The 288,358-nt window shown below is 47.7% G+C and overlaps 1 protein-coding gene across 1 annotated transcript; it reads left to right on the top strand.

Moving 5' to 3' along the window:
- The first annotated feature begins 78,816 nt into the window (after positions 1-78,816).
- Positions 78,817-204,652, top strand: LOC134948543 (protein Wnt-7a-like). The gene is made up of 4 exons (XM_063936587.1): positions 78,817-79,058; positions 139,639-139,865; positions 201,321-201,592; positions 203,017-204,652. The coding sequence occupies exons 1-4, from the start codon at positions 78,985-78,987 to the stop codon at positions 203,494-203,496; spliced, it is 1,053 nt and encodes a 350-aa protein (XP_063792657.1). The 5' UTR covers positions 78,817-78,984; the 3' UTR covers positions 203,497-204,652.
- The last annotated feature ends 83,706 nt before the right edge of the window (positions 204,653-288,358 follow it).

Genomic DNA, 288,358 nt, shown 5'->3' with positions numbered 1-288,358 from the left:
AAGTAAATGGGGCTACACTACATACTGTATGTCCTGGGACACACGCCTATTCAGAAGAGCAGAGTAGGGTTTCAGGATACTGTACCGATGCCCCCAGGGACACCCACACCTCGGGCCTCATAGCTCTGCACCAGCTAGCTACTAAGGTGGCAGCTGTTCCGAATACATGGGGAGATGTATCAAGGCTTGGAGAGTGATAATGTGGAGTACTTGTCCAAAGCAACAATCAGCATCTGCCATTTCAAAGACTGTGCTAGATAAATGACAGAAGCTGCATGGTTGCTTTGGGAAATTTATCCACTTTACCACTCTACAAAGTTTGATACATCTCCTCCAGAGTGTATATCTTTAACATAGATTTATATTGAGCAGTAATGTTGGGTGACCGGGGTGATTTTTTAGCACACCCAGAATACAAATACACATGATATGACACTTTAGTGACAAGGGGCGGGATGTATTAACATACATCGCCGCACCTCGCCGGTTACCACAGTGATGTTGATCGCGTATGTACTAACATATGCGATCAACATCGCGATGCGGTGACGGAGGCCCCCCGCGATACCTGTTAGGTGGTCTGCGGGGGGTCTCCGTCACCTCCATGGGGTCCCCACACAGGCTAGATGCCGGGAAGCAGCAGCAGGCTGTCCCCGGCGCCTCCTCCTCCCCCCTGCAGCCGGAAGGACGTCCGGCTGCGTTGCTAGGGGGAGGAGGAGATTACCTTCCGGGTCCGGGGCATCATGGAGGAAGGTAAGCTGGGGGGGAGGGGGGGGAGGCGTCTGCGGCGGTGTCGACGGTGTCGGCGGGTTGCGGCGGTCGGCGAAAAGAAGCCCATAGGCTTCTATAGGGTATCGCCATCCAGAGATGGCGATACCCTGGACGCCGAAAACGCGGCGGTAGGGTGTTAGTAAATATGAAAATGCGGTAAAACCCCCGTTTTCGAGGGTTTTACCGCATTTTTGCTTTAGTACATCCCGCCCAAGGTGTGGCGTGTCTAATGTGCCTTAAATTAAATTCATAAGCTTTTTACATTATTTTACTTTAAAAAAATAAATAAATACACCAATCAGCCATTTGACACGTTTTAAAAGGTACATTACTTTCCATTTGCCCACTAACATTTTACTAACAAAGTTGTCACTTTTTGGGGGTCTAGGAAATTCTCTCCATTTTTTCATATATTTTCCCAGTTCACTTTTTGGACAAAATTCGCCAGAGTACTGAGAATTGTCATTTGTAATTGAATTGTGCAAATCTCAGGTGTGCAGATGAAGGCGAAGACTGGGAATTTATAGGCCAAGTGAGCAAGTTCAACGCCTTTTGAAAACTCATACCTAATTGAATACCTCCCTAAGGGGTCTGTGTACTAAGTCTTGGAGGGAGATAATATGGACGAAGATATAGTACCAACCAATCAGCTCCTAACGGTCATGTTACTGGCTGTGTTTGAAAAATTACAGGAGCTAGTTGGTCTCTCCACTTTTTCTCTCTGCAAGGCTAAGGGCAGACTAGATGGGCCAAGTGGTTCTCATCAGTGCTGTAACTAGACATTTTAGTGCTGTGTGCATGAAACAGCATCGCCGCCGCCCCCCCCCCCCCCCCCAAATATAAAACCGGGCCAATGCGCACCAAAAATATAGCGGAATGGCTTCATGGGGAAGGGGCATGGCCACATAGCTCCCTTTTACACAGTACAACAGGCAGAGTTTACACTGTAGAGCAGGTAGAGTCCCCGTTTGCACATTAGGCAGGTAGAGTCCCCCTTTTACACAGTACGGTAGGCAGAGTCCCCCTTTTACACAGTACGGCACGTAGAGTTCCCCTTTTATACAGTACGGTAGGTAGAGTCCCCCTTTTACACAGTACAGCAGGTAGAGTCCCCTTTTACACACTAGGCAGGTAGAGTGCCCTTTTACACACTAGGCAGGTAGGTCCCCTTTTACACATTACGGCAACAGAGTCCCCCTTTTAACACATAAGGCAGGCAGAGTCACCCTTTTTTTTACACATTAGGCAGCAGAGTCACCCCCTTTTTACATATAACAACAGAGCCTCCTTTTTCTACACATTAGGCAGGGAGAGTGTTTGTGTGCATCTCTCAGGCAGGGAGAGAGAGAGAGAGAGTGAGTGTATGTGTGTCTCTCAGACAGGGAGAGAGAGAAAGTGTGTGTGTCTCATGTCACGTGTGTGTGTGTGCCTCTCATGTCACGTGTGTGTCTCATGTCATGTTTGTGTGTGTGTTGCATGTCACGTGTGTGTGTGTGTCTCATGTCATGCCTGTGTCTGTGTCAGTGTCACTTGTGGGGGCGATCCGGCATCCAGGCCTGCCAGGCGCCGACACTCATATACAGGCGCTCCCAGCCCCTCTTCATTGCTGAGGCAGACGCGGGTCTCACAGGTGGTATGGGCAGAGGCAGTGGCGGCTCATATACGGGAGCTGGCAGCTGCAGGAGCACTCCCACTCCCTCTCCATTGCAGAGGCAGCAGACGGTGGGTCTCACAAGCGGAATTACCGCACGGGGGACTGTGTAACAGCAAATGCCGTCTGCGGCACCGCTCCCAGTCCCTTACAGAGGCGACGGCGGGAGACAGGCACCGGCGGACAGCGGAACTTTCACTACTCCCTCACTGAATAAAACGGCCGTACGTGGGGGTGTGCTGCCAGATGGTGCACCTTCAGTGCAGTTGCGCTGTGGGCAAGGCACCATCAGCACACACCTAGTTACGGCCCTGGTTCTTATCTGGCGTCACAGTCTGTTTCTATGTAAGGCTTAGTACATAGACATGTGCGATATGGATTATGAAATGGGTCCTCTGGATGCATTATTAAGGGTGTCCAGGCTCTAGGTTGACCATATAAAGGTTGACAGTCATTAGGTCGACCATTAATGGTCTACATGCAGTAGGTCGGTATGGCCAGAAGGTAGACATGGACAATAGGTCGACATGTAAAATGTTGTCAGTGCTTATGGTCGACAAGTACAAATGGCCGACACGTATATGGTCGACAACTCTTTTTCAAAGCATTTTAATCAACTTTACCATTCACATGGGCTACAACTGGGAATAGTAGCCTCTGCCGAGTACAGTGGTAGCGGAGCGAGGCACCTTGCCCAAAGCGTGCAAGCCATGGTGGTGCACTAATTGGGGTCCCACGTGTTTTGACGATGAAAATGACACCAAAAAAAGGTAAAATGTTGTGTCAACCTTTTTTTTGTGACCTTTTTTCATGTCAACCTTTTCGTGTGTCGACATGTTGATAATGTCGAACTTTCCTACTGTCTAAATTTTGTCATGTCGAACTTTTCATTTGTCGATCTTTTGTACCTGTCGACCTAATGCATGTCGACCAATAGTGATCGACCTAATGACTGTAGACCTTTGTAATGTAGATCTGATGATACATACCCTTTATTAAGTTTCTGGATAAAATTCTGAACTGATGATTATCTGCATTAATGCTTGGGGCCTGTGCATATGGAGTAATAAAATACACTGCATCCGGAAAGTATCCACAGAGCTTCAGTTTTTCCACATTTTGTTATGTTACAGCCTTATTCCAAAATGGAATAAATTCATTTTTTTCCCTCCAAATTCTACACACAATACCCCATAATGACAACGTGAAAAAAGGGTGTTTTTTTGAGATTTTTGCAAATTTATATCTTATATAATTGTCCAGATCTGTCACTCTGTGACTGTGTGAGTGTGTGTATAATGCTGGGAGTGGCTAGGAGCTCTCATTGGGTTAGCAGCAGGTCTATCACACCCAGTCCACAGCTGATTGGGCGAGAAATGCACTCCCAAATAGGTTACATCCAATGGGAGGCTCTGCCCTTTGGCTGCTGTGTGTTCCCAGAGCAGGATTAACAATGGGGCTGATGGAGCTGCAGCTCCAGCTCCAGCTCCACACCCCAATATAGGCCCACTGCATCTGCAGCAACATACCCTCCAACAATTTACACATAAAAATCGGGACAAATTCGAAAGGGGGCGTGGCCACGGGTACAGTGGAGTGGCCATGCCCCTTTTCCCATACTTTTAATGGAAGTTTGGAGAGCCAAAATTCGGTACAGACCATAAAAAAAAGGTACTGTACCTGCCAAAAAGGTACACTTGGAGGGTATGCCACTGAATCTGCAACAAGTCTCTGTGCTGTAGATAGTGAACAAAATATATGTTATGGTAAGAACTTACCGTTGATAACGGTATTTCTCCTATGTCCACAGGTTTCCACAGGATAACATTGGGATATGCTGGAGCGTCAGCGGATTGGCATCAAATCGATCACGAGCTCTGTGGCCTCCCAGGATGCACTGGGCTAGACCATATAATCCCGCCCACCGACTCAGTCAAATCAGTTGTTTCCAAAGCATTTAGGCAGGAGCATTATGTAGAACCCTATTCAGGCGAGAAGAACACACATGCACACCCTTCCACGCCAGAGGGAAGAGGTTAGTGAGTGTAAAGATTCTCAAATCATGTGCGTCAGGGTGGGATCCCAGTGGAAACCTGTGGACATAGGAGAAATCCCGTTATCAATGGTTTAGTAGCAGGCCATCCCCTCTTATGAAATCCGTAGAGAATGAAGAGAGAATCTGTCTTTCTGATGGCACTGGTACGATCTATGTAGATTTTTAGTGCCCAGACCACGTCCAGCGATGCTTCTCCCGCAGACAGTCCCGATACCTAAAAAACCGGGACTACAATTTCTTCATTAAGGTGAAACTTCGATACCACCTTTGGATGATAACCAGACATAGGCCCTCATTCCGAGTTATTCGCTCGCTAGCTACTTTTAGCAGAAATGCAAACACAAAGCCGCCGCCCTCTGGGAGTGTATCTTAGCATAGCAGAATTGCTAACGAAAGATTAGCAATTGCTAATGAAAGATTAGCAATTCTGCTAATATTAGCATTATTGCTAACGAAAGCAATTTCCTTGCAGTTTGAGTAGCTCCAGACCTACTCCTAGATTGCGATCACCTCAGTCCGTTTAGTTCCTGGTTTGACGTCACAAACACGCCCAGCGTCCGACCAGCCACTCCTCCGTTTCTCCAGCCACTCCTGCGTTTTTACCTGGCACGCCTGCGTTTTTTTAGCACACTCCCTGAAAACGGCCATTTTCCGCCCAGAAACACCCACTTCCTGTCAATCAGCAGAGCGATTGAAAAGCTTTGTTCGCTTGTGAGTAAAATAGCATAGTTTTGTGTAAATTTGCTTAGCGCGTGCGCCCTGCTGTGCATACGCATGCGCAGAAATGCCGGATTTTAGCCTATTAGCAATTCTGCTAAAATTAGCAGCGAGCGAACAACTCGGTATGAGGGCCATAGTTCTGAGAACTGCTTTATCAGGATAAAAACTCAGAAAAGGAGACTTACACGATAGTGCTCCTAAATCTGATACTCTTCTAGCTGATGCCATAGTCAGTAGGAAGAGTACTTTACCTGTTAACCATTTAAGATCCACTTTTTTAAGTGGTTCAAACAGAGACCCTTGAAGGGCTTTGAGAACCAGACTTAAATCCCACGGCACTGCAGGAGGAACAAAAGGTGGTTGAATGCGCAGCATTCCCTGGAAAAAAGTACGCACATCCTGTAAAGTAGCAATTTTCTTTTGAAACCATACAGTCAATGCCGAAACTTGAACTCTCAAGGAAGCCACCTTCAAACCCTTATCCATTCCTGCCTGAAGGAAATCTAATATTCTGGATACTCTGAAAGATTTTGGATCCATATTTCTTTCACTGCACCAATGAATATAGGTTCGCCATATTCGGTGATAAACACGAGCAGAGGAGGGTTTCCTTGCTCTAAGCATTGTTTGAATTACCTGTTGTGAAAAACCTCTTGATTTTAGGATAGAGGTTTCAACAGCCACGCCGTCAAAGACAGGCGATCCAGATGCCTGTGACAACAGGGACCCTGCATTAGTAGATCTGGACGTTGAGGAAGCAGAACTTGCGCATCCAACGACATCCTCTGCAGATCTGTGTACCAATGCCTTCTGGGCCATACCGGAGCTATTAGAATCATGGCACCCCTTGCTTGCTTTATTTTCCTCACCACCCTGGGTAGCAGGGACATTGGAGGAAACAGATAAGCCAGATGAAAGTCCCCTTTCACTGTCAGTGCGTCCACCAGGATCGCTCCGGGGTATTTTGTTCTTGACCCGTATGCAGGAACTTTGTGGTTCAGACGGGACGCCATGAGGTCTATCTCTGGCAACCCCCACTTGTCTACTAGCGTCTGAAATACTTCCGGGTGTAGAGCCCATTCGGTTTCTTGAATGGTGTGCAGACTGAGAAAGTCTGCTTCCCAGTTTAGGACTCCTGGAACGAACATCGCGGACAATGCTGGAAGATGGAGTTCTGCCCATTTTAGTTTGTGACTTACCTCCTTCATTGCTCTTTGGCTGCGAGTTCCTTCCTGATGATTGAGGTACGCTACTGCCGTTGCATTGTACGAGCGGATCTGGACTGGTTTTCCTTGCAGAATGTCCTTTGCCTGAATCAGTGCCATGTAAATGGCTCGTAGTTCCAACAAATTTATTGGCAGGCAACTTTCCTCTTTGGTCCATTGTCCCTGGAACCATGATTTCCCGGACACTGCTCCCCATCTCTGAAGACTGTCATCCGTTGTCAGTATCTCCCAATCTGATATCCAAAAGGGTCTCCCCTTGTCTAGATGGGATGTCTGTAGCCACCAGGCTAATGACCTTTTTACCTTTACTGGAAGTACCATCATTTGTTTTTTTATCGTCTGATGTACTCCATTCCATCTGGTTAAAATCAGATGTTGCAAGTGTCTTGAGTGGAATTGTGCATATTCCACCATGTTGAATGTTGACACCATCAATCCCATCACTCGCATTGCCGTGTGAACTGATATTGTCTGACTGTGCAACAATTCCTGAGTCATTAACTGCACCTTGGATATTTTTTCCACAGGTAAAATTATTTTCTGCAGACCTGAATCCCATACAGCTCCTAAGTGAATAATCCGTTGTGACGGAAATCAGAGACGACTTTGCCCAATTTATGAGCCATCCATGCTTCTGTAGACAAGTTATTGTCTGTTGGAGATGGCTCAAGAGCAATTCCTGGGATTGTGCCAGGATTAAAAGATTGTCGAGCTATGGAAAAATCCTTATCCCCTGTTTGCGGAGATAAGCTGCCCTAACCACCATGATCTTGGTAAATACTCTGGAGGCTCTGGCCAACTCAAAGGGTAAGGCCTGGAACTGAAAATGTTGCTGGAGGATAGCGAACCTGAGGTAACCCTGATGAGACAAGGCTATCGGCACATGCAGGTAAGCATCCTGTATATCCAGAGATACCATGTAATCCCCTGGTTCCATGGCCAAAATTATGGAACGTAATGTTTCCATATGGAACCTTGGTACCCAATTGTATTTGTTTAACATTTTGAGATTGAAGATGGGTCGAAACGACCCATTTGGGTTCTGGTCCAAAATAGGTTGGAGTAAAATCCCTTCCCCCGTTGTTTCGGAGGTACTGGGACAATTACTCATGACTGCAGCAATTTGTGAACTGCTTCTTGCAGTGCCCTGGTCTTCGTCTCTATGCGAGACGGGCTGGTACGAAAAAAAACCTTTGAGGAGGCTGCTTTTTGAATGGGAAAACATAACTCTGAGATACCACTTCTTGCACCCAAGCATCTGTTGTTGACCGCTGCCATATGTGTGCAAACTGAAGAAGACGGCCCCCTTATCTTGGAGTCCCCCAAGTGGAGGCCCGCACCCTCAGGCTGATGGTTTCTGTTCTGGTTTGGAAGTTGGCCCTCTAGTTGCCCTTTGCTTCCTTGTTTTACCAGACTTTTTGTGCTGGGTTTGCTTAAACTCATTTTTACCTTTTGTTTTACCTTGCCACCAAAATGGCCTAAATCCTGAACCCTTAGGCTTAGGAGTATAACTGGCAGGAAATTTAACCTTCTTGGATTCAGCTTCTGACTCTAGAATCTAATTCCTTACCTAAAAGAATGTTCCCAACAAAAGGCAAAGCTTCCAGAACCTTTTTGGATTCTGAATCAGCTTTCCATGTGCGTAGCCAATTTGTTCTGCGAGCAGTTACCATTAAGGCTGATGCTTTGGAAGCAATTGTACCCATATCCATTGCTGCTTCTTCTAGAAATAGCGCAGCCTCTTTCATATGAGTTATATGGGACTCCTGCTCCCTAGTAGGTGCTAAAAGCCCATTCTCTAATTCTTCAGCCCATTTAACTACCGCTTTTGCCATCCAGGCTGAGGCCATAGCAGGCCTTATGACTGCCCCTGACAGAGAAAATATGTTTTTCAAAAAACCATCCACTCTTCTGTCTGTGACATCATTTAATGATGTTGATGGCAAGGGTAAAATAGATTTTTGCACAAGTCGAATGACGTGGGTATCTACTTTAGGAGGCACATCTCTTTTTAAACAGTCCCCAGTTGGAAAAGGGTAGTACGAGTCCCATTTTCTTGGGATTCTATATTTCTTATTGGGCGTAGCCCAAGGTTCCTCCATAATTTCTGTCAGTTCTTCTGACCCTGGAAACTCAACCCTCACTGTTTTGGGACGTTTAAACACAGGTGCTTTAGTTTTAACTACTGGCTCAACTGAATCTTCTAGAGACAGAATAGCCTTCATTGCTCCAATTAACTCAGCTATATCTTCTGAGCTGAAACTCTCTATTTGCTCTTCATAAGGAGAAGTAGAGTATATGGAGTCATCATCTGTTGTATCATCTTGTGTAGCCTGTGCATTAGATGATATATTTACCCTTGGTTTATCAGCTTGATGACTTGTAGAAGCTGTAGGGACTATACCATAAGATGGGAGCGGCATGTATGGGTTAATCGTGTACCCTATTCCTGCGGTTGGAGCTGCCGGGGCCAACCTTTCAGCTATACTGGATAGAGTCTGTGAAAATATGGCCCAAGGTGGATCTATTTGTTGTTGAACAGGGATCTGCCTTGCAGTCTGCTGAAAAGAAAAACAATTTGCACACAACCCATTATTTCCCAAAGATTGAGTTATTAACCCCACCTTGCAGGATAAACATGTTTTGAGTGTTGGTGTTACTGTTGTAACCTCGTCACCTTTGCCGCTCTTAGACATGATAAATAATCAACTCTTCCACAGTATACTACACAATCTGTGACTGAAAACACTTTATATTGCATAAAAAGTGATATCAATCTGACCCCAACCCAAGCACCAGCATTGAGGTTTAGAAAAAACACTGACAAACATATATAAAGTCAGCAATCACACTAGCAGTCAGCCACATGATATTATTAGTCATATGAGCATATTATCAACTACAAACATATTTCAAGTATGTAGGCGTACATTTACTGTTTTCTGTACTATACAGTTATTTTAATGTATTCAGACGCAATTGCGGAGAAAAAACACAGTATTGTACAAAACTCATATGCAATAGGCACTAAACTTAACTATTCATACTAACACAGTAGATAGAAATTTAGTGCTGTATAACCCTTACTCTGTAGAGTGGGATACAGGGAGACCCCCTCGCTTCCAGGATCGATCAATACGTTAGCAAACCGCTGAGTGGATCCAGACGCTACTAGTGTACACTGCCGCTCCGGTATTTTTAATGGACACAGACGCTCAGTGAACGTTTGGTGCATTGCAGACGCTCATGTCTGCGACCCAGTCTCTTAGCGGTAAACCTTAGTGTATACAGACGCAGCGGCCTATGCTGCGACCGAGTCCCCTCGTGGTATCATCTGAGACGGAAGTGAGGCAATCAGTTCATGGCGGGAGACGCACGGTAACTGGTCATGAACTGGGGGGAGGGGCGACCAGGAGAGCGTCTGACTCCCCACTGCTGACATCAACCCTAGGAATCGCGGCCTCAAACTAATCCTGGCGCCTTATGATCCCTAAAGCCTAGCGCTAGAGCACCCGTGGTGATGGCGCGCCAGCTGCTGTTTGGTAGTCTCCTCCCAAACAGTGCGGCTGTGCCCGTATTCCCCCTCTAAGCGGAACCAATGCCTTACCTTCTCCCCGTGCTCTGGCCACAGCCGGGTAACGTCTGCTGGACCTGCTAGTAACATCCGACACAGACGCCCGTCGAGACAGCACTTGTACCGTGGGTAAGTGTTCTTGCGACCCGGCGGAGAGTTGTTGGAGCGACTCTTTCCAATATGCGTGTAAGACGCTATTAGGAAAGATCACTCAAAAAATGGTAAGACTATAAAAATAAATCAAAATTAAAGCTTAGGGCTGCCAAACACAGCAGCCCTGTGACCATGGTCCGACTCCTGCCGCACCAAACAAAAAACTGATTTGACTGAGTCGGTGGGCGGGATTATATGGACTAGCCCGGTGCATCCTGGGAGGCCACAAAGCTCATGATCGATTTGATGCCAATCCGCTGACGCTCCAGCATATCCCAATGTTATCCTGTGGATAACCTGTGGACCCAGCCTGAGAAAAACCCTTTTTATTGCAGCGTCATATGGGGGTCATTCTGACCTGATCGCTCACTGCAGTTTATCGCAGCGCAGCGATCAGGTCAGAACTGCGCATGCCCCGGCACCGCAGTGCGCTGGCGCATGGCTGACGGCCGTCGTTGCCTAGCGATCACCTCTGCCTCAGGCAGAGGCGTTCGCTGGGCGGGAGGGGGCGGCACGGCGGCGTTTGGCCGCCGTTTTGTGGGCACGCTCCGGCCAATGCAGGCATGGCCGGACTGTGAAGAGGCGGCCCGCAGTGGCTGCGTGATGTCACACGCAGCCGATACGACCAGGGCAGCGACGAGTAACTCCCAGCCAGCCGCAGGAGCTGTGCTGGCTGAGATTTACTCTTCAAGTACAAAAGCATCGCCGCTGTGCGATGCTTTTGTACGGGTGCACGGGAAGGGGGGGGGCTGCCTGACATGCGGGACGGACTAGCCCTGTGCTGGGCATCCCCCCGCATGTCAGTGTAAGTGATCGTAGCTGAGCTAAATTTAGCACAGCTACGATCTGGTCAAAATGACCCCCTATGTCCTGCTGCCAGTCCACCTGCCCCCTCCGGCATCAACAATCCCCACTCCCTAGCTGCAGCACAGGTGGAACAAAAACTGCTGCGGCCACCGGCATAGATGTGTATGAAAGCGGTGCAGCGGAAGGCTTTCATAGCCCTCCCTGTGCCACATACTCTCTGAGCCCTGGAGCCTCCTCTGCACGTGATGTCACAGAAGTGCATCCCAGCCACAGCCGCGCCCAGATCCCCAGAGGCCCTGACTCCGCAACACGGCACTTGGGCTGCCGGCCTGGAAGCACCGAGATGGCTAATGTAATGGATAGAGTGGGTGATATCGCAGAGGGTAATGTCTGGACGCTGAATCATTGTAAAAGGTGACAGTGCTGTGCAGAGCAGTGGGTGGGCAGTGTCACTGACACTGCACAGCACTCTCACCTTTTACATTAATTCAGCGAGTCAGTCAGTTCTGCCAGCCAATCACTATTGTTAGCGCCGGTGTCCCAACACGCCGCATTACAGGGAAGTAGACGCACTAAATAAACTACAACTCCCAGCAGGCCTTAGCGCAGAAGCATTCCGGCGCTAAGGGCTGCTGGGACCTGTCGTTTATTCATTGCATCTTCTTCCCTGTAATGCGGCATGTTGGGACACCAGCCCTAACAATGGTGATTGGCTGCTGTGCGAGTCTCCGGGAGAGCCACTGCCAAAGGGAGGACAGCAGCCCAGCTGCTTCCAGGAGAAGAAGCAGGAGAAGCATTACCCGCCCCTCCCCCACTTGCAGTACCTCCGCAGCACCCGCACCCCCCCACCCCCCCTCCGCCTCTCATGGTGGCTCCGGAACCCTCCCCCACCCGCAGCACCCCCGCACCCGCCCCTCCCCCACCCACCGCACCTGCACATCCCCCACCTGCGGTGGATCCGGACCCCCACCCGCGGCACCCGCCCCTACCCTACCACCACACCAGCCCCTCCCCCACCCTAGCTCCCACCACTCACTCAATCACAGCACATACTAGGTGATTCATCAGGCCCTGCGTGCGCTGTTCACGCAGTTGCAAGGGGCTACATCCCCTTAACCATCGCACGCCCTTTATCCGTGCAATATTTATCCACTCACACAATTATGATTGCAGGTAATACTCCATATAATACAAATATTGCACACCACAAGGGTATGCAAGGGTTAAGGGGGCATAGCCCCTTACGACGGTGTGAAGAGCGCCCGTAGGGCACGATGAATCACCTAGTTAAAAATCAAAAATAAGAAATCACATGTACATAAGTATGCACAACCTTTGCCATGAAGCTCAAAATTGAGCTCAGGTGCATCCTGTTTCCACTGATCATCCTTGAGATGTTCCTACAGCTTAATTGGAGTCCACCTGTGGTAAATTCAGTTGATTGATCATGATTTGGAAAGACACACACCTGTCTATATAAGGTCCCACGCTTGACAGTGCATGTCTGAGCACAAATCAAGCATGAAGTCAAAGGAATTGTCTGTAGTCCACCGAGACAGGAATATCTAGAGTTACAAATCTGGGGAAGGGTACAGAAAAATATCTGTTGCTTTGAAGGCCCCAATGAGCACAGTGGCCTCCATCATCCATAGATGGAAGAAGTTCGGAACCACCAGGACTCTTCCTAGAGCTGGCCAGCCTTCTAAACTGAGTGATTTGGGGAGAAGGGCTCTAGTCATGGAGGTGACCAAAAACCCGATGGTCACTCTATCAGAGCTACAGCATTCCTCTGTGAAGAGAAGAGAACCTTCCAGAAGGACAACCATCTCTGCAGCAATCCACCAATCAGGCCTGTATGGTAAAGTGGCCAGACGGAAGCCACTCCTTAGTAATAAGCACATGGCAGCCCGCCTGGAGTTTGCCAAAATGCACCGGAAGGACTCTCGGACCATGAGAAACAAAATTCTCTGGTCTGATGAGACAAAGATTGTACTCTTTGGCGTGAATGCCAGGCGTCATGTTTGGAGGAAACCAGGCACCGCTCATCACCAGGCCAATATCATCCCTACAGTGAAGCATGGTCGTGGCAGCATCATGCTGTGGGGATGTTTTTCAGCGACAGGAACTGGGAGACTAGTCAGGATAGAGGGAAAGATGAATGCAGCAATGTACAGAAATATTCTGTCTGAAAATCTGCTCCAGAGCGCTCTTGACCTCAGACTGGGGCGACGGTTCATCTTTCAGCAGGACAACAACCCTAAGCACACAGCCAAGATATCAAAGGAGTGGATTCAGGACCACTCTGTGAATGTCCTTGAGTGGCCCAGCCAGAACCCAGACTTGAATCCGATTGAACATCTCTGGAGAGATCTGAAAATGGCTGTGCACCGAAGTTTCTCATCCAACCTGATGGAGCTTGAGAGGTGTTGTAAAGAGGAATGGGCGAAACTGCCCAAAGATAGGTGTGCCAAGCTTGTGGCATCATATTCAAAAAGACTTGAGGCTGTAATTGCTGCCAAAGGTGCATCAACAAAGTATTGAGCAAAGGCTTTGAATACTTATGTACATGTGATTTCTTAGGTTTTTATTTTTAATAAATTTCCAAAAATCTCCCCAAATTTTTTTTTCACGTTGTCATTATGGGGTATTGTGTGTAGAATTTTGAGGGAAAAAAATTTAATTTATTCCAGATTGGAATAAGGCCGTAACATAAAAAAATGTGGAAAAAGTGAAGCGCTGTGAATACTTTCCGGATGCACTGTATATACATGTTTTACCTAGGGTCTCTTTTGTGGACTGAGCAAGAATTACCCAAAAAACATGTAAAAGAAATAATGACCCCCATACCAGGTACAGTAATAGCTGAACATTTGTTACACCTTGAATTGGAGCGGTTCACACATGCACCTCCGGCTTCAAGTAGCAGTATCGGCAAACAACAACACGGTATGGAATAGTTCTCACTGTAACAACTTGTCCAATACCTGGAAAATGACAATTTCGGAGAACATACAGCTCATTACTTGGGAAGCAGAAGGATTTACTACTGCTTTATGCATGGAATATTGCCATTATTTTCAATGTCAACACAGTGCATGGTGTTTTTGGGTGAGAAGTGTGTTAGGTAACAAGGTGATTTTACATAGTGTTGCTGCAACTTGTTTTCAGTATGAACCATACTTTGTAATGACACCTGGTACCTAAAATTGCTGTATGGTTACAATTATCAGCTGCTCCTATATGAACCCAACATTAAATCATTAAAGGTCCCCTTAATAAATTCCAGGCCCTGGTAAGCTTAAAGAGAAGTGGCTAATCTGTACCCGAGTCATCTGGATGGGCTCATGCATACTTGCCTACCTGACCCTCTCCATGAGGGAGAAAATGCTCTGTTCCTGGACTTTCCTGGTAATGTAAGATTGCCATCACCTGTGGTGAGCTAGTTAATTGATAAGAAAGGTGTTTCACCACAGGTGATGGCAATCATACATTACCAGGAAAGTCCAGGAACAGAGCATTTTCTCCCTCATGGAGAGGGTCAGGTAGGCAAGTATGGCTCATGTCAGGGTAATTTGTATTTGCACCAGGGTCGGACTGGCCCACAGGGGAACACGGGAAACCACCGGTGGGCCCCACTGCCTGTGGGCCCTCCTCCTCCTCTAGGGATCAGGTTCCAGACTCTATCCTAGTGCACTTGAATTATGCATTATACATATGTTACAGACCCTCCAACATGACCCGCCCCACTAGGTACAAAATGCTCTGTTTCTGGACTTCCCTCTTAATTTATGATTTCCCTCACCTGTGTTGAACTAGTTAAATGATAAGAAAGCTGTTTCTTCACAGGTGATGGCAATAATAAATTAAGAGGGAAGTCCAGAAACAGAGCATTTTGTACCTAGTGGGGCGGGTCATGTTGGAGGGTATGATGTTACATTATACTTCACAATAATATGGTTTATTATATATTTACCAAGGGGAACAGAACTCTGTAACGGTTAGCCAAACCTCTGCGGTGGCTGGCCACACCCCAGTGGAGCCTGGCCACGCCTGTAAGCATGGGCCCCTACAACAGCATTCCCCGGTGGGCCCTTTATGCCCCAGTCCGACACTGATTTGCATAGCTCCCAACGTGACCCTCTCCAGGAGGGACACAATGCTCTGCTTCTGGACTTCTCTCTTAATTTATGATTGCCCTCACCTGTGTTGAACAGGTTAATGGATTAAAAGGTGTTTCAGCACAGGTGATGGCAATCATAGATTAAGAGGGAAGTCCAGGAGCAGAGCATTCTGTCCCTCCTGGAGAGGGTCATGTTGGGAGGTATGGATTTGCACTCCCCTTCCTTCTCAGTGCCCCTGCATGTAGCTTATATAATCATGCTGAAATGTGCCTGGCCCACCTCTGTACATAGGTGTACACTCAATTGTAGGACATTGCCCCAGGGAGACGCTCTGCAGGACCATTTGCCAGACTTGGTACTAGATAGGGATGCACATGGTGGAAATAGTGTAATAGTCATTGCATAGTCCTGGCTACCGCCATTTTTGGACCACCTCTTATACCTCTAATTTACATTCAACTTGTACATGTTTCTCATACTTGCCTACCTGACCCTCTCCATGAGGGAGAAAATGCTCTGTTCCTGGACTTTCCTGGTAATGTATGATTGCCATCACCTGTGATGAGCTAGTTAATTGATAAGAAAGGTGTTTCACCACAGGTGATGGCAATCATACATTACCAGGAAAGTCCAGGAACAGAGCATTTTCTCCCTCATGGAGAGGGTCAGGTAGGCAATTATGATGTTTCTCCTAAACTACTGCCTAGAGGATCCTCGTTTACATCACAAGTAATTGCTGGAGAGAGGAGACATATGGATTGTCGTTATTACATGTGTCACTATCAGCCAATGGGATGTGTTTGGAAAATTTTTATTTTTACATGAATAAATGCATTTTCCTGTAAGCAGTGCTTCAGGTTGGTGCAGAAGACATCCCTTGGAAGGTAATCTCTACCACCTTTGAAAATATCAGGTCATTTGTGACAGTACTAAAGAGGCTCTGCAGACACCTGCTTACCTGGGAATGCCCCCAACATGGATAATCAACACCCTTTAAATTAATGATAATTTAACATTTTTGCCCCACAATAGGAAGTCTCATATTTTGCATGTGAAAGCAGAGGTAGATTGCAGGGCCGTAACTAGGTGTCTGCAGGGCAGGGGTTGGCTGGCAACAATTAGCCTGAGGGGCAAGTCCAGAGCACTGACCCATAAGTAATGGCACCATCTTAAACAGAGATTTTTTTGTTTAAAAAATATTTATTAATAAAAAAAAATTAGGCCTGGTGTAAATTATCCCAAAGATAATTTATTATAAATCTGTCAGTGCGGCCGTGGCTTCAGCAGAGCGGTGTAGTGTAGGGGTGGCCAACCAGTCAGTGGCAAAGAGCCAGAAAAGACCTGTAGTCAAGGGTAAGAGCCATATCATGTGCGTGCCGAAGTCATGTGCGCAAAAATGGGGGCGTGGCATAGTTGTCACAAAGCCACACCCCATTTTTATGCGCACACCTTTCGGTTTGACGTTTGTAGGAGTGTGACCTTGTGTCATAACCCCATTTTTAGTCATGTTGTACAGTGCCACATACATATAAAAACACCAAAAAAATGGGTGCCTCCACAGTGCCAAATACATATATGCCCCCACAGTGCCAGATACATATATGTCCCCACAGTGCCAGATACATATATTTCTCCACAGTGCCAGATACATATATTCCTCCACAGTGCCAGATACATATATGTCCCCACAGTGCCAGATACATATATTTCTCCACAGTGCCAAATACATATATGCCCCCACAGTGCCAGATACATGTGTCCCCACAGTGCCAGATACAGATATGTCCCCACAGTGCCAGATACATATATTTCTCCACAGTGCCAAATACATATATGCTCCCACAGTGCCAAATACATATGTGTCCCCACAGTGCCAGATACATATATGTTCCCACAGTGCCAGATACATATATTTCTCCACAGTGCCAAATACATATATGCCCCCACAGTGCCAGATACATATGTGTCCCCACAGTGCCAGATACAGATATGTCCCCACAGTGCCAGATACATATATTTCTCCACAGTGCCAGATACATATATTCCGCCACAGTGCCAGATACATATATGTCCCCACAGTGCCAGATACATATATTCCGCCACAGTGCCAGATACATATATGCTCCCACAGCGCCAGATACATATATGCCCCCACAGTGCCAGATACATATATGTCCCCATAGTGCCTGATATGCCCCCACGGCCAGATACACATCTCCCCAGTGCCAGATATGCCCCTAGAGCCAGATATGCCCCCAGTGCCAGATATGCCCCCAGTGCCAGATACACGTCCCCCCAGTGCCAGATATGCCCACAGTGCCAGATATGCCCACAGTGCCAGATACACGTCCCCCCAGTGCCAGATATGCCCCCAGTGCCAGATACACATGTCCCCCCAGTGCCAGATATGCCTTCTGTGCCAAATATGCCCCCAGTGCCAGATATGCCCCCACTGCTAGCTACACATCTCCCCAGTGCCAGAAATGCCCCTAGTGCCAGATACATGTCACCCCAGTGCCAGATATGCCCCCAGTGCCAAATATGCCCCCACTTCTAGCTACACGTCTCCCCAGTGCCAGATACACGTCCCCCCCAGTACCAGATATGCCCCCAGTGCCAGATACACGTCCCCCCAGTGCCAGATATGCCCCCAGTATAAGATACCCATGTCCCCACACTGCGCCCCCCAAGTGCTGCTCACCGCCGCGCTGCTGCTCTGCTCAGTCTGCTGCTTGTGAGGGGAGGAGAGCGCAGCGTGCGCCTCTCCTGCCTCTCAGTCTCCACTCTCCGGTGGCATTGATTCTCTCTAATTAGGCGCCGGTCCGTGAGCCAATCAGAGTAGACCGGCAGCTAAGACTCCTGATTGGCTGCCGGTCCGCGAGCTCTGATTGGCTCACGGGCCGGCGCTGGGCACTGCAGACTAGGGCAGCGGGAGGCGCCGTAGAGCTCACGAGCCGCATGCAGAGATAGAAAGACCCGCATGCAGCTCGAGAGCCGTGGGTTGGCCACAGCTGGTGTAGTGGAAGGTGGCGGCCAGCTCGTGACCCTTGGCAGTAGCGTGGGTGGGGAACACATGGCACCCCGCCCCCCCGGGCCAGCCCGTCTCTGCTGCAAGGGAAGGAAGAGGGGGGGGGGGCACCACACAAAGCGCTGCAGGGTAGGGGGTGCTGTTGGTGGCACTTGTCAATTATCTGTTTTAATTACTTTCACTTGCAGCTTCCCCCCTTTTTGAAGCCCAGCATCCCCTGACCACCCCTGTCTCCTACCCTATTTCTTCAGTACTGTCGAGTGGGGGCAGAGCTACGATGACGCTTTCTCAAGGCCACTCCCCCGGAATGCCCACCGTCCAGCCGATCACACCCCTGGCAAGCCCAGCACCCACCGGCCACGCCCCTTATGCACCGACCAGACTGCCCCCTTCTGGAAAAGGGGGCAGCCAGGTCGGCAAGTATGTACTAAATATATTTGGTTACAACCTGAAAACATGTGTTTGTGGAGAATAAGCTGCAAATATTTAAAAATAAATGTGTATTTGGAAGGAGGTTCTGCTCTCTGGTCTCCCCAGGTGGTGGTGAAAACCGGGGGGCAGCACCAGGCAGATATCTCTTCAGGATCTAAAGGGTCAAACGTTGCAGATAGTTAGGTGTGTGGGATATGCGTAGGGGTAGAGGGTCCCTCCTGGATTGGCACCTAACAGCTGGCAGACAGGCTGCGCCATTGGATTTCAAATTTGGCGCTGACTGTGAGCCAGTTGGAACTCATAAACTGGCAGCTAAACAGGAGTTGCTGAAGATCAGTGCCCTCAGATCAAACAGAGCCACAGCTGGACCCCTTGGTCAGGCTTACCTGACCTGTTTTGCCACAGAGACTGTCCAGTCCAGCACTCTGTTCAGCACCAGTCCAGTTCAGGTACAGCACTCCTTTGCCTCTGATCCTCTGCAGCAGCCTAACTTCTACCCTCACTGAGTCAGTGTCTGTGCGACTGTGTCTCTCCTCATCAGCTGATACTGCTCCGGGTGCAATGTCGCAAATCACCACGACGCTCATACCTGAATGAAGAGACAGATAGTCTGTCACAAACTGAATAGACTTTCAGAGATATAACACATTCGGAAATGACAAGCCTCTGGACTCTGGACAGATCTTGTGATTCCCGAACTGTCCAGAGGATTCCTGGACAGGTGGTACCCGTAGCACTCATTCCTGGCCACAGAGTTAGCATCACAAGATCTCATCCAATTGTGTGGGAGCCTCTCTGGCCACAGCTAATAGAACCATGAATGCATTAAGAATGGTGCAAGTGAGAGAAAAATGGGTGAAAAATTGAGGGTTATATTTAATCCATTTTTGAGAATTTAGAACCACATTCAAACCCTAATTCAAGTATAAATACAGTATATGTAGGCCCGGGAACCAAGTATTGTCTATATATTGAAGCATACAAGCCTGTGTGGCAGTTGTTACATCCAACAACAGGGTGTGGGAGATCTAAACTCCTTACTTCTGAAAAGTTTCACCAGTCCCAGGATCTGCTAAGTGGCTGTTTCCGATCTGGGAAGTAAGTAACTGCATTTTGAGGAAACCTAACAACCCTGTTTACTGCTCCTATACTCAGGGTCGTCTTAACAGCATTGTGGGCCCTGGGCAAAGCAATGCACTGGGGCCCCAACACACCCATTCACGGGACCCAATTAGAAAAAAATCATAACATTTCCCTCCAACAGGATTCCATACAGTGAATGGTTGTCAGCACTCTGATTGGTGGATAGCTCCAACCATCCAACAGTCAGCATGCTGGTAGCCATTCACTGTCGGGCTGTATGCTGGGAGGCAAGTAGAGAGTGCCGCCTGCATGCTCTGATTGTGTGACCACCACCCGCCCCCGCTCAGAGGGCCCAAGAATTGTGGGTCCCTGGGCAGCTGCCCAGTGTGCCTATATGATAAGAGGCCCTGACTATATTGGCACGCCATGCATCTGATTTTCTTCTAAATTCTTGTGCCCTGTTTCTTTCCATCTCCCTACTTCTGCTGCCAAATACCACAAATTGCATTATGGGAGCAGTCTGCACTAGGCCTGTCACTGCACTGCAGCAAGGCTTAAAGACTCCATGTTGCACGGTTGGAATGCTTCACTTGTAAAGCAATGCTGGCACAATAGTTGCTTTTCCTGATGGCTTCTTTCTTCTACTGCCTGGTACTGTACATGTTTTAATTCAGCAGTCGTTGTTGTTGGTTTTTTTTTTTACAGAATTATGGATTTACAGCCTAATCACGTTTGCATGGTTACTAGGGCTTGGTGAGTAAAAAGGAGATTTATGGTAGACTTACCATGGTTAAATCTCTTTCTGCGAGGTACACTTGGTTCCACAGGGAAAACATTGGGGGTCTAGAGATGGATCTTGAGCCAGAGGCACCAACAGACTAAAGCTTTAGACTGTCCCAGGATGCATTACGGGGCCTCCTCAATATAACCCCGCCTCCAGGCACTGTGAGCTTAGTTTTAGTTAACCAGTTCAATGCAGAAGCAGGAAAAAGAGAAGGCAGATGTTAGTCACATAGAACCACATTCTCACAACAGGAGAAGGGACTAGCGGCTAATGCCATGCAAACCCAAAGAAGCTAAGTGCGTCAGGGTGGGTGCTCTGTGGAACCCAGCGTACCTCGCAGAAAGAAATTTAACAATGTTTAGTCTACCATAAATCTCCTTTTCTGCAGCGGGGTACACTGTGTTGCACAGGGAAAACATCAGGGATGTCCTAAAGCAGATCCTCAAGGGAGGGGACGCACCTTAGGCGGTATGAGAACCCGCAATAAAAAGGAAGCATCCTGGGAGGCGGAAGTATCAAAGGCATAGAACCTAATGACTGTGTTCACTGATGACCACGTAGCCGCCTTGCACAATTATTCTGCAGACGCGCCACAGCGGGCCACCCAAGAAGGTCCAACAGACAGAGTAAAATGGGCTTTAATAGCAGCAGGAGCTGGGAGTCCATCCTGCGCATAAGCTTGTGCAATCACCATTCTAATCCATCTGGCCAAGGTTTGCTTATTCGCAGGCCAGCCACGTTTGTGGAAACCAAACAGTACAAAGAGGATATCTGACAACCTGATAGAGGCAGTCCTCTCCACATATATACGGAAAGCCCGTACCACATCCAAAGACCTTTCTTTGGAGGACAATTCAGAAGAGATGAAGGCTGGAACCACAATCTCTTGATTAAGGTGAAAAGATGACACCACTTTAGGCAAATAACCAGGGCAAGTTCTAATAACTGCTCGGTCACAATGAAAAATCAAAAAGGGTGGACAACAGGACAAAGCGCCTAAGTCTGACGCCTGTCTAGAAAAGGCAATAGCCAGCAGAAACAGGACCTTGGCTGTGAGCCATTTAAAGTCCACAGATTCAAGAGGATCAAATGGAGACTCTAGCAGGGCATTCAGGACAACTGACAAATCCTATGGAGCCACAGGAGGAACATAAGGAGGCTGAATCCGCAGGACGCCCTGAGTGAATGTATGAACATCATAAATAGACGCAATTTTTCTCTGAAACCACACCGACAAGGCAGATATGTGAACCTTGATGGAGGCCAGACGAAGTCCTAAATCCAGGCCTTGTTGCAGAAAAGCCAGAAGTCTGGAAGTACTAAACTTGTAAGCATTGTAATTCTTAGCAGCACACCAGGTGAAGTAAGAATTCCAGATCCTATAATAAATCTGTGCAGAAGCCAGTTTGCGGGCCTTCAGCATAGTTTAGATAACTGCCTCGGAGAAACCTTTGACCTTCAGGAGTGAAGCTTCAAGAGCCACGCCATCAAAACCAGTCTGGCCAGGTCCGGGTAGACACAAGGGCCCTGAACGAGGAGGTCTGGGCGTTAGGGAAGTAGAAGAGGACGCTCTATCAATAGACCTTGCAGGTCTGAGAACCAATGCCGTCTCATGCGACTAGAAGTAGTATTCCTCCTTCTTGCTTGAACTTCCGTAGTACCCTGGGCAGGAGTGACACTGGAGGGAACACGTAGGGCAGCCAAAAGTTCCATGGAATTGTCAGTGCGTCCACGAACGCTGCTTGAGGATCCCTTGTTCTCAATCTGAAGACCGGAACTTTGTGATTGTGTCGAGACGCCATCAGGTCTACACCTGGTAGACTCCACTTGTCCACTATGAGATGAAGACTCTACTCTCCGGCGTGCACGTCCTGATGACTGAGGAAATCCACTTCTCAGTTGAGGATCCCCGGAATAAACACTGCCGATATTGCTGGCAGATGGCGTTCCACCCAACAGAGGATTTTTGACACTTCCATCATTGCCATGCGGCTTCGAGTGCCGCCTTTATGATTTATGTAAGCCACTGTGTTGGCGTTGTCTGATTGTACTTGAATAGGCCTGTTCTGTATCAGAGGCAGGGCAATAGTCAAAGCATTGATCACTGCCCGCAATTCCAGAATGTTTATCAGAAGGAGAGATTCCTCACTGGTCCACCGACCCGGGAGAGAGTGTTGCTACAGCACCGCGCCCCAACCCCTTAGACTGGTGTCTGTAGTCAGGAGGACCCAGTTGGGAATCCAGAAGGAACGTCCTCTGCTCAACTGCTGGTCCTGTAGCCACCAGCTCAGTGACAGACGAACCTCCGGAGTCAAGGAGATCATTTGAGACCTGATCCGATGAGGCAGGCCATCCCACTTGGAAAGGATTAACCTCTGTAGAGGACGAGAATGAAATTGAGCGTACTCTACCATGTCGAACGCTGACACCATGAGGCCTAGTACTTGCATCACCAAGTGTATCGACACTCTTGGGCGAGAGAGGAAGCATCTTATCCTGTCCTGAAGTTTCAGGACTTTCTCTGGAGACAGAAACAGTCTTTGACTGTGTGTGTCCAGCAGTGCTCCCAGGTGCACCATGCTCCGAGCAGGGACCAGCGAGGACTTTTTCCAGTTGATGAGCCACCCGTGGGCTTGTGGGAAGTTTACCGTCAGTTGTAGATGACTGAGGAGGACATCTTGGGAATTCGCCAGGATCAGCAAGTCATCCAGATACGGCAGGATCCTGATTCTCAGCCGACGCAGATGAGCCGTCATCACGGCCATAACCTTGGTGGAGATCTAAGGGGCAGAGCCTGGGACTGATAATGAAGGTTGCCAATAGCAAACCGCAGATATTGCTGATGCGATATGGCAATAGGTATATGCATATAGGCATCTTTTCTATCCAGGGATACCATATAATCTCCGGATTCCATGGCCAGTACAGTCGAATGCAGCATTTCCATGCGAAACTTGGACACGCTAACAAATTTGTACAGTGATTTGAGGTTGAGTATAGGCCAGAAAGACCCATTGGGTTTCGGGACAAGAAACAGGGTCAAGTAGTATCATTCGCCTCTCTGGGACAGCGGTACTGGCACTACCACTCCTGTATTCAGGAGGGAAGGCACAACCAGGTGTAGAGCTTGCTCCTTCAACGGGTCCGAAGGGATAACCGTCATTTGGAACTGGCGAGGAGGAAGTCTCTTGAAAGAGACTGCATACCGGTGAGAGATGACTTCCCGCACCCATGCGTCTGAAGTGGTCTTTAACCAGACCTGGGTGAATTGCAGAAGTCAGCCTCCCACCCTGGGATCCTCCAGGGGGAGGCCCGTCCCGTCATGCAGCAGGCTTGTCTTGTTTGGAAGCAGGCTGACGGGCAGCCCAGGATTGTTTTGCTTTGGGCTTAGTGGTTTTGAGAGCACGAGTTTGTCTCGGGTGTGCCTGACCTTTTGCTTTCCCTTGAGGTCGAAAGGAACGAAAAGTGGTACTCTTTGCCTTCTATGCAGAAGGATTATTATTTGGGAGAAACGCAGTCTTCACAGCCGCTAAGTCAGTTACAATCTTATTCAGATCTTCCCCAACCAGGATGTCTCCCTTAAAAGGGAGTACCTCCAAGGTCTTTTTGGAGTCCAGGTCCACCTTCCATGACTTCAACCACAGAATTTGGCGAGCCAGGATGGACATAGTCGACGCCTTGGCCGCCATTACACCTGCCTCAGAGGACGCCTCCTGAATGTAGTGGGAGGCGGTAGCAATATGAGACAGATATTGTCTGGCAGTGTCAGATATATCCTGAGGCATCTCTTCCTCTATTGCTTGAACCCATGCTTCAATTCCTTTTGCGACCCGGGAGGCTGCTATAGTGGGTCTATGTACAGTACCTGTAAAGGAGTAAATAGACTTCAGGCATCCTTTGACACGCTTATCTGTCAGTTCCTACAGTGAGGTGACAGTGGTAACAGGGAGAGTAGATGACACCACAAGACGGGTGACACGGGAATCCACCGGCGGTGGATTTTCCCACTTGTTACACAACTCAGCAGAGAGAGGATAACGATCTAGCATCTTTTTAGACAGGGAGAATTTCTTTCCTGGAGAAGACCAGGGTTCCTGACGTTTAAATTTATCAGGTTTCTTAGACGCAGTAGTGGGATCTACATTATCATCGATTTGTAGAATCAGCTTAATAGCCTCCACTAGGTCAGGGACATCAACTTGAGTTGTAGTTTCCTCGTCAGAAGCGACTGTATCAGTGTCTGACGGGTCAGCATATTCCCCATCCTCATCAGAAGCATCATCTGAGATATTAGTGGATTGTGAGGAGGAGGCGGCCCACTAAGATGACCCCTTGACCGCATAGGGACGTGAGGTAGGTTTTTGTCTAACCAAAGATTGTTTCAAATGTTGTATCTGGGTAGACAAATTATCTGCCCAGGGTGGATTAACCATAGGGACAATATGTGGCTGCAATGGCACAGGAGGTCCCATAGGGGGTGTAAGGCGTGTCACAAGCGTATTAATCATATTTGAGAACGCCGCCCAAGGTGGCTCCTGATTGGCTACAGGAGCTGTATGGCCTATATTACACAGACCATCATTCAAAGCTTCCCCCTCAGGCAAATCCCTGGCGCATGCGCTGCATGATACAGGAACGCCTGCAGATTTCCAGCCCTTTGTGTTAGACATATCAGTGAATGTAACTGCAGAACATATGAGTATGATACAGCTAGACAGAGTACAATATACCTGTGAATAAATCCTCTAGTATGTGACAGCGCACACAGTACATAACACCAGCAGCTAAATCCAGTACTATGTGACTGCGTACACAGTACACAACTCCAGTAGAATACATTTAACGTAAATACTCTGCAGCACTATATATGAGACCCTGTTGCACCTAGTCCTAGGCTACAGAATACAGTGATAGATACAGCTGGGATACACTGAAAGGGAAATCCACACGGCAGATACAGGCACACACAGCTACAGTGACAATGCAGATAATTATTTTAATAAGACAATAAAACTGAACTGGACTATATATATACATATATACAGTATATATAAATATATATATATATATATATATATATATATATATAAAACAATGCACTGTCCGAGACCGGATGTATATATCAGAACACTCGTACAATATATTCTGGTAGAGGTACACTTGTTCTTAACTAACTCTGTCTTAAAATTACATGAGGAATACTTAAATGTCTGTAGATAAATCAGGCGGATTTACAGAGGAGACCTTGCCCTGCAGTGCCGGAGACCAGTACAGCTACTGTGAGAAGATGGCGCCAAACGTCTCAGTCAGGGAGTGAGGAAAAGTGTGAGGCAGCTCAAGGGCGGGAACACTAGCTGTAGATGGCGCTCGGAGCTTGGGGAGGGGCTATAGGTCAAGTGCCTTATCCCCTATGCTGGTCCTCACCACCTGGTACTATGGAGCCTTATTAAACATGGATAATGTATTATCCGACCTGTGCTGCCCTGCCCTGGTGGATAGTGGGGTCCCTGTATGGCCTGTCGAAGTCAGAAAAATGTCTCAATGCACACTGCCATATTTGCACCGCACACTGGTCCGTGCTGCGCATGCGTACGCTCTCCCGTGGAAGCGCATACCCGCAATAGCGTGCACTCGCACGCGCAGTATGCGCATTTACGGTAGAGTTTATGTGATCGTAGCGTGCGACTCATTCGTTACAAAAGTTCACAATTAATGTCGTTTATAGATCATGTTCCCCTCAATAGTTTCTGGAAGTTTGGTTTAGATAGAATGTCCCTGAGCGGAGGAATCCCTCTTTGTATTGTACGAAGGGTCTAACAGGAGTCATACAGTAGTATTTGGTACCCATCGGAAGAGTATTTAATTAGCAATATTCCGGTGTTGGTTTGGAGCGTATTAATCGCTCGTGCGAATAGTTATGAACATAAGAAGTTTATGTCCATTTCTATTATTTACCCATACTCAGGTATGCGGCGGGAAACCCAGTTTCCCACCCACCTGAGCCGTTTAAACTCAGCACAGCCCACCTGTATGAATCAACCTATGACCTTTGGTTACAGTACAGGGCCGAATTCCTGTGTCCAATAAACTGAAGGATTGTAGGACCAGGAGATTGCATTGTGTGTGGGGCATAAATAGGCAGCCCGACCACATCCAGCTCTCACTCTCTCATCAACGGTTATCTGCTGATAATCGGGAGCTGGATATCGAGGCGCAGGCGATCATACCCTTTGTGCGTAAGTTCTCTCCGTAATCATTGTCTTTCTGTGAGCCAATTCCTCTCTCTCTCCCTCTGTGTCTATTTCTCTCTCTCTATTTTCTCTTTTCTCTCGTAACCCCTAGACTATACTTTATAGTATTGTATTGTATTGTGTTAGGCCAGGATAGTATTGTAGTTTATCCCTTAGTTAGGTGTTTGGTTAGGAAGGCTTTGTTATATTGTAGTGTATCATTTGTACTGTGTTACTCTTTTACAAGTATACTAGATATAATACAGATAATAGGCTTTGGAACCCTAAAACAGTATCTGTGTATTTACTATAGTGTTAAGTGTTCACTTGAGCGTCGGTGACGCTCAAACAGCTTTGTAGGTAGTCAGGCTACACAAAGTTGCATTTACACCCTGTATTCACATTAAGGTATATAGCGCATTACATTGTTAAAAGGTTTAAATATAAAGGTATTGTGCTGTGAGCGTCTGCATCGCTGGTGACCTCCTCGTGGTCTCGAGTGTATGCTACGCCATAGCGAATCTTTCCCCTAGACATAACCAATAACGTGTCCTGTGATCGCTGGGCCGTGAGCGAATGTGACGCTTGAGCGTCTCGCCTACGGCTGAGCGATCGTTACGCAAATAGCGTACCATTACGGTATTTCTTAAGTAAACAGCGTACAGTGTTCTTAGCTTCGTAAGGGTTGATTATACGACAAAGGAATTTAGCATTGTCAATTGCGGGCTCGCCCGGTCCTTTTCACATCTGCACTAGGTAGATCAGCAGACTTTATCCCCCAGCAAAAGGGTGGGAGGTTGTCTCACAGTTGCTGACGGGATAAGCGTCTGCTTCGCTTAGGTAAAGAGTGCTGAAGGAACCCGGTAACCGGAAGTAAGAACAAAACGCTTGTGTCTTTTAAAACTGTTTATTTTTCTTTTGTCTTGCGTACGCACGCATATACCTGCATTTCTTTCCACTTGTATATTTCATTTTTCGTATATCACTATTCCTGTTTGCCAATTTTTATAGTTGATAGAAAGTGCAAAAAGAGATTTGCTGTTATTTAATAGTAAAAGTAATAATTAAAGTATAGAACACGGTTTTGTCTTAGAGACGAGGCAGCCAGTGTGCAGTGTGGATTGCGGTGGATGATCAGGGATCATCTACATTGATAAATATTGTGTTACGGTGGATCCTCTGCATTGCGTACACGTGTCGCTAACAAAGACTAGCGTACGCAATCCGAAAGGCAGACGCACGCAGCGTACATTACGCAACGTAGCGTCTGGTTACGTCCACGTAGCTCAAGTTGTGATAAAGTGGATTTTAGCGCAAAGCGATAATTAGCGCAAAGGCGATAAGTAACGCACAGCGGTAGATAACGTGACGCGGTAAATAACGCAAATCAATTTTTGGAAAACCCGAAATTTAGTTTAACAGATCCTGCTCCTAATTAGTAACACACTTGGGCTGAAGACAAATTTCTGCGCAGAAATAGAGGTAGAAACAAAAGTGTACATGTGTTGAGTGAGTGTGTTTATACAATTTTAAAGGGGGAACCAAAAGGAAAGCCGAGTACTCGTCAAGGAACATACGTGTAAGTGACATATACGGTGGCTAGGGAGGCATCTCTGGTTAAATAAATATTTGAGCATTAGAGTATAGCGGACCATAAGGTGTAACAAGACCAGGAGGTCATAGTGTAACAAGACCAGGAGGTCATAAGGTAACAAGACCAGGAGGTCATAAGGTAAAAAGGTCCGCTATAAAAGTCCAGTGGCACAACGCCTGGGGTGTTGGTGCAGAACCCATATAGGCCATTAAGCTCTGGCTGAAGGAATTCGCAGCCGAAATTTTCGATTCCACTGGTCGCTCCGCACATAAGATTAGTTGCTTATGTGCTGAACGATTGTACCGCACGTAATTGTGTGCATTAGTAAACCTGACCGGTACTATTTGTGTACGAAGGTCATAAACGCTATTTGTACATTCTGACGTGATTTGTGTAATTTTTTATTTTTGGAAGGGAAGTTCGCTGGTCACTCAGGAACTATCCAACAACCTAAACTTTACTGGAAAGAGTAAGTGTCCTGCGGGTATCCCTCATATGTTCCAGTAAACTGAAGGTTCCATAGGGGCCCTGTATCGAGTACGCCAGCACCATATCGGTGTGATCAGGTCGTATTGGTCGAGGTGGGCGAGTGAGTGGGGTACTCGGTAAACCGCCACCGCCGGCCTACTGTGGAGTAATTTGGTTGTCTGTAAAGGCTTGCTGAAAACCTTGATACAGAAAATCCAAGGAGGACTAAGCAACACCTACAGACGATGGGGGCCAGTTGCTCAGGTAGGGGGCGATCAACCCAGGTTCAGGTTGATTCGGAGAACCGACCAGTTGGGTCGGCAAGATACATTATGTGTGAAAAATACGGTAGTCACACAGAGGTTTTATGTGATGAATGGGAACGAATGACTGTACAAGACAGGGACAAATTCCCAAGAATAGGTAGTTTCAGCCCGGAAGTGTTACAAAATTTAAGGAGGAGGATATGTCTCGTAAAACCAACAAAGAGACGAATTCAGCATTATGATTATTTACAGTTGTGGCACCAGGAAGGTGAGATACAGAGAGGTTTGGCTCTGGCGGCAGGATCTGGGGCAGTAAGGAAACTGATAGCCACAGCTCCTCCTCCACCATATATATCAGGAGAGAAGTTGATTACGGAGAAAGACGCACTGGGTTGTAAAACTAAAACTCTTAGTAACCATGTTAATGTTAATGATGTTAACCAAATAACCCATGCAAGTATTAACCCGTGCAAGTTGTACCCTGTTTTGAACCTTCCCCAGGAGTGTGATCAAGAAGACGATCCATCAACAATTTCAGCTCTCTCTCTTGCAGCCACCATTTCAGAGACTACAGTAGGCACATCAACAGCCACGAGATTAGTGAAGGCCCCTAGCGGAGGGATAGGTGAGGTCGTGTCATCAGGTAAGTACGGCACCATGCATTACACTGAAACACTTACACCCCAAGCTGTAGAATCTACACAGAGTGAAGTTATAAGAGTTAATCCAGTTAAGGTGATAGTAGTTCCCAATGGGAAAACAGATGCATCAGGAGTCACACCCATCAGGAACATCGCCATGTATTGCCCGTTCACTAGAATGGAATTAAGGACCATAGTGTCTGAATTCCCAGACCCCAGAAAGGATTTAGTGGCAAGCCAAAAATATATCAGGGATCTAGGAAACACTTTAGAGCCCAATAATAAGGATTGGCAGGTAGTGCTAAGAGCTTGCTTACCCCCCAGTGTCGACCCAGTTAAATTCTTGGCTGATTGTGGACTAGACAAAGAGGTACCACTTACAGATGTGTACGACCAGGATAATGTAAAAAGGATAAATTTGCAGCTAAAAGAATATTTCCCAGCCGTTGCTAAATGGAATAAACTATTTTCCATCAAACAAAAAGAGTCTGAAACGGCAGCAGAATATTTCCACCGGGCATTATCAGAAATGGCAAAATACACTGGTATAGAAGACATAAAGACCAACCCAAACCATCGAGAAGTAGCAGTATCTGTACTGATGGATGGTTTGAAAGAAACATTAAAGGCTAGGGTACAGACCACACAACCATGCTGGCGAGGTCTGTCAGTGTCCACTTTGAGAGAGGCTGCTGTTGATCACGACAAAAACATCACTAGGCACAGGGAGTCGCAAAGTGATAAGTTGATGTCCGTAAGTATACAGGCGCTGACCACAAGGCAGCCTGCGTATGTACCACCGAATCCTGTGGGTAAGGCAAGTGGAATAACATGTTTTTCTTGTAACAGACCAGGACATTTTGCACGAGAATGTAGATCAAAGAATGTACAAAGATCTTTTCAACCCCCCAGACAACAACACCACACACGACATTGGGAGCAGGGTCCACAGAGGCGGAGTTTTGAGCCACATACAGGGGAAACAAAAAGATACCCCCCGAACAGAGATTGGCACGCCTCTGGTAGTTCCCAGCTAACTCCCCCACAAGTAGTTGCTGCCACTGGGATTCAGGGAGGTCACCATACCCAATAGGGGTGTGGCCATACCTGTAATCTGCAGCCAGTTAAGTTGATTGCTAGTCTTGGAAGTGAACCAGAGATTGCAATCAATGTAGCTGGTAAAACTTTAAATTTTCTTGTAGACACAGGGGCGGCCAAGTCAGTGATAAATTCGACAGTGGGCATGAGAACCACTGGTAGGACAGTTCCAGCCATGGGAGTAACAGGAGTAGTCCAGCATTACCCTGTTAGCAAACCAGCAGAGATTACAATAGGACCTTTGCATACCAAGCATTCCTTTTTGCTGGCTGCATCGGCACCTACCAATCTCCTGGGAAGAGACTTACTATGCAAAATGGGTTGCGTCATCTATTGTACTCCTGAAGGTGTATTCTTGGACATACCTGAGAATCACGCTCAGGAAGTACGAGACATGTTAGACTCCCCATCAAAATTAATGTCACATTCCATTATGACAAATAGGAATCCATCCCAGGTAGAAGAGATGACATCTCAGATACCAGATTCACTTTGGACAAAAGATGGACAGGACACTGGATTAATGGCAAACGTAGCTCCAGTAGTAGTGCAAGTAAAAGATGGTAGGATAGCTCCAAAAATCCCACAGTATCCTCTGAAGCCAGAGGTGGAGTTAGGAGTTTTTCCCGTAATAGAGCGCTTGCTACAACAGGGCATTCTAGTAAGAACGTCCAGCACAGCAAATAGTCCCATCTTCCCTGTTAAAAAGAGTGGGGGGAGGGGTTACAGGCTAGTGCAGGATCTAAGGGGGATTAACAAAATAGTTGAGAGTCAATTCCCTGTAGTGCCTAATCCAGCTGTCATCCTAATGCAAATTCCTCCCACTGCCAAATTTTTCACTGTCATTGACCTCTGCTCCGCTTTCTTTTCGGTACCTCTGCACCCTGACAGCCAATATTTGTTTGCATTTACATACAGAGGAGTCCAATACACGTGGACTCGATTACCCCAAGGTTTCATAGATAGTCCAAGTATATTTTCTCAGGCTTTGCATGATTGTTTACAGTCTTTTCAACCAGAAAGTGGATCAGTATTGATACAGTATGTGGACGATTTACTACTGTGTTCAGATTCACTGGAAGCCTCTCTGAAAGATACGAAACAACTCCTGTTTCACCTTTCAGACACAGGTCACAAGGTTTCCAAAGACAAGTTACAATTATGCCAGACTAAGGTAAAATATTTGGGACACTGTCTAACACAAGGACTGAGACACCTGACCACTGATAGAATCCAAGCCATTAGAGACATGACACTACCACAAACCCAGCAACAGATCAGAACGTTTTTAGGGATGTGTGGGTATTGCCGTAATTGGATCCCAGGGTTTTCCATATTGGCACTACCTCTGCAGGAAATGGTCTCCTCAAACAAACCTGATCGGATTTCGCATACAGACGAATCTGAAACGGCATTTGAGAGACTCAAACAGTGTCTAACGCAGGCACCTGCACTAGGTATGCCAGACTATGGGAAACCCTTTGAACTATACGGAACAGAAAGTGCTGGGTGCGCAGCAGGTGTACTAACACAAAAACACGGTGACGCCAGCAGGCCAGTTGCATACTACAGCGCTCAGCTAGATACGGTAGCGCGGTCCCTCCCCACATGCTTGCGTAGCGTTGCGGCGATAGCATTGCTAGTGACGAAAAGCGAAGATGTCGTGCTAGGCCACAACCTCACAATCCATACACCACATGCAGTATCTGCCTTATTAAATTCTGCCCAAACCAGACATGTCTCATCAGCAAGGTTTACGAGATGGGAATTGGCATTAATGGCCCCAGTAAACATCACCATAAGGAGATGCAGCGCATTAAACCCTGCAACATTTCTCCCAGGTGTGCCTGGACAGGCACAAAGGGTGGGAGGTGAGAGTGATGGGGAAGGAGGATTTTATACAAAGGAGGATGCACATGATTGTATGGAATATTTGACCCAAAATTTTACCGCAAGGCCTGACATCAGTGACAATCCACTAGAAGATGCAGAACTCACGTTCTACACGGACGGTAGTTGTCACAGACAGTCAGACTCGGGAGACTTGTGTACTGGATACGCAGTCGTAGATGACCAAGACACCATAGAAGCGGAACCGCTAGGCCCACCTCACTCAGCCCAGGTTGCTGAACTGGTCGCCCTAACCAGAGCATGTGAATTGGCTAAGGGTAAGTCTGCCAATATCTACACCGATTCTAGATACGCGTTCGGGGTAGTCCATGATTTCGGAGCCCTATGGCGGCTCAGAAATTTCATGACGGCAGCTGGCACACCGATAGCGCATGCAGCGTATATAAAAAGGCTTCTAACAGCGATACAGGAACCCGACAGAGTGGCTGTTATCAAATGTAAAGCACATACGTATAGCCAAGACCCAGTATCCCTTGGTAACAGCCGAGCAGACGAAGCTGCAAAGCTTGCAGCTGCTACCCCCATACGGACAGACACCACACAGTTGATGGTATTTAATACCATCAACACACAGAAGTTGTGTGAGATGCAGAATTTGTGTTCCACTCAAGAGAGAGCAGTCTGGAAGGCAAAGGGATATGGCCAGGAGCCCTCAGGGCTCTGGACGGATGGACATGGTAAACCAGTGGCCCCCAGGGCATACCTTCCATGTCTGGCTGAAGCAGCTCACGGGCTGACTCATCTAGGCAAGGAGGGGATGTGCAAATTGGTAAGAGCATACTGGTGCGCCCCAGGATTCTCCTCTCATGCTGGTAAAAGAGCAATGTCATGCCTTACCTGTCTGAGAAAGAATATTGGAAAGGCAATACCTACAGAACCCTCCCATATCCCACCTGCCGGCGGCCCTTTCCAAGTAATACAAATTGACTTCATCCAATTGCCCCCATGTAGAAACTTAAAGTATGTACTTGTCTGTATAGATGTTTTCTCGAATTGGGTCGAAGCTTTTCCAGCAGCTACAAACACTGCTATGTTTACAGCTAAGAAAATCGTGCAGGAATTTGTATGTAGATATGGTATCCCTAGAATCATTGAAAGTGATAGGGGTACCCATTTTACAGGTGATGTCTTTCAAGGAATGTGTAAGTTGATGGGAATTGATAGCAAGCTGCACACTCCGTACCGTCCACAGGCGAGTGCGAAGGTCGAAAGAGTGAACAGCACTATTAAAAATAAATTGAGTAAAGTAATGACAGAGACAGGATTGACGTGGCCAGAAGCTTTACCCATTGTCTTGTATAGTATCAGAACCACTCCCAGGTCCCCTCTTAATCTGTCTCCTTTTGAAATTCTGTTTGGTCGACAACCGCATGTCATGATTAACCCTCAGGATGATTTGAAATGTAACAATGAAGTAACTGTAAAGTACTTGATTAACATGAGTAAGCAGTTGAGGAGTCAAAATGATAATCTGAAGTTGGTGATTCCTGATTTACCAGATAGTAATTGTCATGACATTGAACCTGGGGATTATGTAATGATACGAAATTTTCTACGCTCAGGTTGTCTTATTGATAGATGGGAAGGACCATACCAGGTCTTATTGACTAGCACCACAGCATTGAAGGTTGCTGAGAGAGAGACTTGGGTCCATTCATCCCACTGCAAGAAGGTTGCTGACCCAGAGAAGTCCCGTGATAAGGAACAGACGGTAGAGGTTGTATCACTGGAGTGTCTGTTCCAGGAGGACTGAGGCGGCACCTGAGCCTTGAAGATCGAAAGCAGTTGTCGACTCCCTTCTCCCTTTTATTGTTTTTCTCCACTTCCCATCCCTTCTCCCTTGATATTTCTTTTTCCCCTTTCTCATTCTTCTCCATTTCCTCCTCAAAGATGGACTTGCCCAAAGAGACTGTGATCCGGATTTTGATGTTAACCATGATGTTGACCAGAGCAGTCTGTTCCGGCGAGAGTACCATAGAGGTCGAGAGAGGTTCTGGAATGGGTTCCGATTATGGTGATGGAGGCGTAGTTTTCCAAGATCAACCAATCCAACAAGCAAAGGCGAGTATCAGAAAACGATCCGATAGAAGAAATTGTGATGGATTGTTAGCTGAGGAAAATTGTATCTGTAGGCTCTGTGGTAATCTGGTTGAAGATGGATGCATAAAGCAATGCCAATCTAGTTTTAATATCCATATGGACCGGCATCCATTGAGTGACTATCACTCTCTAGTGGGTAACGTGTTGAACCAAACAGATTGTTGGGTATGCTCTCAAGTACCTCAGGGTCACAGCAAATCAGGGCTAGTACCATTTCCTTTAACGTTAGGGGAAGTACTTGAGCTAAGTGGTGGGAGACCGGTGGACCGGAGGTTTAACATCTCCAGCCCTCCTAGTTTGAAGCTCCACCAATACCATGTGGATAGGTCCCTCTTATGTTTTAACATCTCCAATCCTAGAAAACCGGGAAATTGGGAAGTGTCATGGAGCAACCTTTCCATGACCTTTTCACACAGAGCAGATAGAATGCCTACAGATACAGAGCTCGTACGCCACATAGCCAGTAGAGGAAAATCTTTTCGGTATCGATATACCTTAGGAAATAGGATTACTAGAGTTGGAGAGGTATCACCAGGATACTGTGCACATATCGTACAGACCGATACGTGCATTAGGCAGATGGAAGAATTAGGGTCAGGAGATTTCACCTGGAAGGTTTGTAACATGGTCATGTCCTTCTCCGTCCCTTATGTTCTCCCCGATGATGCATATTTCATATGCGGGAGAAAGGCGTACAAGTGGCTTGCCCCAAACTCTGAAGGATTGTGTTATATTGGAAAAGTATTGCCTGAAGTGATGACTGTAACACATGACAAAATGAAGGACATACACCGTGGTGCCCAAGCTCCTTATACTCACACTCACTACGAACACCGAGTTAAAAGACAACTGTCAGAAAGGTTAGAGCATCCGGCCTCTGATCTTATCCATGAATCCACCGGGATTCAGGTTCTGGTAGCGTTAGATTTCACTCGTACCGCTCGAGGAGTGATGAATTATAAATACATTTCCGCACTCGCCAATTTGTTAGATAATATCACTGAAATGTATGATGACACGTTTAGATACACTGGAAGAGAACTTCAAGCTTACAAAACAGAACTAGTTCAGCATAGGATGGTTCTTAATTACCTTACAGCAGTAACAGGCGGATATTGTGTTACATTGGCAACACAGTACGGCATAAAGTGTTGCACGTACATCACAAATAGTACCGAGGATCCGGTAGAGGTCATAGACCAAAAGATGGATGATATTCTGCAATTAAAGTGGGAATTTCGTCGGAAACACAATCTCACCCTTGCTGCTGTAGGTAATGAGCTGACTGGTTGGGTGTCATGGTTGAACCCGCGAAATTGGTTCTCCGGTTTGGGAGAATGGGCTCAAGGAATCATAATGGATGTTGGAAAGTTTCTCCTGTGTATCTTAGGTGTCGTTATATCTATTGGATTGATATTTAGATGCGGGCAGGCTTTGATGAGGTGTAAACAAAGTACGAAAGTGATGAGCTTGAGGAGTGAGGAAACTGTAATTAACCTGGATTTGATTTATGACCCAATGCTAGAAACCATGACGTAATGATGTAATGAGTATACGGTCCGTCTTTCACCCATTTCTATGTTTTCCTCCGAGGTACAAAGACCCACGTAGACGAAGGACCTGATGAGCCAAGGGGCCGACAACGGAAAGATGGAAAGAAGAAGAGCAGACGACCTGATATACAAGATTTTATGGACAATGCCATGGGTACCCCAGTTTCCCTAGGAACTTTAAAATCACGCTAGCCCAACATTTTTTTGTAAATCCATGGACGTTGTTTGCTTTACTCACGATTTATGAGCAAAAGCACAAAGAAGAAGACTGCAATCAAACGACACCAATCAAGACCTCAATCGACGAACGTACATTAACCTGACATAGAATATCATTGCATTTTTCGTAAGTGTTCTTTATCTTCATCTCTGCAACCCTCAGGTAATAACACACATAGTCGATAGGGAATACAGGCACAGATAGCAGCAACCACATACCCCCCCAATTCATGTATCATCAACTAAAATGTGCATCCCCATTGTGTTACAACCACAGCCGAAATGAGCTCGGTAGAGTTTGACAGCCCATCCACAGACCTGTACCACAGGATAAGAAGGAATTCAAATGTATACTTCGCAATACCTCGAAGCTTGATTTACCACACGTACGGCACGATGATACATGACCCCCCCAAACATGGACTCATACACACATGCTCCTGCTTTCTCACTAGGTCATACACTCTTCACACCTACTCCATTCTTCCTCCTTTCCCCACCATGGAAATCAATTAACCCCTGACTTACATTTTTCTCCTTAAATATTTTGTGGCAGTTATTATTGACTGCCAAAGGGTGGACTGTCGAAGTCAGAAAAATGTCTCAATGCACACTGCCATATTTGCACCGCACACTGGTCCGTGCTGCGCATGCGTACGCTCTCCCGTGGAAGCGCATACCCGCAATAGCGTGCACTCGCACGCGCAGTATGCGCATTTACGGTAGAGTTTATGTGATCGTAGCGTGCGACTCATTCGTTACAAAAGTTCACAATTAATGTCGTTTATAGATCATGTTCCCCTCAATAGTTTCTGGAAGTTTGGTTTAGATAGAATGTCCCTGAGCGGAGGAATCCCTCTTTGTATTGTACGAAGGGTCTAACAGGAGTCATACAGTAGTATTTGGTACCCATCGGAAGAGTATTTAATTAGCAATATTCCGGTGTTGGTTTGGAGCGTATTAATCGCTCGTGCGAATAGTTATGAACATAAGAAGTTTATGTCCATTTCTATTATTTACCCATACTCAGGTATGCGGCGGGAAACCCAGTTTCCCACCCACCTGAGCCGTTTAAACTCAGCACAGCCCACCTGTATGAATCAACCTATGACCTTTGGTTACAGTACAGGGCCGAATTCCTGTGTCCAATAAACTGAAGGATTGTAGGACCAGGAGATTGCATTGTGTGTGGGGCATAAATAGGCAGCCCGACCACATCCAGCTCTCACTCTCTCATCAACGGTTATCTGCTGATAATCGGGAGCTGGATATCGAGGCGCAGGCGATCATACCCTTTGTGCGTAAGTTCTCTCCGTAATCATTGTCTTTCTGTGAGCCAATTCCTCTCTCTCTCCCTCTGTGTCTATTTCTCTCTCTCTATTTTCTCTTTTCTCTCGTAACCCCTAGACTATACTTTATAGTATTGTATTGTATTGTGTTAGGCCAGGATAGTATTGTAGTTTATCCCTTAGTTAGGTGTTTGGTTAGGAAGGCTTTGTTATATTGTAGTGTATCATTTGTACTGTGTTACTCTTTTACAAGTATACTAGATATAATACAGATAATAGGCTTTGGAACCCTAAAACAGTATCTGTGTATTTACTATAGTGTTAAGTGTTCACTTGAGCGTCGGTGACGCTCAAACAGCTTTGTAGGTAGTCAGGCTACACAAAGTTGCATTTACACCCTGTATTCACATTAAGGTATATAGCGCATTACATTGTTAAAAGGTTTAAATATAAAGGTATTGTGCTGTGAGCGTCTGCATCGCTGGTGACCTCCTCGTGGTCTCGAGTGTATGCTACGCCATAGCGAATCTTTCCCCTAGACATAACCAATAACGTGTCCTGTGATCGCTGGGCCGTGAGCGAATGTGACGCTTGAGCGTCTCGCCTACGGCTGAGCGATCGTTACGCAAATAGCGTACCATTACGGTATTTCTTAAGTAAACAGCGTACAGTGTTCTTAGCTTCGTAAGGGTTGATTATACGACAAAGGAATTTAGCATTGTCAGGCCACAGTGTCCACACCAGCGTCACAGTCTGTCTCCGGAGACTGCGTCCGGAACGCGATTTCATGGCGGGTCCCGCCTGGGGGACCTTCTTACCTCCTCCCTTAGTAGCAGCCACGCAATTCAGGAGAGCGTCTGCGGTGGTGTGCCTAGGAACCGGAGCGTCTCCACCGCAAGTACCCGGGAACAGAGCCAGAGGCAGTATGCGACGCCACTGGGGAGGTGATGGAGCCTCAGCACAGTATGTCACACTGACATATGAAGTGCTGCAGCCCTTGAAGTCTTCTAAATAGCTTTTCCAGACCTACTTATCCGGCACCAACTCTAAAACTGTGCTCACAGTGCCTGGAGGCGGGGTTATATAGAGGAGGCCCCGCAATGTATTCTGGGACAGTCTAAAGCTTTAGCCTGTTGGTGCTTCTGGATCAAGATCCATCTCTAGACCCCCAATGTTTTCCCTTGTGGAACACAGTGTACCCCGATGCAGAAACAAGTCCTACTTTATGGGAAAGTCCACTTTTGGCTTTGAGTAGATACTGTCTCCCACTACTAAAAACCTTTGGTGCAAGTTGAGCCCATTTTCCCTTAAGATCTCCACAATGAGGTGGAATCAGAGTAGGTAGTAGCTACTGCCACCACTGAAGGACTCATCCCTATAGCTAGTTGAATAGGAGGTATGCTTTTCAATCTCCGTTCACATGCCGTTTGCCTAGACTCACAAACTCTGGGGCAGATATATTGAGCATGGAGAATAGATAAAGAAGTGATGAAGCAGCGATAAGTGGAAGGCATTGGCAAACCACCCTTGGGTTTCCGGTTGCCTGGAAACCCCCTCCTCATGGCCAGCGACTCAGATTATGACAACAATAGCAACAGAATATTATACAATTACCAGAGCTGCTGTCACAACATGCAGTTTAAGGAACTGACAGGACTTCTGAACATGCCCAGTAGTAGAAGCTTCTTCTACCAAGTTTGCTGTGAATGTGAATCTGAGCCCTCAATCAGTGTACTGGGCCAGAGAACAGCTGCCAGGAAGAAGAGATCGAAGCCTTACCATGAGGTGGGAGAATGTGTGCTTGGAAAGTTCAATTCTGTCTCCTATTGGTTCTCTGATGTTTGTGTATTTATTCATTATGGGATATTTAACCTTTTCCAGACCACTTATTTTATTTATAAATAAAAAATAAATATGTTTGATACAGCCTATACAATAGACCATCTATAGTGTTAAATATTAATACTGCATTCAATACAGTATCCAGTGTATAAAAAACACCAATGTGTACATTAATGTCCAGGTTAGACATTAGGTTCTTCTACCACTTCCAATGTCCCGCTGAGCGGGAGTTTGTGGATTGCATTTGGAAACTCCCCTCTAGAAATCCTGCATTTGCCACTGAAAGGTGATAACGCACCAGCCAGTCAGCTCCTGTCAGTTTTCAAATGGTGCGTTATCACATTGCACTTATCACTGGTTTATCACTTCTTTATCCATTCTCCATGCTTAATACATCTGCCCCAATGTTTGGATGGCCTCTGTGTCAGTCTTCAACACACATCTCCATGCTGAGTGGCATGAACCTTGTAAATACCAAATTGTTTCCTTACAAATATTTATAATGCCTCCTCTAATATATATTGTAAACTCCTGCACCACTTATTACCATGTGCCATGAATGTGCGCTATACATAGCAAAACACTGCATCCCATAAGAAAAAACAATACATCCACACATTGGGGGAAATTTACTAAGCTCCCGATTTTGACCGAGATGCCGTTTTTTCATCAAAGTGTCATCTCGGTAATTTACTAAACACTAATCACGGCAGAGATGAGGGCATTCGTAATTTTTTGCAAGTCCAAGTAAAAAATTACGAATGAATACACCATCGGTCAAAACGCGGCTGTTTAAGTATGAATCTCGGTCATTTACTAAGAAGTGCAAAGCAAAAAACAAACAAACACTGCCGTAAAAAATTACAACTCGTAAAAAAGTGCTAAAAAAAAACAGACCTTTTTTTTTTATTCGTGATTGGATAGGCATGCACGGATCCATGAGATCCGTGCATGTATATCAGTGGGAAGGGGTGGGAAAGTGCTTATTTTTTCCAAAAAAATTGCGTGGGGTCCCCCCTCCTAAGCATAACCAGCCTCGGGCTCTTTGAGCCGATCCTGGTTGCAGAAATATGGGGAAAAAAATGACAGGGGTTCCCCCATATTTAAGCAACCAGCATCGGGCTCTGCGCCTGGTCCTGGTCCCAAAAATACGGGGGACAAAAAGAGTAGGGGTCCCCCGTATTTTTAAAACCAGCACCGGGCTCCACTAGCTGGACAGATAATGCCACAGCCGGGGGTCACTTTTATATAGTGCCCTGCGGCCGTGGCATCAAAAATCCAACTAGTCACTCCTGGCCGGGGTACCCTGGGGGAGTGGGGACCCCTTCAATCAAGGGGTCCCCCCCCCCAGCCACCCAAGGGCCAGGGGTGAAGCCCGAGGCTGTCCCCCCCATCCAATGGGCTGCGGATGGGGAGGCTGATAGCCTTTGTTGTAAAAGAAAAGATATTGTTTTTAGTAGCAGTACTACAAGGCCCAGCAAGCCTCCCCCGCATGCTGGTACTTGGAGAACCACAAGTACCAGCATGCGACGGAAAAACGGGCCCGCTGGTACCTGTAGTACTACTACTAAAAAAATACCCAAAAAAAGACAAGACACACACACCGTGAAAGTATAATTTTATTACATACATACACACATACATACATACTTACCTTAAGTTCCCACGCAGGTCGGTCCTCTTCTCCAGTAGAATCCAAGGGGTACCTGTTGAAGAAATTATACTCACGAGATCCAGGGGTCCAGGCTCCTCGGGAAATCCAGGGGTAATCCACGTACTTGAAAAAAATAACAAAACGGTGTCCCGACCACGAACTGAAAGGGGACCCATGTTTGCACATGGGTCACCTTTCCACGAATGCCAGAAACCCACTTTGACTTCTGTCTAAGTGGGTTTCTTCAGCCAATCAGGGAGCGCCACGTTGTAGCACTCTCCTGATCAGCTGTGTGCTCCTGTCCTCACTGACAGGCAGCACACGGCAGTGTTACAATGTAGCGCCTATGCGCTACATTGTAACCAATGATGGGAACTTTCTGCCCTGCGGTTGACCTAAAGTGACGTCACCGCTGAGCAAGAAAGTTCCCAGCATTGGTTACAATGGAGCGCATAGGCGCTACATTGTAACACTGCCGTGTGCTGCCTGTCAGTTAGGACAGGAGCACACTGTTAGGGTCTCCTGCCCTGTGCTGCCACGTCGTCATGGCAACCGGGAGACAAGTGCTAGCGGAGTAACCTGAGCGCAGCTGATACTCCGGTTCGGGTCTTTTGCTGTGCAGTGGTTATAGGCTCTGTGCATGGCAGGGGATCCGGTGCTGGTTTTTGTGCTCACAGTCTGTGAGGTCTGAGTGGGGCGTGGACAGCACCTGCTTTATAAGGCCTCTTTTCAGGGTAAGCAGATGCTGCTGAATCTTTGTTGGTTAGTCAGTTTCTGAAAGTTAGCCAGTACTGTGCAGCTTTGTATTTGTTTGTTGCTTACTGCAAATAGGCCTGGGGATTTGGTATTACACTCTGCCAATCCAGACCTAGCAGTAAGACTGGAGTCAGTCGTTTAGCTTGCTGGGGTTCTGTTACTACTCTGTGAACTTAGCAAGTTTGCGGCTGTATTCTAAGACTTGCCTGTCTAATCCTGTCTCACTGTGCTAGGTGTCAGGGGTCAGTTTAGTGGCAGTAAACCGAACCTGTGCACTGCAAGTGAGAATTAGGATTGTGGAGAATCTCCTTGTGTCTGTCATTCCATCTCTGACCAAGGAGTTTACTGCCACACCCGTTGGTAACCCTTTAGGGTTTTGCTGTTGCCCTTAGCAACAGCATTTCGGGTTTTCTATGTATTAAAACACAACATCTTGCTTTTCACATCTGAGCAGTTCTAATACAAGGGAGATACCCAGTTCCTTAGCCTCTGGGCTTCTCTGTTCACGTTGTGTGTATTTTGTTACCCTACCACCTTCTGTGTACGTTATGTCATATTCCCTAGTCTGTCTGTGAGTCCATTTGTTTTGCATAACAGTTCAAACACCAGTACATTCCTGCAGGCACTGGAGTGCATAACAGTCCTGACACCAGTACTTTCCTGCAGGCACTGGTGTGCATAACATATTCAGCAGCCCAATACTCCTGTTGAAATTTTGTGGGAATATGGAGCATACCCCTCAAAATACGTTGCAACAGGTGGTTGATCAGGTGCAGGTCCTGACTCAAAAATGTAATGATTTGTCCATTAAAATGCACACCTCCCAGGCTGCTGGCGGAGCTCCCGCAGCAGCAGCACCTGCAGGGGTTAAGGAGCCGAAAGTAAATCTCCCGGATCGTTTTTCTGGAGATCGCTCGCAGTTCTTTTGTTTCAAGGAGAGCTGCAAGCTATACTTCCGGCTTAGGCCTCAGTCTTCTGGGTCGGAGATTCAGCGGGTGGGCATAGTGATTTCCTTGCTACAAGGAGACCCACAGGTCTGGGCATATGGGTTGCAGCCTGACTGTCCGTCGCTTAAAAGTGTTGATGCTTTTTTTACGGCACTGGGCATGTTGTATGATGACCCTGACAAGACGGCCTCAGCCGAGGCTCAGATTTTGATCCTTAAGCAAGGGCGAAGGCCAGTTGAGGTTTACTGTACGGAGTTTCGGAGGTTGGCCCATGATACCCAGTGGAATGACCCAGCCCTGAGACACCAGTACCGAAGAGGTCTTTCTAACCAGATAAAGGACCAACTGGTACAACATCCCTTGCCTGATAGCTTGGATCAGCTCATGCAGTTATCCATCCGGGTGGATAGACGGCTGAGAGAGCGTAGGCTTGAAAGGGAGACTGAGATTTCCTTCCTTCCCAAGGGAACCTCAGACTCTGAGGAATTTTCCGAGGAGCCTATGCAGATTGGGGCTACCCGCCTCTCCTCGCGTGAGAATATGCGGAGGAGACAGCAGGGGTTGTGTTTGTACTGTGGGAATAAAGGTCATGTGGTAGTATCATGCCCAGAAAAGCCGGAAAACTTCAGGGCCTGAGGGTGATGGGAAATATCCTGTCAGGCCAGAAGTCAGAATTTCCCAAGAAGACTTTTATCATTCCGGTGACCTTGAAGATCCTCGGTCAAACTGTCAAGACTGAGGCCTTTGTGGACAGTGGGGCCGACTGGGTTTTTATGGACCGCCAATTCGCCCTGAAACACTCTGTTCCCTTAGTACCCTTGGCATCGGAAATTGAGATTTGTGGGTTAAACGGGGAACCATTATCCCAAGGTAAAATTACCTCTTGCACTAGCCAGATTTCTTTGTTTATTGGAGCCACACACTCTGAAAAATTGTCCTTTTATGTGACTGTCTGTACTTTTGCCCCATTGGTGTTGGGGTTACCCTGGTTAAGGGCCCACAATCCTCAATTTGACTGGGTCTCTGGGGAGATTCTTAGTTGGAGTACTGAATGTTTCAGGAGTTGCTTGAGCCTTCCAGTCAGGTTCTCGCAGCTAAGTTTGCCAGGATTGCCAGGGTGTTATGCAGATTTTGCGGACGTGTTCTCCAAAAAAGTTGCAGAGGTACTACCTCCCCATCGCTCCTATGACTGTGCCATTGATTTGTTGCCAAATGCTAAGCTTCCCAAGAGCAGGTTGTACTCCCTGTCACGTCCTGAGACTCAGGCTATGGCAGAGTACATTCAGGAGAACTTGGCTAAGGGATTTATCAGACCTTCACAGTCTCCAGTTGGGTCGGGGTTCTTCTTCGTGGGTAAAAAGGACGGTTCGTTGCGACCCTGCATCGACTTCAGGGAATTGAACCGTATCACGATTAAAAACTCATACCCACTGCCTCTCATTTCGGTCTTGTTTGACCAGCTTCGTACTGCCACCATTTTTTCTAAGATTGACCTACGCGGTGCGTACAATCTAATCCGAATAAGAGAGGGGGATGAATGGAAGACTGCCTTTAATACCCACTCGGGGCATTATGAATATTTGGTGATGCCTTTTGGGCTCTGTAATGCCCCGGCAGTCTTCCAGGATTTCATGAATGATGTGCTCAGGGAATATTTGGATAGATTCTTAGTTGTATACTTAGATGACATCCTAATCTTCTCCCATTCCCTGGAGGAACATCGGAAGCATGTACGCTTAGTCCTCCAGAAACTCAGAGACCACTGGCTTGGGGCGAAGCTGGAGAAGTGCGAATTTGAAGTTCAGCAAATCGCATTTCTAGGATATATTATCTCCCCAGAAGGTTTCCAAATGGAGGGTTCCAAGGTACAGGCAGTCCTGGATTGGGTGCAGCCCACTAGTTTGAAGGCGCTTCAGCGTTTCCTGGGCTTTGCGAATTTTTATAGACGATTTATCGCTGGATTTTCGTCTATAGTGGCGCCCTTGGTGGCACTCACTAAGAAAGGGGCGGATGTTGCTCACTGGTCTTGTGAGGCTAAAGCGGCTTTTGCCCGTCTCAAAAGGGCATTTGTTTCGGCCAAGGTGCTGCGACACCCAGATCCAGAGCGTCCTTTTGTGGTGGAGGTGGATGCCTCTGAGATGGGTATTGGGGCAGTGCTTTCTCAGATGGGAGTGTCAGATAATCGCCTTCATCCCTGTGCTTACTTTTCCCGTAAATTTTCGCCTGCCGAGATGAATTATGACGTGGGTAACCGGGAATAGTTGGCTATTAAGGATGCACTCGAGGAGTGGAGACACTGGCTTGAGGGGGCTAAGTTTGTGGTCTCAATTCTCACTGACCATAAGAATCTGGCATATTTAGAGTCAGCGAAGCGTCTCAATGCCAGGCAGGCACGATGGGCTTTGTTTTTTGCTCGCTTTAATTTTTTGATAACATATCGCCCTGGGTCAAAAAACATCAAGGCTGATGCGCTCTCGCGGAGTTTTGCTCCAATCCAGGAGACCACCGAGGAGCCGTTGCCCATTGTTTCCCCATCATGTATTAAAGTGGGCATTACCCAGGACCTCTTATCATTAGTCCTTAGAGCACAGGAGCAGGCTCCTCCAGACCTTCCGGTAGGTCTTTTGTTTGTGCCTCCTAGGTTAAGACAGCGAGTGTTCCTGGAATTCCATGCCAAGAAGTCTGCAGGTCACCCGGGTATTGCCAGAACTCGGGAGTTGCTATCTAGGGCGGTGTGGTGGCCCTCGGTGGCTAAGGATGTGGATCAGTGGGTTCGGGCATGTGACATCTGTGCCCGAAATAAGACTCCTAGAGGGGTTCCTGTTGGCCCACTACATCCACTCTCTATCCCATCTAAGCCATGGACCCACATTTCAATGGATTTTGTGGTGGACTTGCCCAAATCCTCGGGGATGACAGCCATCTGGGTTGTCGTTGACAGGTTTTCGAAGATGGCGCACTTCGTTCCACTGGTTGGGCTGCCATCGGCCAGACGCCTGTCTGAATTATTTATGCTGCATGTTGTGCGTCTCCACGGGTTGCCACTTGATGTGGTCTCTGACCGCGGATCCCAGTTTGTGGCCAAATTCTGGAGGGCATTTTGTTCCGATCTCCAGATTTCTGTCAGCTTGTCGTCGGGCTACCATCCGCAGTCTAATGGGCAGACTGAAAGGGTGAACCAGTCCTTGGAGCAGTTCCTCAGGTGTTATGTCTCCAAGTGTCAGACTGACTGGGTTGCTCATCTGTCCATGGCGGAGTTTGCCTATAACAACGCGGCTCACTCTGCTACAGGGATCTCTCCCTTCCTTTGTGTGTATGGGCATCATCCTAAGGCCAATTCTTTTGACCCCCTGGACTCCACGCCTGGTGGTTCCTCTGTGGTTTCGGTCCTTAGAGGTATTTGGCGGAAAGTGAAGAAAGCCCTTGTGTCTGTGTCATTAGTGACCAAAAGGGTTTTTGATAAGCGGAAAAGACCCTGCAGCTTCAAATTAGGAGACTTCGTCTGATTGTCTACCAAGAATTTGAAGTTGAGACAGCCATCTCATAAGTTAGGCCCCCGGTTCATCGGCCCTTATAAGATCACCAGGGTTATCAATCCGGTGGCATTTCAGTTAGATCTGCCCCGTTCTTTGGGTATCAATAAAACATTTCATTGTTCCCTTTTAAAACGGGCGATTAGTAATCCTTCTTCCAGTGGAAGACCTTCCCCTCTTCTGATACGTGGCCAGAGGGAGTTTGTTGTTGAAAGGATTCTTGACTCCAAGGTGGTTCGGGGTCGGCTGTCATTTTTGGTGCACTGGAAGGGGTATGGCCCGGAGGAGCGGTCGTGGGTGCGCAGTTGTGATCTTCATGCCCCCAGACTGATACGCTCTTTCTTCTCGCAGTTCCCCGATAAACCCGGTGGTAGGGGTTCTTTGACCCCTCGTCAGAGGGGGGGTACTGTTAGGGTCTCCTGCCCTGTGCTGCCACGTCGTCATGGCAACCGGGAGACAAGTGCTAGCGGAGTAACCTGAGCGCAGCTGATACTCCGGTTCGGGTCTTTTGCTGTGCAGTGGTTATAGGCTCTGTGCATGGCAGGGGATCCGGTGCTGGTTTTTGTGCTCACAGTCTGTGAGGTCTGAGTGGGGCGTGGACAGCACCTGCTTTATAAGGCCTCTTTTCAGGGTAAGCAGATGCTGCTGAATCTTTGTTGGTTAGTCAGTTTCTGAAAGTTAGCCAGTACTGTGTAGCTTTGTATTTGTTTGTTGCTTACTGCAAATAGGCCTGGGGATTTGGTATTACACTCTGCCAATCCAGACCTAGCAGTAAGACTGGAGTCAGTCGTTTAGCTTGCTGGGGTTCTGTTACTACTCTGTGAACTTAGCAAGTTTGCGGCTGTATTCTAAGACTTGCCTGTCTAATCCTGTTTCACTGTGCTAGGTGTCAGGGGTCAGTTTAGTGGCAGTAAACCGAACCTGTGCACTGCAAGTGAGAATTAGGATTGTGGAGAATCTCCTTGTGTCTGTCATTCCATCTCTGACCAAGGAGTTTACTGCCACACCCGTTGGTAACCCTTTAGGGTTTTGCTGTTGCCCTTAGCAACAGCATTTCGGGTTTTCTATGTATTAAAACACAACATCTTGCTTTTCACATCTGAGCAGTTCTAATACAAGGGAGATACCCAGTTCCTTAGCCTCTGGGCTTCTCTGTTCACGTTGTGTGTATTTTGTTACCCTACCACCTTCTGTGTACGTTATGTCATATTCCCTAGTCTGTCTGTGAGTCCATTTGTTTTGCATAACAGTTCAAACACCAGTACATTCCTGCAGGCACTGGAGTGCATAACAGTCCTGACACCAGTACTTTCCTGCAGGCACTGGTGTGCATAACACACACAGCCGATCAGGAGAGTGCTACAACGTGGCACTCCCTGATTGGCTGAAGAAACCCACTTAGACATCAGTCAGAGTGGGTTTCTGGCAGTCGGGAAAAGGGGATCCATGTGCAAACATGGGTCCCCTTTTAGTGCGCGGCTCGAGTGTCCGTTTTGTTATTTTTTTCAAGTACGTGGATTACACCTGGATTCCCCGAGGACCCTGGACCCCTGGATCTCGTGAGTATAATTTCTTCAACAGGTACCCCTTGGATTCTACTGGAGAAGAGGACCGACCTGCGTGGGAACATAAGGTAAGTATGTATGTATGTGTGTATGTATGTAATAAAATTATACTTTCACGGTGTGTGTGTCTTGTGTTTTTTTGGGTATTTTTTTAGTAGTAGTACTACAGGTACCAGCGGGCCCGTTTTTCTGCCGCATGCTGGTACTTGTGGTTCTCCAAGTACCAGCATGCGGGGGAGGCTTGCTGGGACTTGTAGTACTGCTACTAAAAACAATATCTTTTCTTTTACAACAAAGGCTATCAGCCCCCCCATCCGCAGCCCATTGGATGGGGGGGGACAGCCTCGGGCTTCACCCCTGGCCCTTGGGTGGCTGGGGGGGGGACCCCTTGATTGAAGGGGTCCCCACTCCCCCAGGGTACCCCGGCCAGGGGTGACTAGTTGGATTTTTGATGCCACGGTCGCAGGGCACTATATAAAAGTGACCCCCGGCTGTGGCATTATCTGTCCAGCTAGTGGAGCCCGGTGCTGGTTTTAAAAATACGGGGGACCCCTACTCTTTTTGTCCCCCGTATTTTTGGAACCAGGACCAGGCGCAGAGCCCGATGCTGGTTGCTTAAATATGGGGGAACCCCTGTCAATTTTTTTCCCATATTTCGGCAACCAGGATCGGCTCAAAGAGCCCGAGGCTGGTTATGCTTAGGAGGGGGGACCCCACGCAATTTTTTTTTAGATTTTACAGTGTTTAATTAAAAAAAAAAAAAAAAATAGAACCCCAGCACGGATCACACAGATCCGGCCGAGATTAATTGTAAAAAAGTCGGCAGTGTTTTGCTAATCACTGCCGTAAAAAACACAAAAAAAACACGAATGACATCGACATCGGAAGAAAAGAAAAACCCGAATACGACAGCTTAGTAAATCCATCGTAACAAATTCAAAAAGTTGCAGTTTTACACTTTCGATGTCATTCGTGATTGAACTTTGACCTGAAACGGGAAAATACGAATCTTAGTAAATTTACCCCAATATCTGAGTTCCAAAGCTCATTGCTGTATATATTTGTTATTAAAAGGATATGGATTCAATATATTACAATGTACAGTATACCTATAGTTACATGGTTACAACTCATACAGTAAGCAGTTAATACATACATTTACATACAGTTACAGGCCAGCATACCATACCATTCCCTCAATGCATCTTATATCTCTCTCTCTCAGCAAATAAATACAGGAACTGGTCTAGAAGCAACTCCATCATCGTTTGGTACAAATTAGCAACTGAGAACTGTGTGTCTATGCAATGTGTTATCTATTTTTGGGGGAGGGAACTTTCTCATTCATGATGAGTCACTAGTCTATTTGTATATGCTAAACAGGTTCAGCTTTGAAGACATCAAAAGGGGCTGGCCTGAGCTTCCTGTCCACCATCCTAATAAGAGTGATTTTAGCTTTCATACATTTAATCATAACTCCTTGTTGCAATGTCCTACAACTTAATAACAAGTATCAAATGAACCTACACATTAATCTGGTTGCTTTAATAGTAAATATGACAGGTGTATCTTGCTTTGTTCAAATAATACACATACATGACATTACTTCATTATATATCATTTTAAATCATCATGATGTCTGGAGCTTGATATTATTATAATTATGTACTGTATGAAATAGGTGTCGAATCCATCTCTGTGGCATGTCCGTGTAAATGCGTGTGTTACCATATATTGCTGTGCTCGCTGCACGTATTTGCAAGTATAGCGTTTTATAATGTGTGTAGTTTGTATGTTCTTTTTATGCAATATTTTTGACTTTGACAGTCCACCTTTTGGCAGTAAACAATAACTGCCATAAATTATTAACATAAGAAAAAAAATATTTCATACAATAATCGGTGACCTAGACACAAGTATGTATTCATTTCGCAAATCAGACACTTGACTGTATTTGGGGAAGACAGGGAGGAGGACGAGACATCCTCTATATGCACTCGGCGGTCACGGAACCACTGGTTGGGTGTGGGACAACATTCAACCTATAGAGCAGGGATGGGGAACCTTCGGCCCTCCAGCTGTTGTTGAACTACACGTCCCAGCATGCCCTGCAACAGTTTTAGTATGGCCAAATAGCAAAACTGTAGCAAGGCATGCTGGTATGTGTAGTTCAGCAACAGCTGGAGGGCTGAAGGTTCCCCATCCCTGCTATAGAGTATGCTGGGACAGTGCTTTGGCCTATAATGTCTGATTTGCGATGAACATTTCACACATACATGTACCCACGTCCTTGTACACCGATGCCTGGATTCGACAGAGGCTCCGCTGGGTAGATGAAGAAGACACAAACAAATCGTGAAAGTGACACACAAAACTCCCATGATCTACATATTCCTATCATTTTCTGAACATTGTTTCAACTTCTGGAACGTATGCTATGTCTGTTTAATAATTGAACAAGGGTTATAAGTAGTGTCCTTCCTAAGTAACATAAACCTTTGGAGTTCGGGGAGAGCCACTCATAAACTTTTCTTCCACATATATTAATGAGCTCTTTATCTGCAATGTGTGAATAGCCATTGTCTGATTGTTCCTGATTACCTCCGAACTCCATAACTACTAGACCTTTGATTTTTCTCTGGCTTTAACAAACTGATCGGCTAATCCTGGGATCCTATAAGGAAATCACTCCTTCCTCCAGAACCAGTTCCAGTCCCACACTCGACTCCTCATAAAAAAAATACCTCGCAAAAATAGAATATCCTGAAAAAAAATGTTTGTCAGCGGGAAAGATAGAAAAGAGAAATAGAACAAAACAACTCTTGTTCATAACAAATCAATTACAATAACTGGTCTTTCTGCAATCCTTTAGTACGCTCAGGTAGTGTTCAACAGTGCCGCCTCTCAGTCTTCACGGAACAGAGTCTCTGGTGATACTTTTGCGATCTCACTCCATTTACGAGTTCCTTCCGGACTACCGATTTTCCTGCAATGGGAATCGTGGACCCAAGTCTCTCTCTCGGCTACTTTCACTGGGATAGTGCTGTCAACAAAACTTGGTATGGTCCTTCCCACCTGTCTATTAGGTAACCTGAGCGTAAGAACAATCACACAGTCTCTTGGTTCACAATCAAGACAGTTAGTATTTGGCATACCAGCAATCAACAGTTTCAAGTTCTTTTGTCAAGTTCTCAATATTATACTGTACTGTCACCTCATTGGTGTATTTCTGATCATTGTGCGGATCAATCATGACATGAGGTTGTCTTCCAAAAACAACCCAAAAAGACACAAATACCAAAACAAAAACAAATTTCGAAGAGGGTAATTCGTCAAGTGAAGATCTGGGAGTGGTTTTGATGCTACATAATACTAGTGGCAGTAGCTATGATCACAATGGTACAATTTCAAGCTTTGATCCTACTTCAGGGGTTCCATTATCTACACACAAATTTCTGCACAATTTTTCTTTTCTGTAAACACAGCAGCATCCGTAGCGGCAGGAAATGCCTCTACCGAGTTTGAGAAAACATCAGTGCTCACCAATACATAACAATAATTCCTAAAGGGTGTTAACTGTACGAAGTCGATTTGTATTTCCTGAAAAGATCCATCTGCAGGAGGGATATGGGATGGCTCTGTTGGTATTGCCTTACCAATATTCTTCCTCAAGCAAGTAAGACAGGTCATTGCTCTCTTACCTGCATGAGAATAGAATCCTGGCGCACACCAGTAGGCTCTCATCAGCCTGCACATACCCTCTTTGCCTAGATGAGTCAGACCGTGTGCCACCTCAGCTGGACTTGGAAGGTATGCTCTGGTGGCTACTGGCTTACCGTGTCCACCTGTCCACAGTCCTGAGGACTCCTGGCCATACCCCTTTGTCCTCCAGACTGCCTTTTCCTGTAGGGAACACAAATTTTTCTTTTTTAATTTTCTATCGTGTGTTTGCAATCTAGAAAATCATGAGCATAACTCAAAAAAAAAAAAAAAAAAAAATATCTCTAGAGGAGAGAAAGAAGGAGCAGTGCCAGATTAAGGTCCACATGGGCCTGGAGCTGAAATTTATGAAGGGCCTATTGTGTGCCTCGCCAGGAGGTGTGACAAGCGCTGCGGCGGTGTGACCAGTGTGGTGTGGTTTACAAAGTGGGTGTGGCCTGTGCTGTGTGCGTCGCTATCCCCGTGGAGGTCATAGTTAGTGCCTACCTTCAACTACTTAAGTGAAGATATAACAACAAAAAGTTTGTGACCATATATACAGATCCATCAGTGACCGCCATATGATACAGACAGCATCACAGTGACCACCATATAATACAGAGACCATTGCAGTGACCGCCATATGACACAGAAAGCTTTACAGTCGCCATATGATACAGAGAGTATTGCAGTGAACATCATATAATACCAAGAGAATCGCAATGACTGCCACATAAAAAAGATAGAGTAACAGTGTCCACATTAGAGAGCATCCCAGTGACTAACATGTAATACACAAAGCATTCAAATGACCTCCACACACTAAAGAACATTACAATAAATGCCATATTATATAGAGAGCGCCAACCACCACCATAAAATACAAAGGACACCACTCCCATGGGGTAAAACTGAGAGGAGATGACTTTGAGGAGACGAGTGTGAGGATAGGAACAGAGATCTGAGGCATAGGTAGTCTAGGAGATTGCTAGACTGGGTGTTGCTATAGATGTGAGCAGGTCTCTGGATGAAATGACACTGTGTAGAGGTGAGGGTCTCTGGATGAAAGGATAGAGTGTAGGGATGATGGTACCTGGATGTATGGACAGGGTGAGAGTACCTGGGTGTAGGAACAGGGTGTGGGTACTGGGATGCAGGGACATGGTGTAGGGGTGAGGGTACCTGGATGTAGGAACAGGGTGTGGGTACTGGGATGCAGGGACAGGGTGTAGGGGTGAGGGTACCTGGATGTAGGAACAAGGTGTGGGAACCTGGATGTAGGAACAGGGTGTGGGTACTGGGATGCAGGGTCAGGGTGTAGGGGTGAGGGTACCTGGATGCAGGAACAGGGAGTGAGTACTGGGATGCAGGGACAGGGTGTAGGGGTGAGGTTATTGGGATGCAGGGAGAGGATGTAAGGGTGAGGGTATCAGGATAAAGCGACAGATTGCAGGGGTAATGGTACCTGGATGGAGGGACAAGGTGTAGGAGTTATGGTATCTGGATGCAGGAACAGGGTGTAGGGATGACTGTATTTAGATGCAGGGACAGGGTGTAGGGGTGACGGTACCTGGATGCAGGTACAGGGAGTAGAGGTGAGTCTATCAGGACGTAGGGACAGGGTGCAGGGGTGATGGTACCGGGATGCAGGGACATGATCTAGGGGTGACGGTAGCTGGAAGCAGGGACAAGGTATAGGGGTGAAATAAATGGAGGGACAATACAAAGCTCCTATAGATCACCCTGATAAGTGCCATAGGCTGCCTGTGCACAGCTGCGTGTAGTGGTTTAACTCAGACCATCATGTTAGAGGGTCCCCGGACAAATGACTAGGGAAACTGAAGCACCTCTGATAATTGGGCTCTTACCCACTCTGCCAGCAGCAGGTGGTCTTTGCAAGAGCTCAGGAATTCCTTTCCTGGGAAGATATCTAAATTCTCAGATGGCAGATTGGGTTGCCCAGGGCTGCTCCAGGGTCGTCCACTGAGGTCAGTGTCAGACTGGGGCATCAAGGGCCCACAGAGGAATGCAATGGCAGGGGCCCACTGAAGGGACATAACCAGACTTAGGTAAGTGTGGCCATCAATAGGAGGGGTGTGGTCAACCCACATTATAATATAAATAATCTGTGCCCCTTTTATTAGATTAACATTAATCCATGCCCCTTTTACTAAAATATCATTAATCTGTTCCCCCTTAAAAAAAAATAAGAATTTACTTACCGATAATTCTATTTCTCATAGTCCGTAGTGGATGCTGGGGACTCCGAAAGGACCATGGGGAATAGCGGCTCTGCAGGAGACTGGGCACAAAAGTAAAAGCTTTAGGACTACCTGGTGTGCACTGGCTCCTCCCCCTATGACCCTCCTCCAAGCCTCAGTTAGGATACTGTGCCCGGACGAGCGTACACAATAAGGAAGGATTTTGAATCCCGGGTAAGACTCATACCAGCCACACCAATCACACCGTACAACTTGTGATTTGAACCCAGTTAACAGCATGATAACAGAGGAGCCTCTGAAAAGATGGCTCACAACAATAATAACCCGATTTTTGTAACAATAACTATGTACAAGTATTGCAGACAATCCGCACTTGGGATGGGCGCCCAGCATCCACTACGGACTATGAGAAATAGAATTATCGGTAAGTAAATTCTTATTTTCTCTAACGTCCTAGTGTTAGGGTCTCCTGCCCTGTGCTGCCACGTCATCATGGCAACCGGGAGACAAGTGCTAGTGGAGTAACCTGAGCGCAGCTGATACTCCGGTTCGGGTCTTTTGCTGTGCAGTGGTTATAGGCTCTGTGCACGGCAGGGGATCCGGTGCTGGTTTTTGTGCTCACAGTCTGTGAGGTCTGAGTGGGGCGTGGACAGCACCTGCTTTATAAGGCCTCTTTTCAGGGTAAGCAGATGCTGCTGAATCTTTGTTGGTTAGTCAGTTCATGAAAGTTAGCCAGTGCTGTGTGGCTTTGTATTTGTTTGTTGCTTGCTGCAAATAGGCCTGGGGATTTGGTATTACACTCTGCCAGTCCAGACCTAGCAGTAAGACTGGAGTCAGTCGTTTAGCTTGCTGGGGTTCTGTTGCTACTCTGTGAACTTAGCAAGTTTGCGGCTGTATTCTAAGACTTGCCTGTCTAATCCTGTCTCACTGTGCTAGGTGTCAGGGGTCAGTTTAGTGGCAGTAAGCTAAAACCTGTGCACTGCAAGTGAGAAATAGGATTGTGGAGACTCTCCTTGTGTCTATCATTCCATCTCTGACCAAGGAGTTTACTGCCACACCCGTTGGTAACCCTTTAGGGTTTTGCTGTTGCCCTTAGCAACAGCATTTCGGGTTCTCTACGTATTAAAACACAACATCTTGCTTTTTACATCTGAGCAGTTCTAATACAAGGGAGATACCCAGTTCCTTAGCCTCTGGGCTTCTCTGTTCACTTTGTGTGTATTTTGTTACCCTATCACCTTCTGTGTACGTTATGTCATATTCCCCAGTTTTTCTGTGAGTCCATTTGTTTTGCATAACAGTTCAAACACCAGTACATTCCTGCAGACACTGGAGTGCATAACAGTTCTGACACCAGTACTTTCCTGCAGGCACTGGTGTGCATAACATATTCAGCAGCCCAATACTCCTGTTGAAATTTTGTGGGAATATGGAGCATACCCCTCAAAATACGTTGCAACAGGTGGTCGATCAGGTGCAGGTCCTGACTCGACAATTTAATGATTTCTCCATTAAAATGCACACCTCCCAGGCTGCTGGCGGAGCTCCCGCAGCAGCAGCACCTGCAGGGGTTAAGGAGCCGAAAGTAAATCTCCCGGATCGTTTTTCTGGAGATCGCTCGCAGTTCTTTTGTTTCAAGGAGAGCTGCAAGCTATACTTCCGGCTTAGGCCTCAGTCTTCTGGGTCGGAGATTCAGCGGGTGGGCATAGTGATTTCCTTGCTACAAGGAGACCCACAGGTCTGGGCATATGGGTTGCAGCCTGACTGTCCGTCGCTTAAAAGTGTTGATGCTTTTTTTACGGCACTGGGCATGTTGTATGATGACCCTGACGAGACGGCCTCAGCCGAGGCTCAGATTTCGATCCTTAAGCAAGGGCAAAGGCCAGTTGAGGTTTACTGTACGGAGTTTCGGAGGTTGGCCCATGATACCCAGTGGAATGACCCAGCCCTGAGACACCAGTACCGAAGAGGTCTTTCAAACCAGATAAAGGACCAACTGGTACAATATCCCTTGCCTGATAGCTTGGATCAGCTCATGCAGTTATCCATCCGGGTGGATAGACGGCTGAGAGAGCGTAGGCTTGAAAGGGAGACTGAGATTTCCTTCCTTCCCAAGGGAACCTCAGACTCTGAGGAATTTTCTGAGGAGCCTATGCAGATTGGGGCTACCCGCCTCTCCTCGCGTGAGAAGACGCGGAGGAGACAGCAGGGGTTGTGTTTGTACTGTGGGAATAAAGGTCATGTGGTAGTATCATGCCCAGAAAAGCCGGAAAACTTCAGGGCCTGAGGGTGATGGGAAATATCCTGTCAGGCCAGAAGTCAGAATTTCCCAAGAAGTCTTTTATCATTCCGGTGACCTTGAAGATCCTCGGTCAAACTGTCAAGACTGAGGCCTTTGTGGACAGTGGGGCCGACGGGGTTTTTATGGACCGCCAATTCGCCCTGAAACACTCTGTTCCCTTAGTACCCTTGGCATCGGAAATTGAGATTTGTGGGTTAAACGGGGAACCATTATCCCAAGGTAAAATTACCTCTTGCACTAGCCAGATTTCTTTGTTTATTGGAGCCACACACTCTGAAAAATTGTCCTTTTATGTGACTGTCTGTACTTTTGCCCCATTGGTGTTGGGGTTACCCTGGTTAAGGGCCCACAATCCTCAATTTGACTGGGTCTCTGGGGAGATTCTTAGTTGGGGTACTGATTGTTTCAGGAGTTGCTTGAGCCTTCCAGCCAGGCTCTCGCAGCTAAGTTTGCCAGGATTGCCAGGGTGTTATGCAGATTTTGCGGACGTGTTCTCCAAAAAAGTTGCAGAGGTACTACCTCCCCATCGCCCCTATGACTGTGCAATTGATTTGTTGCCAAATGCTAAGCTTCCCAAGAGCAGGTTGTACTCCCTGTCACGTCCTGAGACTCAGGCTATGGCAGAGTACATTCAGGAGAACTTGGCTAAGGGATTTATCAGACCTTCACAGTCTCCAGTTGGGTCGGGGTTCTTCTTCGTGGGTAAAAAGGACGGTTCGTTGCGACCCTGCATCGACTTCAGGGAATTGAACCGTATCACGATTAAAAACTCATACCCACTGCCTCTCATTTCGGTCTTGTTTGACCAGCTTCGTACTGCCACCATTTTTTCTAAGATTGACCTACGCGGTGCGTACAATCTAATCCGAATAAGAGAGGGGGATGAATGGAAGACTGCCTTTAATACCCACTCAGGGCATTATGAATATTTGGTGATGCCTTTTGGGCTCTGTAATGCCCCGGCAGTCTTTCAGGATTTCATGAATGATGTGCTCAGGGAATATTTGGATAGATTCTTAGTTGTATACTTAGATGACATCCTAATCTTCTCCCATTCCCTGGAGGAACATCGGAAGCATGTACGCTTAGTCCTCCAGAAACTCAGAGACCACCGGCTTGGGGCGAAGCTGGAGAAGTGCGAATTTGAAGTTCAGCAAATCGCATTTCTAGGATATATTATCTCCCCAGAAGGTTTCCAAATGGAGGGTTCCAAGGTACAGGCAGTCCTGGATTGGGTGCAGCCCACTAGTTTGAAGGCGCTTCAGCGTTTCCTGGGCTTTGCGAATTTTTATAGACGATTTATCGCTGGATTTTCGTCTATAGTGGCGCCCTTGGTGGCACTCACTAAGAAAGGGGCGGATGTTGCTCACTGGTCTTGTGAGGCTAAAGCGGCTTTTGCCCGTCTCAAAAGGGCATTTGTTTCGGCCAAGGTGCTGCGACACCCAGATCCAGAGCGTCCTTTTGTGGTGGAGGTGGATGCCTCTGAGATGGGTATTGGGGCAGTGCTTTCTCAGATAGGAGTGTCTGATAATCACCTTCATCCCTGTGCTTACTTTTCCCGTAAATTTTCGCCTGCCGAGATGAATTATGACGTGGGTAACCGGGAATTGTTGGCTATTAAGGATGCACTGGAGGAGTGGAGACACTGGCTTGAGGGGGCTAAGTTTGTGGTCTCAATTCTCACTGACCATAAGAATCTGGCATATTTAGAGTCAGCGAAGCGTCTCAATGCCAGGCAGGCACGATGGGCTTTGTTTTTTGCTCGCTTTAATTTTTTGATAACATATCGCCCAGGGTCAAAAAACATCAAGGCTGATGCGCTCTCGCAGAGTTTTGCTCCAATCCAGGAGACCACCGAGGAGCCGTTGCCCATTGTTTCCCCATCATGTATTAAAGTGGGCATTACCCAGGACCTCTTATCATTAGTCCTTAGAGCACAGGAGCAGGCTCCTCCAGACCTTCCGGTAGGTCTTTTGTTTGTGCCTCCTAGGTTTAGACAGCGAGTGTTCCTGGAATTCCATGCCAAGAAGTCGGCAGGTCACCCGGGTATTGCCAGAACTCGGGAGTTGCTATCTAGGGCGGTGTGGTGGCCCTCGGTGGCTAAGGATGTGGATCAGTGGGTTCGGGCATGTGACATCTGTGCCCGAAATAAGACTCCTAGAGGGGTTCCTGTTGGCCCATTACATCCACTCTCTATCCCATCTAAGCCATGGACCCACATTTCAATGGATTTTGTGGTGGACTTGCCCAAATCCTCGGGGATGACAGCCATCTGGGTTGTCGTTGACAGGTTTTCGAAGATGGCGCACTTCGTTCCACTGGTTGGGCTGCCATCAGCCAGACGCCTGTCTGAATTATTTATGCTGCATGTTGTGCGTCTCCACGGGTTGCCACTTGATGTGGTCTCTGACCGCGGATCCCAGTTTGTGGCCAAATTCTGGAGGGCATTTTGTTCCGATCTCCAGATTTCTGTCAGCTTGTCGTCAGGCTACCATCCGCAGTCTAATGGGCAGACTGAAAGGGTGAACCAGTCCTTGGAGCAGTTCCTCAGGTGTTATGTCTCCAAGTGTCAGACTGACTGGGTTGCTCATCTGTCCATGGCGGAGTTTGCCTATAACAACGCGGCTCACTCTGCTACAGGGATCTCTCCCTTCCTTTGTGTGTATGGGCATCATCCTAAGGCCAATTCTTTTGACCCCCTGGACTCCACGCCTGGTGGTTCCTCTGTGGTTTCGGTCCTTAGAGGTATTTGGCGGAAAGTGAAGAAAGCCCTTGTGTCTGTGTCATTAGTGACCAAAAGGGTTTTTGATAAGCGGAAAAGACCCTGCAGCTTCAAATTAGGAGACTTTGTCTGGTTGTCTACCAAGAATTTGAAGTTGAGACAGCCATCTCATAAGTTAGGGCCCCGGTTCATCGGCCCTTATAAGATCACCAGGGTTATCAATCCGGTGGCATTTCAGTTAGATCTGCCCCGTTCTTTGGGTATCAATAAAACATTTCATTGTTCCCTTTTAAAACGGGCGATTAGTAATCCTTCTTCCAGTGGAAGACCTTCCCCTCTTCTGATACGTGGCCAGAGGGAGTTTGTTGTTGAAAGGATTCTTGACTCCAAGGTGGTTCGGGGTCGGCTGTCATTTTTGGTGCACTGGAAGGGGTATGGCCCGGAGGAGCGGTCGTGGGTGCGCAGTTGTGATCTTCATGCCCCCAGACTGATACGCTCTTTCTTCTCGCAGTTCCCCGATAAACCCGGTGGTAGGGGTTCTTTGACCCCTCGTCAGAGGGGGGGTACTGTTAGGGTCTCCTGCCCTGTGCTGCCACGTCATCGTGGCAACCGGGAGACAAGTGCTAGTGGAGTAACCTGAGCGCAGCTGATACTCCGGTTCGGGTCTTTTGCTGTGCAGTGGTTATAGGCTCTGTGCACGGCAGGGGATCCGGTGCTGGTTTTTGTGCTCACAGTCTGTGAGGTCTGAGTGGGGCGTGGACAGCACCTGCTTTATAAGGCCTCTTTTCAGGGTAAGCAGATGCTGCTGAATCTTTGTTGGTTAGTCAGTTCATGAAAGTTAGCCAGTGCTGTGTGGCTTTGTATTTGTTTGTTGCTTGCTGCAAATAGGCCTGGGGATTTGGTATTACACTCTGCCAGTCCAGACCTAGCAGTAAGACTGGAGTCAGTCGTTTAGCTTGCTGGGGTTCTGTTGCTACTCTGTGAACTTAGCAAGTTTGCGGCTGTATTCTAAGACTTGCCTGTCTAATCCTGTCTCACTGTGCTAGGTGTCAGGGGTCAGTTTAGTGGCAGTAAGCTAAAACCTGTGCACTGCAAGTGAGAAATAGGATTGTGGAGACTCTCCTTGTGTCTATCATTCCATCTCTGACCAAGGAGTTTACTGCCACACCCGTTGGTAACCCTTTAGGGTTTTGCTGTTGCCCTTAGCAACAGCATTTCGGGTTCTCTACGTATTAAAACACAACATCTTGCTTTTTACATCTGAGCAGTTCTAATACAAGGGAGATACCCAGTTCCTTAGCCTCTGGGCTTCTCTGTTCACTTTGTGTGTATTTTGTTACCATATCACCTTCTGTGTACGTTATGTCATATTCCCCAGTTTTTCTGTGAGTCCATTTGTTTTGCATAACAGTTCAAACACCAGTACATTCCTGCAGACACTGGAGTGCATAACAGTTCTGACACCAGTACTTTCCTGCAGGCACTGGTGTGCATAACACTAGTGGATGCTGGGGACTCCGAAAGGACCATGGGGATTATACCAAAGCTCCCAAACGGGCGGGAGAGTGCGGATGACTCTGCAGCACCGAATGAGAGAACTCCAGGTCCTCCTCAGCCAGGGTATCAAATTTGTAGAATTTTGCAAACGTATTTGCCCCTGACCAAGTAGCTGCTCGGCAAAGTTGTAAAGCCGAGACCCCTCGGGCAGCCGCCCAAGATGAGCCCACTTTCCGTGTGGAATGGGCTTTTACAGATTTTGGCTGTGGCAGGCCTGCCACAGAATGTGCAAGCTGAATTGTACTACAAATCCAACGAGCAATCGTCTGCTTAGAAGCAGGGGCACCCAGCTTGTTGGGTGCATACAGGATAAACAGCGAGTCAGATTTTCTGACTCCAGCCGTCCTGGAAACATATATTTTCAGGGCCCTGACTACGTCCAGCAACTTGGAATCCTCCAAGTCCCTAGTAGCCGCAGGCACCACAATAGGCTAGTTTAAGTGAAATGCTGAAACCACCTTAGGGAGAAATTGAGGACGAGTCCTCAATTCTGCCCTGTCCGTATGAAAAATTAGGTAAGGGCTTTTATAGGATAAAGCCGCCAATTCTGATACACGCCTGGCTGAAGCCAGGGCTAACAGCATTACCACTTTCCATGTGAGATATTTTAAATCCACAGTGGTGAGTGGTTCAAACCAATGTGATTTTAGGAATCCCAAAACTACATTGAGATCCCAAGGTGCCACTGGAGGCACAAAAGGAGGCTGTATATGCAGTACCCCCTTGACAAACGTCTGAACTTCAGGAACTGAAGCTTGTTCTTTTTGGAAGAATATCGACAGGGCCGAAATTTGAACCTTAATGGACCCTAATTTGAAGCCCATAGACAGTCCTGTTTGCAGGAAATGCAGGAATCGACCCAGTTGAAATTCCTCTGTAGGGGCCTTCCTGGCCTCACACCACGCAACATATTTACGCCAAATACGGTGATAATGTTGCACAGTTACATCCTTCCTGGCTTTGATCAGGGTAGGGATAACTTCATCCGGAATGCCTTTTTCCTTCAGGATCCGGCGTTCAACCGCCATGCCGTCAAACGCAGCCGCGGTAAGTCTTGGAACAGACATGGTCCCTGCTGGAGCAGGTCCTTTCTTAGAGGTAGAGGCCACGGGTCTTCCGTGAGCATCTCTTGTTTACACCTCTCCTTCTTATGATTCTCAGTACCTTGGGTATGAGAGGCAGAGGAGGGAACACATATACTGACTGGTACACCCACGGTGTTACGAGAGCGTCCACAGCTATTGCCTGAGGGTCCCTTGACCTGGCGCAATATCTGTCCAGTTTTTTGTTGAGGCGGGACGCCATCATGTCCACCTTTGGTTTTTCCCAACGGTTCACAATCATGTGGAAGACTTCTGGGTGAAGTCCCCACTCCCCCGGGTGAAGATCGTGTCTGCTGAGGAAGTCTGTTTTCCCAGTTGTCCACTCCCGGAATGAACACTGCTGACAGTGCTATCACATGATTTTCCGCCCAGCGAAGAATCCTTGCAACTTCCGTCATTGCCCTCCTGCTTCTTGTGCCGCCCTGTCTGTTTACGTGGGCGACTGCCGTGATGTTGTCCGACTGGATCAACACCGGCTGACCCTGAAGCAGAGGCCTTGCCTGACTTAGGGCATTGTAAATGGCCCTTAGTTCCAGGATATTTATGTGAAGTGACGTTTCCATGCTTGACCACAAGCCCTGGAAATTTTTTCCCTGTGTGACTGCTCCCCAGCCTCTCAGGCTGGCATCCGTGGTCACCAGGACCCAATCCTGAATGCCGAATCTGCGGCCCTCTAGGAGATGAGCACTCTGTAACCACCACATGAGAGACACCCTTGTCCTTGGAGACAGGGTTATCCGCTGATGCATTTGAAGATGCGATCCGGACCATTTGTCCAGCAGATCCCACTGAAAAGTTCTTGCGTGGAATCTGCCGAATGGAATCGCTTCGTAAGAAGCCACCATCTTTCCCAGGACCCTTGTGCATTGATGCACTGACACTTGGCCTGGTCTTAGGAGGTTCCTGACTAGGTCGGATAACTCCCTGGCTTTCTCCTCCGGGAGAAACACCTTTTTCTGTACTGTGTCCAGAATCATCCCTAGGAACAGCAGACGTGTCGTCGGAATCAGCTGCGATTTTGGAATATTTAGAATCCATCCGTGCTGTCGTAGTACTACTTGAGATAGTGCTACTCCGACCTCTAACTGTTCTCTGGAATTGCCCTTATCAGGAGATCGTCCAAGTAAGGGATAATTAAGACGCCTTTTCTTCGAAGAAGAATCATCATTTCGGCCATTACCTTGGTAAAGACCCGGGGTGCCGTGGACAATCCAAACGGCAGCGTCTGAAACTGATAGTGACAGTTCTGTACCACAAACCTGAGGTACCCTTGGTGAGAAGGGCAAATTGGGACATGGAGGTAAGCATCCTTGATGTCCAGAGACACCATATAGTCCCCTTCTTCCAGGTTCGCTATCACTGCTCTGAGTGACTCCATCTTGAACTTGAACCTTTTTATGTAAGTGTTCAAGGATTTCAGATTTAAAATGGGTCTCACCGAGCCGTCCGGCTTCGGTACCACAAACAGCGTGGAATAATACCCCTTTCCCTGTTGTAGGAGGGGTACCTTGATTATCACCTGCTGGGAATACAGCTTGTGAATGGCTTCCAATACCGCCTCCCTGTCGGGGGGAGACGTTGGTAAAGCAGACTTCAGGAACCGGCGAGGGGGAGACGTCTCGAATTCCAATTTGTACCCCTGAGATACTACCTGCAGGATCCAGGGGTCCACTTGCGAGTGAGCCCACTGCGCGCTGATATTCTTGAGACGGGCCCCCACCGTGCCTGAGTCCGCTTGTAAGGCCCCAGCGTCATGCTGAGGACTTGGCAGAAGCGGGGGAGGGCTTCTGTTCGTGGGAAGAGGCTGTCTGCTGCAGTCTTTTTCCCCTTCCTCTGCCCCGGGGCAGATATGAGTGGCCTTTTGCCCGCTTGCCCTTATGGGGACGAAAGGACGGAGCCTGAAAAGACGGTATCTTTTTCTGCTGAGAGGTGACCTGGGGTAAAAAGGTGGATTTCCCAGCCGTTGCCGTGGCCACCAGGTCCGATAGACCGACCCCAAATAACTCCTCCCCTTTATACGGCAATACTTCCATATGCCGTTTGGAATCCGCATCACCTGACCACTGTCGCGTCCATAACCCTCTTCTGGCAGAAATGGACATCGCACTTACTCTTGATGCCAGAGTGCAAATATCCCTCTGTGCATCTACCATATATAGAAATGCATCCTTTAAATGCTCTATAGTCAATAATATATTGTCCCTGTCCAGGGTATCAATATTTTCAGTCAGGGAATCCGACCAAGCCACCCCAGCACTGCACATCCAGGCTGAGGCGATTGCTGGTCGCAGTATAATACCAGTATGTGTGTATATACTTTTTAGGATATTTTCCAGCTTCCTATCAGCTGGTTCCTTGAGGGCGGCCGTATCAGGAGACGGTAACGCCACTTGTTTTGATAAGCGTGTGAGCACCTTATCTACCCTAGGGGGTGTTTCCCAACGTGCCCTAACCTCTGGCGGGAAAGGGTATAATGCCAATAATTTTTTAGAAATTAGCAGTTTTTTATCGGGGGAAACCCACGCTTCATCACACACCTCATTTAATTCATCTGATTCAGGAAAAACTACGGGTAGTTTTTTCACACCCCACATAATACCCTTTTTTGTGGTACTTGTAGTATCAGAAATGTTCAAAACCTCCTTCATTGCCGTGATCATGTAACGTGTGGCCCTACTGGAAAATACGTTTGTTTCCTCACCGTCTACACTGGAGTCAGTGTCCGTGTCAGTGTCTGTATCGACCTGAGGTAACGGGCGTTTAGAGCCCCTGACGGTGTTTGAGACGCCTGTACAGGTATTAACTGATTTGCCGGCTGTCTCATGTCGTCAACAGTCTTTTGTAAAGTGCTGACACTATCACGTAATTCTTTCCATAAGACCATCCAGTCAGGTGTCGACTCCCTAGGGGGTGACATCACTAACACAGGCAATTGCTCCGCCTCCACACCATTTTCCTCCTCATACATGTCGACACAACGTACCGACACACAGCACACACACAGGGAATGCTCTGACAGAGGACAGGACCCCACTAGCCCTTTGGGGAGACAGAGGGAGAGTTTGCCAGCACACACCAGAGCGCTATATATATATAGGGATAACCTTATATAAGTGTTTTTCCCTGATATAGCTGCAATATATATTTATCTGCCAAATTAGTGCCCCCCCTCTCTTGTTTTACCCTGTTTCTGTAGTTCAGGATTGCAGGGGAGAGTCAGGGAGCCTTCCTCCAACGGAGCTGTGAGGAAAAAATGGCGCCAGTGTGCTGAGGAGATAGGCTCCGCCCCCTTTTTGGCGGCCTTTCTCCCGCTTTTTTATGGAAAAATTGGCAGGGGTTAAATGCATCCATATAGCCCAGGAGCTATATGTGATGTATTTTTTGCCAAAAAAGGTGTTTTTATTGCGTCTCAGGGCGCCCCCCCCCAGCGCCCTGCACCCTCAGGGACCGGAGTGTGAAGTGTGCTGAGAGCAATGGCGCACAGCTGCGGTGCTGTGCGCTACCTTATTGAAGACAGGACGTCTTCTGCCGCCGATTTTCCGGAACTCTTCAGTCTTCTGGCTCTGTAAGGGGGACGGCGGCGCGGCTCTGGGACCCATCCATGGCTGGGCCTGTGATCGTCCCTCTGGAGCTAATGTCCAGTAGCCTAAGAAGCCCAATCCACTCTGCACGCAGGTGAGTTCGCTTCTTCTCCCCTTAGTCCCTCGGTGCAGTGAGCCTGTTGCCAGCAGGTCTCACTGAAAATAAAAAACCTAAAACTAAACTTTTTTCTAAGCAGCTCAGGAGAGCCACCTAGACTGCACCCTTCTCGTTCGGGCACAAAAATCTAACTGAGGCTTGGAGGAGGGTCATAGGGGGAGGAGCCAGTGCACACCAGGTAGTCCTAAAGCTTTTACTTTTGTGCCCAGTCTCCTGCGGAGCCGCTATTCCCCATGGTCCTTTTGGAGTCCCCAGCATCCACTAGGACGTTAGAGAAATATCAATAATCGGTGCCCCTTTTAATAGATTAGCAATAATACACGAGGCAGTATGTAATGCTGTCCGAGTTTGCCGGACGTGCAGGTTGCCGGCCGAACTCGGACGTTTTTCTGAAGGGGCAATCACTAAGGCATGGTTTTGCCTTGTAAATGAATGCCCCTTTAAAAATAACATTCAACTTTGGCCGGCAACCTGCACATCCGGCAAACTCGGACGACCTTACATCCCTCCCATAGTTTACACATAATGGGAAGAATACAATTGCAAGTGATATTCTCATTCCCGCAAATTAGTACTTTATGCCTTCTGCGATTTGTACAATTTTGTAAGCAGCTTTTTGGGTCTGCGTGCAAAATTGTTAAAATTCAGGATGGGAGTGTGCCATGAATGGTGCAAGATGCAGTGCCATTACTGCCGTCTCCACACCACTACAACAGGCAACTTGCACCGTTAGCCCGCAGTAGGACTGACCCCTAAGCTAGAGATAGTGTACATACATAGTATACGTATACATGGTGTACATAAACATAGTTAACATACCTAGATTAAGGGGGGAATTCAATTGTTGCTCCATTTGGGCACGCTGAGCCGTGGGAAGATACATTTCAGCTCGTAGCCGGCAGTGTGGCAAGCTGAAGTGTGTGAAAAGTGACCCGTTTCAGCGTGCAAACAGCACCTTTCACGTCACGCCTAGCATTTTGGGTGGGTTTAGCAAGTTTATGTGGCTAAACCTGGCCTGTCTGGGCGAGATTAGTGAATTAAAAATAAAACTATTGAATTGCGCCCCGCGATCTCCCATCATTTTAGACGGGAGAATGGGTGTGCAAAACAATTTGAATCTCCTCCACAGTGTACATATACAGTATCCATATGTATAGTATATGTGCATATAAATGGTATGGGATGCAGTCACTGGGATCCCGGCAGCCGGTCACGCAGCCACAACCCCACAGTATACATGTACAGTGTATATACAGCAGGGATTGGCAATGACCAGCACTCCAGATGCTGTGGAATTAAATATCTCAGCATGTCCTTTAACAGTTATAGTTTGCCCTAACAGCAAATCTGTGGCAATGCATGCTGGGATGTATAGTTAAACTGTAGCTGGAGTGCTGAACATTGCCTACCCGATATACAGTGTACATATATATATATATATATATATATATATATATATACCTATATATTATGCATATGTATACATGGGATCAGTACGAGATCCCGGCATTTGGTATTCCGGCGGTCAGAAGACCGACGCTGGGAGCCCAACAGCCGGGATCCCGACGGCGAGTGCAGTGTGTCCGCTCGCCACGCTTCGGGCCCGGTGGCGACCTCTGGTCGCCACAGGGTTCTGCTCCCCTCCGGGTGGTAGCGTGGACCACCACCCAAGAGGGTAACCAGCCGGCTGTCGGGAATCCTACCGACGGTATTTCAGCTGGTGTCGGGATTCCAGCGTCGGTACCTTGACCGCCGGGATCCAGACAGACCTCCGGTATACATAGTAGTATATGGGGATACGTTCAGCATGCCGGTGGTCAGGATGCCGTCACTCCAAATCCTGGTGCCAGAATCCCGACATGCGGCCGGAACTCCATCATGACTTGAAATGCTGACGCCGGAATCAAGATCGTAAGTATGCTGGGGACTCTTAGGGTTAGGTCATGGAGGGAGGGGCTAGGTATAGGAGCCACCGGGGGAGGGGCTAGGCTGCAGGGGGGCTGTGAGAAGGGGAGGTTAGGTTTACGCACCACTGGGGAGGGTTAGGGTTAGGCTGCGGGGAGGGAGGGTTAGGGGGGTTGGTGGGGAAGGCAATTATAGTTACCAAACCCCTGTCGACATCTTCTCCATCGGGATGTCGCTGTCAGTTTTATGACTGCCGGCATCCCAAACGCTGGTAAAATGTATCACACCCAGCATATGTTTGCAGTGTACATAAACATTATCTACAGTATACATAGAATGCATGTTTACATTTACATAGCATAAATACCAATACAAAATACATATACATAGTACAGTATGCATACACACATATAGTATACATACCTATAAATAGACTATATATAGTGTACATAGTCAGTGGCGGATCTAGACTTAACTTTTAGGGGGGGCGTTTTAAGAATGATGACTCCTCCCCCTAATAATAGCCCCTCCCACTTAGTAATGCCCTTCCCGTTTGCTTCTAAAATTTCCTATTGTTGCCATTACTAATAAAATGTTGCCAGTTAGTGGAGAGAACCCTGCGCACTGGTGATACAGACTGGCGAATCGCCATTCTTTCCATCAGGGGTGGTAGAGGATAAGACAGTAGGGCAATTTAAACATGCATGGGATAGACATAAGGATATTCTTACAAAGAAATAAGGATCAGATAAGGTTAGAGATAAAAATAATGTAAAAAAAAAAAAAAGGGGCAGACTAGATGGGCCAAGTGGTTCTTATCTGCCGACAAATTCTGTTTCTACAGAACACAGAATGAGCCGAAATTCACATTATAGCACACTGAATGAGCCGAAATTCACATTGTAGCACACTGTATGAGCCGAAATTCACATTATAGCACATAGAATGAGCTAAAATTCACATTATAGCACACAGTATGATCCGAAATTCACATTATAGCACACTGAATGAGCCGAAATTCACATCATAGCACCAGGGCCGGTCCAAGGGCGCTCTGCGCCCCGGGCAGGAAATGGGGCGTGGCCTAATACAGGGGGCGTGGTCAATTACGCCCCCTGTACATTAAAAGCGCCGCTTGAATGCTGAGCGGTGCGCGATGACGTCATTGCGCACCGCACAGCAAAAGGTCCTCTCCACGAAGGGAAACGACGCTATGAGTCTAGTTCCCTTCGTAGAGAGGACCTTTGCTGTGCGGTGCGCGATGACGTCATCGCGCACCGCTCAGCAAAGTTACTCTCCAGGAAGGGAAACTAGATGCATAGCGTCTAGTTCCCTTCAGGAGGGGGACGGGGATGGGGACGGGGACGGCAGCGGAGGCGGACAGGGACACAGCGGGCAGCAGTGGCGGATCTTGCCACGGTGCGGCGCCCTCCGGATGGCGCCAGCGCCCTCCGGAAGGCGGCGCCCCGGGCAAAAGTCCTGCTTGCCTGTGGCAAGATCCGCCACTGCATAGCACACTGAATGAGCCGAAATTCACATCATAGTACACTGAATGAGCCGAAATTTACATTGTAGCACACTGAATGAGCCGAAATTCACATTGTAGCACACTGAATGAGCCGAAATTCACATTATAGCACACTGAATGAGCCGAAACTCACATTGTAGCACACTGAATGAGCCGAAATTCACATTGTAGCACACTGAATGAGCCGAAATTCACATGATAGCACGCAGAATGAGGGAAAAATCACATTATAGCACACTGTATGAGGCAAAAATGACGTTATAGCACGCAGAATGAGCCGAAATTGACATTATAGCACGCAGAATGAGGCAAAATTCACATGATAGCACGCAGAATGAGCCGAAATTGACATTATAGCACGCAGAATGAGGCAAAATTCACATGATAGCACGCAGAATGAGGGAAAAATCACATTATAGCACACTGTATGAGGCAAAAATGACATGATAGCACGCAGAATGAGGCAAAATATACATGATAGCATGCAGAATGAGGGAAAAATCACATTATAGCACACTGAATGAGCCGAAATTCACATTGTAGCACACTGAATGAGCCGAAACTCACATTGTAGCACACTGAATGAGCCGAAATTCACATGATAGCACGCAGAATGAGGGAAAAATCACATTATAGCACACTGTATGAGGCAAAAATGACGTTATAGCACGCAGAATGAGATGAAATTGACATTATAGCACGCAGAATGAGGCAAAATTCACATGATAGCACGCAGAATGAGGGAAAAATCACATTATAGCACACTGTATGAGGCAAAAATGACATGATAGCACGCAGAGTGAGGCAAAATTCACATGATAGCACGCAGAATGAGGGAAAAATCACATTATAGCACACTGTATGAGAGAGCGTCCTGAAGCGCGTACAGGAAGGAGGGGGCGTGGTCAGAACAGAGGTCGCTGTACGCGCATTAGGACGCTCCTCTCTCTCCTCGTCCCCCGCCGCGCTGCACCTCTCTCCACTCCGTTCCCAATAGCGCGCAGGGACTCGGCCTCCATCCCGGTGCCGGTATATGTAGGGGGGGCGTTCGCCCTAATCGTCCCCCGCTAAATCCGCCACTGTACATAGTGTGCCTGCAGATACAGTGTACATAGGGTGTAGTATGGTATGCCAGCAGCCAGGCTCCCGGCGGCCAGCATACCGGCACCGGGATCCTGACCGCCGGCATACTGACAGCTGGGCGAGCGCAAATGAGCACCTTGCGGGCTCGCTGCGCTCGCTACGCGCGTCACGCTATTTATTCTCCCTCCAGGGGGGTCGTGAATCCACAAGAGGGAGAAAAGTTGTCGGTATGCCGGGTGTCGGGATTCCGGCGCCGGTATACTGTGCGCCAAGATCCCAACAGCCGGAAAACTGAAGATCACCCTGTACATATATAGAGTATGTGTATATATATCTGCATGCACATGGAGCTGCTCTCATCTAGTGCAGCTCTATCATATAGGTGCACTCCCGGCAGGACTAGGCGATCCGGCCGCCTAGCCCCGCCGGGAGTGAACAGAGACGCTCCCATTCTTGTGAACGGGGTGCGTGCGCATCACGGACGCGCCTGGGCGCAGACGGAGCCACGATTAGCGTGGCTCCATCTGTATGTTAAATATACTGTAGTTAAGCATGAAAGTGTGTCGGCACTCAATTCCACAGCTCTCCAATATTGCCTGGGTGCCCTCCCACGTGTTGCTCAATGAATAAAAACATATAAACAGGCTGATTTGTTTATATATATATATATATATATATATATTACACATATAGCACACAAACACATGGTATACACGTACATAGAATATACACCATACCTCCCAACATTGATAACGGTGGAGGAGGAACAGTAACGCACGCCAGAGGTCGCTTTTTAGGGGGCGTGGTCTATCGAAAGGGGGCGTGACCTCGCGGCAAGTGCCGCAATCGCCAGCCACGCCCCGTTTTCGCCATTATGGGGGCATGAACAGCGCTGTGAGAGCTGCTGGCCATGCCCCCTGTCCCTCTCTGCCAGGAATAGACGCTGTGCGCATGCGCACAGCATCTATTCACCGCTGCTCTCCTCAGAGCAGCGAGTGACAGGGGGGATCTCCCAACTCCCCCCCCACCCGCGGGACACTGCGACCCGCGGGTGGGACAGCGGGACAGACCGTGAAAAACGGGACTGTCCCGCCAAAATCGGGACAGTTGGGAGGTATGTATACACACAGTATATACATATTATATATAGCTATACATATTGTAGAAAAGGCAGCCGGGAGGGATGGGGTTACATAAGGGGGCTGCTACATCCAGGGGATAAGGCTATAAGGAACATGTAGGCTCTGGGGAGAAGAGGGGGAGGGGCCTCGCTTATTACAGTGATTACTCTGTACAGTGCTATACACATACAGTACATAGTATGTGACACACTGACACTACACTTACCATTTGTGCCGTGTTAGTGTTGAGCTTCAGCCCTCAATTTCTTGCAGTCAGACTAGCCTCCTGTCTGGGAAGAGTGTGGGGTTGTCTGTGCTCCGATTGGCTGAGTGACTGAGTGATGTGTCACTCTGCCAATCGGAGCACAGCAGACACTGCTGGGGAGTTCCTGCACCGAGCAGGAATCTCCTCAGCGTTACATTAGCAGGCCAGTCCACTGTACACAGCACAGCAGCAGCTGCTGAAGTAGTGACTGCTGTATACAGCTTCACCCTGACAGTCATCAGCCGACCCTGCCTTGGCCACGCCCCCCGATGATAGTGGGCGGGGTTACAGAGCAGGGAACTGGGAGCTCACTGGTGATTTATCCAACTGTGCGCAGTCCGAGTCTGAGGTTAGCAGACGATCGTGGGGGCGGGGATTCGGACGGGGTGGGAGGGGGTCAGGATAATGTCAGGTGTATTCGGGGGAGAAACGGCAGTTACAGATAGGCCTTTGGGTTGGGGTCGTGTGGGCCTATTTACAATGGGGGGCCTGGAGCTGCAGCTCCATCCGCCCCATTGTTAATCCGGCCCTGAGAAGGAGAAAGTGAAAAAGAAAAATGTCAGGTTTGCCATTCACCATTTTGTCTATACAAAATTTCCCTTCACCAGTATTCCCATTCTCCACCCTTTGTGCATGACAAGGCACACTGCAGTAATACAAGTGTCATCGTGCTGTTGAGATATACTGGGTTTGAGCAGAACTCTGAAGGACCTAGGCATGTGGAGTTTGAACTGTACTTGGGTCCATGTATTGTACCACCCTGTGTGAACGCAAAAGATGAAGAGGAAACTCTAGAGAAACAGAATAGAGGTTGGTGACAGATGAGTTTGTAGAGGTGGAGAAGATTTTATACAAATTTTGACAACTGGATTGGGCACTACGGGGAAGTGATTCTCTACTTGGTCTACTCCCCTTAAAAAAAATGTCTGTGTTTATCGTATCGCTATTGGGACTATCCCAGCCACCAATCCAGTGTCCTGTCCATCCTAAGTTCCTAGGGAACCCGGTATCTGTGAGATAATTTCCTCTACCTGTGATGGACATGCATCTAGAACAGTAGAATGCGACATTAACCTTTGAGGGGTGTCTAGTATATCTTGTACTTCTTGAGCATGGTTCTCAGGTATATCTAAGAAGACACCCTCAGGAGTACAATATATGACACACCGTATTTACACAATAAGTCTCTGCCGAGTAGATTAGTCGGAGCCAATGCAGCCAGCAGAAAAGAATGTTTGGTTTGCAAGGGTCCTATCGTAATCTCTGCAGGTCTACTCAAAGGGTATTGTTGCACCATTCCTGTTACTCCCATTGCCCGAATCTGTGTTTTCTATATGGCTCGTGATTCCTTACTATATGTCCCTTGGTCTATGTGTTTAATAATGTGGCTTATGTTTTCTGTCTAGGGGGTCTATATTGACTATGTGTCCTACTACTCCTACTATCTCTGGCAAAATGCCCTTCCTTCCTACAAGTGTAACATATTATTGACCATTAGGGATCTGGGGTTTGGACTGATGGGTTTTTCCTGTATGTGCTAGTATACTTACCGTCCTCAACCTCTCCACCTGTTGTTCTCTGCGCCTAGCACTATTCTTGTGATGTTCAATAGCACACTATCTAAGATTAGCTACTGTGACCCCTTTCCAATTTTGCAAAGAAGTCTGCACCCTGAACCTCAATGCCTTATTGAGCCCGTCCATTTGCACAGAGACAGCCACCTCCGATTTGACGAATTAGTGTTTACCAGTGATCTTATCCAGATGGAGAGTTTTCTATTACTGCAAAAGACAAAAAAAAAAAAAGTTTAACAAGCTTCTAGGTCATGCGAAGTATTCATTCAATCCTTCTCATCCCATATTAAGGGTCTGTACATGGTCCAACAAACATTTCCGAGCTCATCTTGACTAGGGGCATTACTAGGAATGAATACTTCTTATATGGTAACTGAAAGAAATACCCGGGGGTTACCTTGTCTCCGTCCGCTTTCCTACTGGCAAATAGTAATGTGCGGATAGATTTTTATCCATTTCTGACGTTACTTTCTTGATTTTTTTGTTTTATTTTTGGTTTTTACTATATATGTACACGAATGATACCATACTAACCTGTTCCACTGGTCTCAGCCACTTCCCCCACAGGCTACTGCTCTTCTTTTACCGGTTGGATACTCCTCTGGGTACATGAGAAATGGCTGAAAACAATCAGGTCACCTTCTCCTCCTAAATAAAACTTCAACATTCATTAGTACATATATAGGTTACAGTCATATTTTTCATATTTTTATTATTTTCTATAGTTTGTATGCTGGCCATAACTGTTTCCACATCTACATATGGCGGTGTACTTGCATTCTCTTTTTTTCTTCCTACTTGTTTATTGTTGCTACAAATTCAAACAGTTATTATATTTCCATTCTTGTCTTATATGACTTTGGTTAGACATACCACCTGCAATACCTTAGGATCAAACTCACCAACCCCTCTTGCTGCCACAGGTTTAAACAATTTGTATGTCTGACCCTTTGTTTTCTGGATTTTATCGGACATATCCTTATCCTTAAGTTCTGCAGTACCTCTGGTTCAAAGCTGCCCACCTTAGGGAATGGTACCCTATCTCTGTCAGTCATACGTACCCACTCATTGCATAAAACTTACGTTTGTGAACCATATTTTTCACACATGATAAACCTTGCTGACCCTTTCGGCCGCAATTCTTCTGCCTTCTGCCTACCATATGTCCCTTAGTTGAGCAACTGGCTCCCATAATTTGTGGGTCTTGCCTTCTCGGCTATTCCCACAAATACCAAAATACTCAATATAAGGCGACGGTGAAAGTTCTCTGAGCGCTTCCACCCACTCTCGCCTACGTTGGCCGGTACTACCATACACTGTCGATAGCGAAGGCGATGTACCCAATTTAGGGCTCCTATCAGACCTTACAGCACCGTAATTTCTTTCGGTGGAAGTTCTGTTGGAATATTTTCCTGAGAGAGGTAGCGAAAAAATTCCTTTTCAGTATCTTTCAACTGGAATTGTTTGTAGGGTGAAAAACAGAGAAATTAGATAATTATCCTTCACCATTTCCAGTGAAGCCCACCAGGGAGATTTCCCGACGTTATCAAAGAAAAACCCCTTTGTCTATACAATCATGTCTGCGTATGCTTTTCCACAGCGCATATGACACAATGGTATCACGTTGTGCTGTGTAAAACACACGGACATGCGATGCAATAACACAGCCTAAAGATACTAGTTATCTATATGCCCTACGATTGCTGTAGACCACTTAGCCTAGACCACTCCAGACCACTTAGTTGTATGGGATCACTAAGACCACTAAGACCACTTAGTTCTATTCACACAAGGTAGCAAACCCTATGCCACCGGGCCTCTACTAACCCAGTGTTACCACTCCAGCCACTTAGACCACTTAGTTCCTGGGTTCAGCTCCACTCACTCCGCTTTCACTCACTCAAATATGCTTTGTTTTTCTGTACAGAAAATTTTCACTTGTTCTGATTGGAAGCTTTACCCCCAGAGGCAATACAGTTTAAACAAAAGTTTTATACTAATCTGCTTTAGAAACCGGGTAGTTTTGTGCTATTGTAGCATGGCTACTATCCCACTTTAATTGAACAAATATCGTGTGGTTTTATTATGCGCACACAACCCTACACAAGCTTGCGTAATCACGCAACCGTGCGTACCCCTATGCCACATGTGCGGCCTTGCGCCACGTGCACATTTTTTATGCTGTCCTCATGTTCCGTACCACGTGTACCAATGTGCGTACGCAATTCAACAAACCACACAGTCTCTATAAATGTGAGCAATACTAACAATAATCGCTCACTTAACACAACACCCAGTTTTTTCTTAACAACCATGCCAGAACTGCGTTTGTGTGTATAATTACTCCCTTAAATACTGTTATTTCAAATTTACCTATATAGCAACAAATGTATCCGATTTCACACAGATCTATAATGACTGCAATAATCTATAATTTAAATGATATGATTCAGATTGGATAGCTATCTTGCAGAACATACACTGATATAAATATACACATAATTATAATAATATTATATATATGTACCATTCACTGGTCTTCTATGAGACACCTTACCTCTTATTTGCATATCAAAGCTATTTGCTTTTCACTGCTAAAAAAAAGCAGTTACACAGGTTAATTTGCATTTCAATGGCTATCCTCCCTAGTAAGCAGATTCTACAAGTCTTGGAAGGGAAAAAAAACAAAAAACAAAACCCTTTCTTTCCTTTTTCTATCTGTGTGCAACCCCCCACTTGATGTAAAGTAATTATGCACAGACACGAAGGAAAGAAAAAAAAACTTATCTCACCATTTACTCTCACTAGGCCCAACTGAAACTATTTGTAATTGACTATGGCATGGGTTAAATAAATGCATTGGTAACTCATAAATGGTGCTTGATGTTACAAAGGAAACTGATTGTTCTGAGCAGACTGAAAATCAGCTATTTAGAAAGGGACCTTCCTAAAATGGCCACTGCTCCTCCCCCTTCCACATCCATGAGGTTTACACAAGATGGTGGACAGGCCATGTGGTTAGTCCAAAATGGAGGACAGACCATGCGGCTTCCTTTGTCACAAAGAAATCACACATTATACAAGCACCAGAAGTTATTTTAGGCCTGAGTTTAAAAAAAAAAACGATATCAAAGCTATGCAGCAACTTTTAAATGTACTTTTAAATCTACTTAACAGATAAACAATCCAATCTGAATCAAACACAATATGACTTATTTGAACTTTGTTTTGCAACAATAAAAATACATTTTAGCATCTTAAATATTATGAGAAACACATTGTCCTTTGAATTTTCATATCATTGGCTTACCGATAACACAACAGAACACACGGATTTGATTTTCTCAGCTTCACGATGCGTCCACCACAAGCTGATCGACCACAGCGTCGCGTTTATAATGTACAGTGCATCATTAAGACCATGATATCCCATAAGAGCCCTCATCTGTAACTACCAAATTGTTTCCTTACAAATATTTAAAATGCGCGCTCTAATATATGTTGTAAACGCCTGCACCTCTTATTACCATGTGCCATGAATGTGCGCTATACATAGCAAAACACTGCATCCCATAAGAGAAAACAATACACCCACACATTATCTGAGTTCCAAAGCTCATTGATGTATATATTTGTTATTAAAAGGATATGGATTCAATATATTACAATGTACAGTATACCTATAGTTACATGGTTACAACTCATACAGGAAGCAGTTAATACATACAGTTACATACAGTTACAGGCCAGCATACCATACCATTCCCTCTTATATCGCTCTCTCTCAGCAAATAAATACAGGAACTGGTCTAGAAGCAACTCCATCATCGTCTGGTACAAAACAGCAACTGAGAACTGTGTGTCTCTGCAATGTGTTATCTAGTTTTGGAGGAGGGAACTTTCTCATTCATGATGAGTCACTAGTCTATTTGTATATGCTAAACAGGTTCAGCTTTGAAGACATCAAAAGGGGCTGGCCTGAGCTTCCTGTCCACCATCCTAATAAGAGTGATTTTAGCTTTCATACATTTAATCATAACTCCTTGTTGCAATGTCCTACAACTTAATAACAAGTATCAAATTAATCTACACATTAATCTGGTTGCTTTAATTGTAAATATGACAGGTGTATCTTACTTCGTTCAAATAATACACATACATGACATTACTTCATTATATATAATTTTAAATCATCATGATGTCTGGCGCTTGATATTATTATAATTATGTACTGTATGAAATAGGTGTCGAATCCATCTCTGTGGAATGTCCGTGTAAATGTGTGTGTTACCATATATTGCTGTGCTCGCTGCGCGTATTTGCAAGTATAGCGACTTATAATATGTGTAGTTTGTATGTTCTTTTTATGTAATATTTTTGACTTCGACAACCTCCATTGTCTTCAGCGGTTGGGACCCCAGTTACATGCCGGACAGAGAATAGATCAATACTTTTCAAAAGTAAGTATCAACTTAATCCATAACCTCCTGAAATATACATACAGACAGGCGCTCAGAGCTGTGTTTAACATTTAGGTCTCACGAGGGATATGCCTAGAGCTGTAGAAATGTCTTTATGTAGTTTTTTTTACAATTTTGTTCCACTTAGTTTTGATAGTTGACTATTAGCGCAGGGTGGTGTTTCATGTGCATATTTATTAGTGCAGGGTGGTGTTTGATGTTCATATTTATTAGCGCAGGGTGGTGTTTCATGTGCATATTTATTAGTGCAGGGTGGTGTTTGATGTTCATATTTATTAGCGCAGGGTGGTGTTTCATGTGCATATTTATTAGTGCAGGGTGGTGTTTCATGTGCATATTTATTAGTCCAGGATGGTGTTTCATGTGCATATTTATTAGTGCAGGGTGGTGTTTCATGTGCATATTTATTAGTGCAGGGTGGTGTTTCATGTGCATATTTATTAGTGCAGGGTGGTGTTTCATGTGCATATTTATTAGTCCAGGATGGTGTTTCATGTGCATATTTATTAGTGCAGGGTGGTGTTTCATGTGCATATTTATTAGTGCAGGGTGGTGTTTCATGTGCATATATATGCTCAGTGACCTGAGGCAGGTGCTTAGCACTGTGATTGGCTGGACAGAACATACCCCAACGTACATACTGTACATACACTGCTTGCTTCCACATAATCACTGCATGGACACAGAAATATGACTGTAATATGTGCTGGGGATGTCAGCAAGATTTGTGATAACACTCTCCATGCTCACTCCCTATCTGCTGTCAACCCCGCAGGCTGTGTTGCTATTCATCTTTTTGTGACTTTTTTTTACCGGATTTTGTGCTGTCGGGGGCTTGGTCTGCAGAGAAACTCCCTGTTAGCACAATATTTGTAACTACTATCATTCCTTGCTTCTTTGACAGCTTGTCCCACCCAGTGAGCTATCCCCCCCATCCCTAGGTTCTGATCCCCCCCCCTCCCTCTCTGGGAGGTGTGTGTGGGGGGGATATAATGGTGGAGGAATGAATAGAGAATATTATTTTGGCAGCAGTAGGTGGATTGTTATTTAACACACCTTCTCTGTCTCTTTCACACACACCCCCACCCCATATCTATCACACCCCTCCAAACATTTAAGGTAACATTTATACAGAGCCCACACTTCAGCAGGGTTCTACGCATCTGCGAGGTATGAAGGCAGGACCTACCTGTGCCCAGGTAACCTGGAGTTCCATCTTTCTCCAGTCAGTCACTGGCACTAAAGAACAGATTTATGTCTCCTGAGCAGAAGACAAGGTACCAACAAATTTTGTGCTGCCGCAGCCTACCTTCTGCAGTGATAATCGGCTTCGCCAGTGACAGACAGGTGGCATAATTACACGATAGGGCTGGCAGAGGAGCTCTTTACAGAGTTTGAAGGCGCTAAATAAAGGAGGCATCAGGGGAGGGAATCTTATATCATACACCAGCTGCATTGTCTGGTGCTGGAAGACACAGCAGCAGCTCTGTGTCCATGCCTCCGTGTGTTCATCCCTATCTCCCCTCTGTTCCTACCTGGCACATGCAATTTGCTTTTTTTTTTTCCTGCAGGTAGAATGATTTCAACGACCGATGCTGCAGGAAAGTCTCACACAGGCTGACAAGCGGGGAAAAGCCTGGCTGATAACAGCATGAGACTGAAGCTGAGCTGGCTGGACCTGTGTCACACTGTGCTTTGCATTGGGTTGATGCTTTGCGGAGAAGGGTAAGCAAATATCATTGAAAAAGCAGCTGTCTAATATGGGGAGGGGGTTACCTCAGGCGAGATTGAAAAGTTAGACATTAGGAAGCATGGAGGAAGGCGAAAGGAATTCAGGAAGAGATTGTTATCAATAAAATGAAGATAATTTATATCTGAGTTCATTTCCACCACAGAGGGTAAGAACTGTGCATTTAATGCTTGGCACCTGCATCAAACGACTGTGCATTACAATAAATCCTTAATGATGAGCGACTATACTGTAGATACAAGTGAGGGAACCACACTGCAAAGTGTTAACCGTCTAATAAGCTGGTTCATGTGGGTACTCGGAAAATCATTATTTGGTTGCAAAACTTTTTTTTTTTTAAATGTACGAAATACCCAGAATTTTTAGGGCATTTGTCAGACAGTGAGTATATTGTCAGATTGAGCTGGCACCGATACAGTATACAGTATGCATCTAGCAGCCTGTGGTGTTTATACCTCTAGCAGACACTGTCAGGGTGTGTCAGTATCTGTGCTTGCCCACAATGAGGGGTGTTTTTGTGACAAAATACCACCTGACACATCCCCCGGTGAGCAGCCAAACAAACACACCTGTTCCTACAGCAACGGCGAAAAAACGATTTTCCTGCCAGAAACCTGCACACTTGTATTTTTCATTCCTCCTGGCTTTGTATGTGTGTGTGTGTGTGTGTGTGTGTGACTGTGTGTGTGTGTACACGAGTGTGTGGTACAGAGCAGATTGTTCTCAAAGAATGCACTAGTCTGGCAGCTGTAGTCCTCTCCTCCTGGCACAACTGGTGCCCCCCCCCCCACCCTCCCCTGTCCATCACTCCCCTCCTCTGCAGGTTCTGTATTCTGCTGGGTGGAAGTGTCTACAGGGTGCCCCAGGGTGATCTCCCTGAACCATGGATGTACAAATGTAATCTCAGTGATGTGTCACAGAACCTGCGTCTTCCAGCAGTGTGCGGCGATGTACATTGTGTTACATTGACAAGGGGGAGAAGCTGGATGTTAAAACAAAAACAACAAAAAAGCAGAAGATAAAAGAAAAATCTTCATTTAATTAATTGAAAGAACTTTCAGCAGATTTTTTGCCTGTTCCTGGCAGTTTATTCTTCCCAATAAGTGTTAAGGAGTCGTAACAGTAATAGTAATGTATTTAAAGCAGAATGTGCACTTGATTTAAGTCTGAGTAAATAAATGATAGAATATTGACCTGACAAAGCTACGTAAAACCATAGTATTAGTTGTAAACTATCCAGAGCTGCATTAAGAGCAACATGCAGGGGCGTAACCAGAACTTTGGGGGCCCATAGCAACATATTGAAGGGGCCCTTGTCCAATGCTTCTAGAGAGACACCTCTCTGCATTAGTTATCAATTTTTATGCACCAAAATAGTGCCCTGGTTCATTTTCTTAACCATAATAGTGCCCTAGTTAATATTATGCCCCATGGTGGTGCCCTAGTTTACATAATGTCAGACTCTGCGGCTACCCCCAATTCACATTATGACATACAGTGTCCCCAGTTCATATTATGCCACATTAAAGTGCCTCCTGATCATACTTTGCCACATTAGAGTGCCCACCAGTTCAAATAATGCCACGACAGTGCCCCAGTTTATATTATGCCACACTATAGTGTCTCCATTTCATATTGTGCTACTTTAGAGTGCCCCAGTTCTTATTATGTAACATTATAGTGCTCTGCACATTACAATGAGCAAATCAGATTATGACACATTACAGTGCCCCCAGTTCATATTGTGCCACATTACAGTTGCCTCCAGTACAAATGATGCCACATTATAATGCCCCCTTATCATTAATGGTATCCCTTGCATCCACTATATAGTTACGCCCATGGCCACATGGACCTGTTGCTGAAAATGTTCAAGGGCCTATACTGATAAGGGGAGGAGATGTGAACAGTGCAGTGTGGGTGTGGCCAGGGCTATATGTCCCAATGTGTCTCCCTCTCTCTCTCTGGGCATATTCATCATGAAAAAAATTTGCAATCAGAATATTTTGGTTTTCAATTCTCATTGTATACTCTCACAATTTTTTCATGATTGATCATGCCCCCATGAGAAAATGATCACGTCCGAAAAGCGTTTTGAGAAGTCAGTTTTTCGTAAAGTGATAACTTTTCCCCTCTGAAGCCGCAGTATGAAACTACCCCTTCCCCCCTTTGTTGTATGTGTTCAGCTGCATCACCACCACCATCACCACCACCACCTTTTTCCAACTGTCCAGCATGCCCCCTCCCTGCCGGCACCTGTGTCTCCTGGCTACGACCATATCCCCCCTTATTTGCGGCTTCCTGCTGCGGCTGCCGCAGCAGCAGCAGTCTTTATAACAGAGTAAATTTGAGGTGCTTAGCATAATTTGGGGCAAAAATTTGGACCCACCAACCGTGACCAGATGACCTCATCTCGTGGGTAATAAGGAGCAACAGCTATGTGTTGAGAGTGTTACATAGGTGAGAGGTAATAATTAGCATGTTAAAAAGTATTAGATTGGTAAAAATAAATAAATAAAAGAACTATGTGCTAAAAAAGAGCTACATTAAATGTTACAATATGATGCCCAAAATAACTCATCAGTAAAACTGACAAATTGTATAAATTTGAAGAGAGAAAAAAGACCTGCACCAGATTATTATTTATAAGCAATAATCTTACACAAAAAAAAATATTTCTTGATTTGCCACTGCTAAATTACTTTTTTTTTTTTCCTCTGAGTAAGTTGTGTAAATGTATTCAGGACTTACCATTCATAGTGCCTGTTTCCAATATTCAGTCTGTAAATGCCAGCGATCCCTGCTAATTAAAAACACCCTTGGGCAGCAGGGAGGGGTGCCAATCCAAGCCGAAGGAGTCTCTGTTTTCAAGTGTACACATGTACACAATATAGAATATGTGGATAGGGGAGCTTGGACTGCAACCTGATTATAAATTTAATGAGAGGTAATACCATGCTGATACTTGTAGTTCCACACAGAAAAAAATAAAATGCAGGTGCACACTAAATACTAAGCACTGCTAGTCACAATACATATAATAAACTGTGCAATATAGCATAGTAACACAGAGTAAATATAAGGTGCTTAGCATAATTTTGGTCAAATATATGGGCCCACCAACTGTGAACGGGTGACCTCATCTGGTAGGTCCCTAGAACTAAGGTACAAGTCCAGGGCATGGGAACCCACAGGCCAGCACAAGCCACACTAGTGAGAGGCTTAAGTGTTAAAAAGTGTTACATTAGTAAGGGTGTGTACACACGGTGAGATCCTTGCTATGCTAGATTTTCACTTGCGATTTCCCTTGAACTCCCTGGAGCCCAGATAGCACAGATTTTGACTAACTTTTCTTGAGATATGGACTATGTGTGCTTACGATTTTGGCTTATGTGAGATGTCATCATGGGCAGATTGGGAACAAAAAGCGACCCTGGAAAAATTTGTACTAGTGGCCCCACATAGGCAGCACCAGAGGTGTAAGGTCTAGACATGGGCCATGGCAGCAGCACCCTCCCCCCAAGACTTTCCAGATAGTGGGCATGTCCAGCATCAAGGGGGAAGTTAAAAAGAAAATTAAATATTATGAGCACATTATATGATACACCTTCAGAATTTAGGAAACTATATCATTCTTTAGAAAGATATTTTCTTGCTTATTACACCAACCGTATCCCAATCACTATTCACTCAATCAGGGCCGTAACTAGGTGTGTGCAGATGGTGCCTTGCCCACAGCGCAACTGCACTGAAGGCGCACCATCGGCAGCATCCCCGCACGTACGGCCGTTGTATGTAATGCTGTCCACTGGCGCCTGTGTTCAGCCGCCGCCTCTACAAGGGACTGGAGCGGTGGCGCAGGCGCCAAGTGTTACATGCCGCCGGGTGGTAATTCCGCCTGTCAGCCCCGCCGCCATCTCTGACAAGGAGAGGGAGCGGGAGCGCTGGGTCAGGCGCCTGCTGCCGCATATGAACCGCTGCGAGGGAGACTCGGCACCTCAGCGCTGTAGGAGGCTCATGAGCGCCTGGACTTTGTGTGAGTGCCTGCTGCTGCTCCTCGATGCCGCATAACAGTAACAGGTGGACGGGGAACAGACACACTCACACATGCACACCACACACCACAAACACACACACCTCTCTCTGCTGCCTCATGTGTTAAAAGGGTTTTATATATATATATATATATATATATAGATAGATATATAGATATGTGTGTATATATATATATATATATATATGTATATGTATATGTATAGATAGATATATACACTGCTCAAAAAAATAAAGGGAACACTAAAATAACACATCATAGATCTGAATGAATTAAATATTCTTAATAAATACTTTGTTCTTTACATAGTTGAATGTGCTGACAACAAAATCACACAAAAATTATCAATGGAAATTAAATTTATTAACCCATGGAGGTCTGGATTTGGAGTCACCCTCAAAATTAAAGTGGAAAAACACACTACAGGCTGATCCAACATTGATGTAATGTCCTTAAAACAAGTCAAAATGAGGCTCAGTAGTGTCTGTGGCCTCCTCATGCCTGTATAACCTCCCTACAATGCCTGGGCATGCTTCTGATGAGGTGGCGGATGGTCTCTTGAGGGATCTCCTCCCAGACCTGGACTAAAGCATCCGCTAACTCCTGGACAGTCTGTGGTGCAACGTGGCATTGGTGGATGGAGCGAGACATGATGTCCCAGATGTGCTCAATTGGATTCAGGTCTGGGGAACGGGCGGGCCAGTCCATAGCATCAATGCCTTCGTCTTGCAGGAACTGCTGACACACTCCAGCCACATGAGATCTAGCATTGTCTTGCATTAGGAGGAACCCAGGGCCAACCGCACCAGCATATGGTCTCACAAGGGGTCTGAGGATCTCATCTCGGTACCTAATGGCAGTCAGGCTACCTCTAGCGAGCACATGGAGGGCTGTGCGGCCCCCCAAAGAAATGTCACCCCACACCATTACTGACCCACTGCCAAACCGGTCATGCTGGAGGATGTTGCAGGCAGCAGAACGTTCTCCTTGGCATCTCCAGACTCTGTCACGTCTGTCACATGTGCTCAGTGAGAACCTGCTTTCATTTGTGAACAGCACAGGGCGCCAGTGGCGAATTTGCCAATCTTGGTGTTCTCTGGAAAATGCCAAACGTCCTGCACGGTGTTGGGCTGTAAGCACAACCCCCACCTGTGGGCGTCGGACCCTCATACCACCCTCATGGAGTCTGTTTCTGATTGTTTGAGAATACACATGCACATTTGTGGATTGCTGGAGCTCATTTTGCAGGGCTCTGGCAGTGCTCCTCCTGTTCCTCCTTGCACAAAGGCGGAGGTAGCGGTCCTGCTGCTGGGTTGTTGCCCTCCTACGGCCTCCTCCACGTCTCCTGATGTACTGGCCTGTCTCCTGGTAGCGCCTCCATGCTCTGGACACTACGCTGACAGACACAGCAAACCTTCTTGCCACAGCTCGCATTGATGTGCCATCCTGGATGAGCTGCACTACCTGAGCCACTTGTGTGGGTTGTAGGGAGGTCATACAGGCACGTGGAGGCCACACACACTACTGAGCCTCATTTTGACTTGTTTTAATGACATTACATCAAAGTTGGATCAGCCTGTAGTGTGTCTTTCCACTTTAATTTTGAGGGTGACTCCAAATCCAGACCTCCATGGGTTAATACATTTGATTTCCATTGATAATTTTTGTGTGATTTTGTTGTCAGCACATTCAACTATGTAAAGAACAAAGTATTTAATAAGAATATTTCATTCATTCAGATCTAGGATGTGTTATTTTAGTGTTCCCTTTATTTTTTTGAGCAGTGTACATGTGTATAGATAGATAGATATTTATATATATATATATATATATATATAGATAGATAGATAGATAGATAGATAGATAGATAGATAGATAGATAGATAGATAGATAGATAGATAGATAGATTAGATAGATAGATAGATAGATAGATAGATAGATAGATAGATTGATTGATTGATTGATATATAGATAGATATATGTATAGACAGATAGATAGATAGATAGATAGATAGATAGATAGACAGACAGACAGACAGACAGACAGACAGACAGACAGACAGATAGATAGATAGATAGATAGACGTATAGACAAATAGATAGATATATGTATAGACAGATAGATATATGTATAGATAGATATATGTATAGATAGATAGATATATGTATAGATAGATATATGTATAGATAGATAGATATATGTATAGATAGATAGATATATGTATAGACAGATAGATATATGTATAGATAGATATATGTATAGATAGATAGATATATGTATAGATAGATATATGTATATATATATATATATATATATATATATCTATCGTAATGTGTAAAAAGGGGGACTGTCTGCCGTAATGTGTAAAAAGGGGGACTGGCTGCCGTAATGTGTAAAAAGGGGACGCTGTCTGCTGTAATGTGTAAAAAGGGGGGCGCTGTCTGCCGTAATGTGTAAAAAGGGGGACGCTGTCTGCCGTAATGTGTAAAAAGGGGGACGCTGTCTGCCGTAATGTGTAAAAAGGGGGACGCTGTCTGCCCTAAATGTGTAAAAAGGGGACTCTGTCTGCTGTAAATGTGTTAAAAGGGGGACGCTGTCTGCCGTAATGTGTAAAAAGGGGACGCTGGCTGGCGTAATGTGTAAAAAGGGGGACTCTGTCTGCCGTAATGTGTAAAAGGGGCACTACTTGGTGTAGTGGCGCTACTGTGCAGCGTAATTTAAATAATGGAGACTACTGTGCACCGAAATATGAATTGGTATTATTTTGTGGCTACGCCTCTTCCCCATGAAGCCACGCCCATGGCACGCACTGCCCCTATCTTACATAGGGTGGGTGGGGGGCGCCAATGCCGTTTCTTGCACACAGCGCTAAAATGCCTAGTTACGGAACTGCACTCAATCTTATATGTCAGCCAAGCAGGCAGACAGAGCATACACTAGATCATCTGCAATCACAGGCTAAGTGGCAATGTAATTTTCATATATGCAAATTATTGAGCATCTTATTCATTATGTCTATAAAAAGGACCACATGTCCTCAAACAAAACAGGCCCCACGGGTGCGCCGGCCCACCGGGAATCTTCCCTGTAAACCCTATGGCCAATCCGCCCCTGGATTTCATTGACATGTGAGATGAACTAAATAGTACACCGATCTAGCAAGGATTGACTTGCCTGCACAGTCTATCTTTTCTTGCGATGCCGACCTTGCAGGACCGCGCATCGGGATTGAATCGGGATCGCAAGGTGACTTTCACCTTGCGATCTGCACTAACTTGTCTTGTGATTTTGACTATATAGTCAAAATCGAAAGAAAATATCTCACCGTGTGTACACACCCTAAGAAGTTTCATCCACCCCATTTTTATTCTGACCTTGAAAACATCAAATAGCAATATCTTTTGTTGACTGTTGTTATAACAAAAATAAATTTGTCTCATTTGTTTTTGCTTCTTTTACTCAAGGTACATTTGTCTTTACAAACAGCTAGAATTCATCTAAGTGTGCCTCCTCCCTCTATAATGCATACAATATCACTGAAAGGAGGGAGGGTCTTGCAGCAATGCTGAGATGAGAATAACATAATAAAAGGGCTAATAACTTTAACCTGAAACATTTCTGAAATAAAATGGGAATTACCTTAAAGGCTGCTATCATTTAGGGTTGATGGACTTATCACGTGCCCAGTTCCTGTATTTTTGTACACCCATTCATACCTCCCAACTATCCCGATTTTCGCAGGACAGTCCCGGATTTTTGGAACTGTCCCACCCACGGGCCGCAGTGTCCCGCGGTGGTGGTGTGGTGGGGGGCAGTTGGGAGTTATTTGCTGCTCTGCGGTGAATAGATGCTGTGCGCATGGAGATGGAGGCACAGGGGGCATGCCAGTAGCTCACAGAGCGCTGGTCATGCCTTCAGTAACGACAAATGGGGGCATGACTCGCGATCGCGGCCGCGATGCCACGCCCCCTTTTCAGACGCTTCAGAATATTAGAATTTTGTTTATTTTTTTATTCCTAAACATAATAGCTTGGCAGGTCTGTTTAAGGTTATCCTGTAGTCTCCCTGTTTTGTAAATGTCTTCCCTCCATTATTTTCCGGCGGTACCCTGTTCTAAAATGCACCCATCGCCTTCACAGTGGTGGCAGACATTTTGTAGACAAAAACCAAAATGCCTGAGAATGCTATTAGTCATTACACTAGGAGCCAATGACATCCTTGATGCACAGTGATGTCATCGGTGACATCACTAGTTTCTAATTAATGAATAGGCTGCATTCTTATGAATGTTGGTTCGGCTCCCAGAAAGGCTCCATTTGGTGTATTCAGGTGACATGCAGCACCCAGACTTGATGCCATATTATAGGTGGCAGTTGGGAATTCCAACAATGTAAATAGTTCTAGAGTGGCAAAATGACTGGAATGAAAAAGCACACATTAAATTGAATAGTGAGAATTAATACTTGTGTTTTGACAGGATGATACAAAATAACTGCTCCTTAGGCACACACCTTGGCTCAGGTGCCCCACATAGACATGACTGTTATACCACGGCATGTCCCAGACACGTTCTACCAGACAGAAAGGCAAATCAATCTTAATTAAACAAGTAAATGCATGGTAGATGGGTGAGGCTAGTCAGTCTCATTGCGGCACAAATACGTGATAAATGTGGTGACCTGTAAACGCTGCTCTTTATACAGTAGGTGTGAGATTCTTATAGGTGTGAGGTTCTTATACGTGTGAGGTTCTTATAGGTGAGGTTGGCCACAAAAGCTTATTGTCATCAACTCACTCAGATGACAAGAGACAATTGAAAGTTCAGAAAATGTATCCCTTCAAACTGTCGTCTATATGATCTTGAATTTTAATACGCTCAGCAAGTGTTCACATTCTGTATGTTGTGTAAGTTACATCTACTAAATATGATGATGTAAAGTGCAATAAGAATATATTATAATAGATGCAGTATCTGTACAGCATGTAATAGACTTATATTATGGTCATGTTCTGTGGTCAAGTCATATTGGGGGTGTAGTGTTCCATGTCTGTGTAGAGTGTAATAGAATTATATTTATTTATTTATTATTTATTAGCAGTTTCTTATATAGCGCAGCATATTCCGTTGCGCTTTACAATTAGAACAATAGTAATAGAACAAAACTGGGTAAAAACAGACAGACATAGAGGTAGGAAGGCCATGCGTGCAAGCTTACAATCTATAGAATTGTATTACGATCATGTCCAGTCAGTGGCCAGGTCATGTTGGGGGTGTAGCGTCCTATGTATGTATAGAGTGTAATAGAATTGTATTATGGTCATGGCCAGTGGTCAGGTCATGTTGGGGGTGTAGCGTCCTATGTCTGTATAGGGTGTAATAGAATTGTATTATAGTCCTGTCCAGTGATCAGGTCATGTTGGGGGTGTAGTGTCCTATGTCTGTATAGTGTTTAATAGAATTGCAGTATGGTCATGTCCAGTGGTCAGGTCATGTTGGGGGTATAGAGTCCTATGTCTGTATAGTGTGTAATAGAATTGTAGTATGGTCCTGTCCAGTGGTCAGGTCATGTTGGGGGTGTAGTGTCCTATGTCTGTATAGTGTGTAATAGAATTGTAGTATGGTCCTGTCCAGTGGTCAGGTCATGTTGGGGGTGTAGTGTCCTATGTCTGTATAGCGTGTAATAGAATTGTATTGTCTGTATAGTGTGTAATAGAATTGTAGTATGGTCCTGTCCAGTGGTCAGGTCATGTTGGGGGTGTAGTGTCCTATGTCTGTATAGGGTGTAATAGAATTGTATTATGGTCCTGTCCAGTGATCAGGTCATGTTGGGGGTGTAGTGTCCTATGTCTGTATAGGGTGTAATAGAAATGTATTATGGTCATGTCCAGTGGTCAGGTCATGTTGGGGGTGTAGAGTCCTATGTCTGTATAGTGTGTAATAGAATTGTAGTATGGTCATGTCCAGTGGTCAGGTCATGTTGGGGGTGTGGTGTCCTATGTCTGTAAAGGGTGTAATAGAAATGTATTATGGTCATGTCCAGTGGTCAGGTCATGTTGGGGGTGTAGTGTCCTATGTCTGTATAGCGTGTAATAGAATTGTATTGTCTGTATAGTGTGTAATAGAATTGTAGTATGGTCCTGTCCAGTGGTCAGGTCATGTTGGGGGTGTAGTGTCCTATGTCTGTATAGTGTGTAATAGAATTGTAGTATGGTACTGTCCAGTGGTCAGGTCATGTTGGGGGTGTAGTGTCCTATGTCTGTAAAGGGTGTAATAGAAATGTATTATGGTCATGTCCAGTGGTCAGGTCATGTTGGGGGTGTAGTGTCCTATGTCTGTATAGCGTGTAATAGAATTGTATTGTCTGTATAGTGTGTAATAGAATTGTAGTATGGTCCTGTCCAGTGGTCAGGTCATGCTGGGGGTGTAGTGTCCTATGTCTGTATAGTGTGTAATAGAATTGTATTATGGTCATGTGCAGTGATCAGGTCATGTTGGGGGTGTAGTGTCCTATGTCTGTATAGTGTGTAATAGAATTGCATTATGGTCCTGTCCAGTGATCAGGTAATGTTGGGGGTGTAGTGTCCTATGTGTGTATAGGGTGTAATAGAATTGTATTATGGTCCTGTCCAGTGATCAGGTCATGTTGGGGGTATAGTGCCCTATGTCTGTATAGTGTGTAATAGCATTGTAGTATGGTCCTGTCCAGTGGTCAGGTCATGTTGGGGGTATAGTGTCCTATGTGTGTATAGGGTGTCATAGAATTGTATTATGGTCATGTCCACTGCTCAGGTCATGTTGGGGGTGTAGTATCCTATGTCTGTATAGTGTGTAATAGAGTTGTAGTATGGTCCTGTCCAGTGGTCAGGTCATGTTGGGGGTGTAGTGTCCTATGTCTGTATAGGGTGTAATAGAATTGTATTGTCTGTATAGCGTGTAATAGAATTGTATTGTCTGTATAGCGTGTAATAGAATTGTATTGTCTGTATAGTGTGTAATAGAAATGTATTATGGTCCTGTCCAGTGGTCAGGTCATGTTGGGGGTGTAATGTCCTATGTCTGTATAGGGTGTAATAGAATTGTATCATGGTCCTGTCCAATGATCAGGTCATGTTGGCGGTGTAGAGTCCTATGTCTGTATAGGGTGTAATAGAATTGTATTATGGTCCTGTCCAATGATCAGGTCATGTTGGCGGTGTAGAGTCCTATGTCTGTATAGGGTGTAATAGAAATGTATTATGGTCCTGTCCAATGATCAGGTCATGTTGGCGGTGTAGAGTCCTATGTCTGTATAGGGTGTAATAGAATTGTATTATGGTCCTGTCCAGTGGTCAGGTCATGTTGGCGGTGTAGAGTCCTATGTCTGTATAGGGTGTAATAGAATTGTATTATGGTCCTGTCCAGTGGTCAGGTCATGTTGGGGGTGTAGTATCCTATGTCTGTATAGGGTGTAATAGATGTATTATGTTCATGTCCAGTGATCAGGTCATGTTGGGGGTGTAGTGTCCTATGTCTGTATAGAGTGTAACAGAAATGTATTATGGTCCTGTCCAGTGATCAGGTCATGTTGGGGGTATAGTGCCCTATGTGTGTATAGGGTGTAATAGAATTGTATTATGGTCATGTCCAAAGGTCAGGACATGGCGGGTGGTGTAGTGTCCCATGTCTGTATAAGGTGTAATAGAATTGTATTATGGTCATGTCCAATGGTTAGGACACAGTGGGTAGCAGTTGTATCATATTTCTGTACAGCAGGGGTGGGGAACCTTTTTTCTACCGAGGGCCATGTGGATATTTATAAAATCCTTCGGGGGCCATACAAAAATTCTCAACTTAAAAAATTACCCTGCCCCCCAGTAGGTCTGCCCCTTATAGGCACTGTGTGTGCGCGCCGGAGGCGCGCACCCAAAAAATGGGTGTGGCCAGTTAAAATGGGACGTGATACACATATGCCCCCAATAGTGCAGTGCCAGATCCACAATTGCCCCCACAGTGCCAGGTATACAAATGCCCCCACAGTGCCAGGTATACAAATGCCCCTCACAGTGCCAGGTATACAAATGCCCCTCACAGTGCCAGGTATACAGATGCCCCCACAGTGCCAGGTATACAAATGCCCCCACAGTGCCAGGTATACAAATGCCCCTCACAGTGCCAGGTATACAGATGCCCCCACAGTGCCAGGTATACAGATGCCCCCACAGTGCCAGGTATACAAATGCCCCCCACAGTGCCAGGTATACAAATGCCCCTCACAGTGCCAGGTATACAAATGTCCCCACAGTGCCAGGTATACAGATTGCCCCACAGTGCCAGGTATACAGATGCCCCCGCAGTGCCAGGTATACAGATTGCCCCTCACAGTGCCAGGTATACAGATGCCCCCACAGTGCCAGGTATACAGATGCCCCCCACAGTGCCAGGTATACAGATGCCCCCCACAGTGCCAGGTATACAGATGTCCCCACAGTGCCAGGTATACAGATGCCCCCCACAGTGCCAGGTATACAATAGCCCCTCACAGTGCCAGGTATACAGATGTCCCCACAGTGCCAGGTATACAGATGCCCCCGCAGTGCCAGGTATACAGATGCCCCCCACAGTGGCAGGTATACAAAAGCCCCTCACAGTGCCAGGTATACAGATGTCCCCACAGTGCCAGGTATAGAGATGCCCCCCTCGTGCCCTCCGTGCTGCTTACCGCTGCTTCTTTCGGCTAGACACGGAGGAGAGCGCGGCTATGTTGGGCGGCGGCGTGCAGGACTTGAAACCAGCCGCCGGTTCGAGAGCCAATCAGAGCTCGCGGACCGGCAGCCGCGGCTCCTGTTTGGCTGCCGGTCCGCGAGCTCTGATTGGCTCACGAACCGGCTGCTGGTTTCAAGTTCTACACGCCGCCGCTCCCACTTGACAGCTGCGCTCTCCTCCTGAGTCCCTGTCCAGACAGCTGAGACACGCTGCCGCCGGACTCAGCGGCGGCGTGTCTCACAGAGAAGCGGGTGGGCCGGAGCAAACGGCTTCGCGTGCCTTATACGGCCCGCGGGCCGGAGGTTCCCCACCCCTGCTGTACAGAGTGTAATATAATTGTATTAGGATAAGGTACAGTGGTCAGGTCATGTTGATTAGATATAATGGGGGCAGATGTATTAACCTGGAGAAGGCATAAGGAAGTGATAAACCAGTGATAAGTGCAAGGTGATAAATGCAGCAGCCAATCAGCCCCTAACTGTTAATTTACATATTGGAGCTGATTGGCTGATTATCACTTCCTTATGCCTTCTCCAGGTTAATACATCTGCCCCGATATGCTATGTCTATATAGTATATAACAATGATACCATGTGATGTGGTCATGTCACTTTTGGATAGGTGCAGAAATCTATGTATATACAGATTATAACAGAATTGCATTATATTAGGGCCAGTGGTCAGATCATGTTGCGTATGTGTAGTGTTCAATGTAGGACACTACATCTACGTGATTCAGCGGTTGTTCGCTAGCTGTTTTCGGTCGCTGTGCAGCGATCAGGCAAAAAAAGTCACTTCTGCGCATGCGTATGCGGCGCAATGCGCACGCGCGACGTACTTTCACAACAGCCGAAGTAGTTTCACACAAGGTCTAGCGACGCTTTTCAGTCACACTGCTCGCCACAGAGTGATTGACATGAAGTGGGCGTTTCCGGGAGGTAACTGACCGTTTTCTGGGAGTGTGTGGAAAAACACAGGCGTGTCCGATACAAACGCAGGCGTGATGGGGGAAACACAGGCGTGGCTGGCCGAACGCAGGGCGTGTTCATGACGTCAAAACAGGAACTAAACAGTCTGAAGTGATCGTAAGCTAGGAGTAGGTCTGGAGCTGCTCAGAAACGGCACAATCTTTTTTTTGTAGCCGCGCTGCGATCCTTTCAGTCGCACTTCTGCTAAGCTAAGATACACTCCCAGAGGGCGGCGGCCTAGCATTTGCACTGCTGCTAAAAGCAGCTAGCGAGCGATCAACTCAGAATGAGGGCCCTAGTGCATATGTTTGAGCAGCTGAGTGTTTTTTTTTTGTACTCGAATAAGACACAGCTGCGATTAATTAGCATTGGTGGACACAGTGAGGATTGATTAGCAATGTGAGTGACAGGCAGTGAGCGTTTGTGGGAGGATTCGGAGTTTAGCTAGAAAAACTCAGACGTGTTCCGACCACGTTGGGGGCATATATGAGCCTGTGACTACATCTTCCTATGCAGTTGTAAAGGCTCCGGGGGCTTACTTGTGACCAGAGCCGGATTAAGGGGGGTCCCGGGGATACGTACCACGGGCCCCCCTTTCTAAAAGGGGCCCCCTTCCACAGAACGGATCGCTTTTACCGATCCGCTCTGTGGTGCTGCTGCGCTCCCGGCTCCCCGCAGCGGCGCTGCATAGCAGAGAGTAGAGGACAGCTGAGCGACGGCTCAGCTGTCCAATAGCGGTTTAACCAGCAGCCTGCGGCTCAGTCATTGGCTGGGCGCGCAGGCTGCAGAGGGGAGGAAGGAAGAAGAACCCGAACCCTGGCAACATGTGGAGCCAGTCCAGCACAGGAAGCCTGGAGCCCTTAATGGAGACTAGAGGCAGAGAGGATCGAGCTCTCGAACTCCTCTGTCTCAGCAGACACTGACAGCAGCCTGAGCAAGTAAGGCTGACTATCTTTCATTGTTTTTTCCCTGCTGCTGAAAATGAAAAAAATGTAGGCTCTGGGTTATATATATATATATATATATATATATATATATATATATAGATAGATATATATATGTGTGTATGAATAGATAGATAGATAGATGATAGATAGATAGATAGATAGATAGAGATATATATATATCTATATATATATATTTAATCTACTTCCTCTTTAGTAAGGGCCCCCCATAGCTTTAATCCGGCTCTGCTTGTGACTGACATATTTTTACAGACCCGCTGCATCCAAATACGCAGTTACGAATGCCCCGTTGAATCAGATCCTAAATTATATAATGACTGTTTCCACTGGTCAGACAATTTATGGTAAGGATAGTATGAATGTCTGTATAGAGTGTGACAGAATTGCGATTTAGTTGCCATTTTCAGTGGTCAGATCATGTCTACGCTGTACAGAATAGAGTGTAATGTATTAAAATCACATAGTTTATATATAGTTTATATATCCAGTGATCAGACCATGTTGGATATTTTAGCGCTGCATGTCTGTATACAGTGTAGTAGAATTGTATTATCATTGGACGCAGTAATTATGTTATATTTGTATAGGTATAGTGTGATATGTCTGTATACAGTTGGACAAGTATAGTGCTCTATCTCTGTAATAGAGGACTGTTGGACTGTTGTCTTTGTTTAATCTTATTGGCTTGAATCAAGATAGTCTTGCAAAACAACTGGTCACATTGTGGTTTATTAATTTGTAGATATTTAAAATTAGTAGACACTATATTATTTGCATTCATGGAAACATAACAAGGGACAGCTGGGATGTATGGGTTAAATTAAAATAAACTAAATCCAGTGTATTCATCATGTTTTTTAAGTATAAGATGTTTTATAAAACATAATCTATTTAGGAGTAGTTGAAGATGATCTGTACAGGAACTAGTCAACCAGTAATCTGCTAATTATTAACAGAAAGAGTAATAGGTTTGATTTTCAAAAGTAGAACTATACGATTCTGGATGATAAAAGTTATAGTTTCATATGCATTCCATCCTGTCTGGCATAGACTCCAGGAGAAAATTACTTCTGTCTTATTGTTGCATTATATCACCTATGTCATGTGGCATGATACTGGAATGGCTACATAATAACATCTCTCGAACGCTGAACAAAGGGGCTCCTTTAGGAGCATATTTATTAAACTTATATTGTGGGAAATCTCCCGGAAACAGCATAATCAAAGTAGAGATGAGCGGGTTCGGTTTCTCTGAATCCGAACCCGCACGAACTTCATGTTTTTTTCACGGGTCCGAGCAGACTCGGATCCTCCCGCCTTGCTCGGTTAACCCGAGCGCGCCCGAACGTCATCATGACGCTGTCGGATTCTCGCGAGACTCGGATTCTATATAAGGAGCCGCGCGTCGCCGCCATTTTCACACGTGCATTGAGATTGATAGGGAGAGGACGTGGCTGGCGTCCTCTCCATTTAGATTAGGGTTGAGAGAGAGAGAGAGAGATTGACCTGAGGCTGTGATACTGTAGAAGAGAGTGCAGAGTTTAGTGACTGACGACCACAGTGACCACCAGACAGTGCAGTTGTTTGTATATATCCGTTCTCTGCCTGAAAAAAACGATACACACAGTGACTCAGTCACATACCATATCTGTGTGCACTGCTCAGCCCAGTGTGCTGCATCAATGTATATATATATCTGACTGTGCTCAGCTCACACAGCTTATAATTGTGGGGGAGACTGGGGAGCACTGCAGTGCCAGTTATAGGTTATAGCAGGAGCCAGGAGTACATAATATTATATTAAAATTAAACAGTGCACACTTTTGCTGCAGGAGTGCCACTGCCAGTGTGACTAGTGACCAGTGACCTGACCACCAGTATATATAATATTAGTAGTATACTATCTCTTTATCAACCAGTCTATATTAGCAGCAGACACAGTACAGTGCGGTAGTTCACGGCTGTGGCTACCTCTGTGTCGGCACTCGGCAGCCCGTCCATAATTGTATATACCACCTAACCGTGGTTTTTTTTTCTTTCTTTATAGTCATACTAGTTACGAGTATACTATCTCTTTATCAACCAGTCTATATTAGCAGCAGACACAGTACAGTGCGGTAGTTCACGGCTGTGGCTACCTCTGTGTCGGCACTCGGCAGCCCGTCCATAATTGTATATACCACCTAACCGTGGTTTTTCTTTCTTTCTTTATACATACATACTAGTTACGAGTATACTATCTCTTTATCAACCAGTCTATATTAGCAGCAGACACAGTACAGTGCGGTAGTTCACGGCTGTGGCTACCTCTGTGTCGGCACTCGGCAGCCCGTCCATAATTGTATATACCACCTAACCGTGGTTTTTTTTTCTTTCTTTATACATACATACTAGTTACGAGTATACTATCTCTTTATCAACCAGTCTATATTAGCAGCAGACACAGTACAGTGCGGTAGTTCACGGCTGTGGCTACCTCTGTGTCGGCACTCGGCAGCCCGTCCATAATTGTATATACCACCTAACCGTGGTTTTTCTTTCTTTCTTTATACATACATACTAGTTACGAGTATACTATCTCTTTATCAACCAGTCTATATATTAGCAGCAGACACAGTACAGTGCGGTAGTTCACGGCTGTGGCTACCTCTGTGTCGGCACTCGGCAGCCCGTCCATAATTGTATATACCACCTAACCGTGTTTTTTTTTTCTTTCTTTATACATACATACTAGTTACGAGTATACTATCTCTTTATCAACCAGTCTATATATTAGCAGCAGACACAGTACAGTGCGGTAGTTCACGGCTGTGGCTACCTCTGTGTCGGCACTCGGCAGCCCGTCCATAATTGTATATACCACCTAACCGTGGTTTTTTTTTCTTTCTTTATACATACATACTAGTTACGAGTATACTATCTCTTTATCAACCAGTCTATATTAGCAGCAGACACAGTACAGTGCGGTAGTTCACGGCTGTGGCTACCTCTGTGTCGGCACTCGGCAGCCCGTCCATAATTGTATATACCACCTAACCGTGGTTTTTTTTTCTTTCTTTATACATACATACTAGTTACGAGTATACTATCTCTTTATCAACCAGTCTATATATTAGCAGCAGACACAGTACAGTGCGGTAGTTCACGGCTGTGGCTACCTCTGTGTCGGCACTCGGCAGCCCGTCCATAATTGTATATACCACCTAACCGTGGTTTTTTTTTCTTTCTTTATACATACATACTAGTTACGAGTATACTATCTCTTTATCAACCAGTCTATATTAGCAGCAGACACAGTACAGTGCGGTAGTTCACGGCTGTGGCTACCTCTGTGTCGGCACTCGGCAGCCCGTCCATAATTGTATATACCACCTAACCGTGGTTTTTTTTTCTTTCTTTATACATACATACTAGTTACGAGTATACTATCTCTTTATCAACCAGTCTATATATTAGCAGCAGACACAGTACAGTGCGGTAGTTCACGGCTGTGGCTACCTCTGTGTCGGCACTCGGCAGCCCGTCCATAATTGTATATACCACCTAACCGTGGTTTTTTTTTCTTTCTTTATACATACATACTAGTTACGAGTATACTATCTCTTTATCAACCAGTCTATATTAGCAGCAGACACAGTACAGTACGGTAGTTCACGGCTGTGGCTACCTCTGTGTCTGCACTCGGCAGGCAGTCCATAATTGTATACTAGTATCCATCTCCATTGTTTACCTGAGGTGCCTTTTAGTTGTGCCTATTAAAATATGGAGAACAAAAATGTTGAGGTTCCAAAATTAGGGAAAGATCAAGATCCACTTCCACCTCGTGCTGAAGCTGCTGCCACTAGTCATGGCCGAGACGATGAAATGCCAGCAACGTCGTCTGCCAAGGCCGATGCCCAATGTCATAGTACAGAGCATGTCAAATCCAAAACACCAAATATCAGAAAAAAAAGGACTCCAAAACCTAAAATAAAATTGTCGGAGGAGAAGCGTAAACTTGCCAATATGCCATTTACGACACGGAGTGGCAAGGAACGGCTGAGGCCCTAACCTATGTTCATGGCTAGTGGTTCAGCTTCACATGAGGATGGAAGCACTCAGCCTCTCGCTAGAAAAATGAAAAGACTCAAGCTGGCAAAAGCAGCACAGCAAAGAACTGTGCATTCTTCGAAATCCCAAATCCACAAGGAGAGTCCAATTGTGTCGGTTGCGATGCCTGACCTTCCCAACACTGGACGTGAAGAGCATGCGCCTTCCACCATTTGCACGCCCCCTGCAAGTGCTGGAAGGAGCACCCGCAGTCCAGTTCCTGATAGATTGAAGATGTCAGTGTTGAAGTACACCAGGATGAGGAGGATATGGGTGTTGCTGGCGCTGGGGAGGAAATTGACCAGGAGGATTCTGATGGTGAGGTGGTTTGTTTAAGTCAGGCACCCGGGGAGACACCTGTTGTCCGTGGGAGGAATATGGCCGTTGACATGCCAGGTGAAAATACCAAAAAAATCAGCTCTTCGGTGTGGAGGTATTTCACCAGAAATGCGGACAACAGGTGTCAAGCCGTGTGTTCCCTTTGTCAAGCTGTAATAAGTAGGGGTAAGGACGTTAACCACCTCGGAACATCCTCCCTTATACGTCACCTGCAGCGCATTCATAATAAGTCAGTGACAAGTTCAAAAACTTTGGGTGACAGCGGAAGCAGTCCACTGACCAGTAAATCCCTTCCTCTTGTAACCAAGCTCACGCAAACCACCCCACCAACTCCCTCAGTGTCAATTTCCTCCTTCCCCAGGAATGCCAATAGTCCTGCAGGCCATGTCACTGGCAATTCTGACGATTCCTCTCCTGCCTGGGATTCCTCCGATGCATCCTTGCGTGTAACGCCTACTGCTGCTGGCGCTGCTGTTGTTGCTGCTGGGAGTCGATGGTCATCCCAGAGGGGAAGTCGTAAGCCCACTTGTACTACTTCCAGTAAGCAATTGACTGTTCAACAGTCCTTTGCGAGGAAGATGAAATATCACAGCAGTCATCCTGCTGCAAAGCGGATAACTGAGGCCTTGACAACTATGTTGGTGTTAGACGTGCGTCCGGTATCCGCCGTTAGTTCACAGGGAACTAGACAATTTATTGAGGCAGTGTGCCCCCGTTACCAAATACCATCTAGGTTCCACTTCTCTAGGCAGGCGATACCGAGAATGTACACGGACGTCAGAAAAAGACTCACCAGTGTCCTAAAAAATGCAGTTGTACCCAATGTCCACTTAACCACGGACATGTGGACAAGTGGAGCAGGGCAGGGTCAGGACTATATGACTGTGACAGCCCACTGGGTAGATGTATGGACTCCCGCCGCAAGAACAGCAGCGGCGGCACCAGTAGCAGCATCTCGCAAACGCCAACTCTTTCCTAGGCAGGCTACGCTTTGTATCACCGCTTTCCAGAATACGCACACAGCTGAAAACCTCTTACGGCAACTGAGGAAGATCATCGCGGAATGGCTTACCCCAATTGGACTCTCCTGTGGATTTGTGGCATCGGACAACGCCAGCAATATTGTGTGTGCATTAAATATGGGCAAATTCCAGCACGTCCCATGTTTTGCACATACCTTGAATTTGGTGGTGCAGAATTTTTTTAAAAACGACAGGGGCGTGCAAGAGATGCTGTCGGTGGCCAGAAGAATTGCGGGACACTTTCGGCGTACAGGCACCACGTACAGAAGACTGGAGCACCACCAAAAACTACTGAACCTGCCCTGCCATCATCTGAAGCAAGAAGTGGTAACGAGGTGGAATTCAACCCTCTATATGCTTCAGAGGTTGGAGGAGCAGCAAAAGGCCATTCAAGCCTATACAATTGAGCACGATATAGGAGGTGGAATGCACCTGTCTCAAGTGCAGTGGAGAATGATTTCAACGTTGTGCAAGGTTCTGATGCCCTTTGAACTTGCCACACGTGAAGTCAGTTCAGACACTGCCAGCCTGAGTCAGGTCATTCCCCTCATCAGGCTTTTGCAGAAGAAGCTGGAGGCATTGAAGAAGGAGCTAAAAGGGAGCGATTCCGCTAGGCATGTGGGACTTGTGGATGCAGCCCTTAATTCGCTTAACAAGGATTCACGGGTGGTCAATCTGTTGAAATCAGAGCACTACATTTTGGCCACCGTGCTCGATCCTAGATTTAAAGCCTACCTTGGATCTCTCTTTCCGGCAGACACAAGTCTGCTGGGGTTGAAAGACCTGCTGGTGACAAAATTGTCAAGTCAAGCGGAACGCGACCTGTCAACATCTCCTCCTTCACATTCTCCCGCAACTGGGGGTGCGAGGAAAAGGCTCAGAATTCCGAGCCCACCCGCTGGCGGTGATGCAGGGCAGTCTGGAGCGACTGCTGATGCTGACATCTGGTCCGGACTGAAGGACCTGACAACGATTACGGACATGTCGTCTACTGTCACTGCATATGATTCTCTCAACATTGATAGAATGGTGGAGGATTATATGAGTGACCGCATCCAAGTAGGCACGTCACACAGTCCGTACTTATACTGGCAGGAAAAAGAGGCAATTTGGAGGCCCTTGCACAAACTGGCTTTATTCTACCTAAGTTGCCCTCCCACAAGTGTGTACTCCGAAAGAGTGTTTAGTGCCGCCGCTCACCTTGTCAGCAATCGGCGTACGAGGTTACATCCAGAAAATGTGGAGAAGATGATGTTCATTAAAATGAATTATAATCAATTCCTCCGCGGAGACATTGACCAGCAGCAATTGCCTCCACAAAGTACACAGGGAGCTGAGATGGTGGATTCCAGTGGGGACGAATTGATAATCTGTGAGGAGGGGGATGTACACGGTGATATATCGGAGGGTGAAGATGAGGTGGACATCTTGCCTCTGTAGAGCCAGTTTGTACAAGGAGAGATTAATTGCTTCTTTTTTGGGGGGGGTCCAAACCAACCCGTCATATCAGTCACAGTCGTGTGGCAGACCCTGTCACTGAAATGATGGGTTGGTTAAAGTGTGCATGTCCTGTTTTGTTTATACAACATAAGGGTGGGTGGGAGGGCCCAAGGACAATTCCATCTTGCACCTCTTTTTTCTTTTCTTTTTCTTTGCATCATGTGCTGATTGGGGAGGGTTTTTTGGAAGGGACATCCTGCGTGACACTGCAGTGCCACTCCTAAATGGGCCCGGTGTTTGTGTCGGCCACTAGGGTCGCTAATCTTACTCACACAGTCAGCTACCTCATTGCGCCTCTTTTTTTCTTTGCGTCATGTGCTGTTTGGGGAGGGTTTTTTGGAAGGGACATCCTGCGTGACACTGCAGTGCCACTCCTAGATGGGCCCGGTGTTTGTGTCGGCCACTAGGGTCGCTAATCTTACTCACACAGCTACCTCATTGCGCCTCTTTTTTTCTTTGCGTCATGTGCTGTTTGGGGAGGGTTTTTTGGAAGGGACATCCTGCGTGACACTGCAGTGCCACTCCTAGATGGGCCCGGTGTTTGTGTCGGCCACTAGGGTCGCTAATCTTAGTCACACAGCTACCTCATTGCGCCTCTTTTTTTCTTTGCGTCATGTGCTGTTTGGGGAGGGTTTTTTGGAAGGGACATCCTGCGTGACACTGCAGTGCCACTCCTAGATGGGCCCGGTGTTTGTGTCGGCCACTAGGGTCGCTTATCTTACTCACACAGCGACCTCGGTGCAAATTTTAGGACTAAAAATAATATTGTGAGGTGTGAGGTATTCAGAATAGACTGAAAATGAGTGTAAATTATGGTTTTTGAGGTTAATAATACTTTGGGATCAAAATGACCCCCAAATTCTATGATTTAAGCTGTTTTTTAGTGTTTTTTGAAAAAAACACCCGAATCCAAAACACACCCGAATCCGACAAAAAAAATTTGGTGAGGTTTTGCCAAAACGCGTTCGAACCCAAAACACGGCCGCGGAACCGAACCCAAAACCAAAACACAAAACCCGAAAAATTTCAGGCGCTCATCTATCAAAGCACCCCTACGCTGTAACAAGGAGGGACCAAAATCTTCAGTGGTCCCTCCATTTTCGACCTCAAAAGTAGCCCCCCTGACGAGGGTGGTTTAAGAGAGGAGAGGGCCCGTGTACAGGATCCATCGGGCCCCCTCCTTTCTGGCAGCACAGGAGCCAGAGTCTACTGTGTATAATAAGCAGGTCTCCGGGAATATGGCATCCGGGCCTTGTTCCTAGGGACATCTCTACTGTGAATGTGGAAATTACAGTGAAAATTATTGCCACACCATTTTCCCGGTGATTTCTGTCTGTAGAGCTGGATGCCGCAGCCCGCGGGACTCGGAGGGATAAGTATATTTATATGGTTGCAGAGTGTGCGGTGTGGGCCCCCATGGGCTCTAAAGCTTGTGTGCACCGCAAACCTTGCACCGATAATAGATATATTAATGCCCCCTTAGTTTGTTTTTAAAGAGGCTGCTAAACAGACGGCTTTACCAAGCTGTGGAATGCGAAGCAGCTAATACCCCACTCTGACGCAAAGGATTTTTGAGAGGGCACAAGTGCTGGGTCTCAACGCGGAAACAAAGTGATGGTAGCAGTGATCACTTTGCTTCTAGTTGTCCGCTAATATAGGGCTTTTTTCCGTGCCCTAACTGCCTAAGTGCAAGCTGTCATTTTCATGGATACACTGCGAGTTGGGGAGTAATTATTTCATCCCAAATACATGGTTGGTGATAAATATGCTCCTTAGAGTTAGATGTGCGGCAATTTTAATGCATGATACGCATTTCTGTGCTGCATATTATATGAACATGTCCAGGGGTGTATCTAGCTATTGGCCAGGATGGCACTCGCCAGGAGCGCCGGACAAGGGGGGGGGGGGGGGGGGGGCAGGGACGGATTAATGCTCAGCACTGTCTGTTCACCATCCGCCACCCGCATTGTCCGCCTATGTATGCGTCATCGCAGCATTGCCCACTGTAAGGTATAAAAGCAACACTGTGCCTGGCTCCTTCTCTGCCAGACACACTTCTACTAATATATTTTGATTACAATGGGCAGCTTTGCAGCTGTCACTCCTCCATATGCTCCGCCCCCTCCCCATCTCCTGTCGTGTCTTCAGGGACTTCCGCCATGTGCAGGGGGGACTACCCATAGGAGCACAGGGGCCGTTTGCAGCTAGGATCAGAGTCTCCATTTTGATATGGAGGCACGGGGAATGTGAGCTGGGTCCTCTCTCTCTCTCTCTGGGGGCTGCAGACTGCAGTCCGAACCAGTTTTACTTTCTACTCTTTCTCCCTGTCACCCTCCTGCTCTCTTCCTTGTTCTTCCAACGGCCATATAATTTAGAAAGTAAGAGGCAATAAAAAGTTCCCCATTTGTGCCACTTTCTCTCTCCACATCTGTGCCTCTTCTGCACACTATTATCTGTTCTCTTGCCCCCTTCCATTATCAGTGCATCTTCCCCTATTCCTTTATCAGTGACTCTTCCACCTCCACCCCTCCATTATCTATACTTGTACCCCCGTCCATTTATATGTGCATCTGCCACCCCTCCATTATATGTGACTCTGTCCCTTCTACATTTATCTGTGCCTATGTCTCCTCAGTTACTGTATCTAGTGCAGTGCCACTGAAAAGGTTTGGTCCCTCTGAGTGCAATGCCACTATATATAATATACACACTAGTATAATGGCTAGACCTATTCATGTCTCTGCCCCCTTCATCACAAATCTCTAATACTTACCTCATTCCCGGCATTTCAGACGTGATTAAGGGGACTACTGTGTCGTGTAATGTGAGTAAGGGGCCCTTCAATGCTGTGTAATGTAAGGGGCCCTTCAATTCTGTGTAATGTGAATAGCAGGGACTACTGTGTGGAATAACGCAGAATAGCGGACAGTACTTTGTGGTGTATTATGAATAAGGTTGCACTACTGTGTTGCGTAATTTGAATTGGTACTAAATAATGTGTGGACACGCCCTATCCCCATGAGGCCACACTACTTTATTTTTGGCGCTGCATCATACTTATTTAGAATATAGGCGGAGGGGGGTGCCAGTCCCTTACTTTGCCAGGGGCGCTCAGACCCCTAGATACACCCCTGCATATGTCCATATGTAGAATTTTGCATATTTATTTCAAACTTAGGCTGAGCATAGTAAGGACATAGGCCCTCATTCCGAGTTGATCACTAGCTGCCGTTGTTCGCTGCGTAGCAATCATTTAAAAATACGGCAAAACTACGCATGCATATGGGCCATTGCGCGGCGTACGGGTACAAAGAGCAACTTTGTTTTGCACTGTTTCTAGCAACGATTCCATTCGCACAGCCGATCGCAAGGAGATTGACAGGAAGTGGGAGTTTATGGGTGTCAACTGACCGTTTTCTGGGAGTGTTTGGAAAAACGCAGGCATGTCCAGGCGTTTGCAGGGCGGGTATCTGACGTCAATTCTGGGACTATTGTCGCAGCAATCATCGCACAGAATAAGTAACTACAGGGCTGGTCTTGTTTTGCACAAAATGATTTTGTACCGCTCAGCTGCACAGGCGTTCGCACCCTTGCAAAGCGAAAATACACTCCCCCGTGGGCGGTGACTATGCGTTTGCATGGCTGCTAAAAGTAGCTAGCGAGCGATCAACTCGGAATGAGGGCCATACTGTCAGTGGCACTGTGGCATCCTGACAGTCAGAATCCTGCCGTAGTACTGAGGTTAGGATTAGGCACTAGGGGGAGAGTTAGGGATAGGCTGTGGGGGTGGGGGAGGTTAGGGTTAGGCTGCTAGGGAAGGGGGGTTAGCTGCCGTGGCGGAGGGGTGGTTTAAGGAGCTAGGGTTATCTGCGGGAGGGGATGGTTAGGGATAGGCTGCAGGAGGGGTGATTTATTAGGGTTAGGGATAAGGTTAAAATACCAGAATTCATGAAGATTTTTACCGTCGGGATGCCGCTTTCGGCATCTTGATCATGGGGATTGTGGCTGCTGGGATTGCATACATAACCCCATCTGATAGCACTTATACCATTAGCTTTGCGGCTATATTACATTAGTCGGTAGCTGCCTATTCCCATTACTTAATTAACATTTCCATTTAAACTAGGGCATGAAAAAAGATTCCCCCATGTGACTTCAATGGAGTAAACAACGGATGCGGGGGAGTTTCTTCTTAAGTACATTTTATATGGAAATGCGACTCACATTTGCACTAAGGGGCATGGGGGTAATTCTGACCTGGGGGGTAATTCAGACCTGATCGTAGCAGCAAATTTGTGAGCAGTTGGTCAAAACCATGGGGGTAACCGTAATTCCAAGTTGATCGCAGCAGGAATTTTTTTAGCAGTTGGGCAAAACCATGTGCACTGCAGGGGAGGCAGATTTAACATGTACAGAGAGAGTTAGATTTGGGTGTGGTGTGTTCAATCTGCAATCTAATTTGCAGTGTAAAAATAAAGCAGCCAGTATTTACCCTGCACAGAAATAAAATAACCCACCCAAATCTAACTCTCTCTGCACATATTATATCTGCCTCCCCTGCAGTGCACATGGTTTTGCCCAACTGCTAAAAACATTCCTGCTGCAATCAACTTGGAATTACCCCCCATGTGCACTGCAGGTGTGGCAGATATAACATGTGCAGAGAGAGTTAGATTTGGGTGGGTTATATTGTTTCTGTGCAGGGTATATGCTGGCTGCTTTATTTTTACACTGCAAATTAGATTTCAGTTTGTACACACCCCACCCAAATCTAACTCTCTCTGCACATGTTATATCTGTCCCCCCTGCAGTGCACATGGTTTTGCCCAACTGCTAACAAATTTGCTGCTACGATTGGGTCTGAATTACCCCTATAATTATTGCATTTTGCACTAAAGCTATAAAAACTAGCATTGCTTATCTCCACATATGGCAGCAATTTGGAATTACTTTTCAGGTATATGTATCCAGGGTTGGACTGGCCCACAGAGGGTCAGGTAGGCAAGTATGGCCCACAGGGGTACAGGGGAAACCACAGGTGGGCCCCACTGTCTGGGGATGTGGATGAACACGCGCAGCCATCGTGCCCAGGGCCACTGCGACAAACTATGAGCGCGGGAGAGATAGGGGAACTCAGACAAATTGTGAGAGGTGGATAGAATAATAAGTAAAAATGCTGCGTGCTGCCGTAAAGGGGACGTTAGTCCTCTATCACAGCTTGTTGGGCCTCTGCTGGTCCCATCAATAAATGGTATACCCAGAAAATGAGTACCCACCCCGCTACCCAGATCGTCCCATGCATGTGCGGGAAGTATTTCTATGCTACAATGCACCAACCCCATCTAAAGATGGTATTAGCCAACTGGGCCAAGCTCCAAAAAAGCCTGGTAAATGGAGCATTTTATCTATCCCCAATAGACTACAATACCCCCTTATTAATTGACCCGATGTTCAAAAATGTTGCAATCCTCTTGAAAACAGCCATTTTTGTAGAAATAACCACCGTTTGATATTAACAATCAGGCCCCTAAGTTTCAAGATGTAATTATACACATACTGTAAGTATACTTCTTTATTTTTGCTGTGGTTCCCCCCTTTCCCCCCCCAGTATACTTTCAGAGCCTGATTCAGATTTGGACGCAGCAATATGCAGGATTCATGGCTGCACTAATATGCAAATGCTACTTTCAGCCTATCCCATATGAAATTTGGGTCATCAGGGGTAAAGGGTTTCCAGGTACTCAAACCCCCCGCGTGCCCCACTGTCTGTGGCTGCGTCACAGCATCTGAGATTGAAGCCACTTGCATTGACTCTCCTATAACAGGCACGAGACAGCTTTTTTATGTGCTCACTTCAGGCCACCTCCCAGTGGCCAACCAGGAATGTCCATTATAGAGATGTGCGGGGGGCACTTTTCATGTTTTGTGTTTTGGTTTTGGATCTGGATACTCGCTCGTGCTTTGGATCTGGATGATTTTGGGAAAAAAACACAAATACAGCTAAAATCACAGAATTTAGGGGTAATTTTGATCCTACGGTATTATTAACCTCAATAACATTAATTTCCACTCAATCCAGTCTATTCTGAACACCTCACACCTCGCTATATTGTTTTTAGGCCAAAAGGTTGCACCGAGGTCGCTGGATGACTTTGCTATGCGACACAAGTGTGCGGCACAAACACCTGGCCCATCTAGGAGTGGCACTGCAGTGTCAGACAGGATGGCAGTTTTAAAAACTTGGCCCCAAACAGCACATCATGCAAAGAAGAAATAGAGGTGCAATGAGGTAGCTGGGTGACTAAGCTAAGCGACACAACTGTCCGGCACAAACACCTGGCCCATCTAGGAGTGGCACTGTAGTATCAGACAGGATGGCACTTTTAAAAACCAGGCCCCAAACAGCTCATCATGCAATGAAGAAAAAGAGGTGCAATGAGGTAGCTGGATGACTTTACTAAGCGACACAAGTGTGCGGCACAAACACCTGGCCCATCTAAGAGTCGCACACAGTGGCTGAATGTCGAAAGTGGCCCGCAATTTTTTCGGGTCACCGACAGCATCTCCTGCATGCCTCTGTAAATGAAAAAAAAAATTCTGCACCACCAAATTAATTGTATGTGCAAAACATGGGACATGCTGGAATTTTCCCAGATGTAATGCACGCACAATATTGGTGGACTTATATGGCAGTAACCCTGGACTTATACGGCAGTAGCCCATGACTTATACGTCAGTAGCCCATGACTTATACAACAGTACCACTGGACTTATACGGCAGTACCCCTGGACTTATACGGCAGTACCACTGGATTTATACAGCAATACCACTGGACTTATTCGGCTGCACCACTGGACTTGACTTATACGGCAGAACCACTGGACTTATACGGCAGTACCACTGGACTTATATGGCTGCACCACTGGACTGGACTTATATGGCAGTACCACAGGACTTATACGGCAGTACCCCTGAACTCATGCAGCAGTACCCCTGTACTTATATGACAGTACCCCTGGACTTATACAGCTGCACCACTGGACTGGACTTATATGGCAGTACCCCTGGACTTATACAGCAGTACCCCTCGACTTATACAGCTGCACCACTGAACTGGACTTATATGGCAGTACCCCTGGACTTATACGGCAGTACCCCTGGACTTATACGGCAGTACCCCTGGACTTATATGACAGTACCACTGGACTTATACTGCAGTTCCATTGGACTTATACGGCAGTAACCCTGGACTTATATGGCTGCACCACTGGACTGGACTTATATGGCAGTACCCCTGGACTTATACGGCAGTACTCCTGAACTTATATGGCAGTACCCCTGCACTTATATGGCTGCACCCCTGGACTGGACTTATACAGCAGTACCCCATGACTTATACGGCAGTACCCCTGGACTTATATGACAGTTCCACTGGACTTATACTGCAGTTCCACTGGACTTATACGGCAGTACTCCTGGACTTATATGGCTGCACCACTGGACTGGACTTATACGCCAGTACCACTGGATTTATACGGCAGTACCCCTGGACTTATATGGATCACCACTGGACTGGACTTATACGGTAGTACCCCTGAACTTATACGGCAGTACCCCTGGACTTATATGGATCACCACTGGACTGGACTTATACGGCAGTACCCCTGAACTTATACAGCAGTATCCCTGGACTTATATGGCTGCACCACTGGACTGGACTTATACGGCAGTACCCCTGGACTTATACGGCCGTATCCCTGGACTTACACGGCAGTACCCCTGGACTTATACGGCAGTACTCCTGAACTTATATGGCAGTACCCCTGAACTTATATGGCTGCACCACTGGACTGGACTTATACGGCAGTACCCCTGGACTTATACGGCTGCACCCCTGGACTGGACTTATACGGCAGTACCCCTGGACTTATACAGCAGTACCACTGGACTTATACAGCAGTACCACTGGACAGGAGTTCCACTGTATTTATACGGCAGTTCCACTGGACTTATACGGCAGTACCACTGGACTTATATGGCGGTACTACTGGACTAATATGGCAGTACCACTGGACTTATACGGCAGTGCCCCTGGACCTATACCGCAGTACCACTGGACTTATGCAGCAGTACCCCTGGACTTTTATGACTGCACCACTGAAATGGACTTATACGGCAGTACCACTGGACTTAAACGGCAGTACCCCTGGACTTACATGGCAGTACCCCTGGACTTATACGGCTGCACCACTGGACTGGACTTATACGGAAGTACCCCTGGATTTACACAGCAGTACCCTTGGACTTATACGGCTGCACCACTGGACTGGACTTATACTGCAGTACCCCTAGACTAATATGGCAGTACCCCTGGACATATACGGCAGTACCCCTGAACTTATACGGCAGTACCCCTGGACTTATATGGATCACAACTGGACTGGACTTATAAGGCAGTACCCCTGGACTTATACGGCAGTACCCCTGGACTTATATGGATCACCACTGGACTGGACTTATACGGCAGTACCTCTGGACTTATATGGCTGCACCACTGGACTGGACTTATACGGCAGTACCCCTGGACTTATACGGCAGTACCTCTGGACTTATACGGCAGCACCACTGGACTTATGGCAGCACAGGACACCACCACTGTACTTATGGCAGCACAGGACATCACCACTTGACTGATGCAGCACAACACAGCACCACTGCACTGGACTTATGGCAGCACAGGACACCACCACTGGACTTATGGCAGCACAACACAGCACCACTGCACTGTACTTATACAGCAGCAGCACTGGACTTATGGCAGTACAGGACACCACCAATGGACTTATGGCAGCACAGTACACCACCACTGGAATGATGCAGCACAACACAGCACCACTGCAGTGGACTGGACTTATACAGCAGCAGCACTGGACTTATGGCAGCACAGGACACCACCACTGGGCTTATGGCAGCACAACACAGCACCACTGCCCTGGACTTATACAGCAGCAGCACTGGACTTATGGCAGCACAGGACACTACCACTGGACTGATGCAGCACAAGACACCACCACTGGGCTGATGCAGCACAAGACAGCACTGGAATGACACGTAAGAGCAGGATGCCACCCAACGCGCCACACCACTTTCCTGCACAGACACTGAGGAGACACGTCCTCTCGAAACACTCTCCAGGACTGGAGTGATAATGGCAGCGATTCGAGGCTCCATATATGGAATCCAAAACCCGCGAGAATCCGACAGCGGGATGATGACGTTTTGCCTTGTTCTGGTTTCCGAGTCTGGCGGGAAAACCCGAGCCGGACTCGGATCCGGGCTGGGGACGTGATGTTCGGTAGGGTTCGGTTCTCAGGGAACTGAACCCGCTCATCCTTAGTCCATTATCCATGGTTTTGTCCATGCTTTTGCCTCACTGTTCCTAATGACAGTGATCCCATATGCAACAGCATACACCCAGGGTAAAGCATGCGCTATAGGGGTCCTCAGGATTTTCCGCACACGAACATCGTCACTGTGCCCACTTCTGAAACAGACCCTCAGTGCCCAAATGCTTTCTGTGCATGAGCCCCGTAGTGAGAAATCAGTAGGCGCAGGAGCTGACTCATTCTTTCTATCGGTTTCTAGCTCACATGAGCCCCTTTGAGCATCATTTATTCCATAATAAATAAATAAAAATGTGACTTTAGTGTTAAGTGACAAAACGCTTGATCTGACAGTGGAACACACAGGCGTTTTGTTCTGGAGAGCTGGCAGAGAAAGGGCCCTTGTGCTGTTTGGGGCAGCTCAGTTACAGGCTGAGGATAGATCGATAGAGGATTTCATGACCTGTTATCTGCCACCACTCCACCCCCAGTTTTGCCCAGTTTGGCACAGGACATTACAAGGTTCCTCAGCTTAACCCCACAGTGTCTGCTAGATTCTAACAGCAGGTGAAATTCATCTTCTCTGCATCTGGGACCAAAATTGGCAGTTTCTGAACATATTACATGGCATACACAAAAATCCACACATTTCACGATCAAATGAGAGATAAAAGGCCATGCTTTTCCTAAGATGCACAGTAATAGAAGAGAATAACATTTGGTGCAGAGTTATTTTAAACATTGCCCTTTTATGTAAAATACAATGGTTAGTGATGGCTTCTATTTCTGGGAATAGATCATAAGATTTTTAGCAGCGACAACACCAAAAATTTGCTTTGAAACTAAGAAGTAAACTTAAAACGTCTCTGATGTGACTTTGGCCCTAATTCAGATCTGCAGGCAATCAGATCCGAACTGTGCATGCATATACACCGCACTGCGCCAGTGCGTCGCATGGCTGCAAAGGGCAATGGCGCCCTGCGACGTGATAAAGCTAAATATTTATCTTACTTAAAACCCTTTAAGAGGCCTAAGAACACTGTACGCTATTAACGTATGGAATACCGTAAGGGTACGCACGTTGCGTAACAATCGCTTAGCCGTAGTCGAGACGCTCAAGCGTTACGTTCGCTCACGGCCAAGAGATCACAGGCAGGCCCGCTACTGGCTGCCGACTAACGTAATGATTCGCTATAGCGTAGCGGTCGGGACCACGAGGAGATCACCAGCGGCGCAGACGCTCACAATGTTAAACCTTTGTAACTATACCATAAAACAGTGTATTATGCAGTAAACCTTGGTGTAGTGATAAGATGGGAGTGCAACACTGTGTAAGCGGGTTTACACTAAAGCTGTTTGAGCGATAGAGACGCTCCTATTACCCACTGCAATATAATGAACACACAATACCGGTCTAAGGGTCTAACGCCTTTTATGGGAATGAATGAACGTTCAAAAAGAATAATACAATACAAGTCATACACTACCAATATAACATAGACTCCCTAACCAGATAACTACACATGAAATACAATATCAGTACAATAACTATATAAGAGAAACGAGAGAGAAAGAGAAGAGAGAGAGAGAGAGATATGGCTCAGAATAACAAGAAAGACAATATGATTGCGGAGAAAACTTACGCACAAAGGAACGATCGCATGCGCCTCTGGATATCCAGCTCCCGATTATCAGCAATGAGAACCGTTGAAGAGTGAGAGCTGGATAAGATCGGCTTGTCTATTTATGCCCCACACACAATACAATTCAATGGTCCCTACAATCTCATTGTTCATTGGACACAGGAATTCGTCTTCTCACTAAAACAAAAGGTCATAGGTTGATTCATACAGGTGGGCTGTGTCTACTTCCAACTGCTCAGGTGGGTGGGAAACTAGGTTTCCCGCCGCATGGATAAGTAAGTGCAAATAATAGTAAATGGACATAAACTTCTTATGTCCATAACTATTCGCATGAGCGATTAATCCGCTTCAAACCAACACCGGAATATTGCTAATTAAATACTCTTCCGATGGATACTAAACACCACTGTATAATCCTTGTCTGACCCTTTGTATCAGACAAAGAGGGATCTCTCTGTCCATGAACATGCTACATTAACTAAACTTTCAGAATCTATCAAAGGGACCATAATCTACAAAATACATTATATGGTTAAAATATATATCGATTGAGTCGCCCGCTAGACGCATACAAACTCTACCGTAAATCCGCATATCGTGCGCCTGCGGGTGCACGCGAAGGCGAGTATGCGCACGCACGGGAGAGCTCTTGCACGCGCAGCGGGAGCTCGCATGAGGTGCAAATATGGCAGTGTGCATAGTGATATTTTTCTGACTTTGACAGTCCACCCTTTGGCAGTCAACAATAACTGCCACTTCCTAAAACATTTCAAAACGAGAAAAATATATGTCAAGTGTAAATACATTTCCATGATTGGGTAGGGGAGGAGAGGAGAAGGTAGGAAAAGGGTATGACCTAGTGAGATAGCAGAAGCATGTGTGTATGAATCCATGTTTGGGGGGTCATGTATCATCGTGCCGTACGTGTTTTAAATCAAGCTTCGAGGTATTGCGAAGTATACATTCGAATTCCTTCTTATCCCGTGGTACGGGTCTGTGGATGGGCTGTCAAACTTTACCGAGCTCTCTTCGGCTTTTGGTTGCAACAAAATGGGGGAGCACATTTTAGTTGATGATACATGAATGGGGGAATATGTGAATGCTGATATCTGTGCCGGTATTCCCTATCGCCTATGTGTGTGCTTTACCTGAAGGTTGTAGAGATGAAGATAAGACACAATTATGGTAAATGCAGTGGTATTCTATGTCAGTTTAATGAACATTTGTCGGTTGAAGTCTTGTCTGGTGTCTGTTGAATGCAGTCTTCTTTGGGCTTTTGCCAATAGGTGTGGGCAAAAGCTTTGTCAATGTCCATAGACTTACAAAAGTGTTGGGCTAGCGTAATTTTAAAATTTCTAGGGAAACTGGGGGTCTATGGCATAGTTCATCAAATATCTGTGTATAAGGTTGTCAAAACTTCTTCTTTAATCCATCAGTTGTCTGTATACAGGCTCGTCAAATTCCTCGTCCAAGTGGGTCTTTTTACCTTGGAGAAAACGGAAAAACAGGTGAAAGAAACGGACCGTATAATCGCATTTTCATCACATCATTGTCTCTACCGTTGGGTCATAAATCAAATCCATTGGAATTACAATTTCCTCACTCCTTAAACTCATTACCCTGGTACTACGTTTGCACTTCATTAAAGCCTGACCGCATCTAAATATCAAGCCAATTGATATGACAACACCCAAGATACATAGAAGAAACTTCCCTACATCCATTATGACTCCTTGAGCCCATTCTCCTAAACCAGAGAACCACTTTCACGGGTTCAACCATGACACCCAACCAGTCAGCTCATTACCCACAGCAGCAAGGGTGAGATTGTGTCTCCTGCGAAATTCCCATTTTAATTGGAGAATGTCGTCCATCTTTTGGTCTATGACCTCGACCGGATCCTCAGTACTATTCATTATATATGTGCAGCATTTCACGCCGTACTGCGTTGCCAGTGTGACACAATATCCACCTGTCACTGCCGTGAGATAATTGAGAACCATTCTATGCTGAACCAGTTCTGTTTTATAAGCTTGAAGCTCTCTTCCAGTATACCTAAAAGTGTCATCATACATTTCTGTGATATTGTCTAACAAATTTGCGAGCGCAGATATGTATTTATAATTCAACACTCCTCTGGCGGTGCGAGTGATGTCTAACGCAAGTAGAAACTGAATCCCGGTGGATTCATGGATCATGTCAGAGGCCGGATGCTCTGTTCTTTCTATCAGGTGCCGTTTAACTACGTGCTCGTAGTGGGTGTGAGTATAAGGAGCTTGGGCACCACGGTGTATATCTTTCATTTTGGCATGTGATACAGTCATTACTTCAGGCAGTACCTTTCCAATATAACACAATCCTTCAGAGTTTGGGGCAAGCCACTTATACGCCTTCCTCCCGCATATGAAATATGCATCATCGGGGAGAACATATGGGACGGAGTAGGACATAACCATATTACACATCTTCCATGTGAAATCTCCTAACCCTAATTCTCCCATCTGTCTAGTACACGTATCAGCTTGTACGATATGTGCACAGTATCCTGGTGATACCTCTCCAACTCTCGTAATCCTACTTCCTAGGGTATACCTATATCGGAAAGATTTTCCTCTACTGGCTATGTGGCGTATAAGCTCTGTATCTGTCGGCATTCTATCTGCTCTATATGAAAAGGTCATGGTTTGGTTACTCCATGACACTTCCCAATTTCCCGGCTTTCGGGGATTGGAAATGTTAAAACATATTAGGGATCTATCCACATGATATTGGTGGAGCTTCAAACTAGGAGGACTGGAGATATTAAACCTCCTGTCCACCGGCCTCCCACCACTTAGCTCAAGTACCTCCCCTATCGTTAAAGGAAATGGTACTAGTCCTGATTTGCTATGACCTTGAGGTACTTGAGAGCATACCCAACAATCTGTTTGATTTAACACACTACCCACTAAGGAGTGATAGTCACTCAAGGGGTGCCGGTCCATGTGGATATTAAAACTGGATTGGCATTTCTTGATACACCCATCCTCAACTACATTGTCACAGAGCCTACAGATACAGTTTTCTTCAGCTAACAATCCTTCACAATTCCTTCTATGATCTATGTTATCGGATCGTTTTCTGATACTCGCCTTTGCTTGTTGATTATGTTGTTCTTGGGAAACTACGCCTCCATCTTTGTCATCAGAACCCATTCCAGAACCTTTCTCGACCTCCATGGTACTCTCGCCGGAACAGACTGCTCTGGTCAACATCATGGTCAACAGGAAAATCCGGATCACAGTCTCTTGAGGCAAGTCCATCTTAGGAGGAAATGAAGAAGAATGAGAAGGGGGAAAAAAATAATTTGAGGGAGAGGGGATGGGAAGTGGAGAAAAACAATAAAAGGGAACAGGGAATCGACAACTGCTTTTGATCTTGTGATTTTCAATGCTCAGGTGCCGCCTCAGTCCTCCTGGAACAGACACTCCAGTGATACAACTTCCTCTACCGTCTGTTCCTTATCACGGGACCTCTCTGGATCAGCAACCTTCTTACAATGGGACGAATGAACCCAAGTCTCTCTCTCGGCAACCTTCAATGCTGTAGTGCTAGTCAATAAGACTTGGTATGGTCCTTCCCATCTGTCAATAAGGCAACCTGAGCGTAGAAAATTCCGTATCATTACATAATCCCCAGGTTCAATGTCATGACAATTACTATCTGATAAATCAGGAATCACTAACTTCAAATTATCATTTTGATTCCTTAGCTGTTTACTCATGTTAATCAGGTACTTTACAGTCACTTCATTGTTACACTTCAAATCATCCTGAGGGTTAATCATAACATGCGGTTGTCGACCAAACAAGATTTCAAAGGGAGACAGATTAAGAGGGGACCTGGGAGTGGTTCTGATGCTGTATAGTACAATGGGTAAAGCTTCTGGCCATGTCAATCCTGTTTCTGCCATAACTTTGCTCAGTTTATTTTTAATAGTGCTGTTCACTCTTTCCACCTTCGCACTCGCCTGTGGACGGTATGGAGTGTGCAGCTTGCTATCAATTCCCATCAACTTACACATTCCTTGAAAGACATCACCTGTAAAATGGGTACCCCTATCACTTTCGATAATTCTAGGGATACCATATCTACATACAAATTCCTGCACAATTTTCTTAGCAGTAAACATAGCGGTATTTGTGGCCGCAGGAAATGCTTCGACCCAATTTGAGAATACATCTATACAAACAAGTACATATTTCAAATTTCGACAAAGGGGTAATTGGATAAAGTCAATCTGTATTACCTGAAAAGGTCCGCCTGTAGGTGGGATATGAGATGGTTCTGTTGGTATTGCTTTTCCGATATTCTTTCTCAAACAGGTAAGGCATGACATTGCTCTCTTACCTGCATGGGATGAAAATCCTGGGGCGCACCAATATGCTCTTACCAACTTACACATTCCCTCCTTGCCCAGATGAGTCAGCCCGTGAGCTGCCTCAGCTAGACATGGAAGATATGCTCTGGGGGCCACTGGTTTACCTTGTCCATCCGTCCAGAGTCCTGAGGACTCCTGGCCATATCCCTTTGCCTTCCAGACTGCCTTTTCCTGTGTGGAACACAAATTTTGCATTTCACACAGCTTCTGTGTGTTGATGGTATTAAATACCATCAATTGTGTGGTGTCTGTCTGTCTGGGGGTACCAGCTGCTAACTTAGCAGCTTCGTCTGCTCGGCTGTTACCAAGTGATACTGGGTCCTGGCTATATGTGTGTGCTTTACACTTGATAACAGCCACTCTGTCGGGTTCCTGTATCGCTGTTAGAAGCCTTTTGATGTGAGCTGCATGCGCTACCGGTGTACCAGCTGCTGTCATGAAATTTCTGAGGCGCCATAGGGCTCCGAAATCATGGACTACCCCGAATGCGTATCTAGAGTTGGTGTAGATATTGGCTGATTTGCCCTTAGCCAATTCACATGCTCTGGTTAGGGCGACCAGTTCAGCAACCTGGGCTGAGTGAGGTGGGCCTAGCGGTTCTGCTTCTATGGTGCCTTGGTCATCTACGACTGCGTATCCAGTACACAAGTCTCCCGAGTCTGACTGTCTGTGATAACTACCATCCGTGTAGAAGGTAAGATCTACATCTTCCAGTGGGTTGTCACTGATGTCAGGCCTTGCGGTAAAATTTTGGGTCAAATATTCCATACAATCATGTGTGTCCTCCTTTGTATTAAATTCTCCTTCCCCACCACTCTCATCCTCCACCCTTTGTGCCTGTCCAGGCACACCTGGGAGATATGTTGCAGGATTTAATGCACTGCATCTCCTTATGGTGATGTTTACGGGGGCCATTAGTGCCAATTCCCATCTTGTAAACCGCGCTGATGAGACGTGCCTGGTTTGGGCAGAATTTAGCAAGGCTGACACTGCATGTGGTGTATGAATTGTGAGGTTGTGACCTAGCACTACATCTTCGCTTTTCGTTACTAGCAATGCTATCGCAGCAACGCTTCGCAAGCATGTGGGGAGGGATCGCGCTACCGTATCTAGCTGAGCGCTGTAGTATGCTACTGGCCTGATGGCATCACCGTGCTTTTGGGTTAGTACGCCTGCCGCGCAACCAGCACTTTCTGTTCCGTACAGCTCAAAGGGTTTCCCATAGTCTGGCATACCTAATGCTGGTGCCTGCGTTAGGCACTGTTTAAGTCTCTCAAATGCCATCTCGGACTCGTCTGTGTGCGAAATCCGATCAGGCTTGTTTGAGGAAACCATCTCCTGCAAAGGTAATGCCAGAATGGAAAATCCTGGGATCCAGTTACGGCAATACCCACACATTCCTAAAAACGTTCTGATCTGTTGCTGGGTTTGTGGCAGAGTCATGTCTCTAATTGCTTGAATTCTATCAGCGGTCAGGTGTCTCAGTCCTTGTGTTAGACAGTGTCCCAAATATTTTACTTTAGTTTGGCATAATTGCAACTTGTCTTTGGAAACCTTGTGTCCTGTGTCTGAAAGATGAAACAGGAGCTGTTTCGTATCCTTCAGGGATGCTTCCAATGAATCAGAACACAGTAGTAAATCATCCACGTACTGTATCAATACTGATCCACTCTCTGGTTGGAAAGACTGTAAACAATCATGCAAAGCCTGGGAAAATATACTTGGACTGTCTATGAAACCTTGTGGTAATCGAGTCCATGTATATTGGACTCCTCTGTATGTAAATGCAAACAAATATTGGCTGTCAGGGTGCAGAGGTACCGAAAAGAAAGCGGAGCAGAGGTCAATAACAGTGAAAAATTTCGCAGTGGGAGGGATTTGCATAAGGATGACAGCTGGATTTGGCACTACGGGGAACTGACTCTCAACTATTTTGTTAATCCCCCTTAGATCCTGCACTAGCCTGTAACCCCTCCCCCCACTCTTTTTCACAGGGAAGATGGGACTATTGGCTGTGCTGGATGTTCTTACCAGAATGCCCTGTTGTAGCAAGCGCTCTATTACTGGGTATACTCCTAACTCCACCTCTGGCTTCAGAGGGTATTGTGGGATTTTTGGAGCTATCCTACCATCTTTTACTTGCACAACTACTGGAGCTACGTTTGCCATCAATCCAGTGTCTTGTCCGTCTTTAGTCCACAGTGACTCTGGTATCTGGGATGTCATTTCTTCTACTTGGGATGGAGTCCTATTTGTCATAATGGTATGTGACAGTAATTTTGATGGGGAGTCTAACATGTCTCGCACTTCCTGAGCGTGATTCTCAGGTATGTCCAAGAATACACCTTCAGGAGTACAATAAATGACGCACCCCATTTTACACAATAAGTCTCTTCCCAGGAGATTAGTCGGTGCCGATGCAGCCAGCAAAAAGGAATGCTTGGTATGTAAAGGCCCTATTGTAATCTCGGCTGGTTTGCTAACAGGGTAATGCTGGACTACTCCCGTTACTCCCATGGCTGGAATTGTCTTACCAGTGGTTCTCATGCCCACTGTCGAATTTATCACTGATTTGGCCGCCCCCGTATCTACAAGAAAGTTTAATGATTTACCAGCTACATTTATTGCAATTTCGGGTTCACTTCCAAGACTTGCAATCAATTTTACTGGCTGCAGATTACAGGTATGGCCACACCCCTATTGGGTATGGTGACCTCCCTGAATCCCGCTGGCAGCAACTACTTGTGAAGGGGTTAAATGGGAACTACCAGAGGCTTGCCAGTCTCTGTTCGGGGGGTATCTTTTTGTTTCCCCTGCATGTGGCTCATAACTCCGTTTCTGCGGACCCTGCTCCCAATGTCGTGTGTCGTGTCGTTGTCTAGGGGGTTGATAAGACTTTTGTATGTTTCTCGATTTACAGTCTTGTGCAAAGTGTCCCTCTCTATGACAGAAATAACAGGTTACCACATTTGACTTACCCACAGGGTTTGGTGATCTATACAAAGGCTGCCTTGTGGTCAGGGCCTGTATACTTACGGCCATTAACTTATCACCTTGTAATTCCCTGTGTCTGGTGATATTCCGATCGTGATCCACAGCTGCCTCTCTCAAAGTAGCCACCGACAGACCTCGCCAACATGGTTGCGTGGTCTGTACCCTTGTCTTTAATGCCTCTTTTAAACCATCCATTAGTACAGATACTGCTACTTCTCGATGGTTTATGTTTGTTTTAATGTCCTCTATGCCTGTGTATTTTGCCATATCTAGTAATGCCCTGTGAAAATACTCGGCAGCTGTTTCTGACTCTTTTTGTTTAATGGAGAAAATCTTGTTCCATTTAACTACAGCTGGGAAATACTCCTTTAACTGTAAACTTATCCTTTTTACATTGTCTTTGTTGTACACATCTGTAAGAGGTACATCCTGATCCAATCCACAGTCAGCTAAAAATTGAGCCGAGTCGACATTGGAGGGTAAACAAGCCCTCAGCAATACCTGCCAGTCTTTGTTATTGGGCTCTAAAGTGTTCCCTAGGTCTCTGATGAATTTCTGGCTAGCAACTAGATCTTTTCTAGGATCAGGGAATTCAGACACTATGGTTCTTAATTCCATTCGGGAAAACGGGCTGTACATGGCAATGTTCCTGATAGGAGTGACTCCTGTAGTGTCCGTTTTCCCATTTGGAACTGCTATTACCCTAACGGGAGCAAGTTTAATAACATCATTCTGTGTAGATTCTACAGCCTGTGGTGAAATGGTTTCAGCATAGTGTATGGTGCCGTACTTACCTGTAGATACGACCTCACCTGTCCCTCCGCTAGGGGCCTTTGTTACTAATCTTAAGGGTTGGGCCGTGCCTACTGTTGTTTCTGATATGGTGGCTGCTAGAGAGAGCGCCGATATTGTTGCCGATTCGTCCTCTTGATCACACTCCTGGGGAAAGTTCAAAACAGGGTACAACTTGCACGGGTTAATACTTGCATTGGTTAACTTATTAACATTTACACAGTTGCTAAGTGTTTGTTTGTTACACCCTAATGCGTCATTCTCCGCAACCAATTTCTCTCCCGATATGTATGGTGGCGGCGGGGCCGTGGCTATCAGTTTCTTGATAGGATTAGATCCCGCCGCCTGAGCCAATCCTCTCTGTATTTCACCCTCCTGTTGCCATAACTGCAAATAATCATAATGTTTGATTCGTCTCTTTGTTGATTTAATGAGACATATCCTCCTCCTTAGATTTTGTAACACTTCTGGGCTAAAGCTGCCTACTCTTGGGAACTTCTCCCCGTCATGCACAGTCATTCTCTCCCATTCATCACATAAAACCTCTGTGTGTGAACCGTATTTTTCACACATTACGTACCTTGCCGACCCGATTGGTCGGTTTACTGAATCAACCCGAACCGAGGTTGATCGCCCCCTACCTGAACAATTGGCCCCCATAACTTGCAGGTGTTGCTTTCACCACCTCTGACCTTCAATCAGGGTCTTCAGCGAACCCTTACAAAAACCAAAATGTTCACGATAGGCTGACGGTGGCGGTTTACCGAGTACCCCACTCACTCGCCCACGCCGACCAATACGACCTACACACTGCCCTAGTGCTGGCGTACTCGACCCAGGGCCCCTATGAACCTTCGTTTACTGGAACATGTGAGTGTGATCCGCAGAGCATTAACCCTTTCCAGTAACTGTTGGTTGTTGAATAATTCCTGAGTGACCAGCGAACTTCCCTTCAGAAAATAAAAAATTACACAAATCACATCAGAATGTACAAATAGTGTTTGTGACCCGTTTCGTACACAAATGGTACTGGTCAGATTAACTAATGCACACAATTACGTGCGGTACAATCGTTCAGCACATAAGCAACTAATCTTATGTGCGGAGCGACCAGTGGAATCGAAAATTGCGGCTGCGAATTCCTTCAGCATGAGCTTTATTGGCCTATATGGGTTCTGCACCAACCCCCTGGGTTGTGCTCTTTTCTCTATTTATAGCGGACTTCCTTGTCTGCTGTACCTGGACCTCCTGGTCAATTCCGGACCTCCTGGTCTGTGCTACAATAGACCTCCTGGTCTGCTATACTCTAATGCTCAGATTTTATGTTTTACAAAGGATGCCTCCCTTGCCACCATGCACGTCACTTACATGTATGTACCCTGCGAGAACTCGACTTCTTGTGGTTCAACCTCAAAAAAATTGTATAAACTTATATATGCAAACACTCACTCACCACATGTACACTTTTGTTTCTATTTCTATTTCTGCGCAGAAATTTTCTTTCCTTTAGACCAGATGTGTTGTAAATTTGGAGAATGATCTGTTAGTCTAAATTTCGGACACTAAAATAGATTTGCGCTATTTATCGCGTTGCCACCTTTTCGCCTGTTACAATAACACTAGCGTGTGATTTGAGTTACGTGGGCGTACCCGGACGCTCCGTTGCGTAATATACGCTGCGTGCGTCGGCCTTTGAGTTGCGTACGCGAGTCTCACCCTTTGTTAGAGACACGTGTACACAAAGCAACTATCCACCGTAACACAATGTACACGTTTATCAATGTAGGTGATCCTCGATCATCTACCGAACACCACACCAATCTCTCCTTGTATCTTTAGGTAGAGCTGCGTGTGTGCTTTGCAATTTATTTCTTAATGTATTACTTTTATACTTTAACTATGAAATAGCGACAAATCTCTCTTAGCACGTTTATCAATTATAGAATGGCAAACAGGAGAGTGATATATGAAAATACACGAATGAAAAGAAATGCAGATATGTGCGTGCGTGCGTACGCAAGACAGAAATAAACAGTTTTAAAAGACACTAGCGTGTTGTTCTTACCTCCGGTTCCGGATTCCCTCAGCACCCTTTACTAAGCGAAGCAGACGCTTATCCAGACAGCACTACGAGGAATATGACCTCCCGCCCTTTGCTGATGGATAATGTCTGCTGAAATTACCTAGTATAGATATGTGAAGGACGGACGAGCCGCCAATTGATAAAGCTAAATATTTATCTTACTTAAAACCCTTTAAGAGGCCTAAGAACACTGTACGCTATTAACGTATGGAATACCGTAAGGGTACGCACGTTGCGTAACAATCGCTTAGCCGTAGTTGAGACGCTCAAGCGTTACGTTCGCTCACGGCCAAGAGATCACTGGCAGGCCCGCTACTGGCTGCCGACTAACGCAATGATTCGCTATAGCGTAGCGGTCGGGACCACGAGGAGATCACCAGCGGCGCAGACGCTCACAATGTTAAACCTTTGTAACTATACCATAAAACAGTGTATTATGCAGTAAACCTTGGTGTAGTGATAAGATGGGAGTGCAACACTGTGTAAGCGGGTTTACACTAAAGCTGTTTGAGCGATAGAGACGCTCCTATTACCCACTGCAATATAATGAACACACAATACCGGTCTAAGGGTCTAACGCCTTTTATGGGAATGAATGAACGTTCAAAAAGAATAATACAATACAAGTCATACACTACCAATATAACATAGACTCCCTAACCAGATAACTACACATGAAATACAATATCAGTACAATAACTATATAAGAGAAACGAGAGAGAAAGAGAAGAGAGAGAGAGAGAAATATGGCTCAGAATAACAAGAAAGACAATATGATTGCGGAGAAAACTTACGCACAAAGGAACGATCGCATGCGCCTCTGGATATCCAGCTCCCGATTATCAGCAATGAGAACCGTTGAAGAGTGAGAGCTGGATAAGATCGGCTTGTCTATTTATGCCCCACACACAATACAATTCAATGGTCCCTACACTCTCATTGTTCATTGGACACAGGAATTCGTCTTCGCACTAAAACAAAAGGTCATAGGTTGATTCATACAGGTGGGCTGTGTCTACTTCCAACTGCTCAGGTGGGTGGGAAACTAGGTTTCCCGCCGCATGGATAAGTAAGTGCAAATAATAGTAAATGGACATAAACTTCTTATGTCCATAACTATTCGCACGAGCGATTAATCCGCTTCAAACCAACACCGGAATATTGCTAATTAAATACTCTTCCGATGGATACTAAACACCACTGTATAATCCTTGTCTGACCCTTTGTATCAGACAAAGAGGGATCTCTCTGTCCATGAACATGCTACATTAACTAAACTTTCAGAATCTATCAAAGGGACCATAATCTACAAAATACATTATATGGTTAAAATATATATCGATTGAGTCGCCCGCTAGACGCATACAAACTCAACCGTAAATCCGCATATCGTGCGCCTGCGGGTGCACGCGAAGGCGAGTATGCGCACGCACGGGAGAGCTCTTGCACGCGCAGCGGGAGCTCGCATGAGGTGCAAATATGGCAGTGTGCATAGTGATATTTTTCTGACTTTGACAGACGGGATGGTGCGAAAAATCTATTTGCATGGGCGATCGCAAGGAGATTGACAGGAAGAGGCCGTTTTGTGGGTGGCAACTGACCATTTTCTGGGAGTGTTAGGGAAAACGCATACAGGATCAAGCGTTTTTAGGGAGGGTGTCTGACGTCAGCTCTGGTCCCAAACAGCCTGATGTGATCGCAGCGGCTGAGTAAGTCCTGGGCTGCACAGAGACTGCATAGCAAAAATATACTCCCCCTGTAGGCGGCGACTATCTGAACACAGGGCTGCAAAAATCGCTACCCAGCGATCAGATCTGAATTACCCCCTTTGTAAGTTACACACATTGGGGTAAATTTACTTAGGTGGGAGTTTTCTAGAACTGGTGATGTTGCTCATAGCAACCAATCAGATTCTACTTAACATTTATCTAGCTGCTTCTAGAAGATAATAGATAGAATCTGATTGGTTATTATGGACAACCTCACCAGTTCTAATAATCTCCCACCTTAGTAAATTTACCCCATTGAAGGATATCTCTGAAGGATGCAAGCAATGCGTGGCAACTTTTTTTTTTTATATGCTTTATTTATGTAAACTAAAAAATAAGAATTTACTCACCGGTAATTCTATTTCTCGTAGTCTGTAGTGGATGCTGGGAACTCCGTAAGGACCATGGGGAATAGACGGGCTCCGCAGGAGACTGGGCACTCTAAAAGAAAGATTAGGTACTATCTGGTGTGCACTGGCTCCTCCCTCTATGCCCCTCCTCCAGACCTCAGTTAGGGAAACTGTGCCCGGAAGAGCTGACACAACAAGGAAAGGATTTGGAATCAAGGGTAAGACTCATACTAGCCACACCAATCACACTGTACAACTTGTGATAACCATACCCAGTTAACAGTATGAACAACAACTGAGCCTCATTTAACGGATGGCTCATAACAATAACCCTTTAGTTAAGCAATAACTATATACATGTATTGCAGAGAGTCCGCACTTGGGACGGGCGCCCAGCATCCACTACGGACTACGAGAAATAGAATTACCGGTGAGTAAATTCTTATTTTCTCTGACGTCTTAGTGGATGCTGGGAACTCCGTAAGGACCATGGGGATTATACCAAAGCTCCCAAACGGGCGGGAGAGTGCGGATGACTCTGCAGCACCGAATGAGCAAAGGCAAGGTCCTCCTCAGCCAGGGTATCAAACTTGTAGAACTTAGCAAATGCGTTTGAACCCGACCAAGTAGCAGCTCGGCAAAGCTGTAAAGCCGAGACCCCTCGGGTAGCCGCCCAAGAAGAGCCCACCTTCCTTGTGGAATGGGCTTTTACAGATTTAGGATGCGGCAATCCTGCCGCAGAATGAGCTTGCTGAATCGTGTTACAGATCCAGCGCGCAATAGTTTGCTTTGAAGCAGGAGCACCCAGCTTGTTGGGTACATGCAGGATAAACAGCGAGTCAGTTTTCCTGACTCCAGCCGTCCTGGCTACATAGATTTTCAAAGCCCTGACTACATCAAGTAACTTGGAGTCCTCCAAGTCCCGAGTAGCCGCAGGCACCACAATAGGTTGGTTCAAATGAAACGCTGATACCACCTTAGGGAGAAATTGGGGACAAGTCCTCAATTCTGCCCTGTCCATATGGAAGATCAGATATGGGCTTTTACATGACAAAGCCGCCAATTCTGACACACGCCTAGCTGAAGCTAAGGCCAACAGCATGACCACCTTCCACGTGAGATACTTTAGCTCCACGGTCTTAAGTGGCTCAAACCAGTGTGATTTCAGGAAATCCAACACAACGTTAAGATCCCAAGGTGCCACTGGAGGCACAAAAGGGGGCTGAATATGCAGCACTCCCTTAACAAACGTCTGAACTTCAGGCAATGAAGCCAGTTCTTTTTGAAAGAAAATAGATAGGGCCGAAATCTGGACCTTTATGGACCCCAATTTTAGGCCCTTAGTCACCCCTGACTGTAGGAAGTGCAGAAATCGACCCAGCTGGAATTCCTCTGTTGGGGCCTTCCTGGCCTCACACCAAGCAACATATTTCCGCCATATGCGGTGATAATGCTTTGCTGTCACATCCTTCCTAGCTTTTATCAGCGTAGGAATCACTTCATCTGGAATGCCCTTTTCCGTTAGGATCCGGCGTTCAACCGCCATGCCGTCAAACGCAGCCGCGGTAAGTCTTGGAACAGACAGGGTCCCTGCTGTAACAGGTCCTGTCTGAGAGGCAGAGGCCATGGGTCCTCTGAGATCATTTCTTGTAGTTCTGGGTACCAAGTTCTTCTTGGCCAATCTGGAACGATGAGTATAGTTCTTACTCCTCTCTTTCTTACTATCCTCAGTACCTTGGGTATGAGAGGAAGAGGAGGGAACACATAAACCGACTGGTACACCCACGGTGTCACTAGTGCGTCCACAGCTATCGCCTGAGGGTCCCCTGACCTGGCGCAATATTTTTTTAGCTTTTTGTTGAAGCGGGACGCCATCATGTCCACCTGTGGCAGTTCCCAACGATTTACAATCTGTGTGAAGACTTCTTGATGAAGTCCCCACTCTCCCGGGTGGAGGTCGTGCCTGCTGAGCAAGTCTGCTTCCCAGTTGTCCACTCCCAGAATGAACACTGCTGACAGTGCTAGTACGTGATTCTCCGCCCATCGAAGAATCCTTGTGGCTTCTGCCATTGCCATCCTGCTTCTTGTGCCGCCCTGGCGGTTTACATGGGCGATCGCCGTGATGTCTGACTGAATCAGTACCGGTTGGTTTTGAAGCAGGGGCTCACCTTGACTCAGGGCGTTGTAAATGGCCCTTAGTTCCAGTATATTTATGTGTAGTGAAGTCTCCAGACTTGACCACTGTCCTTGGAAGTTTCTTCCCTGAGTGACTGCCCCCCATCCTCGGAGGCTTGCATCCGTGGTCACCAGGACCCAGTCCTGTATGCCGAATCTGCGGCCCTCGAGAAGATGAGCACTCTGCAGCCACCACAGCAGAGACACCCTGGCCCTTGGGGACAGGGTGATCAACCGATGCATCTGAAGATGCGATCCGGACCATTTGTCGAACAGATCCCACTGAAAGATCCTTGCATGGAACCTGCCGAAGGGAATTGCTTCGTAAGAAGCCACCATCTTTCCCAGGACTCGCGTGCAGTGATGCACCGACACCTGTTTTGGTTTCAGGAGGTCCCTGACCAGAGATGACAATTTCTGGGCCTTCTCCACCGGGAGAAACACCTTCTTCTGTTCTGTGTCCAGAATTATGCCCAGGAAAAGCAGACGCGTCGCAGGAATCAGCTGCGACTTTGGGATATTCAGAATCCAGCCGTGCTGTTGCAACACTTCCTGAGAAAGTGCTACGCTGACCAACAACTGCTCTCTGGACCTCGCCTTTATGAGGAGATCGTCCAAGTACGGGATAATTATAACTGCCTTCTTCCGAAGGAGTATCATCATTTCGGCCATTACCTTGGTAAATATTCTCGGTGCCGTGGAGAGACCAAACGGCAACGTCTGGAATTGGTAATGAAAGTCCTGTACCACGAACCTGAGGTACTCCTGGTGAGGTGGGTAAATGGGGACATGTTGAAGGAGGGGGACCTTGATGATCACCTGCTGGAGGTACAGCTTGTGAATTGCCGCCAGTACTACCTCCCTTTCCCTGGGAGCAGCTGGCAAGGCTGATTTGAGGTAACGGCGAGGGGGAGTCGCCTCGAACTCCAGCTTGTATCCCTGAGATACAATTTGTACAGCCCAGAGATCCACCTGTGAGCGAACCCACTGGTTGCTGAAGTTTCGGAGACGCGCCCCCACCACACCTGGCTCCGCCTGTGGAGCCCCAACGTCATGCGGTGGACTTAGTGGAAGCAGGGGAGGATTTTTGTTCCTGGGAACTGGCTGCCTGGTGCAGCTTCTTTCCTCTACCCTTGCCTCTGGCCAGAAAGGATGCGCTTCTGACCCGCTTGCCTTTCTGAGGCCGAAAGGACTGCATTTGATAATACGGTGCTTTCTTAGGCTGTGAGGGAACCTGAGGTAAAAAAGTCGACTTCCCAGCTGTTGCTGTGGATACGAGGTCCGAGAGACCGTCCCCAAACAACTCCTCACCCTTATAAGGCAAAACCTCCATGTGTTTTTTAGAATCAGCATCACCTGTCCACTGCCGAGTCCATAATTCTCTCCTGGCAGAAATGGACATTGCATTAATTCTAGATGCCAGCAGGCAAATGTCCCTCTGGGCATCCCGCATATATAGGACTACGTCTTTTATATGTTCTAGGGTTAGCAAGATAGTATCCCTGTCGAGGGAATCAATGTTGTCTGACCGGGTATCAGTCCATGCTCCTGCAGCACTACACATCCATGCTGAAGCAATAGCAGGTCTCAATATAGTACCCGAGTGTGTATACACAGACTTCAGGATAGCTTCCTGCTTTCTATCCGCAGGCTCCTTTAGGGCGGCCGTATCCTGAGACGGCAGTGCCACCCTTTTAGATAAGCGTGTGAGCGCCTTGTCCACCCTAGGGGATGTTTCCCAACGTAACCTGTCCGTTGGCGGGAAAGGGTACGCCATCAGTAACCTCTTAGAAATCACTAGTTTCTTATCAGGGGAACTCCACGCTTCTTCACACAATTCATTTAATTCATCAGATGGGGGAAAAGTCACTGGCTGCTTTTTCTCCCCAAACATAATACCCCTTTTGGTGGTAACCGGGTTAACGTCAGAAATGTTGCAATACATCTTTCATTGCAGTAATCATGCATCGGATGGCCTTTGTAGACTGTACATTTGTCTCATCCTCATCTACACTGGAGTCAGACTCCGTGTCGACATCTGTGTCCACCATCTGAGCTAGCGGGCGTTTATGAGCCCCTGACGGCTTCAGAGTCGTCTGGGCAAGCGCGGGCTGAGACCCCGGCTGTCCCAAGGCTGCTGCGTCATCGAACCTTTTATGTAAGGAGTTGACACTGTCGGTTAAAACCTTCCACATATCCATCCAATCAGGTGTCGGCCCCGTCGGGGGTGACACCACACTTATCTGCCCTTGCTCCACCTCCACGTAACCCTCCTCATCAAACATGTCGACACAGCCGTACCGACACACCGCACACACACAGGGAATGCTCTGACTGAGGACAGGACCCCACAAAGTCCTTTGGGGAGACAGAGAGAGAGTATGCCAGCACACACCACAGCGCTATATAACACAGGGATTTACACTATAAGTGATTTTTCCCAATAGCTGCTTAATTATCTTATTTGCGCCTAAATTGATGTGCCCCCCCTCTTTTTTTTACCCTTCTTGTATCAGGATACTGCAGGGGAGAGCCTGGGGAGCTGCTTCCAGCGGAGCTGTGAAGGGAAAATGGCGTTGGTGTGCTGAGAAAGAAGGCCCCGCCCCCTCAGCGGCGGGCTTCTGTCCCGCTGTTTCTGACTAAAAAATGGCGGGGGTTTTACACATATACAGTCACAGACTGTATTATGTGTATTTTTTATGCCAAAGGTATTCTTATTGCTGTGCGCTACCTTAATGAAGACAGGAGTCTTCTGCCGCCGATTTCATCGCTTCTCTTCTGTCTTCTGGCTCTGCAAGGGGGACGGCGGCGCGGCTCCGGGAACGGACGATCGAGGTCAGGCCGTGTTCAAACCCTCTGGAGCTAATGGTGTCCAGTAGCCTAAGAAGCACAAGCTAGCTGCAAGCAGGTAGGTTTGCTTCTCTCCCCTCAGTCCCACGTAGCAGTGAGTCTGTTGCCAGCAGATCTCACTGAAAATAAAAAACCTAACAAATACTTTCTTTTCTAGCAAGCTCAGGAGAGCCCACTAGGAGCACCCAGCTCTGGCCGGGCACAGATTCTAACTGAGGTCTGGAGGAGGGGCATAGAGGGAGGAGCCAGTGCACACCAGATAGTACCTAATCTTTCTTTTAGAGTGCCCAGTCTCCTGCGGAGCCCGTCTATTCCCCATGGTCCTTACGGAGTTCCCAGCATCCACTAGGACGTCAGAGAAATAAACATTGAGAACATACTATTCAGGGGGAGATGTACTAATGATTTGAGACCATAGGCGAAACTGGGGGGTGGTCCAGGGGTGCACCGGACCACACATTTGCCTGAACACCGATTTATACATTTATTTAGTGTCCATCTAGTCAGAAATGCATTTACTGACCGGGAGAAGATGTCCGCATTGTAGCTCCGCCTCCCCCAGTTAAAGCTTATCGAATTCTCTTGTATGTGCGTGGCGTGATGTTATGACATCATGCTGCACTTGCGCCTGCCCAAGCCTGCCCGTCTGCACTGTCTGTCTCTACTACATACTCCTCACACCTCTTCAGTGGTAAGTGCTGCCTGCTCACTGGCTGCATTGAAGGGGGTCGGGATGGGGAAGGGGGGGGGGGTTGGGGAACGTTGGCCAGTCACAGTCTCTGTCTGCTCTTTCATTTCAGGTTGTTTGAAACTGCAGGCAGCCTGTCCAGAGTGGGGGAGGGGGGGGAGAGAATTATATATTAATACATGTATCTGGCACTGCTGGCGGTATAATGTGTATCAGTCATTACGTGTAACTGGCACCTCTGTGGGCATTACGTGTATCTGGCACTGCTGGGGGTATTACATGTATCTGGCACTGCTGGAGGTATTACGTGTATCTGGCACAGCTGGGGGCATTATGTGTAATTGGCACCTCTGGTGGTATTATGTGTATCTGGCACTACTGGGGACATTACATGTATCTGGCACTGCCGGGGGTATTATGTGTATCTGGCACTACAGGGGGTGTTGCAGTTTTTACCCAATCCTCAGTTCTGGGAGCAGAATGTATTAGCAGCAACAGAATTACTGTGGCCATTATGTGTAATGCTGCCAATTATGTGTATAGAGGGGGGTGTAATTATATATATATATATATATATATATATATATACATATATATATATATATATATATATATATATTCATTCTCCTGCAGGGTCCACAGGTTATCCACAGGATATGAGGATATGAGGTAGTGACAGTGGATTGGCACCAGACGATCAAAGCTTTCGGCCTCCCAGAATGCAACAGGCCTGTCCCTATATCCCCAACTGCTGGCTCAGGCAATTCAGTTTTTTATTTGGTGCAGCAGGAGCCGGACCATGGTCAATGGGCTGCTTGATTTTGCAGCCATAAGCTTTTTTTTATCTTATTTTTATAGTCTTACTATATTGTTTGAGCGATCTTTCCAAAAAGCGACTTATACGTACCTTAGAAAGAGTCGCCCCAACAACTCCCCACCGGGTCACGACAACCCTTACCCACGTGTACAGTGCTGTTTCGGCAGGCGTCTGTGTAGGATGTACTAGCAAGTCCAGCAGACGTTACCAGGCTGAGGCCAGAGCACGGGGAGAAGGTAAGGCATCGGGTCTGCTTAGTATGGGAAATACGAGACACAGCCGCACTGTTTCGGGATGGAGACTACCACTTTCCGAAGGAGAGCGCAACCTGGCCAGACCTGCATTAGTTGTGATGTAACACCTTGTGAGTCAGGTTGAACACCAGCTTGGTTGCTCTTGGCAAGGCGACATGAATATCAGAGTTCGAGTGAGGCATGATAGTGGGGCAGAGCCGGCCCTAACCAATATGATGCCCTAGGCAAGATTTTGTCTGGTGCCCCCTAGCACTACCGCTGGTTCCGCCTCTGACCTTGCACCTCTTTCCCAGCACCATCACCCCTTACCCATAGCAGTCCTTATTTTGGTGTTTGTATCCCCTATATTTTAAAGAGGAACAGTTCGCACATTTGGCGCACAGCCCAAAAAGGGGTGTGTTTTTGCTGGCAAGGGGCATGGCCACACAATAGTAACCCCAATTCCAATTACGCCACACAGTACTGCAACTTTATTCACATTTGATCATGCGATAGTGTCCATAATTCATATTACATCCCACAGTAGGATTACTTTACCTTATAAACATTACTCCTCACAGTAGAGCCCCTTATTCACATTACATCACACTGAATTGCTCCTTATTCACATTACACCACACCCTATTGCTCTTTATTCATATTATACGACACAGTAGTGCCCTTTCTATACGCAACGCCACATAGTACAGCACCTTATACACATAATGCCACACATTAGTAATGCATTTCTACACATAATTCCACACAGTAATGCCCCTTACACATTATTAATGTCCTTATAAACATAATGCGCCTTACACATTATGACAACCTTTATTAATGCCCTTTTACACATAATGTCCCTTACATATATGCTGCACATTATTAATGCCCTTATACACATAATGACACACATAGTGCCCCCTACACATTTGCTGCACATTATTAGTGCCCTTATACACATAATGACACACATACAGTAGTACCCTGTTACACATATGCAGCACATTATCAATGCCCTTATACACATAATGACACACTTAGTGCCCCTTACACATATGTTGCACATTATTAATGCATTTTTACATGACACACATAATGCTCCTTACACATATTCCGAACACTACTGCACAACCAACCCACTCACATGCACACAACACTCACACTGCCACTAACACTGTGACCTCTGCCTCTGCTTGGATACAGATGGGTCTTCATAAATCTTGCCTCAATGCTAACGTCGGGCACATTTTTTATGAAGATGCATCTTATTTGCATTGCTAAGTGGCTAGGATGCACAAGCAGATTATGCTAATTAAAATGATATGCAGCATGCCCATATACTGTGTGAGACTGTGGCTGTATCTGCATATGAAATGCTACACACATAATATAGGCATGTCGCATATCATTTTAATCAGCAGAAGCTGCTGATGCCCCTGGGCATATCAAATGCCCTAGGCAATTGCCTTATTTGTCTATGCCTATGGCCGGCTCTGTAGTGGGGGCCTGAAGAATGTGACATTTCATTTCCGAAATTTTGAGGACATTCAATATTGCTCGATCTACTGTGTCACATGTGTACCTGGAATACATCATCGAAGGTATTACCACCCACAGTGGACAGCGCAGTGGCCGACCACGGATGCTTAATGATCATAACCAGCGGCATCTGGCCAGAAATGTCCGTGTAACAGACAAGCGACACTGGCTCACATCACATCCAATTTCAATGCAGGAGGTACAAGACGTATATTCAGCAGGTCAGTGCAGTGTTCTTTAACCTTCATGGGATATGGGAGTAGGAGACCAAGCAGAGTGTCCCTGTTAACACCACAACACCGGACACAGGGCCTCACCTGAGCTTGTGTTGTCACTAAAAGGATTCTGGGGGACTGGTAACATTTGGCATGGTTCGATGAGTCACTGTCTCAGTTGTTTCAGGCTGATGGTAGGGTTAGGGTGTAGCACATACCCCAAGAGGCCATGGACACCAGTTGTCAACAAGGCACCATGCAGGCTGATGGTGGTTCCATGATGGTGCGGGATGTGTTCACGTGGCATGGTTTGGGCCCGCCTGATCACATCATTGACCGGTAACCGCTACATTGCAGTGTATGGTGACCATTTGCAGCCTTTCATGAACTTCATGTACTCCCACAATGATGGAATATTTCAGCAGCATAATGCACCATGTCATCGGTCCCAAATTGTCCAGAATTGGTTCGAGGAGCATTCTGGAGAGTTCCGATGAATGGTGTGGCCACCACGTTAGGCCACATGAACCCAATTGAGCATTTATGGGACATGGAAGAGAGGTCCATTTGCACCCAAGATCCTACACCAACAAATATCAGGGACCTGGGGAAAGCTATCCAGATGGCATGGGTCAACATATCACCAGAGATCTTCTATTCACTTGTGGATCGATGCCACATCAATTTGCTGCATTTGCCTTGGCTAGAGGGCATCGTATACATTACAAGGCACCTATCTCATGACTTGTGGCACTTCAGTGTATAAAATCTATGTGCCCAGGCCATTCCATAATAGGTAAGAAGGACCTCTATTCCTCCGGGATAAGCTCTTGGGCTGCATTATTTCAATGTTTCAACAGACATATCTTATATTTTTTGTTTGTGATATTAGAATGTAAGGAGCCAGATAGCAGGATGAGCCGCTACCTCTTATTCTTCAGCAATGGCCGTGTATGTGTACATATATTCGCACCTTCAAAGTACACTCATTTGTCCTGGGTTTAATGTTTGGATGGGATTGTTTGCCTTACTGATACATGACAAAAGAAGTGCAAAGATAAGATACAGAGTTATATCTCAACACTGTCTGCTGGCATCCCCATGGAACAGCACTTCATTAACATTCACAGTTATTTAGAACTGAAGCAGCGAACATTAATTGGGCTATTTAACTCCCATCGCAGCATTATCATGCGCAAACATGCAAGAAATATTTACCCTCCCTGCATTCAGAGTTGTACCTTTCTGTTCTCTCACGGGAGAAAATTACTTTTCTACTTCCCAATAAAAAGCACATTCACTAAAGTCCAATAAACTGTTATCGGCTGAATCTTCTCACCACACTTTAGATGATTGAAATGATTCAGAACAGTGGGACTGCAGTTCAACGGATTCAGTATTAAAAGCCGGAGGTTGGGATGCCAATGGTCAGTATCCCGATGCCGGCATCCCGATCGTGGAAATGCCGACAGGGGTGCTTTAGGTACCCTTACCTCCCTCACCTACCCCTAACCCTCTATGTCCACAGCCTATCCCTAACTTCTCTTATTGGTGCCTAACCCTAACCTCCCCCACCCTGTAGCCTATCCCTAACACCCACCCACCCTCCGGGTGTGCCTAAACCTACCCCCCCCCCCTTCCTCGCAGCCTACATCTAATCCAGGCATTAATACTTACCTTTAGGATCCTGACTGTTGGGATTCCGTTGCCAGGATCCTGATCCTTCCGGAATGCTGTTGCCGGGGTTTTGGCGGCTGTCGGGATTCCGGTGTCGGTATTATGGCTGCCAGGATCCCGACAGCCGGATCCTGAAGGTATACCAGTTCAACATATGCTTGATTCCAGCCGTGATCTTCAATTATATATTATATATTTTTATTTCAAAATAAAAGCCCCTACATATACTTTTATTTGGACTCTCTGGGGCCCAACCTTTTTACTTCAGCTTGCTACTCCCAACTGTTGGATGGTATATGTGGGGGAGACCTGACACAGTTATGCTCCTGTTAGCTGTGGGTCCTGGCCACATTATTGACGAGGATTGGGGTTTTAGTTTGTCCACTCCCTGCAGAGCTACTATGTCCACAACATTCCAACCAACTCAATAATGTATTGTCCACAGATCATATTCAAGTCCGCAGCAGCTGCTTCACTTTTGTAGGACTTGTGACTACAGATGCCCCAAATGCCTTGCCCAGTGTGTGACTTTTGACACCTCTTCCATACATGCCTGGAAGGCATATTTTCTAGGATAATGACTTCACCATCTGCTTGTCTTTTTGTCACTTGTTATTAATGATGATACCCTACATATTTATTGGTGCACACTTGGATGGCCTCTGGAGCACCTGCTGGGTAGTGGATTGTGTTGGTGAATGACACCGTGGAGTGTTTTGTGTGCACAGGCAGAAACTGTCTTAAATATAACGGTGTGGCCGGTGTGGCACAAACGGAGCGGGAGATGGAAGCAAGTGATATCGGGGTTCAGCGAATGTTGATTGTATGTGGCTGATGCAAGCTTATTTTGTTCTCTATTTCACGGTCATTATCTACTTCTCTTCACGGGGTATTGCTTTATTAATATGTATATGCTGGGTTCTGTCTAATGTTCCCTCATCATCATTCCTGGAGTTATTTTTCCATAATTATGTGCTGTCCTGTATTTGGGAATACTCATCTTTGAATGGTGGTTTTCTGTTTCACTTATCTTTCTAATAATATCCTGCCCACTCCATGGAGACCAAGTAGGATTTATTAACCAGATTCATCATATTTAACAAATACATATATCCTTAGTCATGTGCCGAAAAGTAATTGTGTTGGCCGATCATTAGGATAGCTTTGCATCCTCCTACCTCATTAAAAATGCTACCCGGCAATGTAACGGCATCCCCAGTTACGTCTTCATTTCGACATAGTTAATGAAGTACTGGCCATCAGGATAAGATCAATCCTGATATCTCAGGCATCTAGGTGAGCTCCCAACCCTATCAAAGCACGGAGGATGTGTATCTTTCATCTTCTGATGCTTTAAATTGTCTCCCCAATGTGTCCGACATACAGTGAATTTCTGCCCTCTTAAATTTTAAGATTAGCTTGGACAAGAGAGAAATTATTGACTTCTTTCACCCAGAACCGGTGCAAGATATCTAGGTGCCCTAAGCAAAACTACATAATGCTGCCCTTGCTCCCCTGCTGGTATAGGTCCTTGGTATAGGCTGGTATAGGTCCTTGGCAGCCTGTCATGTTGCTGGAAGAAAGTTGTGATAATCCATTATAGAGTACCTTGCCGTACTGTCTTGGTGCACACACCTAATGCAGCCTTCCTTAGATAGGGGCTCCTACCCTAAAAGGATATTGTAGCAAAATAGATCAATGAAAGTTGGCGCAATAGAAAAAGGTAACCCCTGGGTTCCTCATACAACTGCCACGTCTTACATACTGATATACACAATGCTATATAGCACACAGAGTGAACACCATACAACACAGTCAGCATTCCAATGACTGCCATACAGCACAGACAGCATCCCAGTGAATGTTATACCATATATACAGCATCATAGTGCCTGCAGTACCTTAAAGACAGCACCATATATATATATATATATATATATATATATATACATACATACACACAAACTAGAAATACCCTCGCCCTACAAATCCTGTGTTTGGCCCTAAAAATAGTGGCTCTTAGTGTTTAGCACCACCTAGAGCAGAGGCACCTTAACACTGTGGGTGACTTCTTATGTTTTTGCAAATGTATGTAATTGAGCCTTTTACATTTTATTAGATATACTGTAGAATGCTGGCTTTTTTCATATAGTATATGCAAATTTTCCTTTTATTTTAGCGGTGGCAATGTGTCCAACTCTTAAATGAGCCCCATTAGGTGGAATCCCATTGCTTATCCATTAAATATTACTGACGTGGATTATGGTGTTTCCCTTGATACAGCCAGTTCTCCAATGTCTGCTGTGGTCAAGCAATGTCCTCATTGCTTCTGGTGAGACCATAAAAGCAGCATATTGTCAGTTCTGTTCCAGACACCATTTACGTAATATAATAGGTTCATCAAAATGAATGTATGAAATCCACTCAAAATTAAGTAATGTGGGTAATCCCAACAGTCCCAATTTTCGGATCTGAAAAGAGAGGTCTGGGACTCCAGGTCGACAACAAAAAGGTCGACACACCTTAGGTCGACGCCAATTGGTCGACACACCTTAGGTCGACGTGGACAAAAGGTCGACATGGACAAAAGGTCGACAGGAACAAGGTCGACATGGAAAAGGTCGACATGAGTTTTTTATGTTTTTTTGGTGTCGTTTTCTTCGTAGAGTGACCGGGAACCCCAATTAGTGCACCGCGTCCTCTCGCATGGCTCGCTTCGCTCGCCATGCTTCGGGCATGGTGCCTTCGCTCCGCTCCGCTTCGCTCGGCACAGATTACCGTTCCAATCATAGTCCACATGGATCGTTAAGTATGAAAAAGTTCCAAAAAAGAAAAAAATTGTTCCTGTCGACCTTTTGCCCATGTCGACCTTTTGTCCATGTCGACTTAAGGTGTGTCGACCAATTGACATCGACCTAAGGTGTGTCGACCTTTTTGTTGTCGACCTGGAGTCCGGATACCTGAAAAGAGATGTGGCCTATCAGCACAGGATATGGCTTTGTGAAATAACGGCCTGGTTTGATGTATATGAGAGGTAGAGGGTTGAGATTGTGGATTGGGCAGGTCAGTATTGCTACTATATATATATATATATATATATAATATATATGTGTCCCAATATAAACAGCAGTGGCACTCAGAGATTTAAAAATGCATAGAGTGTATTTCACATCAAAGGTATCCCAACGTTTCGGGGCTCACACGCCCTTTTGTCAACCTACACACCTTGACAAAGGGGCGTGTGAGCCCTGAAACGTTAGGATACGTTACACCCCTTGACAAAGGGGTGTGTGAGCCCCGAAACGTTGGCGCTGCTGTTTATATTGAGACATATGGATTTAGCTCCAGAGGGCACCGGAGTACACTGTGCTGATTGAAGGAGAAGTGCTGGTCCGTACAAATATATATATATATATATATATATTGATAATGTCAATTATTATCATTAAACATAAAGCTATATACCATTACCGTTGAGCCGCTATGCCTGCTAGACCACGTGCACGTGCTACGCACTTTGCACGCTATTTGCGTACAGAGTACCGTACGTGGTACGCACTTGGCGTACACACGCTGCGCTGAGTGTACGGAATACACACAGCGATCGCACACACAGTTGATAACCTTTAAACCTTATTAATAAACACAGAAAGAATATGATTATACTCTAAACCTTTAGTCAAATACTGTAATGATATGACGCTTAGAAACCTTAACGGTGTGTATGCTGTTTGAGCGATTAAGACGCTAAGAGAGAGCCCTTTGCAGGAAAGTGAAAACACAACACCGAATTTGGTTACAACCGCAGCAGCTCTAACACTGCCGAGGATTATTCAGTATAAAAGGGGAAAAACAGTACAAGTTATACACTACAAACTAACATAGAAATCTAACAGAATAACAGAGAATAATCTGAACAAATGGCGAACAATCGCAAACAAGAGCGAACAAATGAGAACAAAATGGCTACAGAGAATAATACATACGTGGGGAATCTTTCGCAAGCGCAACCTGGAGTCCAGTCCTCAGCATTCAGGGAGAAAGCCTTCAGAGAGAGTCAGACTAGCCAGGCAACAGTGGTCTTTATATACACAACATACATTCACAATACAATGGTACCTTGTAATCTTATTGTTCATTGGACACAGGAATGTGTCTCTACATTACAGAAAAGGTCATAGGTGGATTTGAACAGGTGGGCTGTGTCTTTCTCCAACTGCTCTGGTGGGAGGTATCCTCAGGATTCCCGCCGCATGTGTAATTTACAGCAAATATAGTTAATGTTCATAAACTACTTTTGTACATAACTATACGCAGGAGCGAGCGATCCTTTCCTAACTAGCATCGGAATGTTACTCTTAAAATACCCTACAGCTGGATTCTAGACACCACCTTTCAACCTTTATCTGACCCTTTCTATCATGCAAAGAGGAATCTCTCTGTCCAGGAACAGTTTAAACTAAACATACTCGCTGACATGGTCTAGGGGAATATTAACTACAAAATGCACTATATGGGTTAAATATGCTACGACCGAGTCGCACGCTACACGCTCACAAACTCTACCGTAAATGCGCATACCACGCGCCAAGGCGCACGGCCGTAGAAGCTCCGTTACGCAAAGTGCGGATATGCGTACGCACGGCAGAGCGAGTGCACGCGCAGCGGGCATGTGCATGAGGTTAGTGCAAGGCATATGCATCACGATATTTTTCGACTTTGACAATATATATATATATATATATATATATATGTGTGTGTGTGTATACTATATATATATATATATATATATATATATTCCCAGGATTCGGGCGGCACTCAGAGACTTTCACAACTCATATGAAATAGTGAACAAGCCCCGCAGGGCTGCTTTAATGTGACGTTTCGGGGCAAAGATCCCCTTCCCCGAAACGTCACATTAAAGCAGCCCTGCGGGGCTTGTTCACTATTTCATCTGAGGTGTGAAAGTCTCTGAGTGCCGCCCGAATTCTGGGAATATATGCAGCAGACATCGGTCTGATGGGAAGGCACCTGAGCAGGTGAAACATAAGACCGGAGTGCCAGGGTCTAACTTTGGATGTTTTATATATATATATATATATATATATATATATATACACACACAGTATGTACACACACCTATCAGTTATACCATACTGTATGTCGGTAGTCAATAACCTTATTTACATTTGTTTGTTTGTTTGTTTGTTTTACGCCATTGATTTTTCTGTCTTTTCTCAGTGGAGTGTCCTCTGTGCTGGCACTTGGTGCTAGTATAATTTGCCGCAAGATGCCGGGTTTATCACCAAGACAGAGAAGCATCTGCGAAGCTCGTCCAGATGCCATAATAGCTATTGGTACTGGTGCCCGCATAGGTACTGAAGAATGCCGTTACCACTTTCAGCATAGCCGGTGGAATTGCAGCTCACTGGGGGAACCAAGTCTCTTTGGACCGGAGCTAAAAGTAGGTACGTGTGAGGTACCTGCAATTGGGTTTACTATCGTAAAATCAAATATTCCAGGTAGATTAAAGCACTTTGGGGGTTATTCAGAGTTGTTAGCAAACCAAAAAAAGTTTAGATTTTGGGTGGGGTATATTGTTTCTGTGTAGGGTAAATACTGCCTGCTTTATTTTTTCAATTTAGATTTCAGTTTTGAACACACCCCACCCAAATCTAACTCTCTCTGCACATGTTTCATTTGCCTTGTTATAATAATTCACATCTCTAATATAAAGATATATTAGTTATGGAAAACAAATACCAGTTAGTTCATGTGAGTACCAGACCATCTTATGAACACAACAGCTCCTCCAACACATTACTTTCAATAGATATTAAATATGACAATATCCTTCCCCCACCTGCACAATACTTTTAAAGAAATATAGAATTTGATGCTGATAACTTGGCCCATCTAGTTTGCCCTAAACACATGTATACACTCAGGGGTGTAGCGAGAGTGGCTCCGGTGGAGCGCTAGCTCCGGGTGTTGGAAAAGTTAGAGGGCCCCCCGCTGCCTGACTTCCCCCCTCCCTCCACCCGCTATAACACGGGCCGCTGTTCAGGCAGCCACAGGGCAGGAGGAGGTGCAGCAGCAGAAAGGACGCACACTGACTCGGACTCGGAGACTTGGTAGGGAACAGGGCAGACCAGACTCACTTTCTGCTTGTAGCTGTGCAGCAGGTTTACTTCTGTCCTGCTACACCACTCTCTGCCCCCGCTGTTGCAGCACCTCTTTCTGCCCTGGCTGATGCAGCACCCCTCTCTGCCCCAGCTGCTACAGCACCTCTCTCTCTCTCTACATTGATGCTGCAGCATCTCTCTCTGCCCCAGCTGCTGCTGCAGCAGCACCTCTCTCTGCATTAGAAGCTGTAGAGTTATATGTATAAGCAGCTCAACTTTGGCATAACGCGTATAAGGGGCTCTACTGTGTGACGTAACATGTATAAGAGGCTCTACTGTGTTGTGTTAAGTGTATAAGGGGTACTACTGTGTGGTGTAATGTGAATAACGGACACTACTGTGCAGTGTAATCTGAATTGGTACTATATGTGGCCACACCCCTTCCCCATGAAGCAACGCCCCTATATTTTTGTTGTGCGCTTTTGGTGCGCACTGCCCCGATTTTAAAAATGGGGGTGCCCAAAGGCCACTTTTGCCTTGAGCTCCACAAGGTCTAGAACTGGCCCTGTCACCAATTTAGGATTTTTAATTATATTTTCTTTTCAAATGTCTGATGCAACCAATTCAGTAAAGGAGAGGGGGTGGCGAAACATACCCTTGCTCCAGGCACCATGGCATCTAGCTACACCTCTGTACACACTTACCCACTTTTTTTTTTTCGGGAGCCATTTATCCTACCAGTATATTTTTGGATTGTGGGAGGAAACCGGACAACCCGGAGGAAGCCAAAGCAAGCATGGGGAGAATATACAAACTCTAAACAGTTAGGGCTGTGGTGGGACTTGAACCTGTGACGTCAATGCTGTGAGGCAGTAATGGTAACCATTACACCATTCAGAATGGCTGCGTTAGAAATAGGTTTGCGGTTCTCAGTCTAGTCCAACACCTGTAGCTCAGTCTCATGATAAATGTTACAACGGTGAATAGGCAGAACGTACCTGGTTTGACTGGGCACAGTTATCCAACAGCATGTTAGTACTTTCCATTAGAGTTTTTTGCAGACCCCTGTGTTTTACTTTTTGGTTTTGGTTCTATATCATCACCATGTTTTGGGTTTGGTGTAGGCAAAGCCACCTCAAGTGTTTTGGTTTTTGATCTGGATCTTTAACACTGATCAAAACTGATAAACTCATATAACTTGAATGTTGGTATAAAGTATTGCACCATGAACTTTAGCCCACACCCTCTCCATACGAGGGGTGTGCAATAAATTTCAGTACACAATCTGTCTGGTTGTGAACTGTTATCTCTGACTGAAGTTCTTTTGAAATGTCAAGGCACAGAACCGGATATAAGTAGCACTGCACACTGAAGAAGTCGGCATGTTCACTTCCTTCACAAACTCGTTATGGAGCTCAACAGAGGCCGCTGGAGAGCCATGATCTTCTATGACTACAAGAGTGATCTGTGACGGCAGGAGAGTTTTGACCGACTGCGAGCTGCTTTTGAAGAGGAAGCACTGTGTTTGAGTGGTTTGCAGAATCAGCGAGGACATTGCTGCTCAGGGCCGGATTAAGGGCCACATGGGCCTGGAGCTGAAAATTTTCAAGGGCCTATACTGAGATGGAGAGGTGTTGTGACCAGTGCTGTGTGGGTGTGGCCTGAGTCACGTGTGGGTGTACACTATGTGCCCCAATGTCTCCCTAAATACATAAACATAGAAAAATTTGATAATTTTGTGAGCAAACTACAAAATCAATTTTAATACTTATGATTTATGAGTGTTTGGGTAGCTGTCATCATGTTGCAAGCATAATAGGCCTATTTTTATGTGGACGACTGGAGCTGCTATGTGGGCCATAGTTGAGGTAGACCCCAGGGTGACCGTGGCCCAGTTAGAGAAGGAGATAGGCATCTCACCAGAATCCATCCACTTGATACTCCATGACATAGGCGTGCGCAGCACATTTTATTAGGGGGTGCACCGTTGGAGGGATGTGTCTAGCACCGCCTTTTGGGCGTGTCTAGCACCATCTATTGATGGTCAATGCAATATAAAATGTCCACCCTTGTACCAATCCTAATAAAGCAGATACATTGTCAGATGTTGTGGTGTGCACCAAACAAACACCCCTGATGGCACTCACTGCAATTACACTGCTCCTCCTCAGCCTGGTCTGGCTCCCCCTCTCTTTCTTCTGCAAGCTGCAGCAGCTTACTTACAAGTCAGTCACTCACTGACACTGATAGTCGCAGACTAGTACTGATGCTGCAGGAAAAACGAGTGACGTGTCAATGTTGCTGCCGACCGCCTGCCAGTATTCAATTTGTCTTCCTAAGAGGAACACTGGCTGCATGCTGCTCCTCATCAGTGGCTGGCGTTGGCATAGCATAGAAGAAGAGAGGTGGGCATGTGGCGGGTGGGCATAATCACATCACATCATACTGTTTTTGTACATGGAGGTGGAGATGGGAGTTTGAAAGCCGGTGGCAGTGGCACCCTTGATTAACCCAGGCGTCTGGTCAGTAATACAGTCCTGACAGGGTGCAGCGCAGAGGAGACAGTAATCAGCTTGTTCGGCGATCGCTACATCAGGCATGTGAGATCAGGGTGCCAGACATTAGGGGGTGCCTGTGCGCACCAGGCACCCCCCCTGCGCACACCTATGCTCCATGAAAAGCTTGGCCTGAGCAAGGTTTCTGCATGCTGGGTGCCCCATCAGCTGACTCGAAAGCACAATGAGGCTCGGATGACTTGGTGCCACATGCTGGCCAAGTTTGATGGCGGTTGCTCAAACTCTGTCTGGGAGATAATCAGTGGCAATGAATCCTGGATCTACAGTTACAACCCCGAGCTCAAACAACTACCGTTCCAGTGTGCCTCAGTTGGAGGTGCGCCACCACAGAAGTTCCAACGTGAGCGCAGTGTGGCCAAGCAAATAGGGGCTGTTTGTTGTGGCCAAGACTGGACATGTAGCTACTATAGCACTCGTGCAGCAGCGCACTGTCACCAGGGACTGGTATGCCAACTAATGCCTGTCGTAAGTGCTTGAAGCCATTTCCAGGTGCCGTCCAAGAACTTTCGCTTGTGGTGCCCTTCTCAATCGCGACAATGCACCTGCCCACAAGTCCAGGAAAGTGGTGGATTTTCAGGCTAATGAACGCATCCAAGGGCTTGGTCACCCGCCATACAGTCCATACCTGGGCCACTGAGACTTCTACGTGTTCCCACAAATCAAGCGCAAGATGCGTGGGATTCATTTTGAGTCACCAGTAGCTGCAGTGGAGACCTTCATCCAGCATGTAGAACTTAGAAGACATACAGTACCTGCTTCGTACTGGTCCATCCAGTTGCTTCACTAAGTGGTTTGAGCGCAAGCAACATTGCATAGACTCCTCTGGTGGAAAATGCATTGTTCACTTTGTAAATAATAGGATTTTGATAACCGACCGGTAAATCCTTTTCTCCTAGTCCGTAAAGGATGCTGGGGATGACATCAAGACCATGAGGAATAGACGGGATCCGCAGGAGACATGGGCACTCTAAAGACTTTTCATTGGGTGTGAACTGGCCTCCTCCAGACCTCAGTTGTAGGAACTGTGCCCAGGGAGACTGACATTTCGAGGAAAGGAATTACTTAACTAGTGGTGAGATATCTACCAACTCACACCCTCAACCATGCCGCACACATGGCATTCAACATAACACACGCCAACAGGCATGAACTAAATGCAGCAACATGCTGAAACCAAGATAACACAACTTGTGTAACTGTAATAACTAAACTGCAGGTAAAGTACGCTCTGGGACGGGCGCCCAGCATCCTCTACGGACTAGGAGAAAAGGATTTACCGGTAGGTTATAAAAATCCTATTTTCTCATACGTCCTAGAGGATGCTGGGGACGACATCAAGACCATGGGGTCTATACTATAGCTAACGTACGGGCGGTAGAGTGCGGATGACCCTGCAGCACCGATTGACCAAACTTTAGGTCCTCATCGGCCAAGGTGTCAAACTTGTAGAACTTAGCAAATGTGTTTGACCCTGACCAAGTAGCTGCTCGGCAAAGTTGTAATACCGAGACCCCCCGGGCAGCCGCCCAGGATGAGCCTACCTTCCTAGTGGAGTGGGCCTTTACTGACGTCGGTAACGGCAATCCAGTCGTAGTATGAGCTTGCTGAATCGTATTTCTAATCCAACGTGCAATAGTCTGCTTGGAAGCAGGACAGTCAATCTTGTTGTGATCATATAGGACAAACAGAGCTTCTGTTTTCCGTATACAAGCTGTTCTAGCAATATAAATTTTCAAAGCTCTAACCACATCTAGAGACTTTGAATCAGTGAATGTGTCAGTAACTACTGGCACCACAATAGGTTGGTTTATGTGAAAAGCAGAAACCACCTTTGGAAGAAAATGTTGGCGAGTTCGCAACTCTACCCTATCTTCATGGAAAATCAGGTAAGGGCTCTTGTGAGACAAGGCCCCCAATTCAGACACCCGCCTTGCGGATGCCAATGCCCAAAAGCATCACCACTTTCCAAGTGAGAAACTTCAACTCTATCTTTTGTAGAGGCTCAAACTAACCCGATTGAAGGAACTGCAATACCACGTTAAGGTCCCATGGTGCCACTGGAGGCACGAATGGAGGCTGGATGTGCAGAACCCCTTTCATGAAGGTCTGAACCTCTGGAAGAGAGGCCAATTGTTTTTGGAAGAACACTGACAAGGCCGAAATCTGGACCTTGATTGATCCCAATCGTAGGCCCGCCTCCACACCATCCTGCAAAAAAAGGAGAAAACGTCCTAAGTGAAACTCTTCCATAAGAGGTTTCTTGGATTCACACCAAGACACATATTTTCTCCAAATACAGTGGTAATGTTTTGACGTTACTCCCTTTCTGGCCTGAATAAGGGTGGGGATGACCTCCTTAGGAATACCCTTCCTGGCTAGGATACGGTGCTCAACAGCCATGCCGTCAAACGTAGCCGCGGTAAGTCTTGGTACACACACAGCCCCTGCTGCAGCAGGTCCTCCCGAGGAGGAAGAGGCCGAGGATCTCTTATGAGTAACTGCTGAAGATCTGGGTACCAAGCCCATCTTGGCCAGTCTGGGGCAATGAAGATTGCTTGAACCCTTGTCTTTCTTATGATCCTGAGTACTTTTGGGATCAGCGGAAGTGGAGGGAAAACATACACTGACGGAAACACCCACTGGGTCACCAGTGCATCCACTGCTACTGCTTGAGGGTCTCTCGACCTGGAACAGTATCTCTGTAGCTTCTTGTTGAGACGAGACGCCATCATGTCTATTTGAGGAACTCCCCAAAGACTTGTCAGCTCTGCAAAGACTTCTTGGTGGAGGCCCCACTCTCCTGGATGGAGATCGTGTCTGCTGAGGAAGTCTGCTTCCCAGTTGTCTACTCCCGAGTGAATATTGCCAACAGAGCTTGTAGATGTTTTTTTGCCCAGTGGAGGATTTTTGTCGCCTCTGCCATTGCCGCTCTGCCTTTTGTTCCGCCCTGCCTGTTTATGTATGCGACTGCTGTTACATTGTCCGCCTGGATCTGCACGGGACGGTCTTGAAGAAGATGTACTGCTTGTTGAAGGCCGTTGTAAATGGCTCTTAGCTCCAGAACGTTTATGTGAAGGCAGGCTTCCTGTTGTGACCAACGTCCCTGGAAGTTTTCTCCCTGAGAGATTGCTCCCCAGCCTCGGAGACTTGCATCCGTGGTTACTAGGACCCAGTCCTGAATCCCGAACCTGCGTCCCTCTAGCAGGTGAGAGCTGTGCAACCACCACAGGAGCGAAATCCTGGTTTTTGACGACAGGATTATCTTTCTGTGCATGTGTAGGTGTGACCCCGACCACTTGTCCAATAGGTGCCACTGGAATACTATGGCATGGAACCTGCCAAACTGTATGGCCTCGTAGGCCGCCACCATCTACCCCAACAACCGAATGCACTGATGGATCGACACACTTGATGGTTTCAATATCTGTTTTACCATTTTCTAGATTTCCAGAGCCTTTTCCAGCGGAAGAAATACTCTCTGAACTTCTGTGTCCAGAATCATCCCGAGGAAAGACAACCTTGTCTTCGGTTCCAACTGTGACTTTGGGTAATTTATGATCCACCCTTGTTGTTGGAGTATTGACAGGGAGAGGGATATGTTTTGTAATAACTGGTCCCTGGATCTCGCCTTTATCAGGAAGTCGTCCAGATAAGGGATTATATTGACTCCGTTCTGACGAAGGAGGACCATCATCTCCGCCATCACCTTGGTGAATACCCTCGGCGCCGTGGAGAGACCGAAAGGTAACATCTGGAATTGGTAATGGCAATCCTGAATCGCGAATCTCAGATAAGCCTGGTGAGGAGGATGAATGGGAACATGCAGGTAAGCATCCTTTATGTCCACCGACACCAAGTATTCTCCCTCCTCCAGACTGGCAATCACTGCCCGAAGTGATTCCATCTTGAACTTGAACCTTTTCAGGAAGAAATTCAGATCTTTTAGATTTAAGATCGGTCTGACCGAGCCGTCCGGCTTTGGAACAACAAAGAGGCTTGAATAAAAACCCCGCCCTTGTTGTGACAACGGTACCAGCACTATGACCTGGTCTTGACATAATTTTTGGATTGCCGCTGTTACTGCTTCTCTCTCTGGCGGAGAAGCTGGCAAGGTCGATTTGAAAAATTGGCATGGGGGAACGTCTTGAAACTCTAGTTTGTATCCCTGGGATACTATTTGCAACACCCAGGGGTCCAGGCCAGACAGAATCCAATCCTGGCTGAAGAGTTTGAGACGTGCCCTCACCCGAGCGGCCTCCCATAAGGGAGTTCCAGCATCATGCTGGGGATTTGGCAGAATTAGGGGTAGACTTTTGCTCTTGGGAACCTGAAGCCGGTGTGGGCTTCTTTCCCCTTCCCCTACCTGCAAAGAAGGGGGAACCTCTCGTCTTTTTGTATTTATTGGGCCGAAAGGACCGCATTTGCGGGTGATAGGTCTTTTTTGCCGGTGCAGGCGCAGAGGGCAAAAATGTTGACTTACCTGCGGTAGCCGCCGAGACTAACGCATCCAGGCCATCGCCAAATAAGGCCTCACCTTTATATGGGAGAGCCTCCATGTTTCTTTTGGAATCTGCATCCGCGTTCCACTGGCGAATCCATAAGGCCTGCCTAGCCGATACTGCCATGGTAGCGGCTTGTGAACTCAAGAGTCCAATATCCTTCATTGCTTCCAGCATGTAGGTGGCAGCGTCCTTGATATTCCCTAACTTAAGGAGTATCTCATCTTTTCAATCGTGTCAATTTCTGATGACACGCTTTCTGACCATTTTTCAATAGCGCGACTCACCCATGCACAGGCAATAGTGGGTCTGAGCAGTGTACCATTGGTAACATAAATGGATTTCAATGTCGTTTCCATTTGCGGTCTGCCGGCTCTTTAAGAGAAGCCGTGCCAGGAGCAGGGAGAATTACCTTCTTTGTCAACCTGGAAAGTGCACTGTCTAACACAGGGGGTGACTCCCATTTTTTCCTGTCTTCAACCGGGAAAGGATAAGCTATGTGAATCCTTTTGGGAATACAAATTTTTTTTTATCAGGATTCACCCACATCCCTTCAAACAGAGCATTTAGTTCGTGTGAAGGAGGGAACATGACTTTGGATTTCTTTTCCTTACATAAATAAGCTTTCTTCTGAGGTACAGGAGTGCTTTCTGTAACCTCCAACACGTCCCTTATAGCCACAATCATATATTGTATACTTTTTGCCAATTTATGATTTATCTCTCTGGATTCACTATCGTCGACACAAGAATCAGAATCCGTGTCGGTATCAGTGTTTACAACATTTGCAAATGGTCTCTTATGTGACCCAGAGGGGCCGCCCACATAAGGAATAACAGCATCCTGAAAAATCACATCTTCCACAGATTTTCTCCAGCATGCAGCCTTAGATTCAGACTTATCCAATCTACGGTTAATCAGATGCATACTGTCACGTAGCTCTTTCACCCATGCAGGCTCTTGGTGTGCCGGTAGCACCACCACATTACAACTCTGTGTCCCTAAAATGGCTTCCTCCGGGGAGGAACTCCCTGCCTCAGACATGCCTCACACGTGTACACCTCACTCACAGACACACTGGGACTTATTTTGGGGACAAACCCACAGTAAAATCTGTCAGAGGGACACAGGATAGGAGCAGCCAGTTCACAAACCCAGCGCCAGTATTGCCTGTGAACACAGTATGTCCACAGCCCAAAAGCGCTTTTAAATAGTAATATACACTATCAAATGCACCACAATTAATTTGTGCCCCCCCCCTTTATAGCACCCTGTACTTGTCAGAAGTGGAGGAGAGGACCAGCGTGTTCTCTGCAGCCTGAGGAGAGAGAGAAAATGGCGCTGAGTAGTGTGCTGGCTGCCTGAGGAAGAAGCTCCGCCCCCATACACTGCACACCACATGCCTACCCCGTCCTTACACTCAGTATATTGACTTATTATTTATACTGGCGGGGGTAGGACTGTGCCAGCGGCATCTTATGCCCCCTTTTAGCCAGTTTGACGTATTTTTCTTGCTGCCCAGGGCGCCCCCCCGCGCGCCCTGCACCCTGCAGTGCCTGTGTGTGTGGGCAGCAATGCTCCCGCCAGCCGCGCAGCACCTCAGCCGTCACTTACTTGATTGAAGATCATTCTTCTCATACTCACCTGTCTTCTGACTTCTGGCTCTGTGAGGGGGGTGACGACGTGCTGTGGGAGTGAGCATCTAGACACGGCTAGCGTTCAGTACCCTTCAGGAGATAATGGTGTCATGTCAGCCAGAAGCAGAGCCATGAAACTCTGAGGAAGTTGGTTCTGCTTCTGCCCCCTCAGTCCCACGAAGCAGGGAGTCTGATGCCAGCAGATCTCCCTGAAAATAAAAAACCTAACATAAGTCTTTTCAGAGAAACTCAGTAGAGCTCCTCAGAGTGCATACAGTTGACCTGGGCACATTTCTAAAACTGAGGTCTGTAGGAGGGGCATAGAGGGAGGAGCCAGTTCACACCCAATGAAAAGTCTTTAGAGTGCCCATGTCTCCTGCAGATCCCGTTTATACCCCATAGTCTTGATGTCATCCCCAGCATCCTCTAGGACGTATGAGAAAATAAGATTTTAAACCTACCGGTAAATCTTTTTATCCTAGTCCGTAGAGGATGCTGGGGACTCCGTAAGGACCATGGGGAATAGACAGGCTCCGCAGGAGACATGGGCACTAAAAAGAACTTTAGATATGGGTGTGCACTGGCTCCTCCCTCTATGCCCCTCCTTCAGACCTCAGTTAGAGAAACTGTGCCCAGAGGAGACGGACAGTACGAGGAAAGGATTTTTGTTAATCTAAGGGCAAGATTCATACCAGCCCACACCATTCACACCGTATAACATGGAATATACGAACCAGTTAACAGCATGAAACAAAACAGCATCAGCCCGAGACTGATCAAAACTGTAACATAACCCTTAAGTAAGCAAAAACTATATACAAGTCTTGCAGATGTAGTCCGCACTGGGACGGGCGCCCAGCATCCTCTACGGACTAGGAGAAAAAGATTTACCGGTAGGTTTAAAATCTTATTTTCTCTTACGTCCTAGAGGATGCTGGGGACTCCGTAAGGACCATGGGGATTATACCAAAGCTCCAAAACGGGCGGGAGAGTGCGGATGACTCTGCAGCACCGATTGAGCAAACATGAGGTCCTCATCAGCCAGGGTATCAAACTTGTAGAACTTAGCAATGGTGTTTGAACCCGACTAAGTAGCAGCTCGGCAAGCTGTAATGCCGAGACACCTCGGGCAGCCGCCCAAGAAGAGCCCACCTTCCTAGTGGAATGGGCCTTTACAGAATTTGGTAACGGCAATCCAGCCGTAGAATGAGCCTGCTGAATCGTGTTACAGATCCAGCGAGCAATAGTCTGCTTCGAAGCAGGAGCGCCAACCTTGTCGGATGCATACAGGACAAACAGTGCCTCTGTTTTCCTAACCCGAGCCGTTCTGGCCACATACATTTTCAATGCCCTAACCACATCAAGGGACTCGGAATCCTCCAAGTCCCGTGTAGCCACAGGCACCACAATAGGTTGGTTCATATGAAAAGAAGAAACCACCTTGGACAAAAATTGAGGACGAGTCCGCAACTCTGCTCTATCCACATGGAAAATCAGATAGGGGCTCTTGTGAGATAAAGCCGCCAACTCCGATACTCGCCTTGCCGATGCCAAGGCCAACAACATGACCACTTTCCAAGTGAGATATTTCAATTCCACCGTTTTAAGTGGTTCAAACCAGTGAGACTTAAGGAACCGCAACACCACGTTAAGGTCCCAGGGTGCCACTGGAGGCACAAAAGGAGGCTGGATATGCAGCACTCCCTTCACAAAAGTCTGGACTTCTGGGAGAGAAGCCAATTCCTTCTGAAAGAAAATGGATAGGGCCAAAATCTGAACCTTAATGGAGCCTAATTTTAGGCCCAAATTCACTCCCGTCTGTAGGAAGTGAAGGAAACGGCCCAAATGGAATTCTTCCGGAGGAGCATTCCTGGACTCACACCAAGATACATACTTTCGCCATATACGGTGATAATGTTTCGCTGTCATGTCTTTCCTAGCCTTTATCAGAGTAGGAATTACCTCATCAGGAATGCCCTTTTCCGCTAGGATCCGGCGTTCAACCGCCATGCCGTCAAACGCAGCCGTGGTAAGTCTTGGAACAGACAGGGCCCCTGTTGTAACAGGTCCTCTCTGAGAGGAAGAGGCCACGGATCTTCTGTGAGCATTTTCTGCAGATCCGGATACCAGGCCCTTCGCGGCCAATCTGGAACAATGAGAATTGTCTGTACTCCTCTTCGTCTTATGATTCTCAATATCTTTGAGATGAGCGGAAGAGGTGGGAACACATAGACCGACTGAAACACCAATGATGTCACCAGGGCGTCCACCGCCACTGCCTGAGGGTCCCTCGACCTGGCACAATACTTCGGTAGTTTCTTGTTGAGGCGTGACGCCATCATGTCTATCTGAGGCAGTCCCTACCGACTTGCAATCTCTGCAAAGACTTCCTGATGAAGTCCCCACTCTCCTGGATTTAGATCGTGTCTGCTGAGGAAGTCTGCTTCCCAGTTGTCCACTCCCGGAATAAAGACTGCTGTCAGGGCGCTTACATGATTTTCTGCCCAGCGAAGAATCCTGGTGGCTTCTGCCATTGCCACTCTGCTCTTTGTTTCGCCTTGGCGGTTTACATGCGCCACTGCGGTGATGTTGTCTGACTGGATCAGAACCGGTAGGTCGCGAAGCAAATTTTCCGCTTGTCGAAGGGCGTTGTATATGGCCCTCAACTCCAGTACGTTGATGTGAAGACAAGCCTCCTGGCTTGACCAGAGACCCTGGAAGTTTCTTCCCTGTGTGACTGCTCCCCAACCTCGGAGGCTCACGTCCGTGGTTACCAGAACCCAGTCCTGAATGCCGAACCTGCGACCCTCCAGAAGGTGAGCACTCTGCAGCCACCACAAGAGAGATACCCTGGCCGTGGGGGACAGGGTGATCATCTGATGAATCTCTAGATGTGACCCGGACCACTTGTCCAGAAGGTCCCATTGAAAAGTTCTCGCATGGAACCTGCCAAATGGAATGGCCTTGTAAGTCGCCACCATCTTTCCCAGAACTCGAGTGCAGTGATGCACTGACACCCTTTTTGGCTTCAATAGGTCCCTGACCAAAGACATGAGTTCTTGGGCCTTTTTTATCGGAAGATAAACCCTTTTCTGGTCTGTATCTAGAAACATGCCTAAGAAAGGCAAACGAGTCGTTGGAACCAACTGTGACTTCGGGATATTGAGAATCCAGCCGTGCTGTTGCAACACCCTCAGGGAGAGTGACACGCTGTTCAGCAACTGTTCTCTCGATCTCGCTTTTATTAGGAGATTGTCCAAGTACGGGATAATTGTGACACCCTGCTTGCGCAGGAGCACCATCATTTCCGCTATTACCTTGGTGAAAATTCTCGGGCCGTGGAAAGCCCAAACGGCAACGTCTGAAATTGGTAATGACAATCTTGTACAGCAAACCTCAGGAACGCCTGATGAGGCAGATATATGGGGACATGAAGGTATGCATCCTTTATGTCCAGGGACACCCTATAATCCCCCCCTTCCAGGCTGGCGATGAACGCTCTGAGCGACTCCATCTTGAACTTGAACCTTTTTAAGGGGGGGGTCAAGCAGCTCCTCTTACAGCCGTGATAGCAGCTTCTTGCAGCAGCAGCTCCTCTACTTACTACAGGGGCCATTATTTCCAAAGTGCCCCTTGACTTATAGGGGATTCCTCTGATTTTCATTCATGTGGGTGGGAAACTCCAGTGGAAGTCTTTCTTTAATAGTATTCCGTCTTGAAATTTTGTAACCACACATTCCCTCTCTAGCTAAAATGGCTGTCTCTCACCTTAAATTACAGGAAAGCAGAATTGTGTAGAGACTCTGGTCCCCATGTGACCCGTTTACCGTGACTCACCAAAAAAGGGGTAGTTTCCTGCTCTACCCAAGGTAGAGCTGCACTAGTGGGTGTATCAGAATCTTGTTATCCAGCCAGCCAAGAGTCCTTTGCAGAATTTAAGCCCCATCCCTCTTGTGCTATCCAGAGTCAGGATCAGGATTAGCTTTATTGGCATATACTGGGAATTTGTCTTCGGTTTGCTATACAACAGCCATGTAGGTGACAGATAAGCATGCGGGGAGGAGGGGAGGGGGGGGGGGCAGGTGCAAGTAAAGTCAGACAGATAGATCCAGTCAGCCATGTTGCACACAATCCATAGCAAGTCACATTGCACACAGGGGGTGATTCAGATCTGACCATAGATGTGCTAAAAATAGCACATCTACGATCTGTTTCTCTGACATGTGGGGGGGGGGGGGGGGGCGCCCAGCACAGGGCTGGTCCGCCACACATGTCAGGCCCTGCCCCCCCCCCCCCCCACACACACTCACAGGTGCGAGGGCATTGCACAGCGGCGATGCTTTTGCTTCTGCCCCACGACTGCCTCTGCCAGTCTATCAGGCAGAGGCAATTGCACCAAGCATCTCACTGGTTGCGCATTCGCAGTGCGCTCGCTGCGTGAGTGCACTGCATAAAGGGCTTCAGAGTGCGATCGCTCCATAGCAGTCCATAGTCAGCCACAAAGAACACAGTCACATCGGCAGCTAATTCACCAGAAATCAGAGCTCAAGATAGTTCGGCCTATAAAATAGTTCCCCCCATCACCCCTACCACACCGTAGGTGATGACAGATCTGCCACCCTGTGATTCGACTCTCGTTCTCAAAAGGAATTAAAGAGCAATTAAATCTTCACAGTTGGGTTTATATAATATCATAAAATCATTTATATCAGTAATAAAGTACTTTACATCTAATTCCCCTTAATCCTCTCCAGCTCTCAATGAACTAGATAACAGAATTGCTGGAAGCATAATTATCTAACAATAAAAAAATGTATACAATTCTCTCTTACTATCATAATTCACATTTTTAGAATAAATATTCACAGAATCTTAAACAAACAGGTGAAAACTTTCAGTAACAAATGTTGTTTCTTACTCCCCGGCCATACCTAGATGTGCCAGCAGGATAATTAAGAAATGTGTTTCCAAATTCCTTTGTCTCCTGGCAGTAAATCTGCACTGGATGCAACTGTACAATGTTTGCATTATATGGCTGCTTATCTTCCAGATGTCATATTGTCTATTATATCATACTTTATTCTTACTACAATACTTTTCTATGATTCCTTAACAGCCTTCCCATACAAAACTGTGGAAAATACTCATTACAAATATAACCGAGAAAGTCAGAACAAAAAATGCAGTAATTAACACTAGAACCTCTGGGGTCTATACACTAATAGGAGAAAAAGTTTAAAAACGAAAAAGAAGTGAAATTCCTAGTACATACTGTATAGCTTCTCAATATGTACTAAACAATTTTCACTTCTATTTCTCTGCCTGCGCTAAGATATGACATGTAAATTGCAGTGCCGTAACTTGGCATTTTAGCGCTGTGTGCAAAAGAAACGGCATTGGTGCTCCCCCCATACAAGATAGTGGCAGTGCGCGGCGTAGGCGCGTGAAAAATATGTAAGGGCATGGCTTCATGCGAAGGGGTGTGGCCACAAAATAATACCAATTCATACTACGCCGCACAGTAGTCTCCATTATTCAAATAATGCCACACAGTAGCGCTAATACACCAGGTAGAGCCCCCTTTTACATATTACGGCAGACAGTCCCCCTTTTTACAGACTGCGGCAGACAGCGTCCCCTTTTTACACATAATGGCAGACAGCGCCTCTTTTTTACACATTACGGCAGACAGCGTGTCCTTTTTACACATTACGGCAGACAGCATGCCCCTTTTTACACATTACAGCAGACAGCGTGCCCTTTTGACACATTACGGCAGACAGCGTCCCCCTATTTACACATTACCGCAGACACCATCCCCTTCTTACACATTACAGCAGACAGCATCCCCTTTTTACACATTACAGCAGACAGCGCCTCCTTTTTACACATTACGGCAGACAGCATCCCCTTTTTACACATTATGGCAGACAACATCTCATATTTACACTGTACAGCAGACAGCGTACCCCTTTTACACATTACGGCAGACAGCGTCCCCTTTTTACTAGAGATGAGCAGATTCGGTTTTACTCGGATTTACTCGGTTCTCAAAACGGCATCTGATTGGCTATCCAAAACACGTGACATCCGTGAGCCAATCAGATGCCGTTTCGAGAACCGAGTAAATCCGAGTAAAACCGAATCCGCTCATCTCTACTTTTTACACTGTACATCAGACAGAGTCCCTTTTTTACACTGTACGGCAGACAGTGTCCCCCGTTTTACACATTACGGCAGACAGCATGCCCCTTTTTACACATTACAGCAGACAGCGTGCCCTTTTGACACATTACGGCAGACAGCGTCCCCCTATTTACACATTACCGCAGACACCATCCCCTTCTTACACATTACAGCAGACAGCATCCCCTTTTTACACATTACAGCAGACAGCGCCTCCTTTTTACACATTACGGCAGACAGCATCCCCTTTTTACACATTATGGCAGACAGCATCTCATATTTACACTGTACAGCAGACAGCGTACCCCTTTTACACATTACGGCAGACAGCGTCCCCTTTTTACTAGAGATGAGCGGATTCGGTTTTACTCGGATTTACTCGGTTCTCAAAACGGCATCTGATTGGCTATCCAAAACACGTGACATCCGTGAGCCAATCAGATGCCGTTTCGAGAACCGAGTAAATCCGAGTAAAACCGAATCCGCTCATCTCTACTTTTTACACTGTACATCAGACAGAGTCCCTTTTTTACACTGTACGGCAGACAGCGTCCCCCGTTTTACACATTACGGCAGACAGCGTCCCCCGTTTTACACATTACAGCAGACAGCGTCCCCCTTTTACACATTACGGCAGACAGCGTCCCCCTTTTACACATTACGGCAGACAGCGTCCCCCTTTTTACAGATTACGGCAGATAGTCCCCCTTTTTACACATTGTGGCAGACAGAATAGATAGAGAGATAGACAGACAGACAGACAGACAGACAGATAGATAGATAGATAGATAGATAGATAGATACTTACCATCTCCCCCTGCTGGCTCAGGCTCCTCGGTGCAGGCTTCATGCAGCAGATCCCGGGCAGGGGAGAAGGAGGAGGAGGGAGGGGGACTGAAGCCGCAGCAGCGCAGTGTAATTGGTGGTGGTGGCGCAGCAGCAGTAGTCCCTCTCCTGGCCGACGCCGCTGTGAATGCTGGGATGAGGGAAGCGCATGCCAGCATTCACAGCAGCACTGGACAGCCAATGCGGAAAGAGAGGGACTGCTGCAGCGGCGCCATTACCAATTACATAGCGCTGCTGCGGCTCCAGTCCCCCTCCCTCCTCCTCCTTCCCTACCTCCGGCGCTGCTGCTCTCCTCTTCTCCTCCAGCGCGGCGCACACAGCACAGCACAGGCGGCTTGTAATGAGTAAATTTGACTCATTACAAGCTGCTGGCCGTTGCGCCCTCAGGGCGACTGCGCTGCATGCCAGGCACACCTGGCACACACGTAGTTACGGCTCTGGTAAATTGTACTTCCTTAGGCTGTTATGGCAGTGATATTCCCCCTCCGTTACTTCTTTGGCAATTATAAGCAACTTTATATAGTTAGAATTCTCATGCTTCCTGTACAGTAAGGTGCCTGCTTCTAGTGAAATAGGTTGTGGGTTCTAATCCTGGGTATATGACACTTGTAAAATAATTGTCAGAAAAATAATAAGCATTGTGAGTAACTGAGCAGATCTATGGCCCTCATTCCGAGTTGATCGCTCACTAGCTGCTTTTAGCAGCAGTGCACACGCTAAGCCGCCGCCCTCTGGGAGTGTATCTAAGCTTAGCGATCGAAAGGTTAGCAGAATAGTGCTGAAATTTTTCCAAGCAGTTTCTGAGTAGATCCAGACCTACTCCTTCCTTGCGATCACTTCAGTCTGTTTAATTCCTGTTTGACGTCACAAACACGCCCTGCGTTCGGCCAGCCACTCCCCCGTTTTCCAAGGCACGCCTGCGTTTTTACCTGACACGCCTGCTTTTTTTTAGCACACTCCCGGAAAACGGACAGTTACCTCCCAGAAATGCCCCTTTACTGTCAATCACTCACCGATCAGCAGTGCGACTGAAAAGGGCCGCTAGACCTTGTGTAAAACTGCATAGTTTTTTGTGTAAGTACTTCGCGCGTGCGCACTGCGGCCCATATGCATGCGCACAAATGCCGATTTTTAGCTTGATCGCCGCGCTGCGACCAAAAGCAGCTAGCGATCATATCGGAATGAGGGCCTATGTACTATGTGGCTGCACACTACATAGATCTGCCTAGTTGCAACAGTTTTAAACTAATAATTCTAGCTTCATATAGTTAGACTTGTTATGCAGCAGTGAACAGCTCTATCAGTAAGGTGTCTTCCTTCACTATAACAGGTCATGGGTTCTAATCCTGTGTGCAGTGTGACTAAAACTTGTAATTTAAAATAAATGGCAATAATATATGTATATACTTTTGTTTTTATCAGAACAATCCACACACACACACACACACACACACACACACACACACACACACACACACACACACACACTAGTATATATATATATATATATATATATATATATATATATATATACAAAGTTCCAAGAGTAACCACCAAAGGGATCAAACTCAGATAGACCAGCACACTGCTTGAATGAAAGACGTTTTACTTGTTTCAAAAGAAGTGCAAACTAAAATAGCAAGCATATGGCACACACATCTGTAGCAGCATATATGTATGAATAGTGGATACTTAACATCCCGACACGCAATGTTATAAACAGTTGCGTTTTGATCCAACTGACAACTTCAAACGTGAGGTAGATTCAATCATTGGAATTGGTGTGTCCAATAATTGGATAGATGAACAAACGGCTACATTTCTGACACAGGAATTTCCTCGAATTCCATTGATCTATATTTTGCCAAAGTTCACAAGTGTTTGAACAAACCCCCTGGAAGACCGATTATATCCTCCAGGGGATCTCTATGTCAAACGCTGTCTCAGTTTGTAGATTTTTATCTACAGCCGGTGGTACAATCTACGCCTTTCTTTATTAAAGATACTTCAGATTTCTTGAACAAATTGAACTTAGTTGGCCCACTACCTGACGGATGCATACTGGTGACACTAGATGTCACCAGTTTATATACCTGCATCAATCACCTTGAGGGTATAGAGGCCACCAGGGCCACAATTTCCTCCAGTCCACAGTATGAGGGTCCACCGAGTGAATTTTTGTTACTTTTGTTGGACTTTATTTTACATAAAAATTATTTTTTGTTTGAAAATTATTTTTATTTGCAATTACAGGGCACTGCGATGGGGTCCAATGTGGCCCCATCGTATGCCAATTTGTTTATGTTTCAATATGAAAAAAATCATACCATGGCAGATAGAGAATTCTCATCATTTATTAAGTTTTATGTACGATTTATTGATGACCTTTTCATGCTGTGGACTGGGGGTGAAACCAAATTGCTGCAATTCATTGCTAAATTGAACCTTTTACCAGGGTCAATCAGGTTCACATGTGTTTATGATTTTGTTTCTATTAATTTTTTGGACGTCACCATTAAATTGCAAAATGGGTCATTTACCATAGAGGTGTTTAGAAAACCTACCGACAAGAATTCCTTATTGCTAGCAACGAGCTTTCATCCGCAACCCTTGAAGAGGGGTTTACCCTTTTCGCAACTTGTACGAGTAACATGAATAACCTCTGATGATGGAACATTACCAGGTGCTCTGGCTGATATGGGTAATAAATTCATTGAGAGGGGCTATGATCCCAAAGAGGTACAAGAAGCAATCTCTAAATGTTTGAAGATCGGCCGGACAGAACTGATGAGATCTAAAACTAGAGACAATGAACTTGAACGATTAATCTTCTCTAGTACATATTCTATTGCTTCTGGTGTCACGAGACGGGCCATCTCAAAATACTGGCATATTTTGCAGGCAGATCCGACGATGGGTGGATTTTGTGGCAATTTACAGTTGTTTAGCTACAAACGTAGCTCAAATCTCAAGGATCAGATTACTTATTCTGACATAGTGCCGATGTCACAACATGGAAGCGGTTGGTTACAACTGAAACCAGGAGCACACAAATGTGGCTCATGTGTTAATTGCAAGCATATTCACACAGGCAGCAGTTTTCTACATCCAACCAAGGGCAATACGTTTCGATTGAAACATCGCATGACATGTGAAACAAGATATGTGATTTATGTGATCCAATGCCCTGCAAAAAACTGTATGTTGGAAAGACAATCAGAATGCTGAAAGAGCGTATAGCCTTGCATCGCTCTTCAATTAAAAAGGCGTTCACCAAAGTTGAAAGTTCAACACCACCAGTCGCAAAGCATTTTGTTTTCCATGGACACCACATTAAAGATCTATTATTTATGCCCATTGATCATGTACCTCCTCTTAAGAGAGGCGGTGATCGCCACAAACTGTTATTACAACAAGAGTGCCGGTGGATCCGTCGCCTGGAAACCCTTACACCAGCTGGTCTCAATGAAGATTTTTCTTTTGTGCCATTTTTGTAATAAGATCTTGGTGACTTATTTAGTGTTTTCCTTTTTTTCCCTTTTTTCTTTTCTTTTTTTTTCTTTATAACACATGTGAACCTTGACCTTTTTATGATATCGCATGGGGGTCCATTACCTGAGATTTAATAGTTCTAACAGGTTGTATCTGTATTTAGATTATGTTCATGCATATATATGTGTTGTTTAGTATGTATTATTCAGTGGTACACATGGAGCTGTGGATCTATCCTTTATTAGGTGAGGCCACACTTTTTTAGGGTTAATGATTGTTAATTTGTAAAAACCGGTACTTACCTAAGGTTATTTGATACATTCTTGATTGACCATGAGTATGCTCCATGTGCCCAACATTTACATATTATTTGTTTGTGTAGTTACTTATTCATTTATGATTTGTATTTTTACACCTGGGAACTTTTTCTCCACCCCCGGGAATTGGGATGGTGTCCTTTTGGTTCCCGGTTTTTGGACTCTTGACCGATCGGTCGCCTCCCGCATGTTGTCATTTACTGAGCGTCTGTTATGACGCGCGGGACCTGGCGACATGAGTCACGGGGTCGCACTCTCGGAGGTATTCACTTCCATGTGGGGGATGGCTGGCCGGCTCCTCCTGGTGTTTCACACGGGGGTGTAGCGGGTATGTCCTTCCCCTGATGCCACTTCCTGAGCGCGTCCTTGGGCGGCGCTTCTGGATGACGTCAGATGCGTCCACGTGTGACCGGGCGGGGGAAACAGTTCCCAGGTAAGCACTTCTCACACTAATAAATTGCATTGATGTGGCAGGCTCATTAGGCACAAGACACTTTGAAAACTGACACTGCAGTGTGTGCAGTGGTCGGCACTATGACACTTTACTCATTCCCTGAAGATATTCGAAACAGCTGTCGGGATGTTAAGTATCCACTATTCATTAGAGATGAGCGCCTGAAATTTTTCGGGTTTTGTGTTTTGGTTTTGGGTTCGGTTCCGCGGCTGTGTTTTGGGTTCGACCGCGTTTTGGCAAAACCTCACCGAATTTTTTTTGTCGGATTCGGGTGTTTTTTTCAAAAAACCCTAAAAAACAGCTTAAATCATAGAATTTGGGGGTCATTTTGATCCCATATTATTATTAACCTCAAAAACCATAATTTCCACTCATTTTCAGTCTATTCTGAATACCTCACACCTCACAATATTATTTTTAGTCCTAAAATTTGCACCGAGGTCGCTGGATGACTAAGCTAAGCGACCCTAGTGGCCGACACAAACACCTGGCCCATCTAGGAGTGGCACTGCAGTGTCACGCAGGATGTCCCTTCCAAAAAACCCTCCCCAAACAGCACATGACGCAAAGAAAAAAAGAGGCGCAATGAGGTAGCTGTGTGAGTAAGATTAGCGACCCTAGTGGCCGACACAAACACCGGGCCCATTTAGGAGTGGCACTGCAGTGTCACGCAGGATGTCCCTTCCAAAAAACCCTCCCCAAACAGCACATGACGCAAAGAAAAAAAGAGGCGCAATGAGGTAGCTGTGTGAGTAAGATTAGCGACCGTAGTGGCCGACACAAACACCGGGCCCATTTAGGAGTGGCACTGCAGTGTCACGCAGGATGTCCCTTCCAAAAAACCCTCCCCAAACAGCACATGACGCAAAGAAAAAAAGAGGCGCAATGAGGTAGCTGACTGTGTGAGTAAGATAAGCGACCCTAGTGGCCGACACAAACACCGGGCCCATTTAGGAGTGGCACTGCAGTGTCACGCAGGATGTCCCTTCCAAAAAACCCTCCCCAAACAGCACATGACGCAAAGAAAAAAAGAGGCGCAATGAGGTAGCTGTGTGAGTAAGATTAGCGACCCTAGTGGCCGACACAAACACCGGGCCCATTTAGGAGTGGCACTGCAGTGTCACGCAGGATGTCCCTTCCAAAAAACCCTCCCCAAACAGCACATGACGCAAAGAAAAAAAGAGGCGCAATGAGGTAGCTGTGTGAGTAAGATTAGCGACCGTAGTGGCCGACACAAACACCGGGCCCATTTAGGAGTGGCACTGCAGTGTCACGCAGGATGTCCCTTCCAAAAAACCCTCCCCAAACAGCACATGACGCAAAGAAAAAAAGAGGCGCAATGAGGTAGCTGACTGTGTGAGTAAGATAAGCGACCCTAGTGGCCGACACAAACACCGGGCCCATTTAGGAGTGGCACTGCAGTGTCACGCAGGATGTCCCTTCCAAAAAACCCTCCCCAAACAGCACATGACGCAAAGAAAAATAAAAGACAAAAGAGGTGCAAGATGGAATTGTCCTTGGGCCCTCCCACCCACCCTTATGTTGTATAAACAAAACAGGACATGCACACTTTAACCAACCCATCATTTCAGTGACAGGGTCTGCCACACGACTGTGACTGATATGACGGGTTGGTTTGGACCCCCCCCAAAAAAGAAGCAATTAATCTCTCCTTGCACAAACTGGCTCTACAGAGGCAAGATGTCCACCTCATCATCATCCTCCGATATATCACCGTGTACATCCCCCTCCTCACAGATTATCAATTCGTCCCCACTGGAATCCACCATCTCAGCTCCCTGTGTACTTTGTGGAGGCAATTGCTGCTGGTCAATGTCTCCGCGGAGGAATTGATTATAATTCATTTTAATGAACATCATCTTCTCCACATTTTCTGGATGCAACCTCGTACGCCGATTGCTGACAAGGTGAGCGGCGGCACTAAACACTCTTTCGGAGTACACACTTGTGGGAGGGCAACTTAGGTAGAATAAAGCCAGTTTGTGCAAGGGCCTCCAAATTGCCTCTTTTTCCTGCCAGTATAAGTACGGACTGTGTGACGTGCCTACTTGGATGCGGTCACTCATATAATCCTCCACCATTCTTTCAATGTTGAGAGAATCATATGCAGTGACAGTAGACGACATGTCCGTAATCGTTGTCAGGTCCTTCAGTCCGGACCAGATGTCAGCATCAGCAGTTGCTCCAGACTGCCCTGCATCACCGCCAGCGGGTGGGCTCGGAATTCTGAGCCTTTTCCTCGCACCCCCAGTTGCGGGAGAATGTGAAGGAGGAGATGTTGACAGGTCGCGTTCCGCTTGACTTGACAATTTTGTCACCAGCAGGTCTTTGCACCCCAGCAGACTTGTGTCTGCCGGAAAGAGAGATCCAAGGTAGGTTTTAAATCTAGGATCGAGCACGGTGGCCAAAATGTAGTGCTCTGATTTCAACAGATTGACCACCCGTGAATCCTTGTTAAGCGAATTAAGGGCTGCATCCACAAGTCCCACATGCCTAGCGGAATCGCTCCCTTTTAGCTCCTTCTTCAATGCCTCCAGCTTCTTCTGCAAAAGCCTGATGAGGGGAATGACCTGACTCAGGCTGGCAGTGTCTGAACTGACTTCACGTGTGGCAAGTTCAAAGGGCATCAGAACCTTGCACAACGTTGAAATCATTCTCCACTGCACTTGAGACAGGTGCATTCCACCTCCTATATCGTGCTCAATTGTATAGGCTTGAATGGCCTTTTACTGCTCCTCCAACCTCTGAAGCATATAGAGGGTTGAATTCCACCTCGTTACCACTTCTTGCTTCAGATGATGGCAGGGCAGGTTCAGTAGTTTTTGGTGGTGCTCCAGTCTTCTGTACGTGGTGCCTGTACGCCGAAAGTGTCCCGCAATTCTTCTGGCCACCGACAGCATCTCTTGCACGCCCCTGTCGTTTTTTAAAAAAATTCTGCACCACCAAATTCAAGGTATGTGCAAAACATGGGACGTGCTGGAATTTGCCCATATTTAATGCACACACAATATTGCTGGCGTTGTCCGATGCCACAAATCCACAGGAGAGTCCAATTGGGGTAAGCCATTCTGCGATGATCTTCCTCAGTTGCCGTAAGAGGTTTTTAGCTGTGTGCGTATTCTGGAAACCGGTGATACAAAGCGTAGCCTGCCTAGGAAAGAGTTGGCGTTTGCGAGATGCTGCTACTGGTGCCGCCGCTGCTGTTCTTGCGGCGGGAGTCCATACATCTACCCAGTGGGCTGTCACAGTCATATAGTCCTGACCCTGCCCTGCTCCACTTGTCCACATGTCCGTGGTTAAGTGGACATTGGGTACAGCTGCATTTTTTAGGACACTGGTGACTCTTTTTCTGAGGTCTGTGTACATTTTCGGTATCGCCTGCCTAGAGAAATGGAACCTAGAAGGTATTTGGTACCGGGGACACAGTACCTCCAACAAGTCTCTAGTTGGCTCTGCAGTAATGATGGATACCGGAACCACGTTTCTCACCACCCAGGATGCCAAGGCCTCAGTTATCCGCTTTGCAGCAGGATGACTGCTGTGATATTTCATCTTCCTCGCAAAGGACTGTTGGACAGTCAATTGCTTGGTGGAAGTAGTAAAAGTGGGCTTACGAGTACGACTTCCCCTCTGGGATGACCATCGACTCCCAGCAGCAACAACAGCAGCGCCAGCAGCAGTAGGCGTTACATGCAAGGATGCATCGGAGGAATCCCAGGCAGGAGAGGACTCGTCAGAATTGCCAGTGACATGGCCTGCAGGACTATTGGCATTCCTGGGGAAGGAGGAAATTGACACTGAGGGAGTTGGTGGGGTGGTTTGCGTGAGCTTGGTTACAAGAGGAAGGGATTTACTGGTCAGTGGACTGCTTCCGCTGTCGCCCAAAGTTTTTGAACTTGTCACTGACTTATTATGAATGCGCTGCAGGTGACGTATAAGGGAGGATGTTCCGAGGTGGTTAACGTCCTTACCCCTACTTATTACAGCTTGACAAAGGGAACACACGGCTTGACAAATGTTGTCCGCATTTCTGGTGAAATACTTCCACACCGAAGAGCTGATTTTTTTGGTATTTTCACCAGGCATGTCAACGGCCATATTCCTCCCACGGACAACAGGTGTCTCCCCGGGTGCCTGACTTAAACAAACCACCTCACCATCAGAATCCTCCTGGTCAATTTCCTCCCCAGCGCCAGCAACACCCATATCCTCCTCATCCTGGTGTACTTCAACACTGACATCTTCAATCTGACTATCAGGTACTGGACTGCGGGTGCTCCTTCCAGCACTTGCAGGGGGCGTGCAAATGGTGGAAGGCGCATGCTCTTCACGTCCAGTGTTGGGAAGGTCAGGCATCGCAACCGACACAATTGGACTCTCCTTGTGGATTTGGGATTTCGAAGAACGCACAGTTCTTTGCGGTGCTACTGCTTTTGCCAGCTTGAGTCTTTTCATTTTTCTAGCGAGAGGCTGAGTGCCTCCATCCTCATGTGAAGCTGAACCACTAGCCATGAACATAGGCCAGGGCCTCAGCCGTTCCTTGCCACTCCGTGTGGTAAATGGCATATTGGCAAGTTTACGCTTCTCCTCCGACAATTTTATTTTAGGTTTTGGAGTCCTTTTTTTACTGATATTTGGTGTTTTGGATTTGACATGCTCTGTACTATGACATTGGGCATCGGCCTTGGCAGACGACGTTGCTGGCATTTCATCGTCTCGGCCATGACTAGTGGCAGCAGCTTCAGCACGAGGTGGAAGTGGATCTTGATCTTTCCCTAATTTTGGAACCTCAACATTTTTGTTCTCCATATTTTAATAGGCACAACTAAAAGGCACCTCAGGTAAACAATGGAGATGGATGGATACTAGTATACAATTATGGATGGACTGCTGAGTGCCGACACAGAGGTAGCTACAGCCGTGGACTACTGTACTGTACTGTGTCTGCTGCTAATATAGACTGGTTGATAAAGAGATGTAGTAGTAGTATGTATGTATAAAGAAGAAAGAAAAAAAAACCACGGGTAGGTGGTATACAATTATGGACGGACTGCCCAGTGCCGACACAGAGGTAGCTACAGCCGTGGACTACCGTACTGTACTGTGTCTGCTGCTAATATAGACTGGTTGATAAAGAGATGTAGTAGTAGTAGTATGTATGTATAAAGAAGAAAGAAAAAAAAACCACGGGTAGGTGGTATACAATTATGGACGGACTGCCCAGTGCCGACACAGAGGTAGCTACAGCCGTGGACTACCGTACTGTACTGTGTCTGCTGCTAATATAGACTGGTTGATAAAGAGATGTAGTAGTAGTAGTATGTATGTATGTATAAAGAAGAAAGAAAGAAAAACCACGGGTAGGTGGTATACAATTATGGACGGACTGCCCAGTGCCGACACAGAGGTAGCTACAGCCGTGGACTACCGTACTGTACTGTGTCTGCTGCTAATATAGACTGGTTGATAAAGAGATGTAGTAGTAGTATGTATGTATAAAGAAGAAAGAAAAAAAAACCACGGGTAGGTGGTATACAATTATGGACGGACTGCCCAGTGCCGACACAGAGGTAGCTACAGCCGTGGACTACCGTACTGTACTGTGTCTGCTGCTAATATAGACTGGTTGATAAAGAGATGTAGTAGTAGTAGTATGTATGTATAAAGAAGAAAGAAAAAAAAACCACGGGTAGGTGGTATACAATTATGGACGGACTGCCGAGTGCCGACACAGAGGTAGCTACAGCCGTGGACTACCGTACTGTACTGTGTCTGCTGCTAATATAGACTGGTTGATAAAGAGATGTAGTAGTAGTATGTATGTATAAAGAAGAAAGAAAAAAAAACCACGGGTAGGTGGTATACAATTATGGACGGACTGCCGAGTGCCGACACAGAGGTAGCTACAGCCGTGAACTACCGTACTGTGTCTGCTGCGACTGGATGATAAATAATGATATAAAAAATATATATATATCACTACTGCAGCCGGACAGGTATATATTATATAATGACGGACCTGCTGGACACTGTCTGTCAGCAGAATTAGTTTTTTTATAGAATTAAAAAAAAAACACCACACAAGTGAAGTCACACGACGAGTGTTTAACTTTTTCAGGCAATCACAATATAGTATACTATACTACTAACTATACTGGTGGTCAGTGTGGTCAGGTCACTGGTCAGTCACACTGGCAGTGGCACTCCTGCAGCAAAAGTGTGCACTGTTTAATTTTAATAATAATATGTACTCCTGGCTCCTGCTATAACCTATAACTGGCACTGCAGTGCTCCCCAGTCTCCCCCACAATTATAAGATGTGTGAGCTGAGCACAGTCAGATACGAGTGTTTAACTTTTTCAGGCAATCACAATATAGTATACTATACTACTAACTATACTGGTGGTCAGTGTGGTCAGGTCACCGGTCAGTCACACTGGCAGTGGCACTCCTGCAGCAAAAGTGTGCACTGTTTAATTTTAATAATAATATGTACTCCTGGCTCCTGCTATAACCTATAACTGGCACTGCAGTGCTCCGCAGTCTCCCCCACAATTATAAGATGTGTGAGCTGAGCACAGTCAGATACGAGTGTTTAACTTTTTCAGGCAATCACAATATAGTATACTATACTACTAACTATACTGGTGGTCAGTGTGGTCAGGTCACTGGTCAGTCACACTGGCAGTGGCACTCCTGCAGCAAAAGTGTGCACTGTTTAATTTTAATAATAATATGTACTCCTGGCTCCTGCTATAACCTATAACTGGCACTGCAGTGCTCCCCAGTCTCCCCCACAATTATAAGATGTGTGAGCTGAGCACAGTCAGATATATACATAGATGATGCAGCACACTGGGCTGAGCAGTGCACACAGATATGGTATGTGACTGAGTCACTGTGTATCGTTTTTTTCAGGCAGAGAACGGATATATTAAATAAAACTGCACTGTCTGGTGGTCACTGTGGTCAGTCACTAGTAAACTCTGCACTCTCTACAGTTCTACAGTACTCCTAATCTCCAGTAAATCAGGTCAATCTCTCTCTCTCTCTCTCTCTCTTCTAATCTAAATGGAGAGGACGCCAGCCACGTCCTCTCCCTATCAATCTCAATGCACGTGTGAAAATGGCGGCGACGCGCGGCTCCTTATATAGAATCCGAGTCTCGCGATAGAATCCGAGCCTCGCGAGAATCCGACAGCGTCATGATGACGTTCGGGCGCGCTCGGGTTAACCGAGCAAGGCGGGAAGATCCGAGTCGCTCGGATCCGTGTAAAAAAAGCTGAAGTTCGGGCGGGTTCGGATTCAGAGAAACCGAACCCGCTCATCTCTACTATTCATACATATATGCTGCTACAGATGTGTGTGCCATATGCTTGCTATTTTAGTTTGCACTTCTTTTGAAACAAGTAAAACATCTTTCATTCAAGCAGTGTGCTGGTCTATCTGAGTTTGATCCCTTTGGTGGTTACTCTTGGAACTTTGTGTATCATTTCTCTGACCTGGCACCGGCCTCAATCATATTTGAAAGTGTGTAGCGGCTTCTTCTGTGAATTTTATATATATATATATATATATATATAGTAGGTGATTAATCGCGCCCTACGGGCGCTCTTCACACCGTCTTTAGGGGCTACGCCCCGTTAACCTCTGCACGGCTTTGAACATACGCAGGGCGTTAGATAACAGAATCAGAAACGCAGGGCAGTATAGAGGGCATACAGAAATGGTGTCTAGTTGAGATAAGATAGAGAGGCGTAGGGGGGGAGAAAGGGAATGTACAGACACGCTGTGCGATCGGTAAAGGATAGGGAGAGTCAGGGTGGTAGGGAGAGGATAAAGAGAGGCAAGGGGTTAGAGAGAAAATACCGTTGCAAGAGGCTACGACCCATTATCCCCTGCACGGGCTTCAGCTGTGCTATAATTGTTATTACATGGAGTATTACCTGATTTTTTTTTATGGCAGTGGGTAAATATTGTAAGGGGGGAGGGCGTGCGATTGTCAAGGGGGCGTAGGCCTTTGTGAGGGCGTGCAGAGTGGCCGCAGGGCACAATGAATAACATAGTGTAGTATATACTGCTAGTGTCTGCATTATGTAGTACCAGATGAGCAACAGCAATGCACTGTAGATAAGATACCAAGGTGCTGTGGCCACAGGTAGCAGAGCCGCTTATACACACAATGGCCACAGGAAGCAGAGCCGCTTATACACACAATACCCACAGGTAGCAGAGGCGCTTATACACAGTGCCCACAGGTAGCAGAGGTGCTTATACACACAATGGGCACAGGTAGCAGAGCCACGTGTACACACAATACCCACAGGTAGCAGAGCGGCATATACACACACGGTTGGGTGGGTGTGAGGGTGCCACGGTTGCGGGTGGTGCTGCAGGAAGGGGAGGGATGGGGGTGGGGGAGCAGGGATCCTGTGCGTAGGGGAGGGGCGTACATGGGTGGAGGGTTGGGAGCAGGGGTGATATGGGTGTGGGAGGGGTTGTGGGAGAAGCTGGTGTGGGAGTGCCGTGGGTGGGGGAGTGGGGGGCTGCGGGTGGGAGTGTGGTGCCATGGGTGTGGGGACAGGTGCGGGGGGCAGGGATGGGTGCAGTAGTGCTGCGGTTGGGGTGTGGGAGGCAGCTGCGGGGGTTTCCGAGGGTTGGCGCGGGTGGGAGAGGGGGTGCGGGAGCAGGGGTGTTGCGGATGGGGGAGGGGCGGGTGCAGGAGGGGCAAATGCGGTAGTGGTGGTGCGGGTGGGGTGGAGGGGTGTAGCGGGGGAGAGGTGGGTATGGGAGTGGAGTGGGGGAGGGGAGGGGTGCCGCAGGTGGGGGAGGGGGCAGTTAGCCGGGGTGGTGCGGTTGGGGGTGTGTGGGGGTGAGGGTGCTATGGTTGCAGGGGCGGGTGGGGGGGTGCTGCAGGTAGGGGAGGGGTGGGGGTGCCGGAGCAGGGGTGCTGTGCGTAGTGGAGGGTCGGGGTGCCATGGGTGGGGAGTTGGGAGCAGGGGTGATGTGGGTTTGGGAGGGTTGGGGGGGCTGTGGGAGAAGCTGGTGTGGGAGTGCCGTGGGTAGGAGAGGGGGGGTTCTGGGCGTGGGGGCGTTGTGCCATGGGTGGGGGACAGGTGTGGAGGGGCAGTGGCGGGTGCAGTGGTGGTGCGGATGGGGGGTGAAAGGCGGCTGCGGGGGTTCCGAGGGTTGGGGGTGTGGCGTGGGTGGGGGAGGGGGTGCAGGAGCAGGGGTGTTGCGGATGGGAGAGGGGTGGGTGCAGGATGGGGCAGATGCGGTGGTGGTGCGGGTGCAGTGGAGGATGCAGGGGTGTAGCGGGGGGAGAGGTGGGTATGGGGGTGGAGTGGGGGGGTGCCAAGGGTGGGGGAGAGGGCGGTTTGCCGGTGTGGTGCATTTGGGGGGGGTGGGGAGGTTTGAGTGTGCCACGGTTGCAGGGGCAGGTGCTACAGGTAGGGGAGGGGTGGGGGTGCGGGAGCAGGAGTGCTGTGCGTAGGAGAGGGGCGGGGGTGCCATGGGTGGGGGGTTGGGAGCAGGGGTGATGTGGGTGTGGGAGAAGCTAGTGTGGGAGTGCCGTGGATGGGGAAGGGGGGGTGCTGGGGGTGGGGGCCAAGTGCGGAGGGGGGGGCAGGGGCTGGAGCAGTGGTGGTGCAGTTGGGTGGTGGGAGGCAGCTGCTGGGATTCCAAGGTTTGGGGGGGGGGGGGAGGGGGGGTGCAGGAGGGGCAGATGCGGTGGTGGTGCGGGTTGGGTGAAGGGTGCAGCGGGGGGGAGAGGTGGGTATGGGGGAGGGGCAGGGTTGCAGCGGGTGGGGGAGGTGCGGGGGGTGCTGCAGGTGTGGGAGCTACGGGTGGGGGCGGGAGTGCCGCGGTGGGAGCGGATGTGGGGGATGCGTTGGGTGCCGCAGGGGGTGGCAGCGGGTGTTGGTGCTGTGGGTGGGGGAGGGGGCAGAGTGCCACGGGTGGTGCGGGTGTTGGTGGTGGGGGTGGAGTGCCACGGGTGGTGGGTGGATGCGGTGGGTGCCGCGGGTAGGTGGCGCAGGTGTTGGTGCTGCGGGTGGGGGAGAGGGTGGGTATGGGGGAGGGGCAGGGTTGCAGCGGGTGGGGGAGGGGCAGGGGGTGCTGCAGGTGTGGGAGCTATGGGTGGGGGCGGGAGTGCCGCGGGTGGGAGCGGATGTGGGGGATGCGTTGGGTGCCGCAGGGGGGGGGCAGCGGGTGTTGGTGCTGTGGGTGGGGGAGGGGGCAGAGTGCCACGGGTGGTGCGGGTGTTGGTGCTGCGGGTGGTGGAGGGGGTGGAGTGCCACGGGTGGTGGGTGGATGCGGTGGGTGTCGCGAGTAGGTGGCGGGGGTGTTGGTGCTGCGGGTGGGGGAGAGGGTGGGAGTGCCGCGGGTGGGGGGCGAATGCGGTTGGTTGCTGCGGGTGTTGGTGCTATGGGTGGGGGAGAGGGTGGGAGTTCCGCGGGTGGGTGGCGCGGGTGTTTGTGCTCTGGGTGGGGGAGGGGGCGGGAGTGCCGCAGGTGGTGGGTGGATGCGGCGGGTGTTTGTGCTACGGGTGGGGGAGGGGGCAGGAGCAGTGGCGCCACAACGTGGGTGCGGGGGGTGCGGGCCGCACCCGGGTGTTACCCTCTGAGGGGTGACACCAAAGTGCCGGCTCCTGCTCAGTGACAGGAGCTGGATGCTGCAACCCGGCTCCTGTCACAGCGCAGAAGCCAGCACTGCAGATTCAGCAGTGTCCGGGTGAAGGCCGTATCCCCCGACCCACAATGTGCCGAAAACGGGGGTCGGGACGCGACGCCACGCCCCCTTCCGCGAAGCCACGCCCCATTTTCACCCGCGACCGCACCGGGTGTTATAACAGTAAGTGACGCCTCTGAGCGGGAGTGCCGCGGATGTTGGTGCTGCGGGAGGGGGAGAGGGCGGGAGTGCCGCGGGTAAGGGGCAGATGCGGGTGGTTGCCGCGGGTGGGAGGGGGAGCGAGAGCAGCTGCCAGTGCTCAGCATGTCCCCCTGAACTCTGCAGCAGCCGCTAATCTGTGAGGCGGGTAGTGTGAGTTCCGCTCACAGTCAGCGGCTGCTCTGTCACCAGAGAGTGTACGGGGAGAAGGGAGACAGGGGACTGGGAGTGAATCTTAGCTTATCAAAATTGCGAACGAAAGATTAGCAGAATTGCGAATAGACACTTCTTAGCAGTTTCTGAGTAGCTCCAGACTTACTCGGCATCTGCGATCAGTTCAGTCAGTGTCGTTCCTGGTTTGACGTCACAAACACACCCAGCGTTCGCCCAGACACTCCTCCGTTTCTCCAGCCACTCCCGCGTTTTTCCCAGAAACGGAAGCGTTTTTTCACACACACCCATAAAACGGCCAGTTTCCGCCCAGAAACACCCACTTCCTGTCAATCACATTACGATCACCAGAACGAAGAAAAAACCTCGTAATGCCGTGAGTAAAATACCTAACTGCATAGCAAATTTACTTGGCGCAGTCGCACTGCGGACATTGCGCATGCGCGTTAGCGACTAATCGCTCCGTTGCGAAAAAAAAATAACGAGCGAACAACTCGGAATGACCCCCACTGTGTATTAAAAGCATCACGCTTTTAATACATGGTATTTGATTCTAAAGTCTCAGAGTGCCGCAGTTTTCTTTGCATATGATATAATACCTTCTGTTACTCTGAGGGTACCGGAGCATTTCTAAATGATTGGGAAGGAGTGCCGGTCCATGGATATTTCTCTCCCTCTCTCTCTCTCTCTCTATATATATAATGTGTGTGTATTTATATTATATATGTGTATATATAATCAATTGGTGATTTTGAATCACTGTATATGACTTCAATTAGTTTAATATATTTTTGAGGCCCTTGTTAGATGGCCCTGTCTGCTGGACTCCAGGATGTGTTAATATGCTGTGCCCTGTGGTGGCGATATGGTGGTCCTATAATTATGTGAGGGCTGTGCGCTCCACCTGGGTAGAATGCAAGCTGAAAACGTGGGAACACAGTTCTCTGGAGGCATAGCCAGCACGTTTCAGCCGGATGGAGCACAGGACCAAAAGTTCCAGTAGCTCCGGATGAGCGCGTACATCCGGTTATGCGTTCTGCTGTGGTGTTATCTATGTTGTTAGGTAATCTGGAGAGCCAGCATGGGTGAGATTTAACTAGGTGGATATCTTGAGTCCATGAATATTACTATTATTATGATTGGGTATTGAGGCTAGATGGAGTTTGCTAATGTAGGAGATACACTGATGACGTCATTTCCGGTGATGTCTGTACATGGAGGCAGTCAGGGTGCCCCAGTGGACCTCCTTGCACAGGTAAGTGGGTTTGTTTGTTTGTTTTGGCTAACAAGCTCATAGGTCTTGACAAAGGCCCTTAGGGGACCGAAATGTAGACTTGGGCTGGTATTCAATTATCTGCGGTAATTTACTGCAGCTCATCACTTCACCTGGGGCTATACAGTTAGCCCCAATACCTGCCACTTATTGGGGCACCTGATGCATAATCCCTGATCAGCACCCCTGGAGTTGCAGTAACACATGGGTCCGGATACTTAGATGTCTATTTACTAAGCCTTGGAGATAAAGAAGATGGAGATAAAGTGCCAGCCAATCAGCTCCTGTCATTTTTCAAACACAGCCTGTAACATGACAGTTAGGATCTGATTGTTAATTTGTAAAAACCGGTACTTACCTAAGGTTATTTGATACATTCTTGATTGACCATGAGTATGCTCCATGTGCCCAACATTTACATATTATTTGTTTGTGTAGTTACTTATTCATTTATGATTTGTATTTTTACACCTGGGAACTTTTTCTCCACCCCCGGGAATTGGGATGGTGTCCTTTTGGTTCCCGGTTTTTGGACTCTTGACCGATCGGTTGCCTCCCGCATGTTGTCATTTACTGAGCGTCTGTTATGACGAGCGGGACCTGGCGACATGAGTCACGGGGTCGCACTCTCGGAAGTATTCACTTCCGTGTGGGGGATGGCTGGCAGGCTCCTCCTGGTGTTTCACATGGGGGGTGTAGCGGGTATGTCCTTCCACTGACGCCACTTCCTGAGCGCGTCCTTGGGCAGCGCTTCTGGATGACGTCAGATGCGTCCACGTGTGACCGGGCGGGGGAAACAGTTCCCAGGTAAGCACTTCTCACACTAATAAATTGCATTGATGTGGCAGGCTCATTAGGCACAAAACACTTTGAAAACTGACACTGCAGTGTGTGCAGTGGTCGGCACTATGACACTTTACTCATTCCCCTGAAGATATTCGAAACAGCTGTCGGGATGTTAAGTATCCACTATTCATACATATATGCTGCTATAGATGTGTGTGCCATATGCATGCTATTTTAGTTTGCACTTCTTTTGAAACAAGTAAAACGTCTTTCATTCAAGCAGTGTGCTGGTCTATCTGAGTTTGATCCCTTTGGTGTTTACTCTTGGAACTTTGTGTATCATTTCTCTGACCTGGCACCGGCCTCAATCATATTTGAAAGTGTGTAGCGGCTTCTTCTGTGAATTTTATATATATATATGTATATATATATATATATATATATATAGTAGGTGATTCATTGCGCCCTACGGGCGCTCTTCACACCGTCGTTAGGGGCTACGCCCCGTTAACCTCTGCACGGCTTTAAACATACGCAGGGCGTTAGATAACAGAATCAGAAACGCAGGGCAGTATAGAGGGCATACAGAAATGGTGTCCGGTTGAGATAAGAAAGAGAGGCGTAGGGGGGGAGAAAGGGAATGTACAGACACGCTGTGCGATCGGTAAAGGATAGGGAGAGTCAGGGTGGTAGGGAGAGGATAAAGAGAGGCAAGGGGTTAGAGAGAAAATACCGTTGCAAGAGGCTACGACCCATTATCCCCTGCACGGGCTTCAGCTGTGCTATAATTGTTATTACATGGAGTATTACCTGATTTTTTTTTTATGGCAGTGGGTAAATATTGTAAGGGGGGAGGGCGTGCGATTGTCAAGGGGGCGTAGGCCTTTGTGAGGGCGTGCAGAGTGGCCGCAGGGCACAATGAATAACATAGTGTAGTATATACTGCTAGTGTCTGCATTATGTAGTACCAGATGAGTAACAGCAATGCACTGTAGATAAGATACCAAGGTGCTGTGGCCACAGGTAGCAGAGCCGCTTATACACACAATGGCCACAGGTAGCAGAGCCGCTTATACACACAATACCCACAGGTAGCAGAGGCGCTTATACACAGTGCCCACAGGTAGCAGAGGTGCTTATACACACAATGGGCACAGGTAGCAGAGCCACGTGTACACACAATACCCACAGGTAGCAGAGCGGCGTATACACACAATACCCACAGGTAGCAAAGCCGCTTATACACACAGTGCCCACAGGTAGCAGAGCCGCTTATACACACAGTGTGCACAGGTAGCAGCGCCACTTATACACAATGGGCACAGGTAGCAGTGTTGCTTATACACATAATGGCCACAGTATTAGTGTTTCTAATTAATCCAATGTCCATTGGTAGCAACTATACTCACAAAAGTTTGGGGGGTTTGGAAAGGGGGTGGGTTCAGTGAGGTTCCTATCCGTGCGGCTGATCAGCCCGATTCAGGGAATCACTTGTAGCGGCTGTGGATGGTGTCCGAGGTGCTACGTGTGGTGGAGGGGTTGGTGTGGGAGGGGGCGCGGATGGGGAGTGTAGTTGCTGTTGGTGGGGGAGGGGTCGGTGTGGGGGACTGTGAATGAAGGAGGGGGTATGGAGGTAATGTGTGTGTGTGGGAGGGGCGATGTAGGGGTGTGCGTTTGGAGGTGCAGGGGGGGTGAGCTTAGGTGATGGGTTTCAGAAGTGCTGTGGGTGGGGGAGGTGTGGGATGGCACAGATGGGGGATGTAGATGTTGTGGATGGGGGAGGGGTGGATGCGGGGGAGCTGTGGATGGGGGAGGGAGTCCAGAGGTGGTTCGGGTGGTGGTCCAGAGGTGTTGCGGGTGGGGGAGGGGCAGGTGTGGGAGGTCCGCAGATGTGGAGGGTGTCTGTAGATAATGCGGGCGGGTAGGTGCTGTGGTTGTGGGAGTGGCGGGGGTGTTGCGGGTGGGGTACGTGATCTGGATGGGGTAGGTGATGTGGATGTGCGGTAGCCAGGGGAGGGGCGGGTGCGGGGATGGCACGGATGGGGGAGAGGGTCCGTGGGCGCTGTGGATGAGGAGAGGGGTGGGGGTGCGGGAGCAGGGGTGCTGTGCGTAGTGGAGGGTCGGGGTGCCATGGGTGGGGAGTTGGGAGCAGGGGTGATGTGGGTTTGGGAGGGTTGGGGGGGCTGTGGGAGAAGCTGGTGTGGGAGTGCCGCGGGTAGGGGAGGGGGGGTTCTGGGCGTGGGGGCGTTGTGCCATGGGTGGGGGACAGGTGTGGAGGGGCAGTGGCGGGTGCAGTGGTGGTGCGGATGGGGGGTTGAAGGTGGCTGCGGGGGTTCCGAGGGTTGGGGGTGTGGCGTGGGTGGGGGTGCAGGAGCAGGGGTGTTGCGGATGGGAGAGGGGTGGGTGCAGGATGGGGCAGATGCGGTGGTGGTGCGGGTGCAGTGGAGGATGCAGGGGTGTAGCGGGGGGAGAGGTGGGTATGGGGGTGGAGTGGGGGGGTGCCAAGGGTGGGGGAGGGGGCGGTTTGCCGGTGTGGTGCATTTGGGGGGGGTGGGGGGGTTTGAGTGTGCCACGGTTGCAGGGGCAGGTGCTACAGGTAGGGGAGGGGTGGGGGTGCGGGAGCAGGAGTGCTGTGCGTAGGAGAGGGGCGGGGGTGCCATGGGTGGGGGGTTGGGAGCAGGGGTGATGTGGGTGTGGGAGAAGCTAGTGTGGGAGTGCCGTGGATGGGGAAGGAGGGGTGCTGGGGGTGGGGGCGTGGTGCCATGGGTGGGGGGACAAGTGCGGAGGGGGGGCAGGGGCTGGAGCAGTGGTGGTGCAGTTGGGTGGTGGGAGGCAGCTGCTGGGTTTCCGAGGTTTGGGGGGGGGGGAGGGGGGTTGCAGGAGGGGCAGATGCGGTGGTGGTGCGGGTTGGGTGAAGGGTGCAGCGGGGGGGAGAGGTGGGTATGGGGGAGGGGCAGGGTTGCAGCGGGTGGGGGAGGTGCGGGGGGTGCTGCAGGTGTGGGAGCTACGGGTGGGGGCGGGAGTGCCGCGGTGGGAGCGGATGTGGGGGATGCGTTGGGTGCCGCAGGGGGGGGGCAGCGGGTGTTGGTGCTGTGGGTGGGGGAGGGGGCAGAGTGCCACGGGTGGTGCGGGTGTTGGTGGTGGAGTGCCACGGGTGGTGGGTGGATGCGGTGGGTGCCGCGGGTAGGTGGCGCGGGTGTTGGTGCTGCGGGTGGGGGAGAGGGTGGGTATGGGGGAGGGGCAGGGTTGCAGCGGGTGGGGGAGGGGCAGGGGGTGCTGCAGGTGTGGGAGCTACGGGTGGGGGCGGGAGTGCCGCGGGTGGGAGCGGATGTGGGGGATGCGTTGGGTGCCGCGGGGGGGGCAGCGGGTGTTGGTGCTGTGGGTGGGGGAGTGGGCAGAGTGCCACGGGTGGTGCGGGTGTTGGTGCTGCGGGTGGGGGAGGGGGTGGAGTGCCACAGGTGGTGGGTGGATGCGGTGGGTGTCGCGAGTAGGTGGCGGGGGTGTTGGTGCTGCGGGTGGGGGAGAGGGTGGGAGTGCCGCGGGTGGGGGGCAAATGCGGTTGGTTGCTGCGGGTGTTGGTGCTATGGGTGGGGGAGAGGGCGGGAGTTCCGCGGGTGGGTGGCGCGGGTGTTTGTGCTCTGGGTGGGGGAGGGGGCGGGAGTGCCGCGGGTGGTGGGTGGATGCGGCGGGTGTTTGTGCTACGGGTGGGGGAGGGGGCAGGAGCAGTGGCGCCACAACGTGGGTGCGGGGGGTGCGGGCCGCACCCGGGTGTTACCCTCTGAGGGGTGACACCAAAGTGCCGGCTCCTGCTCAGTGACAGGAGCTGGATGCTGCAACCCGGCTCCTGTCACAGCGCAGAAGCCAGCACTGCAGATTCAGCAGTGTCCGGGTGAAGGCCGTATCCCCCGACCCACAATGTGCCGAAAACGGGGGTCGGGACGCGACGCCACGCCCCCTTCCGCGAAGCCACGCCCCCTTTTCACCCGCGACCGCACCGGGTGTTATAACAGTAAGTGACGCCTCTGAGCGGGAGTGCCGCGGATGTTGGTGCTGCGGGAGGGGGAGAGGGCGGGAGTGCCGCGGGTAAGGGGCAGATGCGGGTGGTTGCCGCGGGTGGGAGGGGGAGCGAGAGCAGCTGCCAGTGCTCAGCATGTCCCCCTGAACTCTGCAGCAGCCGCTAATCTGTGAGGCGGGTAGTGTGAGTTCCGCTCACAGTCAGCGGCTGCTCTGTCACCAGAGAGTGTACGGGGAGAAGGGAGACAGGGGACTGGGCGGAGATAGGGAGGGGACTGGGCGGAGATGGGGAGGGGACTGTTCCTGGCCAGATCTGTGCCTGTGACTCCGCCCAGCGTTAGAGGGCCAGGCACAGACAAGGCAAATATATAGGAGATATATACATACAAAGAATACTTACTGCGGCACTTGGAGACTTTAGAATCAAATACTGGGGGTCATTCCGAGATGTTCGCTCGCAAGCTGCTTTTAGCAGCTTTGCACACGCTAAGCCGCCGCCTACTGGGAGTGAATCTTAGCTTATCAAAATTGCGAACGAAAGATTAGCAGAATTGCGAATAGACACTTCTTAGCAGTTTCTGAGTAGCTCCAGACTTACTCGGCATCTGCGATCAGTTCAGTCAGTGTCGTTCCTGGTTTAACGTCACAAACACACCCAGCGTTCGCCCAGACACTCCTCCGTTTCTCCAGCCACTCCCGCGTTTTTCCCAGAAACGGAAGCGTTTTTTCACACACACCCATAAAACGGCCAGTTTCCGCCCAGAAACACCCACTTCCTGTCAATCACATTACGATCACCAGAACGAAGAAAAAACCTCGTAATGCCGTGAGTAAAATACCTAACTGCATAGCAAATTTACTTGGCGCAGTCGCACTGCGGACATTGCGCATGCGCGTTAGCGACTAATCGCTCCGTTGCGAAAAAAAAATAACGAGCAAACAACTCGGAATGACCCCCACTGTGTATTAAAAGCATCACGCTTTTAATACATGGTATTTGATTCTAAAGTCTCCGAGTGCCGCAGTTTTCTTTGCATATGATATAATACCTTCTGTTACTCTGAGGGCACCGGAGCATTTCTAAATGATTGGGAAGGAGTGCCGGTCCATGGATATTTCTCTCCCCCTCTCTCTCTCTCTCTCTCTCTCTCTCTATATATATATATATAATGTGTGTGTGTATTTATATTATATATGTGTATATATAATCAATTGGTGATTTTGAATCACTGTATATGACTTCAATTAGTTTAAATAAGAATTTACTTACCGATAATTCTATTTCTCGTAGTCCGTAGTGGATGCTGGGGACTCCGTCAGGACCATGGGGAATAGCGGCTCCGCAGGAGACAGGGCACAAAAGTAAAAGCTTTAGGATCAGGTGGTGTGCACTGGCTCCTCCCCCTATGACCCTCCTCCAAGCCTCAGTTAGGATACTGTGCCCGGACGAGCGTACACAATAAGGAAGGATTTTGAATCCCGGGTAAGACTCATACCAGCCACACCAATCACACTGTACAACCTGTGATCTGAACCCAGGTAACAGCATGATAACAGCGGAGCCTCTGAAAAGATGGCTCACAACAATAATAACCCGATTTTTGTAACAATAACTATGTACAAGTATTGCAGACAATCCGCACTTGGGATGGGCGCCCAGCATCCACTACGGACTACGAGAAATAGAATTATCGGTAAGTAAATTCTTATTTTCTCTAACGTCCTAAGTGGATGCTGGGGACTCCGTCAGGACCATGGGGATTATACCAAAGCTCCCAAACGGGCGGGAGAGTGCGGATGACTCTGCAGCACCGAATGAGAGAACTCCAGGTCCTCCTCAGTCAGGGTGTGCCCCTGACCAAGTATCAGCTCGGCAAAGTTGTAAAGCCGAGAGCCCTCGGGCAGCCGCCCAAGATGAGCCCACCTTCCTTGTGAAATGGGCATTTACATATTTTGGCTGTGGCAGGCCTGCCACAGAATGTGCAAGCTGAATTGTACTACACATCCAACTAGCAATCGTCTGCTTAGAAGCAAGAGCACCCAGTTTGTTGGGTGCATACAGGATAACAGCAAGTCAGTTTTCCTGACTCCAGTCGTCCTGGAAACTATATTTTCAGGGCCCTGACAACATCTAGCAACTTGGAGTCCTCCAAGTCCCTAGTAGCCGCAGGTACCACAATAAGCTGGTTCAGGTGAAACACTGACACCACCTTAGGGAGAAACTGGGGACGAGTCCGCAGCTCTGCCCTGTCCGAATGGACAATCAGATATGGGCTTTTGTGAGACAAACGCCGCCAATTCTGACACTCGCCTGGCCGAGGCCAGGGCCAACCGCATGGTCACTTTCCCTGTGAAATATTTCAAATCCACAGATTTGAGCGGTTTAAACCAATGTGATTTGAGGAATCCCAGAACTACGTTGAGATCCCACAGTGCCACTGGAGGCACAAAAGGGGGTTGTATATGCAGCACTCCCTTGACAAACTTCTGGACTTCAGGAACTGAAGCCAATTCTTTTTTGGAAGAAAATCGACAGGGCCGAAATTGGAACCTTAATGGACCCCAATTTGAGGCCCATAGACACTCCTGTTTGCAGGAATGCAGGAAACGACCGAGTTGAAATTTCTTCGTGGGGCCTTCCTGGCCTCACACCACGCAACATATTTTCGCCACATGTGGTGATAATGTTGTGCGGTCACCTCCTTCCTGGCTTTGACCAGGGTAGGAATGACCTCTTCCGGAATGCCTTTTTCCCTTAGGATCCGGCGTTCAACCGCCATGCCGTCAAACGCAGCCGCGGTAAGTCTTGGAACAGACATGGTACTTGCTGAAACAAGTCCCTTCTTAGCGGCAGAGGCCATGAGTCCTCTGTGAGCATCTCTTGAAGTTCCGGGTACCAAGTCCTTCTTGGCCAATCCGGAGCCACGAGTATAGTTCTTACTCCTCTACGTCTTATAATTCTCAATACCTTGGGTATGAGAAGCAGAGGAGGTAAGACATACACCGACTGGTACACCCACGGTGTTACCAGAACGTCCACAGCTATTGCCTGAGGGTCTTTTGACCTGGCGCAATACTTGTCCAGTTTTTTGTTCAGGCGGGACGCCATCATGTCCACCTTTGGTCTTTCCCAACGGTTCACAATCATGTGGAAGACTTCCCGATGAAGTCCCCACTCTCCCGGGTGGAGGTTGTGCTGAGGAAGTCTGCTTCCCAGTTGTCCACTCCCGGAATGAACACTGCTGACAGTGCTATCACATGATTTTCCGCCCAGCGAAAAATCCTTGCAGTTTCTGCCATTGCCCTCCTGCTTCTTGTGCCGCCCTGTCTGTTTACGTGGGCGACTGCCGTGTTGTTGTCCCACTGGATCAATACCGGCTGACCTTGAAGCAGAGGTCTTGCTAAGCTTAGAGCATTGTAAATTGCCCTTAGCTCCAGTATATTTATGTGGAGAAAAGTCTCCAGACTTGATCACACTCCCTGGAAATTTTTTCCTTGTGTGACTGCTCCCCAGCCTCTCAGGCTGGCCTCCGTGGTCACCAGCATCCAATCCTGAATGCCGAATCTGCGGCCCTCTAGAAGATGAGCACTCTGTAACCACCACAGGAGAGACACCCTTGTCCTTGGAGATAGGGTTATCCGCTGATGCATCTGAAGATGCGATCCGGACCATTTGTCCAGCAGATCCCACTGAAAAGTTCTTGCGTGGAATCTGCCGAATGGAATCGCTTCATAATAAGCCACCATTTTTCCCAGGACTCTTGTGCAATGATGCACTGACACTTTTCCTGGTTTTAGGAGGTTCCTGACTAGCTCGGATAACTCCCTGGTTTTCTCCTCCGGGAGAAACACCTTTTTCTGGACTGTGTCCAGAACCATCCCTAGGAACAGCAGACGTGTCGTCGGAAACGGCTGCGATTTTGGATATTTAAAATCCACCCGTGCTGTCGTAGAACTACTTGAGATAGTGCTACTCCGACTTCCAACTGTTCTCTGGACCCTGCCCTTATCAGGAGATCGTCCAAGTAAGGGATAATTAAGACGCCTTTTCTTTGAAGAAGAATCATCATTTCGGCCATTACCTTGGTAAAGACCCGGGGTGCCGTGGACAATCCAAACGGCAGCGTCTGAAACGGATAGTGACAGTTCCGTACCACGAACCTGAGGTACCCTTGGTGAGAAGGCAATTTGGGACATGGAGGTAAGCAACCTTGATGTCCAGGGACACCCTATTGGTTCGCTATCACTGCTCTGAGTGACTCCATCTTGATTTGAACCTTTGTATGTAAGTGTTCAAAGATTATCCATTTAGAATAGGTCTCACCGAGCCGTCCGGCTTCAGTACCACAATATAGTGTGGAATAATACCCCTTTCCTTGTTGTAGGAGGGGTACTTTGATTATCACCTGCTGGGAATACAGCTTGTGAATTGTTTCCAATACTGCCTCCCTGTCGGAGGAAGACGTTGGTAAAACAGACATCAGGAGCCTGCGAGGGGGAGACGTCTCGAATTTCCAATCTGTACCCCTGGGATACTACTTGTAGGATCCAGGGGTCCACTTGCGAGTGAGCCCACTACGCGCTGAAACTCTTGAGACTACCCCCCACCGCACCTGAGTCCGCTTGTACGGCCCCAGCGTCATGCTGAGGACTTAGTAGAAGCGGTGGAGGGCTCTGTTCCTGGGAATGGGCTGCCTGCTGCAGTCTTCTTCCCTTTCCTCTATCCCTGGGCAGATATGACTGGCCTTTTGCCCGCTTGCCCTTATGGGGACGAAAGGACTGAGGCTGAAAAGACGGTGTCTTTTTCTGCTGAGATGTGACTTGAGGTAAAAAAGGTGGATTTTCCAGCTGTTGCCGTGGCCACCAGGTCCGATGGACCGACCCCAAATAACTCCTCCCCTTTATACGGCAATACTTCCATGTGCCGTTTGGAATCTGCATCACCTGACCACTGTCGTGTCCATAAACATCTTCTGGCAGATATGGACATCGCACTTACTCTTGATGCCAGAGTGCAAATATCCCTCTGTGCATCTCGCATATATAGAAATGCATCCTTTAAATGCTCTATAGTCAATAAAATACTGTCCCTGTCAAGGGTATCAATATTTTCAGTCAGGGAATCCGACCAAGCCACCCCAGCGCTGCACATCCAGGTTGAGGCGATCGCTGGTCGCAGTATAACACCAGTATGTGTGTATATACCTTTTTAGGATATTTTCCAGCCTCTCAGCTGGCTCCTTGAGGGCGGCCCTATCTGGAGACGGTACCGCCACTTGTTTTGATAAGCGTGTGAGCGCCTTATCCACCCTAAAGGGTGTTTCTGGCGGGAAAGGGTATACCGCCAATAATTTTCTATCGGGGGAAACCCACTCATCATCACACACTTCATTTAATTCATGGGTCTTCAACCTGTGGCCCTCCAGATGCTGTGGAACTACACATCCCAGCATGCCCTGCCACAGTTTTGCTATTAAGGCATGCTAAAACAGAAGCAGTGCATGCTGAGATGTGTAGTTCCACAGCATCTGGAGGGCCACAGGTTGAAGACCCATGATTTAATTTATCTGATTCAGGAAAAACTACAGGTAGTTTTTTCACACCCCACATAATACCCTTCTTTGTGGTACTTGTAGTATCAGAAATATGTAACACCTCCTTCATTGCCCTTAACATGTAACGTGTGGCCCTAAAGGAAAATACGTTTGTTTCTTCACCGTCGACACTGGAGTTAGTGTCCGTGTCTGTGTCTGTGTCGACCGACTGAGGTAAATGAGCGTTTTACAGCCCCTGACGGTGTTTGAGACGCCTGGACAGGTACTAATTTGTTTGCCGGCCGTCTCATGTCGTCAACCGACCTTGCAGCGTGTTGACATTATCACGTAATTCCTTAAATAAGCCATCCATTCCGGTGTCGACTCCCTAGAGAGTGACATCACCATTTCAGGCAATTGCTCCGCCTCCTCACCAACATCGTCCTCATACATGTCGACACACACGTACCGACACACAGCACACACACAGGGAATGCTCTGGTAGAGGACAGGACCCCACTAGCCCTTTGGGGAGACAGAGGGAGAGTTTGCCAGCACACTCCAAAAACGCTATAATTATACAGGGACAACCTTTATATAAGTGTTTTTCCCTTATAGCATTTTAATATATATATATATATATATCGCCAAATAAGTGCCCCCCCTCTCTGTTTTAACCCTGTTTCTGTAGTGCAGTGCAGGGGAGAGCCTGGGAGCCTTCCCACCAGCATTTCTGTGAGGAAAAATGGCGCTGTGTGCTGAGGAGAATAGGCCCCGCCCCCTTTTCGGCGGGCTTCTTCTCCCGTTTTTCTGAGACCTGGCAGGGGTTAAATACATCCATATAGCCCCCAGGGGCTATATGTGATGTATTTTTAGCCAGAATAAGGTACTATCATTGCTGCCCAGGGCGCCCCCCCCAGCGCCCTGCACCCTCAGTGACCGCTGCTATGAAGTGTGCTGACAACAATGGCGCACAGCTGCAGTGCTGTGCGCTACCTTATGAAGACTGAAGAGTCTTCTGCCGCCGGTTTCTGGACCTCTTCACTTTTCGGCATCTGCAAGGGGGTCGGCGGCGCGGCTCCGGGACGAACCCCAGGGTGAGACCTGTGTTCCGACTCCCTCTGGAGCTAATGGTGTCCAGTAGCCTAAGAAGCCAATCCATCCTGCATGCAGGTGAGTTCACTTCTCTCCCCTAAGTCCCTCGTAGCAGTGAGCCTGTTGCCAGCAGGACTCACTGAAAATAAAAAACCTAACAAAACTTTTACTCTAAGCAGCTCTTTAGGAGAGCCACCTAGATTGCACCCTTCTCGGCCGGGCACAAAATCTTAACTGAGGCTTGGAGGAGGGTCATAGGGGGAGGAGCCAGTGCACACCACCTGATCCTAAAGCTTTTACTTTTGTGCCCTGTCTCCTGCGGAGCCGCTATTCCCCATGGTCCTGACGGAGTCCCCAGCATCCACTTAGGACGTTAGAGAAATATATTTTTGAGGCCCTTGTTAGATGGCCCTGTCTGCTGGACTCCAGGATGTGTTAATATGCTGTGCCCTGTGGTGGCGATATGGTGGTCCTATAATTATGTGAGGGCTGTGCGCTCCACCTGGGTAGAATGCAAGCTGAAAACGTGGGAACACAGTTCTCTGGAGGCATAGCCAGCACGTTTCAGCCGGATGGAGCACAGGACCAAAAGTTCCAGTAGCTCCGGATGAGCGCGTACATCAGGTTATGCGTTCTGCTGTGGTGTTATCTATGTTGTTAGGTAATCTGGAGAGCCAGCATGGGTGAGATTTAACTAGGTGGATATCTTGAGTCCATGAATATTACTATTATTATGATTGGGTATTGAGGCTAGATGGAGTTTGCTAATGTAGGAGATACACTGATGATGTCATTTCCGGTTATGTCTGTACATGGAGGCAGTCAGGGTGCCCCAGTGGACCTTCTTGCACAGGTAAGTGGGTTTGTTTGTTTGTTTGTTTGTTTTGGCTAACAAGCTCGTAGGTCTTGACAAAGGCCCTTAGGGGACCGAAATGTAGACTTGGGCTGGTATTCAATTATCTGCGGTAATTTACTGCAGCTCATCATTTCACCTGGGGCTATACAGTTAGCCCCAATACCTGCCACTTATTGGGGCACCTGATGCATAATCCCTGATCAGCACCCCTGGAGTTGCAGTAACACATGGGTCCGGATACTTAGATGTCTATTTACTAAGCCTTGGAGATAAAGAAGATGGAGATAAAGTGCCAGCCAATCAGCTCCTGTCATTTTTCAAACACAGCCTGTAACATGACAGTTAGGATCTGATTGGTTGGTACTTTATCTCTGGTCACTTTATCTCTATCCAAGGCTTAGTAAATACCCCCAAATCCCAGATTCCATGTGTTATTGCACGATAACAGGACATTATTGGTCTGTCTCATGGTCGTGCTATGAGGGTGTCGCGGGCTTGTTGCTAAAGTGTTTCCCTACACAGACACTTCATCATTCATTTGGAGATAATACTCAGATGGGACATTTGCAACTGCCATAGGGCAGGTGTGATTATGAAAGGTGTAATGGTTAGTTTTACTGCCTCACAGCACTGAGGTCATGGGTTGGATTCCCACGATGGCCTTAACTGTGTGGAGTTTGTATATTCTCCCTGTGCTTGCCTTGGTTTCCTCCGGGTACTCTGGTTTCCTCCCACAATCCAAAATATACTGGTAGATTAAAGAGAGAGAATTGAGTGCTAGTTTTGTAAGTGCTACCTATAAAAAAATGTATAGTTAGATTTTCAATTAAAAACGGTTTGTTTACAGCTACTTTTAGAGCATATTTTGGTTGCCCAAGTTTTAGCCAGTCCGGACTCTTCACCTAGCTTTCCCTACCTTGTACAGCCGCTAGATTCCTCAGCCTTGTGGTCTGTCCGCGGCTTCTGATCTCTTGCCGCTGTGTTGCCGCTGCATCCAGCGGGAGGCGGGGAGCGGGTGGATGGCGTTGCTCAGTGGGCGCCAGGTTTGCCAGACGGCAGTGTGTGGCTAGTGGAAGTACCAAGGACAAGCACACACTGCTGTCCAGCAAACCCGGCGACTTACAAAACTAGTGCTCAATTCTCTCTCTTTATATTTAGTATAATTATTTGAGTTGCTGCTGATTTGAGCGCAGCAGGGCCGTAACTATGTGTGTGCCAGGTGTGGTGTGCCTGGCACACAGTGCAGTCGCCCTGAGGGCACAACTGCCCGCATTCCAAGTCAGCGGCTTGTAATGAGTCAAATTGACTCATTACAAGCCGCCTGTGTGTGCCGGAGGAGGAGAGGACGAGGAGCAAATCCCAGGCAGGTGAGAAGGAAGAGGAAGGAGGGGGAGGAGGGAGCCTCAGCAGCGCTATGTAATTGATAGTGGCGCCGCTGCAGCTGTCCCTCTCCTTCCACATAGGCTGGCCGCCGCCGCAGTGAATGCTGGGATGCGCTTCCGACAAAAATAAATAATAATACAAATTAAACCTTTGTTGGACCCACTTCAGTCAGGCTTCTGTTCCCAACATTCCACAGAGACAGCACTGACTAAAGTGGTTAATGATTTGGTCACTACGAAGTCTAAAGGCCACTACTCACTACTTATTCTTCTAGATCTATCTGCTGCATTTGACACTGTAGATCACTCTCTTCTCATACAGACACTACAATCCCTAGGTCTTAAAGACACAGCCCTTTCTTGGTTCCTATCGTACCTATCTAATCGCTCCTTCAGTGTTCGCTTCTCTGAATCTACCTCCTCTTCGCTACCTCTTTCAGTTGGAGTACCGCAAGGCTCAGTCTTGGGTCCTCTGCTTTTCTCTATCTATACCTCATCTCTTGGTAAACTAATCAGCTCTTTTGGTTTTCAGTATCATCTGTACGCAGATGATACTCAAATCTACCTATCCTCCCCTGACTTGTCCCTATATGTACTGGACCGTGTCACTGAATGCCTTTCTGCCATCTCATCCTGGATGACATCTCGCCACCTCAAACTTAATATTTCAAAGACAGAGTTAATTATATTTCCACCGGCCAATAGTAGGTACCAACCTTATATCTCTATCACTGTTGAAAACTCGGCAATCTACCCTACCCCACAAGCTCGCTGCCTAGGTGTCATCCTTGACTCTGATCTGTCCTTTGTTCCCCAAATTCAATCTGTCTCAAGATCATGTTACATACATCTAAAAAACATATCCAAAATACGACCATACCTTACACAAGACACTGCTAAAACTCTAATCCACGCTCTCATTATCTCCCACATTGATTATTGCAATAGTCTCCTAACTGGTCTTCCCAAAACGAGACTCTCACCACTAGAATCCATTCTGAATGCAGCGGCGAGGCTTATCTTCCTCGCTAGACGTTCATCGTCTGCAGATCCACTCTGTCAGTCCCTCCATTGGTTTCCTGTATTCTACCGTATTCAATATAAAATACTTTTACTCACACACAAGGCCATTAACCAAACTACACCAACGTACATCACTTCGCTTATCACAAAATATCTCCCAACCCGACCTCTTCGCTCTTCACAAGACCTGCGTCTCTCATCCACACTCATTACTCGCTCCCACTCACGACTGCAGGACTTTCATCGGGCTGCACCCACTCTGTGGAATGCCCTACCACGCACAATAAGACTCTCCTCTAGCCTCCAAACCTTCAAGCGTTCCCTGAAAACTCACCTCTTTAGGCAAGCGTATCAAATTCCAGAACCGCCCACATAACTTTCATAAACCTTCCTATCAAATTGCATCCACTCTGTACAGTCCACACATATCCTCACATGTCTTCTCATTCTATGCAATAGATAGGCATATGTACACAAGGAAAGGTGCTATTTCCCTACAGAGTGTAAGCTTGCGAGCAGGGCCTTCCTACCTCTATGACTGTTATCACCCAGTTTGTTATTGTTATTTCAAATTGTAAAGCGCAACGGAATTTGCTGCGCTATATAAGAAACGTAATAAATAAAATAAATAAATAAATAATAGTGTGTAAGTGTGTGATTGTACATGGGCAGACTAGATGGGCCTAGTGGTTCTTATCTGCTATCACATTCTATGTTTCCATGGTGTGAGAAATTAGCATCTCAGTCCTTGCACATTTGGATGGATGCACACTTGTACACAAGGGAAGGACTTTATAGCGGCATTTAACCCTGAAGATGCGCGACTGCCAAAAGATGCAGCCGCAACCATCTTCAGTTACATACTGCACTATTTGGAACACTGTCCTCTTTTGTTGTTTCTAGATTTTGATCATGGACTAAGGATAATGATGGCCACCCTTTTTGATGAAGGGAGTGTGTTCACTTTGTTTTATCCGATTTTCATTTTCGGAATTTTTAGATTTTCTATGTATGTTTTTGTTTGTTTGAATAATTGATTTTTTGGAGATAAGTGGTCATTTAAATGCTGAGAGTTTTCTATTTTTGAAACAGATGCATACATACATACATACAATCATATACACATACAATCATACATACATACACAGGCGCACGCACACACATATAAAATATATATACATTCCTGATCACACCCCTATTATCGGGAAGCCATGCACCCGTCGTGCTGGTCACACCCCCTGCAGCAGAACACAATAGACCCTTCAGAAATTTCAGCTCCAGGCCCATGCATAATCTGGCACTGAGGCCGGGGTGTGTAAAATTACAGGAAATTGTATGATGATCACGACAAGTAGTTCACATTTTGTTGGGGAATTATTGTATTTTAGATTTTTTTATGTATTAGATCATTGGTTCACAAACTGTGTGCCGTGGCACCCTGGGGTGCCTCGGGGCGCTTGCAGGGGAGCCTTGGATTGGTGGTCCAGGAACAATTAAAATTATTTATGGTAAATGTAATAGGCAAAACCAGTGCTGGTGGCTGGAAGTCATAAAATATGTGGACAAACAGAAGCAAATCTTGTCCCTCACCACATAACCGATCCTATGGATGACATATAAACACAATTTACTTAATTTAATATTTATTTCTAAATTTCTCAATAAGAAACATTTAGCCTAGGGGTGCCGTGAAAAAAATTCTAATAATTTAGGGCGCAGTGATTCAAAAAAGTTTGATCACCACTGTATTAGATAATTATATTCAGTGATGGGGGACATTTACTAAGCAGTGATAAGAGCAGAGAAGTGAGCGAGTGGAGAAGTTGCCCATGGCAACCATTCAGCACTGAAGTAATATCTATAATTTGCATACTATAGAATTATACAGAGCTGCTGATTGGTTAATGGGGAAACTTCTCCACTGGCTCACTTCTCCACTCTTATCACTGCTTAGTACATGTCCCCCTTGGCAAGTTATGTTAAGCAGCTGTACTGACCTGCAGTATATTTGTACTTAGGGCCTTATTCAGGTCACATCGCAAATGCAATTTAAACGACTGGACCCGCGCACGCATGCGCAGGTCCCGTCCTGCGCATGCGCCCACAGTTAATGTGGTTTGCCACATTAACTGCAAACGCCTCTGTCTGGTTGACAGGCAGAGGCGTGGGCTGGAGGCGGTGACCAAGCATTTTTGGGGCGTCATCGAGGAAACAGGGTTTTTGGAGCGGCTGTGTGATCGAAAAAATGGGGGTGGTACTCCTGCCGTCGCAGCCAGGAGGCTTCACAATCAGAGCATGATCCCTGCACTGGGAGACCCCCAGCAGGTGATTGCAGGGATTGCAGATTCTGCTAAAAAGCAGAATCTACAATCCTTACTGAAAGATTGCGTAGGTCATGAATGTGGCCGAGACAACATAAACTCACCGCTGGGCATGCAGCGCGCCTCTTAATGCATCACTCTGGCACGGAAGGGGTTACAGTTTTTGTGGGAGGAACGTAAGGGAAACTGCCTGGATGGTGATTGGCTGGATTCTGTATAGGGGCCGGTCTGACATACATATAGTCTTCAGACCTAGGAACTACTGCCTCTCTCAAGTTTTTCTGTGGAACTGTTGAGTACAACTTATATCACAGTGTTTTATTGCTGCATAATAATTCTTTTATCCTCTCATCTTTCCCTCTGCTCTCCTTATCTATACCTCTCTCTGTATCTTCTACTAAACTCTACTCCTGTTCTACCTCCTTCTCCCCTACTTTACCCCCTTCTCCTTTCTCTTTCTCTGTTCTATTTGGGGACGGGTGTTGCTTATGGCCGCCAGACCCAGCCCAGCGTTGCCTGGCTGCTGGGCTTCTCGGGGTCCGGCCGAGCGGAGCGGACTTGCAGCGCCTAGAGCGGCTGTACTTGCCCGCCTGCGCTCCCGGACTCTTATGTGGTCCGGCCGGCTCAGGGCAGGCATGCCGTGCCTGCCATGCAGGAGACCCGTGGGGTGCGCGGCCGGGCTCGGCCGCCCGCCCGCGGTTCACTTCCTCTCTCTCCGTCTCCGTTCCCACTGCTGGCTGCGGCCGGGGACAGAGCGCCGGGGGTCCGGGGGCGGCTGAGGCGGCCTGCAGGGGACGGGGTTGTGCCGTCCCTGCACCCGCCAATGTGAGGCATTACCATCACGTCGGGCGGCTGGCTGGCGCGCTGGTCCTGCTCTGACGGATCGGCGCTCCCGCCCAGCTGCCCGGCGGCCCCCCCCTTTCCAACTACAGCATTCAAGGGGCGGGCGGGTGGTCGCGCGGCTGCTGGACGCGGTGGGTCCGGCCAGCACGCGCGTACGGCATGATATTTTACTCTCCCTCTCGACTAGGGGGACGGGGGGTCGCGCGGCTGCCGGACGCGGTGTGTCCGGCCAGCGCGCGCGGGCTGCATTTCAGTTAGCACACCACAGTGGGGGCGGGCTCCATGACCCATGCCCCTCTCCTCTGAACGGGCGGGAGGTCGCGTGGTTGCCGACACGGTGGGTCCGTGCGGCGCGCGCGTGCTGCCATATCTCGGTCCCGCACCTGGGAACCCCTAGGGAGATCTTCTCTTGCTGGGCCCGGTGGCGATCGTAATGTCCCTGCTCAGGGACGGGTTGCGCGCGGCGGGGCGGCGTGGTGCGCCCGCTCTGCCGTGGCTTATGGGGCGGTTCCGCCTGTGGAACTTTCAGGGGCTGTTGCGACGCTCCGCGTCCGCCCGCAGTGTGAGAGGCCACCAGCCCCCTCCTGCCGTGGTTGGACCCATGGCTCCGCCCCCATCTGGGGTTACACTGTGACGCCACCAGCCGTTGCCGTGCGGTTCCGGCCGGTCCTAGGCTAAGGTGCCCGGCCGCAGCGTTCACTGGCGCGTACAGGGTTGTCTGTCCCTCACCGCGTCCCTACTGAGAACTCGGACGCTGCTGCGGACAGCCTTCTGTCGGACGATGCATTGCATCTTTCTAGTAGTTACGGCGCTTGGGTATTTTATCATGAGTCCAATTATCAAGAGGAAGGGGTCGCAGCGCAGGCGGTCAGGCAGAGCTCATTGCAGCAGGACTGCGAAGACGTTATACCCGACAGCTAGGGTTCGTCCGGGTCCTGGCTCCCTACGGGTGGTTTGTGAACCTACTGTGGGGGCGCGGGACTCGCGTGCCGTGTCTGAACTTAGAGCGACGGTGTCCGCACCTTTGGTGGACGTCAACACCTTGTCCGCCATTCGGGCCTCAGTCGTGTCGGAGGTGCCCCCCCCCCCCCCCCCTTGTATCCTCCGTACCCGGGGGTCAGGGGCCGGCTACCGCTTCTTTGGCTGATAGCATCGTGCAGACACTTCTGCCGCTCCTGTCCTCTGGCGGAACGCTCGCGGCGGCTGCGGGACCGATGTGGGTCCACGGGAACAATGTCTCTTTTGTTTCCCCAGTCATGGACGTCGGGACTGGAATTGAGTCGTCCGGTGCCTCAGCAAGTCATCCGGTGGGTGCAGGGACGGACGGAGTTGCTTCTCGTGCAGGTGAGCTTCATCGCACCCTGACTGGTCCCGATGTAGTGCAGTTACCCCCCGTAGCGGGTGGGATCTAGTACTCAGCCCGCTCCTCTAGCGTGGGCGACAGTACGCGTAAAGATTTTCCGGCAAGCGCTGTAGACACAGGCGTAGGCATCGGGGCACAGACTCATCCCTTGTATCCATGTCCTCGGAGGGGGTGTCCTCCGACGGCGGTTTACATGGGGTCCAACGGAGTGTGCGTTGGTGTCCAACCTCTTCCACCTCGCAAGTGTCGGTTGAGTCGGACACCGGTCACTGCGCTAACAAGGCAGTGCAATGTGGTTTTAGGCCCCAGGTCTGGGGCTGGATCCGTAAGGGCCAATACGTCCATATCTTTGCCCTTCCGGGCGATGCTCCTAAAGCTTTGCTTTCGCCTAGCAAACAGGACTTGGCAGCAAAGACGCTTTGCGATCCCCCCTACTTGAGTTAGGTGCATGTTAATCTTTATGGTGTGTTCTTTTAGACGCGTCCGGACGCGCACAGGAACCTTGTGCGCTACCAATTCCTTATACACGTACTGTACCATGAGTATAAGGGGTCGGCTTGGCGACGTTACGGTAGGGCCTTCCGGCGCAAACAGCATGGCCAGGAGATCTACTAAAGGATGTCGAATTGGGCTCGGAAGTCACACAGGGTTCCGAGGAACCAAGGACGGCGAGACGATGGCCAAATTGGCCTGGCTCTCGTTTTTGCCGTTCTTCGAGCGAGTCCATCACGCACGAGGCATGGTGAATGCTTCTATTTCCGTAATGCCCACTGTGAGTTAGGTGGTCGGTGTCGTTTTTTGTCACTCCTGCATCGGAGGTGGCGGAGCCCATGGAATCAAGGACTGCAGCAGTCCTGGGACAATGGGTAATTCGGGACCGCAGGCCTGGCAGAGTCGCGTTCCCGCAGCCCCAGGCACTGGCCTTGGCCCCCACCCCAATTCAGATTACTGGCGCTCATACCCTGGCTGCAAGGGTACCCGCGGCGGGTGGCCGCCCAATTTTTGGTCTCGGGTTTCACCTCCGGTTTCCCATTGCCGATATGTGGGCTAGTAGGTCCCGAGGCTGGTACGAACCAGCGTTCAGCTCGGGAGTTTCCGGACATGCTCCGCTGAACCTTCCGGGTGAGCTGTCGTTGGGCCGGATGATAACCCCCCCCCCCCCCTTACCGGGTTAGATCTTGTTCCCCATCGGGATAGTGCCCCAGAAGTCCGCGGGCACATTTAGGCTCCTACAACATCTTCCTGTCCCCTGGGGTCATCAGTACATGATGCTAACCCCGATGATCGGTGTAGGGTCATTTCCCTGTCCTTTGATTCGGCCATAGCCACCATTAGGTCCTTTGGGACGGGGGGGTCGTGATGTGTAACTTGGACATCCGGTCAGCAGTTCGTCTTCTCCCTCTGCACCCTTCCGCCTTTCGGTTTATGGGTTTTCTATATTTGGCGATGGATATTACTTAGATCGGTGCCTCCCTATGGGTTGTCTCTCTCTTGCGCATACTTTGAGGGATTCAGTTCTTTCCTCCATTGGTCCCTGGAGCGTAGGACGGGCGAACGGCAAATTTTCGCACGGCTTGGATGATTTCCTTTTGATCGTGCCACAGGCTCGGATCGCTGCACTAGCTTCTTGCGGAGGGCACTTGCCCTCTTCGCACACTTTGGTGTTCCGGTGGCGCCTGAGCGGCTTTATGGCCCTCTGCATCCGTAGTTTATCTCGGAATTCAGATTGATTCGGTCGCCGGGCTCTGTAGGCTCCCAGTGGATACGGTGTTACGTCTTCACGATGACATCCTTTATGCACCTGCTGCGGCCAAGCTTCCTTTCATGCGGGCTCAATCCCTATTGGGCCTGTTTAATTTTGCTTGCAGGATTGGAGTGGGCGACAGTTGGGATTCGACGCCCGCATCACTTTTCTCAGATTGTCCCTCGAAATTTGGCGGAATTACGTACAAGGGATGAATTTCTAGGTTGTTTCAGCGGTGTCTGTGTTGGGTGGGAGGCGGTCGTGTCTGGCGCCTCCCTGGAGCTTTTCACGGACACCTCTGGTGCTTGCGATTAGCGAGCGCTTCCTGACACACTTGCTATTGCTGGGTATTTTTCCCGTACTGGGCGCATCGGAGCTCTGGCGCTATGCCCTGCGTAACACACAAGGGGTCTTCTGGTGCGACCAGTTGGGCGTGGCTTTTGCCATCGTTAGGCAGGAGTCCACATCCTTGCCGGTAGGCAGGAGTCCACATCCTTGCCGGTAATGCGGGTCTTCGCACAGATAGTCTTGCTATGCTGGGTGAACAACATTACGTTGCGAGCCGCGCATGTCCCGGCCGAGTGCAACGACATTGATGATACCTTTTTCTCGCGTCAACTGGCAGCGGTTTAGGCAGTCGGCTCCTGCATCTCTAATCCAAAGGGACTCCTGTCCTGCTTCAGTGTGCGGATTGGAGGACTTAGCCCACAGGTTTTTTGCCTTCTGCAACTTTCGCGGCTTGTCTGGCCGCTTGGGAGCGGTGGAGTCGCTACCTTCTGGATTGGGGCCATAGTGGTAAGACCCATAACGAGGCAGATGGCCCATAGTTGCATTGGATTCGGGATGTCAGGGATGGTGGCAGCAGGCCGATCCCTGCACATCTGGGCAGCCGGCCATCAGGGATGGTGACAGAAGGCCAATCCCGGAACATCGGGGCAGCGGGCCCTCCAACATTTAGGATATGATTTCACTTATAATTTTGAGATATTTAATTTTTATGTGCTGTATGCTTTCTGCTATGTGTGATAAATATTTCAACCGTCCCCCAGTTAGTGAGGGATTTTCATCCAAGTTTGGATTTAATAGGCCTTCCTTTCCGTCAATAACAGCCGTCGACATACGCCTCGACGGTTTGCGGTGTGGGATTCAGCGCTCACAAAACGGGGATACAATGCGGGGATACGAGGTTCGCCTCTTCATGGCGGCCTTTACGAGGGCCTTCCACAGTGGGTTCAGGGTGGGTGAGCTGGTGTCCGTATCCCGGACTTCTGCCTCGCCCATGCTGGCGGCCCACGTCGTCGTACGCCCCGACGGTTTGTGGTGTGGGATTCAGCGCTCCAAGACCGACGTAGTGGGCAGGGGGCTGTGGGTTCGAGTGGGGTCGGGCTCGTGTGCGGAGCATTTGTCCAGTTCCCACGGCCAGGTCTTATTCGTCTGTACGGCCTCCAGCGCCTCCCGGGTGGCTCGTCCATTGTGGCGGTTCCCCGTTGACTAGGTATCAATTCCGGTTGGTTTTGGGACGTTGTATTTTATACCTGGGTCTATCTCCGGCCGGCTCTGGGGCTCACTCTTTCCGCATCAGCCCTGCTTCGGCAGCCGCTGCGGCGGGTTGGTCCGAAGTCGATGTCCGGGCACTGGGTAGGTGGAGGTCTGGTGCAGTCCGACGCTATATCAGGTCTTTTCCTCCCAGTGCGCCCCTTTTGAGGATTAGCTGCTCGTCGCAGTTGCACTTTGCGATTGCGGGGGCCTTGAGGAATTTTTGTTTTTAATTACGGTTTTAATTACGGCTTTATTTGGTTTTAATTACGGCTTTTGCCGGCTGACGAAGTTTTGCGTTTTTGCCTCAAGTCAAATTGGGCGACCCCCCCCCTTCCTGTTAGGGATGTAGGTTAGGTTACCCAATTTCTCCTTATTTCGTTTCTTAACCTCGGTGTTGGGCCTAACACCCTTCTTTTGCAGGCAGGCGGCTGGATCCGCGCTTATATGGCTTGTCGGCCGGGGGGTGGGCAATTTCTCTGGTGCGCCGGGTCTTGAGGTCTTTTTAGTTTCGTATTCTGTTTTCTTTAGTTTGAGTTTAGTGAGTTTTCTTCGTATTCTGCTTTGTTTAGTTGAGTCGAGTTTTCGGGTCAGGTGGCGGTGGCAGGTTGGTAACCTGGCAGTTGGCCGGTTTCTGAACGGTTATTTTAGTTCAACTTAAGGAGTTTATTGTTAGTAAGTTCGGGTGAACTTTTAGGTAATTTTATAGTCTTATTATTAATTGATGGGCACCACCGTACCTGGTGGACCCATATGATAGATCATAAATATGTGTGGATATCGGGGCCGGTGGCCCTATTTTTTAACCCGTAGGGGCAGAGCGTACCTCTGTCCCTACAACTGTTGGTGGACAGGGGTAGTGGCAGAAGGTCGACCCCTGGCCTTGGATTTTTGGATTTACGATGTCTGGGATGGAGGCAGGAGGCCGATCCCGGAACATCTGGGGCAGAAGGCCCCCTCACACACACATGTTTATTGCTCTATTTCGTCATATAATTTTGGATCACCCTTATTAAGTTGTTTATCATGCTTAACCGTTCTTCTCCCCGCCACCTTAGTTAGAGAGGGAAGTCTGCATTTTTTGTTTTAGTATTAATAGGCCTCCCTCTCAGTCAAAATAAAAAGCTGACCCCTTTCACGCCAATTACGGTTGTTGTGTCTTTATTTACTAAGATAAGTGTGCTTGAGTGGCGTGCGTATGCATCTGACGTGTGAAGTTTAAGATTGCGTAGGTCATGAATGTGGCCGAGACAACATAAACTCACCGCTGGGCATGCAGCGCGCCTCTTAATGCATCACTCTGGCACGGAAGGGGTTACAGTTTTTGTGGGAGGAACGTAAGGGAAACTGCCTGGATGGTGATTGGCTGGATTCTGTATAGGGGCCGGTCTGACATACATATAGTCTTCAGACCTAGGAAATACTGCCTCTCTCAAGTTTTTCCGTGACCCACCCTCCCGCCCTGGGGAGTTGGTTTTTGTTGCTCCAATGGGGTTACTTGTGTCGGCTTTTGGTGGCCGGTTTCTGAACGGTTATTTTAGTTCAACTTAAGGAGTTTATTGTTAGTAAGTTCGGGTGAACTTTTAGGTAATTTTATAGTCTTATTATTAATTGATGGGCACCACCGTACCTGGTGGACCCATATGATAGATCATAAACATGTGTGGATATCGGGGCCGGTGGCCCTATTTTTTAACCCGTAGGGGCAGAGCGTACCTCTGTCCCTACAACTGTTGGTGGACAGGGGTAGTGGCAGAAGGTCGACCCCTGGCCTTGGATTTTTGGATTTACGATGTCTGGTGTGGAGGCAGAAGGCCGATCCCGGAACATCTGGGGCAGAAGGCCCCCTCACACTTATGTTTTTATTGCTCGGGATGGAGGCAGGAGGCCGATCCCGGAACATCTGGGGCAGAAGGCCCCCTCACACACACATGTTTATTGCTCTATTTCGTCATATAATTTTGGATCACCCTTATTAAGTTGTTTATCATGCTTAACCGTTCTTCTCCCCGCCACCTTAGTTAGAGAGGGAAGTCTGCATTTTTAGTTTTAGTATTAATAGGCCTTCCTCTCAGTCAAAATAAAAAGCTGACCCCTTTCACGCCAATTACGGTTGTTGTGTCTTTATTTACTAAGATAAGTGTGCTTGAGTGGCGTGCGTATGCATCTGATGTGTGAAGTTTATTAGGCTCTTAAGGGCCCCATACACTAGGCCGATTTTGCCCGATTTCAGCATTAGGCCCAATATATTGGGTGAAATCGGGCATTTTCGAGGTGCTTGAAAAGCCGATCCAATCCGATGCGCGTTCCCGTGAGCATCGGCTTGGATCCCCCTAGATCCGACATATCACGAGTGCTGCACTTGTGATATGTCGGATCCCGCAGTAAATAGAGAGGATAGTTAAAGATACATTGTATGAAAAAAAAAATGCATACAATATTTCTAATACTATCTTACCAACGGGGAGGCTGCCGGGAGGTTGGACGAAATCTTATATGACATGACGGACCGTCATGTCGTATAAGTGTATGGGGCCCATTAGTGTAATACATTGTCCCTTGGTCAGGTCATGTTGGGGGTGTAATGTCCTATGTCTGTATGGGGTGTAATATAATTTTTTATTTATGTATTAGCAGTTTCTTATATAGCGCAGCAAATTCAATTGTGCTTTACAATTGAAAACAATGATAAAACAGAACTGGGTAATAACCTGTCATAGAGGTAGGAAGGCCCTGCTCGCAAGCTTACACTCTATAAGTATTATGTATTATTGTATATTAAGTATAAGTATCATGTATTAGTATTATGATTATTACCAGTGTTTAGGTCATGCTAGGGGTGTAGTATCTAATGTCTTTGTAGAGCTCGTTGAATTGTATTATGGTCCTGTCCAGTGGTCAGGTCATGTTGGGGGTGTAGCGTCCTATGTCTGTATAGTGTGTAATAGAATTGTATTATGGTCATGGCCAGTGGTCAGGTCATGTTGGGGGTGCAGTGTCCTATGTCTGTATAGTGTGTAATAGAATTGTATTATGGTCATGGCCAGTGGCCAGGTCATGTTGGGGGTGTAGTGTCCTATGTCTGTATAGTGTGTAATAGAATTGTATTATGGTCATGGCCAGTGGTCAGGTCATGTTGGGGGTGTAGTGTCCTATGTCTGTATAGGGTGTAATAGAATTGTATTATGGTCCTGTCAGTGGTCAGGTCATGTTGGGGGTGTAGTGTCCTATGTCTGTATAGGGTGTAATATAATTGATTATGGTCATGTCCAGTGGTCAACTCAGCTAATGTGCGCATGTGAGAAGCTCTCAGTGCTTCTAAGCATGTGCACACAGTTTTACCATCGATGGTTATACCATCAAATGGTTTTGTAGCCATTGAATCGGCTTATTGGGGCTAACTGGATAGCGACCGGTGAGACAATTGCCCATGGTACCCCCCATAAATAGAAAATGCATTATTTTGTGAGAAAACCAGAAATCTATACCACATCTCTTGGCAAACTAATCAACTCTTTCAGATTTCAGTACCATCTGTATACGGATGATACTCAAATCTACCTATCCTCCCCTGATTTGTCACCATCTGTATTGGGCCGTGTCACTGAACGCCTTTCTGCCATTTCATCTTGGATGACATCTCGCCACCTTAAACTTAATATTTCCAAAACAGAATGAATTATATTTCCACCGGCCAATAGTAGGTACCAACCTGATATCTCTATCACTGTTGAGAACTCGGCAATCATCCCTACCCAACAAGCTCGCTGCCTAGGTGTCATTCTTGACTCTGAACTGTCCTTTGTTCCCCACATTCAATCTGTCTCAAGATCATGTTACATACGTCTAAGAAACATATCCAAAATACAACCAGATCTTACACAAGACACAGCAAAAACTCTAATCCATGCTCTCATTATCTCCCGCACTGATTATTGTAATAGTCTCCTGACCGGTCTTCCCAAACATAGGTTCTCACCACTACAATACATTTTAAATGCAGCTGCGAGGCTAATCTTCCTCGCTAGACTTTCATCTTCTGCAGATCCGCTCTGTCAGTCCCTCCATTGGTTACCGGTATTCTACCGTATTAAATATAAAATACTTTTACTTACATACAAGGCTATTAACCAAACTGCACCAACATACATCTCTTCACTCATCTCAAAATATCTCCCTACCTGACCTCTCCGCTCTGCACAAGATCTACGTCTCTCATCCACACGCATTACTTGTTCACAATCAAAATTACAGGACTTTACCCGGGCTTCACCCACTCTGTGGAATGCCCTCCCACACACAATAAGACTTGCCTCTAGTCTCCAAACCTTTAAACGTTCCCTGAAAACTCACCTCTTCAGACAAGCCTATCAAATTCCAAACCCACCCACATAACCTTCAGTGCTTCCCTATCTAATTACATCCTCTCTGTACAGTATACATGACATCACATATCTTGTCTTTCTTTACTCTCACACCCTCCTGACACTTGGCCAACATTGCGGGGTATCATCATACAACCCATTAAGAACGTAGCAATCTGGTGGACCATTATGCAATAGATAGCATCTATCCTTGTGTATCAATGCCTATTTCCCTATAGATTGTAAGCTTGTGAGTGGGGCCTTCCTACCTCTATGTCTGTTTTTACTTTTTACCCAGTTTTGTTCTATTACTGTTGTTCTAATTGTAAAGCGCAACGGAATATGCTGCGCTATATAAGAAACTGTTTATAAATAAATAAATAAAATACAGTTTTATTACTTTTGATTTCTGACTGACTGTTTGGCCAGTTAAGCAGCTGGTTATCATCAGGCTACCGGGATGATGGGCCTATTTTATATGGAGTCCTGGGGGTAACTTTACTAAAGCTTCTAACACAGAAAATTGGTGATGTTGGTGGTCATTCCGAGTTGATCGCTCGCTAGCAGTTTTTAGCAGCCGTGCAAGCGCTATGCCGCCTCCCACTGGGAGTGTATTTTAGCTTAGCAGAAGTGTGAACGAAAGGATCGCAGAGCGGCTACAGAATAATTTTGTAGTCTGCCAGAGATGGGATAAGGGGATGCAGTCAATTTTACCTCCCGACCGACGGTCAAATCCTGACAGGGTCAAAATGCCGACATGGACAAAATACCAACATTTAAAATACCGACAAGGTCAAAATACCGACATGTAAAATGTCGACAGGTCAAAATGCCGACATCCCAGTGGACCTGGAGGGGGAATATAATAGTGTGCCGAGCACAGTGAGGCACTGTGCCCGAAGTATGGCGAGCGCAGCGGTACACTTATATGGTTCCATGTCGACCTATGTCGACATACACACAAAAAACAATGAAAACGCATGTCAATATTTTGACCTGTCAGCATTTTACATGTCAGTATTTTGACCTTGTCGGTATTTTAAATGTCGGTATTTTGTCCATGTCGGGATTTTTACCTTGTCGGGATTTTGACCGTCGGTCAATTGCTGTTGGGATTTTGATTGGAGGTATTTCATACCGATCCCGGGTAAAATTTCCAGGGGCCAGCAATAACTCGGGCCCTGAACAGATCTGCACCTTATGGGATGATGCTTTAAGGAAGACCATTGTAGATAAAACCACACATGAAAGGTAAACTTGCTGCAGCCCACCTAGGACTTCAGAGATTTATTTTCCAGCAGAACCCTTAATCAAAATGATCTGAGCAATAGGGGCCTTATTCAGAATCACACTCAAAGCCGCCACAACAAGCATGAAAGTTGCTGGAGATCTGACTGACTTCCGTACTACTCTGATAGCCCCACAGATCCACAGACTGGAGTAATTACGCTTCGTTAGGTCCTGTGTGTCTAAACCAGGCATTAGGCTTACAAACAAGTATTCCGTTCTTTTAAACCTGTTTGGATCATCGTTGTATACTTTAGATTGTGAGTAAAACTCTTGGTCTTTCCTTGCCAGGCAGCCGAGAAACAGCCTTTCACTATGCTATCCTCTCTGCTGGCATTGCCCACGCCATCACCAACGCCTGCAGCCATGGCAACATGACCTATTGTGGCTGTGACTGGGAGAAACACGGGCAGCAGGACTCCGAGAAAGGATGGAGATGGGGAGGATGTTCTGCTGACGTGAAACATGGCCTACGCTTGTCCAAAGAGTTTATGGACGCCAGAGAAGTGAAGCGCCATGCCCGTACCCTGATGAACCTGCACAATAACCTGGTGGGGAGAAAGGTAGCTACAATCACCATATACCTTTATGAGTTATGACATGGTCATGCAATGCTCTATGTGGTGAAAATCAGGTTTGGTTTCTTTTGTGATTAACACAAGTTAAAATTCTTTGTTATTTATAGCAAAACCCATTTCTTTGTTGCCTGTAAAAGGTTATGGAATTGATAGTGACAATTGACACATTTTGTGGTGGTCTTGCAATCATACTTTGCTAGAGGTTCCCCCATGCAGGATAAGACAGTGGCCTATGGCCTGATTTTCAAAGATCAACAACCTCAACAAAATGGGGGGCAGTGTTATATGAAGGGGTTTAGGTGTGAGAGGAAAAGGGTGGAACTGATTTCCGTCACCTGTTATGCTAGGTGGAACAGAAGAGCCCGTCCCGACACCCACGTCAATAGATGCAGGCTGTGCTAGTGTCACTGACGAGCCGCAGCCACCTCTCCTTTCCTCAGGTCCTGTTGGTTTCATGGTCCTCTGCCTGCGGTTCTGCCCCTCCTGATACTCACACACACTGTGTCTGCCAGACGGCTTTCATGCCCTCCCCAGGTCCCAGTGACTTCCTTTTATGGCGCGGCGTATGTGATGTCATGTTGTGATCGACGCTGAAGTGAAGAAAAGCCATGAAGAGGAGCAAGCTTTGTGCATGCTGAAGGGGCTGGAGGGACACAGAGAGTCGGGGAAGCTGCTGGAGGGACACAGGGGAGAGAACTGCTGGAGGGACATGGGCGGTGAGATGCTGGAGTGACAGAGGCAAAGATTTATATCAGGGGCACTGCTGAGGGCATTATGTGTATAAGGGTCACTACTGTGTATCGTAAAGTGTGGTGTTTTGTGAATAAGAGTGTTCTACTGTGTGGTGTAATATGTAATTTGAATAGGGGATACTATTGTGTGACCATGCCCCCTCCTTGTGAGCCCACACCCCTTTTTGCAACCATGGGGGTGCCTTAACCCTAGAACTGGCCCTGGCTCTGCCTAATAGAGGGGGGGGGGTTAGGTGGTGGGGGATATGAGTTCCATCACCTCTCCAGGGGGCGTGCCACGAGTCCACACTACCTGACTTGTGACACCCTCTCCTGTGTCGCGTTGCGCACCCCCATCCCCTCCACCCGATCCATGCATTTCGATGGAAATGGGGGCGTGCCGTGAGTCCACACCCGCCTGACTCGCGGCATGCCCCTGTGCGTTGTGTCAGCGCGCCCCAGGTCACATATGCCAGGGCCGAATCGGAGCCCCAGTCCATCCCTGGACATCACTATCATTAAGGTATAAACACAGTGCCTGAGTAATGTCCTTAGCTCTTAGTGAACTAGTAGGCTGGTATGTGGCATCATGTGAACAGTAATACAGCCCACCCACAGCGTGTGCTTTAGATAGGTGCATTTAAAGTTCTCTCTTCTAATGACATTTCTCTTTCCTAGTTGCTGGAGAAGAATGTCCGCTTGGAGTGCAAGTGTCATGGCGTTTCAGGCTCCTGTGCGCTGAAGACATGTTGGAACACGTTGCCCCATTTCCGAGAGGTGGGCTACATGCTGAAGGAAAGGTACAAGGAAGCCGTCATGGTTGAGGCTGTTAGGGGCCGCCGCCAACAACTTCCCACTTTTCTCAAACTGAAGAACCCTCAGAGCTATACCAAGCCAGCAGATACTGAACTGGTGTTTGTGGACCACTCGCCAAACTTCTGCGAGGCAAACAACGCAACAGGGAGCGTGGGAACTTATGGGCGTCTGTGTAACCGCACGTCCTCTCAGTCTGACAGCTGTGAGTTCTTGTGCTGTGGCCGGGGATATAAAACCTTCCAGTACACTCACACATGGCAGTGCCACTGCAAGTTTCACTGGTGCTGCCACGTAACATGCAGTACATGCAGTGAACGGACGCAAGCCTACACGTGCAACTGACAAGTGTGAGCACACAAGCATTGCTTAGCATGGCATGTGGGTCCCAGGATGTGTAAGTTGGGGCACACGACCCGAGTTGCTCTGCGCATATCTGCCAGAGTACAGCTCAGACACTGAGAAGACAGAGGAAGCCACTGAACTGTAAAGAGAGACTAGAGGCCTGGAATCATACAACTGCAGTGACAAGATGGAGAGAGTGAGAGATCAAAATAAATGGAACACAGAGCAAGCATTGGACTAGAAGGGTCAACTGCCCTAGTCCATAACGTCCTCTAGGTGCACTTGCATGATTAACTTCACACTTTGCGGGAGATGTATCAAGACTCGGAGAGAGATAAATTGAAGATGTTGCCCAAAGCAATCAGCTTCTGTCATTTATCTAGCACAGTGGTTCTCAAACTCGGTCCTCAGGACCCCACGTGGTTTACGTTTTCTATGTCACCCAGCAGCTGCACTGTGTGTCACCAACTGTCACATTTAAAAAATGTACAGGTGACCTGCAAAACATAAATCGTGTGGGGTCCTGAGGACCAAGTTTGAGAACCTGAGATCTAGCACATTCTTTTAAATGACAGTTGGACATTTATTGGTTGCTGTGGGCAACTACTTAACTTTATTCATGGGCTAGATGCATCATTGTTTGGAGAGTGATAAAATGGAGTGAGAAAAGTACCAGCCAATCAGCTCCTAACTGCCTTGTCACAGGCCCTGTTTGAAAAATGACAAGAGCTGGTTGGCTGGTAGTTTATCACTTTCCATTTTATCACTCTCCAAAAGATGATGCATCTACTGTATATCTCTTCGAGCCTTGATACATCTTCCCGCCTACAAGAAGACAATTCTGTATTCACTTATATCAGCTTCATTCGCCTGCACTCTAGCCCCAATTTTCTTTTTCTTTTGAAGTAACATCCAATAAAGCTGGGTTGTTATTGCGACTTTAAATCATGGTCCGTAGACAAACAGGATCATTCTACATTCTACAAAAGTCGCAATACACCCTTTTGTTTCAAAAACTGTACAGGAAATGGGAAAACTAAATACTCCAGTAAAGTATGGGTGAGGTGGGCTATCTTTTAGGGTATGTTGAAATAGGCCATCTTGAATCTAAGTCAGGTTTTTCAAATGGAAAAGGGGGTCGTGTAACATGTCAAACAATGGGGGGTAATTCCAAGTTGATCGCAGCAGGAATTTTTTTTAGCGGTTGGGCAAAACCATGTGCACTGCAGGGGAGTTAGATTTGGGTGTGATGTGTTCAATCTGCAATCTAATTTGCAGTGTAAAAATAAAGCAGCCAGTATTTATCCTGCACAGAAACAAAATAACCTACCCAAATCTAACTCTCTCTGCACATGTTATATCTGCCTCCCCTGCAGTGCACATGGTTTTGCCCAACTGCTAAAAAAAATTCCTGCTGCGATCAACTTGGAATTACCCTCAATATCAGAATTTGCTGAAAAGTTTATTGCTGCAAACAGATTTGAAATAGCAGTAAAGGTTCAAAAGTTACAACACTTTTTTATTGCAGGTAACTGAAGATGGCTTTGACAAAAAAAGGAGAGTACATACCCTAAAAGATAGTCCACCTTACCCATACCTTTCTGGAGCAGGCACGGATACAGAGGGGGGCGGTGGGGGCGATCGCCCCCCCTAGCACACTTCTGCCTACAGACAATCTGTCTGTGAAGTCCTGCTCCTTAACCCCTTCCTATCTCAGCTGGCCGTCAGCTATAGTCAGTCAGCTATAGTCAGTGGTGTGAGTCGCAGCAGCTCACAGCGGGTGCCCCTTCCTCCTCACTCACCCTTTTGGCCTGCACGGCAGTTAATCAATCAACATAGTTTGTTGATTGAGACTGCTTTCATCTCCCCAGCGTCTCCTTGCTGATAACAGATCCAGGAAGTGTGGCTGTGTGTTGGGGGCGTGGCTTCACTTATAAGACAGGCTAGTGGGCTAATACAAACAGTATACTATAGTGTGTTTACTTTTTTCCACACTGAGAGCATGCTGCATTCCTGCACCCAGAGACCAGCCAGAGGGACTTTCCTGCCAATCTGTGCCATTGACCAGCCTGTGGAAAAGGGACCATCTTACCAGCCTGTTGCAGAGGAACCAGCCAGTAAGAGATCTTCTTGCCATATTCCCTAGGCAGGGTATTACAGGTTGAGTCTCACATATGTGCGATACAGTAGAACAGAGGATGTCTGTAGTAGATGCACTTATAGGTTTTAAAATATTCCTTGTATTTCATAATATTAAACATTACATATCATGTCCTGTCAGTGAAATACTAAAATAATAGAGAGATGCGTGTAAAAGTACAGAAAATGTGTATAAAAATGCTATACAAGAAATATGGTGTATGCTAATCTGTCCTCTATTTGGTTACTTTCTCATAACACCATACTCCTTCTACAAGGTATCAACTCGGAATTGTCCTCACCGTGTAATTCCCCTACAAGGTGCCCTCACTATAGCCTCACAAATGAGTATTAAGTTTAACGTCTTCAAGTTCCTGTATAGCATTGGTCCTATAATGTGCATCAGTTTATATATCAGTGGGAGAGATCCCTTGATTATAAATGGCACCCTAATAGCTGGTAGGGATATATTGCAAGATAAGCAGGTAAAGGATTTGTTAGTGGGTGTTTGGTATAATAATCACTTCTACAACACATCAAATCAAAGTCCCCCAATATAACATCTATCCAAATCCCTAGAAATATTTCAATTGCTTGATATGGTGCGTCCTCGGGAGCCTCACTCTCTTATAACTGATGTCATTACAGACAAGGGGCCTAATTCACACCTGATCACTGCTGTGCATTTTCTCACAGCAGCCGTTCAGGTTTGAACTGCACATATACGCTGGTGCATGCCAGACAGCCGACGGCCATCTCAGCCCTGCCAGGCAGAGGCGGACGCTGGGCAGGAGGGTGCGGGCCGGTGGCGTTTTGCTGCCTTTTTAGGGGTGCGGTCCAGGCAACGCAGGTGTGCCCGGACCGTGCGGGGGGCAGGCTGCTGCGTGACGTCACACGCAGCCGCTGTGACCCGGTCAGTGACTAGTAGCTCCCTGCCTGTGCGCAGGAGCTGCGCTGGTAGGGAGCTACTCATCAAGTACAAAAGCATTGCCGCTGTGCGATGGTTTTGAACTTGTACGGTGGGGAGTCAGACATGCGGGGCGGACTAGCCTTGTGCTGGGTCCCCCCCCCCCCCCCGCATGTCTGAGTAACTGATCGTAGCTGCACGGCTACGATCAAGTCTGAATTATGCCCAATGTCTTGTCACTGTTGTTGCCACAAATGCCATATTTTGATGGCCCTCTATTATACCATCCATATGTTCATCATAATTTATGACACGTCCTGTACAGTTGTGATACCTACAGTATACAAAGTTGTAATTCCCTAATATTGGGGTATAACAAAAAAATATTAAATTAAAGCAGAATGTCTGGATTAATTATGATTGACTTATTCTATATCAGCACCTCATATTAACATGAGAAACATTAACAATCTGATAATAGATTTATAAAATAGACAATCCTAGCAGTGCGCACAAGCAGAAAAAAAGCAGCTCGGTGAGCTCAATATTTTACTTAAAGGTATCCTCACATCTTCACCAAATATGTGCCAAAAAAGGTTGAATAGAAGTTATCCAGCGCTACTGCATACAGTATGTAGGTCATTCATAAATATACCACTTCAGATACAGCAGATGTCATATCTCACAGTATACTTCTTATTAGGCTCATTCAGATATACCCAAAATGTAAGAGATAAGCAATTATAGTGAAACACTGTTTAATAATTGTAAGATTTAATATGAGAAAAACGAAAACATATAAACTCCACACAGATCACATGTATTTCCAAGTGGCCAAATTTTGACAATTCCAGCTAGACATGAACTGTTATTTAAGCAGTTCAGAATGCACTTGAAACAGTGCAAGTCCTGGGTTCTCCCACTGGTGCAGGCTCAGGTTTGGCTGAAATTTACAATTATTAAACAGTACTTCACTATATTTGCTTATCCCTTTCATTGGAGATAGCTGAATGAGCCTAATAAGAAGTATGACATCTGCTGTATCTGAAGTGGTATATTTATGAACAACCTACATATGCAGTAGCACTGGCTAAATTCTATACAACAATGTGATAATACCTATAATTCCTTAAATTAATTGTATCAATCAGATAACTATGGTATACTTGCAACATTTTTCTGGAAAAAAAAGGGTGGTGGGGGGATTTCCCAAACCTATGTGGCACATAGATGCAAAAGGGATTTTAATCTACAGGTGAACTCCTGCGAGTATTACGTACTCTCACTTAATCCTGGTTAGTCTCAAACTCCATTATTGGACAATTACAAATGTGGAATTCATCTATTAGGGTTGGCAAGTGTTGAGTACTGTGTGGGATTATCAAATAATTGGTCTAACCCCCCAAGACTCTGTGCCTAAAATCCCCTTGGTACTATTCAGCAGTTCCCCTTATTATAATAATATAACAGGGTATTATAATGTGTCTTCCCTTCCTGGTTCAGTAACACATAAAATGCCAGTTGTTACCATTTGTATCCATAAAAGTTGCTAGTATCCCAAAGAAAGGAATTATAGGTATTATCACATTGTTACTGTTTCTCATTTTAATATAATGCGCTTATATAGATTCAGTCAATCATCAAGGTTTATGATAATACTGTATTTCATAACGACGTTGACATATAAACCTTGATGATTGACTGTCTCTATATCAGTACCTCATATTAAGATGAGAAATAGCTGCAAATAATTACTCCAGACATTTTGTTTATATTTAATTTTCTTTTGCTATACCCCAATATTAGGGGATTATAACTTTTTATACTGTAGGTATCACAATTGTACATGACGTGTCATACATTATGATGAACATAAGGAGGGATTTGGATAGATGTCATATTGGGCAACTTTGCTTTGATGTGTTGTAGAAGTGATTATTATACCTAACATCCACTAACAAATCCTTTACCTGCAATTATACCTATTTGTGTGATGGATGAATTTGGACGGGAGAGGGGAGGAGTCAAGATGGGAGGGGTCAAGATGAGAGGGGTGGAGTCAAGACGAGAGAGGGGAGGAGTCGGGACTGGAGAGGGGAGGGGTCAAGATTAAACCGTAAACCGCCCCCCCTAAAAGAAAAGTCTAGATCCGACCCTGTTCTGGAGTATTACGTTTTCCCATTTCCTGCACCGTTTTTGAAACAAAAGCGTGTACTGCGACTTTTGAATCACCCTGTATTGATGACGTAACATGGTTGGTTACATGGAATTGTATCTGAGGTATGGGGCAGCTGGTTCTGAAATATGAAGCTTGAGGAGTAGGTTTGCTTATTCTGTAATGAAAACATCTCCTTTCTCCAGCTCATGTTGCGGGAAAAAGAAAGCCAATACGGTAATCTTATGTCAGCTACCATTTGCCCTCTGTTCCCCGTTAGAAACAGAACAGAAGGGAGGAATCACAGTTGTGTGCAGTCAGCCTTAAGGGCCCCATACACTAGAGCAGTGGTTCTCAAACTCTGTCCTCAGGACCCCACACGGTTCACGTTTTCCATGTCACCCGGCAGCTGCACTGTGTATCACCAGCTGTCACATTTCAAAAATCTACAGGTGACCTGCAAAACATGAACCGTGTGGGGTCCAGAGGACTGAGTTTGAGAACCTGTGCACTAGAGCGATAATGCCCGATTCCATTCGGCCCGATATATCGGATGAAATCGGGCATTTTGGAGGTGTTTCCGATCCGATGCGCGTTCCCGTGAGCATCAGATCGGATCCTCCAGATTGAATGTGCTCCACATTCAATCACGACCAACCTTGCGGTATGGCTGGTATCGCCCAAGATACATCGTATGCAAAAGAACAGCATACAATGTATCTTGGGCGATCCTTCCCTCCGGGGGGCTGCCGGGGTGATCACCTGCGATCGCCTGCGACATGTGGTTGCATAAGTGTATGGGACCCTTTAGACTGTAAGGACAAAGAAAAAAATAAAAGTTAGACCTAATAGATTTGTGCTTATCTTAATTGTGCTGTAACTCCAGAAAGGGGGAGGAGACTCCAGACAACACACTGTTAATGGAACTGTCCTTTCCCAAAAGCCAGAAGCTGGTGTCCAATGTCAGTTCTCAGTCTCTCAAATGTGTCTTAACATTCTCCAGAGGTTCCCCTCTCATACCCAGGGTATAAGCAGGCAGGGCCATCAAGGGCTATAAAGGGCACAGGTACTGAATGGGGGCGTGGTCAAATACGTCAAGGCACGGCCACGCCCCTTTTGTAAAAAAAAAAGATGGTTAGAGTACTCTTCGCTCAGAACAGAGGCGGCAGCTCCGGGGCTGTAGGTGACACTTGATATCTCTCGGTGAGAAATGGTAGGTGTGGCTCTGTAGCACGACCCTCCTTTGCAGACCCGTGTTTATAACTTTGGTTTCCCCAGTACCAACAAATAGTGCGAAAAAGAATGTTGTATACTGTATATGCACTGGGTGCTGGAGTGTTTGCCAATTAAGCTGAATATTTAATAAAGCACATATGAATTAATGTAAACGATACAACATTATAAAAAATACAATATAAAACAAATGGTGTTTGAGAGCCAGCAAAGGCTCTCCTTATTGGGTATGCGTTTCAAGATCACTTTTATGCGTAGCATGCATATGAAATTGGTCACTTTGTAGAAATCCTTTAGAAAATGCAGAAGAAGTCTGATATAGAGAGCCAAACAAGCACTCTTTCTTCTTCACTCTGGGTAGTGGATAAGACAGGATGGAATCCCAAGATGGAAGCCAGGTCCAGGAAATGAAGAAGGTAACAGCTCACAAACCAAGGTGTTTCGGACTAGAATCCTTTATCCATGACCGGGATAAAAAAACAAGTTTCAGTCCATGGATAAATATGATACATAAGTAATAAATGGCTACTATAAAAATGAAGACCCCTTGGGGTCAGTTCAACTATGGGCTGTTCCGGCAATGTCCAATATCTAGTGTGCACATATGCCACACTTACGGTATTTCCTATGGGGCTGCAAACAAAAATATGCTAAATCTTGGTGATTTGGGGGAGATTTGGCGTCCCAACTTGTTTTGTATTATCACAACACAGGCATCCCAGGCAATTCAATTGACCCCTTTTTGCCCCATATTTTATTTGCCCCACAGTTGCCCCTAGCGATGCACGAGTATTAACCACTTAACTGACGATTTTTCCCTTCAAAAGCGTTAACAACATTGTTTTTTCAAATTTATTTTATTTAATAAAGTTGAAAAAGTATTTTTTAAAATATTTAAACATTATATTATGCACATCTGCAGAACGGATCTCCTTGTCAAAAACGGGGGGACAGGTTGGGACGGCGCAGTTGCATGAAATCTGACCATGCCAGTTAAGTTAAAGCTTTAAAACCTGACTGCAGCTAGATAGGGAGCCAGGCTCTGGTGGTGTTGGGAGTATGGAAGCAACAATACACCTAGCACCTCATTTGTTACAGGCAAGCAGCAGATAGGGCTGAAGTCCCGTTCTCTTACACCACTGCCAAAAACATAGGGGGTCATTCCGAGTTGATCGCTCACTAGCAACTTTTTGCTGTGCTGCGATCAGATAGTCGCCGCCTATGGGGGAGTGTATATTCGCTTTGCAAGTGTGCAAACGTTTTGCAGCCGATGGCACAAACATTTTTTTTTTTGTAGTTTCTGAGTAGCTCTGGACTTACTCAGCCGCTGCGATCACTTCAGTCTTTTTGGTCCCCGAATTGACATCAGACACCTGCCCTGCAAACGCTTGGACACGCCTGCGTTTTTCCAAACACTCCCAGAAAATGGTCACCTTGTGATCGGCTGTGCGAATGGATTCTTCGCTAAATCCATTGCCCAGCACCGATCCTCTTCGTACCTGAACGACGCGCCTGCGCATTGCGCTGCATACGCATGCGCAGTTTTGCTGAGATTTAACCTGATCGCAGCGCTGCAAAAAGTTGCTAGCGAGCGAACAACTCGGAATGACCCCCATAGTTGCTAGATGTCCCTTATATTCAGTGTCAGTCCCAGCTTGTACAGATTTACATGTGTGTATATTATATTATATGTATATCTACTGTATGTAATTGTATAATAAAGACATGTTTACTAGGACAGATGTGGGAAGGGAGGTCCCCAAACCTGTATCTTGCCTAGAAAACCCATGGGATCTCTATCAGGTTCTGCTTGGAAGCACTTTTAATTTATGACATTTAGACATACTTGCCACCTTTTAATTTCTCCTCTCTCATCTTCTCCCGGAGAGGAGATACACTGGTGAGTTTGAGAACGTGCAGAGCACTTGCATCATTAGCCCCGCCCCCTTAGCATGAAAATGTTGCAATTCGTGGCTTGGTGCAGAAGGGGTGGGACTAAAATGTGCATTATTTAGCCCCCGCCCCTCTACACAGAGCCGTGTGTAATCTCCGCATCATGCCGGCTTCACTAGGAAGTGGGCGAGATGTGGGACATCCGCCTGATCTTCCGATGGTGCAGGGGACTACCCCATAAATGTAGGAGCCTCCTGCAGCTTCCGGGAAGGGTATGCAAGTATGCATTTAGATAGCGATATGATTTTCCATTTATTGAGTCGCTGTTAGACTGCAGGTTTAGTATTCCGGAGTCAGTTGCCCATAGCAACCAATCAAATATTCACTATCATTTCTTTGCATTCCAGAATTGATAGGTAGAATCTGATTAGTTGCTATGAGCTACATCACCACCTGTCTGTTTTAGAATCTATCCCCTGAGTGTCTGAACCTCTACAGACGTCTGGAGTAAATCTAAATATCTGATCCCTGTAATCTAACTTCAGTGCTAATATTATAAGAAATATAACTGATCTGTGCTCAGATTGAACTTCCTTTAAATAGAAGGCAGACATTTTGGGTTCACTATGATATGCTGGCGGTCAGGCTCCCGGCGACCAGCATACCGGCGCCGGGAGCCCGACCGCCGGCTTACCGACAGTGTGGTGAGCGCAAATGAGCCCCTTGCGGGCTCGCTGCGCTCGCCACGCTACGGACACGGTGGCGCGCTACACTATTTTATGCTCCCTCCAGGGGGGTCGTGGACACCCCACGAGGGAGAATAAGTGTCGGTATGCCAGCTGTCGGGATCCCGGCACCGGTATACTGTGCGCCGGGATCCCGTCAGTCGGCATACTGAAGACCACCCGACATTTTGTAGGCTGAGTCAATACTAATGAAACTGAATCCAATGAATTCACTGGGGGCCAGTCATAAAACTGAAATCTCATTCATGAAATCTCATGAATATGGTTTCATCCTACAAAATGGCAGCCTCCGCTGACAGGAAATTTATCAGACCTTCTAAAGAAGACAAGTGGAGGTATTGCCTACAGCAACAAATCACATTATACAGATGGGTCCACGTTTATCTTGACCTTTAATAGGATTAACTGAGACTGGCCAGTCGGACTTAATCCCCTGCTGTAATGATTTAATGGGTCATTCTGAGTTGATCGCTAGCTGCTTTCGTTCGCTGTGCAGCGATCAGGCAAAAAAACGGCACTTCTGCGCACGTGTATGCGGTGCAATGCACACGCGCGTCGTACTATTACAACGAACGATGTCGTTTCACACAAGGTCTAGCGTACCTTTTCAGTCGTACTGCTGGCCGCAGAGTGATTGACAGGAAGAGGGCGTTTCTGGGTGTCAACTGACCGTTTTCAGGGAGTGTTCGGAAAAACGCAGGCGTGCCAGGAAAAATGCAGGTGTGGCTGGGCGAACGCAGGGCGTGTTTGTGACGTCAAAAGAGGAATTGAACAGTCTGAAGTGATCGCAAGCGGTGAGTAGGTCTGAAGCAACTGTGAAACTGCACAAATTTATTTTGTAGCCGCTCTACGATCCTTTCGTTCGCACTTCTGCTAAGCTAAAATACACTCCCAGTGGGAGGCGGCATAGCGTTTGCACGGCTGCTAAAAACTGCTAGCGAGCGAACAACTCGGAATGACCACCTTAATCCCCTGCTGTATTGTTCTCTGTATTGTATTGCAGCTGAGAACAAAAGATGAATGGTTTATGCTAATAAATCATGTTGTGCCTAGGTGCAGAAAACTAGTCAAGATAACCGTGGACCCATCTGTAGCTATCATTTTATAGAATGTACTACTTAGATTATGGCTAGAATCTGGTTGCTATTGGCAATGCCTCCACTCGTGCTCTTTAGACAGTTTGGTAAATCTCCCCCCTGCACTATAAATTTAATTCCCAATGTTTTTGTAGTGTAGATGGAAAAAGGGTGTGTGGCCTCACAGTAGTGGGTGTGGTCTCACTGCAAATGCTGTGCCCACAAGCCACGCTCCCCGTTTTAATCATGCTAGGGGCCTCTCTCCCATTCACCGTGAGAGGGGTTGGGATTGATATGCTGGCGGTTAGAACACCGACTACTGCATCCCGATGTTGAGAATCCCAACAAAGGTGGCCCCCTATCCCTCCCTGCAGCCTAAACCTAACCTCCCTTCACAGCCTATCCCTAACCCTCCTCAGTGGTGCCTAACCCCACCCCCAACCCCATACCCCCCGCAGACTGCCCCTAACCCTCCCGGGGGGGGGGGGGGGGGCTAAACCTAACCCCACCCTCTCCGCAGCCTAAACCAAACCACCCTCCCCTCAGCCTGACCCTAACTCTCCCCCACAGCCTATGTCTAACCTCCTCCACCGCGCGAGGCTTAACTCTTAGACAGGCCGGCACACACTTGTTCGGGATTCCGGCGCCGGGCTTGTGATCGTAGTCGGGATGCCAGTGTCAGCATTCCGAGTAGCGTCGGGATTCCTGCGTCGGTATTTCAGCTGCTGGGATTCCAACCGCCGGGGTCCTGACCAGATCCCGATGAGAGAGGGTCTCCCAACTCCCCCACTCCTGAACATCGCAGCTTTGATTAAATATACATTTCAGCATTAGGCAACATGATGTAGCTCTCCATCTGATGTTGAACGAATAGAGGGGGCAGCCAGGTTGGTACCACAGGGGGCTTGGCCTCATCATGGGTTAGCGGTCCCACCCCTGCTATTTAATGCCCAGACTACTGGCATGGTATAGTGATGGGCAGGGCTACAATGTTTCCGTGAGAATCCCATCATCTGCTTCCCTGGACTGCCCAAGGATGGCTGAGGGGTGTGTGCGAGAGGCTTGGGGGAGGGGGAGGGGGGGGGGGTGAGGGAGGCTGCGGAGGGGTGAGGCCGACTCCAGAAGTCTTGCCTACCGTACCGGGACCCAATTTTTGGAAGCGTCCTGGACGATCCAGGAGAGTAGGCTTTTTAGTTTGAGCCGGCATAAATGTAAAATTTGTTTAATCCTGTTCATGGCAAAGTTGTGATTAGTGATGACATGATAATGTCAAGTACTGAAAAATTTATTAGTTTTTTAAAATAACTTTTTAGTACTATTATGTATTTTTTTATAATTATACTGTCATGCTGCTTCTGCCTTTTCACGGAATGAAATTCTAAATGGTATATTTTCTCTTATCTATGCTTATCCTCGCGTGGCATTACCACATTATTTCTCTGCCAGTCCACACTCAAACTTGTTTCAAGATCTTTCTTCGATCTGTATGCTAATGTGCCTATAATTGATGTTTTCATTCATCCAAGATATCTGGTGATTTCGGGTCTGCCAAGTTTGCTTGTTTTCACATTGTGATAAAATTCTTCTTCTGCTTTTCACATTCATTTTCAGTTTGGAATACCCTGCGATCATTTTGTTAATTGATGCCAAAGAAATGATTTAAAGGTGAACTCCAGGCTAATTTCTGAAATAAATACGTTGACATAATATCTATTGAATGGTGTTTTCTTAGGTATCCGTTCAGATGGTCGACCATGTTATGGTCGACAGTCATTAGGTCGACCACTATTGGTCGACATTGACATGGTCGGCACATGAATACCGGAACCGTTTTCTTATACCCCTTTTCCACTACCGCTGAGGAGGGTTATTGACGTGATAAAACCATGGTTGTGGCTCAGTGGAAAAGGTTTTATCCGGGTCCAGTGACCCGAACATCCAACCTGGCTAGCTTGCAGGGTTGGTCCCGAGAAGGACCCGGATTAAGGGCCAGTGTAAATGGGTCATTTACTGGCCTCGGCTACATAGTTTCAGCGGTCATTCTGAGTAGGCTTAGGCTTAGTTAGATGGACGATAGCTGCCTTATGGTAATGTGATTGCACTCGAATCTGCAATGTGATTGAGCGTCTGAGTTTGAAGCCAGTTGTGTGACACACCTGCGACCCTCGCAGAATATGCCCATAAGACGTATATCTTCATGCATCTGAATAGCTATCTCCCAGTCACTGGTCATCTCAGGGCTGCAATTGCCTCTCCCTGATTGACAGGCACAGGCGGTTATGGGGCGGGAGGGGACATGCCAACAAACAGGCGTGTCCCGAACCACTGCTGTGGCGGGCGGGCCACGGCGGCTGCGTGACGTCAGGAGCTGCACTGGCAGGGTGCTACTCAGCAGGTGCAAGAGCATCGCCGTCGTGCGATGCTTTTGCACCCGTGCGAGGGGGATGGGGGCAAAGCCAGACATGCAGGGCGGTCTAGCCATGTGCTGGGCGTCCCCCCGCATGTCTGAGAAACTGTTCATAGATGTAATTTAGCACATCTACGATCAGATCTGAATTACCCCCATAGGTCCATATTCCTGAGACCACGTGTCTCAAGCACTACCAGTGGCGATTGCTCCCCCGGGACTGCAGCGCAGAGGGGAGCCAGATAATATAAATGCACTAACTGGACCTTTAAACCTTTTTTTAATACTCACGGGATCTGCGGGATCTTAAGTGTACCGGGAATCAGCGCCGTGTATCACAGACGCATTCGCCGGGACAGAGCAATCGGCTGCTTTCTGTGTCAATTAGCCAATGACAGTCTGGGGGGCGGGCAGATAAAGGAGGGAGTTGCTGATTGCACTGTCCCGGCGGATGCGGCTGTGAAACACGGTATTAATCCCCGACGCACTAAAGATTCCGCAGAAACCCACCAGTATTAAAAAAAGTTTAATGGTACAGTTAATGCTTTTAGGGCTTTATTCAGGTCCAGTTGTAAATTGACAAAACCGCAGACCCTCAATTTACAATTCTTCTGCGATCACATCTTGACAGAATGCAATCGCAGGTTTATTGAGAGGTGGTGGACGTCCGTAGGCGTACACATGGCATTTGTGGGGAGTGGTTGAGAAAACGCTGGAGTGTCATGGCTGTATTCGGAGCGTGCATCTGACGTCATCTGCAATGCTGCAAATTAAACATTCCTCTGAGGCATGCCCCAAGCTGTAGCGCTGTATGGTGATCTATGGCTAGGCAGGGGCAGCAGAAATACACCGGGTCACACTAATGTCTGCAGCTTGTTCTATTGCTGTATGACCTTTAAGGGTTAAACGATCCCTGTTAGCACAATGTGTGCTATGTGTAATGATAGCAGACTGATGCCCATCAATAGCTAAGACTCTAGGGGGGTGATTCCGACTTGATCGTAGTTGTGCGCTACGATCAGGAACACAGACATGCGGGGGGACGCCCAGCACAGGGCTAGCCCGCCCCGCATGTCAGTCCCTGCCCCGTCGCTGAAGTACAAAAGCATTGCACAGCGGCGACGCTTTTGTACTTCAGGAGTAGCTCCCGACCAGCGCAGCTTTTGTGTGCTGGCCGGGAGCTACTCGTCGCTGCGTGTGATGTCACGCAGCCCCTGCGCCCCCCCCCCCCCCCTGCCCGGTCAGGCCACGCCTGCGTTGGCTGGACCATGCCCACAAAACGGTGGCCAAATGCCACTGTGCCGCCCCCTCCCACCCAGCAACCGCCTCTGCCTGTCAATGAGGCAGAGGCGATCGCTAGGCGACGACAGCCGTCGGCGCATGCGCAGTTCTGACCAGATCACTGCGCTGCAAAGAACTGCAGCGAGCGTTCAGGTCAGAATGACCCCCTAGGTTAATTGAACTCAGTGGTTTCTTAGCCCTGCCAGCCCCAGTTATTAGGGGTAGAGGAGTCTGGGTGACGCCTGCTGCATAGGAGCCCCGCAGGGAATGCACAGTGCACCTGGGTGATGATGTCAGTACACGCTTTTCTTTCCCTTAGCTGGATGATGTGAGGAATAGCATGGAACAGCAGAAAGCTGGCTGTCATTCACAGAGCAGGAGCTGATACACAACAAGCCTAGACAGACCGTGCCATCTGCAGCCAAGGATGTGGGGCGTCTGCTTCCCTGTGTACCCTGAGGGGTAAGAGATCAGACACCGTGCACTCCTCCTCTGTACACCATTAGCAATAGGACTAATACAGCCCATTCATTGGTCTAGGCCCAGTCACGGTACACTACCCTAATAACTTGTATTGTAGACCTACTTTTACTTTGGGGGTCATTCCGAGTTGATCACTCGCTGCCGTTTTTCGCTGCGCTGCGATCAGGTTACTACTGCGCATGCCTATGCACCGCAATGCGCACGGGCGTTGTACGGGTACAAAGCGGATCGTTGCTGGGCGATGGATTTAACAAAGAATGGTGATTGACAGAAAGAGGGCGTTTGTGAGTGACAACTGACCGTTTTCAGGGAGTGTTTGGAAAAGCGCAGGCGTCTCCAAACGTTTGCAGGGCGGGTGTCTGAAGTCAATTCTGGGACCAAAAAGACTGAAGTGATCGCATGGGCTGAGTAAGTCCAGAGCTACTCAGAAACTGCAAAAAACTTTTTCGTCCTGCTCGGCTGCACACACATTCGTATACTTGCAAAGTGAAAATACACTCCCCCGTGGGCGGCGACTATGCATTGGCACGGCTGCTAAAAGTAGCTAGCGAGCGATCAACTCGGAATGACCACCTTTGTCCGGGCTCTTGAAAAATAGAAATGCCGTATGTATTGTTTTATGAATATAGGTGTCATCTTGCCCCAGAGTTATTTATGGTTCAAGCCGCGTTCGCCACTATACAATTCACTGTAGTGATATTACTACAATCTGACAATTTCCCTAATGTATGGGAAATGGTCAGTGTGTATACTGTATTGACATTGACATCCCCACAGTCACTAAGCTTCTATCTATCATTTATCTTTCTATAAAATAATAGCTAGAGCTAATACACCGTAAGTTGCTATGGGCAACCTCTCACCCTATCTAATCTCTTTAGAAGATGTGATAAATCTGTCCCAATAGCACTTGTAATGCCAACAATCACAGATATTGTGATTCCAGAATCTTAGCCATACCTCCCAACTGTCACGATTTTCGTGGGACAGTCCCGTTTTTTTTTTAGGACTGTCCTGCTGTCCCTCCTGCAGGCCACAGTGTCCTGCAGTTAGGGGGGGGGGGGGGGGAGGGCAGTTGGGAGGCTCCAGACACTCGCTGCACTGCTCATTTCAGAGCAGCGGTGAACGCACAGCGTCTATTCACTAGAGACGGAGGGACAGGGGGCATGCCCCCCTACTGATGAAAAACGGGGGCATGGTTCATGATCGCGGCACTCCCGTGAAGCCACACCCCTTTTCTATAGGCCACGCGCCTTTCCACCAACCAAATCTAACTCTTTCTACTCATGTTATATCTGCCCCCCCCCCCCCCCTGCAGTGCATATGGTTTTGCCCATTTGCTAACAAATTTGCTGCTGCGATCAGGTCTGAATTAGGCCCAGATGCCAGAAAGATGTCTTCTGTAAGCAACAGAAAAGCATACTGCCCAACTTGGCTCGGAGGAGGGACAAATGCGGCATGCCGCCCACGCATCTGTTTTCGCCGCTGTGAGATGTTGGCCATGCCCCCTATCCCTCTCTCCTGGTGAATAGATGCTATACGCATGCACGCAGCGTCTATTCACTGCTTCTCTGCTAAGAAGAGCAGCGAGTGAGAGAGAATCTTCCAATTGCCCTCTCCCCACTGCAGGATACTGCAACCCGAGTGACGGACAGCGGGACAATCCCCCCAAAATAGGATTTTAATTACCTACAAGTAAATCCTTTTCTCGTAGTCCGTAGAGGATACTGGGGTCCATTTAGTACCATTGGGTATAGACGGGTCCACTAGGAGCCATGGGCACTTTAAGAATTTGATAGTGTGGGCTGGCTCCTCCCTCTATGCCCCTCCTACCAGACTCAGTCTAAGAAACAGTGCCCGAGGAGACGGACATACTTTGAGAGAAGGATAGATAAGGATAGTGGTGAGATTCCGTACCAGCACACACAAACAGAGGAAAGCCAAGCTAACCAAACTTGAAACAGGAACAGCAACGGCTGAACCAACTTTACTTAACCAAGTAACAGTGCAGAAACGAAGCACCGGGCGGACGCCCAGTATCCTCTACGGACTACGAGAAAAGGATTTACCAGTAGGTAATTAAAATCCTATTTTCTCTTACGTCCTAGAGGATACTGGGGTCCATTTAGTACCATGGGGATGTACCAAAGCTCCCAAACCGGGTGGGAGAGTGCTGAGGTTCCTGCAGAACTGATTGACCAAACTGAAGGTCCTCAGAGGCCAAAGTATTGAACTTGTAGAACTTAGCAAACATGTTCGAACCTGACCAAGTAGGTGCTCAGCAGAGCTGTAAAGCCGAGACACCCCTGGCGGCCGCCCAGGAAGAACCCACTGACCTAGTAGAGTGGGCCTGTACAGATTTTGGAACCCGCAATCCTGCCGTGGAATAAGCATGCTGGATAGTAAGCCTGATCCAGCGTGCAATGGACTGCTTTGAAGCAGGACACCCAATTTTATTGGGATCATAAAAAACAAACAGCGAGTCCGATTTTCTGTGACGAGCTGTTTGCTTTACATATACCTTCAAAGCCCTCACAACATCCAAAGACTTTGAAGTAGCAGAGGTGTCGGTGACAACCGGAGCCACAATAGGTTGGTTGATGTGAAACGCAGACACCACTTTAGGAAGAAATTGCTGACGAATTCTGAGTTCAGCTCTGTCCTCATGGAAAATTAAATAGGGGCTTTTGTGAGACAAAGCCCCCAGCTCCGACACCCGTCTTGCTACAGCCAAGGCCAACAGTGTGATGGTCTTCCAAGTAAGATGTTTTACGTCCACCTCCTGTAATGGTTCAAACCAGTCTGATTGGAGAAACTGCAGCACCAAATTGAGATCCCAAGGTGCCGTGGGAGGCACAAACGGAGGTTGGATGTGCAGAACACCTTTCAAGAACGTCTGGACCTCAGGGAGTGAAGCCAATTGCCTTTGAAAGAAATGGACAAGGCTGAAATCTGGACTTTTATGGAGCCCAGACGCAGGCCCACATCCACACCTGCCTGCAGAAAAAGCAGGAAACACTCCAGATGAAATTCCACCGCAGAATAATTTCTGCTCTCACACCAAGAGACTTATTTCTTCCAAATACGATGGTAATGTTTAGACATTATCCCCTTGGATCATAGTCGGGATAACCTTGTTAGGGATCCCCCTCCGGGCTAGAATCAGCCGTTCAACTTTTATGCCATCAAACGTAGCCGCGGTAAGTCCTGATAGACGAACAGGCCCTGTTGCAGAAGATCCTCGCAAAGAGGTAGAGGCCACGGATCTTCGAGGAGCATCTCCAGAAGGTCCGCATACCATGCCCTTCTTGGCCAGTCTGGAGCAATGAGTATTGCTTGAACCTTTTCCCTTTTTATTCTCTTTAGAATTCTTGGGATCAGAGGAAGTGGAGGAAACACGTACACCATCTGATAGACCCATGGAGTCGTCAGGGCGTCTACCTCCATTGCCTGTGGGTCTCTCAACCTGGAACAATACCGCTTGAGCTTCTTGTTGAGATGAGAGGCCATCAGGTCGATCTGTGGCTATCTGCATCGACTTATCAAGCACCTGTACACCTCCGGGTGAAGGTCCCACTCACACGGGTGCAGGTCATGTCTGCTGAGGAAGTCTGCTTCCCAGTTGTCTACTCCTTGAATGAAGACCGCTTACAACTCCACAGCGTTTCTTCATGCCCAGAGGAGAATTCTTGACACCTCTGACATTGCTGCTCTGCTTTTCGTTCCGCCCTGTCGGTTTATGTACATCACTGCCGTCACATTTTCCGACTGGACCTGAATGGCCCGATCCTGAAGAAGATGTGAGACCTGCAGAATGGTGTTGTATATGGCCCTGAGTTCCAGAATGTTGATTGGAAGGACGACTTCCTGACTTGACCATCTTCCTTGAAACTGCACCCCTTGAGTGACTGCTCCCCAACCTCTGAGGCTTGCGTCTGTGGTTAACAGAATCCAGTTCTGAATACCGAACCTCCGTTGAGAGACCAATGCTGTCCAGCAACCTTTACCTGGATGGTGCTTTTATCAGGAGATCGTCCAGGTACGGAATTATGTTCACTCCCTGTTTACGGAGTAGAAACATCATCTCTGCCATCACCTTGTTGAACACTCTTGGTGCCGTGGAGAGACCACATGGCAGGGCCTGGAACTGGTAGTGACAGTCCTGCAGTGCAAACCATAGATAAGCCTGATGAGGCGGCCAGATCGGAATGTGAAGGTACGCATCCTCGATATCCAGAGACACTAGGAATTCCCCTCCTCCAGACCTGAGATTACCGCTCTCAGGGACTCCATCTTGAATTTGAACACTTGTAAGTACGGATTCAACGACTTGTGGTTCAGAATCGGTCTTACCGAACAGTCCGGCTTCGGTACTACAAACAAGTTGGAATAGTAACCCTTGTTTAGCAGATGAGGTGGAACTGGAACAATTACTTGAGTCTGTACCAGTTTTTGGATGGCATGCTGTAAAGTTATACTTGCCTGTTGTGAAACTGGTAAGCCTGATTTGAAGAATCTGTGAGCTCTTGGAACTCCAGTCTGTAGCCCTGTGAAATAAGATCTATGACCCAGGGATCCTGGCACGAACCTGACCAGATCTGCCTGAAGAATTGTAGTCGGGTTCCTACCTGACAGTCTTCCAGGCATTGCGGTCCACCGTCATGCTGAAGTCTTTGAGGAAGCAGAGCCTGAGCTCTGTTCCTGAGCACCTGCAGTTGCTGGTTTGCGTGGTTTACCTTTTGCGCCGCTGGAGGACGTAGAAGCACCTCTGGATTTGCCCTTGAGCTTGGAAGTCCGAAAGGACTGTAACTTAGAAGCTGTATAAGTCTTCTTGGTTGGGGGGCTGCGGAAGGAAGATACGTAGACTTACCCGTAGGAGCTGTGGAGATCCATTTGTCTAGTTCATCTCCAAACAAGGCCTCTCCTGTGAATGGTAGGCCTTCCACGCCTTTCCTGGAGTCAGCGTCAGCAGTCCACTGGCATAGCCACAAGCCCCTGAATGCCGACACTGCCATAGCGGTGGTGCGTGCATTAAGCAAGCCTTTTTCTTTTATGGCTTCCACCATAAAGTTCGTAGAGTCCTGCATATGCTGCAGGAGTCAAACATCCCCCCTAGACAAGGAATCTAACCCCTCAATTAGGTTACCTGACCATTTAGCAATGGCTTTTATGATCCACACACATGCAATAGTGGGTCTCTGGGCCACCCCAGCAGCTGTGTACAATGATTTGAGTGTACTGTAGTCTCAATTTTACGATCAGCCGTGTCTTTTAGGGAGGCTGCACCAGGGTCAGGCAATACAATTTTTCGTGACAGCCTAGAGACTGATGCGTCCACTATCGGTGGATTTTCCCATTTTTCCTATCCTCCAGAGGAAAGGGAAAAGATGAGCGCAACCTTTTAGGGATCTGAAATTTCTAATCAGGATTAACCCACGGTTCTTAAAACAGGGTATTCCGTTTCTTTTACACAGGAAAAGTGACGAGGACTTCTTTTTTACATTAAAATAAGATTCCTCACACTCCTCTGACACCTTATCAGGAATATGCAGAACATCTCTCTAAAAGAGCCTCTATTCCCTGTGACAGAGTAGCATCCCTCCCCCCTCCAAGTCTATCTACCTCACCCTCCTCCAAGTCAGACCCATCAGCGTCAGAGTCAGACTGCAGGATATGGGCCAGAGATCGCTTTTGCGGACAAATGGGAGGGGATTGAGATGCTGTTTTGGGGACGGAGTCTCTGTTCATAAACTCATCCTCAGCCTGTTTTAAATATTGCGTCTCTTTCTCATTGCGGGACAATTTTGTAGAAAGAGTGGAGATCATTCCTTTAAGAGAATTAACCCACTCCGGTTTAGTCCCACTATTCTGTGAACCCTGAGTGAAGAAGAACACTCCGCTGTACAAGAAACACACTCTTTGCCTGACATAATGTAAATGTGACAGCACACACACACACAGGAAAAGGTTAAGCACAATTAACCCACAAAGAGCCCTTCAGGGACACACAGAGTTGTTTGGAGCCAGCCCTTACCGCATCCTTTTGGCTAATGCCAAGCTTAGCCGGGTCACAGACTAAGTACCCTGATAGGGGACTTAGTACACTAATAGTCGCTCCCCCCTTGCTATGACCGCCTGGTACAGCTGAGGTAATTTGGAGTCACACCAGAGGAGCTGCGCGTCCCTGTCAGTCAGCATCTGTGTCCACTGCAGAGGGAAAATAGTGCTGGTGAGCTGCTGGATCATCTCATAGTGAAGCACCGCCCCTTCAATGGCGCACGGTCTTCCCGCTTTTTTATACTGGCTGAGGTCTTTTTTGTGCTTAAAATGGAGCAGAACCGTTTTAAGGCTGTGTTTGCCAGTTTGGGTACTGTGTACAGTGTACTGAGACGCAATTGTGTACTGTGTCTGGAGTCGCAATTCGCTGCATTGAGAAGCCGGGCGCCTCCGTACCCTTGTGCCGCCATAATGGTAGGCGCTCCGCTAACCGGGACGCCGGCTCAGTACTCACCACTCTTCATTCTTATGGCTCTGTTAGGGGTGGCGGCGTGGTGGGGCTTAAGAATAGTTCCCTAAGGAGCTCAGTGTCCTGTCAGTGGGGAACGGGACCATTAATCTTTCAAGAGGTTGGGCCGTCCCGCCCCCTAAGTCCCACGAAGCAGGCAGGCTGGTGCCAACCAGCCCTGCCTGAAAATAACAAACATAACAAACATATAAAATAAATGCAGAAAACTCTTCAGGATATTCCTTCAGCGTGACCGGCTCCTCCGGGCACATTTTCTAAATTGAGTCTGGTAGGAGGGGCATAGAGGGAGGAGCCAGCGCACACTATCAAATTCTTAAAGTGTCCATGGCTTCTAGTGGACCCGTCTATACCCCATGGTACTAAATGGACCCCAGTATCCTCTAGGACGTAAGAGAAAAGGGATTGTCCCGCCAAAATTGGGACATATGGGAGGTATGTGAAAGGGTTGTCCAAAATACAACCACTTAAAAGATAATTAATTCAAATTCAGCTGCTGCTGGAGATTTGATGATCGTGTGTTGCTTATACTCAGTGCAAGCAGCCATTTTCCCAAGAAGGTGACTTTTAGCAATTTATAAGAAGGAAAAGGAAACACCAGCGAGGTACTTTGATTCTATCAAGCATGCTTCAGTACTAGTCATGACCAGCAGATGGTGTTAGGCACAAGTGACTCCTGATTTTCTGAGTATCATTTATACTGGACTAGCTGTTCTACTTGTTCTTCACACGGGAGTTTCTGATTTTCACGGTTGAAAATATAAATGAGTGTTAAAAATTTAGTAAAATCTACAGAGATGTAAATTTGAGACGCCTTAATGTAAGTAAATATTAATCCATGGTTCTTGGCGTTACCAGAGGAGCACCCGTAGCAAATGCGGTAAAGAGTGACAGGACCATTTTTGTAGTTTATTAAATTCTACACACTGGAGGTGCAATCCAAATGTTGATCCAAATGTCCGTTTGGGCGTTATCGTTTACGCAATGCAAGCCACGCATCGGTAATAATGTCATTATGTCAAGAGAATTAGTGATGAGTCAGTGAGTGAGTAAGTAAGGGCTTTCGCATATATATATATATATATATATATATATATATATATATATATATATATATATATATATATATATATATATATATATATATATATACACAAGAAATCCCTGCACTCTCACAAATACTACAGCCAACAGCTGGGGTGCCAATCAGAGTCCCGCCCTTTTTGGGGCGGGGCCCATAGTACAATACAGGTTATCCTACACTAATGGGAAAAGATAGCACTCTCCAGACTTAGCATCCAATAAATCAAAATAGTAAATTTTAATGTAAGGGTAATCTCACAGTTCCAAAGTGGTTTCAAAAACGATTTCCAACGTTTCGGTCCCCAGCGGGACCTTTTTCAAGGAATATACAGTCCAGTCAGCAGGGTCAACATTACAGCATATGTCAGCATGGCAGGAAACCGGAGACACAGATATTGCCTCACCGGTCCCTGCTAAATACCCATCCTAAAGGCGCCAAACACGCCCCCAACACGGCTGTGGGCCGTGTGGAACGCATAGATGGAACGCAAGCACGTCACTTCCACCGGAAGTGGGCTGCGTCCAAAGATGTGGCCCATACACAGAATCAAAACAGCGGTCCTTTTTCAAGGAATATACAGTCCAGTCAGCAGGGTCAACATTACAGCATATACAGTACAGTATTCAGAGTAATGTCCAGCAGAGTATACAGTATAGTATTCTGAGCAACGAGGAAGGAATACCATACCTTTCTGCTACTGAAATAATGGCATCACATGTGAATGCCAAAGTAATGACATCACAGGTGGATGCCTAAGTATTTACATTATTGGTGAATGCAGAAGTAATGGCATCATAGGTGAATACTGAAGTCATGATATCACAGGTACAGTATATACTGATGTAATGACATCACAGGTGAATGCTGAAGTCATGATATCACAGGTACAGTATATACTGATGTAATGACATCACAGGTGAATGCTGAAGTAAATAAGATTTTACTTACCGGTAAATCTATTTCTCGTAGTCCGTAGAGGATGCTGGGACTCCGTAAGGACCATGGGGAATAGACGGGCTCCGCAGGAGATAGGGCACTTTAAGAAAGCTTTGGGCTCTGGGTGTGCACTGGCTCCTCCCTCTATGCCCCTCCTCCAGACCTCAGTTAGGGAAACTGTGCCCAGAGGAGATGGACAGTACGAGGAAGGATTTTTGTAAATCTAAGGGCGAGATCCATACCAACCACACCAATCACACCGTATAACTTGTGATACACTACCCAGTCAACAGTATGAACAACAACATAGCCTCGGTTAAACCGATAAACTATAACATAACCCTTATGTAAGCCAGGGCCGGCTCTAGGCACGTTCGACTAGAGCGGCCGCGCGGGGCGCCACCCTTAATGGGCGCCGCGCGCTGGCGCCGCCATAGTCTTACCTGGAGCCGGCCCTGTACACTGCAGGCAGCTCTCCCCGCCGTCCCCGGCCTTTCAAAACTGTGCGCTGCGCGGCGCCGGCGTCTGACGTCAGACGCCGCGCAGCGCGCACCAAGCGGCCGGGAACAGTCGGTGGCCCTCAGGCTCAACAGCAGCACGTCCCCTCCCAGCGTCGCCGCAGGTATGTTGGGATCGTCGGGGCCGGGCACTGGCACTGTGTGTGGGGGCACTGGCACTGTGTGGGGGCACTGGCACTGTGTGGGGGCATATCTGCACTGTGGGGGCACTGGCACTGTGTGGGGGCATATCTGCACTGTGGGGGCACTGGCACAGTGTGGGGGCATATCTGTCGCTGTGGGGTCATATCTGCACTGTGGGGGCATTTATGAATCTTGCACTGTGGGGGCATTGGCACTATGTGGGGGCATTGGCACTGTGTGGGGGCATATCTGCACTGTGGGGGCACTGGCACTGTGTGGGGGCATATCTGCACTGTGGGGGCACTGGCACAGTGTGGGGGCATATCTGTCGCTGTGGGGTCATATCTGCACTGTGGGGGCATTTATGAATCTTGCACTGTGGGGGCATTTATGTATCTGGCACTGTGGGGGCATTTATCTGGCACTGTGGGGGGCATTCATTTATCTGGCACTGCGGGGGGGGGGGCATTTATCTGTGCACTGTGAGGGGGCATTAATGTATCTGGCACTGTGGGGGCATTTCTGGCACTGTGGGGGCATATCTGCGCTGTGGGGGCATTTATGTATCTGCACTGTGGGGGCATGTATGTATCTGGCACTGTGGGGGCATGTATGTATCTGGCACTGTGGGGGCATGTATGTATCTGGCACTGTGGGGGTATTTATGTATCTGGCACTGTGGGGGTATATCTGCACTGTGGGGGCACTTATTTATCTGGCACTGTGGGGGGCATTTATTTATCTGGCACTGTGGGGGCATATCTGGCACTGGGGCATATCTGGCACTGGGGGGGCATATCTGGCACTGTGGGGGCATATCTGGCACTGTGGGGGCATATCTGGCACTGGGGGCATTAATGTATCTGACACTGTGGGGGGCAATAATGCATCTGGCACTGGGGGCATTTATGCATCTGGCAATGTGTGGGCATTTATGTATCTGGCACTGGGGGCATTTATGTATCTGGCCCTGTGGGGGCATATCTGGCACTGTGGGGGCAATTTTATATATGGCACTGTGGGGACATATCTGGCACTGTGTGGGCATTTTTATATCTGGCACTGTGTGGGCACTTATGTATCTGGCACTCTGTGGCCATTTATGTAGCTGGCACTGCTGGGGGGGGCATGTCGCGTGTAGCTGGCACTGCTGGGGGGCATGTCGCGTGCAGCTGGCACTGCTGGGGGGCATGTCGCGTGTAGCTGGCACTGCTGGGGGGCATGTCGCGTGTAGCTGGCACTGCTGGGGGGCTTGTCGCGTGTAGCTGGCACTGCTGGGGGGCTTGTCGAGTGTAGCTGGCACTGCTGGGGGGCATGTCGCGTGTAGCTGGCACTGCTGGGGGGCATGTCGCGTGTAGCTGGCACTGCTGGGGGGCATGTCGCGTGTAGCTGGCACTGCTGGGGGGCTTGTCGCGTGTAGCTGGCACTGCTGGGGGGCGTGTCATGTAGTGTTCCCGCTAGGCGTCTGTGGCTAGGCAATGTGTCTCAGTGCTGTGCCTGGCGCAAAGTGTATAGGAGGTTCTACCTGGTGCAGTGTGTATTAGCTGCACTACTGTGTGGTGTAATGCAAATTGCCACTATTATGTGGCCACGTACCTTCCCCACGAAGTAACTCCCCTTAATTTTTGCTGCGCGCCTTCGGCGCGCACTGTCCATTCTTTGACATATAGGTATGGGAACAACAAGCAGTATGTACATCATTTTGCCCTCCTAACTTAAAAATGTGCCCTCCCTGTGATCAGCACCATGCCCTAAAAAGTGAACACTATCATGTGTAGCTGGCACTGCTGCGGGGCATGTCATGTGTAGCTGGCACTGCTGCGGGGCATGTCATGTGTAGCTGGCACTGCTGCGGGGCATGTCGTGTATCTGGCACTATACTGGAGACATTGTGTGTAAGGAACACTACTGTGGCTATGTGTAAGGCTGCTAATTGTGTGAAAATATGTTTATAGTTTGATGATATGAAGTTATGAGGCCACGCCCACTTTTCCAGAGGCCACACCCACTTTTCCGGGAGCGCGCGCGCCTTCGGCGCGCGCATGGGGGGGGGGGCGCTTTTACATTTTCTCGCTCAGGGTGCTAGTAGGCCTGGAGCCGGCCCTGATGTAAGCAACAACTATATACAAGTCTTGCAGAATAAGTCCGCACTTGGGACGGGCGCCCAGCATCCTCTACGGACTACGAGAAATAGATTTACCGGTAAGTAAAATCTTATTTTCTCTAAAGTCATTGAGGATGCTGGGACTCCGTAAGGACCATGGGGATTATACCAAAGCTCCCAAACAGGCGGGAGAGTGCGGATGACTCTGCAGCACCGATTGAGCAAACATGAGGTCCTCCTCAGCCAGGGTATCAAACTTGTAGAATTTTGCAAAGGTATTTGAACCCGACCAAGTAGCAGCTCGGCACAATTGCAATGCCGAGACCCCTCGGGCAGCCGCCCAAGAAGAGCCCACTTTCCTAGTGGAATGGGCCTTAACCGATTTAGGCAATGGCAATCCTGCCGTAGAATGCGGCTGCTGAATCGTATTACAGATCCAGCGAGCAATAGTCTGCTTTGAAGCAGGAGCGCCAACCTTGTTGGCCGCATACAGAACAAACAGAGCTTCAGTCTTCCTGATTCTAGCCATGCTGGTCACATAAATCTTCAAAGCCATGACCACATCCAGGGACTCGGAATCCTCCAAGTCCCGTGTAGCCACAGTCATGACAATAGGTTGGTTCACATGAAAAGATGAGACCACTTTTGGCAGAAAGTGAGGACGAGTCCTCAACTTTGCCCTATCCACGTGAAAAACCAAGTATGGGCTTTTATGTGATAAAGCCGCCAATTCTGAAACACGTCTTGCCGAAGCCAATGCCAACAACATGACCACTTTCCACGTGAGGTATTTCAACTCCACAGTTTTGAGTGGTTCAAGGTGACTTGAGGAAACGTAACACCACGTTAAGATCCCAAGGCGCCACCGGAGGCACAAAGGGAGGCTGAATATGCAGCACACCCTTAACAAAAGTCTGTACCTCAGGAAGAGAGGCTAATTCTCTTTGAAAGAAAATGGATAAGGCCGAAATTTGGACCTTTATGGACCCTAATTTTAGGTCCAAAGTCACTCCTGTTTGAAGGAAGTGGAGTAGACGGCCCAAATGGAACTCCTCCGTAGGAGCAGCTCTGGCCTCACACCAAGAAACATATTTTCGCCATATACGGTGATAATGTTTTAACGTCACGTCTTTCCTAGCCTTGATCAGGGTAGGAATGACCTCCTCCGGAATCCCTTTTTCCGCTAGGATCCGGCGTTCAACCGCCATGCCGTCAAACGCAGCTGCAGTAAGTCTTGGAACAGACAGGGCCCCTGCCGCAGCAGGTCCTGCCTTAGAGGAAGAGGCCACGGAACTTCTGTGAGCAACTCTTGCAGCTCCGGATACCAAGTCCTCCATGGCCAATCTGGAACAATGAGGCTTGTTCTGACCCTGCTTATTCTTATTATTCTCAACACTTTGGGTATGAGAGGAAGAGGAGGAAACACATAAACCGATCTGAACACCCAAGGTGTCACCAGAGCGTCTACCGCTACCGCCTGAGGGTCCCTTGACCTGGCGCAATACCGCTTTAGCTTTTTGTTGAGATGGGATGCCATCATGTCTATTTGAGGCAGTCCCCACCGACCCGTGATCTGTACGAAGACTTCTTGATGAAGTCCCCACTCTCCCGGATGCAGGTCGTGCCTGCTGAGGAAGTCCGCCTCCCAGTTGTCCACCCCTGGGATGAACACTGCTGATAGTGCGCTTACATGGCCTTCCGCCCAGCGTAGAATCCTGGTCGCTTCTGCCATGACCACTCTGCTCCTCGTTCCGCCTTGGCGGTTTATATGAGCCACTGCCGTGACATTGTCTGACTGAATCAGAACCGGTTTTTCCCGAAGCAATTCCTCCGCTTGACGCAGGGCGTTGTATATGGCCCTCAACTCCAGGACGTTGATGTGGAGACAAGTCTCTAGATTTGACCAGAGACCTTGGAAATTTCTTCCCAGTGTGACTGCTCCCCAGCCTCGGAGGCTTGCGTCCGTGGTCACCAGGACCCAGTCCTGAATGCCGAACCTGCGACCCTCTAGTAGGTGAGCACTGTGCAGCCACCACAGGAGAGATACCCTGGTCCTGGGAGACAGGGTGATCCTTCGATGCATTTGTAAATGGGACCCGGACCACTTGTCCAAGAGGTCCCATTGAAAAGTCCTTGCATGGAACCTGCCGAAAGGGATGGCCTCGTATGAAGCCACCATCTTCCCCAGGACCCGCGTGCAATGATGCACTGAAACCTGTTTTGGTTTTAATAGGTTCCTGACCAGGGCTATGAGCTCCTGAACCTTTTCGACCGGAAGAAAAACCTTTTTCTGGTCTGTGTCTAGAATCAGGCCCAAAAAAGTTAGACGCGTTGTAGTGACTAGCTGGGACTTTGATATATTAAGAATCCAGCCGTATAACTGCAACATCTTCATGGACAGAGACACGCTGTCCAGCAACTTCTCCCGAGATCTCGCCTTTATGAGGAGATCGTCCAAGTATGGGATAATTGTGACCCCCTGCCTGCGCAGGAGCACCATCATTTCCGCCATTACCTTGGTGAAAATTCTCGGGGCCGTGGACAGCCCAAACGCTAACGTCTGAAATTGGTAGTGACAGTCCTGCACTGCAAATCTCAGGAACGCCTGATGAGGGGAGAATACCGGAACATGAAGGTAAGCATCCTTTATGTCCAGGGACACCATCCAACCCCCCCCCCTCCAGGCTGGCGATGACCGCCCTGAGTGATTCCATTTTGAACTTGAACCTCTTCAAGTACAGGTTCAGGGATTTTAGGTTTAAAATGGGTCTGAACGAACCGTCCGGTTTTCGGGACCACAAACAGGGTTGAGTAATATCCCTCCACTTGCTGGGGATGAGGAACTGTGACAATCACCTGTTGAATATACAATTTTTGGATTGCTGCCAACACTAGCTCCCTCTCTGACGGGGAAGCCGGCAGAGCCGATTTGAAAAACCGGCGAGAAGGCAAGTCTTCGAATTCCAGCCTGTATCCTTGAGAAACAATCTCTAATGCCCAGGGATCCACCTGCGAGTGAACCCAGACGTGGCTGAAAAACCGAAGGCGAGCCCCCACTAGATCTGCCTCCCCCCGGGAAGCCCCAGCGTCATGCGGTGGACTTTGCAGACGCAGGGGAGGACTTCTGCTTTTGGGAACTAGCTGTGTGCAGCTTCTTTCCCCTGCCTTTCCCTCTGGCAACAAAGGACGATCCCCGTACCTTTTTGTTTTAATTGGAACGAAAGGACTGCATTTGATAATGAGGTGCCTTTTTTGTATGCTGCGGGGGGACATAAGGTAAGAAATTCGACTTACCAGCCGTAGCAGTAGAGACAAGGTCCGAGAGGCCGTCTCCAAACAACTCCTCCCCTTTGTAAGGCAAGGACTCCATATGCCGCTTTGAATCGGCGTCTCCCGTCCACTGTCGGGTCCACAAGAGCCGCCTAGCAGAAATAGACATAGCGTTTATTCTGGAGCTTAATAAACAAATGTCTCTCTGAGCATCTCTCATATACAAGGCAGCATCTCTGATATGCTCTATGGTCATTTGAATGGCATCCCTATCTAAGGTGTCAATCTCCGTAGATAAGGAATCTGCCCATGCCACAACCGCACTACAAACCCAGGCCGATGCCATAGCCGGTCTAACAATAGTACCTGAATGAGTGTAAATGTGCTTCGTGGTAATTTCCTGCCTGCGATCAGCAGGATCCTTGAGGGAAGCCGTATCCTGAGAAGGCAGTGCCACCTTTTTGGACAAGCGTGTCAGCGCCTTGTCTACTTTAGGCGAAGATTCCCATCGTATCCTATCCGTTTGTGGAAAAGGATACGCCATAAGAATCCTTTTGGGAACTTGTGGTCTCCTATCCGGAGATTCCCAAGCCTTTTCGCACAATTCACTTAGTTCAAATGAGGACGGAAAGGTGACTTCAGGCTTTTTCCCTTTATACATGTGTACCCTCGTGTCAGGGACAGGGGGTTCCTCAGTAATATGCAAAACCTCTTTAATGGCAATAATCATGTACCGAATACCTTTTGCCACCCTCGGCTGTAATTTTGCATCTTCATAGTCGACACTAGAGTCAGTATCCGTGTCGGTATCTGTGTCATCGATCTGGGATATGGTGCGCTTCTGAGACCCTGAAGGGCCTGGCGCCACAGGGACAGGCATGGACTGGCTACCTGACTGATCCCTAGCTTCAGCTTTGTCTAACCTTTTATGCAATAGATTGACATTTGCATTCAAGACATTCAGCATATCCACCCATTCCGGTGTCGGTGTTGCCGACGGCGACATGACATTCAAGCACTCCCCCTCCACATTAAGCGAGCCTTCCTCATCAAACATGTCGACACACGCGTACCGACACACTTCACACACACAGGGAACCTCTTTTCTGAAGACAGTATCCCCTTCAAGGCCCTTTGGAGAGACAGAGAGAGAGTATGCCAGCACACACCCCAGCGCAATGACCCTGGAGACCAACACAAAATGTTTTTCCCCCAGCCGTGCTGTATAATATGTTATCCGCCAATTATGGGCCCCCCTCTCTTTTAAACACCCCTTCACCGTGTGTAAGCAGGGGAGAGTCCGGGGAGCTTCCTCTCAGCGGTGCTGTGGAGAGAAAATGGCGCTGGTGAGTGCTGAGGGAGAAGCCCCACCCCCTCGGCGGCGGGCTTCTGTCCCGCTCAAACTTAGTAAAATATGGCGGGGGCTCTTTTATATACATGTACAGTGCCCACCTGTACATGTATATTGTCTTTTGCCATAATAGAGGTGTTATATTGCTGCCCAGGGTGCCCCCCCTGCGCCCTGCACCCTTACAGTGACCGGAGTATGTGAGGTGTATGGGAGCAATGACGCACAGCTGCAGTGCTGTGCGTTACCTCAGTGAAGCTGAAGGTTTCTGCCGCCTGACGTCTTCTGACTTCGGTTCTTCTGGCTCTGTGAGGAGAACGGCGGCGCGGCTCTGGGGGTGGACGCCCAGTAAGAACCTGTGTTCACCTCCTCTGGAGCTAATGGTGTCCAGTAGCTGAGGAAGCAGAGCCTATCTTAGACAAGAAGGTCTGCCCCTCTCTCCTCAGTCCCTCGATGCAGGGAGCCTGTTGCCAGCAGTGCTCCCTGTAAAAAAGTAGAAAAAAATCCAAACAAAAATGCTTCTAGGCAGAGAACTCAGGAGAGCTCTCTGCAGTGCACCCATCTTGCTCTGGGCACAGTGTAAAACTGAGGTCTGGAGGAGGGGCATAGAGGGAGGAGCCAGTGCACACCCAGAGTCCAAAGCTTTCTTAAAGTGCCCTATCTCCTGCGGAGCCCTTCTATTCCCCATGGTCCTTACGGAGTCCCAGCATCCTCAAGGACGTTAGAGAAATAACATTATTGGTGGATTCCAAAGTAATGACATCACAGGTGGATGCCTAAGTAACGACATTACTGGTAAATGCAGAAGTAATGACATCACAGGTGGATGCCTAAGTATTTACATTATTGGTGAATGCAGAAGTAATGGCATCACAGGTGAATACTGAAGTCATGATATCACAGGTACAGTATATACTGATGTAATGACATCACAGGTGAATGCTGAAGTAATAACATTATTGGTGGATTCCAAAGTAATGACATCACAGGTGGATGCCTAAGTAATGACAGTACTGGTAAATGCAGAAGTAATGACATCACAGGTGAATACTGAAGTAATTACATCACAGGTGAATACTGAAGTAATGACATCACAGGTATACACTGAAGTAATGACATCACAGGTGAATGCTGAAGCAATGGCATCACAGGTGTCTACTGAAGTAATGACATCACAGGTGAATGCCGAAGTAATAACATTATTGGTGACTTCCGGTGGGCGGGCCATCCAGCATGGCTGCTTTTTAGCTGGGCTCCGGCTTGCAGGTTGGAAATCTACCAGCATCCCCTGCTATCTGCCCTCTATTTTCCTGAGAGACCCTCTATAACAATCCCCACATCGTAGGGAACCTGGAGATACCCTGCAAGGGTAGGAGCGTGATATATGCCCCCGAAGTCTGGCCCTCAAAGAGACGGCCTGCATGACCGCCGGCGTGGCGCGAAAAAAAAATGGAGGCCTGGTAATACCCATCCTCCGCCGTTCATGAGGGGATCTCCCATTACCTGCGGCCCTTTGGTGGTGACTCGTCCGCTTGGTGAAGGTGCGGAGGCTCCGTGTCCTGCTGGCGACCCGGCGACTACTGCTCCCTGGGACTCGACTGCCCCTGCTGCCCCGGGACGCTTGTGCAAACTCCCGCGGCTGGCTGCAGTGTAACGCTACACCGGCGGCGATCGCTGAAGAGGTGGAACTGGCCCGGCTCCCCCTGCTTCTGATCCCAAGGCTGGGCGACAGTGTCTGGGGACGGGACCGAACGGACGAGCTTTGGCTGACGACAGTGAGGCGCTGAAACGGAGACGGCCCCTGGAGCGGAGGACGCGGACCTGACTCCCCCCCTGCGTCTATATCTGTGCTGCAGTGCCTGGAGGAGAGACGGGGAGAAGCGGCGGTGATCGGCTGCCGGGACGGGAGCTGACGGAGCAGGGACAGAAGACCCCAGGAGGCAACTGGCCATGCGGGTGAGGTGAGAGCCTGCTGATCAGAAGCAGATTGATCCCTGTGGGGTGGACGCTACTGCCCTCGGCGCCCGGGGTGTTGCGGCTCCTCTTTAGCCCCTTAGACACTGCAGCAGCGGTGAGCGTTGAGGTCAGCCCTGTGCCGGCTCGATTAGACCGCTTGATATTGGCTGGACTAAGAGACTGGGAACTGTGTGGGAGTACAAGCTGGCATTGTGAGTAATACTTTGGAGGATAGTGGCGGTTTGGGGTCCTGCCCGTCGCTGACCACGGGCTGCGTGGTCCTACTATCCGGGACTGCATATCTACATGAGACTTATTCAGCCCCCTGGTACACTGCTTAAAACCTTCCTGTGGTGAGCCTCTCCCTAAAACTCCTTGTAAAACCTCATACCTCCTTCCGGAGAGGTGCTCAGTCTCTCCTTCTAAGGAGTGGGAACCCTGGCCTCCCTCGTGTTTTTCCTTCGGTATCTTGTTAGACTCTCCTCTTCTATTTCTTTTCAGTTTTCTTTCCCTATTGGCCCACCATCACTGTTGTAATTGTTGGTAATGTGGGAGGCTGCCTCGGGCGACACTGCCACATGAGCTATTGAAATCTCTGTAGCCCCTGTGCAGGGATTTCTGAGGTTGCACCGCCACCTGGTGGCTGATTCGTTTTAACATTTAATCGGCTATATTAATCCACTGTTATCTTTACAAAGCCTTTCTCCTGGGGCAATGTATAATATCTCTCCTAATATCTGTCTCACAACTGCTAATGCCCTGACATAGGCTGCAACCCGAAGGTCTCACGGTGCAATGCCTCCACATTACCTTTACATGTATTATATGTGTGTTAATGTCTAGTTAAATTTTGTTTTTGCTCCCTAGCTGAGTAGCTCTGACATATCTGCTGACTCAGACCCTTACGTGAGGTGTTTTATTATCATATATTGCAGTGTGTTTGCATAAGAGTCCCCGACTTATTACATAGAGTGGTCTACGGACCGGGGGATGGACAAATACGTCCATAAAACTCCAGCGGTTAGATCCTCCCAGTCCTCAGTCGCTACAAGAATGAGTAAGAACAAAAACACGGTGGGAAAACCTAACCGCCCTTCTCCCCCGGAGATAGGGAACTCCCGAGACCAAACTCATGAGGTGGAGGCGCTGCCTGAGCAGCCCTCTTTATTACATATGGCCCAAGAGCTCTCCCGGCTTCCCATGCCCCAAATTGACAAGAAACTTGAAAATATCCCTTTAATTGACAAAAGGCTTGAGCAGATACAGACACTACTTGATTCGACATTGGCGAAAATTGACCATAACACCTCACGGATCACCTCATTGGAGCAGCGGGTTAGTGATGGGGAGGATCAGATACACACACTCCAGCGCTCCACTGACACTCAAGATTCCTCTCTTAAAACTTTGCAGGCAAAAATAGATGAGCTTGAAAACAGGGATAGAAGATCGAATCTACGCTTTGTGGGCATCCCCGAAGCAATTAAAGACAGACAATTGTCAGATTTTGTAACGACTGATATATTCCAGGCTTTGGGAATCACAGATGCCCCATTCTTATCACATATTGAAAGGGTGCATAGAATTGGTCCTGCTCAACCTGATGCTGAAACAAAGCCGAGACCAGTCATTGCGAAATTCATGGACTTTCGTATGAAGGAACATGTATTGCGCTCTTATCGCAAACTTCCACAATTGGTAGTGTAGGGAAAACGTATTTTGATTTTTCAGGATTTCTCGGCCTCTGTTGCGCAGAAGAGAAGGGAATTCTCGGATGTTTGCAAAATACTCCATGAGAGCAATACTAGATTCGCATTGATGTATCCCGCTAAATTACGCATTCATGACAGTGGTCGCACACTGCTATTTGTCGATCCTGCCACTGCTAAATCCCATGTTACACAAATGTTGAACCCTGGCAATTCACCACACCAATACTAGACATTTTGTTGATCTATACTTTACGCCCTGAGTCGGTGTAACTCTCACATGAGAGAGACATTTAGTCTCATTATATGCTACTCAGCTGGAATTTAAATGTTGCAACTACTTCTAATAGGTTTCTCGCCAGTGCTACCGGAGGGTTTAGCACTTGCGTTGTTATTAGTTTGGTTTGGAAAAAATGAAAAATGTTATGTGAAGCAATGTGTGTTTTTTTTGTTTTGTCTTTTTTCGTTTTGCCCGTGCCGTGCCTTCCTCACCTGGTCTGTTCTTGAGATCTGTGGTCCAATATGGTTTCGGTCGTTCCTCTCCGCTCGCTGGGAAGGAGGAGGACGACTCTGTGACGTGATGTTCCCGCTGAAATGTCACCCTCGGGTGGGTGTAGGTTAATAAACTAATGACTGATCCTAGTGTAAAGACCTCCTCATCCGATTCATGCTTTAAGATTTTGTCCTGGAATGTGGGCGGCCTTAACTCCCCAATAAAACGTAAAAGAGTTGTCACACACTTGAAGCGGTTTAAACCTCAAATTACATTTCTCCAAGAGACCCACTGGATGTCGGGCACCTCCTCTGCTCTTCGGGCACCATGGTTAGATAGCTGTGTTTCTGCAGACAACGCGAGGAAGACTAGGGGGGTGGCAATCCTATTTAGCAAACACCTACACTACACTGTTTTAAACTCTGTTACTGACCCGGAGGGGCGTTATTTAATTTTGGATGTAGAAATTTGGGGTAACAAATACACACTGGTTAACGTATACGCACCCAATGGAGAGACAGCTGCTTTTCTCCAAGAATTCAGCTCTCAGCTGTTACAACGTGATCATTTTCAATTCATCCTGGGAGGCGACTGGAATACAGTTGATGATCCCACTATTGATAAACGTCCTGTCCCGCGTACTTCTGGTTCTTCTTTTTGGACACATCTCCAAGAGTTAAAAGCCTCCCTTCAGATTACTGATATTTGGCGTCTCCTCAATCCCTCTGACAGATCATTTACTTTCTTTTCCGGGGTGCATAAATCCTGGTCCAGGATTGACTCAATCTTGGTTGCAGACTCCCTAGTTACGCAAGTCGCGCAAGCTGATATACACAACATTTTGATATCGGACCATGCTCCTGTGACATTGACGCTGCAAAGAACTCTTCAGTCGGGAGGCTCCAGGATTTGGAGATTTCCGAGTTATCTTTATAATTGTGATGATTTTAGGAAATTTTTGATAGTGAATTGGGCCAACTATTTAGACGATAACCTGGAGCATTAGGACCGCCCAACTATCCTTTGGGGTGCGGCTAAAGCAGTTCTAAGGGGTCAAATTATTGAGTATGTTCATAGACTGAAAAAGAAAAATTTGGCAATCTATAACGCTTTACAATCAGAATTAACTGATACACTGCGGCGTCACCTTACCCTGCTGACTGAGGAGTCTTTGCAGCTTTATCTACAGGCTAAGCAACTCTTAAATGACCACTTGTTAGCGCAAGCAAAGCGTGACGTGGTATTTTCTTCTCATAAATATTACCGATGGGGAAATAAACCCGGTCGACTACTGGCAAATATGGCTAGGAAAAAAACCACTCGCAAATTCATAACAGCGATTAGACACCGAGCCACGGGACAACTCCTTACCAGCTCCCCTGCCATATTAGAACATTTTGAATCTTATTTTTCTGACTTATACTCTGATCTCCCCTTCAACGACACTACCCATACCACGCTCCTACCAGACACAGTAGTGCCACCTATAACGAATGCACAGTCGGACTTACTGGTGAGAGCTATCACTGAGGAGGAACTAGTCTCGGCAATGTCCAAACTTAAACTGCACAAGTCTCCAGGCCCTGACGGCCTCTCCAGTGAATTTTATAAGATCCTTCAGCCTCACGTAGTTCCGTCTCTGCTGGAATTGTTCAACGGCCTTTTGCAACACCGCACCCCCTTTCATCACTTCACAACAGCACATACTATTTTAATCCCTAAACCCACACAGGACCCACAATTGGTGACCTCATACAGGCCCATTACGTTATTAAATACCGACATAAAACTATTTACTAAGATTTTGGCAGATCGGCTACAAACTATTCTCCCCCACACTTTAACTAATCACCAGCTTGGCTTTGTTCGTAATACACATTCGGTTAAGGGAATTAGGGCGGCGGTCGCTGCAGTTATAGCGTCTGCTCAAGTGCCCCAGTCCAGGAATATACTCCTCAGTTTAGACACCACTAAGGCCTTCGATACAGTACTTTGGCCCCATCTATTCAAGGTCTTAGAACGTAGACTATTCCACCAAGACTTCATTGATATTATTCGTTACTTATACGATTCCCCCTCTACTACCCTCTTACTTAATGGACATATTAGCAGCCCGGTGGTTATGCGCCGTGGCACGCGGCAAGGTTGCCCCTTGTCTCCCCTGCTGTTCAATTTGGCCATAGATCCCCTGCATCGTTTGCTATTAAATGATACTCAGTTTCATGGAATTCAGGTCGGTCGCAGAGACCTAAAACTTACTGCATTTGCCGATGATCTACTGCTTTATATTTCAGACCCGGAGGCTTCATTGACCCATATATTTAATTTGCTGCAGGCTTATGGACATATCTCGGGCTTCAGTGTTAACTGGGCAAAATCGGTAGCACTCAGATTGGGGAATGGTTCATTTTTGAAGCATGGAGTGAGGAACCTACCATTGCAATGGAGTTCAGACCACATAACTTATCTAGGGATTAGAGTATCGAGAAAGCCGGAGCGATTATATGCCCTAAATTTTACCTCGGCCATCCGAACAATTGAAACAGAACTAGAAACCTGGAAATCTATGCCTTTATCGTATATGGGGAGGGCTAGCTTGATTAAGATGATATCATTCCCCCGTTTGATGTACTTCATTCAAGCCATGCCGCATGTACTTCTACCTAAAGACGTTCAACGTCTCAATTTTCTTTTTAGAAAATTTATCTGGCAGGGAGGGAGGCCGCGCATAGCATTAATCAAACTCCAACAGACTGCAGGAAATGGGGGAATTAACTTCCCCAATATTCTCTGGTACTCACAGGCGGCCCAACTAAGGTACCTACAGGACTGGATGCACAATGACAACACATACACAAACACAGACTTAGATAGGGAATTTTTACAAGAGGGGGATCTGGTTACCTTTCTACATCTGCACGCTGGAGAGGTGCCCGAGGAGCTGAGGAGAAACCCACTACTGTGGAACATTAAGAAGCTATGGACAGATATGCGACATAAATTTGATCTAAATGCCCACAAATCATTATATCTTCCGTTCATGGCTAATCCTGACTTCCAGGATGGTCAGGCACAATATCCGTTTAATATATGGCGGGTGGGGGGCGTGTCTAAGATCGGTGATTTGGTGGATGTGCGGGGCTCGAGGCCGCTCACGTTCCAGGAGGCCACTACTAAATATCCAGCTTTGATGGCCTATCCTGTGGCCTTTCTTTTGGCTCAACACTATGTTTCATCCATTATTAGATGCTTTTCACCTGGGGACTGGGACAATCCGTTGGATAGAATGCTGAAACAAACCCCTAAGGTTCGTAAGGCAATATCAACTGCATATGGGTATTTTAGAAATGTCCTAGACTACGCGAGGGGACAGGGAGGTATTATGGGGTATATGCAATTGCGGTCGAATTCGCGGCAATTTTCGCCGTTTTTTAATTCGACCAAATTCGCCAGGTGAATTCCGGAAGGTGGCTTCCGGAATTCACCATATTCAATGAAAAACGGATTCGCCAGAGTCGCGGGCGAAAATCGGCCGATTTGGCGGATTTTGCCGCGATTTTAAAAAACGGGGAAAAACGGGAAAAACCCGGAAAAAAAATGGCGTGGGGTCCCCCCTCCAAAGCATAACCAGCCTCGGGCTCTTCGAGCTGGTCCTGGTTCTAAAAATGCAGGGGAAAAATTGGGCAGGGATCCCCCGTATTTTTAAAACCAGCACCGGGCTCTGCGCCTGGTGCTGGTGCCAAAAATACGGGGGACAAAAAGAGTAGGGGTCCCCCGTATTTTTAACACCAGCATCGGGCTCCACTAGCTGGACAGATAATGCCACAGCCGGGGGTCACTTTTATACAGCGCCCTGCGGCCGTGGCATTAAATATCCAACTAGTCACCCCTGGCCGGGGTACCCTGGGGGAGTGGGGACCCCTTCAATCAAGGGGTGTCCCCCCCCCAGCCACCCAAGGGCCAGGGGTGAAGCCCGAGGCTGTCCCCCCCCATCCAATGGGCTGCGGATGGGGGGGCTGATAGCCTTTTGTGATAATAAAAAGATATTGTTTTTTCCAGTAGTACTACAAGTCCCAGCAAGCCTCCCCCGCAAGCTGGTACTTGGAGAACCACAAGTACCAGCATGCGGGAGAAAAACGGGCCCGCTGGTACCTGTAGTACTACTGGGGAAAAAATACCCAAATAAAAACAGGAGACACACACCTTGATAGTAAAACTTTATTTCATACGCCGACACACACATACTTACCTATGTTGACACGCCGACTGCCACGGTCTCCGACGATCCGAGGTACCTGTAAAAAAATTATACTCACCTTCCAGCGTCCAGAGGTACATCCAGGTCCAGAGAGCTAATCCACGTACTTGGCAAAAAAAAAAAACGAACACCGATCCAGCGGACTAATGAAAGGGGTCCAATGTTTTCACATCAGACCCCTTTCTCCCGAATGCCGGGACATCACGTGACTCCTGTCACTGACGTCCCTTCAGCCAATCAGGAAGCGCTACTTCCGTGGCGCTCACCTGATTGGCTGTGCGCTGTCTGTACTGTGACAGCACATCGCAAAGCCGCTCCATTACTTTCAATGGTGGGAACTTTGCGGGTAGCGGTGGGGTCACCCGCCGGTCAGCCGCTGACCGGCGGGTGACCTTACCGCTAGCCGCTAAGTTCCCACCATTGAATATAATGGAGGGAGCTGTGCGAGGCGCTGTCACAGTACAGACAGCGCTCAGCCAATCAGGTGAGCGCAACGAAGTTGCGCTTCCTGATTGGCTTAGAGACCTGTCTGTGACAGCTGTCACTGACAGGTCTCATTCGTGGAAAGGTGTCCCATGTGTCAGCATGGGACCCCTTTCAGTCCGGTGGTCGGGTATTTGCGGTTTGTTTTTTTGCCAAGTACGTGGATGTATCTCTGGACCATGGCTGAGGTGAGTATATTGATCTTTTCTTTTCAGGTATCCGTGGATTCTACATGGAGAAGAGGACCGATGTCGGCGTGTGAACATAGGTAAGTATGTGTGTGTCGGTAGTGTGTAATAAAGTTTTACTGTCGACGGTGTGTGTGTCCTGTTTTTATTTGGGTATTTTTTCCCAGTAGTACTACAGGTACCAGCGGGCCCGGTTTTCTCCCGCATGCTGGTACTTGTGGTTCTCCAAGTACCAGCTTGCGGGGGAGGCTTGCTGGGACTTGTAGTACTACTGGAAAAAACAATATCTTTTTATTATCACAAAAGGCTATCAGCCCCCCCATCCGCAGCCCATTGGATGGGGGGGGACAGCCTCGGGCTTCACCCCTGGCCCTTGGGTGGCTGGGGGGGGGGACCCCTTGATTGAAGGGGTCCCCACTCCCCCAGGGTACCCCGGCCAGGGGTGACTAGTTGGATATTTAATGCCACGGCCGCAGGGCACGGCATAAAAGTGACCCCCGGCTGTGGCATTATCTGTCCAGCTAGTGGAGCCCGATGCTGGTGTTAAAAATACGGGGGACCCCTACTCTTTTTGTCCCCCGTATTTTTGGCACCAGCACCAGGCGCAGAGCCCGGTGCTAGTTTTAAAAATACGGGGGATCCCCTGTCAATTTTTTCCCCGCATTTTTAGAACCAGGACCAGCTCGAAGAGTCCGAGGCTGGTTATGCTTTGGAGGGGGGACCCCACGCCATTTTTTTTATGATTTTACCGTTCCAGCATTAAAAAAAAAAAATTAAAAAAATAATATTTTAAAAAATATATAAATAATATTTGTGCCTCCAAAAAAAAAAAAAAAGTACCTAATCCCTTCTAATATAAATAGATCTGCTATTCCCCCCCAAAAAAACACAAAAAAAAACATGTTTAAAATTTTTTTATTTGTTTTCACCCTCCAAAGTGTGGCGGATTGAAAATGACGAATTTGCTGTCTAAAAGCCCTGCTGTCGAATTTCCAAACTTGAATTGAATATGCTTTGGTCGAATTGCAGCACTTGTATCATTGCAGAAAAGTCGAATTTGCAAAAATTCGAATTTCAAAAAGTCGAATTTTGAAAGTCCGTTTTTTGGTCGGAAAGCACTGAATTGCATAGGCGATTTTTTTTTTTTGGTCGAAAATGACCCGAAATTCGACAATTTCGGGAATTCGACCGCAATTGCATATACCCCTATGTCTTGGAGGGACTGCCTCCCAGACATTGAGATTACGGATTTACTTGCGGCACATGCTAAGGTCTGCAAACTATTTCCCTCTTCTAGGTATAAAGAAATGTCTCTTAATATTTTGCATAGGACTTATTTATCGCCCCACAGACGACACATGATAGGACTTGCTGACACACATGCATGTTGGAAATGTGGCACTCTTCAGGCAGATCTATTTCACTGCCTGTGGACATGCCCTATAATCAGACAGTTTTGGATATATATAAGAAACTACCTGACGGCCAATCTGGTGAACTATTGGAGGTTGTCTCCGGAGTGGGCGCTTTTCGGTATCCTACCACCGAATCAACGCCTCTCTTTGGGCAGTAAAAAACTGCTGCTGGCAGTTAGTATAGCGGCTAGGAAAGCCATTTTGCAGGTGTGGATAGCGAAGGATCCACCTACTCTATCATTATTTAAAGCCAAACTATTCTATCTCTTTAGGATGGAATGGATAGGCGTTTTGCTAGAAAAAGACACCAAGATACATAATTTTTTTGAAGTGTGGGAGAGTTATATAACGACTTTATCGTTAACGGTTAGGAAACAACTCCATGACTCGTTGTCAAGCACAGAATCGTTTCTGACTAGATTGGCTGCTGGAGATCCGCCGATTGTGCTTGAAAATTGAATAACAGTCGGGGTCTTGTGGGCCGATGGGGGGGGGGGAACCAGGCACGGACGCGGGCACTTTTGTTTGTGTTTTTATTTCTTGTTTTTATTCTTCTCTCATCTTCGAATGTATAACTTTGGGTCAATCGATTGCACCACACTTTAAATCAGTGGAGCAAATGGTCTCCGGGGACTTGTTTCATGCAGATGCAATGTTATTGTTTGCTTATACTGAAAGTGTCCCTTGCTTAAAGACTCAATTGTATTCTTCTTTGCTCTATTTTCACATGACACCCTTATACTGATGTTTTGAAATATAGTGAATGTTCATGTATTGCATGTATTGCTTCAATAAAAATAATTAATTAAATAACATTATTGGTGAATGCAGAGGTATTGACATCACAGGTGAATGCCAAAGTAATGACATCACAGGTGAATGCCGAATTAATAACATTATTGGTGAATGCATAAGTATTGACATCACAGGTGAATGCTGAAGTAATAGCATCACAGGTGTCTACTGAAGTAATGACATCACAGGTGAATGCCGAAGTAATAACATTATTTGTGAATGCAGAAGTATTGACATCACTGGTAAATGCCAAAGTAATGATATCACCGGTGGATACTGAAGTAATTACATCACAGGTGAATGCTGACGTAAAAATATTGAAGATATGACATCACAGCCGAATGCTGAAGTAATGATATCACAGGAGAATGCTGAAGTAATGACATCACAGGTGAATGCCAAAGTCCTGACATCACAGGTGAATGATGAAGAAATGACATCACAGGTATACAATCAAGTAATGGCATCACAACTGAATGCTGAAGTAATGCTATCACAGCTGAAAACTGTAATGACACTAAAAAACACAACAAGTCAACAACATTATTTATAAAGATACTCCAGATAGGCGTTTATACATTATTATAACATAAGTAGTTTATAATTATATTTAAAAAAGGAAGAAAAATATTTCCAAACCATGGCAATGATTGTGTCTCACACAGATACTTATCGCTGACTATGCTATAAGGGCCCTACACACCTAGTGCCCCACCGCCAAGCTGCCCGACAGCCGATACGGTACATGGGCGACCCGGTGGTGGGGGTGGGTGATGGGGGGAGTGAAGTTTCTTCACTCCCCCCATCACCCGGCTCCATAGCACTGCATGCTAATATGGATGAAATTATCCATATTGGCCTGCATGTTTAAACGAGCCGGCACCAGCGATGAACGAGCGCGGGGCCGCGCATCGTTCATCGCTGGTGCCTACACACTGAAAGATATGAACGGTATCTCGTTCATTAATGAATGAGATTGTTCATATCTTTCACTTTTATCGACCAGTGTGTAGGGCCCATTAGACTTCCTAAAAATCTATACATTTGTTGCATCCCCCGGTGTTTACACAGACATCCCCCCAACCCTCTGAATAGAGGAGTAGTTTGTAAATTGTCTGAGATTTCTTCAGGGGATTCTCCGCTATGGGGAGCTGTTCTTTACATTCCAGGAACAGCTGTGGGACAGACAGAAATACTTTGCAGGCAGACAAGTATTAACCTGCGGCTCATCAAGGCACAGCAGCAACTACTCTTATCTGTGGAACAAGGCTGTGATATAATGGAGAATAAATCCATTCACAAATGTGTCCTGCAAGCCTCTGTGTTCTCCGGCAGCAGCTCCCCTGTACTACGCTGCAGGGATGTACTTTCAGAGATCATATATAAGGGATGAATAAATATGGCAAAATTATGTCTGTTTGTCCTCTTAGTGAATAATGTCATATAGCCCCAGTGGTGCAAGTAGAAAAAATGCGCGCCAAAAAATAGGTGTGGCCAAATGCCACATGTGGCGTGGCCAATGAAATGGGGGCGTGATACACATATGGGGGAAGGGGCAGATACACATATGACCCCAATAGTGCCAGATACACGTTGCCCCACAGTGCCAGATATATATTGCCCCACAATGCCAGATACACATTGCCTCACTGTGCCAGATACACATTGCCTCACTGTGCCAGATACACAAATGCCCCCAGAGTGCCAGATATACATTGCCTCACAGTGCCAGATACACATTGCCCCACAGTGCCAGATACACAAATGCCCCCAGAGTGCCAGATATACATTACCTCACAGTGCCAGATACACATTGCCCCACAGTGCCAGATACACAAATGCCCCCACTGTGTCAGATATACATTGCCCCCCAGTGCCAGATACAGAAATGCACCCACAGTGCCAGATATGCCCCCAGTGCCAGATACACATGTCCCCCCAGTGCCAGATATGTCCTCAGTGTCAGATATGCCCCCAGTGCCAGATACACATGTCCCCGCAGTGCCAGATACACATGTCCCCGCAGTGCCAGATATGCCCCAGTGCCAGATATACATGTCCCCCCATTGCCAGATATGCCCCCAGTGCCAGATATCCCCCAGTGCCAGATATGCCCCCAGTGCCAGGTATACATGCCCCCCCAGTGCCAGATACACATGTCCCCCCATTGCCAGATATGCCCCCAGTGTCAGATATCCCCCAGTGCCAGATATGCCCCAGTGCCAGATATACATGTCCCCCCATTGCCAGATATGCCCCCAGTGCCAGATATGCCCCCAGTGCCAGATATCCCCCAGTGCCAGATATGCCCCCAGTGCCAGGTATACATGCCCCCCAGTGCCAGATACACATGTCCCCCCATTGCCAGATATGCCCCCAGTGTCAGATATCCCCCAGTGCCAGATATGCCCCCAGTGCCAGGTATACATGCCCCCCCAGTGCCAGATACACATGTCCCCCCATTGCCAGATATGCCCCCAGTGCCAGATATACATGCCCCCCCAGTGCCAGATACACATGTCCCCCTAGTGCCAGATATGCCCCCAGTGCCAGGTATACATGCCCCCAGTGCCAGTTGTACAATGAGCTCCCCCTCCCCTGCTGCTCACCGCTGCTGCTGGCGCTGCTGTCCTGTGTGTGTGAGGGGAGGAGAGCGCAGCCTGCGCCTCTCCTTCCCCTCAGTGTCCGGCGGGTGCGGGTGGCTCAGTTCAATTCAGCGCCGATCCGTGAGCCAATCAAAGCTCGCGGTCCGGCAGCCTTGGCTGCCGGTCCGCGAGCTCTGATTGGCTCACGGGCGGCACTGAATTGAACTGAGCCACTTGCACCCGCCGGACACTGAGGGGAAGGAGAGGCGCAGGCTGCGCTCTCCTCCCCTCACATCAGCGGCGGTGAGCGGCGGTGCGGTGGGGAGCAGCGGTGCGGTGGGGAGCGGCGGTGAGCAGCAGAGGGAGGGACGGGGAGTGGCGGCCCGTCGGTGTGGGTACGGCGTACCCACAGCTAAATTCTTAAGGGTACGCCGTACCCACCCGTACCCGCACACTTGCACCGCTGTATATCCCAATGGTGGAGGAAAAAGGAGATTTATGGTAAGAACTTACCTTTGTTAAATCTCTTTCTGCGAGGTACACTGGGCTCCACAGGGATAACACTAGGGTGTAGAGTTGGATCTTGATCCGAGGCACCAACAGGCTAAAAGCTTTGACTGTCACCAGGATGCTTAGCCTCCTCTATAACCCCGCCTCCGTGCACAGGAGCTCAGTTTTGTTAACCAGTCTAATGCAGTAGTAGGTAAAAGAGACAACAATCGTTAGTAGCCACATATACCACATTCTCGTGACAGGAGAAGGTACCAGCTGCTAATGCCATACAAACCCAAAGAAGCTAAATGCGTCAAGGTGGGCGCCCTGTGGAAACCAGTGTACCGCGCAGAAAGATACTTAACAAAGGTAAGTTCTTATCATAAATCTCCTTTTCTGCAGCGGGGTACACTGGGGTTCCACAGGGATAACATCAGGGATTTCCTAAAGCAGTTTCTCATGGGAGGGGACGCACTGTAGCGGGCACAAGAACCCAGCGTCCAAAGGAGGCATCCTGGGAGGCGGGAGTATCGAAGGCATAGAACCTTATGAACGTATTCACTGAGGACCACGTAACCGCCTTGCACAATTGTTCAAGGGTCGCACCACGGCGGGCCGCCCAAGAAGGTCCAACAGACCGAGTAGAATGGGCTTTGATGGTAGCAGGAGCTGGAAGACCAGCCTGTACATAAGTATGTGCAATCGCCATTCTAATCCATCGAGCCAAGGTCTGCTTATTAGCAGGCCAGCCACATCTGTGAAAACCAAACAGAACAAAGAGAGAATCAAATCTTCTAAGAGAAGCTGTTCTCTTCACATAAATACGGAGAGCCCGTAATACATCCAAAGACTGCTCTTTGGAGGACAAACCTGTGGAGGTAAATGCCGGAATCACAATCTCCTGGTTAAGGTGGAAAGACAACACCACCTTAGGCAAATAACCAGGACGAGTTCTAAGAACCGGCCGGTCACAGTGAAAAATCAGAAAGGGTGACCGATAGGACACGGCACCCAAGTCTGAAACCCGTCTAGCAGAGGCAATAGCCAGCAAGAACAAGACCTTAAGAGTAAGCCACTTAAGGTCCACAGACTCAAGAGGTTAAAACGGAGACTCTTGTAAGGCATCCAGAACAACTGAAAAATCCCAAGGAGCAACAGGCGGGACATAGGGAGGTTGAATCCGTAAAACACCCTGAGTGAATGTATGAACATCAGGCAGAGTCGCAATTTTTCTCTGAAACCATATCAACAAGGCAGAAATATGAACCTTGAAGGAGGCCAGACGAAGTCCTAAGTCCAGGCCCTGTTGCAGGAAAGCCGCCAAAAGCTTGGCAGTACTGAACTTGTATGCATCAAAGTGGTTAGTTGCACACCAGGCGAAGTAAGAATTCCAGACCCTATAATAAATCCGAGCAGACTCCAATTTACGGGCCTTTAACATAGTTTGAATGACTGCCTCAGAAATTCCTTTGGCTCGTAGTACAGAAGCTTCAAGAGCCACGCCGTCAAAGCCAGCCGGGCCAAATCCTGGTAGACACAAAGGCCCTGAACGAGGAAGTCTGGGCGTTACAGAAGTAGAAGAGGACACTCTATCGAGAGACCCTGCAGGTCTGAGAACCAGTGCCGTCTGGGCCACGCTGGAGCGATTAGAAGTAGTCTTCCTCTTTCTTGCTTGAACTTCCTTATTACCCCAGGCAGGAGTGACACTGGAGGGAACACATACGGCAAGCAAAAGTTCCATGGAATTGCCAGCGCGTCCAGGAACGCTGCTTAAGGATCCCTTGTTCTTGCTCCGAAGACCAGAACCTTATTATTGTGTCGAGACACCATCAGGTCTACATCTGGTAGGCCCCGCTTGTCCACTAGGAGTTGAAAGACTTCCGGATGAAGGCTCCACTCTCCGGCATGTATGTCCTGACGACTGAGGAAGTCCGCTTCCCAGTTGAGGACTCCCGGAATGAACACTGCCAAAGAAATGCTTATTTTTATATAAAAACAGTTAAGGAGCGCTAGTATAAAATATATAGATTTAATAGTACAGGTTGAGTATCCCATATCCAAATATTCCGAAATACGGAATATTCCGAAATACGGACTTTTTTGAGTGAGAGTGAGATAGTGAAACCTTTGTTTTCTGATGGCTCAACGTACACAAACGTTGTTTAATACACAAAGTTATTAAAAATATTGTATTAAATGTGCTTCAGGCTGTGTGTATAAGGTGTATATGAAACATAAATAAATTGTGTGAATGTACACACACTTTGTTTAATGCACAATGTTATAAAAAATATTGGCTAAAATTACCTTCAGGCTGTGTGTATATGGTGTATATGAAACATAAATGCATTCTGTGCTTAGATTTAGGTCCCATCACCATGATATCTCATTATGGTATGCAATTATTCCAAAATACGGAAAAATCCCATATCCAAAATACCTCTGGTCCCAAGCATTTTGGATAAGGGAGACTCAACCTGTATCTATAAAACACACATAGAATGTAGAATATCATTAGAAATTAATACAATAATTTACTAAACAGTAATAATGTAAACAGTTAAAATAACTTATTTAATGAGGAGATTTGCAGTCCATAATTATAATGCAAACGCTATGCCGCCGCCCACTGGGAGTGTATTTTAGCTTAGCAGAAGTGCGAACGGTTGTATCGCAGAGCGCCTGCAAAAAATTTTTGTGTAGTTTCAGAGTAGCTCAAAACCTACTCAGCGCTTGCGATCACTTCAGACTATTCAGTTCCGGATTTGACATCACACACCCGCCCAGCGTTCGTCCAGCCACGCCTGCGTTTTCCCTGGCACGCCTGCGTTTTTCCACACACTCCCTGAAAACGGCCAGTTGCCACCCAGAAACACCCACTTCATGTCAATCACTCTGCGGCAACCAGTGCGACTGAAATGCATCGCTAGACCCTGTGCAAAACGACATCGTTCGTTGTGCCCGTACGTTGTGCGTGCGCATTGCGCCACATACGCATGCGCAGAACTGCCATTTTTTAGCCTGATCGCTGCACTGCGAACAAAAGCAGCTAGCGATCAACTCGGCATGACCACCCATGTACACACTTGTGCTGCAGCCGCCTGTACATGTTGTTGTGACTGGACCTTGTGTTAGGGATAGGTGGTCTGCAATAATACCTGCTTTGCAAATTCCCCATATCCCTTTGTGATACAAGCATGTGTGCCCCAATACTGTCTTAGTACACACACACAATGCACAACAGCACTCATCACTACAGGCCTGGTCTAAGGAACCGTAGCCAAAGCATATTTGGATTTCCCGGCATGAATAGGTTACGTAGAGTGACGAAGATGGGAGGGATCAATAACAGCGCTACTGGCTATGCATGGACCTAAATAAACTCTTTAATTAGAGTGGTGCCAGGGCCAATAAGATCACAGACTTCCCCTCACAACTGCAACCTGCCCTCAAATGACTCAAATTTGTGTAAACATGGGACCCCTTTCAGTCCGTGTGGATCGGATATGCGTCCCCCCCCCCCCCCCCCCAAGTACGTGGATTACAAATATCACTGGACACTGGATTTAGGTGAGTATAATTTTATTTTCAGGTACCCCGGATTGTCGTTGACATTGGAGACGTGGACAGAGTCGGCGTGTCAACATAGGTAAGTATGTATGTGTCGGCATGTATGTAATAAAGTTGTACTTTCAAGGTGTGCGTGTCCTGTTTTTATTTGGGTATTTTTTTGCAGAAGAACTACAGGTACCAGCGGGCCCGTTTCCCCCCCCGTATGCTGGTACTTGTGGTTCTCCAAGTACCAGCTTGCGGGGGAGGCTTGCTGGGACTTGTAGTTCTTCTGCAAAAAAACAATATTCTTTCATTTCAACAAGGCTATCAGCCCCCCATCCGCAGCCCTTGGATGGGGGGGACAGCCTCGGGCTTCACCCCTGGCCCTTGGGTGGCTGGGGGGGGACCCCTTGATTTAAGGGGTCCCCACTCCTCCAGGGTACCCCGGCCAGGGGTGACTAGTTGGGTATTTAATGCCACGACCACAGGGAGCGGTATAAAAGTGTCCCCCGGCTGTGGCATTATCTGTCCAGCTAGTGGAGCCCGGTGCTGGTACAAAAAATACGGGGGACCCCTACGCTTTTTGTCCCCCGTATTTTTTGCACCAGGACCAGGCGCAGAGCCCGGTGCTGGTTGTAAAAATACGGGGGATCCCCTGTCATTTTTCCCCCCGTATTTTTGCAACCAGGCCCGGCTCAAAGAGCCCGAGGCTGGTTATGCTTAGGAGGGGGGACCCCACGCATTTTTTTCCAGTGTTTTTTAACCATTTCTGCACCTTCGGAAAAGTCGAATCCAGGACGCACTTATCCGTCAATTCCTCCATTTTTCGACAGCGGGACTGTCAAATCCGTTTTGTATTGAATATGTCGAATTCCGGCACCCCCCGGACGGAATTCGACTGTCGAATTGTGTCGAATTTAAAAACGGTCGGATTCCAGCCGGAATTCGACCGCAATTGCATATACCCCTATGTCTCTATACTGAATAAATTGTTCCCTGCATCACATGCGCAAATTAAGGAGATGAACAGTACAAAAAAAAGTGGTCAGCTTTTTACCATCTGACCTCCCAAGCAATTGCAAAACCATTGACAGCCAATGGCCATCCTAATGTGAATGGACTTGTCATTTGTCTGGCAGACAGATTGTGTTATAATTATAACAATGAGAGTGGTGAGCATCCTCTGCCTGCTTCCAGACAGACAGCCAAGTGCCTATAAGTGTACCAGTATGAGGGGCAGATGCCCAGGCTCTGTAGTGTGTGTGTGTGTGTGAGTGTGTGTGTGTGAGAGAGAGCAAGGTGTAGTGTGTGAGAGAGAGAGAGAGAGAGAGAGAGAGAGAGCAAGTTGTAGTGTGTGTGTGTGTGTGTGTGTGTGTGTGTGTGAGAGCAAGGTGTAGTGTGTGAGAGAGAGAGAGAGCAAGTTGTAGTGTGTGTGTGTGTGTGTGTGTGTGTGTGTGTGTGTGTGTGTGTGTGTGTGTGTGTGTGTGTGTGTGTGAGAGCAAGGTGTAGTGTGTGAGAGAGAGAGAGAGCAAGTTGTAGTGTGTGTGTGTGTGTGTGTGTGTTTGTGAGCAAGGTGTAGTGTGTGTGTGTGTATTAAATGCTGGCACACCCTGTTAATTTACCGTTCCTGGCAGGATGTGGCTAGGGGAAGAACCTCCAGGATGATTTCTTCCCCCTGCATGCTTTCTTGTCCCACTGGCTGGGGCAGAGTGGAGGAGGCTGGTCTGGCTGGGGACATGAAGATAGCTGGATCAGCCGAGGCCAGGCTCCCCTCTGGTCCGTTACTTGAGTGTGACATCACGCGTCACTCGCACGGACAGCGGTGACGCGGCCAGCAGCAGTCAGGAAGCAGGAGCGGGCAGGTGAGTATTTTATGTTTGTTTTGTTTTTTATTTTCTGTTTTTGGCGCTACCAGGGGGCACAGCTACAGGGGGCACACCTACTGGGGGCACAGCTACAGGGGGCACAACTACTGGGGGCAAATCTATAGGGGGCACACCTACTGGGGCCACGACTACAGGAGGCACACCTACTAGAGGCACAGCTACAGGGGGCAAATCTACAGGGGGCACAACTACTGGGGGAAAATCTATAGGGGTCACAGCTACTGGGGGCAAATCTATAGGGGGGACAGCTTCTGGGGGCAAATCTATAGGGGGCACACCTACTGGGGCCACAGCTACAGGGGGCACACCTACTGGGGGCACAGCTACAGGGGGCACATCTACTGTGGGCAAATCTACAGGTGGCACAACTACTGGGGGCAAATCTATAGGGGGCACAGCTACAGGGGGCACAGAGCAGGGTGCACATTTACTCTGGGCACAGCTACAAGAGGCACACCCACTGGGGGCACAGCTACAGGGGACACAACTACTCAGGGCACATCTACTGGGGGCAAATCTACAGGGGGCACAACTACTGGGGGCAAATCTACTGGGGGCACAACTACTGGGTCCATAACTACAGGGGGCATAACTGTGGCCATGCCCCTTCCCTATGAAGCCACGCTCCTATTTTTTGCCGCGCGCCTTCGCGCGCACTATGCTTACCCTCTGTGTGTGTGTGGGGGGGAGGGGGGGGACGTGCCAAAGGAAACTTTCGCCCTGGATGTCACTTGGTCTACAACAGGCCCTGGAGGCCACACCCCCAATTCAGTACAGGGGAGGGGGCGCCGAAACATACCTTGCTCCAGGCACCATGACACCTTGCTACACCTCTGCATCAACCAATCAGCAGCTCTGTATAATTTTATAGTATGCAAAGTATAGATGTTACTTCAGTGTTGATTGGTTGCCATGGGCAGCTTCTCCACTAGCTCACTTCTCCGCTCTTATCACTGCTTAGTAAATGTCCCCTAAGGTTTATTGTTACATTGTGAAGAGAGCTAGTGCCTTTCATACTAGGAAGTTACCACTGAGGGGATGGTTAAACCCCTCATCAAATCTGTGATCTAAAGATTCATTTCATATATGTAGCTAATTTGTATCTAACAGAATTGATAAGATATGTACAGTATACGCAATAAGGAACACAAAATAAATGTTTATTTAATTGAAGCTAAAATATGAGGAACTAGTTTATATAACATATAAGGGGTCCATTTATTTCTTGATCAGTATTTAGTTTTAGCTATTTAAATCTCATTGTGTATGATAAATGGTGCTCAAGCCAATCAGCTCTCAATTGTCAGTTATTTTTCTTTTAAACACATGACATTTAGTAGCTGATTGACTGAAGCACCCAACAGTGCTTCACTATGACATCACTGGTAATTTGACATATCCAAGCAGTGAACATTCTAAACATTGGTTCATTCCTATTGTGGATGTTGGACTTTGAGCATACGGTGACGTAGCTTAGAGAACAAAAATGAAAAAGGGTAGCAATGATGCCAGAACATCTAAGAGCATCAAAGAGCGACCCTCTGGAGGAGACAGGAGTAGCCATGGCCTTGAAAAAAAAAGAAAGCAAAGCCATGATGGAGAGAGAGGAAGCATAAAGAAGAGAGATGGATGTAGTGATGGACAGAAAGGTACGGCAAAGAGGAGCAGAGACGTATGTAGTGATGAACAGAGAGAAAGTATAAAGCGGAGGAGGAATGTGTGTACTGATGGACAGAGAGGAAGCGTAAAGAGGAGTAGAGATACTGAACATCATCTTAGTTCTGTAACAAAAAAGTGTTGCAGAAAGAGAGATATAGAAGCCACAAGTCTTCAGAAGAAGAAAAATAATGGAGAGAAACACAGCGATGGCAGAGCATACACAGAGAGACCTGAAAGACCTATACTCGGGAAAAGAAGGCTGGAGAGTGATAGTCATCAGGAGGAAGACAGCAAAAAAGCAAAGTCTGAGAATGAAGCAGCCAGAACCCTGGGGAGGTCTCTACCACTTATTGCATCCCAATACCGGTTCCACCAAGAGCTCGGCCGAGGATCATTTGGGAGTGTGATGCTGGCATCCACACCTTGCAACAATATCCCAGTAGCTGTAAAAGTCATTCTCAAGAAAAACACGGAAAGCCTGCTCAGAGAAAAACGCATACTGCAGGTAGTATCCGGGAAACCATACCTCTGTGACTGTTATGCCACCTTTCAGAACACCAAATATGCCTTTATAGTAATGGAACACCTAAGTGGCGGGACTCTAGAAGAACAGATAACTAGTAAGGGCTCCCTGGACAATAGCACTGCATTAATATCTACTGCTGAGATTGTGTGTGGGATTCAGTTTTTACATCATCTGAGAATAATCCACAGAGACCTAAAACCAGAAAACATCATCATTGACAGAAAAGGACACGTCAAGATCTGTGATTTTGGTCTGGCAGTAGAAAATGTGTTTGGGGCAAAAACAATTATGGGAGTTGCAGGAACGCTGCTCTACCGGCCACCAGAAATGGTCAGTCATGAACCATATGGCTCTTCGGCAGACTGGTGGGCTTTTGGAATCATACTTTTCAGAATATTAACAGGAAAGTTTCCATTCGATGGGGATTCAATTGAAAGTATTAAAAAATCAATACTGAGAGATGAACCCAGATATCCAGAAGATCTGAGCAATGAGGCTGTAGACATCTTGCCTAAATTGCTCAAAAAGGAACGGCACTGTCGCCTTGGCTGGTATGGAAACATACGCCAGCACCCATTTTATGCCAGCATTTCCTGGGAGAAGGTAGAAAGCCTGGCAAACACACCACCATTCCACCCACAGACAATGCAGCAATCCAACTATGTAGACCTGCCTGCTGCCCACTCTTTTCTAGAGTCCCCAGGACATAACATCTCTCCAGAAGATGCCCATCTCATCCCGGGTTTCTCCTTTGTATGCTCACAGTGGTCCTAACCATACAGAGCACAGTACCATCCTCTGCTGTCAGCTCCATCATTGAAAGACTTCATACCTTGACTTCGTGGACATTCTTGCTACATGCATCTTCCTACACGGACTCTGTGCTGACGCTGTAGTGCTAGTGTGGATCTACAGCTCCTGCGGGCGCACTTCAGTTTCCGGTGCTTCCTGTGCTGAGAGACGTGGTGGAACCTGCTGTCTGCGGTTATATGGATTCTACTTCAGGTACAGTCATTTAAAAAACAAAACAAAAACATTTATTATTGGCAACATAGAAATCAGAAAAGACAGTGAAACAAAATGATGTTTACTTATCAAAGTATAGCTGTGGCCATACAGTACATGTAAGAGACAACGATGATATAATAATGTACACATAGAAATATAGACTGAAAAAAACAGTATAATCGTTGTGAAATATGGGGGGTGATTCAGACCCGATCGCTGCTGTGTGTTTTCGCACAGCGGACGATCAGGTCATAACTGCGCATGTGTATGCACCGCATTGACCAACAACAACAGGCATTGCCGGTCAGTGACAAGATGGTGTGAAAATTCCGATCCCATACGCGTTCGCAAAGTGATTGCCAAGAAGAGGCTGTTCGTGGGTAGTAACTGACCGTTTACTGGGGGTGTCTGGAAAAACGCAGGCATTCCCACGTGTTCTCAGGGAGGGTGTGTGACACCAGCACCGGCCCCGATCAGCCTGTTCTCATCGCACTGTAGAAGTAAGTCCTGGGCTGTGCAGAGACTGCACATGGTGGATTTTTGCAGCTCGGCGTACACATGCGATCGCACACTTGCACAGCGAATTTATACTCCCCCTGGGGGCGGCGACTATCTGAGCGCAGGACAGCAAAGTTAGCAGAACAGCAATCAGATCTGAATTACCCCCATAGTGCAAAGTAGATATCGCAAAATCAGATTTCCAATACCAATATATTATATTTTAATAAACAAAGAAAGAAGTAAAGAAGAAAAAATAAGAATTTACTTACCGATAATTCTATTTCTCGGAGTCCGTAGTGGATGCTGGGGTTCCTGAAAGGACCATGGGGAATAGCGGCTCCGCAGGAGACAGGGCACAAAAGTTAAGCTTTAGGATCAGGTGGTGTGCACTGGCTCCTCCCCCTATGACCCTCCTCCAAGCCTCAGTTAGGATACTGTGCCCGGACGAGCGTACATAATAAGGAAGGATTTTGAATCCCGGGTAAGACTCATACCAGCCACACCAATCACACTGTACAACCTGTGATCTGAACCCAGTTAACAGTATGAGAACAGAGGAGCCTCTGAAAGATGGCTCACTACAACAATAACCCGATTTAGTTAACAATAACTATGTACAAGTATTGCAGATAATCCGCACTTGGGATGGGCGCCCAGCATCCACTACGGACTCCGAGAAATAGAATTATCGGTAAGTAAATTCTTATTTTCTCTATCGTCCTAGTGGATGCTGGGGTTCCTGAAAGGACCATGGGGATTATACCAAAGCTCCCAAACGGGCGGGAGCGTGCGGATGACTCTGCAGCACCGAATGAGAGAACTCCAGGTCCTCCTTAGCCAGGGTATCAAATTTGTAGGATTTTACAAACGTGTTCTCCCCCGACCACGTAGCCGCTCGGCAAAGTTGTAAAGCCGAGACCCCTCGGGCAGCCGCCCAAGATGAGCCCACCTTCCTTGTGGAATGGGCATTTACATATTTTTGGCTGTGGCAAGCCTGCCACAGAATGTGCAAGCTGAATTGTACTACAAATCCAACGAGCAATAGTCTGCTTAGAAGCAGGGGCACCCAGCTTGTTGGGTGCATACAGGATAAAACAGCAAGTCAGATTTCCTGACTCCAGCCGACCTGGAAAACTATATTTTCAGGGCCCTGACAACATCCAGCAACTTGGAGTCCTCCAAGTCCCTAGTAGCCGCAGGTACCACAATAAGCTGGTTCAGGTAAAACGCTGACACCACCTTAGGGATAAACTGGGGACGAGTCCGCAGCTTTGCTCTGTCCGAATGGACAATCAGATATGGCTTTGTGAGACAAAACCGCCAATTTTGACACTCGCCTGGCCGAGGCCAGGACCAACCGCATGTTCACTTTCCATGTGAGATATATCAAATCCACAGATTTGAGTGGTTTAAACCAATGTGATTTTTGGAATCCCCAAAACTACGTTGAGATCCCCCAGTGCCACTGGAGACATCAAAAGGGGTTGTATATGCAGTACTCCCTTGACAAACTTCTGGACTTCAGGAACTGAAGCCAATTCTTTCTGGAAGAAAATCGACAGGCCGATATTTGAACCTTAATGGACCCCAATTTGAGGCCCATAGACACTCCTGTTTGCAGGAAATATAGGAATTAACCTAGTTGAAATTCTTCCGTGGAGCCTTCCTGGCCTCACACCATGGAACATATTTTCACCTAAACTGTGATAATGTTGTGCGGTCACCTCCTTCCTGGCTCTGACCAGGGTAGGGATGACCTCTTCCGGAATGCCTTTTTCCCTTAGGATCCGGCGTTCACCCGCCCCTGCGTCAACGCAGCTGCGGTAAGTCTTGGAACAGACATGATTCTTGCTGAATCAAGACCCTTCTTATCTCTTGAAGTTCCGGTTACCAAGTCCTTCTTGGCCAAACCGGAGCCACGAGTATAATTCTTACTCCTCTCCTTCCTATAATTCTCAATACCCTGGGTATGAGAGGCAGAGGAGGGAACACATACCCGACTGGTAGACCCACGGTGTTACCAGAGCGACCCAGCTATTGCCTGAGGGTCTCTTGACCTGGCGCTTCAGGTGGGACACCATCTTATGACCACCTTTGGTCTTTCCCACGGTTTACAATCATGTGGAAACTTCCAGATGAAGTTCCCACTTTTCCGAGTGGAATTCATTCCTGCTGAGGAAATTCAGTTTTCCACTCCCGGAATGAACACTGCTGACAGTGTTATCAAATGATTTTTTTGCTCAGTGAAAAGTTCTTGCTGTCATTGCCCTCCTGCTTCTTGTGCCGCCCCGTCTGTTTACGTGGGCGACTGCCATGATGATGTCCGACCAGATCAGCACCGACTGACTTTGAAGCAGAGGTCTTCCTAGGCTCAGAGCATTGGAAATTGCTCTTAGCTCCAGTATATTCATGTGGAGAAAAGTCTCCAGACTTGACCACATTCCTTGGAAATTTCTTCCCTGTGTGACTGCTTCCCAGCCTCTCAGGCTGGCATCCGTGGTCACCAGAACACAGTCCTGAATGCTGAATGTGCTGTCCTCTAGAAGATGAGCACTCTGCAGCCCCCACAGAAGAGACACCCTTGTCCTTGGAGACAGGATTATCTGCTGATGCATCTGAAGATGCGATCCGGACCATTCGTCCAGCAAATCCCCCTGAAAATTTTTTGCGTGAGATCTGCCGAATGGAATTTCTTCGTAAGAAGCCACCATTTTTCCCAGGACTCCTGTGCATTGATGCACTGATACTTGGCCTGGTTTTAGGAGGTTTCTGACTAGTTCGGATAGCTCCCTGGCTTTCTCCTCCAGGAGAAACACCTTTTTCTGGACTATGCCCAGAATCATTCCTAGGAACAGCAGACGTATCGTCGGAAAAACGCTGCGATTTTTGGAATATTTAGAATCCACTCGTGCTGTCATAGAACTACTTTAGATAGTGCTATTCCGACCTCCAACTGTTCTCTGGACCTTTCCCTTTTCAGGATATCGTCCAAGTAAGGGATAATTAAGATGCCCTTTTCTTTGAAGAGAATCATCTTTTCGGCCATTACCTTGGTAAAGGCCCGGGGTGCCGTGGATAATTCAACGGCAGCGTCAGAAACTGATATTGACAGTTCTGTACCACGAACCATAGGTACCCTTGTTGAGAAGGGCAAATTTGGACATGGAGGTAATCCTTGATGTCCAGGGACACCATATAGTCCCCTTTTTTCCGGTTCGCTATCACTGTCTGAGTGACTCCATCTTGATTTGAACCTTTGTATGTAAGTGGTCAAAAATTTCAGATTTAGAATATGTCTCACCAAGCCGTCTGGCTTCAGTACCACAATATAGTGTGGAAGACTAATACCCTTTTCCTTGATTGTAGGAGGGGTACTTTGATTATCACCTGCTGGAAATACAGCTTGTGAATTTTTTTCCCAATACTGCCTCCCTGTCGGAGGGAGCCTTTGGTAAAGCAGACTTCAGGAACCTGCGAGGAAAAGATGTCTCGAATCTCCAAACTGTACCCCTGGGATAATACTTTGTACGATCTAGGGGTCAACTTGCGAGTGATCCCACTGCACGCTGAGACTCTTGAGACGACCCCCCACCTCACGTGAGTCAGCTTGCACGGCCCCAGCGTCCTGCTGAGGACTTGGCAGACTCGGTGGAGGGCTTCTGTTCCTGGAAAGGGGCTGCCTTCTGCAGTCTACTTCCCTTTCCTCTATGTCTGGGCAGATATGACTGGCCTTTTGCCCGCATGCCCTTATGGGAACGGAAGGATTGAGGCTGAAAAGACAGTGTCTTTTTCTGCTGAGATGTGACTTGGGGTAAAAAGGTTGGATTTCCCAGCTGTTGCCGTGGCCCCAGGTCCGATGGACCGACCCCAAGTACCTACTCTCCTTTATACGACCATACTTTCATGTGCCGTATGGGATCTGCATCACCTGACCACTGTCGTGTCCATAACATCTTCTGGCAGATATGGACAACGCACTTATCTTGATGCCAGAGTGCAAATATCCCTCTGTGCATCTCGTATATATATATATATATATATATATATAGACTGCATCCTATTAAATGCTCTATATCACTAAAATATTTTCAGTCAGGGAATCCGACCAAGCCAACCCAGCACTGCATTTCCAGGCTGAGGCGATCGCTGGTCGCAGTATAACCACCGTATGTGTGTATATACTTTTTAGGATATTACTCCAGCTTCATATCAGCTGGCTCCTTGAGGGCGGCCGTATCTGGAGACGGTAACGCCACATGATAAGCGTGTGAGCGCCTTATCCACCCTAAGGGGTGTTTCCCAACGCGCCCTAACTTCTGGCGGGAAAAGGTATAACGCCAATATTTGCTATCGGGGTAAACCCACGCCTCATCACACACTTCATTTTATTTTATCTGATTCAGGAAAAACTACGGTAGTTTTTTTTCACTGCCACATAATACCCATCTTTGTGGTACTTGTAGTATCAGAAATATGTAACACCTCCTTCATTGCCCTTAACGTGTGGCCCTAATGAGGAATACGTTTGTTTATTCACCGTCGACACTGGATTCAGTGTCCGTGTCTGTGTCGACCGACTAAGGTAAACGGGCGTTTTAAACCCCTGACGGTGTTTTTGAGACGTCTGGACCGGTACTAATTGTTTGTCGGCCGTCTCATGTCGTCAACCGACCTTGCAGCGTGTTGACATTATCACGTAATTCCCTAAATAAGCCATCCATTCCGGTGTCGACTCCCTAGAGAGTGACATCACCATTACAGGCAATTTGCTCCGCCTCCTCACCAACATCGTCCTCATACATGTCGACACACACGTACCGACACACAGCACACACACAGGGAATGCTCTGATAGAGGACAGGACCCACTAGCCCTTTGGAGAGACAGAGGGAGAGTTTGCCAGCACACACCAAAAACGCTATAATTATATAGGGACAACCTTATATAAGTGTTTTCCCTTATAGCATCTTTATATATATGTCTAACGCCAAATTAGTGCCCCCCCTCTCTGTTTTAACCCTGTTTCTGTAGTGCAGTGCAGGGGAGAGCCTGGGAGCCTTCCCTCCAGCCTTTCTGTGAGGGAAAATGGCGCTGTGTGCTGAGGAGATAGGCCCCGCCCCCTTTTCGGCGGGCTCGTCTCCCGCTCTTCAACGGATTCTGGCAGGGGTTAAATATCTCCATATAGCCCCCGGAGGCTATATGTGAGGTATTTTTTGCCAAATAACAGGTTTCCATTGCTGCCCAGGGCGCCCCCCCCCCCAGCGCCCTGCACCCTCAGTGACTGCCGTGTGAAGTGTGCTGAGAGCAATGGCGCACAGCTGCAGTGCTGTGCGCTACCTTAAGAAGACTGAAGAGTCTTCTGCCGCCGATTTCTGGACCTCTTCTCTTTTCGGCATCTGCAAGGGGGCCGGCGGCGCGGCTCCGGTGACCCATCCAGGCTGTACCTGTGATCGTCCCTCTGGAGCTAATGTCCAGTAGCCTAAGAAGCCAATCCATCCTGCACGCAGGTGAGTTCACTTCTTCTCCCCTAAGTCCCTCGATGCAGTGATCCTGTTGCCAGCAGGACTCACTGTAAAATAAAAAACCTAAAACTAAACTTTTCTAAGCAGCTCTTTAGGAGAGCCACCTAGATTGCACCCTTCTCGGCCGGGCACAAAAACCTAACTGAGGCTTGGAGGAGGGTCATAGGGGGAGGAGCCAGTGCACACCACCTGATCCTAAAGCTTAACTTTTGTGCCCTGTCTCCTGCGGAGCCGCTATTCCCCATGGTCCTTTCAGGAACCCCAGCATCCACTAGGACGATAGAGAAAAATAGAAGAAAGGATATTGATGAAAACGAGGGGAAAGATAGAAGGGTGTGGTTCATCAAATCGACAGTGTCTAGGTCGACAATGTTTAGGTCGACCACTATAGGTCGACAGTCACTAGGTCGATATGGATGGAAGGTCGACATGTGCTAGGTCGACAGGTCTAAAGGTCGACATGAGGATTTTTTTTCTTTACCGTTCCAATCGTAGTCCACGTGGATCGTTAAGTATGAAAAAATTCCAAAAAGAAAAAAAATGTGAAAAACTCATGTCGACCTAGCACATGTCGACCTAGAAACCCTGTCGACCTTCCATCCATGTCGACCTAGTGACTGTCGACCTATATTGGTCGACCTAAACATTGTCGACCTAGACACTGTCGATCTTCAGACTGGATCCCAGATAGAAGGGGTCAGGGAGAGGCTTTATCAGGATTACACATATGCATATAAAAGGACATATAGTCTAAATTTCAGGTAATATTGCGCAGTAATGACTATGAACTATTTTCAAAGATCTTCATAATATGTCCTAGGACGGGACATGCGGTGAGGTAAATGACTCAGAAGGCACTGGCTAGTACTAGAGCCAGATCTACACACAATCAGCTAGACGTAATGCAGCCCGAGTCCAGCAGCCATAGGGATGCCGGCTGAACTCTGACTTTTTTTAAAGGGGCAATCACTTGCAAGGCAAAACAATGCCTTGTAAGTGGTTGCCCCTTTAAAAAAACATTCAAGTTTGGCGGGGATCTCGCATGGCCACCGGATTTTGGCGGCATTACATCTCGCCGAATAGATGAGCCTAATAGTGCATGTGGGCATTATACACAGGTGCAGCAGTATATACATGTGGGCATTATACACAGGTGCAGCAGTATATACATGTGGGCATTATACACAGGTGCAGCAGTATATACATGTGGGCATTATACACAGGTGCAGCAGTATATACATGTGGGCATTACACACAGGTGCAGCAGTATATACATATGAGCATTATACACAGGTTTAGCAGTGTATACTGCTGGAAATTTGGTGTGTTTGATCAGAGATGTGTGGAAAGATAGGCAGGGGAGGCAGAGTTTTGACTATAAAAATGACTAGATTAATGCAAAAAAGATATTTCTAATATATTCTTTGTATTTTTCATATACTTTATACAGTAAAAACTCTGGCACAAACGTTAGTATAACAGGAAAAGCCCTTCCTCACCCCACCGCACGCCACTGATCCTAAGGTTTCAGAAGGAAGAAACAGTATTCCAAATAGAGCTCCCATTTCCTAGGAAAATGGATAATACCCTTTATACAAGAGCTCTGCGTCGGTCAAAATATAATGTAGAGAGCAATTCAGATTTCTCTGACGTCCTAGTGGATGCTGGGACTCCGTAAGGACCATGGGGAATAGCGGCTCCGCAGGAGACAGGGCACAAAATAAAAGCTTAAGGATCAGGTGGTGTGCACTGGCTCCTCCCCCTATGACCCTCCTCCAAGCCTCAGTTAGATTTTTGTGCCCGGCCGAGAAGGGTGCAATCTAGGTGGCTCTCCTGAGCTGCTTAGAATAAAAGTTTAGTTAGGTTTTTTTATTTTCAGTGAGTCCTGCTGGCAACAGGCTCACTGCATCGTGGGACTAAGGGGAGAAGAAACGGACTCACCTGAGTGCAGAGTGGATCGGGTTTCTTAGGCTACTGGACACTAGCTCCAGAGGGACGATCACAGGTTCAGCCTGGATGGGTCACCGGAGCCGCGCCGCCGTCCCCCTTACAGAGCCAGAAGAGACGAAGAGGTCCGGTGAAATCGGCGGCAGAAGACATCCTGTCTTCAGACTAAGGTAGCGCACAGCACCGCAGCTGTGCGCCATTGCTCTCAGCACACTTCACACTCCGGTCACTGAGGGTGCAGGGCGCTGGGGGGGGAGCGCCCTGAGACGCAATATAACAGAATACCTTAGGTGGCAAAACAGAATACATCACATATAGCTCCTGGGCTATATGGATGTATTTTAATCCCCTGCCATTTTACACAAAAAAGCGGGAGATAAGGACGTCGTGAAGGGGCGGAGCCTATCTCCTCAGCACACAAGCGCCATTTTCCCTCACAGCTCCGCTGGAAGGACGGCTCCCTGACTCTCCCCTGCAGTCCTGCTTCAGAATCAGGGTAAAAAAGAGAAGGGGGGGCACGTTTGGCAGCAAATAAATATATTAACAGCAGCTATAAGGGAGTAACACTTATATAAGGTTATCCCTGTATATATATATATAGCGCTGGGTGTGTGCTGGCAGACTCTCCCTCTGTCTCTCCAAAGGGCTAAGTGGGGTCCTGTCCTCTATCAGAGCATTCCCGGTGTGTGTGCTGTGTGTCGGTACGCGTGTGTCGACATGTATGAGGAGGAAAATTATGTGGAGGCGGAGCAGTTGCCTGTGTTGGTGATGTCACCCCCTAGGGAGTCGACACCTGACTGGATGATTGTATTTAAACAATTAAGTGATAATGTCAGCAATTTGCAAAAAACTGTTGACGACATGAGACAGCCGGCAAATCAATTAGTGCCTGTCCAGGCGTCTCAGACACCGTCAGGGGCGCTAAAACGCCCGTTACCTCAGTGGGTCGACACAGACCCTGACACAGATACTGAGTCTAGTGTCGACGGTGACGAGACAAACGTAATGTCCAGTAGGGCCACACGTTACATGATCACGGCAATGAAAGAGGCATTGAACCTTTCTGACACTACAAGTACCACAAAGAAGGGTATTATGTGGGGTGAGAAAAAACTACCAATATTTTTTCCTGAGTCAGAGGAAATAAATGAGGTGTGTGAAAAAGCGTGGGTTTCCCCCGATAAAAAACAGCTAATTTCTAAAAAATTATTAGCATTATATCCTTTCCCGCCAGAGGTTAGGGCGCGTTGGGAAACACCCCCTAGGGTAGATAAGGCGCTCACACGTTTATCAAAACAAGTAGCGTTACCGTCTCCTGATACGGCTACCCTCAAAGAACCAGCTGATAGAAGGCTGGAAAATATCCTAAAAAGTATATACACACATACTGGTGTTATACTGCGACCAGCAATCGCCTCAGCCTGGATGTGCAGTGCTGGAGTCGCATGGTCGGATTCCCTGACCGAGAATATTGATACCCTGGATAGGGACAATATTTTGTTAACTATAGAACATTTAAAGGATGCATTACTATATATGCGTGATGCACAGAGGGATATTTGCACCGTGGCATCAAGAGTAAGTGCTATGTCCATCTCTGCCAGAAGAGCGTTATGGACGCGACAGTGGTCAGGGGATGCGGATTCCAAACGGCACATGGAAGTATTGCCGTATAAAGGGGAGGAGTTATTTGGGGCTGGTCTATCGGACCTGGTGGCCACGGCAACGGCTGGAAAATCCACCTTTTTACCCCAGGTCACTCCACATCAGCAGAAAAAGACACCGTCTTTTCAAACTCAGTCCTTTCGTTCCCATAAGTACAAGCGAGCAAAAGGCCATTCTTTTCTGCCCCGGGGCAGAGGAAGAGGAAAAAGACTGCACCATGCAGCCGCTTCACAGGAGCAGAAGCCCTCCCCTGCTTCTGCCAAGTCTTCAGCATGACGCTGGGGCTTTACAAGCAGACTCAGATATGGTGGGGGCCCGTCTCAAAAATTTCAACGCGCAGTGGGCTCACTCGCAAGTGGATCCCTGGATTCTACAGGTAGTATCGCAGGGGTACAAACTGGAATTCGAGGCGTTTCCCCCTCGTCGTTTCCTGAAGTCTGCTTTACCAAAGTCTCCCTCCGACAGGGAGGCAGTTTTGGAAGCCATTCACAAGCTGTATTCCCAGCAGGTGATAATCAAGGTACCCCTCCTGCAACAAGGAAAGGGGTATTATTCCACGCTGTTTGTGGTACCGAAGCCGGACGGCTCGGTGAGACCAATTTTAAATCTGAAATCCTTGAACACTTACATAAAAAGGTTCAAATTCAAGATGGAGTCACTCAGAGCAGTGATAGCAAACCTGGAAGAAGGGGACTATATGGTGTCTCTGGACATCAAAGATGCTTATCTCCACGTCCCGATATACCCTTCTCACCAAGGGTACCTCAGGTTTGTAGTACAAAACTGTCATTATCAGTTTCAGACGCTGCCGTTTGGATTGTCCACGGCACCTCGGGTCTTTACCAAGGTAATGGCCGAAATGATGATTCTTCTACGAAGAAAAGGCATTTTAATTATCCCTTACTTGGACGATCTCCTGATAAGGGCAAGATCCAGGGAACAGTTAGAAGTCGGAGTAGCACTATCTCAGGTAGTGTTACGTCAGCACGGGTGGATTCTAAATATTCCAAAATCGCAGCTGATTCCAACGACACGTCTACTGTTCCTAGGAATGATTCTGGACACAGTCCAGAAGAAGGTGTTTCTCCCGGAGGAGAAGGCCAGGGAGTTATCCGAGCTAGTCAGGAACCTCCTAAAACCAGGACAGGTCTCAGTGCATCAGTGCACGAGGGTCCTGGGGAAAATGGTGGCTTCTTACGAAGCGATTCCATTCGGAAGATTCCATGCAAGAACATTTCAGTGGGATCTACTGGACAAATGGTCCGGATCGCATCTGCAGATGCATCAGCGGATAACCCTGTCGCCAAGGACAAGGGTGTCTCTCCTGTGGTGGCTGCAGAGTGCTCATCTACTAGAGGGCCGCAGATTTGGCATTCAGGATTGGATCCTGGTAACCACGGATGCCAGCCTGAGAGGCTGGGGAGCAGTCACACAGGGAAGGAATTTCCAGGGCCTGTGGTCAAGCTTGGAAACGTCTCTTCATATAAACATTCTGGAACTAAGGGCCATTTACAATGCCCTAAGTCAAGCAAAACCTCTGCTTCAGGGTCAGGCGGTGTTGATCCAATCGGACAACATCACGTCAGTCGCCCACGTAAACAGACAGGGCGGCACGAGAAGCAGGAGGGCAATGGCAGAAGCTGCAAGGATTCTTCGCTGGGCGGAAAATCATGTGATAGCACTGTCAGCAGTATTCATTCCGGGAGTGGACAACTGGGAAGCAGACTTCCTCAGCAGACACGACCTTCACCCGGGAGAGTGGGGACTTCACCCAGAAGTCTTCCACCTGATTGTAAACCGTTGGGAAAAACCAAAGGTGGACATGATGGCGTCACGTCTAAACAAAAAACTGGATAGATATTGCGCCAGGTCAAGGGACCCTCAGGCAATAGCAGTGGACGCTCTGGTAACGCCGTGGGTGTACCAGTCGGTGTATGTGTTCCCTCCTCTGCCTCTCATACCAAAAGTACTGAGAATCATAAGAAGGAGAGGAGTAAGAACTATACTCGTGGTTCCGGATTGGCCAAGACGGACTTGGTACCCGGAACTTCAAGAGATGCTCACGGACGAACCGTGGCCTCTACCTCTAAGAAAGGACCTGCTACTGCAGGGGCCTTGACTGTTCCAGGACTTACCGCGGCTGCGTTTGACGGCATGGCGGTTGAACGCCGGATCCTGAGGGAAAAAGGCATTCCAGAAGAAGTCATCCCTACTCTGGTCAAAGCCAGGAAGGACGTAACCGCAAAACATTATCACCGCATTTGGCGTAAATATGTTGCGTGGTGTGAGGCCAAGAAGGCCCCTACAGAGGAATTTCAACTGGGTCGTTTCCTTCATTTCCTGCAAACAGGACTGTCTATGGGCCTAAAATTAGGGTCCATTAAGGTTCAAATTTCGGCCCTGTCGATTTTCTTCCAGAAAGAACTGGCTTCAGTACCTGAAGTTCAGACATTTGTAAAAGGGGTGCTGCACATACAGCCTCCTTTTGTGCCTCCAGTGGCACCTTGGGATCTCAATGTGGTGTTGAGTTTTCTAAAGTCACATTGGTTTGAACCACTTTCCACTGTGGACTTAAAATATCTCACATGGAAGGTGTCGATGCTGTTAGCCTTGGCTTCAGCCAGGCGTGTGTCAGAATTGGCGGCTTTATCATATAAAAGCCCTTACTTAATTTTTCATTCTGACAGGGCGGAATTGAGGACTCGTCCTCAATTTCTACCTAAGGTGGTTTCTGCATTTCACATGAACCAACCTATTGTGGTACCTGCGGCTACCAGGGACTTAGAGGACTCTAAGTTGCTTGACGTTGTCAGGGCCTTGAAAATATATGTTTCCAGGACGGCTGGAGTCAGAAAATCTGACTCGCTGTTTATCCTGTATGCACCCAACAAGCTGGGTGCTCCTGCTTCTAAGCAGACGATTGCTCGTTGGATTTGTAGTACAATTCAGCTTGCACATTCTGTGGCAGGATTGCCACAGCCAAAATCAGTAAAAATAAGAATTTACTTACCGATAATTCTATTTCTCATAGTCCGTAGTGGATGCTGGGACTCCGTCAGGACCATGGGGAATAGCGGGCTCCGCAGGAGACAGGGCACATCTAAATAAAGCTTTTAGGATCACATGGTGCGTACTGGCTCCTCCCCCTATGACCCTCCTCCAAGCCTCAGTTAGGTACTGTGCCCGGACGAGCGTACACAATAAGGAAGGATCTTGAATCCCGGGTAAGACTCATACCAGCCACACCAATCACACCGTACAACTTGTGATCTGAACCCAGTTAACAGTATGATAACAAAAAACGAAGTAGCCTCTGAAAAGATGGCTCACAACAATAGTAATAACCCGATCTTTGTAACAATAACTATGTACAAGTATTGCAGACAATCCGCACTTGGGATGGGCGCCCAGCATCCACTACGGACTATGAGAAATAGAATTATCGGTAAGTAAATTCTTATTTTCTCTAACGTCCTAGTGGATGCTGGGACTCCGTCAGGACCATGGGGATTATACCAAAGCTCCCAAACGGGCGGGAGAGTGAGGATGACTCTGCAGCACCGAATGAGAGAACTCCAGGTCCTCCTTAGCCAGAGTATCAAATTTGTAAAATTTTACAAACGTGTTCTCCCCTGACCACGTAGCTGCTCGGCAAAGTTGTAATGCCGAGACCCCTCGGGCAGCCGCCCAAGATGAGCCCACTTTCCTTGTGGAGTGGGCCTTTACAGATTTAGGCTGTGGCAGGCCTGCCACAGAATGTGCAAGTTGGATTGTACTACAGATCCAACGTGCAATCGTCTGTTTAGACGCAGGAGCACCCATCTTGTTGGGTGCATACAATATAAACAACGAGTCAGATTTTCTGACTCCAGCTGTCCTTGAAATATATATTTTTAATGCTCTGACAACGTCCAGTAACTTGGAGTCCTCCAAGTCGCTAGTAGCCGCAGGCACCACAATAGGCTGGTTCAAGTGAAAAGCCGAAACCACCTTAGGGAGAAAATGAGGACGTGTCCGCAGTTCTGCCCTGTCCGAATGGAAAATCAGATATGGGCTTTTGTATGATAAAGCCGCCAACTCTGAAACTCTCCTGGCTGAAGCCAGGGCCAATAGCATGGTTACCTTCCATGTAAGGTATTTTAAATCTACCGATTTTAGAGGCTCAAACCAATGAGATTTGAGAAAATTCAAAACTACGTTCAAATCCCACGGTGCCACTGGAGGCACTATTGGGGGTTGTATATGTAGTACACCTTTGACAAAAGTTTGTACTTCAGGCACTGATGCCAATTCCTTCTGGAAGAAGATTGATAAGGCCGAAATTTGAACTTTAATGGACCCCAATTTTAGGCCCATAGACAATCCTGCTTGCAGGAAATGTAAGAATCGACCCAATTGAAATTCTTCCGTTGGAGCCTTCTTGGCCTCACACCACGCAACATATTTCCGCCAAATGCGGTGATAATGTTGTACAGTCACTTCCTTCCTAGCCTTAATCAAGGTAGGAATAACTTCCTCTGGAATGCCCTTTTCTTTTAGAATCCGGCGTTCAACCGCCATGCCGTCAAACGCAGACGCGGTAAGTCTTGGAACATACAAGGTCCCTGCTGAAGCAGATCCCTTCTTAGAGGTAGAAGCCACGGATCCTCCGTGAGCATCTCTTGAAGTTCCGGATACCAAGTTCTTCTTGGCCAGTCCGGAGCCACCAGTATTGTTCTTACTCCTCTTTTCCGTATAATTCTCAGTACCTTTGGTATGAGAGGCAGAGGAGGGAACACATACACTGACTGGTACACCCACGGTGTTACCAGAGCGTCCACAGCTATTGCCTGAGGGTCTCTTGACCTGGCGCAATATCTGTCCAATTTTTTGTTGAGGCGAGACGCCATCATGTCCACCTTTGGTTTTTCCCAACGGTTCACAATCATGTGGAAGACTTCTGGATGAAGTCCCCACTCTCCCGGGTGAAGGTCGTGTCTGCTGAGGAAGTCTGCTTCCCAGTTGTCCACTCCCGGGATGAACACTGCTGACAGTGCTATGACATGATTCTCCGCCCAGCGCAGAATCCTTGCAGCTTCTGTCATTGCTCTTCTGCTTCTCGTGCCGCCTTGTCGGTTTACGTGGGCGACTGCCTGTCACTGACCTGGTTTGGGAGTATTGTGGACTCGGGGCTTCTTCCGATGACCGGGAAGAGGAACCGCCACTGGGTCGTAGTAGAGATGGCCGGATGTAGGTCTTCCTCATGCAGGACTAAGACGGCAGGTGGGAGGCCCAGAGGAATTCTTGAAGGTCTCCTGTAAGACAAGACTTGTAGAAATACTGAAGGCTGGGGTACTGAGATATTGGAGACACTGTGGTATTGGAGGCACTGAGGTGCTGGGAGTACAGGGAGTGCAGGGAGGCCCTTGGAGGCACGGAGGTGCTTGGGGCACGGAGGTGTTTGGAGACACCGAGGTGTTTGGAGGGATGAGGTGCTTGGAGGGATGAGGTGCTTGGAGGCACGAGGTGCTTGGAGACACGGAGGTAACTGGAGGCACGGAGGTGCTTGGAGGCACGGAGGTGCTTAGAGGCACGGAGGTGTTTGGAGACACCGAGGTGTTTGGAGGGATGAGGTGCTTGGAGGCACGAGGTGCTTGGAGGTAACTGGAGGCACGGAGGTGCTTGGAGGCACGGAGGTGTTTGGAGACACCGAGGTGTTTGGAGGGATGAGGCGCTTGGAGGCACGAGGTGCTTGGAGGTAACTGGAGGCACGGAGGTGCTTGGAGGCACGGAGGTGCTTGGAGGCACGGAGGTGCTTGGAGGCACGGAGATAATTGGAGGCACGGAGATAATTGGAGGCACGGAGATAATTGGAGGCACGGAGGTAATTGGAGGCACGGAGATAATTGGAGGCACGGAGGTAATTGGAGGCACAGGATGCTTGGAGGCTCAGGATGCTTGGAGGCACAGGATGCTTGGAGGCACAGGATGCTTGGAGGCACAGGATGCTTGGAAGCACAGGATGCTTGCAGGGACGAGGGAGCTCTGGAATCACAGCTTCCGCAGGAGAAACGAAGATACTCAGGCACCGGATCTCTGCCTGGTATCTGATTTTAAATTCCCCGCCCTAGCCTGATTGGCGGAGCAGGCAGGTGACGTCAGACCTGCTCCGCCTCCTTGCCCTCGCTTGTGATGGCGGCGTCCTTGCTTCCGGGAAGCCGCCGGAGAGCAGCGCCGACCCGCCGCTGAAGCCGGAGACCGTCAGGGGAAGAGAGGCGCCGGGCAGACCAGGCCACCCGCAGGGACAAGCGCGGTCGCCGCTGCCCGAGGTTCGTGACAGTACCCCCTCCTCCAGGAGTGGCCCCTGGACACTTCCCGGGCTTCGTCGGATGTCTGCAGTGGAAGATCCGAATCAGACGAGGAGCCGTTACTTCAGTAGCCCCAATCCAACTTCTCTCCTCAGGACCATAACCCTTCCAGTCCACCAAGTACTGTAATTTTTTATGAAGATAACGAGAGTCAAGAATAGTTTTGATTTCAAACTCCGCTCCAGCTTCTGCCACTACGGACGTTGGCCTAGGGAGTGCTGAGTGGAACCGATTCAGAATGAGGGGACGGAGTAGAGAAACATGAAAGGCGTTAGGTATTCGAAGATGGGCAGGCAAACCCAGTTTACAGACCACAGGATTTAAGACTTGTAGCACAGGGTAAGGACCGATGAACCTTGGAGCGAATTTCATGGTGGGCACCTTCAACCGGAGATTCCGTGTGGACAGCCATACCCTGTCCCCAACTTTATATTGAGGTGCGGCTTGCCGTTTCTTATCTGCGAAGAACTTGTACCGAACAGAAACCTGCTTAAGATTAGCATGAACCTTTCTCCAAATTTGTCCAAAGTGTCGTAGAGTGGACACTACAGCAGGAACCTCTATTATCGGAAGGCTTGGAAATTCCGGAACACGGGGATGGAACCCGTAGTTGACGAAAAATGGCGATTCCCCAGTGTAAGAATGAAACAAATGGTTATGGGCAAACTCCGCCCAAGGCAACAACTCCACCCAGTTGTCCTGTGAAGGAGAGAGATACAAACGAAGAAAAGTCTCTAGATCTTGATTGACTCGTTCCGTTTGCCCATTAGTTTGGGGATGATAAGCAGACGAAAACTTAAGTTTAATGTGTAGAGTTGAACAAAGGGCTTTCCAAAACCTGGCGGTGAACTGTACTCCACGGTCAGAAACAATCTCTTGTGGCAACCCATGCAAACGAAAATGTTCTCGGATAAACAATAGAGCCAGTTTCGGTGCTGTCGGGAGACCAGTCAAGGGCACAAAGTGTGCCATCTTCGAAAAACGGTCAACGATAACCCAAACGGTGTTGCAACCCTTGGAACAGGGCAAGTCAGTGATGAAGTCCATGGAAATGTGAGTCCAGGGTCTCACAGGGATAGGCAGAGGACGAAGTAACCCTGCAGGAGGCAGACGAGGAGATTTATGTTGTGTACATTGGGGACACGAATTAACGCAATCTTGTACATCCTTCCTCATGGTGTTCCACCAGTAAGACCTTTGCAGAAACTTGTACATCTTCTGAGCGCCGGGATGACCGGAAAACTTGGAGTTATGGGCCCACAGTAGTATTCCTGGGCGGAATCTAGCTGGCACGGACATTCTTCCAGGAGGAGGAGCTGGAGTAGTTAAAGCAGCAGAGACAGAAACTGGATTCAGAATTAAACCCCGCTCCGGAGGTTCATCCTCGTCTGTGGGAACTTGTGAACGAGAAAGCGCATCTGCTTTAATATTGAGAGTCCCGGCCCGGTACTTGATAATGAACGAGAATCGGGAAAATAAAAGTGCCCATCTCGCCTGGCGAGGATTCAAGCATTGTGCGGATTTGATGTACAGCAAATTCTTGTGATCCGTGTAGATGGTAAACACATGTTTGGCCCCTTCTAGAAGATATCTCCATTCTTCCAAGGCAGATTTGATTGCCAAGAGTTCCTGGTCTCCAATAGTGTAATTTCGTTCGGCTGGAGAGAATTTACGAGAATGGAAGCCACACGGATGTAATTTTTTATCAGAGGAATACTGGGAGAGAACAGCCCCAACCCCGACTGAAGATGCATCAACTTCTAAGAAGAAGGGTTCCTCGAAATTTGGTTGTTGGAGAACTGGAGCCGTCATGAAAGCTAACTTTAAGCGAGAAAAAGCTACAATGGCTTCCGGAGGCCACAAACTAGGATTAGAACCCTTCCTCGTCAGGGCAGTAATGGGCGCAACAATGGTGGAGAAACCCTTAATGAATTTCCTGTAGTAGTTCGCAAAGCCCAGGAACCTTTGTATTGCTTTCAGGGAAAGAGGCTGAGTCCAGTCACGAATGGCCGACAACTTTTCCGGATCCATGCGAAGCTCCGTCCCCGAGATGACATAACCGAGGAACGGAATAGATGTTACTTCAAAGGTACATTTGGAAAGCTTGGCGTAGAGATGATTCTCTCGTAAACGGTGTAGCACCTCTTTGACTTGAGTCCTGTGTTCGACAAGATTCTTGGAAAAAATCAGTATGTCGTCCAGATATACCACAACGCTCTGATACAGCATATCACGAAAGATTTCGTTGACGAACCCCTGGAAAACCGCGGGAGCATTACTAAGACCAAACGGCATCACCAAGTATTCGTAATGCCCATCTCGGGTATTAAAGGCAGTCTTCCATTCATCCCCCTCTCGGATGCGTATAAGATTGTAAGCTCCTCTCAAGTCGAGTTTTGAAAAAATGCGGGCACCACGAACCCTATCAAATAACTCTGTGATTAGTGGCAAGGGGTATTTATTCTTAATAGTAATGTCGTTTAGGCCGCGGTAGTCGATGCATGGTCTCAACCCCCCGTCCTTTTTCTTCACGAAAAAGAAGCCTGCAACGGCAGGGGAGGAAGAGGGGCGAATGAATCCCTTGAGCATATTGGACTTAATATACTCCGACATGGCTTGAGTCTCGGGAAGAGACAGAGGATATGTGCGACCACGAGGTGGCGTCTTCCCTGGGACAAGGTCAATAGGGCAGTCCCAAGGCCTGTGAGGTGGTAACAGGTCAGCAGCTTGTTCCGAAAATACGTCCTTGTACCCTTGATATGCCTCCGGAATGTGCTCTTCATCCGTTTTGGAGGTAACACGGAGCGGACAAACAGGAGTAAGACAATTAGTGTGACAAAAGGGACTCCAGGACAGAATTTGTGACGACTTCCAGTCGATGTGGGGATTATGACTTTTCAGCCAAGGCATTCCAAGAACCAGATCATGAGGCATTTCTGGGATTACCAAGAGTTCCAAATCTTCCTGATGTAGAGCCCCGACCTGCAGCTTAACTGGCCCCGTGCGCCACATTATAAGACCTTTGGAAATTCTAGTCCCGTTGATAGCCGTCAGTGAAATTGGCCGCTCAATAGGCCGTAACTTTAAACCCAAACTTTGGGCACAGAAAGAAGAAACGAAGTTCCCTGCAGCTCCGGAATCCAATAGGGCTTCACAAGACCTGGAGACTGAATTGGAGACTAGAGTTACTGGAAGCAAGCAGTCCGAAGTTGGAGAAGCTTTTGTCGTAACTCCCAGCTTGACTCCTCCGGAACAAGCTAGGCCTGCCCGTTTCCCGGACGGGCTTTACAAGATTTAAGAAAATGATCTGCGGCTCCACAGTAAAGGCAGAGTTTACCCTCACGACGACGCTGTCGTTCTTCCGGAGACAGTCGGGAGCGGTTAATTTGCATGGGCTCATCTGAGCTGGGTAAGGCCACCGGCCTAGGAGTAGGATTCCGGAACCTGGAACGATCCGAACGGCTACGTTCTCTTCCACGCTCTTGCATCCGAAGATCCACCTTGACGCAAAGGGAAATCAAATCTTCTAATGGATCCGGCAGATCTCTAGTAACCAGCTCATCTTTCAGCCGGTCGGAAAGACCGTTCCAGAAGGCAGCTCTCAGGGCGTCATTATTCCAGCGTAGTTCGGAAGCAATGGTCTGGAAATGAACCACGTACTGGCCCACGGAACGGGCGCCCTGCCGAACACGGAGCAAATCGGAAGAAGCAGTGGTCATTCTGCCGGGCTCGTCGAAAATCCTTCGAAAGGACGAGATGAAGTTGGTGTAGTTGGAAACCATGGGATCAGATCGTTCCCATAATGGAGACACCCAATCCAAAGCAGAACCTTCCAACAGAGAAATAATATATGCTACCTTGGACCGGTCTGTAGGAAAGTTGTGTGCAAGTAGCTCGAAATGTACCTCGCATTGGTTCAAGAAACCACGACAATTTTTGGGATTCCCATTATAGCGGGACGGAGTAGGCAACTGAAGGCGTGGAGAGACACCGCCCGATGGTTGAACATTGCTGGCAACGGCAACTGGTGCGACTACTGGAACAGGTGCCGGAATTACTGAGGCCAGAGACGCCTGAATCTGATCCAGACGCCCGGACAACTGCTGGAGGTACTGCATCACCTGGCCTTGCGCTGCTTCCTGACTTTGCACTCGAGAAGCCAGGTTCTGAATGGCACTCGAGTCCGTGTTCCGATTCCCCGAGTCCATGTGGCCTGAGTATACTGTCACTGACCTGGTTTGGGAGTGTTGTGGACTCGGGGCTTCTTCCGATGACCGGGAAGAGGAACCGCCACTGGGTCGTAGTAGAGATGGCCGGATGTAGGTCTTCCTCATGCAGGACTAAGACGGCAGGCGGGAGGCCCAGAGGAATTCTTGAAGGTCTCCTGTAAGACAAGACTTGTAGAAATACTGAAGGCTGGGGTACTGAGATATTGGAGACACTGTGGTATTGGAGGCACTGAGGTGCTGGGAGTACAGGGAGTGCAGGGAGGCCCTTGGAGGCACGGAGGTGCTTGGAGGCACGAAGGTGCTTGGGGCACGGAGGTGTTTGGAGACACCGAGGTGTTTGGAGGGATGAGGTGCTTGGAGGCACGAGGTGCTTGGAGACACGGAGGTAACTGGAGGCACGGAGGTGCTTGGAGGCACGGAGGTGCTTGGAGGCACGGAGGTGCTTAGAGGCACGGAGGTGTTTGGAGACACCGAGGTGTTTGGAGGGATGAGGTGCTTGGAGGCACGAGGTGCTTGGAGGTAACTGGAGGCACGGAGGTGCTTGGAGGCACGGAGGTGCTTGGAGGCACGGAGGTGCTTAGAGGCACGGAGGTGTTTGGAGACACCGAGGTGTTTGGAGGGATGAGGTGCTTGGAGGCACGAGGTGCTTGGAGGTAACTGGAGGCACGGAGGTGCTTGGAGGCACGGAGGTGCTTGGAGGCACGGAGGTGCTTGGAGGCACGGAGGTGTTTGGAGACACCGAGGTGTTTGGAGGGATGAGGTGCTTGGAGACACGGAGGTAACTGGAGGCACGGAGGTGCTTGGAGGCACGGAGGTGCTTGGAGGCACGGAGGTGCTTGGAGGCACGGAGATAATTGGAGGCACGGAGGTAATTGGAGGCTCAGGATGCTTGGAGGCACAGGATGCTTGGAGGCACAGGATGCTTGGAAGCACAGGATGCTTGCAGGGACGAGGGAGCTCTGGAATCACAGCTTCCGCAGGAGAAACGAAGATACTCAGGCACCGGATCTCTGCCTGGTATCTGATTTTAAATTCCCCGCCCTAGCCTGATTGGCGGAGCAGGCAGGTGACGTCAGACCTGCTCCGCCTCCTTGCCCTCGCTTGTGATGGCGGCGTCCTTGCTTCCGGGAAGCCGCCGGAGAGCAGCGCCGACCCGCCGCTGAAGCCGGAGACCGTCAGGGGAAGAGAGGCGCCGGGCAGACCAGGCCACCCGCAGGGACAAGCGCGGTCGCCGCTGCCCGAGGTTCGTGACACTGCCGTGATGTTGTCCGACTGGATCAACACCGGCTGACCCTGAAGCAGCGATTTTGCCAGGCTTAGAGCATTGTAGATCGCTCTTAGCTCCAGTATATTTATGTGAAGGGACGTCTCCAGGTTTGACCACACGCCCTGGAAGTTTCTTCCCTGTGTGACTGCTCCCCAGCCTCGTAGGCTGGCATCCGTAGTCACCAGGACCCAGTCCTGTATGCCGAATCTGCGGCCCTCTAACAGATGGGCACTCTGCAACCACCACAGGAGAGACAAACTTGTTCTTGGTGACAGTGTTATCCGCTGATGCATGTGCAGATGCGATCCGGACCATTTGTCCAGCAGATCCCACTGAAATGTCCGTGCATGGAATCTGCCGAATGGAATCGCTTCGTAAGAAGCCACCATCTTTCCCAGGACTCTTGTGCATTGATGTACTGACACAGTTCCTGGCTTTAGGAGGTTCCTGACAAGTTCGGATAACTCCCTTGCTTTCTCCTCCGGGAGAAACACCTTTTTCTGAACCGTGTCCAGAATCATTCCCAGGAACAGCAGACGAGTTGTCGGGGTCAATTGAGATTTTGGAAGATTCAGAATCCACCCGTGTTGCTGAAGCACTACCTGGGTTAGTGCTACACCGACTTCCAGCTGTTCTCTGGACTTTGCCCTTATCAGGAGATCGTCCAAGTAAGGGATAATTAATACGCCTTTTCTTCGTAGAAGAACCATCATTTCGGTCATTACCTTGGTAAAGACCCGAGGGGCCGTGGACAAACCAAACGGCAGCGTTTGAAACTGATAATGACAGTCTTGTATCACGAACCTGAGATACCCTTGGTGTGAGGGGTAAATTGGGACATGCAGATAAGCATCTTTTATGTCCAGGGACACCATGAAGTCCCCTTCTTCCAGATTCGCTATCACTGCTCTGAGTGACTCCATCTTGAACTTGAATTTCTGTATGTACAGGTTCAAGGATTTCAGGTTTAGAATAGGTCTTACCGAACCGTCCGGCTTCGGTACCACAAATAGTGTGGAATAATACCCCTTCCCCTGTTGTAGGAGGGGTACCTTGACTATCACCTGCTGAGAATACAGCTTGTGAATGGCTTCCAAAACCGACGTCCTTTCTGAGGGAGACGTTGGTAAAGCAGACTTTAGGAACCGGCGAGGGGGAGACCTTTCGAACTCCAACATGTAACCCTGAGATATTATCTGCAGGATCCACGGGTCCACTTGTGAGCGAGCCCACTGATTGCTGAAAATCTTGAGTCGACCCCCCACCGCTCCTGAGTCCGCTTGTAAAGCCCCAGCGTCATGCTGATGGCTTTGTAGAACCCGGGGCAGGTTTCTGGTCCTGGGCAGGGGCTGCTTGCTGCCCTCTCTTACCCTTTCCTCTGCCTCGCGGCAGATAAGACTGTCCTTTTGGTCGCTTGTTTTTCTAGGAGCGAAAGGACTGCGGCTGAAAAGACGGTGTCTTTTTCTGTTGGGAGGGGGTCTGAGGTAAAAAAGTGGATTTGCCGGCAGTTGCCGTGGCCACCAGGTCCGAAAGACCGACCCCAAATAATTCCTCTCCTTTATATGGCAATACTTCCATATGCCTTTTGGAATCCGCATCACCTGACCACTGTCGCGTCCATAAACTTCTTCTGGCAGATATGGACATCGCGCTTACTCTTGATGCTAGAGTACAAATATCTCTCTGAGCATCTCGCATATAAAGAAAAGCATCCTTTAATTGCTCTAGAGTCAATAAAATACTGTCCCTATCCAGGGTATCAATATTTTCAGTCAGAGAATCCAACCACACTACCCCAGCACTGCACATCCAGGCTGAGGCTATTGCCGGTCGCAGTATAACACCAGTATGTGTGTATATACTCTTCAGTGTAGTTTCCAGCCTCCTATCTGCTGGATCCTTGAGGGCGGCCGTATCAGGAGACGGCAACGCCACTTGCTTTGATAAACGTGTGAGCGCCTTATCCACCCTAGGGGGTGTTTCCCAGCGCGCCCTAACCTCTGGTGGGAAAGGGTATAATGCCAATAACTTCTTGGAAATTAGCAGTTTTCTATCTGGGTTAACCCACGCTTCGTCACACACGTCATTCAATTCCTCTGATTCTGGAAAAGCTACAGGTAGTTTTTTCACCCCCCACATATTACCCCTTTTTGAGGTACCAGCAGTATCAGAGATCTGCAAAGCCTCCTTCATTGCCGTGATCATATAACGTGTGGCCCTATTGGAAAATACGTTTGTTTCTTCACCGTCGACACTAGATTCATCTGTGTCGGTACCCGTGTCGACTGACTGAGGTAAGGGACGTTTTACAGCCCCTGACGGTGTCTGAGACGCCTGAGCCGGTACTAACTGGTTTTCCGGCCGTCTCATTTCGTCAACTGACTTTTGTAATGTGCTAACATTATCACGTAATTCTATAACTAAAGCCATCCATTCCGGTGTCGACTCCCTAGGGGGTGACATCACCATTACCGGCAATTGCTCTGCCTCCACACCAACATCGTCCTCATACATGTCGACACACACGTACCGACACACAGCAGCCACACAGGGAATGCTCTAATCGAAGACAGGACCCTCTTAGCCCTTTGGGGAGACAGAGGGAGAGTTTGCCAGCACACACCAAAAACGCTATAAATGTATATAAACAACCCTAGAAGGTGTTGTTTTTGATATAAGCGCTTTTAATATATCAATATCGCCAAATTATGCCCCCCTTCTCTTTGTTACCCTGTTTCTGTAGTGCAGTGCAGGGGAGAGTCCTGGGAGCCTTCCTCACCAGCGGAGCTGAGCAGGAAAATGGCGCTGAGTGCTGAGGAGAATAAGCTCCGCCCCTTTTTCGGCGGGCCTTTCTCCCGGGTTTTAAGAAAACTGGCCTGGGTTAAATACATACATATAGCCTTAATGGCTATATGTGATGTATTTATTTTGCCACTAAAGGTATTTAATATTGCTGCCCAGGGCGCCCCCAGCAGCGCCCTGCACCCTCCGTGACTGAATCAGTGAGACGTGTAGCAACAATGGCGCACAGCTGCAGTGCTGTGCGCTACCTTCATGAAGACTGAGGAGTCTTCTGCCGCCTGCTTTCCGGACCTCCGTCTTCAGCGTCTGTAAGGGGGATCGGCGGCGCGGCTCCGGGACGAACCCCAGGAGGACCTGTGTTCCGACTCCCTCTGGAGCTAAGTGTCCAGTAGCCTAAGACTCCAATCCATCCTGCACGCAGGTGAGTTGGAAATCTCTCCCCTAAGTCCCTCGATGCAGTGATCCTGTTGCCAGCAGGACTCACTGAGATTTAAACCTAAAAAAACTTTGTCTAAGCAGCTCTTTAGGAGAGCCACCTAGATTGCACCCTTCTCGGACGGGCACAAAAACCTAACTGAGGCTTGGAGGAGGGTCATAGGGGGAGGAGCCAGTACGCACCATGTGATCCTAAAAGCTTTATTTAGATGTGCCCTGTCTCCTGCGGAGCCCGCTATTCCCCATGGTCCTGACGGAGTCCCAGCATCCACTAGGACGTTAGAGAAAGCCCATTCCACAAGGAAAGTGGGCTCATCTTGGACGGCTGCCCGAGGGGTCTCGGCTTTACAACTTTGCCGAGCAGCTACTTGGTCAGGGGCAAACACGTTTGCTAAATTCTACAAATTTGATACCCTGGCTGAGGAGGACCTGGAGTTCTCTCATTCGGTGCTGCAGAGTCATCCGCACTCTCCCGCCCGTTTGGGAGCTTTGGTATAATCCCCATGGTCCTTACGGAGTCCCAGCATCCACTAGGACGTCAGAGAAAATAAGATTTTACTTACCGATAAATCTATTTCTCGTAGTCCGTAGTGGATGCTGGGCGCCCATCCCTAGTGCGGATTGTCTGCAATACTTGTATATAGTTATTGTTACAAAGATTCGGGTTATTATTGTTGTGAGCCATCTTTTCAGAGGTTCCTTTGCGTTTATCATACTGTTAACTGGGTTCAGATCACAAGTTGTACGGTGTGATTGGTGTGGCTGGTATGAGTCTTACCCGGGATTCAATATCCTTCCTTATTATGTACGCTCGTCCGGGCACAGTATCCTAACTGAGGCTTGGAGGAGGGTCATAGGGGGAGGAGCCAGTGCACACCACCTGATCCTTAAGCTTTTATTTTGTGCCGTCTCCTGCGGAGCCGCTATTCCCCATGGTCCTTACGGAGTCCCAGCATCCACTACGGACTACGAGAAATAGATTTATCGGTAAGTAAAATCTTATTTTCACCATAGTAATAGATGGTGGATTCGGGCACAGCCTTTTTTGCAGGATAGCCTTTCCTGCAATTGTAAGCAATATAGAGAGGACAGGAATATATTTTTTAGGTGGAGATGTTTGTAGCCATGAACTAAAATCTACCGACAATAGTGTTGCTCATGACAACGGTAGTGTTATTCCTATCATATCTACTATAAAATTATGTAATTTGCGCCAGAGCTGTTTAACTTTGGAGCAATGCCATATGTTATGTATACATGTTGCAGAAGAAAAGTGCTATTTTGGGCAACTACCTGAGACTTCATGTGAAATCGCAGGTGTTTCAGCTTGCCACATATAAGCTCTGTTTAAACATTAAACATGACCTTCTTGTCATTTTGCAGATCCAAGTGAACTCATAGTACATGGTAGCATTGAAATCAGCGTTTTAGAAGCATCAAAATCAGGGACATCAGTTGACCAAGCCTTCTCCACACACCATCCCACAAATGAACACCATTGGAGAAGAATAACTCAGCACAGAGATAACGTGATTTACATTTGGTTGATGTGTTAGCAAGAACGATATGTACAATCATTTGGTGCCAGAGGGTAACCTACCAAAAATAAAATGCCTACCTTGTAAATATAGAAAAAATTGTGACTGTGGTATATTATACTTACTCTGAAACGCTTGAAAAGAATAAGTTTCCTCCATGATCGAATACGTCTCAAATCATTGCTGTGTCTTTTTGCTCTCAAGTATTATAGTGAGAGATGGTTGGGGATGGTGAAGAGGCCGCATTGCCCCATAATGGAAGGTATTTAGTAAATTTGAGATCAGAGGCCAACTTTTTATGAATGGTTAGCCAAGGCTTATATGTGTCTTTAGGTAGTATCTTATGTAGAATGGTAATATATGTCTTAGAGCCAGGCATATGAAGGATTGCCACTGGAGAATAAGGGTGAAACAAGGCATTTTCTATCTGCAGGTTTGTAAAATGGGCAAGTCTCAAACACCAGTCAGATACTATATAGCAGAATGCCGCTGCACAACAGGGAGTTTTCAAATCTAGTATTCCTAATTTTCCCTTAGCTTTTGGCAAAATCAACCTAGGTCTAGCAATTCTAGGATTTTTCCCTTTCCAAATAATGGATTGAAATAGGTTCATGCATAATTTATTATCAGAAGAAGAAAGATAAATAGGGAACATTGAAGTGGGAAAGCTAGACTGGGAAAGAGGATATTAATGCAACAGGTCAGGACGTGTTAGAGGAAGAATTTCTGACTTTTAAAAAAGACTGAAATGTTCAATCTACTCTATAATAGCAGGTATCGGAACAGTGGGGTTAGAGATAAACAGGACCATATCATCAGTAAATAGTGGCAATTTCAACTGACATATATACCTTTGTAAATGGATTGTCTTCTCATACCGCTTTTAGACCAACTGAAGCGGGTCGCATCCGGGAGCCCTGTCACGGGAGCTACCCGGCTGTGACCCGCTTCAGCCCCCATTTACACCGGAGTCACCAGCCCGGCATGTTGCCGGGTTGGTGACGTTGCCGGTGACGCAACAGGGGTGGCGCTTGTAGATCACATGATCTCCAAGCGCCGCCCGGCGCCCCCGCACATAGGGGGTCATTCCGATTTGGTCGCTAGCTGTTTTCGGTCGCAGCGTGGTGATTAGGTCATAAAGCGGAAGTTCTGCGCATGTGTATGCAGTGCAATGCGCACACGTGATGTACTTTCACAAAAGCCGATGCAGTTTCACACAAGGTCTAGCGACGCTTTTCAGTCGCACTGCTGGTGGCTGAGTGGTTGACAGGAAAGGGGCATTTCTGGGAGGGAACTGACCATTTCCGGGAGTGCGCTGAAAAACGCAGGCATGTCAGATACAAACGCAGGCGTGCCTGAGAAAATGTGGGCGTGGCTGTCCGAACGCAGGGCGTGTTAAATAGTCTGAAGTTATCGCAAGCTAGGAGTAGGTCTGGAGCTACTCAGAAAACTGCTCGAAAATACTTTGTTGTCATTCTGCGATTCTTTCGTTTGTACTTCTGCTAAGCTACACTCCCAGAGGGTGGCGGCTTAGCGTTTGCACGGCTAAAAGCAGCTAGCGAGCGAACAACTCGGAATGAGGGCCATAGAGTGTAAACGGGAAGCCGGGTTGCGCGATCCGGCTCCCGTTTACACTGTACAGTTTGCCGAGTTGAACATGTGTTCAACCCCACAAACTACCCGAGTTGGAATACCGGGTCACTCGACCCAGATTATTCCAACTCTGCCCGTTTACACCGAGCAGCAACACGGGTTATGCACATTCATATGCAATAACCCGTGTTACATGCTGCCGGTGTAAAAGGGGTATCAATGAGATCGCCAAAGGTTTCAGTATTAAAGCAAATAACATAGGGGAGAGCGGGCATCCCTGACGTCTACCTTTTTGGATCATAATTGGTGAAGATATAAATTGATTAGCTGGAAGTAGTAGAAGAATTTGGTGCACAAATCAATAGTAAATTTACCTATGCCTACTGCTACCAGTGCCATAAACAGTTGTGCTCATAAGTTTACATACCCTAGCAGAACTTGTGATTTTCTGGCCATTTGTCAGAGAATATGAATGATAACTCACAATCTTTTCTTTCACTCATGGTTAGTTGTTGGGTGAAGCCATTTATTGTCAAACAACTATGTTTACTCTTTTTAAATCATAATGACAACAGAAACTACCCAAATGACCCTGATCAAAAGTTTACATACCCTGGAGATTTTGGCCTGATAACATGCACACAAGTTGACACAAACTGGTTTGACTGGCTACTAAAGGTAACCATCCTCACCTGTGATCTGTTTGCTTGTAATAAGTGTGTGTGTAAAAAAGATCAGTGAGTTTCTGGACTCCTGAAAGACCCTTGCATCTTTCATCCAGTGCTGCACTGACGTGTCTGGATTCTGAGTCATGGGGAAAGCAAAATAATTGTCAAAGGATCTGCGGGAAAAGGTAATTGAACTGTATAAAACAGGAAAGGGATATAAAAAAAATATCCAAGCAATTGAGAATACCAATCAGCAGTGTTCAAATCTAATTAAGAAGTGTAAAATGAGGGATTCTGTGGAAACCCAATCACGGTCAGGTAGACCAACAAAAATTTCAGCCACAACTGCCAGGAAAATTGTTCGGGATGCAAAGAAAAATCCACAAATAACTTCAGCTGAAATACAGGACTCTCTAAAAAAAAGTGGTGTGGTTGTTTCAAGATGCACAATAAGGAGGCATTTGAAGAAAAATGGGCTGCATGGTCGAGTCGCCAGAAGAAAGCCATTACTACGCAAATACCACAAAGCATCCCGCTTACAATACTCCAAACAGCACAGAGACAAGCCTCAAAACTTCTGGACCAAAGTCATTTGTAGCGATGAGACCAAAATTTAACTTTTTGGCCACAACCATAAACGTTACATTTGGAGAGGAGTCAACAAGGACTATGATGAAAGGTACACCATTTCTACTGTGAAACACGGAGGTGGATAGCTGATGTTTTGGGGATGTGTGAGCTACAAAAGCACTGGAAACATGGCCAAAATTGATGGCAAGATGAATACTGGAGGAAAATTTGCACTCATCAGCCCGGAAGCTGTGCATGAGACGTACTTGGACGTTCCAACATGACAATGATCCAAAACACAAGGCCAAGTCGAGCTGTCATTGGCTACACCAGAATAACGTGAAGGTTCTGGAGTGGCCATCTCAGTCTCCTGACCTCGATATCATTGAGCCACTCTGGGGAGATCTCTAACGTGCAGTTCATACAAGACAGCCCAAGAATTTACAGGAACTGGAGGCTTTTTGCCAAGAAAAATGGGCAGCTTTACCATCTGAGAAAATAAAGAGCCTCATCCACAACTACCCCAAAAGACTTCAAGCTGTCATTGATGTTAAAGGGGGCAATACACGGTATTAAGATGTGGGTATGTAAACTTTTCATCAGGGTAATTTGGGTAGTTTCTGTTGTCATTATGATTTAAAAAGAGTAAACACAGTTGTTTGACAATAAATGGCTTCACCCAACCACTAACCATGAGTGAAAGAAAAGTTTGTGAGTTATCATTCATATTCTCTGACAAATGGACAGAAAATCACAAATTCTGCTAGGGTATGTAAACTTATGAGCACAACTGTATACTTGGTCGGAAGTGGATATATCGCATTCACACAGGACAGGGATGATGGGGGTAAATGTGAGCGCACCCAACTCCCATAACAACAGGACTGATTTTTCTCATCAAGGTTACTTTACACACGGTATGCACCATATTCAGCAATCCATCATAGCCAATACAAAATGATTTCTAAAAATGAACGTAAATGCTGGACAACTTTATTTTTATACTACAATACAGATTTAAGTTTGGATACGGCCCTCACAAATCTAAATCTATCTGCACATTTGAAATCTGCCCTACCTGCAGTACAGCATGGGTTTACATCAACTGTTCCCCCCCCCCCCCCCCCCCCCAATCTACATCAGACACTGGCATATTAATAATGGGTGCAGTGTGTGCGGTGCACACAGACCCCTAGGTGTCCATGGGCACCCACACCGCACACCCTGCACCGATTAAATTAAATACTTACCCTCCGGCGTCCCATGGCGCAGCAGCAGCACTGCAGAAATCACTGGGAAAATGGTGCGGTGCCATTTTCCAGGTTATTCACGTATAGGAAAATCACTGGGAAAATGGCCACCACACCATTTTCCCAGTGATTTGCGCATGCGCTCTAGACTCTGGGACTACGGTATGGTCCCCTAGTGGCCAGAGCTGTACAGCGCTACTGGCCAGAGAGGAGGGAGCCCAGACCAGGGGCATCTTAAGAGAAGAGGGGGCCCATGTGCAGACTACAGGTGGGCCCCCTCCTCTCCACGGCGCCATAGGCCCCGGCATTGAGCTGGAGTCTACTGCGCATGTACAGGTCTCCGGAAACATGGCCCCCTCCTTTAAAAAATTAGAAATGATGTTCCCGATGCAGGCGCAAATTAGCCACACGCTCCACACAGGGGGGCCACCGAGGTTCAATCCGGCGGGCAGCAGGGTGCGGATGTAGGAATGATTGCTCTGTTCCCCCATGCAGGGAGAGAGAGGATTGAATGTCGCTGCCTCTTTTCCACAGCACTGAGCACCGCTTGCTGGGCTAGGGAGAGAAGCTGCTGCAGCGTTAGTCAGTTCTCTCTCTCCCTGCACCGCTCAGCAACAAGGAATGGGGCAGCAGGACACGGGCCTCTCCAACAGGCCTGGGCCCGGGTAAAGACTACCCCGCTCCCCCACCCTCAGCGCCACTGGGCATCAGGGCCGGAAACAGATGTCTTGGGGCCTGGTACACCGATATCTCTGGGGCTCCCACAACCCCCCGTAACTTGGCAGGGTGGGGCTTTAAAAAAACTAGTCTATCTACTATATATATATATATATATCTACTGCATTAGGTGCCCTTGCAGCTTATATTACATAGGCAAAACGGTGTGCCAGTTCAAAGAAAGAATGGCACAACACCGCAGTGCCATTAAGCAGATATTGGAAGGGAAAAACGTAGATCAGCCTGTTGCCAAACATTTTAAAACTTGCAAGCACAGTCTCTCCTCATTACGCTACATGATGTTGGACCATGTCAAGGAAGATATCAGGGGGGGTGATAGAGGAAAGATCCTTCTGCAGTTAGAAATTAAATGGATACATCTTTTGAATACCGTTTCCCCGCATGGACTGAATGAAATGATTTCCTTTAATTGTTTCTTATAATGGTTATGTTGCTATTTTTTGTAGTATTGCTGTAAGATCATTTGTAGTAATGTCCGTTTGTACAATGTATCATTGTAACCATGGTAACGGTTTTTACTTTCACTTTCATTTTCACTTTGTCCCAGTCACTGCTCAGG

Source organism: Pseudophryne corroboree, chromosome 8, assembly GCF_028390025.1.
Source record: "Pseudophryne corroboree isolate aPseCor3 chromosome 8, aPseCor3.hap2, whole genome shotgun sequence".
Lineage (NCBI taxonomy): Eukaryota > Metazoa > Chordata > Amphibia > Anura > Myobatrachidae > Pseudophryne > Pseudophryne corroboree.
This window is presented reverse-complemented; position numbering and strand designations above follow the sequence as displayed.

What these genes read in the sequence shown, in the direction of transcription:
- LOC134948543 (XM_063936587.1), top strand. Translation starts at nt 78,985, where the DNA reads ATGAGACTGAAGCTGAGCTGGCTGGACCTGTGTCACACTGTGCTTTGC. An exon ending in TTGATGCTTTGCGGAGAAGG is followed by an intron (nt 79,059 to 139,638) that starts GTAAGCAAATAT and finishes GTCTTTTCTCAG; the next exon opens with TGGAGTGTCCTCTGTGCTGG. An exon ending in ATAACCTGGTGGGGAGAAAG is followed by an intron (nt 201,593 to 203,016) that starts GTAGCTACAATC and finishes TCTCTTTCCTAG; the next exon opens with TTGCTGGAGAAGAATGTCCG.